The sequence below is a fragment of the Oncorhynchus mykiss genome, chromosome 25, assembly GCF_057628025.1.
Source record: "Oncorhynchus mykiss isolate SJ-2025 chromosome 25, ASM5762802v1, whole genome shotgun sequence".
NCBI lineage: Eukaryota > Metazoa > Chordata > Actinopteri > Salmoniformes > Salmonidae > Oncorhynchus > Oncorhynchus mykiss.
Window position 1 is genome coordinate 82,043,520 of NC_143046.1, and position 288,358 is coordinate 82,331,877.

Consider the following 288,358-nt stretch of genomic DNA (forward strand, 5'->3'; position numbering starts at 1 on the left):
TTACATACACTCAATTAGTATTTCGTAGCATTGCCTTTAAATTGTTTAACTTGGGTCAAACGTTTAGGGTAGCCTTCCACAAGCTTCCCACAATAAGTTGTGTGAATTTTGGCCCATTCCTCCTGACAGAGCTGGTGTAACTGAGTCAGGTTTTGTAGGCCTCCTTGCTCGCACACGCTTTTTCAGTTTTGCCCACAAATTTTCTATAGGATTGAGCTTTGTGATGGCCACTCCAATACCTTGACTTTGTTGTCCTTAAGCCATTTTGCCACAACTTTGGAAGTATGCTTGGGGTCATTGTCCATTTGGAAGATCCATTTGCAACCAAGCTTTAACTTCCTGACTGATGTCTTGAGATGTTGCTTCAATATATTCACATAATTTTCCTACCTCATGATGCCATCTATTCCTTTTCCTCCAAACATAACAATGGTCATTATGGCCAAACAGTTCTATTTTTGTTTCATCAGACCAGAGGACATCTCTCCAAAAACTACAATCTTTGTCCACATGTGCAGTTGCAAACCGTAGTCTGGCTTTTTTTAATGGCGGTTTTGGAGCAGTGGCTTCTTCCTTGCTGAGCGGTCTTTCAGGTTATGTCGATATAGGATTCATTTTACTGTGGATATAGACACTTTGTACCTGTTTACTCCAGCATCTTCACATGGTCCTTTGCTGTTGTTCTGGGATTTGCACTTTTCGCACCAAAGTACATCCATCTCTAGGAGACAGAACGTGTCTCCTTCCTGAGCGGTATGACTGCTGCGTGGTCCCATGGTGTTTATACTTGCGTACTATTGTTTGTACAGATGAACGCGGTACCTTCAGGCGTTTGGAAATTACAAAAAAAATTCTGAGCTCTTGGCTGATTTCTTTAGATATTCCCATGTCAAACAAAGAGGCACTGAGTTTGAAGTTAGGCCTTGAAATACATCCACAGGTACACCTCCAATTGACTCAAATTATGTCAATTAGCCTCAGAAGCTTCTAAAGCCATGACATCATTTTCTGGAAATTTCCAAGCTGTTTAAAGGCACAGTCAACTTAGTGTATGTAAACTTCTGACCCACCGGAATTGTGATACAGTGAAATAATCTGTCTGTAAACAATTGTTGGAAAGATTACTTGTGTCATGCACAAAGTAGATGTCCTAACCAACTTACCAAAACTATAGTTTGTTAACAAGACATTTGTGGAGTGGTGGAAAAACAAGGTTTAATGACTCCAACCTAAGTGTATGTAAACTTCTGACTTCAACTGTATCTATCATAAACAGTTGTGAACCATTAATAAGTTAACATAAAAACAAATCAGAAATAATTTCAGTCTGCATTATTGTCATATATAAATACCGCAAAATATATGCTCCACTAGAAGTATGCTCCAACAACAGGTTCCTCCCAATGTGATAAGCTGCAGTATTTGTGGCTGAAAGTAAAATGTCTTTACTAATGCAATACACCACAGTGTAAACAAAAGCAAACAACCAGGACTATGACCTACCTTCCAGACAAACAGGAAGACATGACTGAAACAGAGGTGTGGTTGTAGAGGGGTCTCTCCGCTGTCTGGCTCTGGATCGGTAGGGCAGTCCTTTTCATTTACTGTGTGTCTATTGCTAGTGATGATTGAGAGGTGGGTCCTGTTCCTGCTGCATGCTCAGCCTGGAGGCGTGTAGGTACTTGTGGTCCATGCATGTGGCTGATTGTGAACAATTGACTGGGAGCTGCCATGGAGGGAGAGAGCGAGATCTACATGCTGTCCATCTGAGTCTCTCTTTCTCTCTCTCAGTCTCCCTCTCTAAGTCTCCCTCTCTAAGTCTCCCTCTCTAAGTCTCCCTCTCTAAGTCTCCCTCTCTAAGTCTCCCTCTCTAAGTCTCCCTCTCGCTCAGTCTCCCTCTCGCTCAGTCTCCCTCTCTCAGTCTCCCTCTCTCAGTCTCCCTCTCTCAGTCTCTCTCTCTCAGTCTCTCAGTCTCACTCTCTCAGTCTCACTCTCTCAGTCTCTCTCTCTCAGTCTCTCTCTCTCAGTCTCTCTCTCTCAGTCTCTCTCTCTCAGTCTCTCTCTCTCAGTCTCTCTCTCTCAGTCTCTCTCTCTCAGTCTCTCTCTCTCTCTCAGTCTCTCTCTCTCTCTCAGTCTCTCTCTCTCTCAGTCTCTCTCTCTCTCAGTCTCTCTCTCTCTCAGTCTCTCTCTCTCTCAGTCTCTCTCTCTCTCAGTCTCTCTCTCTCTCAGTCTCTCTCTCTCTCTCTCAGTCTCTCTCTCTCTCTCTCAGTCTCTCTCAGTCTCCCTCTCTCAGTCTCTCAGTCTCCCTCTCTCACTCTCTCAGTCTCTCTCTCTCAGTCTCTCTCTCTCAGTCTCTCTCTCTCAGTCTCTCTCTCTCAGTCTCTCTCTCTCAGTCTCTCTCTCTCAGTCTCTCTCTCTCAGTCTCTCTCTCTCAGTCTCTCAGTCTCTCTCTCTCAGTCTCTCTCTCAGTCTGAGAAGTAGAAGGCTGGAGGCGGCGAGCGTTCCGGGGCGGGGTCGTTGTCTGAGCCCATGGAGAGGGGTGTGGTGACAGGGGTGGTGGTGGAGCTGATGGAAGGTTGGGGTGGAGGGTTGGCGATACCGTCTCCCCCAGTCTTCTCCTGGTGGGACAGGGTGGAGGAGGAGTGGGTGTCCTGGTGGGACAGGGTGGAGGAGTGGGTGTCCTGGTGGGACAGGGTGGAGGAGGAGTGGGTGTCCTGGTGGGACAGGGTGGAGGAGAAGAGGGTGTCCTGGTGGGACAGGGAGGAGGAGGAGAAGAGGGTGTCCTGGTGGGACAGGGAGGAGGAGGAGAAGAGGGTGTCCTGGTGAGACTGGGAGAAGGAAAATGAGGAGTGGGTGTTGTGGTGAGACAAGCTGGAGGAGGAGGAGGAAGAGGTGGAGAAGGATGAGCGGGTGTCCTGGTGCGACTGGGAGGAGGAGGAGGAGGAGCGGGTGTCCGGGTGGGACTGAGAGGAGGAGGAGGAGGAGCGGGTGCTCTCTCCAGAGCTGCTCCTGGTCTCTGTGCTGGTGCTGGTCTTCTTCAACTTCCTCCTCTTGGCCAGCGGGGCCTTGTCCACCGTCTGCAGACGGAAACCCTCCCGCGTACACTTGTTAAACGCCTGGAGAAGCAGAGCACAACAAAACACATTCACATGAATAACAGTAACCTACAACACAATAAACATTCACTAAAAATAGAGTAAAAATACTGAAATAAAAACATGTTTGGATCTTCACCCACCAACACCATCCCCTTTGGAAGAGCTGATGAGAACAACTGAATAGGGGATATCTGATATTCTCAAACTCTTCCTGCAGCATCCTCTAATGCAAACCTGGCCCTCCCTCTCACCATGCCACGCTCTCCTGAATGAATGAATAAAGCTCACATTGAAGGTAGCCTTGACGTAGGTGTGTACAGACACGGTGGTGGAAGAACCCAGGATGTCAGGTGTCATCAGAGGGTTGGAGGAGAGCTGGCTGTCGTCTTGGAGCCAGGCGTTGTACCTCAGACCACACATCTTGATCCGCTTGTCAGGGTCCACAGTCAGGAGCTCTATAGGTACCACACAAACGTTGTAGATTAGACACACAATTAGACACCTCAACCCAGTTCTAACTAACCTGATTCGGCTTATCAATCAGTTAATTATAACAATCAGGTGTGCTAGATCAGGGTTAGAATGAAAACCTACAGGACAGTAGCTCTCCAGGAACAGGGTTGGAGAGCCTTGGAGCAGACAGACCCTGTGGTGAACATGACAGACAGAACCTGTGGTGAACATGACAGACAGAACCTGTGGTGAACACTGAGCAGCATCACCTGCACACTAGAAGATCCACAACTCCTACCAGACAACACCAAATGAAAACTAATACATCAACTCAATCAATAACGCTGTCATTCAAAACTTTTACCAAACTAGGGGTGAAAGACAAGAAAAACAAATGTTTAACTGGCCGGACATGCAGAATAATTATTTTAGTTATTCAGTAAGTTGAACCATTGAAGCAAGGTGCAACCTTCACCTTGTAGCAAAGCATGCCTGAAGTTCATATCAAAAGCCCTGATCAGGGTCAACTCGAATTGAAAGGGTAGGAAGCATGACTTTTTACTCACCAATGTAACAACACAGTGTGGTCAAAGACTTAGTAACTTATTTGATGTCACAATCTGGTTACCTAGAAGTACAAACATAGTTATGTTTCTGGGTTATTACATATTTATTTACTTATTTCTGGATATCTTTGAAACTACCCACAACGCGCTATTTCTCAATGTCATATGGATGATCTGTGCTATCGAGTTCGTATGCTAACTCGGTAGCTTGCTGAAGCTGGCTAACGTTAGCAGTTAGCCATGCTAGCATGTAATTACATTCTGGACAAAGTGTTGGCGGTGGCGAACTACAATCCACCAATCGCAGGAAGTGTGACGTAAACAAGACGCAGATGGGGCACGTGCGGCCATACAGCATTTCTTCCCGTGGGCTTAAAACGAAAGAGAAAATCATACCTGCTCTAATTGTGTAGTACCTCGTCTGTTGTCCTTTTTGTTTGGTCAACTTTTCGGCATGTTCTCTGTTTAAGTAGGCTGCGGGAGTTATGTCACTTTTTCCACCTCGTCTTAGTGCTAGCGCGCTAGCTGACGGACATCTGGAATCAATCTATTTGGGATTTTCCCTTCACCATCGGCCGGTGAAGCGCCCGCCCCCCCCTGGCTTTGGTAGCTAACCCAGCCTGCAAGCTTTTATCATCGGATGGGCCCCAGCCATCAACCTGTAAGACTGCTCTAATATTATTTGATTACTGGTTAGATGGCGTTATGCATTTCCAAAACTTTGGTTTACTTTAATGTAGCTGTAAGTTAGGTGTTGATAGCAACTAGTTGTCTCATGTAGTGCTAATGTAACATTAGCAGGCTAGTAGGGCTAACGTTTGCAGGCTAGTAGGGCTAACGTTTGCAGGCTAGTAAGGGCTAGAAACCTTGAAAGTTAATTTGTAACAATAACTTCATAAAGTATTTCCTTGTAAGTTGGCTGAAATTGTAATTGAAATCAGTAGTCATGCAAACGATTTGGTTAAGGCTGAAGTTATACATTTGAAGTTATTTCTGTTGTTTACTTTATAGGGAACAGGCTGGCTTGGCTCCATATTAAATCACCTCATTCTCTGACATGACTTCATCATTCTTCTTCATTTTGATCGCTTTTAAGTAATAACTCGATAAATAGAGAAGCGAGGAATAACTTTCCATTGAGACTTCAATAGATCAATAGATTCCACTTTAATAAATAAATCCTTTTCAATTTTCTCAATTATTGAATTGGAATTTCAGTTAGTTCCTAAATTGACCGACTTCAATTCGAATTGACCCCAACCCTGCCCCTGATGTTCCATTTCCCAGGCTCACCTTGTATGAGGTCTTTGGCCTGCTGTGAGACACTCCGCCAAGCCTCTCCCTCGAAAGAGAAGTCTCCCTGTTTAATCTTCTTCATTATCTCTTCAGCACTGGTGCGGGCCAGACTCTTCCCCTGACACTGGAACGGCACCTGACCCGACAGCATGGTGTACTGAAATATAATAATAATAATAAATATATGATCCAATATAACAATAAATATTATGTTCCGTAATCCTACATGTAGCCTATATGTCGATATTGTGTATACTATGGTATGCATGTTCTCCATGCATGTGTACACATCTTTAAACCGTTAGCTTAGTAAATAATGTACCAGGTGTACTCTCACCTGATCTAAGCCTGATTGAGGTTGGCCTGGTTTCTAATTCCTCATTAAGCAAACAACATTTTTCCATTGCCTGTTTGTCTCTGTGGCTCTGTGACATGTGTGCGTGTCCGCTCCTCGGCTCACTATGCTTCCAGGGTACTCTGCCGTACAGAGCCTGGCCTGTCAGGAAGCATCACATCACGGCTCTGTACACACATTCAGCCCAGCCAGCACACTACTATACTGTACCCCCAGGGGGCGACGCAAAGAGAGAAGAGAAAAGAGAGAGAGGCTGCACACTCGAGAGGCCAAGCGGAGAAATCGCTCTTCCTCCCTCCCCCTCTCTTCCTCAAGCTCAGTCTGATTAATAAAAACAACAACATCTGCTGAGGGATGGGGCTAGAGAAATGAAACCCGTCTCAAATTCATAGACAGCACTTTAAATGTAACGACGGACAGTCCATGACATCCCAGAGATGATTTATCCATCTTTAGACGCTACACATTGTTTACATTAAGAAAACCTCATGTTTTGGGTTATGATAAAAATCAACAATTTAAATGAGCATTGAAAAGCTTGCCAACCGGCAGACTGTAGCCTAGGCCATTAACCAACTCCACTCTGAGTAGGACTGCAGCTGGAGTGCAGAGTGCTGCTCGTAGTGCTTCATTTACTGATGAATATTAAAGGGTTTCAGTGCAGAACAGAGCACAGCAGAACAGAGTAGAGCAGAACAGAGCAGAGCAGAACAGAGTAGAGCAGAACAGAGTAGAGCAGAACAGAGCAGAGCAGAACAGAGCACAGCAGAACAGAGTAGAGCAGAACAGAGCAGAGCAGAACAGAGTAGAGCAGAACAGAGTAGAGCAGAACAGAGTAGAGCAGAACAGAGCACAGCAGAACAGAGCACAGCAGAACAGAGCACAGCAGAACAGAGTAGAGCAGAACAGAGCACAGCAGAACAGAGTAGAGCAGAACAGAGCAGAGCAGAACAGAGTAGAGCATAACAGAGTAGAGCAGAACAGAGCACAGCAGAACAGAGCAGAGCAGAACAGAGCACAGCAGAACAGAGCACAGCAGAACAGAGCAGAGCAGAACAGAGTAGAGCAGAACAGAGCAGAACAGAGCACAGCAGAACAGAGTAGAGCAGAACAGAGCACAGCAGAACAGAGTAGAGCAGAACAGAGCACAGCAGAACAGAGTAGAGCACAGCAGAACAGAGTAGAGCAGAACAGAGCACAGCAGAACAGAGTAGAGCAGAACAGAGCACAGCAGAACAGAGCACAGCAGAACAGAGTAGAGCACAGCAGAACAGAGTAGAGCACAGCAGAACAGAGTAGAGCAGAACAGAGCACAGCAGAACAGAGTAGAGCAGAACAGAGCACAGCAGAACAGAATAGAGCAGAACAGAGCACAGCAGAACAGAGCACAGCAGAACAGAGCACAGCAGAACAGAGTAGAGCAGAACAGAGCACAGCAGAACAGAACAGAGTAGAGCAGAGCACCACAGGATAAGAGCATGGTAACTGTACTGAATAAGACAGACGGATATCAGACAGGCCCTAAACACATAACACAATACCACAGCATGCAGAGAACACCAGAACAGCTCCACATGTGAATGGCCTGGTCACACAGAATGTTGACTCACAACTGCTGAATCAAGCTGGAATTTCTGTAGCTGTATCGACGCGTCAATGAAATGCCAGATCTACGCGAAGTGCAGCTAATAGGTATAAAGCAGGAGTGTCGAGCTCATTTTGACCACGGGCTGCATTCAGTCTTCACCTAGCTCCAGCAGCCGCACTGAAAATGTGTTAGATTTTCTTGCTATCAAAATGTGCAAAACACAGACCTCTGTCCAATTTTCGATGCTCCCTGACTGTCTAGCTTTCATTTTTGTGTTTTTTAGCGAGCTGGAAAGTGAAGAGACTGTATAAAATGTAAGTCCATTATTATTTCTACAGTTTCAATTTGGTTGTAGTATTTGAAAAATAGATTGAGGTAGTTTTCTCCACCCAATACATTTTTTTTTATAAAAAATTTATTTATTTATATTTTACTCAAACGACCTGCGGCCGGATTAAATAAGCTTGAGTTTGTGTGAAACTCGGTTCCCTTGGTTCCCCAACCTCCTTCTCAAAACGCATTGGAGGAGAAGTTCTGAGGGAAGGACATTCTCCTTCAATGCATTTGAAGGGTATACAGTGGGGAGAACAAGTATTTGATACACTGCCAATTTTGCAGGTTTTCCTACTTACAAAGCATGTAGAGGTCTGTAATTTTTATCATAGGTACACTTTAACTGTGAGAGACGGAATCTAAAACAAAAATCCAGAAAATCACATTGTATGATTTTTAAGTAATTAGTTTGCATTTTATTGCATCACATAAGTATTTGATCACCTACCAACCAGTAAGAATTCCGTCTCTCACAGACTTGTTAGTTTTTCTTTAAGAAGCCCTCCTGTTCTCCACTCATTACCTGTGTTAACTGCACCTGTTTGAACTCGTTACCTGTATAAAAGACACCTGTCCACACACTCAATCAAACAGACTCCAACCTCTCCACAATGGCAAAGACCAGAGAGCCGTGTAAGGACATCAGTGTTCAATTGTAGACCTGCACAAGGCTGGGATGGGCTACAGGACAATAGGCAAGCAGCTTGGTGAGAAGGCAACAACTGTTGGCGCAATTATTAGAAAATGGAAGAAGTTCAAGATGACGGTCAATCACCGTCGGGCTGGGGCTCCATGCAAGATCTCATCTCGTGGGGCATCAATGATCATGAGGAAGGTGAGGGATCAGCCCAGAACTACACGGCAGGACCTGGTCAATGACCTGAAGAGAGCTGGGACCACAGTCTCAAAGAAAACCATTAGTAACACACTACGCCGTCATGGATTAAAATCCTGCAGCGCACGCAAGGCCCCCCTGCTCAAGCCAGCGCATGTCCAGGCCCGTCTGAAGTTTGCCAATGACCATCTGGATGATCCAGAGGAGGAATGGGAGAAGGACATTTGGTCTGATGAGACAAAAATAGAGCTTTTTGGTCTAAACTCCACTCGCCGTGTTTGGAGGAAGAAGAAGGATGAATAGAACCCCAAGAACACCATCCCAACCGTGAAGCATGGAGGTGGAAACATCATTCTTTGGAGATGTTTTTCTGCAAAGGGGCCAGGACGACTGCACAGTATTGAGGGGAGGATGGATGGGGCCATGTATCTCGAGATCTTGGCCAATAGCCTCCTTCCCTCAGTAAGAGCATTGAAGATGGGTTGTGGCTGGGTCTTCCAGCATGACAACGACCTGAAACACACAGCCAGTGCAACTAAGGAGTGGCTCCGTAAGAAGCATCTCGAGGTCCTGGAGTGGCCTAGCCAGTCTCCAGACCTGAACCCAATAGAAAATCTTTGGAGGGAGCTGAAAGTCCGTATTGCCCAGCCCCGAAACCTGAAGGATCTGGAGAAGGTCTGTATGGAGGAGTAGGCCAAAAACCCTGCTGCAGTGTGTGCAAACCAGGTCAAGAACTACAGGAAGCGTATGATCTCTGTAATTGCAAACAAAGGTTTCTGTACCAAATATTAAGTTCTGCTTTTCTGATGTATCAAATACTTATGTCATCCAATAAAATGCAAATTAATTACTTAATCATACAATGTGATTTTCTGGATTTTTGTTTTAGATTCCATCCCTCACAGTTGAAGTGTACCTATGATAAAAAATTACAGACCTCTACATGCTTTGTAAGTAGGAAAACCTGCAAAATCGGCAGTGTATCAAATACTTGTTCTCCCTACTGTATGTATTCACTCCTCTGTACCCCCTCGGACCTCCACTCACCAGGATGACCCCCAGGCTCCAGAGGTCACATGACTCGTCGTAGCCGTCGTATTTGAGGATCTCCGGCGCGGCGTAGGCCAGGGTGAAACACGGTGTCTTCAGCAGCTGGTTGTCTGGAGGCTTCAGCCGGGCGAACCCAAAGTCTATGATCTTTATCTCAGCATTCTCACTCTCATCTGTGAACAGCAGGTTCTGAAAAATGGGTTGCAAGAGAGAAACATGTTTGTGTTATTTCTACTCTGTCTAAATGTATCACTGCCATTTAGTAATGGCACATAGGTGGCATTTTCTAGCCTTGTGACGGGGAAGGATGAGAAGCAACACTTCTGAGATGTCAGTTTCAGATCCACTTGCCACTGCAATTTTATGTATTGATCACACACACACACACACACACACACACACACACACACAGCTTCAATAGTACCTCTGGTTTGAGGTCTCTGTGTACCACTCCTACATCGTGCATGTGGCTGACGGCTGACACCAGTCTCCTCATGATGCGGCTGGCCTCAGTCTCACTGAAGTGCTGCTTCCTCCGGATCCTCTCCAGCAGCTCTCCACCACGCAGCAGCTCCAACACCAGGTACGTATGCAGCTAGAGAGAGACAGAAAGATGGACAGAGTTACTCCTAGTGTCTCCAGAGAGAAGCATTACAATGTACAGTACAATCTAATGAGTCATGTTTACTATGTATTAATAGTTAATATATGCATGGAAATATTCCTATAGATTTTGCAATTATATGTAATTATTTTAGATTTGTAATGAAATCATATGCTTTACTGAGTTAATATGATTCGTCCTGCTCGGAGTGCTCTGAGCCAAGGATGTAGTTATACAATAGCTGAAATAGTTTCGGAAAATCTAACAGTAGAAACCCTGAATCCACATTTACATATTCCTAACAACAATCCAGCTCTTACAGTGACTGAGAGATGAGGAACAGAGGGGTGGAGAGCGGGCGAGGGGGGTGGGGAGCAGGCGGGGGGTGGGGAGCGGGCGGGGGGGTGGGTGGGGAGCGGGCGGGGGGGTGGGTGGGGAGCGGGCGGGGGGGTGGGTGGGGAGCGGGAAGGCGGGTGGGTGGGTGAAATGCATGGTGGAAAATCGGGAGGCAGATTGGGGGGGGGGGGGGGGGGGGGGGGGGGGGGGTTGAAAGGCGCAGCGAGGGGGCTTTGCTTTGATCTAGGTCAAAGCCCTCACTCTGCCTGCATCCCAAATGGCACCCGATTCCCTTTTATAGTGTACTTATTTTGCACAGGGCCCATAGGGCTATGGTCTAAAGTAGTGCACTATAAAGGGAATAGGGTGCCATTTGAGTCGCAACCCTCTCTTGAGGTACCAGTACAGTAACAATCCAGCAGAGCTCATCAGAGCTAGTGGTGCTCCTAGGCCTGAAGTGCCCCAGCTAATGAACCCCAGAAATATCAACCACACACACAGAGACATGAACACACACACACACTTGTTTGACCCAATTTGGAGAAAGTAGTTTTTTTTTGTTCACTAAACTCAAGGCCCACATACAGAAATATGTTTCATGTGGGTTTGATGAATCTATACCTATAGTGGGGATGCACCTATATATGGTTCAGGAGCTGTACTGTACTGAGACAAATACAACCTGAACTATGAGGGGGATAGTATAGTCTTTATTATAGGATAATGGGAAGGAGAGAACAGAGGGAGAATGTCCCGGAAGGAGAGACAGAAGGAGAATGTCCCGGAAGGAGAGAACAGAAGGAGAATGTCCAGGAAGGAGAGAACAGAGGGAGAATGTTCTGGAAGGAGAGAACAGAAGGAGAATGTCCCAGAAGGAGGGAACAGAGGGAGAATGTTCTGGAAGGAGAGAACAGAAGGAGAATGTCCTAGGAGGAGAGAACAGAGGCAGAATGTCCCGGAAGGAGAGAACAGAAGGAGAATGTCCCAGGAGGAGAGAACAGAAGGAGAATGTCCCAGGAGGAGAAAACAGAAAGAGAATGTCCCGGAAGGAGAGAACAGAGGGAGAATGTCCCAGGAGGAGAAAACAGAGGGAGAATGTCCCAGGAGGAGAGAACAGAGGGAGAATGTCCCAGGAGGAGAGAACAGAGGGAGAATGTCCCAGGAGGAGAAAACAGAGGGAGAATGTCCCAGGAGGAGAGAACAGAGGGAGAATGTCCCAGAGGAATCTAGTATCCACATTCTTCTGCTCTGTTCTATCAGTGACTTAATTAGGCTGCCTGTCTGACGTTAGTCTTGTCTCCATCACTGGCTCCGTCAGATAGCGACTATTTCTGAAGATGGGCTTTTACTGGCAATGCTTGGGATACCAGGTCTCTCTTGTAAAATAGATTTTAGCACAATGAGAAGAACCTGTATAAATAAAAGTGAAATGAAAATATGTGGTTGCTTTGCTTACTTCAGCTGAATCCAATAAATATTGAGGTGAAAAATCCTTACCTGGTCATGGTAAATCTCGTGAGTCTTGATGATGTTGGGGTGGCCGTCGCAGAGCTTCAGAGCTGTGATCTCTTTCTGTGTCTGAGCCTCCATCCTAGAGGGGAGAGACAGGACACAGAGTCATCCCTGAACAGAAAGGAGTTTCCATCCTAGAGGGGGGAGACAGGACACAGAGTCATCCCTGAACAGAAAGGAGTTTCCATCCTAGAGGGGGGAGACAGGACACAGAGTCATCCCTGAACAGAAAGGAGTCTCCATCCTAGAGGGGAGAGACAGGACACAGAGTCATCCCTGAACCGAAAGGAGCCTCCATCCTAGAGGAGAGAGACAGGACACAGAGTCATCCCTGAACAGAAAGGAGCCTCCATCCTAGAGGGGGGAGACAGGACACAGAGTCATCCCTGAACAGAAAGGAGCCTCCATCCTATAGGAGAGAGACAGGACACAGAGTCATCCCTGAACAGAAAGGAGCCTCCATCCTAGAGGGGAGAGACAGGACACAGAGTCATCCCTGAACAGAAAGGAGCCTCCATCCTATAGGGGGGAGACATGACACAGAGTCATCCCTGAACAGAAAGGAGCCTCCATCCTAGAGGGGAGAGACAGGACACAGAGTCATCCCTGAACAGAAAGGAGCCTCCATCCTAGAGGGGAGAGACAGGACACAGAGTCATCCCTGAACAGAAAGGAGCCTCCATCTTAGAGGGGAGAGACAGGACACAGAGTCATCCCTGAACAGAAAGGAGCCTCCATCCTAGAGGGGGGAGACAGGACACAGAGTCATCCCTGAACAGAAAGGAGCCTCCATCCTAGAGGGGAGAGACAGGACACAGAGTCATCCCTGAACAGAAAGGAGCCTCCATCCTATAGGGGGGAGACAGGACACAGAGTCATCCCTGAACAGAAAGGAGCCTCCATCCTAGAGGGGAGAGACAGGACACAGAGTCATCCCTGAACAGAAAGGAGCCTCCATCCTAGAGGGGAGAGACAGGACACAGAGTCATCCCTGAACAGAAAGGAGCCTCCATCCTATAGGGGGGAGACAGGACACAGAGTCATCCCTGAACAGAAAGGAGCCTCCAACATAGAGGGGGGAGACATGACACAGAGTCATCCCTGAACAGAAAGGAGCCTCCATCCTAGAGGGGGGAGACAGGACACAGAGTCATCCCTGAACAGAAAGGAGCCTCCATCCTAGAGGGGAGAGACAGGACACAGAGTCATCCCTGAACAGAAAGGAGCCTCCATCCTATAGGAGAGAGACAGGACACAGAGTCATCCCTGAACAGAAAGGAGCCTCCATCCTAGAGGAGAGAGACAGGACACAGAGTCATCCCTGAACAGAAAGGAGCCTCCATCCTATAGGGGGGAGACATGACACAGAGTCATCCCTGAACAGAAAGGAGCCTCCATCCTAGAGGAGAGAGACAGGACACAGAGTCATCCCTGAACAGAAAGGAGCCACATGGTGACAGAGAGTGTCATCAGTCTCCCAAGTGGCGCTGTGGTCTAAAGCACAGCATCTTTACACATCATGCTCTAGCGGCTCCTTGTGCTGGGCTGGGGGTCTACAGGCTGACGTCGGTCGTCAGTTGAACAGTGTTTCCTCTGACACATTGGTGTGGGCTGGCTTCCAGGTTAAGCTTGCGGGTGTTAAGGAGTGAGGTCTGGCGGGTCATGTTTTGGAGCCCGTTGGGGAGATGCAGCGATGAGACAAGATCCTAATTAGTTATGACGAAAAGGGAGTAAAACACATTATGTATATACAGTACCAGTCAAAAGTTTGGACACAGCTACTCATTCAAGGGTTTTTCTTTATTTTTACTATTTTCTATACTGTGGAATAATAGTGAAGACATCAAAACTACAAAATAGCACATATGGAATCATGTAGTAACCCCAAAAAGTGTTATATTTGAGATTCTTCAAAGTAGCCTTAATAATAGCTTTGCACACTCTCGGAATACTCTCAACCAGCTTCATGAGGTAGTCACCTGGAATGCATTTAAATTAACAGGTGTGCCTTATTAAAAGTTAATTTGTGGAATTTCTTTCCTTCTTAATGCATTTGAGCCAATCAGTTGTGTTGTGACAAGGTAGGGGTGGTATACAGAAGAGAGACCTATTTGGTAAAAGACCAAGTCCATATTATGGCAAGAACAGCTCAATTAAGCAAAGTGAAACGATAGTCCATCATTACTTTAAAAAAATCAAGATCAGTCAATATGGAAAACATCAAGCGTCAAAATAAAACTGGCTCTCATGAGGACCGCCACAGGAAAGGAAGACCCAGAGTTACCTCTTCTGCAGACAATAAGTTCATTAGAGTTACCAGCCTCAGAAATTGCAGCCCAAATAAATACTTCACAGAGTTCAAGTAAGACACATCTCAACATCAACTGTTCAGAGGAGACTGAGTAAATCAGGCCTTCATGGTCGAATTGCTGCAAAGAAACCACTACTAATGGACACCAATAAGATGAAGAGACTTGCTTGGGCCAAGAAACACGAGCAATTAGACCAGTGGAAATCTGTCCAAATTTGACATTTTTGGTTCCAACCGCCGTGTCTTTGTGAGATGCAGAGTAGGTGAACGGATGATCTCTGCATGTGTGGTTCCCACCGTGAAGCATAGAGGTGGTGGTGTGATGGTGCTTTGCTGGTGTCTGTGATTTATTTAGAATTCAAGGCACACTTAACCAGCATGGCTACCACAGCATCCTGCAGCGATATGCAATCCCATCTGGTTTGTGCTTAATGGGACTATCATTTGTTTTTCAACAGGACAATGACCCAAAACACAACTCCAGGCTGTGTAAGGCCTATTTGACCAAGGAGAGTGATGGAGCACTGCATCAGATGACCTGACCTCCACAATTTTTTATTTATTTATTTATTTCACCTTTATTTAACCAGGTAGGCAAGTTGAGAACAAGTTCTCATTTACAATTGCGACCTGGCCAAGATAAAGCAAAGCAGTTCGACACATACGACGACACAGAGTTACACATGGAGTAAAACAAACATACAGTCAATAATACAGTAGAAACAAGTCTATATACGATGTGAGCAAATGAGGTGAGATAAGGGAGGTAAAGGCAAAAAGGTCATGGTTGCAAAGTAAATACAATATAGCAAGTAAAACACTGGAATGGTAGATTTGCAATGGGAGAATGTGCAAAGTAGAAATAAAAATAATGGGGTGCAAAGGAGCAAAATAAATAAATAAATAAAATACAGTAGGGAAAGAGGTAGTTGTTTGGGCTAAATTATAGGTGGGCTATGTACAGGTGCAGTAATCTGTGAGCTGCTCTGACAGTTGGTGCTTAAAGCTAGTGAGGGAGATAAGTGTTTCCAGTTTCAGAAATTTTTGTAGTTCGTTCCAGTCATTGGCAGCAGAGAACTGGAAGGAGAGGCGGCCAAAGAAAGAATTGGTTTTGGGGGTGACTAGAGAGATATACCTGCTGGAGCGTGTGCTACAGGTGGGAGATGCAATGGTGACCAGCGAGCTGAGATAAGGGGGGACTTTACCTAGCAGGGTCTTGTAGATGACATGGAGCCAGTGGGTTTGGCGACGAATATGAAGCGAGGGCCAGCCAACGAGAGCGTACAGGTCGCAATGGTGGGTAGTATATGGGGCTTTGGTGACAAAACGGATTGCACTGTGATAGACTGCATCCAATTTGTTGAGTAGGGTATTGGAGGCTATTTTGTAGATGACATCGCCAAAGTCGAGGATTGGTAGGATGGTCAGTTTTACAAGGGTATGTTTGGCAGCATGAGTGAAGGATGCTTTGTTGCGAAATAGGAAGCCAATTCTAGATTTAACTTTGGATTGGAGATGTTTGATATGGGTCTGGAAGGAGAGTTTACAATCTAACCAGACACCTAAGTATTTGTAGTTGTCCACGTATTCTAAGTCAGAGCCGTCCAGAGTAGTAATGTTGGACAGGCGGGTAGGTACAGGTAGCGATCGGTTGAAGAGAATGCATTTAGTTTTACTTGTATTTAAGAGCAATTGGAGGCCACGGAAGGAGAGTTGTATGGCATTGAAGCTTGCCTGGAGGGTTGCTAACACAGTGTCCAAAGAAGGGCCAGAAGTATACAGAATGGTGTCGTCTGCGTAGAGGTGGATCAGAGACTCACCAGCAGCAAGAGCGACCTCATTGATGTATACAGAGAAGAGAGTCGGTCCAAGAATTGAACCCTGTGGTACCCCCATAGAGACTGCCAGAGGTCCGGACAGCAGACCCTCCGATTTGACACACTGAACTCCATCAGAGAAGTAGTTGGTGAACCAGGCGAGGCAATCATTTGAGAAACCAAGGCTGTCGAGTCTGCCGATGAGGATGTGGTGATTGACAGAGTCGAAAGCCTTGGCCAGATCAATGAATACGGCTGCACAGTAATGTTTCTTATCGATGGCGGTTAAGATATCATTTAGGACCTTGAGCGTGGCTGAGGTGCACCCATGACCAGCTCTGAAACCAGATTGCATAGCAGAGAAGGTATGGTGAGATTCGAAATGGTCGGTAATCTGTTTGTTGACTTGGCTTTCGAAGACCTTAGAAAGGCATGGTAGGATAGATATCACCCAACCTCAACCCAATTGAGATGGTTTGGGATGAGTTGGACTGCAGAGTGAAGGAAAAACAGCTAACAAGTGCTCAGCATATGTGGGAACTCCTTTAAGACTGGTGGAAAAGCATTCCTCATGAAGCTGGTTGAGAGAATTCCAAGACTGTGCAAAGCTGTCATCAAGGCAATGGGTGGCTACTTTAAAGAATCTAAAATATATTTAGATTTGTTTAACAATTTTTTGGTTACTACATGATTCCATATGTGTTATTTCATAGTTTTGATGACTTCACTATTATTCTGCAATGTAGAAAATAGTAAAAAATAAAGAAAAGCTCTTGAATGAGTAGGTGTGTCTAAACTTTTGACTGGTACTGTATATATAAAATCAAAAATAAGAATGTCATCCCTGAACAGCAAGGTCAGTTTCACCACTACAGCATTTTCCTGTCAGCCAAGAGGTGTTATAATCACAGAGCAGTCTCCTGTAATAGTCTGCTGGCCTGGAATTGAGATGTGTATATATATATACACGTTTTATGTCTGGGTGGACTGGCCAGTCAAACCCACTAAAGAGCCATGCTCTACCAATAGGCTCTACCAATAGGCTCTACCAATAGGCTCTACCAATAGGCTCTACCAATAGGCTCTACCAATAGGCTCTACCAACCTACTGAGGACCACACTGGTGTCCAGAGGACCACACGGACCTCCAGAGGACCACACGGACCTCCAGAGGACCACACGGACCTCCAGAGGACCACACGGACCTCCAGAGGACCACACGGACGTCCAGAGGACCACACGGACCTCCAGAGGACCACACGGACCTCCAGAGGACCACACTGGTCTGGGCCTGGTACGTGTCAGTTTGGCTTGACAATGATCATACTGTATAAGCAGACCATTCAGCACCAACTGATCTGGGATCAAGCAGGACTATGGTAACAGTACCTCTTACTGACGATCTTCACAGCGTACATCTGTCCAGTCTTCTTGTGGGTGCACTGCCTACAGATAGAGAAGCTTCCTTCACCAAGGGCACTGTTCTTCAGGTCCATCTCATAGTTCATATAAAACAGAGAGTCCTAAAGGAAGGGAAATCATTGTTTAGGTCAAATCAAAGCAATCTTATTACAAAGTTTGTCTATACCTCATCACGCCTCAGACCAAGCAACTGAGTAACAATCCTGTTTTCAATGTGATCCAGTGCTGTAACTATGTTATATATATATGTTATATTAGACACACCACAGTACACAGCCACACACATCAAGACTCATTATAGAGCTTAATGAAGCAAGGATGAGAGAGCAGAGGAGATAACAACCATCCCCCCCCCCCCCCGAAGAAAAAACTTAGTTAATGCTGCCTAACCTAAGTGTGTGTGTGGAGGGAAGAGATAACCCTATCCATCTAACTGTACTGTACACACACACAGTAACGGTGCTGTACCTTCATCATGGTGTTGCAGGCCACAGCAATCCTGAACCCCCACCCAGCTGTGTGTGTGTGTTGTACCTTCATCATGGTGTTGCAGGCCACAGCAATCCTGAACCCCCACCCAGCTGTGTGTGTGTGTGTGTGTGTTGTACCTTCATCATGGTGTTGCAGACCACAGCAATCCTGAACCCCCACCCAGCTGTGTGTGTGTGTGTGTTGTACCTTCATCATGGTGTTGCAGACCACAGCAATCCTGAACCCCCACCCAGCTGTGTGTGTGTGTGTGTGTTGTACCTTAATCATGGTGTTGCAGACCACAGCAATCCTGAACCCCCACCCAGCTGTGTGTGTGTGTGTGTGTTGTACCTTCATCATGGTGTTGCAGACCACAGCAATCCTGAACCCCCATCCAGCTGTGTGTGTGTGTTGTACCTTCATCATGGTGTTGCAGGCCACAGCAATTCTGAACCCCCACCCAGCTGTGTGTGTGTGTGTGTGTGTGTGTGTTGTACCTTAATCATGGCGCTGCGGGCCACAGCAGCAGACCCTGGTCTCTGTGATCTTGATCCTCCACACAGCTGCAGCGTGTCATCCATCACAGCATTTCTCTTGAACAAGATGGAGGGGGCCATGAACGAGTAACCCTGTAACCAGGAGACACAGAGAGAGATGAAGCAGGAGGGGGCCATGAACGAGTAACCCTGTAACCAGGAGACACAGAGGGAAAGATGAAGCAGGAGGGGGCCATGAACGAGTAACCCTGTAACCAGGAGACACAGAGAGAGATGAAGCAGGAGGGGGCCATGAACGAGTTGACACATACATAGGAAGACAAGGTTTAATACGCAGGACAGAGACTGGTATACCCTTCACAGTATAGTGCCTACCAGAGACGGGTATACCCTTCACAGTACAGTGCCTACCAGAGACTGGTATACCCTTCACAGTATAGTGCCTACCAGAGACTGGTATACCCTTCACAGTATAGTGCCTACCAGAGACGGGTATACCCTTCACAGTACAGTGCCTACCAGAGACGGGTATACCCTTCACAGTACAGTGCCTACCAGAGACTGGTATACCCTTCACAGTACAGTGCCTACCAGAGACTGGTATACCCTTCACAGTACAGTGCCTACCAGAGACTGGTATACCCTTCACAGTATAGTGCCTACCAGAGACTGGTATACCCTTCACAGTACAGTGCCTACCAGAGACTGGTATACCCTTCACAGTACAGTGCCTACCAGAGACTGGTATACCCTTCACAGTATAGTGCCTACCAGAGACTGGTATACCCTTCACAGTATAGTGCCTACCAGAGACTGGTATACCCTTCACAGTATAGTGCCTACCAGAGACTGGTATACCCTTCACAGTACAGTGCCTACCAGAGACGGGTATACCCTTCACAGTATAGTGCCTACCAGAGACTGGTATACCCTTCACAGTATAGTGCCTACCAGAGACTGGTATACCCTTCACAGTACAGTGCCTACCAGAGACTGGTATACCCTTCACAGTACAGTGCCTACCAGAGACTGGTATACCCTTCACAGTACAGTGCCAACCAGAGACTGGTATACCCTTCACAGTATAGTGCCTAACAGAGACTGGTATACCCTTCACAGTACAGTGCCTACCAGAGACTGGTATACCCTTCACAGTACAGTGCCTACCAGAGACTGGTATACCCTTCACAGTACAGTGCCTACCAGAGACTGGTATACCCTTCACAGTACAGTGCCTACCAGAGACTGGTATACCCTTCACAGTATAGTGCCTACCAGAGACTGGTATACCCTTCACATTACAGTGCCTACCAGAGACTGGTATACCCTTCACATTACAGTGCCTACCAGAGACTGGTATACCCTTCACAGTACAGTGCCTACCAGAGACTGGTATACCCTTCACAGTACAGTGCCTACCAGAGACTGGTATACCCTTCACAGTACAGTGCCTACCAGAGACTGGTATACCCTTCATAGTACAGTGCCTACCAGAGACTGGTATACCCTTCACAGTACAGTGCCTACCAGAGACTGGTATACCCTTCACAGTACAGTGCCTACCAGAGACTGGTATACCCTTCACAGTATAGTGCCTACCAGAGACTGGTATACCCTTCACAGTATAGTGCCTACCAGAGACTTAGTTTTTTGTATAACCAGGACATCCCATTACAGCTCAGTCAAGAACTAATTGTAACCTGTCAATACTGTAAAAACTGGAGTGAGCGTGACAATGGCTGCCATTCATTGGTTGTCCATCTGTGCTCATTGTTAGAACTGTCATCTCTGATGGGATTGGGATGTGCTGCCTGGCTCCAGCTGTGCAGGGCCCAGGGTTTACACGCTTATATGCGTGCGTGCACGCACACACACACACACACACACACATACACCCACACACACAACCATGTATGGACGGAAGGATTGATGGATGGATGAATGGGGATGGAAGCATGAGAATGCCCAAATTGCCAGGCTTCAATATCTGATTGCTCTGCTGTGAAATTACAACTCGTCGGGGCTATAATTAATATACCACGGCTGTCAGCCAATCAGCATTTAGGGCTCGAACACCCCAGTTTATAACGCAATTTAATTTTGTTTTGTGAGGCGAGTGGGAGAGCAGACCCCAGAGTTAAACGTTGTGATCTCAGCCACTAGCTCTATCTAACACTAAGGCATGGCTGTAAATGATAAAGACTAGCCTACAAATTCCAGTATTTGTGAAAGTGGGGAAATAAAACAAGACAAGCCAAGATAAAGTTGGCAATCAGAGGTTTAAGGCGTAATTGAGGCAGACATGGTGATTCTCTGGAACCATAACCTTTTATACCAGCAGAGAAAAGAGAGAGAAGCCCCTTTTAATGGGCCTATTGATCAGCCAGGCTCGAGGAGCCAGAAGGCATGGCAATCACAGCTGAGATCTCACGCAATAGACTACATCAATCAGACACGCGACCATAAGCTGGCATACAGCTGTATTCATAAAGCGCCTAAGTGTAGGAGTGCAGATCTACGATCCGGTCCCTCTGTCCTATAATTATGATCCAAAAAGAAAAACTGATCCTAGATCAGCACTCATATGCTCTGTGTGAAACGCTTTATGAATAGGGTGTGAAAGCCACATTATGGTTCAAAGCTATAGCATAAATAGTCATTCACATCTGTTAGGCCTATCCAAACTGCGTATGGCTATAATTATGCTTTGAATGAAAAGCCCTTTAGTCAATTTGAATACCAATGTGCACACAGACAGGCTGGTATTGACCTTAAACGAGCTATTGAGGACACTTCTGTCTCACCTGAAAGACGCGGTCACAGTTCTGAGGCATCGCTGCAGGGGAGTAGGTGGGGTCCATTTCGGTGAACTCCTCCGCAAAGTTGCTGACATCCAGCTCATCCCTGATCACCGGCTTGAACGGGGCGGGCACCCGCTTAGCTGCCAGGTCCTCCCAGTTTATATTCTAAAAGGAGAGAAGACGAAACCCAACAGAACGCTATAAAATCAGAAACCATTTCTCCTTCAAGCACCATTTTATCAACAAAGGCAAATATACTGTATGGTATGTACCAATCGACCTACAATGTATCTAGACAAGATGTTCTCAATGTGTTAGAGGAGATACTAGCTCTGTCCCAGATCTGTTTGTGCTGTATAGCTAACTCAAATGGTCCTTAGCAATGACAATGTCCATAGGAATTGGATAAGCAGCACAAACAGATCTGAGATCAGGCTAAGGAAATGGCTCTGGTACCTGGTAGAATGGATGTTTCTTAACGTTGTCAGCTCCGTCAGGCCCAGAGCCCAGTCTCTTCTTTGGGTCTTTGATGAGGAGGCGCTGGATGAGGTCTTTGGCCAGAGGGCTCATGTCTTTGGGGAACGGAGGGTCCTTCTTCGAGATCCTCCTGAGAGGTGACAGAAGTCCAGGTTGGACAGTATTTATATTATAATAATACATACATCAAGCAAATTCAAATCTGGACCTTTGAAGGCAGTTCCACTGCTGATTTTCCTTCTTCCCCTGGAATCAGGGACTGATTTAGACCTGGGACACCATGTAAAGCAGAAAACCAGCAGCACGGATTTGAATACCCCTCACTGACATACAGTACATCAACAGGATGAGTATTTAATTCCAGAGGAAACACATGAAAGAACTTACAGTATTTCCAAGTGGTTGAGACAATCCAGAAAGAGAACAACACAGCTACCGTTCTATACAGAAGAATACTGTATTGTCCTTTTTTTTTGGAGAACTTGGAAATGTGTCTATTTGTTTGATCAGACCAAACTGATTACACACACACACACACACACACACACACACACACACACACACACACACACACACACACACACACACACACACAAAGTACTTCTCACTTGGTAAAGAAGACAAGTGAAAGATTGTTTTGTTTTCCAGCGTATCGGGAAATGGAATGGATGTCGAGTTCAGTTTATTAGCATCCCTAATAGCCATTGCTGATGCAGCATAAATTATTTCAGGGGTCCACATGTTAGGAGATAGATCTGGGATACTTACTTGGCGATATCTGTATGAGAGTTCTGGTCTCCATCGACAGTGAATGGTGATCCACCCGTCAAAAGTTCATACATTAATACTCCAAGGCTCCACCAGTCTACAGCCTGGAACACAGGTACATGTGGATGAATAAAGTGTATTATTATTATTATTATTATGACAGAATATGATACAGGCCTACATACGTTTCAGACTGCCTACATTGCAGACGCGTTGTACAAATGATGCACTGTAGGCAGTCTGGAACAGCACCCCAGACACCAGAGGCAGCCTTCACAGGTGTGCAGCAGACTACACCCAGTTATTAGTGAGCTACACATATCTGTCTGTGTACCATTGTGCATTTGGGTCAAGTACAGTACAACATAACAAGACCTGGGGGGGGCGGGGGGGGGGGGTTCTAAATGACAAATTACCATGTCATGGCCAGCCGCTCCTCCCTCTGCGATCTCTGGGGCCATGTACTCAATGGTGCCACAGACAGAGTAAGTCCTCTCCAACTGGACAACAACAAACGGACAAAACAAAGAGAAATAACCCAGGTTAGATTTGTCCCCCCTCTCCTTATTTGTCGTTCTCATCCCTGACATGTTGAAACACACTGGAATCGACAGGAAGGAAGCTTGAGACTAGGACACATTTGATCAGTTCAGGGTAGAACAGACATTGTTGTGGAGAAGAACCTACCAAGCGCCACTGGCTCTCATAACGATCAGACAATGTGTCTACGCGAGCGACGTAACGATCAGGCAATGTGTCTACGCGACGTAACGATCAGGCAATGTGTCTGGGACCTGGAGGGTGGCAGGGTAGGGGGACATGGTAGGGGGACCTGGAGGGTGGCATGGTAGGGGGACCTGGAGGGTGGCATGGTAGGGGGACCTGGAGGGTGGCATGGTAGGGGGACCTGGAGGGTGGCATGGTAGGGGGACCTGGAGGGTGGAATGGTCGGGGGACCTGGAGGGTGGCATGGTAGGGGGACCTGGAGGGTGGCATGGTAGGGGGACCTGGAGGGTGGCATGGTAGGGGACCTGAAGGTTGGCAGGGTAGGGCACCTGAAGGGTAGTCGCGTCAGGTTGCACATCAAACACGGCCTAAAAACAAACACAGCACATACTCCTCCATTGACTGCGTGGGATGCGTCACCAGCGCGAATGCACCATAACACTACAAGTAACCTAACCATTTTAAAGTACAAGACTCCTCTGTGTGATAATGATCATATGGATGTACGGTGTAGACCTCTTGCTCCATACATCTGTAATACATACCTCATCAAACTCTTTGCTGAGGCCAAAGTCGGTGAGCACTATGTGTCCGCTGGAGTCCATGAGGATGTTCTCCAGCTTCAGGTCTCTGTAGACTACACCCAGCTGGAAAACATTCAGAAAATTACAAGGGCTTCAGGGGCTTCATTTATAAAAAGTTGCATAGTTGCACAAAATCTTGCCCCAAAACATATGCGCTTTTTCACGCAAAAGTTGGCATTTATAAAAACTTGACTTTTTGTGCTTATCCTTCCGGAAACTTTAGACCATGCGTACACACAGTTTCTAGTGGTTGAAGTACTGCATTGCAAGAAGGCAAAAGTAGCCTAGTAGCTTTGTAGCCTTGTGGGAATGGGGAACACATGATGACTAATTCACAATAACAAAAAAACAGGTAGCTAAATATAATAACAAGACTCCATCGTTGGCTGTTAGTGAGAAAATCTATTTATTCTATCTCTGCTTTCTAAAATAATTAGAAATCTATTTATTCTATCTCTGCTTTCTAAAAGAATTAGAAATCGATTTATTCTATCTCTGCTTTCTAAAATAATTAGAAATCGATTTATTCTATCTCTGCTTTCTAAAATAATTAGAAATCTATTTATTCTATCTCTGCTTTCTAAAAGAATTAGAAATCTATTTACGATGATTCATTTCACTCCTATGATCATTGCAGAATAAATTCCTCACCTTTTCTGACTGTGATGGTTTTTCCTCACCTTTTCAGACTGTTCACCTTTTCCATTGATGTTTGTAGACTACGTATGAATACTGTAATGTCAAATTTCTCCAGTAGCCTAGACAATATTTAATATATAAATATAATACAGATATTATAACCATTGTCCCTTTTCTGGCCATGATAAGACAATATTCCCAAAGTAGCCATAAAACAAATGACCATCTCTAATTGGGCCTTTTAAATAGGCTATTGTATTTACACGCTTTCGCTCGATGCATCTGAAATGGAGCACGCTTTATAACATGCAGTAGAAATTAACTGGTGAATTAAAGTGTGTAGGTTACCACTGTAAGTAGGCCTCCTGTAGTCTAAATCTTTTTCAGAGTAGACAATGTTTCAGAATTCTGGGGCGGTGCCGCATATTTAGGTTCAGGAGAAAGTAAATTCAAAACATTATTGAATTCAAACAATCGGTTGACAGAACCACAACAATTTGCAATTATTCTTGTGTTGCAGAAACTGTCAAATGTCACTGCAAAAGAAAACCTGTCAACACCTCCAAAGACATTTGATCAAGTTCGCCATTAATATTTCCTTCAGATATACTGTGTTGGCCTAATTCCAACAGTTCCAAAGTATTATTGTCACCATAAAAGGTGAATGATGGGCGTTTTTCAGACAGAGTTATAATGCTTGTTCAGGTCTGATGAACAGGTCTGATGTTTAAACGGGAACCATGCGTATGTCTGACGTGTGTCAGGATTATAAATCTAATACGTTTTACGCAACAGTTCTAAATTAGGTCCATGTCTCTGTAGACCAGTGTTTCCCACCTCCAGTCCTCCAGTACCCCCAACGGCAGTCCTCCAGTACCCCCCAACGCCAGTCCTCCGGTACCCCCCCAACGCCAGTCCTCCAGTACCACCTACGCCAGTCCTCCAGTCCTCCGGTACCCCCCAACGCCAGTCCTCCGGTACCCCCCCCATCTCCAGTCCTCCGGTACCCCCCCCCATCCCCAGTCCTCCGGTACCCCCAACGGCAGTCCTCCGGTACCCCCCAACGGCGGTCCTCCGGTACCCCCCCATCTCCAGTCCTCCGGTACCCCCCCCCCCCCCCCCCCCATCTCCAGTCCTCCAGTACCCCCCCCCCCCCCCCATCTCCAGTCCTCCGGTACCCCCCCCCATCTCCAGTCCTCCAGTACCCCCCCATCTCCAGTCCTCCAGTACCCACTACCTCCAGTACCCACTACCTCCAGTCCTCCCCATCTCCAGTCCTCCGGTACCCCCATCTCCAGTCCTCGGGTACCCCCAACTCCAGTCCTCCGGTACCCCCAACTCCAGTAACCCCCTCTCCAGTCCTCCAGTACCCCCAGCGCCAGTCCTCCAGTAACCCCAACAGTACACATTTCACATTTTTGTTGGGGGTATTGGAGAACTGGCGTTGGGGGTACCGGAGGACTGGAGGTGGGGATACCGGAGGACTGGAGAGGGGGGTACTGGAGGACTGGAGTTGGGGGTACCGGAGGACTGGAGTTGGGGGTACCGGAGGACTGGAGTTGGGGGTACCGGAGGACTGGAGATGGGGGTACCGGAGGACTGGAGATGGGGGTACCGGAGGACTGGAGATGGGGGTACCGGAGGACTGGAGATGGGGGTACCGGAGGACTGGAGATGGGGGTACCGGAGGACTGGAGATGGGGGTAATGGAGGACTGGAGATGGGGGTAACGGAGGACTGGAGATGGGGGTAACGGTGGAATGGAGAGGGGGGTACCGGTGGACTGGAGAGAGGGGGTACCGGTGGACTGGAGAGGGGGGGTACCGGTGGACTGGAGAGGGGGGGTACCGGTGGACTGGAGAGGGGGGGTACCGGTGGACTGGAGAGGGGGGGTACCGGTGGACTGGAGATGGGGGTACCGGAGGACTGGAGATGGGGGTAATGGAGGACTGGAGATGGGGGTAACGGAGGACTGGAGATGGGGGTAACGGTGGAATGGAGAGGGGGGTACCGGTGGACTGGAGAGGGGGGGTACCGGTGGACTGGAGAGGGGGGGTACCGGTGGACTGGAGAGGGGGGGTACCGGTGGACTGGAGAGGGGGGGTACCGGTGGACTGGAGAGGGGGGTACCGGTGGACTGGAAAGGGGGGTACCGGAGGACTGGCGTTGGGGGTACCAGAGGACTGGCGTTGGGGGTACCAGAGGACTGGCGTTGGGGGTACCAGAGGACTGGCGTTGGGGGTACCGGAGGACTGGCGTTGGGGGTACCGGAGGACTGGCGTTGGGGGTACCGGAGGACTGGCGTTGGGGGTACCGGAGGACTTGCGTTGGGGGTACCGGAGGACTGGCGTTGGGGGTACCGGAGGACTGGAGTTGGGGGTACTGGAGGACTGGCGTTGGGGGTACTGGAGGACTGGCGTTGGGGGTACTGGAGGACTGGCGTTGGGGGTACAGGAGGACTGGCTTCAGGACTATCCCCAGCTGGGAAACAGTCAGCTAATTTACAAGGCTTGACTGTGACAACAATGTAGAAGAAACAGCCAGAGATCGATCCAAAAAGTATTTTAGGGCCGGTTTAAACATAGTCCTAGTCCTGGAATAAACTGCATGGAGACTCTCCATTGAAATAAATTCTTATTCCAGGACTATGCTTCATCTGTTTCCGGGAAACGGGCCCCTTTAAGTATAGCAGTTGAGATTACACACGATGATTAATGATTCTAGAAAACTGCACCATTTACTGCAATTGCATATAGGCTAAAATTCCAAACCTATTGTACCTCAGGAATGCCAAAACGGAAAAAAGACAACATCTACAGACACTCACCGTGTGTAGGTGCTCCAGCGCCAGGACTATCTCTCCACTATACAGAGATACCTCCTGCTCTTTGAACCGAACCCTCTGTACCAGGTGTGTGAAGAGCTCCCCACCGTTCACATAATCTGTCATAATAATAAATAAACAGCTATGAACAATCCTGGATGTCTTGCCTGGCTGGATATTTTATTTCAACATAGCAGGTATAAATCCAAAGTCCAATGGGTCAGTCCAATTCACTGTAAAGGCGTTTACATGCTTCCCAGCCAAAACAGTTCAGAGGAGTTTGTACGTATATTATGACGTCATTTTGTGATGTTTGATTGTTTTGGACTTTGGTAAGGGTTTTTGCGGTTGTTTAAGCAAACACAAAAATGATTGAGGCAATTCAAAGTTAGTAGCCGAAGTGTAAGCCCCTTCGTCTGTGATTGTTAACAAACTATAGTTTTGGCAAGTCAGTTAGGACATCTACTTCGTGCATGACAAAAGTAATTTTTTCAACAATTGTTTACAGACAGATTTCCCTGTATCACAATTCCAGTGGGTCAGAAGTTTACATACACTAAGTTGACTGTGCCTTTAAACAGGTTGGAAAATTCCAGAAAATGATGTCATGGCTTTAAAACCTTCTGATAGGCTAATTGACATAATTTGAGGCAATTGGAGGTGTACCTGTGGATGTATTTCAAGGCCTACCTTCAAACTCAGTGTCTCTTTGCTTGACATCATGGGGAAATCAAAATAAATCAGCCAAGACCACAGAAAAAAAGTCTGGTTCATCCTTGGTGAGAAAAGTGCAAATCAATCCCAGAACAACAGCAAAGGACCGTGTGAAGATGCTGGAGGAAACGGGTACAAAGTATCTATATCCACAGTAAAACAAGTCCTATATATCAAGATAACCTGAAAGGGCGCTCAGCAAGGAAGAAGCAACTGCTCTAAAACCGCCATAAAAAAGCCAGACTACGGATTGCAACAGCACATGGGGGGAAAAAACTGAGTTTAAATGTATTTGCCTAAGGTTCATGTAAACTTCCGACTTCAACTGTATATATGTATGTACAGTTGAAGTCGGAAGTATACATACACCTTAGCCAAATACATTTAAAATCAGTTTCACAATTCCAAACATTTAATCAGGGTAAAAATTCCCTGTCTTAGGTCAGTTAGGATCACCACTTTATTTTAAGAATGTGAATTGTCAGAATAATTGTAGAGAGAATGATTTATTTCAGCTTTTATTTCCTTCATCACATTCCCAGTGGGTCAGAAGTTTACATACACTCAATTAGTATTTCGTAGCATTGCCTTTAAATTGTTTAACTTGGGTCAAACGTTTCGGGTAGCCTTCCACAAGCTTCCCACATGTTGGATGAATTTTGGCCCATTCCTCCTGACAGAGCTGGTGTAACGGAGTCAGGTTTGTAGGATCCTTGATCGCACACGCTTTTTCAGTTCCACCCACAAATGTTCTATAGGATTGAGGTCAGGGCTTTGTGATGGCCACTCCAATACCTTGACTTTGTTGTCCTTTAGCCATTTTGCCACAACTTCGGAAGAATGCTTGGGCTCATTGTCCATTTGGAAGACCCATTTGCGACCAAGCTTTACTTCCTGACTGATGTCTTAAGATGTTGCTTCAATATATCCACAGTTTTCCTACCTCATGATGCCATCTATTTTGTGAAGTGCACCAGTCCCTCCATCAGCAAAACACCCCCACAACATGATGCTGCCTGTCACGGTTGGGATGGTGTTCTTCGGCTTGCAAGCTTCCCCCTTTTCCTCCAAACATAACGATGGTCATTATGGTCAAACAGTTCTATTTTTGTTTCATCAGACCAGAGGACATTTCTCCAAAAAGTATGATCTTTGTCCCCATGTGCAGTTGCAAACCGTAGTCTGGCTTTTTTTAATGGCGGTTTTGGAGCAGTGGCTTCTTCCTTGCTGAGCGGCCTTTCAGGCTATGTCGATATAAGACTCGTTTTACTGTGGATATAGATACTTTGTACCTGTTTCCTCCAGATCCTTCACAAGGACATTTGCTGTTGTTCTGGGATTGATTTGCACTTTTCGCACCAAAGTATGTTCATTTCTAGGAGACAGAATGCTTCTCCATCCTGAGCGGTATGACGGCTGCATGGTCCCATGGTGTTTATACTTGCATACTATTGTTTGTACAGATGAACGTGGTACCTTCAGGCATTTGTAAATTGCTCCCAAGGATGAACCAGACTTTTGGAGATCTTAAAAAAAAAAAATCTGAGGCCCTGGCTGATTTCTTTTGATTTTCCCATTATGTCAAGCAAGGAGGCACTGAGTTTGAAGGTAGGCCTTGAAATACAACCACAGGTACACTTCCAATTGACTCAAATGATGTCAATTAGCCTATCAGAAGCTTCTAAAGCCATGACATAAATCTGGAATTTTCCAAGCTGTTTAAAGGCACAGTCAACTTAGTGTATGTAAACTTCTGACCCACTGGAATTGTGATACAGTGAATTATAAGTGAAATAATCTGTCTGTAAACAATTGTTGGAAAAATGACTTGTGTCATGCACAAAGTATGACACAAAACTACTACTTGCCAAAACTATAGTTTGTTAACAAGACATTTGTGGAGCAGTTTAAAAACAAGTTTTAATGACACCCACCTATGTGTATGTAAACTTCCAACTTCAACTGTATGTATGTATATATATGTACATTTTCTTACCCCTTTTTCTCTCTAATTTTGTGATATCAAATTGGTAGTTACCCTCCCCTAACCCGAAAGACGCTGGGCCAATTGTGTGTCCCCTCATGGGTCTGCCGGTCATGGCCAGCTGTGACACCGCCTGGGATCGAACCCGGGTCTGAGGTGACTCCTCAAGCATTGAGATGCAGTGCCTTAGACCGCTGCACGCCTTGGCCTAGCCACCTCGCCTCGAGCTAGCTGCCTAAGGCTAGCCGCCAGCCAAACTGAAAGAAACTGAATTTCTTTCTTAACAATCTTGGTTTCTTCTACTTGATATTCTTACTCATGTAGCCTATTTCATATGCATGTCTTCATTGAAAAATAACAACTTTCTGTAAAAAAGAGAGAGAAATAGAAGAGAAGACCGAAAGAAATGTAGAGAGAGATCCAGACCTAGTATGAGGTGCAGCTTGGTGTCTGTCTGGAAGGCATAGTGGAGGGTGACAAGGAACGGTGACTGTCTGATGTGCTCCAGAACCTGTCTCTCTGTGCGTGTGTGTTCTGCTGTCTTGGCCTTCTGTATGATTGTGGCCTTCTTCAACACCTTCATGGCGTATAGTTGACCTGCATCATGACCGCTCACTTTACGCACCAGGAACACCTTGCCATAGGCTGACATAGAAGCAAGAAAAACATTAAAACTCAGCAGCCAAAAGCTTTCAGTGCAGTTGTTTTAGCTCAACTGGAGGACCAGATGGGAGACGTTTGTACTTCAGAAGGACCAATGGAATGGTCTCAAATGTACAAAACCACCCACCCATCGCCCCCGGGAGAGATAAAATGAATGTACCTTTCTTAAATCTATGACAATCCCATCATTGGATTGGGTTTCAGAACTGTCACTGACCTCCAGTTCCTAGCACCTTTAGCAGCTCAAAGTTCTCAATTCCCACCCTCTCTACGTGGCCGGTCAGGTTGGCTGTGGGATGACAAAGATGGTGAGATATTTAGTTTACAAACAAGAAAGTATCACCAATTCTTACAAATACACACAGCTGCAGGTCTATAAAATAGGCCTTGATCTAAAAAAAATTATATAAATAATGTTCATCCCAAAGAAACTAGGACTCTGCATTATTGAGTTGTTCTGCAAATATCATGTTAAAGTGTGTTATGTCAGTAAACACAACTCTGAAAGCAGTATGTAAGCCTGGCCTAGGCTGATATATGAGAAAGAGGGCCCCGTGACAAAGAGGGAGGGCATAACAAGTATGCCTATTAGGGATTGACATTAAGGTCTGAAATAGAGGTCTTCACGGGTCCAAAACGTTGGAACCGTTCTGAAATGGATCCATGGCTTTCCACCCAACCCAATATACATAACTTTTTAAAAATATATATATATATAAATAGAGACCGTTCCGAATGGACCTGAGGAGTCAGACCCATTCCGAAAAGGCTCGTGGAAAAACAGACCCGTACCGGTTCGGATGCGAGAGCCCCGTTCAGATCCGAGAGTAGAAAGAGCGAAAGAAACCTCCGACTGGGTGCTACCAGCGCCATCAATAAACGAGTGGTATTGGCCAAATGATTCACAGTTACCGGTCCTTAACTGCCTAGGCTATGTCAAATTACAAAAAAAAAGAAGCTTTTTGTTGTGTAGCATATTCAAAACTTTATAGCCCATTGTTTTAACTTCCCTAAAAAAAGAAATTGTCCACCTCACGGTTCAGCTGTTAGAGATTTATGTGCAAATGCATCAATGTATTGCATGCATATAGACCTACTGTATAGGCCTAGGCATCCACTGTACGATATTCATATTTCTAAATAATTATAAAAAGGAAAACACTCAACCATGCACACAGACACTCAAGCATGCATACAGACACTCAAGCATGCACACAGACACTCAAGCATGCACACAGACACTCAAGCATGCACACAGACACTCAAGCATGCACACAGACATTCAAGCATGCACACAGACACTCAACCATGCACACAGACACTCAACCATGCAAATTGGCTGGATTATTATTTACTTGGACATCACACATTATAGTCTTACTCTTATCCAGACATCATACACACTCACTAAATCACATCCAATATCACACACACATCAACCTACTCAGATTTACTACACACATAATATCTTGACCCAGTTTTATAACATCTGTGACATTGGCTAACAGGCAAGGGAATAAAACAAATATTGCTAGAACCTGTTTCTTGAATATCAGACATTTAAAATCTCAAATGTTGACTGTCATAAGACCTTTGATGGCAGTAACTTAACAAGCAATAATTACGGTCAATTTATACTGAGAACAGTATCTAGTTATGGTAAGGGGTGAAATAAGTATAGCCAGTTTTAATTGTAACGCTTTAGCAGATTATAGAAACAGATCAGTCTTTACGTGGTGTTGGGTTCTGTGAATATGACATAAATACGTGTTCATATATATATATACTGTTTACATTATAATATTCATGTCACTGAGGAAGAGAGGGTAATGTATAACGTTTACATTATGTCAGGTTTGTTATTGTTAGCCATCAGGGATCCTATTGGAGGGAAGAGACACAGTCTGCTACCAATCACCATGACAACCTTGAGTTGGGGAGGAGTGAGCACTTTGGTGTAGAGGTCAGGTCAGATGAAGTGAGGAAGAATAGATATCACTAAGGTTCTGTCTAGCAACAGAGATGCATTGGCTGTTCAGACGTGCAGGAGGAGACTCAGCCTCGGAGAAAGGGTTAAAAATCAGGGCTTGTGTGAAAAAGTTTGTGTCTAAATGCTGCTGTATTGATCCTCTGGGAAGAATAAACCTGGTTAAGCTTTCATAGTGTCCGTTGTGTTTTTACTCTGAAAATTAGAACCTAACAGCGGCTAAAAGAAAAGGAATATAACATATACTGTTTCCAGGAAACTCAATCCACATCCTTAGATGAAGTTGTTTCCAGGAAACTCAATCCACATCCTTAGATGAAGTTGTTTCCAGGAAACTCAATCCACATCCTTAGATGAAGTTGTTTCCAGGAAACTCAATCCACATCCTTAGATGAAGTTGTTTCCAGGAAACTCAATCCACATCCTTAGATGAAGTTGCGTGGGGAAAGGAATGGCGTGGTGAAATAATTTTCTGTCATGGACAAAGGAACTCAAAAAGGTGTGATGATATTAATTAACAAAAAAATGTGTCAAGAATGATTCGCAAGGAAGGTGGATCTTTTTGAATATGAAAGTGGACGAAAAAGAGATTTGGCTCATTAATCTATATGGTCCAAATCAGGATGATCCATACTCTTCGAAAATATTTATACCAATTTATTTAATTTACAGGCAACAAATGATCAAATCATTATGGTGGGAGATTATAACACAGTGTTAAGTACCTCAATGGACCGTAAAGGAAATCACTCTACAAACCATCATCACCGTTCCCTTATTAACCTCTCTAGGGTATGTGGGACACTAGCTTCCCACCTGGCCAACATCCAGTGAGATTGCAGAGCGCCAAATTCAAATACAGAAATACTAATTATAAAAATTCAGAAAAGATACAACTACTTAAACATAGGTTTAAAGATGAACTTCTTGTGAATCCAACTACGGTGTCAGATTTCAAACATGCTTTACAGCGAAAGCATACCTTACAATTATTTGAGAACATAGCCCAGCAGACAAATTATTACAAACAGTAACCAGCCAAGTAGAAGAGTTACACAAGTCAGAAATAGAGATCAAATTAATCCCTTACCTTTGATGATCTTCATATTTTTGCACTCAGAAGACATTCATTAATTAAATAAATGTTCCTTTTGTTCGATAAAGTCTCTCTTTATATCCGAAAACCTCAATTTTGTTCGTGCGTTTTCTTCAGTAATCCACAGGCTCAAACGCAGTCACAACATGCAAACAAAAAATCCAAATTGTATCTGTAAAGTTCAACGAAACATGTCAAACGATGTTTATATTCAATCCTCAGGTTGTTTTTAGCCTAAAGTATCTATAATATAGACAATAACGTCGTCAATATAAAAGGTAAACAAGAAAGGCACCCTCTCTTGTCGCATGCATCAAAAAACTCTGTGACACGGCAGTGTCCACTCATTCAGAGTGGTCTTACTCCCTCATTTTTCAGAATACAAGCCTGAAACAATTTCTAAAGACTTTAGACATCTAGTGGAAGGCATAGGAACTGCAAATTGAGTCCTAAGTTTATGGATACTGTAATGGCATTGAATAGAAAACTACACACAAAAAATAAATCCTACTTCCTGAATTGATTTTTCTCAGGTTTTCACCTGCCAAATCAGTTATGTTATACTCACAGACATTATTTTAACATTTTTGGAAACTTTAGAGTGTTTTCTATCCAAATCTACTAATTATATTACTACCTTCTGGGCCCGAGTAGAAGGCAGTTTAGTTTGGGCATGCTTTTCATCCAAAATTCCAAATACTGCCCCCTACCCTAGAGAAGTTAAAGGAAATCACAAATATTATGGACATTAGAAAAAAACTGATATTTGGACACTAAAAAAAACAACCTAGTGAGATATACATGGAGGAGACTTAATCAAGCTAGTCGTCTTGACTACTACTACAAGGGTGTCCCCTGTCACCATATCTATTCGTTATGACCATTAAAATGCTAGTTATTAAAATCAGATCAAATAACAACAACATTAGAGGATTAGAAATCCAAGGCTTCAAAACAAAGGTGTGCCGTTGACTCAAGTTTTATATTAAGTCCGCAAGCTAGATTCCTGCAATGTCTCATTGAAGACCTAGATAACTTTTCTGGTATAAGGTATTGGATCTTAAAAAAAAAAAAAAACATTTTACATTACCCTGCAGTTTACCAATAAAATGGGCTGACGGTGAAGTAGACATACTTGGTACTCATATCACAAAATATATAAAAGAGCATTCCACAATTAATTTCAATAGAAAACTTGTAAAAATTGACAAGATTCTGCAACCAGTGCTACAAATACCCCTTATTAACATATGTAGCCTAAGAAACAAGGCCTATTAAGTCAATAACTTACTTTTAACAGATAACATTCATATTCTGACTATCTCTGAAACTCACTTAGATAATACCTTTGATGATACAGTGGTAGCAATACATGGTTATAACATCTACCAAAAAGACAGAAATGCCAACGGAGACGGTGTTGCTGTCTATATTCGGAACCACATCCCTGTAAAGCTTAGAGACTATCTAATCTTAAATACTGTTGAAGTAATACGGCTACAGGTTCATTTGCCTCACCTAAAGCCCATTCTTGTGGGAAGCTCCTATAGACCACCAAGTACTAACAATCAGTATCTGGATAATATGTGTGAAATGCTTGATAATATATGTGATATCAACAGAAAAGTATATTTTATGGGTGATTTAAATACTGACTGGCTATCATCAAGCTGCCCACTCAGGAAAAAAAAATCTATCTGTAACCAGTGCCTGCAACCTGGATCAGGTTGTCAGTCAACCTACTTGGTTAGTTACAAACAGCACAGGAATGAAATCATCAACATGCATTTTTACTAACGCTGCAGATATTTGCCTTAAAGCAGTATAAAAATCCATAGGATGTAGTGATCACAATAGCCATATCTAGGAAAACCAAAGATTCAAAGGCTGGGCCTAACGTAGTGTATAAGAAGTCATACAATAAATTTTGTATTGATTCATATGTTGATGATGTTTAGAATATTTGCTGGTCTGTGGTGTGTAATGAGGAGCAACCAGACAGTGCAATTGACACATTTATGAAACCACTTATTCCAGTTACTATTAAGCTGCACCCATTAATAAAATGACTGTAAAAACTAAAATCCCCTTGGATTGATGAGGAATTGAAAAATTGCATGGTTGAGAGGGATGAGGCAAATGGTATGGCAATTAAGTCTGGCAGCCCAACTGATTTGCAAACATACTGCAAATTAAGTAATCATGTGACTAAACTAAATAAAAAGTAAAGAAACTACACTAATCAAACAAAAATAAATTATATAAAGAATGATAGTAAAAAGCTTTGGGCACCTTAAATGAAATTTTGGGGGCGAAAAGACAACGCGGCGCCTTCATTTATTGAATCAGATGGCTCATTCATCACAAAGCCCACTGATATTGCAAACTACTTTAATGACTTTTTCATTGGCAAGATAAGCAAACTTAGGGATGACATGCCAGCAACAAACGCTGACACTACACATCCAAGTATATCGGACCAAATTATGAAAGACAAGAATTGTACTTTTGAATTCTGTAAAGTCAGTGTGGAAGAGGTGAAAAAATTGTTCTCTACCAACAATGACAAGCCACCAGGGTTTGACAAGCTAGATGGAAAATTACTGACGATAATAGCAGACAATATTGCCACTCCTATTTGACACATCTTCAATTTAAGCCTACTAGAGAGTGTGTGCCCTCAGGCCTGGAGGGAAGTTAAAGTCATTCCGCTACCCAAGAATAGTAAAAACCCCTTTACTAGCTCAAATAGCCAACCAGTCAGCCTGTTACCAACCCTTAGTAAACTTCTGGGGAAAAAATTGAGACCAGATACAATGCTATTTTAGAGTAAACAAACTTACAACAGAATTTCAGCATGCTTATAGGGAAGGACACTCAACAAGAACAGCATTTACACAAATTACTGATGATTGGCTGAGAGAAATGTATGATAAAATGATTGTGGGGGCTAGACTTAGACTTCAGTGGAGCTTTTGACATTACTGATCATAGTCTGCTGCTGGAAAAACGTATGTGTTATTGCTTTACACCCCCTGCAATAATGTGGATAAAGAGTTACTTGTCTAACAGAACACAGAGGGTGTTCTTTAATGGAAGCCTATCAAATGTAATCAAATATAATCAGGAATTCCCCAGGGTAGCTGTTGAGGCCCCTTGCCTTTTAAAATTTTTACTAAACGACATACCACTGACTGAGTAAAGCCAGAGTTTCTATATATGCGGATGACTCAACACTATACACGTCAGCTACTACTGCGACTGAAATGACTGCAACACTTAACAAAGAGGTGCAGTTAGTTTCAGAGTGGGTGGCAAGGAATAAGTTAGCCTTAAATATTTCTGAAAATAAAAGCATTGTATTTGGAACAAAATACTCACTAAACCTCAACTAAATCTTGTAATAAATAATGTGGAAATTGAGCAAGTTGAGATGACTAAACTGCTTAGAGTAACACTAGATTGTAAATTGTCATGGTCAAAACATATTGACGCAGTAGTAGCTAAGATGGGGAGAAGTCTGTTTATAATAAAGCATGCTCTGCCTTCTTAACCTGTTGGTACTAGGAGGCAGTATTTTCATTTTTGAAAAGAAAACTGGATATTTTGTCAGGACAAAATGCTAGATTATGCATATAATTGACATCTTTGGATAGAAAACACTCTAACGTTTCCAAAACTGTAAAGATATTGTCTGTGAGTATAACAGAACTGATGTTGCAGGCGAAAGCCTGAGAAAAATCCAATCCGGAAGTGCCCCAGGTTTTGAAAGCGCTGCGTTCCAATGAGTCCCTATTGAGCTGTGAATGTGCCATCAACGAGCTTACGCTTTCTACGTATTCCCCAAGGTGTCTACAGCATTGTGACGTAGTTTTATGCATTTATGTTGAAGAATAGCTGTAGGCGGCTACATTGCGTAAGTGGTCACATGGTGGCTCCGAGAGAGATTCTCACGTAAAATACAGAGGTAGCCATTACTCCAATCGGTCCTACTGAAAAACGAATTGTCCCGACGGATATATTATCGAATAGATATTAGAAAAACACCTTGATGATTGATTATAAACAACGTTTGCCATGTTTCTGTCGATATTATGGAGCTAATTTGGAATTTGACCGCAATTTCCGGGCGATTTCTCAGCCAAACGTGAAGAACAAACGGAGCTATTTCGCCTACAAAAATAATATTTGGGGAAAAAATGAACTTTGGCTATCTACCTGGGAGTCTCGTGAGTGAAAACATTCGAAGTTCATCAAAGGTAAACGATTTAATTTGATTGCTTTTCTGATTTTCGTGACAAGGTTGCCTGCTGCTAGCAAGGCATAATGCTATGCTAGTCTATGATAAACTTACACAAATGCTTGTCTAGCGTTGGCTGTAAAGCATATTTTGAAAATCTTAGATGACTGGGTGATTAACAAAAGTCTAAGCTGTGTTCCAATATATTTCACTTGTGATTTTCATGAATAGGAAGATTTTCTAGGAAGATTTATGTCCGTTGCGTTATGCTAATTAGTGTCAAGCGATGATTACGCTCCCGGACCCGGGTTTGAGAGTCACAAGAAGTTAATTAACTTCTTATGGCTGGGGGGCAGTATTGAGTAGCTTGGATGAATAAGTTGCCCAAAGTAAACGGCCTTCTCCTCAGTCTCAGTTGCTAATATATGCATATTATTATTAGTATTGGATAGAAAACACTAAAACTGTTTAAATGATGTCTGTGAGTATAACATAAATCATATGGCAGGCAAAATCCTGAGGAGAAATCAAAACAGGAAGTGAGAAATCTGAGCTTGGTATGTATTCACCACAGTTCCCATTGAAATCCCATTGAGATATTAATGATGTTGCACTTCCTAGGGCTTCCACTAGATGTCAACCGTCAATAGAAATTTGAATGAGACTTCTACTGTGTTGTGGGACTGAATGAGAGCAGAATCTATCAGGTGACTGGCAGTTAGCCATTTTCTGATCACGTGCATTCCTCATGGTATCCACTTCCGTTCCATTGCTCATCAAGACACAAAGGAATACTCCGGTTGGAACTTTATTGAAGCTATATGTTAAAAACATCCTAATGATTGATTCTGTACTTAGTTTGATATGTTTCTTCGACCTGTAATATAACTTTTTGAAGTTTTTGTCTGACGTAACGCTGACCAGAATGAGCGTTTGGATATGTATACCAAACACGCTAACAAAAGGAGGTATTTGGACATAAATAACGGACACTATCGAACAAAACAAACATTTATTGTGGACCTGGGATTCCTGGAGTGCTTTCTGATGAAGATCATCAAAGGTAAGGGAATATTTATCATGTAATTTCTTTTTTTTTGTTCACGCCAACATGGCGGCTATTGTGACTATTTTTCTGAGCGCCGTCTCAGATTATTGCATGGTTTGCTTATTCCGTAAAGTTTTTTTGAAATCAGACACATTGGTTGCATTAAGGAGAGGTATATCTATAATTCCATGTGTATAACTTGTTATCATCTACATTTATGATGAGTATTTCTGTTGAATGATGTAGCTATGCAAAATCACTGGATGTTTTTGGAACTAGTGAATGTAACGCGCCAATGTAAACTCATATTTTTATAAATATGAACTTTATCAAACAAAATGTACATGTATTGTGTAACATGAAGTCCTACGAGTGTCATCTGATGAAGATTATCAAAGGTTAGTGATTAATTGTATCTCTATTTGTGCTTTTTGTGACTGCTATCTTTGGCTGGAAAAAATGGCTGTGTTTATTGTCGTTTGGTGGTGACCTAACATAATAGTTTGTGGTGCTTTTGCTGTAAAGCATATTTGAAATCGGACACTGTGGTGGGATTAACAACAAGATAACCTTTAAAATTGTATAAAATACATGTATGTTTGAGGAATTTTAATTATGAGATTTTTGATGTTTTGAATTTGGCGCCCTGCACTTTCACTGGCTGTTATCATATCGATCCCGTTAACGGGATTTCAGCCCTAAGAAGTTAACAACACTATCAACAAGGCAGGTCCTACAGGCCCTAGTTTTGTCGCACCTTGACTACTGTTCAGTCGTGTGGTCAGGTGCCACAAAAAAGGACGTAAGAAAATTGCAATTGGCTCAGAACAGGTCAGCACGGCTGGCCCTTGGATGTACACCGAGAGCTAATATTAATAATATGCATGTAAATCTCTCCTGGCTGAAAGTGGAGCTGTAGACAGACAGCACCGAGCTGCCTTGTTCAGGGGCAGAACGACAGATTTTCACTTTGTCAGCTCGGGGGATCCAATCTTGCAACCTTAAAGTGAACTAGTCCAACGCTCTAACCACCTGCCTCTCATTGCACTCCACGAGGAGTCTGCCTGTTACGAGAATGCAGTAGAAGACAAGGTAAGTTGCTAGCTAGCATTAAACTTATCTTATAAAAAACAATCAAAAAACAATCAATCAATCAATCATAATCATTAGTTATTGATATTACTCGTTTATCTAGCGTGTCCTGCGTTGCATATAATCGATGCAACGCTGGGGGATGATTTAACAAAAGCGCATTTGCGAAAAAAGCACAATCGTTGGACGACTGTACCTAACCAAATCTGCATATTTAGCTAAAAGAAATCCAGGTTGGCAGGCAATATTAACCAGGTGAAATTGTGTCACTTATATGTATATGGTATATGCAACAGTTTGGGCCGCCTGGCTCTCTGCAAACTAATTTGCCAGAATTTTACGTAATTATAACATAACATTGAAGGTTGTGCAATGTAAGAAGAATATTTAGACTTAGGGATGCCACCCGTTAGATAAAATACTGAACGGTTCCGTATTTCACTGAAATAATAAACGTTTTGTTTTCGAAATGATTGTTTCCAGATTCGACCATATTAAATGACCTGAGGCTCGTATTTCTGTGTGTTATTATGTTATAATTAAGTCTATGATTTGATAGAGCAGTCTGACTGAGCGATGGTAGGCAGCAGCAGGCTCGTAAGCATTCATTCTAACAGCAGTTTTGTGAATTTATCCAGCAGCTCTTTTCAAGCACAGCGCTGTTTATGACTTCAAGTCTATCAGCCTAATGGCTGGTGTATCCGATGTGAAATGGCTAGCTAGTTAGCTGGGTGTGCGCTAATAGCATTTCAAACGTCACTCGCTCTGAGACATGGAGTAGTTATTCCCCTTGCTCTGCAAGGGCCACGGCTTTTGTGGAGTGATGGGTAACGCAGCTTCGAGTCTGGCTGTTGTGTTCCTGGTTCGAGCCCAGGTAGGGGCGAGGAGAGGGACGGAAGCTATACTGTTACACTGGCAATACTAAATTGCCTATAAGAACATCCAATAGTCAAAGGTATATGAAATACAAATGATATAGAGAGAAATAGTCCTATTAATACTACAACTACAACCTAAAACCTCTTACCTTGGAATATTGAATATTGAAGTCTCATGTTAAAAGGAACCACCAACTTTCATATGTTCTCATGTTCTGAGCAAGGAACTCAAATGTTAGCTTTTTTACATGGCACATGTTGCACTTTTACTTCTCCAACGCTTTGTTTTTGCATTATTTAAACCAAATTGAACATGTTTCATTATTTATTTGAGGATAAATTGATTTTTATTGATGTATTATTATATTAACTTAAAATAAGTGTTCATTCAGTATTGTTGTAATTGTCATTATTACAAATAAATAAATAAATAAATATTTTTTTTATATATATTATTATTTTCTTTTTTTATCAATATTTTTTTTATTTATTATTATTTATTTTTTATAAAATCGGCCGATTAATCGGTATTGGCTGTTTTGGTCTTCCAATAATCGGTATCGGCGTTGAAAAATCATAGTCGGTCGACCTCTAGTACACATGCATATACACACACTCTCATTCAAATGCACACATGCACATACACGGACACACACACAGGTAAATAGTGCCATACATACACTCAAACATATTCATTTGGCCTTGCTGTTATGATTTTTGTTGTCCTTGATGTCTTTGTTGTGTTTTTGCATTGTTGTTTTCTGTTTTCATTTGTCTTCTCTTTTTTTCTCTCTTTGCGTTCATTTTGTTGGTGCATAGGGGGGGGCTCTTGGGGGTGGGGAATGGAATATATATTTTTTAAATTATTACTATTATTCATTTTTTTCCTGGGGGGGGGGGGCTCGGATGTTTGAGGGTCAGCTCATGGGGTACTGTGGTGGGGATCTTAGAGGGCTGGCGGTTGGGAGCTTGGGCCGGTGGCTGATGGATCCCTGGTTCAGGTCCCCGTTTTTTGCCCTTGTATAGGGGGATCTGTCAACGTGCCCTTGAGTGGGGCGTTGAACCTGGTAGCTTCTGTGTGTCCCTCTGGATGGGAGTCCGTTAGATGACTAACGTGATGTAGTTGTTGAGCGGCTTCACTGCAAGTATATTGTATGATTTAAACATTCAATAAAACCATTTAATAAAAAATATATATAAAAAAGGAGAGAAGCTTAGGCTTAGCCCTAGAGAGACCAAAGGAAACAGAGATATGCCGGCACCATGTTCCCATTTCTTTATCAAAGAGGCTACTACTGCCCTACAGATATGGGCATATAGAAGGAGACTAATTCAAACATTTTCGATAAGAATATTTTTTTATAAAGATAAGCATCATATTGTTAGATTAAAGGAGTAACTCCGGTAGGCCTAAACCAGGGCCATTCAACTGCGAGCTAGATCCGGCCCGTTTATTAGGGTAGACTGGCCATTTGATTAATTCTGAACATTAACAAAAGACCTGCAAACAAATCCCGGACAGAATCCACTATTGTGGTTGTCTTTAGTGTGGTTTCTGACGGTTTTTAACACCTACGTTGATTATTTTTTCTTCATACGAATTTAGCTCGTGTTTGAACGGTTTTTAAGCTACAAAATATTATGACCCCATTCCTGAAAGCTACGACTCTCTCCATTATCCTCTCTGATGCTCACAAGGACTTTTTTAGAAAGGATTGTGACAAAATAAATGCACCTAATGACTGAGGGAAATTAAATGCGTACTTCCTTCAGACTGGAATTTGGCATTACCTGACTTGACATATCTTTGTATTATTTATTGAGATGCTCAGATTTCAGATGATTTTAAAATTACTTTTAATAAGAAGCTTTTAATATTTGTTTAAATAAAAAAAAGTGAGCGTTGAGGTTTTTCACTTTTCAATGATCATCACATTTTTGGGGTTGCACCTCGACTCACATTGGTTGAGCGCCCTCCACTTCTTTCCTAATTACTTTTAGCAACATTTACATTTTAAGAAAAGTGATATATTGGTGTGTGTGCATTGCTTTTTATTTATACAGTTCTTCCGAAGAATAATCACATGTGGAAAATGTCATGCCCCCTTGTATTTAACCTTATTTTTATTTTTTTATTTTACATCTGGCCCCAAGTAAGAATATTTGTATGTACTATATATCCCCATTAGCTGCTGCCAAGGCACACAGACACATAAGCATGCATAGACAAACATGCTTTACAGAGCCAGTGGCAGGTCATTGATACCTGCTTTACAGAGCCAGTGGCAGGTCATTGATACCTGCTTTACAGAGCCAGTGGCAGGTCATTGATACCTGCTTTACAGACCCAGTGGCAGGTCATTGATACCTATTTTACAGAGCCAGTGGCAGGTCATTGATAAAGATTGAAAAAAGTAAGGGGCCTAGACTGCTGTCCTGGGAAATGCCTGACTACCTGGATAATTTTGGAGAGGCTTCCATTAAAGAACACCCACTGTGTTCTGTTACAGGTAACTCTCGATTCACAATATAGCAGGGGCTATAGTTGAATAACCCAGGACTACAGTTGAATAGCCCTGGCCTAAACCATTCTTTTACACCTGTTGGAGTCAGTTGGCGCACCATTGCACACTGCCTTCATAGAGCTGCAGTATCTACTTGTAAGCCTACTAATAGCCATACAATATCAAACATTCACAAAATGTTAACTTTATTAGGGAAATATCAAAAAGTAAGTCAAGTCATAGTTTATAGGGAAATGTGAACAGGTTATTATATTGCAGCATTAAATTACGTTTTGTATCTTTGGTTTTTCCTCTTCATGGTTTGAGTGCAAGTAGCCCTATAGTAGCCAGATAGACCTAGCGGTAATTATATTATATTGCGGCAAACATTACATTTGGAACTTCATTTGGCCAAAGAAAATAAAATAATGAAACAAAACAATTGTTGCACGGTCCCCGCAGCCGGACAACTTTCTTATGGCTTCTGGAGGGAAATGCTGTAGGAATGCTCAATCGGTGTCGCTCATTCAGCCGACAGAAACTTTCAACCGGTTTTCCCCATTAAGCAGCGAGTCGGAGTCTGAGGCCGAGCCTTCTCTTGTCTCTACTCCTCCCGTTACGGGGTCTGAGACGTCGAAGCTTCCCACCATTAACTGTGACAAATTGAAAACCCTAGTCATTGGCGACTCCATTAACCGCAGTATTAGACTTAAAACTAATCATCCAGCGATCATACACTGTTTACCAGGGGGCAGGGCTACCGACGTTAAGGCTAATCTGAAGATGGTGCAGGCTAAAGCTAAAACTGGCGAGTGTAGAGAGTATACAGATATTGTTATCCACATCGGCACCAACGATGTTAGGATGAAACAGTCAGAGGTCACCAAGCGCAACATAGCTTCTGCGTGTAAATCAGCTAGAAAGATAAGTCGGCATCGAGTAATTATCTCTGGCCCCCTCCCAGTTAGGGGGAGTGATGAGCTCTACAGCAGTCTCACAACTCAATCGCTGGTTGAAAACTGTTTTCTGCCCCTCCCAAAAGATAGAATTTGTAGATAATTGGCCCTCTTTCTGGGACTCACCCACAAACAGGACCAAGCCTGGCCTGCTGAGGAGTGACGGACTCCATCCTAGCTGGAGGGGTGCTCTCATCTTATCTACCAACATAGACAGGGCTCTAAGTCCTCTAGCTCCACAATGAAATAGGGTGCAGGCCAGGCAACAGGCTGTTAGCCAGCCTGCCAGCTTAGTGGAGTCTGCCACTAGCACAGTCAGTGTAGTCAGCTCAGCTATCCCCATTGAGACAGTGTCTGTGCCTCGACCAAGGTTGGGCAAAACTAAACATGGCGGTGTTCACCTTAGCAATCTCACTAGGATAAAGACCTCCTCCATTCCTGCCATTATTGAAAGAGATCGTGATACCTCACATCTCAAAATAGGGCTACTTAATGTTAGATCCCTTACTTCAAAGGCAGTTATAGTCAATGAACTAACCACTGATCATGATCTTGATGTGATTGGCCTGACTGAAACATGGCTTAAGCCTGATGAATTTACTGTGTTAAATGAGGCCTCACCTCCTGGTTACACTAGTACCATATCCCGCCTGCATCCCGCAAAGGCGAAGGTGTTGCTAACATTTACGATAGCAAATTTCAATTTACAGAAAAAAAATTACGCTTTCGTCTTTTGAGCTTCTAGTCATGAAATCTATGCAGCCTACTCAATCACTTTTTATAGCTACTGTTTACAGGCCTCCTGAGCCATATTCAGCGTTCCTCATTGAGTTCCCTGAATTCCTATCGGACCTTGTAGTCATAGCAGATAATATTCTCATTTTTGGTGACTTTAATATTCACATGGAAAAGTCCACAGACCCACTGCAAAAGGCTTTCGGAGCCATCATCGACTCAGTGGGTTGTGGCAGTGTCACAGTCATACTCTGGACCTAGTTTTGTCCCATGGAATAAATGTTGTGGATCTTAATGTTTTTCCTCATAATCCTGGACTATCGGACCACCATTTTATTACGTTTGCAATTGCAACAAATAATCTGCTCAGACCCCAACCAAGGAGCATCAAAAGTTGTGCTATAAATTCACAGACAACACAAAGATTCCTTGATGCCCTTCCAGACTCCCTCTGCCTACCCAAGGACGTCAGAGGACAAAAATCAGTTAACCACCTAACTGAGGAACTCAATTTAACCTTGCGCAATACCCTAGATGCAGTTGCACCCCTAAAAACTAAAAACATTTCTCATAAGAAACTAGCACCCTGGTATACAGAAAATACCCAAGCTCTGAAGCAAGCTTCCAGAAAATTGGAACGGAAATGGCGCCACACCAAAATGGAAGTCTTCCGACTAGCTTGGAAACACAGTACCGTGCAGTATCGAAGAGCCCTCACTGCTGCTCGATCATCCTATTTTTCCAACTTAATTGAGGAAAATAAGAACAATCCGAAATTTATTTTTGATTCTGTTGCAAAGCTAACTAAAAAGCATCATTCCCCAAGTGAGGATGGCTTTCACTTCAGCAGTAATAAATTCATGAACTTCTTTGAGGAAAAGATCATGATTCTTAGAAAGCAAATTACAGACTCCTCTTTAAATCTGAGTATTCCTTCAAAGCTCAGTTGTCCTGAGTCTGCACAACTCTACCAGGACCTAGGTTCAAGAGAGACACTCAAGTGTTTTAGTACTATATCTCTTGACACAATGATGAAAATAATCATGGCCTCTAAACCTTCAAGCTGCATACTGGACCCTATTCCAACTAAACTACTGAAAGAGCTGCTTCCTGTGCTTGGCCCTCCTATGTTGAACATAATAAACGGCTCTCTATCCACCGGATGTGTACCAAACTCACTAAAAGTGGCAGTAATAAAGCTTCTCTTGAAAAAGCCAAACCCAAAAAATATAAAAAACTATCGGCCTTATTTCAAATCTTCCATTCCTCTCAAAAATTTTAGAAAAGGCTGTTGCGCATCAACTCACTGCCTTCCTGAAGACAAGCAATGTATACGAAATGCTTCAGTCTGGTTTTAGACCTCATCATAGCACTGAGACTGCACTTGTGAAGGTGGTAAATGACCTTTTAATGGCATCAGACCGAGGCTCTGCATCTGTCCTCGTGCTCCTAGACCTTAGAGCTACTTTTGATACCATCGATCACCACATTCTTTTGGAGAGATTGGAAACCCAAATTGATCTACACGGACAAGTTCTGGCCTGGTTTAGATCTTATCTGTCGGAAAGATATCAGTTTGTCTCTGTGAATGGTTTGTCCTCTGACAAATCAACTGTAAATCAAATCAGATGTCATTCAAAAACATAATGTTAACTTTCACTGCTATGCGGATGACACACAGCTGTACATTTCAATGAATAATGGTGAAGCCCCAAAATTGCCCTCGCTAGAAGTCTGTGTTTCAGAAATAAGGAAGTGGATGGCTGCCAACTTTCTACTTTTAAACTCAGACAAAACAGAGATGCTTGTTCTAGGTCCCAAGAAACAAATAGATATTCTGTTGAATCTGACAATGAATCTTAATGTTTGTACAGTTGTCTCAAATAAAACTGAAGGACCTCGGTGTCACTCTGGACCCTGATCTCTCTTTTGACGAACATATCAAGACTGTTTCAAGAACAGCTTTTTTCCATCTACGTAACATTGCAAAAATCAGAAACTTTCTGTCCAAAAATGATGCAGAAAAATGTATCCATGCTTTTGTTACTTCTAGGTTAGACTACTGCAATGCTCTACTTTCCGGCTACCTGGATAAAGCACTAAATAAACTTCAGTTAGTGCTAAATACGGCTGCTAGAATCCTGACTAGAACCCAACAATGTGATCATTTTACTCCAGTGCTAGCCTCCCTACACTGACTTCCTGTTAAGGCAAGGGCTGATTTCAAGGTTTTACTGCTAACCTACAAAGTATTACATGGGCATGCTCCTACCTATCTCTCTGATTTGGTCCTGCCGTACATACCTACACGTACGCTACAGTCACAAGACGTAGACCTCCTAATTGTCCCTAGAACTTCTAAGCAAACAACTGGAGGCAGGGCTTTCTCCTATAGAGCTCAATTTTTATGGAATGGTCTGCCTACCCATGTGAGAGACGCAAACTCGGTCTCAACCTTTAAGTCTTTACTGAAGACTAATTTCTTCAGTGGGTCATATGATTGAGTGTAGTCTGGCCCAGGAGTGTGAAGGTGAACGGAAAGGCTCTGGAGCAACGAACCGCCCTTGCTGTCTCTGCCTGGCCGGTTCCCCTCTTTCCACTGGGACTCTCTGCCTCTAACCCTATTACAAGGGCTGAGTCACTGGCTTACTGGTGCTCTTTCATGACGTCCCTAGGAGGGATGCGTCACTTGAGTGGGTTGAGTTACTGACGTGATCTTCCTGTCTGGGTTGGCGGCCCCCCTTGGGTTGTGCCGTGGCGTAGATCTTTGTGGGCTATACTCGGCCTCGTCCCAGGATGGTAAGTTGGTGGTTGAAGATATCCCTCTTGTGGTGTAGGGGCTGTGCTTTGGCAAAGTGGGCGGGGTTATATCCTTCCTGTTTGGCCCTGTCCGGGGGTATCATCGGATGGGGCCACAGTGTCTCCTGACCCCTCCTGTCTCAGCCTCCAGTATTTATGCTGCAGTAGTTTATGTGTCGGGGGGCTAAGGTCAGTTTGTTTTATCTGGAGTACTTATCCTGTCTTATCCGGTGTCCTGTGTGAATTTAAGTATGCTCTCTCTAATTCTCTCTTTCTTTCTCTCTCTCGGATGACCTGAGCCCTAGGACCATGCCTCATGTCCACCTGGCCGTGCTCCTGCTCCAGTTTCAACTGTTCTGCCTGGGGCTATGGAATCCTGACCTGTTCACCGGACGTGCTACCTGTCCCAAACATGCTGTTTTCAACTCTCTAGAGACAGCAGGAGTGGTAGAGGGGTAATGATCGGCTATGAAAAGCCAAATTACATTTACTCCTGAGGTGCTGACTTGCTGCACCCTCGACAACTACTGTAATTATTATTATTTGACCATGCTGGTCATTTATGAAAATTTGAACATCTTGGCCATGTTCTGTTATAATCTCCAACCGGCACAGCCAGAAGAGGACTGGCCACCCCTAATAGCCTGGTTCCTCTAGGTTTCTTCCTAGGTTTTGGCCTTTCTAGGGAGTTTTTCCTTGCCACCGTGCTTCTACACCTGCATTGCTTGCTGGGTTTTAGGCTAGGTTTCTGTACAGCACCGAGATATCAGCTGATGTACGAAGGGCTATATAAATACATTTGACTTGATAAACTAATGATAAATACAAAGTTCTAACTTAATTTAGCCAATGAAATTGTCTCAACAAAATTAAACAAAACACTTTTTGAATATTTAAAGAACTTGTGTACGCTGTGTCGGCAAGATAGAACAGCAGTTTCTGATAAGACAAGGGGCGGCGGACTATTTATTTTTGTAAATAACAGCTGGTGCACAATATCTAAGGAAGTCTGTACGTTTTGCTCGCCTGAGGTAGAGTATCTCATGATAAGCTGTAGACCACACTATCTACCTAGAGAGTTTATCTGTATATTTCGTAGCTGTCTACATACCACTACAGACTTATGCTGTCACGAAGACCGCACTCAATGAGCTGTATTCCACCATAAGCAAACAGGAAAACGCTCACCCAGAGGAGGAGCTCCTAGTGGCCAGGGACTTTTAATGCAGGGAAACTTAAATCCATTTTACCAAATTTCTATCAGCATGTTAAATGTGCAACCAGAGGGGAATAAAACTGGACCACCTTTACCCCACACAAAGAGACGCATAGAAAGCTCTACCTCACCCTCCATTCGGCAAATCTGACCATTATTCTATCCCCCTGATTCCTGCTTACAAGCAAAAATTTAAGCAGGAAGCACCAGTGACTCGATCAATAAAAAGTTGAAGATGTTGAAGATGAAGCAGATGTTAAGCTAGAGGAATATTTTGTTAGCACAGACTGGAATATGTTCCGGGATTCCTCCGATGGCTTTGAGGAGTACACCACATCAGTCATTGGCTTCATTAACAAGTGCATCGATGACATCATCCCCACAGTGACTGTACGTATATACCCCAACCAGAAGCCACGGATTACAGGCAACATCCGCACTGAGCTAAAGGCTACTTTCAAGGAGCGGGACTTTAACCTGGAAGCTTATAATAAATCCCGCTATGCCCTCCGACGAACCATCAAACAGGCAAAGCGTCATTACAGGACAAAGATCAAACTACACCTGCTCTGATGCTCGTCGGATGTGGCAGGGCTTGCAAACCATCACAGACTACAAAGGGAAGCACAGCCGAGAGCTGCCCAGTGACACGAGCCTACCAGATGAGCTAAACTACTTCTGTGCTCGCTTCGAGGAAAATAACACTAAAAATTGCATGAGAGCACCAGCTGTTCCGGAAGACTGTGTGATCACGCTCTCCGCAGCCGATGTAATTAAGACCTCTAAACAGGTCAACATTCACAAGGCCGCAGGGCCAGACGGATTACTAGGACGTGTACTGTGAGCATGCGCTGATCAACTGGCAAGTGTCTTCACTGACATTTTCAACCTCTCCCTGTCCGAGTCTGTAACACCAACATGTTTTAAGTAGCCACCATAGTCCCAGTGCCCAAGAACACTAAGGTAACCTGCCAAAATAACTACCGACCCATAGTACTCACATCTGTAGCCATGAAGTGCTTTGAAAGGCTGGTCATGGCTCACATCAACACCATTATCCCAGAAACCCTAGACCCACTTCAATTTGCATACCGCCCTAACAGATCCACAGATGTGGAATAGAGACTGCATCTCCACACTTCCCTTTCCCACCTGGACAAAAGGAACACCTATGTGAGAATGCTATTAATTGACTACAGCTCAGCATTCAACATTATAGTGTCCTCAAAGCTCATCAATAAGCTAAAGACCCTGGGACTAAACACCTCCCTTTGCAACTGGATCCTGGACTTCCTGACAGGACGCCCCCAGGTGGTAAGGGTAGGGAACAACACATCCGCCACAATGATCCTTAACACAGGGGCCCCTCAGGGGTGCATGCTCAGTCCCATCCTGTACTCCCTGTTCACTCATGACTGCACGACCAGGCACAACTCCAACACCATCATTAAGTTTGCCGATGACACAACAGTGGTAGGCCTGATCACTGACAACGACGAGACAGCCTGTAGGGAGGTCAGAGACCTGGCCGTGTGGTGCCAGGACAACAACCTCTCCCTCAACGTGATCAAGACAAAGGAGATGATTGTGGACTACAGGAAAATGAGGACCGAGCACGCCCCCATTCTCTGTAGAGGAGCAGGTTGAAAGCTTCAAATTCCTTGGTGTCCACATTACCAACACGTACCAACACGGTCCAAGCACACCAAGACAGTCATGAAGAGGGCACGACAAAACCTATTCCCCCTCAGGAGACTGAAAAGATTTGGCATGGGTCCTCAGATTCTCAAAAGGTTCTACAGCTGCACCATCGAGAGCATCCTGACTAGTTGCATCACTGCCTGGTATGGCAACTACTCGGCCTCTGACCGCAAGGCACTACAGAGGGTAGTGCGTATGGCCGGCCCAGTACATCACTGTGGCAAAGCTTCCTGCCATCCATGACCTCTATACCAGGCGGTGTCATAGGAAGGCCTGTAAAAATCGTCAAAGACTCCAGCCACCCTAGTCATAGACTGTTCTCTCTGCTACCGCATGGCAGGCAGTACCCGGAGCTCCAAGTCTAGGTCCAAGAGGCTTTTAAACAGCTTATACCCCGAAGCCATAAGACTCCTGAACATCTAATCAAATGGCTACCCAGACTATTTGCATTTCCCCCCAACCCCATATTTTACACCGCTGCTACTCTGTTGTTGTTGTTGTTGTTGTTGTTGTTGTTGTTGTTGTTGTTGTTGTTGTTGTTATCTATGCATAGTCACTTGCATAGTCACAATAACTCTACCTACATGTACATATTACCTCAATTACCTTGACTAACCGGTGCCCCCGCACACTGACTCTGTACCGGTACCCCCCTGTATATAGTCTTGCTATTGTTATTTTACAGCTGTTATTTAACTACTTGTTATTTTTAATTCTTGTTAGTTATTTTTATTTTTTAACTGCATTGTTGGTTAGGGGCTCGTAAGTAAGCATTTCACTGTAAGGTCTACTGTTGTATTCAGAGCATGTGACTAATACAATTTGATTTGATTCTTAAATAGGCCTTCAATAATAACAATAATGATATACAATAATAATAATGAGAAAACAAATGATAATAAATATGAAAACAAACTTTAAAATTTTTTTTTGCATCAAACCTGAATATCGAGTTGCATACAGTCTACTTGACAGCACCAATGTTCTTCTCATCTTTGTCCAATACAATATTAAAACGTGTCCCCACGGAGGTCATTTCCCTTGCTGGCTTCTGTTTACTATACTCTTTCTAACTTTTGTTTTACTTCAATGAAAAAGGCTTCCATCTTCGCAATCAACAGTAGCCAAGGACAAGGCTGCTCTCACTTGCTCTCCCTCTGTCCTCAGCAGCAGGCACATGCCATGCGAGTGGCCAGAACCAGTTTCAGCTGGACATAAGCGCTAAGTTTTATTGAGTTGCAATTGGCTGACACAGATGATAAGCTTGCGCAGTTCTCATCCCTTCACACATAAAATTAACAGAGGAAGGGCACAATCGGGTCCAGTCGGTAAAGGGTTGTTCCACCTCTAAAAGCATAAGGTGGATCGATACCCATAATCTCTGATTTTTCTGAAATTGTTTATGTTAGGATAAGCATTCCTGCAACATTTTGTTGAAATATAATTTTATCTCTGAGAAATTAAGAAAATTGATTGCACTCAAAGCTATTTTCATTTATAGGATTCATATAGTATTCCATAAATATAGTGCCTAACGTCAGATCGACTACAGCTCGGCATTTAACACCATAGTACCCTCCAAGCTCGTCATCAAGCTCGAGACCCTGGGTCTCGACCGCGCGCTGTGCAACTGGGTACTGGACTTCCTGACGGGCCGCCCCCAGGTGGTGAGGATAGGCAACAACATCTCCACCCCGCTCAACACTGGAGCCCCACAAGGGTGCGTTCTGAGCCCTCTCCTGTACTCCCTGTTCACCCAGGACTGCGTGGCCACGCACGCCTCCAACTCAATCATCAAGTTTGCGGATGACACAACAGTGGTAGGCTTGATTACCAACAACGACGAGACGGCCTTCTGGGAGGAGGTGAGGGCCCTCGGAATGTGGTGTCAGGAAAATAACCTCACACTCAACGTCAACAAAACTAAGGAGATGATTGTGGACTTCAGGAAACAGCAGAGGGAACACCCCCCTATCCACATTGATGGAACAGTAGTGGAGAGGGTAGCAAGTTTTAAGTTCCTCGGCATACACATCACAGACAAACTGAATTGGTCCACCCACACAGACAGCATCGTGAAGAAGGCGCAGCAGCGCCTCTTCAACCTCAGGAGGCTGAAGAAATTCGGCTTGTCTCCAAAAGCACTCACAAACTTCTACAGATGCACAATCGAGAGCATCCTGGCGGGCTGTATCACCCCCTGGTATGGCAACTGCTCCGCCCACAACCGTAAGGCTCTCCAGAGGGTAGTGAGGTCTGCACAACGCATCACGGGGGCAAACTACCTGCCCTCCAGGACACCTACACCACCCGATGTTACAGGAAGGACATAAAGATCATCAAGGACAACAACCACCCGAGCCACTGCCTGTTCACCCCGCTATCATCCAGAAGGCGAGGTCAGTACAGGTGCATCAAAGCTGGGACCGAGAGACTGAAAAACAGCTTCTATCTCAAGGCCATCAGACTGTTAAACAGCCACCACTAACATTGAGTGGCTGCTGCCAACACACTGACTCAACTCCAGCCACTTTAATAATGGGAATTGATGGGAAATGATGTAAAATATATCACTAGCCACTTTAAACAATGCTACCTAATATAATGTTTACACACCCTACATTATTCATCTCATATGTATATGTATATACTGTACTCTATATCATCTACTGCATCTTTATGTAATACATGTATCACTAGCCACTTTAAACTATGCCACTTTGTTTACATACTCATCTCATATGTATATACTGTACTCGATACCATCTACTGTATCTTGCCTATGCCGCTCTGTACCATCACTCATTCATATATCTTTATGTACATATTCTTTATCCCCTTACACTTGTGTGTATAAGACAGTAGTTTTGGAATTGTTAGTTAGATTACTTGTTGGTTATTACTGCATTGTCGGAACTAGAAGCACAAGCATTTCGCTACACTCGCATTAACATCTGCTAACCATGTGTATGTGACAAATAAAATTTTATTTGAAAAGTATTGTCTCTTAAACCTATGTAATGTATTCCCAGTGAATTTGGTGATGTTTTTTCCCCCACATTGTTCAAAAAAATGTGTAATTTAAGTTGATCGGTTTATGTCCCATCCTACATCCTGATATTCACAGGTTCTGACCACCCCTCCCCCTCGATGTTAAAGGGATAGTTAAACCAGATTACAAAATGACAAATTGGTTTCCTTACCCTGTAAGCAGTTTTTGGACAAGGTATGACAGAAATCCATGCTTTGCTTTTGTTGTCCAATATTTCAAATGCTCTCTTTTTAGCACAAATCCAATGTAAGTCAATTGTACCTATACTTGCATTTTCACACTTCATGTCCAAATCATCAAAAATGTATGTTCAAATCTCTATGATGTTACTTATAGAGTCTGGACACACCAACTCATTCAAGGATTTTTCTTTTCTATCTTCTACATTGTAGAATAATAGTGAAGACATAAAAACTATGAAATAACACATATGGAATCATGTAGTAACCAAAGAAAGTGTTAAACAAATCAAAGTATATTTTAGATTCTTCAAAGTAGCCACCCTTTGCCTTGATGACAGCTTTGCACACTCTTGGCATTCTCTCAACCAGCTTCATGCATTCTCTTCAACCTGGAATGCATTTCAATTAACAGGTGTGCCTTGTTAAAAGTTAACTTGTGGAAGTTCTTTCCTTCTTAATGTGTTTGAGCCAATCAGTTGTGTTGTGGTATACAGAAGATAGCCCTATTTGGTAAAAGACCAAGTCCATAATATGGCAAGAACAGCTCAAATAAGCAAAGAGAAACGACAGTCCATCATTACTTTAAGACATGAAGGTCAGTCAATGAGGAACATTTCAAGAACTTTGAAAGTTTCTTCAAGTGCTGTCGCAAAAACCATAAAGCGCTATGATGAAACTCTCATGAGGAACGCCACAGGAATGGAAGACCCAGAGTTACCTCTAATGAACTTATCCTCTGCAGCAGAGTTACCAGCCTCAGAAATGTCAAAGTTTAAGTAACAGACACATCTCAACATCAACTGTAGAAAATAGTAAAAATAAAGAAAAACCCTTGAATGAGTAGGTGTATATTTTTCATTTTTTGTGTAGATTTTTTTTTTACATTTAAATCAATTTTAATCCCACTTTCTAACACAAACTGTGAAGAAATCCAAGGGGTCTCAATACTTTTGCAAGGCACTGTATATTTTGTGGAGACTTCAGTCCTCGGCCCATCCTTAAAATCAACACAAAACTCATACAAACACATGACCCACAGGTTGATGATGATCATTAAAGGCAAGGTCAGAGTTATAAACTGGGAAGCCACCTAGTGTATGAGAACAGAACATGTGTGATGCAACTTCACCCATTAAAACAACATTCAAGGACAGGGCACATTGTAACAAAATAGGCTAAATAGGAAGGACTGCTGTAGCACAGGCTATCTAAAGCAGAAAACAGACACAGCTGTGAGCTAAAACAATTTTTTTTATTTTCAGTGAGACAATTTATTTCTCGCTCTTCAACACCCCTGTTTTTGAAAACACTTGATTTATTTATTATTCCTCCTGGGTTCCTGCATGACAACTTCTTTCTGTGTTTTTACAGCTGGCTAAAGCATTGGTACCAACTAAACTGACCTCTAATCTAGAACACGGGCATATTATATTCAGACACAGCCTGGAATAGATCACTACACTTTGCATGCAGATATCAACAATGATGGCTGATAGTGCTTTGTGCACATACACATTAAGGGGAGGGGAGGGGAGCGAGAGAGAGATATCAACAATGTTGGCTACTAATGCTTTGTGCACAAACACATTAAGGGGAGGGGGAGGGGAGAGAGAGAGAGAGATCAACAATGATTGCTACTAATGCTTTGTGCACAAACACATTAAGGGCAGAGAGAGAGCGGGAGCAAGCGAGAGAGATAGAAAGACAGGAAAGATAAGAGAGAGAGAGGAGAGATAAGAGATAGAGACAGGGATAGGTGAGAGAGGGAAGCTTGTATGTAGCCTTAGCCTAATAAGCCCATGCACATCACTCTCACACAGTGTGGACTGCTGCTCAGCTAAGAAACGACTCAGCAATAATGCTGAGGCTGCATAGTGCTGAGATTGAGCTAGCATCGTAGATAGATATTTGGCAGAAATGGGGCCACCTTCCTATCTAGAGGAAACAGAGTGATGTGCCTCGAGAACCTCACAGGGGCATCCTCTATTTATCTTGTTTAATTGGAGTGCATGTGTGTTACTAGGATGGATGCATTGGTGGTGCGGTGCCCTTCACTAGTCAGGCTTTCCTCAGAGGGCTGTTTTTTACTTTACAGTCGCTGCGATCTCAACGCTTAGTGAAGTGAGCTAGATGGAAGATTTGGAAAATGCTGTAATTAAGTATTCATATGTATGTTGGATCATGGATATGACTATCAATTAATAGTAATTACACTGCCAAGCATTGGTCGGCATAATCAGAGTAACATCACATGAAGCTAATAAAGATGACATTCTTAGTAGCAACAGAAAACCGTTCAATTTTACTTGCAATAAATGATTCCATTGTGACATCCTCCAAAATCCATGATGGGGTGTGATAATGGAAACTTGAAAGACAGACAGGGCAGTGTATGCAACAACTGAAGATGCAACTCAGATGACAGGTCTCACTCAAGGTTCTCTCGCCTGACATCCATGGAATAATGACAGCCGAACAAAACAACCACCATGGCGGAACACAAGACGCGAATAGGCATATTACCTACTACTGTTATGTAACTACCGCAACGAATGGAAAACAGGTTTACACATACAGCTAGCTAGCAAACATGAGCTATTGGCCAACACTCCCCTGTCAAGCGCACGTCGGTCTTCTACTTCCAAGGGTTAGCTAATGTTTGATGTTTTGTACTTGTCATTTTGTGGACTGAATGATAACTAATGTCACAGTTTTGAAACATGAGCCTGCATGGCGACGGTCAAGTTAACTTAGTTTGCTTAGCAAATCGCATGGCTTGATACTTTACCTGCCTTTTTGGGATTTGACAGACTGCACTTGCAAATCCCAGCGGCAGAGTAACGTTAGCTAGTGTAGCTAGCTAAATTAGCTAACCGTTGCCATTTCATTAACTAGCTAACCGGTTATTTAGATAGCTAACGTTAATCACCGTCAGCAAATTTAGTAGCTAGATAAATTAATCTAACATTATTATCTAACGTTAGCTAGTTAGAAATATAGCTAGCTGGACAACTTACCATTTTTCAGCTCATGTTTCACAGTAAACGGTTCACCTTCTCTAGAAGATCCTTCCATCGAAGATGGCATTGTATTCCAAATGTGCCCAACGATACACTTGCTGGCTAGCACATCAGTAACATTACTTAGATCGTTTGAAATTACAGAAACACATGTAGCTAGCTATATTTAGTTTCAATGTGGTGTTGACCAGCTAGCTTTGATTGAAAAAAATTGGGTTAGCTTGTCAAGCAAAACAAAAATGTGTCAAAACAAGACAGCTTAGAGGGGGAGGGGTAACCACTACTACACCTTCAAGACCAAGCCCCCCTTCAGCTGTGATTGGGGTTGCTATGTGGAGTATTAACATTTGATTGGGCCCATTTTGCTATACGTGACCGATAGGCCATACTTCCTGCCCCCTTATTGGTCAAATACTTGACAGCGAATATCAGTGTCCTCCTCCTCACGAGACGAGAGCAACGCCGGCTGGAAATATAGACGAACAGAGAACAGCATCTCAAACATCTCTCGTAGTTGTCTTTTGCCACCACCTTGTGGTGGTGAAATGAAAATAAATGTTGATAATCAACATATAGCCTAACTAAACCCATATGATAGATTGTGTAATTTGTGATTTATACGAACTAACAAATTGAAACTTCATCAAATACTGCAACAAAAAGTGTAATGGATGATTATTTTGGTGCATCAGCTCTCAGCAAACAGCACTAATCCACTTCAGTTGTGTAACATTTTGTATTTTATTTAACCTTTATTTTATCAGGGAGTCTTGACACCAAGGTCTCTTTTACAGATAAACCCCAAATTACATAAATTACAGAAAATACACACATCAAAATATAAATGCAAGCAAAAAGAAAAACATGGTCATAAAAAAACACACATTCATCAGTAATAAGGTCCTCAACCAGGTTTCTGAATGACCCTAGAGGCACCAAAACATCACATTTAAGAACATATAGTTAGTTACTAACATGGTTGCATGCCATTTGGTCAATGAAGCACGAGGGAAACAAGCCGTTGCTTCTACAAGTTGCCCCTGGCGACCGGTTTGGTTGCTGTCCAAGGTGCTAGTTTGCCACTACAACTCGCAAGATAGTTTGAAGATACTCGACCAATTTTTGTTCGACTCTTATATTGCTGCGGTGAAAATGGCTTGGGAACGAAATCGTCTCCGACTGCTCTGCATGCTGTCCATTACTTTTGCGTTTTTCATTGTTGAGGTTGTCGTCAGCCGTATGACTGCTTCCCTGTCAATGCTGTCATACTCTTTCCATATGCTGCCGGGTGTCATTGCCCTGGTTGTGGCCCTGATTGCTGTGCACTTCTCTGAGAAAACTCAAGCAACGAGTCAAAATACTTTCGGATGGATCAGAGCAGAAGTGATGGGTGCTCTGGTCAACGCCGTATTCCTAACTGCCATGTGCTTTACCATCAGTATTGAGGCAGGCGAGCGGTTCACAGTGCCTCACGAGATTGAAAGTCCCCGAGTGGTTATTGGAGTTGGAGCTGCGGGACTTCTTGTAAACTTGCTCGGTCTTTTGTTGTTCCACGAACACGCAGGATACGGTCACTCGCATGGTGGCTCTCATGGAATTAACACACTTCACAAATCCGAGAGAGTGGGGAGAGAATCCTTTGACGATGAAACCAGTAGGCCTATCCTGTTTGATTGCAGTCTGAAGACAGGGGATCTCAGAGCAGGTCCAGGAGGAGATCACGGTATGTCTGTTGTATTTACCTTTTCTTTTGTAGTTGTTTGATAATTGTTGCTGTATGAGTAATGTTCTTTGTGATCATCAAATAACACAATGTTTAGTGAAGGGAAATGAATGTACCACTGTTTAAAGGGATACTTCAGGATTTTGGCAGTGAAGCCCTTTATCTACTTGCCCAGAGTCAGATGAACTCGTGGATGGCATTTTTATGTCTCTGCGTGCAGTTTGAAGGACGTTGCTAACTAGCGTTAGCGCAATGACTGGAAGTCTATGGTAACTGCTAGCATGTTAGTTAAAAATCCAACAGAGGTCACAATCCTGCAAATTAATTTGTATTACATTTTTAGTAGACACTCTTATCCAGAGCAACTTACATGCGCAATTAGGGTTAAACACCTTGCTCAAGGGCACATTGAAAGATTTTTCACCAGCTCAGGGATTCAAACCAGAAACCTTTTGTTTACTGGCCTATCGCTCTTAACTGCTAAACTACCTGCTGGTCTAATCTGTTGCCCTAATCTGTTTGTAGATGAATACAAGGTAGCCTAATAGTTAGAGGGAAAATGAGGGTAGGCATATATAAATGAGAACGTATAGAAGGGTCTTTGTATAAAGGCCTGTATTATTCATCATTCAGGATTCTTATGCTTAGCCTGGGTACCAGTCTATTTGTGTTAACATTCTACTCCTTGTACTCCATGTCATATGTTATCACCAATCAGGTCTTTTATGTTCAATACTCCACAGAAATCCCCAATAAGGACAACCTTGTGGTCCACATGAAGGACATCACCCTGGAGGATTGGAACGAGAGCCATCATGACTCTGCTTCACAGCTCAACATGCAGGGTGTCTTCCTCCACATGCTGGGTGATGCCCTCAGCTCTGTAATTGTTGTGGTCAACGCTCTAACCTTCACCTACGTGTGGCAGCCTTGCCATGCTGGAGAGACCTGTGTCAACCCATGCTACAACAGCCACGACTACACTGACCACCACCAACAACATGTCAATGTTACACTGATCACCATGCTTGGTAGTAGTACCCAGACTACAGTGCACCTCGCTGGCCCTTGCTGGGTGCTCTACCTCGACCCCACACTCTGCATCATTATGGCGGGCTTCTTACTCTATACCACCTTCCCTCTCCTGAAGGAGTCAGTCCTCATCCTCCTGCAGACTGTTCCTAAACAGATAGACATGCCCCAGCTGCTGGGGAGGCTCAGGGGCCTGGATGGTGTGTTGGCTGTCCACGACCTACACATCTGGCAGCTGGCAGGGAGCAGGATCATTGCCACGGCACACATCAAATGCCTAAACCCAGCTTCCTACATGGATGTGGCCATGCGAATCAAAGGCCTCTTTCATGATGAGGGTATCCATGCCACGACAGTTCAACCAGAGTTTGTTACTGTTAACTTTGAATCTAATATTTACGTCTGTGATCTGTCCTGTGGGAAGCAGTGTGCCCCGAAGCTGTGCTGTGGAAACTTTGACAGAACAGGATTGGGAGGACATGTTAGAGAAGAGGTTGTTTCTTATCAGTATCACTCAATACAACACGCCAACCTCAATACAACAGTCACCCTCTGCAGTGACCATCAAGCTACTGTAACTGCCACGCAGAGCCCCAAGGCTGCCATTTATACAGAGGCAAAATCCTCAGAGTCACAATGAATGTGATTATACATTGGGAACTTGAAACATGTTGAGAGGTTCAATTTAACTTTATATAGTATACTTTGTGCCACAGCAGGAGGCATCGGAAGTGATACTCATCCAACTACATTCCTAGTGTCTGGATATTCTGCCTACTGTGTCTTATGTGAAGCAGTTGGTGCAGACTGAGTGAACAAGTAGTATTACATTCTCTGTGTCATGTCTGGACTATCATTAAAAGTGAAGACTGTTATTTTATCAAATAAATTCTCTGTGTAATTTAATTACGCAATTAAACTAATCATGTAACTTTAATTAACTAGGAAGTCGGGGCACCATGGAAAAATTATGTTTACAAAGTGTCAATTTCCCAAATATAACTCTTCAGATATTTTCATATCTTATCGATTAGTCATTTTCATTCATGCATTATTATTAGCTCATCAGTTCTCATTACTGAACGTCACAAACCCTTGAATATCTGCACGAACCCTAGCCTAAATCACGAATCAGCGATATACAAATTGGCATAATTATTTATTTACTAACTAAGTAAATAATCACACAGAATTACATAACAAACAAACAGTAGATATCTGGGTTACTACATGATACAAAGAAAAAGTCCCTAGCAGACGAAGCTGATATGACGGCTTGGTAGACAAAGGAAGGGTGGGGACTGAGAAAGAGCGGGAAAGACAAAATGAATTCACTACACACAGTTAATAATTGTATTAATTGAAATGCTAATCCTTTGCACGTAGACCACCGCTCATTTGAGAATAATTGCAATGTATATATTTACGCCCGTATGTCGTTGTTGTCTTCTCTGTTGGAATCCGGTCTGTCTGCTGGAGAGTCAATCGACAGAAAGTCTTTGGTTGTGTTCATAATGGATACGTCAGGTGTACCCGTGGTTGACGCATAGAATAGATGTTTCGGCGGTTGTCGGTATTCTTGTCCTAGACTTACATAATTTCCAGCTGCAGACTAGTAATTATACGTCTAGGATTTACTCTTATTCTGTAGTGATCAATAGTCTCAGAGTTGAACCATTTCCAGCCGTGTAGCCAAAACTACAGCAGTATGGTTTCCGTGACCTATAGAGTTTTAGTTATTAACCATTTAACCACCAGAGCATAGGGGCAGTGTATTATATGACCACCATAAAACAGCCGACTTCCCGCTCTCCCCCTCTACGAGAGAGAACACGCTGTAGAGAGGACCCACTGTAACCTGATCCTTCAGATCGTCACAGGAGAGTCATGACATTCCCCTCTACGAGAGATCAGATCGTCACAGGAGAGTCATGACATTCCCCTCTATGAGAGAGAACACGCTGTAGAGAGGACCCACTGTAACCTGATCCTTCAGATCATCACAGGAGAGTCATGACATTCCCCTCTACGAGAGAGAACACGCTGTAGAGAGGACCCACTGTAACCTGATCCTTCAGATCATCACAGGAGAGTCATGACATTCCCCTCTACGAGAGAGAACACGCTGTAGAGAGGACCCACTGTAACCTGATCCTTCAGATCATCACAGGAGAGTCATGACATTCCCCTCTACGAGAGAGAACACGCTGTAGAGAGGACCCACTGTAACCTGATCCTTCAGATCATCACAGGAGAGTCATGACATTCCCCTCTACGAGAGAGAACACGCTGTAGAGAGGACCCACTGTAACCTGATCCTTCAGATCATCACAGGAGAGTCATGACATTCCCCTCTACGAGAGAGAACACGCTGTAGAGAGGACCCACTGTAACCTGATCCTTCAGATCGTCACAGGAGAGTCATGACATTCCCCTCTACGAGAGAGAACACGCTGTAGAGAGGACCCACTGTAACCTGATCCTTCAGATCGTCACAGGAGAGTCATGACATTCCCCTCTACGAGAGAGAACACGCTGTAGAGAGGACCCACTGTAACCTGATCCTTCAGATCGTCACAGGAGAGTCATGACATTCCCCTCTATGAGAGAGAACACGCTGTAGAGAGGACCCACTGTAACCTGATCCTTCAGACCGTCACAGGAGAGTCATGACATTCCCCTCTACGAGAGAGAACACGCTGTAGAGAGGACCCACTGTAACCTGATCCTTCAGATCGTCACAGGAGAGTCATGACATTCCCCTCTACGAGAGATCAGATCATCACAGGAGAGTCATGACATTCCCCTCTACGAGAGAGAACACGCTGTAGAGAGGACCCACTGTAACCTGATCCTACAGATCATCACAGGAGAGTCATGACATTCCCCTCTACGAGAGAGAACACGCTGTAGAGAGGACCCACTGTAACCTGATCCTTCAGATCGTCACAGGAGAGTCATGACATTCCCCTCTAAGAGAGATCATGTCATCACAGGAGAGTCATGACATTCCCCTCTACGAGAGAGAACACGCTGTAGAGAGGACCCACTGTAACCTGATCCTTCAGATCATCACAGGAGAGTCATGACATTCCCCTCTACGAGAGAGAACACGCTGTAGAGAGGACCCACTGTAACCTGATCCTTCAGATCGTCACAGGAGAGTCATGACATTCCCCTCTACGAGAGAGAACACGCTGTAGAGAGGACCCACTGTAACCTGATCCTTCAGATCGTCACAGGAGAGTCATGACATTCCCCTCTACGAGAGAGAACACGCTGTAGAGAGGACCCACTGTAACCTGATCCTTCAGACCGTCACAGGAGAGTCATGACATTCCCCTCTACGAGAGAGAACACGCTGTAGAGAGGACCCACTGTAACCTGATCCTTCAGATCGTCACAGGAGAGTCATGACATTCCCCTCTACGAGAGATCAGATCATCACAGGAGAGTCATGACATTCCCCTCTACGAGAGAGAACACGCTGTAGAGAGGACCCACTGTAACCTGATCCTTCAGATCGTCACAGGAGAGTCATGACATTCCCCTCTACGAGAGATCATGTCATCACAGGAGAGTCATGACATTCCCCTCTACGAGAGAGAACACGCTGTAGAGAGGACCCACTGTAACCTGATCCTTCAGATCATCACAGGAGAGTCATGACATTCCCCTCTACGAGAGAGAACACGCTGTAGAGAGGACCCACTGTAACCTGATCCTTCAGATCATCACAGGAGAGTCATGACATTCCCCTCTACGAGAGAGAACACGCTGTAGAGACGACCCACTGTAACCTGATCCTTCAGATCGTCACAGGAGAGTTATGACAGTCCCCCTCTGGTGGATTCAACTTGGAAGGATTATTCAGATCGTCACAGGAGAGTTATGACAGTCCCCCTCTGGTGGATTCAACTTGGAAGGATTATTCAGATCGTCACAGGAGAGTTATGACAGTCCCCCTCTGGTGGATTCAACTTGGAAGGATTATTCAGAACGTCACAGGAGAGTTGTGACATCTGCCATGGCTTCATGAGCTCTTTAGCTGATTTTGCATTGAATAGTAAGTCACCGTTGTGTCTGTAGGCTTTGCAGGCAACTTGAGTATGCAACTCTTAGAATTGTGCCAGCAATTAGGTCACTGTATTCACAACAATACAGACAAACAGAGACCAGTCTCAGCTGTAAGGATTCAGATACTACTGTACACTGTTCTCAGGGTCTGACACACACACGCACGCACACACATGCACACACATACTCACACACACACGCATAACCCAAGAGGCAAGGACTAAATACCTCCTTATTTTCTTAAACTGTTATCACTTTAACACTTGCTAAGCAACAGTTTGAAAATATTCAACTCTGTTCTGTACAAATTGTACCTGTTTCTATATGTGAGTATTTATTTATTTGATTTATTTCACCTTTATTTAACCAGGTAGGCTAGTTGAGAACAAGTTCTCATTTGCAACTGCGACCTGGCCAAGATAAAGCAAAGCAGTTCGACACATACAACAGGTAGGAATGTGTGTCTATGCTCAAGGATCAAAACTTGACATAATCACCATAGTGGCCCACTGAGTATAAAGACAACACTGAGTCCTAGTCTCTTTCACAGCATTCTATTAGAAAATACCTATTATTTTAAGGATAGGTCCAACATGCCCCTTCAAAACATGCTCCTTCAAAATTATTGAAATGATGTGAAATGATGAATGTTACATTTTTCATAACCATTCATGATTTGTTGCACATATCAGCTACAAGTGTCAAAATGATACACATTTTTCTGACAATATAAATAATTTTACGTCTCGCCTGTCTGCTAGGGCCTCAGCAGACTTTATTTTTGTCCAACGATGTACATTTTAACCCTTGATTGCTGATACTATGTATTGCTATGTAAGGCTCAAATCAGTTTTGCTTTACTTTTTTTTTTTAACTCACTAAGGAGTTATGTAGCAGCTATATGACAACAATGCCTACCATGGTCATTTCCCAGTTGCTGTGAATGTTCAAAATCGTAGTGTAAGAACACATTTAAAGCCTCAAAGGATAAGATGATCCAACTTTCAAAACAAGTCATTTTAAGCTAGCCACAGCATTCAACTAGCTACAGTAGGTAGCTATTTAGCTTTCTAGCACATTTATGCATTTGTTTGTAAACAATTAACAAGCTACTTAGCTACCACTTCATGTTCTTGTCAAACTGTCAACAGAGTAATTAGCAAGCAACAAGATATGCCAAATAACAGTCCAAAAAACACTTGAGGGCAGATTTGACCATTCAGACACAAGTCGCATGGCCAGGGATAAGATTTGTAAGGTGGTTTGAAATGTGGCTTGAGATATCCGATTCATTGTGGCTTTATGCTGTTCAGACTTCCAGAAAAATAACAGATACAAATCGGATATGCCAAAAAATTGGATATGAGTCACTTCAAACTGCCAATGTGAACAAGGCAAATGTTTTTGTATATTATTTCATGTTTTATCTGTATGTTTATCTCATATAATATAATTTAAAAGTATGCATTAAGGTGTCTTTAATAGTATACGCGTTGAAAAATGAATGTAGACATTAATACATGCATTTCTATAGCTTCCAAAATATGATTTTCAATGGTGAGGGAGTGCCAAGACAATGGCGCGGTGGCTTCAACACAGTGCCCCCTATTGGTCATCTAGTGTATTTATAAATTATTGGATTGTGCACTGATCATAAGAGCTCGACAGTTTGTAGTTCAAAAAACCCGGAAATAAATTAGCTCCGGTTCGTTCATCGTCCCTATTAAAAACAATATGAGGAATGGATATGGTTTTGGAATAAACGCCGAAAATAAGGTCTGAGGTTAACAGAGGTTTAGGAGGTTTTATACGTTTCGTTTTATGAGATAATAGAAGCCATTTAACATTACATTATTAATTAGGAAGCACTCTGTCATGTGCTCCCGCATGTCTTTCCGTTGTCGGCGTTGAAGTATATAAACCCTGGGTTGAAGCCACCGTTCGGCCATATTGTCACTCCCCGGTAGAAGCAGTCGTCCATGGGAACGAATGGAATTCTACAGTATTTTAATTAAATGTTTCAAAGACAAAAAATAAATGTATTTAGCTATTTTTGTTGTTGTAGTGGGGACAGTAACATTATTCATTTCTAAAAATATATACTTAAAGGAAATGCTTATATACATATTTATGTTCAGCTCACATAATATAATTTAAAAGTATGGATGAATGTGTCTGTAAAAAAATAAATGTGGCAAAAACGAATGTAGAAATTAAGAAATGCATTTCTATAGCTTCCAAATCATTTTTTTACAACGTGGGGGAGTGCCAAGATGGAGGCACGGTGTCTTTAACACTGCGCCCCCTTAATAATCATCTAGTGTATCTATAAATCATTGGTTGTCAGCAGTCAGGTTGTTTCGGTGTTCTTGACCTCCTAAAATGGCTGGTGTTCGAGCCCTGGGTGCGCTGTCCAGAATTACAGCAAAGAGATATGTCCTCTCAGGTAAAATTGTGTTGAAGTGTGTGCAATTGATGCCAAAGTCAAATGTTATTCGATTGTTCAGCCACATTTTGTAAACCGGCGCCTTTCTACTGAGATGCTAGCTAGTGCTAATGGTGCAGCTTAATTGGCTAGCAAACGTTAACTTAGCTGTCAGAAGTCTACCGGTAGCTAGCTAACACAGTTTACTAACTAATTTAGCAACGCAACTTTATTGGTACACACATCTGGCTTTAGGTCCCTATTTGTAATTCATTAACTAAGATTAAGATGGCTAGATAGTTAGCAGTTAACCGATGCAAGTGAACTTTCACCGAGTGAGCAAACTAGCTACGTCACATGAATTAAGTTAAATAACTTAGTTAACGTTAGTCTAGATGGCTAGATATGAACACCCGCCCATCGCTAAAATCAAACTTTCCATTCAATTTAATTGTTTTCTTGATTAGATGCTTCCCGTTGTCATTGTCTAATTTGCTGTGTAGACTGGGAATCTAGGTGAAAGTTCAGTGTCTGTCTTTGAGGTCAGACAACCCCCCCCCCCCCCCCCCCATGAGTTATCTGTTGCAGCCCCAGGCCTAGAATATATAAAGCGTGGCCTAAATATTTCACTCCCTACAGAGACACACCCCCTCAACCTTAGCTAGTTTTTGCTAGCTAGCTCCTTATCAGTAGCTAATGTATTGAATTTAGTTAACATTAACCCTCTTCTTATTTTGTATTTTTAGGTATCTCATGCCGTACCTTTTCAGTTGCCCTTGCCATGTCAGGTAAGTTGAACGACCACTTGTGATAATAACTTGATTATAAAATAGAAGTATGGAGTTCATTTGATCTCTCTTTCTTCTTAGCCCGAACCCATGTCAACTATGAAGTGAAAGAGGATGTGGCGGTCATTCGGATGAATGACCCAAATTCTAAGGTAATGTATTTTAAAAATACATTTTCCATATACAGTACCAATCAAATTTCAATCTATCAAATGTATTTATAAATCCCTTTTTAAACTGCCCTATGGGATTGAACCCGGGTCTGTAGTGACCCCTCAAGCACTGCAATGCAGCGCCTTACATGCTGACCAGACCGGACACTTCGCGTGCGTCGCAAAATAAATTTAGAAATCCATTTTATTCAATTATTGCACCCCCACTGCTCTCGCATGCGAACGGGCGTCTGCGATGCCAAGGGCTAAAATAAAACTCCTTTCTATTTCTGACGCAGATCGCGCTGAAAGTCCTGCCTCTCCCATCTCCTCATTGGTTTATAGAAGCATGTACCCACGTGCCATTTCCTCATTGGTTATACCCACGTGGGGGATTGAAAGACGAAATGTTTTGCCGGACTGTCGTGGTAAAAGTGTAGATGCCAATCACCATATAAGTTCAAAGATGAAAAAGCCTGGAAGGAGGAGAGATGACTAGAAACAATTTGGTTGGCTGTTTTATGTGTGGATTAATTGTCGAAGTAGAAGACCTTGTTATTTTACCTGAAATGCACAACTCAATGTTTATATCCCTGGACAAATTAGCTAGCTACAGCAAGCTACCTAGCTAAATTGCCATACATGTTTAATGCTTTTTGACCTGTCCCCAAATTGTCATTGGTTCAGAGTTTGTTTTGATATTTTAACCTGCGTTTGGTGTGGGTGGGGGACAAAATAAATGTATGCACGATGGCGCACGCGCGCAGCCGGTTTGGGTTCCGTGTTAGACCGCTGCACCACTCAGGAGGCCCCAGTATTGTATGTCTATCTATGTTTTTGCAGGTCAACACTCTGTCGGTCCGGATGCAAAATGAGATGATAGAAGTATTTAATGAGGTCTTGGCCAACGATGCAGTCCAGAGTGCTGTCCTCATCTCCTCCAAGCCTGGCTGCTTCATTGCAGGAGCTGACATCAAGTAAGTCACACCTTTCACATTATATGATATAAATATATAAATGTTAATATTTGGTGCCACCTTGGCTTACATGCTGTGTAATTAAAATGCTGTACTCAGATTAGAAAGTAGAACCTAGTTCAGGTTTACATGATTCTCAATGTTGCATATCAGTCTAGCGTAGTGCATTTCACCACTATGCAAGGTTTGGGTGTTCTAGGGTCCTAATTTCCATGTCTCTCCTTTGCAGCATGATCCAGGCCTGTAACACCTCCGAGGAGGTCACAAAGCTATCTCAGGAGGGACAGAAGATGTTTGAGAGGATTGAGAAATCGCCCAAGCCCATTGTTGCGGCCATCAACGGCTCCTGCTTAGGAGGAGGCTTAGAGGTGAACAAAATGACTTCCTTTACACTAATACATCATCATTATTGAAAAAATACTATTCTAAGCGACTTGCAACAGCGAACTTCCCAGTTTAAATCTTTGTCATACCATAAACTTTTTATTTGGCATGCTACTCCGTTAGAAACAATTTAAATATGTTGCTGTAATATTGCCTCAGCAAATTGCCAAGAATTCATAGCCTAGCCTGGGGCTAAGGACAGCCTGGGGCTAAGGACAGCCTGGGGCTAAGGACAGCCTGGGGCTAAGGACAGCCTGGGGCTAAGGACAGCCTGGGGCTAAGGACAGCCTGGGGCTGCCTGGGGCTAAGGACAAAGCAATGTGAAAAGGCCTATTGTGACTTGACACCGGCTTCTGACCACTTTCCCAACAACGTAGACAAATATTTAGAGGGCATGACATCTTGGTCTACTTCTCTGCTATTCAAATCTTAAATCGGAACAGAAATATATTCTACCGATCAAAAGATACAGCAGTTTTAGTAACTGCATCAACTACATTTAATCTAACCTTTTGAAGGGCTACTTTTTTTTAAAGCCATACTTCAGGAATTAGGCAATGAAGCCCTTTATTTCCCCAGAGTCAGATCAACTTGTGGATACCATTGTTATGTCTCTGCATCCTGTATGAAGGAAGTTGGAGGTAGTTTCGTGAGCCAATGCTAACTAGCATTAGCACAATGACCTGATGTCTATGGTAACATCTAGCAAGCAACTTCCTTCAAACTGCACACAAGGTATCCACGCGTTCATCTAACTCGGGGTAAGTAAAGGGCTTCATTGCCAAAATATCCCTTCACATTTTGTGTTAAAATGTTGACCACTTTCCCTACAATGTATGGCATCTTAGTCTGCTTTTCAAATCTATAATCAGAACACTTCTTCCACTACCACAAAAAAATACTTTTAAAGAGCTAAGGCAAGTCCCACAATTTTACCTTGTCTAGTATTACTCAGTATCGTAACAAATTACAAAATAATCTCGGGCAACAAGACATTTGACTTCCTTTCTTTCAAAGTTATTGATTTTCTTAACGTTATGTTTCAATGTATTGTCTTTAGTTTGCCATCGCCTGCCAGTACAGAGTTGCTACTAAGAGTAAGAAGACCGTGCTGGGAACCCCTGAGGTGATGCTTGGTCTTCTACCTGGAGCTGGAGGAACACAGAGACTCCCTAAGATGGTCAGTATCTGGGGAAAATACTTTATACGTTCAGAAACCCTACCTGAACAGCACAGTAAAATATCTTTGTGGCATGGGGCTGTGCATTATCATGCTGAAACATGAGGTGATGGTGGGGGATGAATGGCACAACAATGGGGCCTCAGGATCTCGTCACGGTATCTCTGTACATTCAAATTGCCACCGTTAAAATGCAATTGTGTTCGTTGTCCGTAGCTTATGCCTGCCTATACCATAACCCCAACACCACCACCGTGGTTCACAACGTTGACGTCAGTAAACTGCTCGCCCACACGACTGCATACGCACTATCTGCCCGGTACAGTTGAAACTGGGATTCACCCGTGAAGAGCACATTTCTCCAGCGTGCCAGTGTACCATTGAAGGTGAGCATTTGCCTACTGAAGTCTGTTACGACGCCGAACTGCATTCAGGTCAACACCCTGGTGAGGATGACGAGCACGCAGATGAGCTTCTCTGAGATGGTTTCTGATAGGTTGTACAGAAATTCTTTGGTTGTGCAAACCCACAGTTTCATCAGCTGTCCGGCTGGCTGGTCTCAGACGATCCTGCAGGTGAAGAAGACTGCTGTGGAGGTCTTGGGCAGGCCTGGTTACACGTGGTCTGAGGTTTTGTGAGGCCGGTTGGACGTACTGCCAAATGATCTAAAACGACGTTCGAGTTGGTTTGTGGTAGAGAAATTAACATTCAATTCTCTGGCAACCGCTCTGGTGGACATTCCTGCAGTCAGCAGGCCAATTGCACGCTCCCTCAACTTGAGACATCTGTGGCATTGTGTCGTGTGAAACAGCACATTCTAGTTGCCTTTTATTGTCGCCCGCACAAGGTGCACCTGTTTAATCAGCTTCTTGATATGCCACACCTGTCAGGTGGCTGGAACTTGGCATAGGAGTAATGCTCACTAACGGAGATGCACACAATTTGTGACATTTCTGGGATCTTTTCTTTTGGCTCATGAAACATAGGACCAACCCTACATGTTGTGTTTATTTTTGGTCAGTGTTGTGTTTCAGTGATATTGGTCGAGTGAAACTAAGTCACTACAGTATGTACACTGACTGTACTGCATAATGCTACAGTATTTTTTTTTAATACATTGATCTGATTTGCAGCACTCTTTGCCTGTTGTAGTAGTAGTGTTTAATTTTCTTGATTTGTTGTCAGCAGTTAAAAATAAACGGAATGCTGTCTTAGTAGTGTAAAATATGTTGTCTTCAGGTCGGTATTCCTGGTGCCTTTGACATGATGCTGACAGGAAGAAACATCAAGGCAGACAAAGCCAAGAAGATGGGTCTGGTCCATCAGCTAGTGGACCCACTAGGTATAGTAACCACTGCACTAATGCAATCAATATTATAATCAATAAAAGTTACTGATAAGAGCATACCAGTATTCATAGAATGTTCTGAGATTCCAATAGCTGGAAATTGTTTCCAGGTTAGATACCGTCAGTGAAGGTGTCTTAACTGCTGCTTATTGAGCCCTCTCTTTGATATTCCAGGACCTGGATTGAAGAGTCCAGAGGAGAGGACCATTGAGTACCTGGAGGAGGTTGCCATACAGTGTGCCAGAGGAATTGTCCACAAGAAGATCTCTCTCACCAAGAAGAAAGGCATGATGCAGAGTAAGTATTTGCGTATTAGAGGCCAGTACCATGTAGATATACAGTGCTCTTGGTATAGTGCAAAAAAACAGACTCTACTATATATTTAATATGAAGGCAGGTTTAGAATTGTAAGCTTCTCATGTTTGTTGTTTTTCAACCTTTTACAATATGTTACATCACACTTTCAGTCCTTGTTTTTATGCATGTACTCAACCTTTTTGGGGATTTTGTTTTTCTCTCCTTCCTCTGCAGAAGTCCAAGACTACGTAATGGGCATTGCGTTTGTGCGGCAACAGATCTACAAAAATGTTAATGGCAAAGTCATGAAGATGAGCAAGGGACTGTATCCTGCCCCCTTGAAAATCATTGAGGTAGGACTTTGACAAATCTACTTATCCATTTTAATGATGATTTTTAGTGAGTGAAGTATATGAATTGGCAGCAATTTTGCAAAAAATGGACACAGAGCTCCAGATGAAACTTCTTTCTCATGGTTCTATTGAAAAATATTAATATTTGTTCCACTCTCTCCCTCAGAGTGTGAAGACTGGCTTGGAACAGGGCCCAGATTCTGGCTATTTGGCAGAAGCACAGGTCAGAGAGTATACATTGAGTTAAATAAATTTCTGAATCATATGCTTATCAGTAAATGTAATGGTTTTGTATGGAACATGGTTTCTTTCCGTCACTGTTTTATCTTTCTTATTCATTCTTTACAGAACTTTGGCAAACTGGCAATGACTTCTGAATCACATGCCCTGATTGGACTTTACCATGGCCAAGTGGCATGCAAGAAGAACCGCTTTGGAGTCCCTGAGAGACCGGTCAAGTAAGTGATGACCTTTGACCCAAAACCAGTTAAATGGCTATTTTCATGTTTCAATCAGTGAAAAATGCTAACCTTATTACAAATATTGTAATACCTGTCACATGATTCAGAGTTTCTTGAAGATCAAACCACTTATGCTGATTTCATTATTAGAGAGGTCATGACGTTAACCTTGTAACTGGAGATATGGTACAAACAATGATTTGGGGGGTGGGAATCCTTGGTGGACAATAATTCCATTCTATTGTAACAGCCTGTTTCTTCATTCTGCATCCACCAGGAACCTGGCTATCTTGGGGGCAGGTCTGATGGGTGCAGGCATTGCCCAGGTGACTGTGGACAAGGGCATCCACACTGTCCTGAAGGACACCACCGTGGAAGGGTTGAGCAGGGGTCAGCAGCAGGTCTACAAAGGGTGGGTTTACCAGAGCGCATTACTGCCCTACAAAGGCATGGTGCAGTAACTATGTATTTGGTCAGAAGTCTTTAATTTGTTGTAATGGCCAGATATATTATCTGATTTAATGTATTATTTAGTTTCCTGAAACAAGAACAAGCCAGTCAATCAGAATATATAATGAAGCACCAGAAGTTGCTGTCGGTCTATACAGAAAGACGAATAGCGCACCACTAATTAGCTATTGACTATTTCAGCTACACAATCTCCTGGTTGTCTGGCATATTGGGGGTTAAACTCCTAGGAACGGTTTCCTACAGATTAAGAGATTGCATTTTAGTCCAGGACTAGGCTTAATCTGTGTCTGGGGATCTGACCCTTAAAGCATAGCTGGAGTTGTTGATAAAGAAGAAACTAAATATTGTTGAACCTGCCCTAATCTCTCTCGACAGACTTAACATAAATGTTGATTGGGTAGCTAGTACAGAGATTAAACCTGCCCCCACTTTCATCACCAGCCTCAATGACAAAATCAAAAAGAAGGCCATCACGTCATTTGAGAGGGACTCCACACTGTCCAGTTTAACTGGCCAGTTGGACTACAGTGGTTTTGAGAAGGCTGACATGGTCATCGAAGCTGTGTTTGAGGACATCAACATCAAACACCGAGTCATCAAGGAGGTGGAAGCTGTAAGTAGTGCAGAATTTTAAAATTACGGCACACAACAAAGCTTTTTCTAATACAAAACTAAAATAAGTGTTTCTTATTGGAAAACATTGTTCTAAATTAACTTTTTTTTCTGATTACAGGTGATTCCACCTCACTGTATATTTGCCACCAACACGTCTGCTCTCCCCATCAAAGATATTGCTGCTGCTAGCATGAGGCCAGAAAAGGTAGGTTTAGTAAGAGTTCAATGGGATTAACATTCCTGTTAAAGGCCTTATTGCTCCTTCAAGCCAGATTCAAACCACTCACTAGAATCCCTTTGTCCACAATAACCTCTCAGGCTACATGTTTTGTGTGCTTTGGGCTGGTTATTGTCTCTGTATAAGTAAGCCATGTCCAAGCCAGAACATCCCATAGAGGCAGCAGCCAATCTCCTGTTTCTGTCACGTGAGGCAGCTTGATGTACAAGTACACCTCCTGGACAGGATGCTAGTCTGTTTCAGGGCCTTACCCCCCCAATCACCTCCTTAAAGGGATACTTTGGGATTTTGTCTATTTCCCCAGAGTTGGGTGAACTGGTCGATAACATTTTTATGTCTATGCAGGCAGTTTGAAGAAAGTTGCTAGCTAGCGCAATTGCTAACTAGGGTTAGCATAATGACTGGAAGTCTATGGTATCTGTTAGCAGATATCTGTAGACTTCGCCATTGTGCTAATGCTAGTTAGCATTGGCTCGCAAAACTTCCTCTAACTTCCTTCATACTGGACACCCCCGAGACAAACATTTATCCACTAGTTAATCTGACTCTGGGGCAGTAGATGAAGTGCCTCATTGCCAAAATCCCTTTAATACGGAGTGCCAAGCAGAGAGAAGGCAGGTCCTCCTGTCCCCCAATCTCTGGGTGGACACTAACCACAAGGCCACCGAGTAGTTTTGCCTGTATAACTGGAGCCATTGCAATAAATAGAGTTGTATTTTCTATTCCTGTAGGTTATTGGTATGCACTACTTCTCTCCAGTGGACAAGATGCAGCTGTTGGAGATCATCACGACCGATAAGACCTCTAAAGACACCACTGCCTCTGCTGTTGCTGTAGGCCTGAAGCAGGGGAAAGTCATCATCGTTGTCGGAGTGAGTGCACGCGCTTCTGCTCAGTGCCCACTTCCCATGTTCTCCCTTAGCTTGTTGATTAACATAACGACACTAATACATGAGTTTGATATAGTGTATACTGTAGTGCTTTTCATGGGCCTATAATAACTTGTGCTTGTTTGCAGGATGGACCTGGGTTCTACACCACCAGGTGTCTGGCTCCTATGTTAGCTGAGGCAGTGCGAGTACTACAGGTTAGTGTTGTCACATACACTCTCTTCATCTACAATGTTGGAATGGCGTGGGTATTGTCTCCAAAAAACTCAAATAATGTACCTGTATTTCTGTGCTCTGTGTGTGTGTGTTCTCAGGAGGGTGTTAACCCCAAGAAGCTGGATGCCCTGACCACAGGTTTTGGGTTCCCAGTGGGTGCAGCTACACTGGCTGATGAGGTGGGCATTGACGTGGCTGCCCATGTGGCTGAGGACCTCGGCAAAGCATTCGGCTCCAGGTTCGGCGGTGGAAACGTTGACGTGCTGAAGACCATGGTGGAGAGAGGATTCAAGGGTAAATTCTTGTTTGAGACAAAGACTCTTTCTAAATGTTTTAAACTTCCCTCGATTTCTTGCATCCCTTCATCTTGCTTTCTTAATACATTGGAGAAGGTAAGAGGGGCGGAACTTTGGAACTTCTCCACCAATGAGGTTTGAGAAGGAGAGTATGTGAAGAATCAAGGAAATTTTGGGAGAAAAATGATGTAATGGGAAGCGCATGATCCTCATTGGTTTTTATCTGATACCCAATTAGATGTTTTTTCCATCAACAGGCCGCAAATCAGGAAAGGGCTGCTACGTGTATACGCCAGGACTCAAAAGCAAAGATGTCAACCCCGATATTGACGACCTCCTGGAAAAATTCAAGTTGACACCAAACCCTTCAGTGTAAGTCGCAACCACTGTGGAAATGTCTCCTCTAAATTGACTTGCTGTAAAGTGACTTGCAGTACAGTGAATGCATACATGTTTTGTGTGTGATCCCAGTGGGAATGGCATTTGCTAGCTCAACCCTCTTACCAACTGAGCCACACAGGATCATCTACTCTCCACACCACCACTTAACCGTCTGGGTCTTTTTTCTCCAGGTCTTCAGACTCTGATGTCCAGTACCGTCTGGTCTCGCGGTTTGTGAACGAGGCAGTGATGTGTCTGCAGGAGGGGATCCTGAACGGCCCTGTAGAGGGAGATATAGGCGCTGTGTTCGGACTGGGATTCCCCCCCTGCCTTGGAGGTAGGGATTAACTCTATAGCAAGGGTATTCAAATGAGTCTGGAGGTCTGGACGGAGTACTGCTGGGTTGCTGTTCTATAATGAATTGCACCAACCAGTGTTCCAGGTCTAAGTTGGTCCCTGACTAAAGGACAAGAATGAAAATCAGCAGTGGAGCTTAAATGTTTCTTTTCTAGACGGCTCAAAATAATGGTTAGAATGGAGTGGATGGAATGGCATCAAACATGAAAACCATGTTTGATTCCATTTACTCCATTCTGGCCATTTTATTATGAGCTGTCCTCCCTTCAGCCTCCACTGGTCTAATACTATATGCCACTTACAGTGTAGTGACTGCATACATTTTTGCTATGTATCTAATCCCTGTGGAAATTGAACCCATGACCTTTTACCAGCTGAGCCAGCCACACATACAGGATGATCACATGACATAAGCATAAACGGCTCTAATGACATTGCATGCGTTGCTGAACTCTTTTCAGGTTTAACAGCCGGCACAGCCTTTTTGTTGTGCTACAATTAGGACTTTTCTTTCAACTTCCCTGTTTAGTCCATTCCAGTTTGTGGAACCGGACTTGACTAAATTTGATTTATCGAATTTCGGTATTTTAGACAGCTATCCGAAATCGTGCTATCCATTATTTGTCCTTTTGAAAGATTGAATCCTACAAACGTTTTTAACCTTCTCTGTTCAGGTCCTTTCCGGTTTGTGGATACCTTCGGTGCCGATAAGCTAGTAGAGAAGATGAGGAGGTATGAGGAGGTTTATGGCAACCACTTCACCCCCTGTCAGCTACTGCTGGATCACGCCAAGGACTCCAACAAGCGATTCCACAAGTGACTTTCATCATCTACTGATACCATCTAATAGCAGGCTGCCATTAGAATGTGCCTAGGCTGTGTATTTGTCTGTTAACTTAAGCTCAGTGCTTATTTCTTTAAAGTTTGCAGAAGAGAAATCATGAGGGGCCTGTTTTTACAAATCACAAAATGTTTCAAGTTCATAACTAACAGTTCTTTTTTTGAGGGGTGTTTTTTTTATTTTTATGTTTTAACATGATTTGAAAGTTCCCTTTTTTTATAATATTCTGCTGTAATATCCATCTGAGGCAGGTGTAGACCCAACTGGCAATCCTAGTCTTCTCAATGTAAATTTAAATCCATGTCTTCATCTCAAAAGTGGACTCCTTTTGACCAGGATCACTACATAGGGTGCCATTTCAGCTTTCATAAGTGACCAGTCTTGGGCTGTTCAGTCATGTTTATTCATCTGAGGTGAATGTTTATTTTCTTTTTTTTTTACATTTATGATTTTTTTTGGTCTTTATGCCATGGTTTGGGTAGTGATGCATGTAATATTTAGAGCCAGTAAATTAATAAATAATGATATTGAAGTACATTCACATGCCTTATGTATATTCTTTGTTTTCAATTAATGAACATTTTGTGCTAATCGGTTAATTTGTTATGCCTATTAAATCACATGTATTAAATAATTGCATTAGGCTACACCTGTTTACAAGGTTTCGCTTTAATCCAATTCGTTTTGTTGGTCACATGCCTTGTTCCTATTGTCTGCAGCAGAGAGAAGGGTGTGTACTGGGGATGTGGGCTGGCTGCCTGACGGCAGTGTTTTCTAGCAGTGGTGGCGCAGCATCCTTTGTATCATGTAGCCTTGGTGCGGTGCGTGCGGATTAAGGGTGGAGACAGTTATCGTTGCCAGGATCAAGGATATTCATCAGTCGGAGGAAGTACATGTAGTCTACGTGGTATAGGCTATGTCCGTGTGATTAGGTGTGCCCAAGTACAGAATGTTACCATTTTCTGCGAGAGCTATGAATTGGCTTACCTGGGTACCGCTCGGCGGAGGATGCTTCGAGAAAGAGGGGCAACATGAGTCATGATGCGCGATTAACGACAGATACAGTGGCTTTTAATTGTGTTGCGGAGAAATCCATTTTTATGGTCAAGGATCAAAGGAATAAATATGTCGAGACCGAAACCGTGCGAGGCAGTAAAGGTAGTGGTGCGATGCCGCCCTTTTAACAGGAGAGAGGAGACTATGGACAACGATAACATATTGGATGTGAATTCAAAACTGGGCCAGATCACATTGAGGAACCCGAGGGCGTCACCTGAAGAAGTCATGAAATCGTTCACCTTTGATGCGGTCTACGACTTTGAGTCGAAACAGAGCGATATTTATGACGATACCGTCAGACCTCTTGTAGATTCCGTGTTACAGGGATTCAATGGTACAATATTCGCATATGGACAGACTGGGACAGGTAAAACATACACGATGCTAGGTATGCCCACAGACAATGAAAGAGGGATCATCCCAAATTCATTTAACCACATTTTTACACAGATCTCCAGGTCTCAGAATCAGCAATATTTAGTGAGGGCATCCTATCTAGAGATCTATCGGGAGGAGGTCAGGGATCTGTTATGTAAAGACAACAAGAAACTAGATCTCAAAGAGAACCCAGATTCAGGGGTTTATGTCAAAGATCTGTCTTCGGTTGTCACCAAGAATGTGATGGAGCTCGAACATGTCATGAACATAGGAGATGAGTCCAGGTCTGTGGGGTTCACCAATATGAACGAACGCAGCTCGCGGTCCCATGCCATCTTCATGATCACGGTGGAGTGCAGTGAGAAAGGTGCAGATGGAGAGGACCACATACGGGTTGGGAAGCTGAACATGGTTGACCTGGCTGGCAGCGAACGCCAGAGCAAGACGGGTGCTAAAGGGGAGCGCCTGAAAGAGGCCACTAAAATCAACCTGTCCCTCTCAGCACTGGGTAATGTCATCTCAGCTCTGGTGGATGGGAAGAGCACCCACATCCCTTACAGGGACTCTAAACTGACCCGTCTACTCCAGGATTCACTGGGTGGCAATGCTAAGACAGTCATGGTAGCCACTCTGGGACCAGCGTCCAAGCACTATGAAGAATCCCTGACCACCCTACGGTACGCAAACCGAGCCAAAAATATAAAGAACAAACCCAAAATCAATGAGGATCCAAAGGATGCTCTGCTGAGAGAGTTCCAGGAGGAGATTGCCCGCCTGAAGGCCCAGCTGGAGGAGCGAGGGACGCTGGCGAAGGAGAGGAGGAGAAGGAGGAATAGCAGAAGGCTGACTAAAAGTATGATTGTTGAGGATGTAGCCCACAGAGAAAGGGATGCAGAGCTGTGGAAGGCACTGGAAGCAGAATGGAAGCGGAATGAGGAATACTATATAAAGGAAGAAGAAGAAAGCAAGATGATAGAAGAGGATGAAAAGGGGGTAGAGAGATTCAACTCCATGGATAACTCTGTAGAGGCCAGTCCCCAAAAAACTGTAACCTCCAGAATACCGATACATAGATCTGTGGATGATAGCCCCAAAAAGGCTTTTCCCACCAGCACCCATAGCAGCCCAGGGGCCAGAGAGAAATGGAAGCCATTTGGTGAAAAAGAACAGATGGAAAAGGAAAGGATGATGGATGACATGCAGAAGGAACAGGAAGCTATGGAAAAGATTATTGAGAAATATAAGGTGACAATACATTATTTTCTCTGTTTCTGTATGAGACAATAATGTGCATTTTGATATGTTTAATATGATACATTATTTATTGGTGATACAGAGCGTCCGTCCTTCCAATAATCAGCCATCCATATGGCCATGTGTCTTTCTCTCCAGGCAATGGAGAGCAAAATATTGGCTGGGGGAAAGAACATTATTGACCACACTAATGAGCAACAGAAGATGCTGGAATTGAAGAGGCAAGAGATTGCAGAACAGGTGAGCGATCGTCTACAAACCAATAGGGTATGTTCATTTGATAGATTGAGGGAGTCATGGAGAAGGCAAAAAACAACTAGGCTATCACTCTACTATAACACAAATAGTGCTGTGTCTGATGACCCTGATGAAAGTGGTAATTCAATATTATTTCATGTTTCTCAATGTACAGTACCAGTCAAATGTTTGGACACACCTACTCATTCAAGGGTTTTTCTTTATTTTTTACTATTTTCTACATTGTAGAAAGACATCAAAAGCAAAGCTTGGCTACTTTGAAGAATATAAAATATACTTAGATTTGTTTAACACTTTTTTGGTTACTACATGATTCTATACGTGTTATTTCATAGTTTTGATGTCTTAGTCTATGTAGAAAATAGTAAAAATTAAGAAAAACCCTTGAATGAGTAGGTGTCCAAACTTTTGACTGGTACTGTACATGCAGGTTTATTCATTGTTTAGTATCTCTGTGTTTACGTATCTTAGATTTTGGTCAGCACCTTGGAGTGCGGCTATGATATGAAAAACAAAATGTTGTATTGTTTGCGTGCAGGCTAGTCCTCACTTTATTGTGAAACACGACTACACAAAGGAAGTTCCCACACTGGAAAATAAAAGTAATTTTTATTTGTATTTAGATAAGACGGGAGAGAGAGATCCAGCAGCAGGTGATGGCTCAGGATGAGGAGACGGGAGAGCTGAGAGAGACCTTCTCCTCTCTGCAGCAGGAGGTGGATCTCAAGACCAAGAAGCTAAAGAGGGTAAGATGGATTACTAACCAGCAGGGTTGGGGTCTATTCCATTTCAATTCCAGTCAATCCAGAAAGTAAACCAAACTCCAATTCCAAATTGTCCTAATTGAAAAACATTGAAGATAATTTACATTTCAGTGTAAATCTGAATTGACTGGAATTTAAATGGAATTGACTCTAACCTTCCATATCCCTAAAGCCCATCAGGGATCATTATCATTATTATGTTTAATATAAAGGGATTTTAGACAGTGTTCTGATACAAAACCCTTTTCCCTAATTTCTGGTTATTTTGATTAGGATATTAACATTCAATGGTTGTGCTCTCCCATTGTGTTTCCTAACTTGTTGATCCAGTTGTATGCCAAGCTGCAGTTGGTGAAGGCAGAGATTGGGGATGTCATTGATGAGCATGTAGTTACTAGACAGGAGCTTGAGCAGACACAGAATGAACTCACCAGAGAACTCAAGTTCAAGTGAGTTTTAACAACGTATAATCACACAGACACACACAAACACACTACTCCAATTGGTTCACTTTTCATAATATTGTTTTATGTGTTACCTGCAGGTATCTCTTAATTGAGAATTTCATCCCTCCCAAAGATAAGAACAAAATTATGAACCGGCTTCACTTTGACAGTGACGAGGACCAGTGGAGGTTTAGGCCCTTCGTTCCTTCCGAAAGGTCAGTGAGTTCACATAGTCTACGCTAGTCTATACTATTCTATACTAGTCTTATGAGCTTAATATTCATTAAGTATTAAGTATTGCAATGGTAGCAAATATATTATTGACTGGTGCTGGAAGGACAGCCCTGCTAATCGGCCAGCCACTGCATAAAGGTATAGGTGGTCAGGGCAAACATTGTGGTGCTAGAAGGACAGCTCTGCAAAGCCAGTTACAATAATGTCACTGATGAGGGTCACAATTTGATTCAAATCCAAATCAAATTTGTATTTGTCACATGCACCGAATACAACAGGTGTAGCCCTTTACAGTGAAATGCTTACTTACAAGCCCTTAACCAACAATGCTTTAAGAAGTTAAGAGAAAAAAAGTGCTAAATTAAAAAATTTAAGTAACAAATAATTAAACAGCAGCAGTAAAATAACAATAGCGAGGTTATATACAGGGGGTATCGGTACAGAATCAATGGTACAGGGTCAATTATTTCCTTGTTTCACATGTTTATGAAATCGAAGTTACTTTGTCACGTTAAGATACTGTCTATTATTTTCTTTGCACTCTTAAACGAACTCCTAAACTAGATTTTCCTCCCTTGCACATCTTATTGCAGTAAATCGTCCCAACAGGTGAAGCGAAGGCCCACGTCTGTGGTGGGATACAAGAGACCAATCAGCCAATATGCACAGATGGCTGTCACAGCAGGAGCTCCATGTCGATACCGGGTGGGTTGATACTTGTTTTTTTTAATCCATGGTACATTTTTCATATCTGAGATTGAACATAAAGGAAAAGTTTTCTTTTTTTACAACCGAATCTAAACGTCTTATGTAAATGGAATGTTATAGAAGGGCACCTTTTTTTGATTTCACTTGTTTTTGAGAATCTTACCCCAAACGGCAAATCACTTCCTCATCCTCGTTGTGGAGTATGGGGGCCCTAAAAAAACATGAACAGACTCCAAAAACACACAAATATGTATTTTTTTAGAAAAGGTAAAGCTCTCAGTATAGTGATGCAGGTTTAGATGTGGTGAAACGCATGAAATTGTGTCATTCCAAACTAATTGAGGGCCATTGACATACTGAACTGATTAGTGTTAAGAAATCACTTTCCACACATTTATTTATCATCAATTGCAGATGGTTTCCATCGTCATTGTTCATTATATTAAACTCCCTCTCTCTTTCGCGCTCATTCATTATTTCTGTAGGCTGAGAATGTGATGCTCCTGGAGCTAGATATGAGCCCACCCAGCATGTACAACCTCAACCTTAACGGAGCACACCTGGAACAGAACTTTGGAGGTCACGGCAGTCCCAGGAGAGACCTGCTAGCCAACGTCCCATTCAGGGACAGGACCACTGCATCAGGAAGGGTCCGGAAGTCACGATCCTGGTGAGTTACAGTACCTGTAGGAACCTGGCGAGTTACAGTACCTGTAGGAACCTGGTGAGTTACAGTACCTGTAGTAACCTGGTGAGTTACAGTACCTGTAATAACCTGGTGAGTTACAGTACCTGTAATAACCTGGTGAGTTACAGTACCTGTAGGAACCTGGTGAGTTACAGTACCTGTAGTAACCTGGTGAGTTACAGTACCTGTAATAACCTGGTGAGTTACAGTACCTGTAGTAACCTGGTGAGTTACAGTACCTGTAATAACCTGGTGAGTTACAGTACCTGTAGTAACCTGGTGAGTTACAGTACCTGTAATAACCTGGTGAGTTACAGTACCTGTAGTAACCTGGTGAGTTACAGTACCTGTAGTAACCTGGTGAGTTACAGTACCTGTAATAACCTGGTGAGTTACAGTACCTGTAGTAACCTGGTGAGTTACAGTACCTGTAGTAACCTGGTGAGTTACAGTACCTGTAGTAACCTGGTGAGTTACAGTACCTGTAATAACCTGGTGAGTTACAGTACCTGTAGTAACCTGGTGAGTTACAGTACCTGTAATAACCTGGTGAATTACAGTACCTGTAATAACCTGGTGAGTTACAGTACCTGTAATAACCTGGTGAGTTACAGTACCTGTAGTAACCTGGTGAGTTACAGTACCTGTAGTAACCTGGTGAGTTACAGTACCTGTAATAACCTGGTGAGTTACAGTACCTGTAATAACCTTGTGAGTTACAGTACCTATAATAACCTGGTGAGTTACAGTACCTATAGTAACCTGGTGAGTTACAGTACTTGTAATAACCTGGTGAGTTACAGTACCTGTAGTAACCTGGTGAGTTACAGTACCTGTAATAACCTGGTGAGTTACAGTACCTGTAATAACCTGGTGAGTTACAGTACCTGTAGTAACCTGGTGAGTTACAGTACCTGTAATAACCTGGTGAGTTACAGTACCTGTAATAACCTGGTGAGTTACAGTACCTGTAGTAACCTGGTGAGTTACAGTACCTGTAGTAACCTGGTGAGTTACAGTACCTGTAATAACCTGGTGAGTTACAGTACCTGTAATAACCTTGTGAGTTACAGTACCTATAATAACCTGGTGAGTTACAGTACCTATAGTAACCTGGTGAGTTACAGTACCTGTAATAACCTGGTGAGTTACAGTACCTGTAGTAACCTGGTGAGTTACAGTACCTGTAATAACCTGGTGAGTTACAGTACCTGTAGTAACCTGGTGAGTTACAGTACCTGTAGTAACCTGGTGAGTTACAGTACCTGTAATAACCTGGTGAGTTACAGTACCTGTAGTAACCTGGTGAGTTACAGTACCTGTAGTAACCTGGTGAGTTACAGTACCTGTAATAACCTGGTGAGTTACAGTACCTGTAGTAACCTGGTGAGTTACAGTACCTGTAATAACCTGGTGAGTTACAGTACCTGTAGTAACCTGGTGAGTTACAGTACCTGTAATAACCTGGTGAGTTACAGTACCTGTAGTAACCTGGTGAGTTACAGTACCTGTAATAACCTGGTGAGTTACAGTACCTGTAGTAACCTGGTGAGTTACAGTACCTGTAATAACCTGGTGAGTTACAGTACCTGTAATAACCTGGTGAGTTACAGTACCTGTAATAACCTGGTGAGTTACAGTACCTGTAGTAACCTGGTGAGTTACAGTACCTGTAATAACCTGGTGAGTTACAGTACCTGTAGTAACCTGGTGAGTTACAGTACCTGTAGTAACCTGGTGAGTTACAGTACCTGTAGTAACCTGGTGAGTTACAGTACCTGTAATAACCTGGTGAGTTACAGTACCTGTAGTAACCTGGTGAGTTACAGTACCTGTAGTAACCTGGTGAGTTACAGTACCTGTAATAACCTGGTGAGTTACAGTACCTGTAGTAACCTGGTGAGTCACAGTACCTGTAGTAACCTGGTGAGTTACAGTACCTGTAATAACCTGGTGAGTTACAGTACCTGTAGTAACCTGGTGAGTTACAGTACCTGTAGTAACCTGGTGAGTTACAGTACCTGTAATAACCTGGTGAGTTACAGTACCTGTAGTAACCTGGTGAGTTACAGTACCTGTAATAACCTGGTGAGTTACAGTACCTGTAGTAACCTGGTGAGTTACAGTACCTATAATAACCTGGTGAGTTACCTGTAGTAACCTGATGATTTAAAACTGTAGAGGAGGACACTCAGAGTTCCTTCAGTATTTGCTGATTAACTGTTAGGTGATTTGTCCTATCTACTTTACTAATAATTGGCAGCGTTTAGAACCATGCATATCGTAATTTGATTTCTGACACGTTTCTACAAAACAGAATAGATGTACAACTATATTTGCTATGTTAGGCCTACTCTTGGGACAGCATTTTTGTGACAATCTTTGTTGCAGTTAAAACAATTCCATATGAAAGGATCCATATAAGACACTCAAGTTGCCAGCTGAATATGTAACATGTATTCCCTCTTCTTTATTCCCAGGTACCAGGCACCACGCTCATCCTCTTCATGCGTCTCATCCTCTTCATCATCCAGCTCTATAACATCAGGGCCCCCGACCCAGTGCTCTTCTCACCCCCAGAGACCCTCCTCAGCCATATACACTCCATTGGAAGGTTCCATTCCAGGGGGTCCCTGAGTCCAGATTCTAGAACATTCCAACATTCCAATGTATATCATATATGCTTATTTGCTAGGTCGAAAATATACAGGTTAGGACAATGTAATAATTCCATGCAGCAGTGTTAGAAAATAAACAATTTCATTGGACCAGCGCCTACAGGATTAGCATAAAAAAATGTGACCAGTGGCCAGGAAATCAAGTAGTAAAGTGACTGTAGATCATTTGAAACGTAGATAATTTAAACGTTTGAATTAATAGAATGACAGTAAAACAGTTATGCTATGTGTTTGATGAGTAGTTAGCTGAAATGTACTACGATTGTGGTTATTTTCCAAGTTTGATGACAAACTTTCTGTACTTCTAACATTCACTTCCAGTCATGTTCACTCGCATTGCTAGCAATGAGGTACAATAGATTGCTAGTCCCATTGTTTATAATCCTTTTGCATTTATAGAGACATTCATGGGATTTTAGAATCCTCTTGTCCTAACCTGTATATCTGACCTGTCTGCATTATCAACAATTTCATAGTGTATTATTTCACCAAACACAATTGGTCTGTAACCAAAAGTAATTAGCATTTGTGGAAAATATTGCACCGCTGAACTTTGACTAAAGTATATGACTAAAGTAATGTTTAGCTTTTGATGTACAGAAACATCAGAATAAATGGTACAAACTGTTACATAACATAACTTGTATGAGCCTACATTGTTTAGGGAATAGAGAAAATACCTGTCTTTCAAATTGAATGAACTACCATTGGCCACAACAAATAGGGAGAAAGGGAAAAACACCTGCCTTAACGTTTTTCTTTTGTTGAGGATTTACTCGGTAATATTCTATTTTATTATATTATATTTGAGTCTGAGCACCCAATCTCCCCAAAATGTTCTAATTTTCTCACAGTAATTACACTATTAATTATTGTGAGAAAATAACGGTATTATTTTTTATATAACAAAGATCATCTTTAAGATGTAAAACAAATGTGTATTCTATCAAAATTCCAGTGTTTAGTGACAGCTCCATTTGTACAGTAAGATGACATCTCTCTCGGGGTCACATGACACTCTCCTTACAGTAAAATACCAATATGGCAGAAGCGGTGGGTCTTGCGCGGTAACTAAAGCAACATAACACAGGAGCACACTGTCAAATTCAACACTAATCAGTACAAGACCGCAGCGATGAGGGAGAGACAGAAGAAAAAGAAGGGGAGGACATGGGCAGAAGCTGCTAAAACGGTATTTACTCTCGTTCTATTCAACGTGTGTTGTGCTTGTTTTCCCTTCGCTCCCACTAGTACAACTGTGTTTATGAGTTCATGACCCACTGGTGCAGACGAAATGTTGCTTATGCAATGCAAGGCCTTCTTGTCGGCTAGATAAGCACTGGAAGTCCATAAAGATTTGCTTGATAGTCTTGTGGCTTCATTTACAGCAAATAGCTATATCAATGTGTCCATGTAGCTTACAATTGTAGATAGGAAATTGCGAAGAGACATAATTCTTGTTTCGACCGCATACCTACGTATTATTGAGAAAATAACGTCTGTCTTGCGCTGTAAAGTAAACACCAAAGTGTTGCGCTAGCGTAGAGCTAGCCAGTTAGCAAGCTATGTTAGCTCTGAAATTCAATTTGACAGCTTGTTCAGAATTAATAAAATATATTGAAACATGCCCGTTGTCAAGTGTCCAAGTTAGATCTCCAGCTTAGCTCTAATCGCCCTATGTTGGTGGACACAAGCTCTAATGTTGAATAATGACCGATGAAAGACAGCTAGCATGGTAGCCAGCATTGCTAAGCTACAGTAGTTGGCTAGCTAGTAACTTAACTCTAGCTAGCTAGCTAACGTTAGTACATCAGTAGTGTTTCTAAACAATTTATAAAGGTGTTTTAGCTACCTGGTCACTGTATTGGCCATTCAGTAATAGTAAAATGCTTAGCTATAGCTACATGTATTAGCAAATCATTGCTGTTACATTGTAAGCAAAACACACTGACACACACTATATATACAAAAGTATGTGGACAGCCCTGCATTCGGTTATTTCAACCCCACCCGTTGCTGACAGGTGTATAAAATCGAGCACAACGCCATGCAATCTCCATAGACAAACATTGGCAGTAGAATGTCCTTACTGAAGAGCTTAGTGACTTTCAACGTGGTATCATAGGATGCCACCTTTCCAACAAGTCAGTTTGTCAAATTTCTCCCCTGCTAGAGCTGCCCCAGTCAACTGTAAGTGCTGTTATTGTGAAGTGGAAACGTCTAGGAGCAACAACGGCTCAGCCGCGAAGTGGTAGGCCACACAAGCTCACAGAACGGGACCGCCGAGTGCTGAAGCACATAGCGCGTAAAAATCATCTGGCCTCGGTTGCAACACTCACGAACGAGTTCCAAACTGCCTCTGGAAGCAATGTCAGAACAAGAATTGTTCATCGGGAGCCTAAGATCACCATTCGCAATGCCAGGCATCAGCTGGAGTGGTGTAAAGCTTGTCGCCATTGGACTCTGGAGCAGTGGAAATGCGTTTTCTGGAGTGATGAATCAGGCTTCACCATCTGGGTTTGGTGGATGCCAGTAAAACGCTACCTGCCCCAATTTATAGTGCCAACTGTAAAGTTTGGTGGATGAGGATTAAAGGTCTGGGGCTGTTTTTCATGGATCATGAATTATCATGGATTATTTCCAGTGAAGGGAAATCTTATCGCTGCAGCATACAATGACATTCTAGACGATTCTGTACTTCCAACTTTGAGGCAACTGTTTGGGGAAGGCCCTTTTCAGCTGTGCACAAAGCAAAGTCCATACAGAAATGGTTTGTCCAGATCAGTGGGGAAGACCATTACTGGCCTGCACAGAGCCCTGACCTCAACCACATCGAACACCTTTGGGATGAATTGGAACGCCGACTGTGAGCCAGGCCTAATCGCTCAACATCAGTGCTCGACCTCACTAATGCTCTTGTGGCTGATTGGAAGCAAGTCCCCTAGCACTGTTCCAACATCTAGTGGAAAGCCTTCCCAGAAAAGTGGAGGCTGTTATAGCAGTGAAAGGGGGACCAACTCCATATTAATGTCCATGATTTTGGAATGAGATGTTCAACGAACGGGTGTCCACATACTCTTGGTCATGTAGTGTAGCTACTTCTACTAGCTAGTTGTCTGGAAACCCGACGTTGAATTGGATTGAATTCTACATTGGGTAGAAATTTGTGTTTGAACCATTAAACTTTCCTTTCATGACCTTTACAAGCCAGAATGTTTAATAAAATGATATTTTAAAGTAATTTATTGGTTGTCCTTGCTGTTGTTCCTTTTGCTGGTAGGAATGTGAGACAATATCAACAAGAAAGTATGATTACATGAACTTTATGTAATTATACTTTCCTGTGGATTCCTTTTCTCACATTCCAACCCCCCCCAAAAGAACCAACCGCACCGACAACCGGTAAAGTGCTTTTAAAATATTATTTTATTCAACATGTTGACATGTAGATGTCATGAGAGGACACTTTCCTGATTCAAACACTCATTTCTGCTGACATACAATTCAATGCAATTCAACGTCTGGTTTCAGGCTACTTGCTAGGTAGCTGACATGACTACTATTCATATGAAAATCTTTGTGACATCTCATGGCTATGATGGTGGTGGGTGGTGTGATGGTCGTGCTTAGTCTTTCACTTCTTACACAAATACACACACAAAGGAAGTGAATCATGTTTTGATGAGGTCATTTAGCTCTGTCTTATTCCCAGCAAGACATCTATTCTTTCGACACTGGGCAAAGGCATGCAGTACATAGCTACATCATTGGGCGGGAGTTGTCGACAGGCTCAGTCCCAGAGGTTGACTTTTTGTCTAAATCAACCACACCACTAATGACTTAAAAACTCATGGGTCGTATCCGAAGGAGTGCTTATCTAGGATCAGGCCCTCCCTCTCTGCCTAATATTATTCCTTGTGATCTAAAAGGCTAAACTGATTCTAAATCAGTACTTGTATTCATAGTCAGAGCTATAACATCACAGCAGCGAAACTATAGAACAGCTCAGTAGAAGCTTGCTCATTTGGGCATGCTGTAGCGTTTTTCATTTGACCTCATACGTCAGAGCAATTTCATACTCCTAGGTACAACTATAGAATCGTGGGTTGATGATAATGTGTAGTAACACCGTAAGCAATGTGAATACTAGGACAGGTGGAAGTATGTTGTTGTCTATAGGCTAGATGTTGTTTACATTCCTCAAGTGGTTTTAAGCATGTATTACACTGCAATCCATTGATAGATTTTGTGCTGTATTTTTTCAGGTATTGGAAAAGTACCCGAACACACCCATGAGCCACAAAGAGATCCTACAGGTGATCCAGAGGGAGAGACTGAAAGAGATCAGGTAAATGAACCGGTTCTCATGTTTTCTGTGTGTTCTCAAAGGGAAAGGTACCTTAGACTACTTCTTAGATGCCTTCTTTAGCTTCCTTTAGTCCCCATCTCTGTTTGGACTTCAGTTTTGATACACAGGATCGGGGCCCCGTATTCATAAAGTGTATTGAGTACGAGTGCTGATCTAGGATCAGTTTTGTTCTTTTAGATCACAATGAGTAAGATTACATGTACAGGGTGGGACCTGATCCTAGATAAGCATTCCTACTCTGAGACGTTTTATGAATAATTTCCTATTGTATGATTGATTGCTCATGTTCTTTCTCTTTTTATGTTTATTTTCTTGTTGGTAATTATTACATTCACATAATTCTAATTATTTAATTTCTTTTTTTGCTGAATTTTTTTCATTCTTGTCATCCAGAAGGTAAGAGAAAGCTAGTTGTGCCCAACCCCCGTCCCTTGACAAACTCACTAAAATGTTGTTTTATTTTTCCTATTGCATGTTATTTGCAACTTGTAACAACAAGTTTCAGCATGGCATTACGAACATGTTATTGCATGTTATTTACAACTTGTAACAACAAGTTTCAACATGGCATTACGAACATGTTATTGAATGTTATTTACAACTTGTAACAACCAAGTTTCAGCATGGCATTACGAACATGTTATTGCATGTTAGGTATTGTTATTTCAGCCAACACAGCCTAATAATTTCATCAGTTGCTGTTATACTCAGAATACAGTACATTGGTGCTTGATTCACACTATAGGGCCAAACTGAGCCAGGCCAAGCCGAGCTGTACTGGGTTGACCTGCTTGGTCAGAGCGAGCACAGTACAGTTCAAGTCATCTCTTTATTGTGAATCAGGCATTACTGTTCCTCCCTCCGGTGGCCAGTCAGCTGTCTGCTTCATTGAGTGTAACTGGCTGTGTTCCCTTTTCCCCTGTTACCTAGTGGTACTTCCCCGCTGGCATGTCTTAATGCTATGCTCCACACCAACTCTCGCAGTGAAGAAGGGATCTTTTACAAAGTACCTGGACGAATGGGGGTCTACACACTGAAGGTCAGTTTGTAATTTCTATGAATCAAACGCATGTAACAAATGAATGCTGACAAGTGAGATTTACATAGAGTTTTCAGATATGCCCTAGATTTTTTACTAATAGTCAGTGCTACATTGTACAAAATGATATGTTAAAATCATTTATGATGACACTGCTTCTCTTTGGAAAGACATTTTAAAAGTAGAGCAACATTATGACTCACACAGCGAGCTTATCAGACAATTAGACATTCACATGAATCATTGTTCATTGCTCTGAATGTTAGGAGGCACTCAAAGCAGTCCGTGTTATGGGAGTGTGTACTATCTTATGGTGGTGTGTACTGTATATACACGTATATATATATACAGTGGGGCAAAAAAGTATTTAGTCAGCCACCAATTGTGCAAGTTCTCCCACTTAAAAAGATGAGAGAGGCCTGTAATTTTCATCATAGGTGCACTTCAACTATGACAGACAAAATGAGGGGAAAAAATCCAGAAAATCACATTGTAGGATTTTTTATGAATTTATTTGCAAATTATGGTGGAAAATAAGTATTTGGTCAATAACAAAAGTTTATCTCAATACTTTGTTATATACCCTTTGTTGGCAATGACAGAGGTCAAACGTTTTCTGTAAGTCTTCACAAGGTTTTCACATACCGTTGCTGGTATTTTGGCCCATTCCCCCATGCAGATCTCCTCTAGAGCAGTGATGTTTTGGGGCTGTTGCTGGGCAACACAGACTTTCAACTCCCTCCAAAGATTTTCTATGGGGTTGAGATCTGGAGACTGACTAGGCCACTCCAGGACCTTGAAATGCTTCTTACGAAGCCACTACTTCGTTGCCTGGGCGGTGTGTTTGGGATCATTGTCATGCTGAAAGACCCAGCCACGTTTCATCTTCAATGCCCTTGCTGATGGAAGGAGGTTTTAACTCAAAATCTCACAATACATGGCCCCATTCATTCTTTCCTTTACACGGATCAGTCGTCCTGGTCCCTTAGCAGAAAAACAGCCCCAAAGCATGATGTTTCCACCCCCATGCTTCACAGTAGGTATGGTGTTCTTTGGATGCAACTCAGCATTCTTTGTCCTCCAAACACAACGAGTTGAGTTTTTACCAAAAAGTTATATTTTGGTTTCATCTGACCATATGACATTCTCCCAATCTTCTTCTGGATCATCCAAATGCTCTCTAGCAAACTTCAGACAGGCCTGGACATGTACTGGCTTAAGCAGGGGGAGACGTCTGGCACTGCAGGATTTGAGTCCCTGGCGGCGTAGTGTGTTACTGATGGTAGGCTTTGTTACTTTGGTCCCAGCTCTCTGCAGGTCATTCACTAGGTCCCCCCGTGTGGTTCTGGGATTTTTGCTCACCGTTCTTGTGATCATTTTGACCCCACGGGGTGAGATCTTGCGTGGAGCCCCAGATCGAGGGAGATTATCAGTGGTCTTGTATGTCTTCCATTTCCTAATAATTGCTCCCACAGTTGATTTCTTCAAACCAAGCTGCTTACCTATTGCAGATTCAGTCTTCCCAGCCTGGTGCAGGTCTACAATTTTGTTTCTGGTGTCCTTTGACAGCTCTTTGGTCTTGGCCATAGTGGAGTTTGGAGTGTGACTGTTTGAGGTTGTGGACAGGTGTCTTTTATACTGATAACAAGTTCAAACAGGTGCCGTTAATACAGGTAACAAGTGGAGGACAGAGGAGCCTCTTAAAGAAGAAGTTACAGGTCTGTGAGAGCCAGAAATCTTGCTTGTTTGTAAGTGACCAAATACTTATTTTCCACCATAATTTGCAAAACAATTCATTAAAAATCCTACAATGTGATTTTCTGGATTTTTTTTCTCATTTTGTCTGTCATAGGTGAAGTGTACCTATGATGAAAATTACAGGCCTCTCTCATCTTTTTAACTGGGAGAACTTGCACAATTGGTGGCTGACTAAATACTTTTTTGCCCCACTGTACAGTTGAAGTCGGAAGTTTACATACACTTAGGTTGGAGTCATTAAAGTGGCATATGTACAGTTGAAGTCGCAAGTTTACATACGCCTTAGCCAAATACATTTAAACTGAGTTTTTCACAATTCCTGACATTTAATCCTAGTTAGAATTTTCTGTCTTAAGTCAGTTAAGATCACCACTTTATTTTAAGAATGTGAAATGTCAGAATAATTGAATAATTGTAGAGAGAATTATTTATTTCAGCTTTTATTTCTTTCATCACATTCCCAGTGGGTCAGAAGTTTACATACACTCAATTAGTATTTGGTAGCATTGCCTTTAAATTGTTTAACTTGGGTCAAACGTTTCAGGTAGCCTTCCACAAGCTTCCCACAATATGTTGGGTGAATTTTGGCCAATTCCTCCTGACAGAGCTGGTGTAAGGTTTGTAGGCCTCCTTGCTCACACACACTTTTTCAGTTCTGCCCACACATTTTCTATAGGATTGAGGTCAGGGCTTTGTGATGGCCACTCCAATACCTTGACTTTGTTGTCCTTTAGCCATTTTGCCACAACTTTGGAAGTATGCTTGGGGTCATTGTCCATTTGGAAGACCCATTTGCGACCAAGCTTTACTTCCTGACTGATGTCTTGAGATGTTGCTTCAATATAGTATCCACATAATTTTCCTGCCTTATGATGCCATCTATTTTGTGAAGTGCACCAGTCCCTCCTGTAGCAAAGTACCCCCACAACATGATGCTGCCACCCTCGTTCTCCATGGTTGGAATGGTGTTCTTCGGCTTGCAAGCCTCCCCCTTTTTCCTCCAAACTTAACGATGGTCATGATGGCTAAACAGTTCTATTTTTGTTTCATCAGACCAGAGAACATTTCTCCAAAAAGTATGATCTTTGTCCCTATATGCAGTTGCAAACCTTAGTCTGGCTTTTTTATGGCGGTTTTGGAGCAGTGGCTTCTTCCTTGCTGAGCGGCCTTTCAGGTTATGTCGATATAGGACTCGTTTTACTGTGGATATCGATACTTTTGTACCTGTTTCCTCCAGCATCTTCACAAGGTCCTTTGCTGTTGTTCTGGGAGTGATTTGCACTTTTCGCACCAAAGTACGTTCATCTCTAGGAGACAGAAAGCGTCTCCTTCCCGAGCGGTATGACGGTTGCATGGTCGCATGGTGTTTATACTTGCGTACTATTGTTTGTACAGATGAACGTGGTACTTTCAGGCATTTGGAAATTGCTCCCAAGGATGAACCAGACTTGTGGAGGTCTACAAAAAATCAATTCTGAGGTCTTGGCTGATTTCTTTTGATTTTCCAATGATGTCAAGCAAAGAGGCACTGAGTTTGAAGGTAGGCCTTGAAATACATCCACGGGTACACCTCCAATTGACTCAAGTGATGTCAATTAGCCTATCAGAAGCTTTTTAAGCCATGACATCATTTTCTGGAATTTTCCAAGCAGTTTAAAGGCACAGTCAACTTAGTGCATGTAAACCTCTGACCCACTGGAATTGTGATACAGTGAATTATACGTGAAATAATCTTTCTGTAAAGAATTGTTCAGAGAAATTACTTGTGGCAAAATGGCAGATGTCCTAACCGACTTGCTAAAACAATAGTTTGTTAACAAGAAATTTGTGGAGTGGTTTTACGAGTTTTAATGACTCCAACCTATGTGTATGTAAACTTCTGACTTCAACTGTATATGTGTATGTTGTGTGTCTGTGAATAGAAGGACATTGGGGACGTGGTGAAGGAACTGTCTGAGGAGGGGTCGGATGTGAATGAGCTGTCTGAGGGGTCAGAGGAGCTGTCTGAGGAGGGGTCGGAGGTGAAGGAGCTGTCTGAGGAGGGGTCGGAGGAGGGCGGTAGTGATAATCTGTCTGATTCCCAGAGAAGCACAGAGAACAACAACTACAACGCTAACAACCAGGAGGGCAGGAGGGGAAGGTGGAGGAGGAGAGGTATGCTACTATGTCACAATATATTTACAACATCACTCTCCTTTTAATGAGGCAATGGGGAGGAGGATAGTTAGGATATACAGATACCTGACAAAACAGAGGAAACACCAACATACAGTTGGGCCAACACGAGCTAGAACAGCTTCAATGCACCTTGGCATAGATTATACTGTACAGGTTCCTGGAATTCCATTGGAGGGATGCGAAAATATTCTTCCATGAGAAATTCCATAATTACGTGTTTTGCTGATGGTGGTGGAAAACACTGTCTTAGGCACAGCTCCAGAATCTGGTGACTGAGATGGAAATGGCATATTGTTTAAATTGTTTTCATGCTCATCAAACTATTCTGTGACCACTCGTGTCCTGTGGAACGGGGCATGGTCATCCTATGTGGGCATAGCCTGCCCCAGAGAGGAAGTGGCGAAGCGAGAGGTTTTACTCCACCAAAAATCTGTCCATGAAAAGAAGCCCACAAAATGAAGAGTCTTTGTATGGAGGTCAATGATAGAGAGTGGAATTTGGTATTTAAAAAAAATGCTAATTTGCTACGTGACGCTTATTTGGTCAAATAAAAGTTTTGAAATGGTTAGGTTGTTACGAATGCACTGACATAAGTGGACGCACGTGGCATTTCAGCAACTTGACAAAAAAAAACGGCTTTATAATCGGAGTTGTGCCTGTTGTCGTAGAGATAGATAGAGGACTCTTCATGGATATAACCCGTTTTAGCATGGGCATTGCCAATGAGGGCTTCCACCATTTTAAAGTAGTCAACTAGGGTGGGGATTCCTATGAGTTGGGAGCAATCAGCCAATGAAGAAGAATACGTGACATCATGGTGCTGCCCATGCTGTCACAGATGCAATTTTTATTTTAAAAATAATTCAATTTCAACCTTTATTTAACCAGGTAGGCCAGTTGAGAACAAGTTCTCAATTACATCTGCGACCTGGCCAAGATAAAGGAAAGCAGTGCGACAAAAACAACACAGAGTTACACATGGGATAAACAAAAGTACTGTCAATAACACAATAGAAAAATGTATATACAGTGTGTGTAAATGGAGTAATGAGGTAAGGCAATAAAATAGGCCGTAGTAGCGAAGTAATTACAATTTAGCAAATTAACACTGGAGTGATAGATGTGCAGATGATGATGTGCAAGTAGAAATACTGGTGTGCAAAAGGGCAAAAAAGTAAATAAAAACAATATGTGTCACGACTTCCGCCGAAGTCGGTCCCTCTCCTTGTTCGGGTGGTGTTCGGCGGTCGACGTCACCGGCCTTCTAGCCATCATTGATCCATTTTTCATTTTCCATTGGTTTTGTCTTGTCTTCCTACACACCTGGTTCCAATCCCATTCATTACATGTTGTGTATTTAACTCTTTGTTTCCCCTCATGTCCTTGTCAGAGATGGTTTGTTGTATGTAGGTTTGTTATTTGTTCTGGTGTGAGACGGGTTTTGCACCCTATTATGTTATTTTTGTATACTTTGGTTTTCTGAGTTTTTTTGAATGCTTATTAAACAGCTCCGTTTTTACCAAGTTCATTCTCCTGCGCCTGACTTCCCTGCCACCAGCACGCACCGCATTACAGAATCTCTGACCACACTATGGAGTCAGCAGGAGAGGATACCCCGGCCATTGAGGTGGAGGAGCGCATTCAGGAGCATGCAGCAATGCTTTACCAACTTAGCACCGCCATGGATCGCGTTATCCAGACTATGGACCGCTGGGAGAGACAGGGAGTTTTTCCTCGCCTCCACCAGCCCAACCGGGGTCTCTCTTGAGCGCCCCTTTCCCGCCTGATCCAAGTGGAATCCGTCTCTCCTTACCCCAGGAGTACGATGGGAGGGCTGCGAACTGCCAGGGGTTTTTGTTGCAGTTGAACCTTTATCTGGCCACTGTCCACCCGGCTCCATCGGACCGGGAGAGGGTGTCCGCCCTCGTCTCCTGCCTCACCGGGACAGCCCTGGAATGGGCCAATGCTGTGTGGAGAGAGGGAGATGTGGCGTTGGACCAGTTTGAGGAGGTCACCCGCCGTTTCCGGTCAGTTCTCGACCACCCGCCCGAGGGTTGAGCGGCGGGGGAGCACCTCTACCATCTGAGGCAGGATACGAGGAGCGCCCAGGAGTTTAGGACACTGGCTGCCAGCGCGGGATGGAATGACAGGGCCCTGACCGACCATTATCGTTGCAGTCTGCGCGAGGAAGTCCGGCGATAACGGTCTGCAGAGACACCACCCTCACTTTCGACCAGCTGGTGGATCTGTCCATCCGGCTGGACAACCTGCTGGCTACTCGCAGACGTCCAGATCGGGGTTTGGTAGTTCCATCCTCCCGCACACCCTCTCCGATACCTATGGAGCTGGGAGGGGCGGTACGCAGGGAGACCGGAGGGGGATCCCGCTCGTGCACCATCTGTCACACTGCCTGTCGGTGCCGGGTTGGTTCCTCTGGGAATCGAGGCAGCAGGCAGGGCGCTCTGGCGTCACCCTAGGTGAGCCGGCACCATTCTCACCCAGAGCCCTCTGTTGCACATATGTTTGTCTGTCGCTTTTCCTGAGTTTTCCCCATATTCCCAGCATAAGGCGCTCATAGATTCAGGCGCGGCTGGAATTTTATTGATAGGGACCCCATTTTTCCCGTGGATGTGCCCTTCCCCGTTCACGCCTTAGAGAGTTGACCATTAGGGTCAGGGGTGATTAAGGAGGTCACCGCGCCATTGGGTATGGTGACGCAAGGGGGTCATACGGAGAGAATTAGTCTCTTTCTTATTGACTCTCCTGCGTTTCCCGTGGTGCTGTCATAACTCCACTGTTTCTTGGCCACAGAGGGCTCTCACGGGTTGGTCGCGAGAGTGCTCAGGTAGGTGTTTAGGGGTTTCCGTAGGTGCTACAACGGTGGAGAGTCCAGACCAGGTCTCCACCGTGCACATTCCCCCTGAATATGACGATTTGACTCTCGCCTCTCGATTACCACCTCATCTACGGTGCGATTGTGCGATAGACCTCCTGGTAGATGCTGCACTTCCCAGGAGTCACATGTATCCCCTCTCACAGGCGGAGACGGAGGCTATGGAAACCGAATCCCTGCGTCAGGGGTACATTCGGTCCTCCACTTCACCCGCCTCAGAGTTAATTTTTTGTGAAGAAGAAGGATGGGGGTCTGCGCCCGTGTATTGACTATCGGGGTCTGAATCAGATCACTGTGAGGTATAGTTACCCGCTACCGCCCATAGCTACAGTGATAGAGTCAATGCACAGGCGCACTTCTTCACTTCACTTCGCTTACATCCTGGTGCGTATCTGAGAGGGAGATGAGTGGAAGGCGGCTTTCAGTACCACCTCAGGGCACTATGAGTATCTCATCATGCCGTACGGGTTGATGAATGCGCCATCAGTCTTCCAAGCCTTTGTAGACGAGATTTTCAGGGACCTGCACGGGCAGGGTGTAGTGATGTATATTGATGACATCTTGATATACTCCGCTACACGCGCTGAGCATGTGTCCCTGGTGCGCAGAGTGCTTGGTCGCCTGCTGGAGCATGACCGTCAAGGCTGAGAAATGCCTGTTTTTCCAGCAGGCCGTCTCCTTCCTAGGGTATCCCATTTCCACTTCAGGGGTGGAGATGGAGAGTGACCGCATTGCAGCCGTGTGTAATTGGCCGACTCGCACCATGGTAAAGGAGGTGCAGCGGTTCTTAGGGTTTGCCAATTACTACCGGAGGTTTATCCAGGGTTTTGGTCAGGTGGCAGCTCCCATTACCTCACTGCTGAAGGGGGGCCCGGTGCGCTTGCAGTGGTCAGTTGAAGCGGACAGGGCTTTTGGTCACCTAAGGGCTCTGTTTACCTCGGCTCCCGTGCTGGCCCATCCGGATCCCTCTTTGGCGTTCATAGTGGAGGTGTACGCGTCTGAGGCTGGGATAGGAGCTGTGCTCTCTCAGCGCTCGGGTACGCCACCGAAGCTCCGCACCTGTGCCTTCTTCTCGAAGAAACTCAGCCCGGTGGAGCGAAACTATGATGTGGGGGACTGGGAGCTGTTGGCTGTCGTCAAGGCATTTGGAGACATTGGCTTGAGGGGGCTAGACACCCTTTTGTCATCTGGACTGACCACCGTAATCTGGAGTACATCTGGGCGGCGAGGAGACTGAACCCTCATACAGACCTCATACAGACCAGGCTCCCAGAACGCGAAGGCAGATGCATTGTCCCGGCTGTATGACACAGAGGAGCTGCCCATGGATCCCACTCCCATACTCCCCGCCTCTTGCCTGGTAGCACCGGTAGTGTGGGAGCTGAACGCGGAAATTGTTTACACACATCTTCCGGCACTACGGGGTGCCTAAGGATATAGTGTCTGATCGAGGTCCCCAGTTCACTTCAAGGGTCTGGAAGGGGTCTGGGGTTTCGGTTAGCCTTACCTCAGGTATTCACCCCGAGAGTAACGGGCAGGTGGAGAGAGTAAACCAGGTTGTGGAAGGTTTCTGAGGTCCTATTGCCAGGACCGGCCGGGGGAATGGGCAGCGTTCATGCCCTGGGCCGAGATGGCCCAGAACTCGCTCCGTGACTCCTCCACAAACCTCACTCCCTTCCTTGGCATCAGAGTCAGACCGAGGCTCCTGCGGTGGACGACTGGTTCCGGCGCGCGGAGGAGCCAGAAAGTGGGCGCAGACCGTCACCGCAGTGAAGCCCCGGTGTTCGATCGGGGGGGTACTGTCCCGACTTCCGCTGAAGTCGGTCGGTCCCGCTCCTTGTTCGGGTGGTGTTCGGGCGGTCGACGTCACCGACCTTCTAGCCATCATTGATTGATCCATTTTTCATTTTCCATTGGTTTTGTCTTGGACTTCCTACATACCTGGTTCCAATCACATTCATTACATGTTGTGTATTTAACCCTCTGTTTCCCCTCATGTCCTTGTCAGAGATTGTTTGTTGTATGTAGGTGTGTTATTTGTTCTGGTGTGAGACGGGTTTTGCACCCTATTATGTTATTTTGTATACTTTGGTTTTCTGAGTTTTTTTAAAATGTTTATTAAACAGCTCCATTTTTGCCAAGTTCATTCTCCTGCGCCTGACTTCCCTGCCACCAGCACGCACCGCATTACAATATGGGGATGAGGTAGGTAGTTGGGTGTGCTATTTACAGATGGGCTATGTACAGCTGCAATGATTGGTAAGCTGCTCAGATAGCTGATGCTTAAAGTTAGTGAGGGAGATATGTCTCCAACTTCAGTGATTTTTGCAATTCGTTCCAGTCATTGGCAGCAGAGAACTGGAAGGAAAGGCGGCCAAAGTGGGTGTTGTTATGGTGACCAGTGAACAGAGATTAGGCAGAGCTTTACCTAGCAAAGACTTATAGATGACCTGGAGCCAGTGGGTCTGGCGACGAGAGCATACAGGTCGCAGTGGTGGGTAGTATTTGGGGCTTTGGTGACAAAACGGATGGCACTGTGATAGACTGCATCCAGTTTGCTGAGTAGTGTTGGAGGCTATTTTGTAGATGACATCGCGGAAGTCGAGGATCGGTAGGATAATCAGTTTTACGAGGGCGTGTTTGGCAGTGTGAGTGAAGGAGGCTTTGTTGCAAAATAGGAAGCTGATTCTAGATTTAATTTTGGATTGGAGATGCTTAATATGAGTCTGGAAGGAGAGTTTACAGTCCAGCCAGACACCTATATATTTGTAGTTGTCCACATATTCTAAGTCAGAACCGTCCAGAGTAGTGATGCTAGTCGGGTGGGCGGGTGCGGGCAGCGATCAGTTGAAGAGCATGCATTTAGTTTTTACTAACGTTTAAGAGCAGTTGGAGGCCCCGGAAGGAGTGTTGTATGGCATTGAAGCTCGTTTGGATGTTTGTTAACACAGTGTCCAAAGAAGGGCCAGATGTATACAGAATGGTGTCGTCTGCGTAGAGGTGGATCAAGGAATCACCCGCAGCAAGAGAGACATCATTGATATATACAGAAAAAAGAGTCGGCCTGAGAATTGAACCCTCTGGTACCTCCATAGATACTGCCAGAGGTCCGGACAACAGGCCCTCCGATTTGACACACTGAACTCTATCTGAGGTGAACCAGGTGAGACAGTCATTTGAGAAACCAAGGCTGTTGAGTCTGCCGATAAGATTACGGTGATTGACAGAGTCGAAAGCCTTGGCTAGGTCGATGAAGACGGCTGCACAGTACTGTCTTTTATCGATGGTGGTTATGATATCGTTTAGTACCTTGAGCGTGGCTGAGGTGCACCCGTGACCAGCTCGGAAACCGGATTGTACAGCGGAGAAGGTACAGTGAGTTTCAAAATGGTCGGTGATCTGTTTATTAACTTGGCTTTCGAAGACTTTAGAAAGGCAGGGTAGGATGTTACAGTTTGGGTCTAGAGTGTCTCCCCCTTTTTGGAGAGGGGGATGACCTCGGCAGCTTTCCAGTCTTTAGGAATCTTAGACGATACGAAAGAGAGGTTGAACAGACTAGTAATAGGGGTTGCAACAATGGCGGCGGATAATTTTAGAAAGAGAGGGTCCAGATTGTCTAGCCCAGCTGATTTGTACAGGTCCAGGTTTTGCAGCTCTTTCAGAACATCTGCTATCTGGATTTGGGTGAAAGAGAAGCTGGGGAGGCTTGGGCAAGTAGCTGTGCGGGGTGTGGAGCTGTTGGTTGGGGTTGGGGTTGCCAGGAGGAAAGCATGGCCAGCTGTAGAGAAATGCTTTTTGAAATTCTCGATTATCGTGGATTTATCGGTGGTGACAGTTTTTCCTAGCCTCGGTGCAGTGGGCAGCTGGGAGGAGGTGTTCTTATTCTCCATGGACTTTACAGTGTCCCAGAACTTTTTGAAGTTAGCTACAGGATGCAAATTTCTTTTTGAAAAAGCTAGCCTTTGCTTTCCTAACTGACTGTGTGTATTGGTTCCGTACTTCCCTGAAAAGTTGCATATCGCAGGGACTATTTGATACTAGTGCAGTACGCCATAGGATGCTTTTGTCTGGTCGAGGGCAGTCAGGTCTGGAGTGAACCAAGGGCTATATCTGTTCTTAGATCTACATTTTTTGAAAGGGGCATGCTTATTTAAGATGGGGGGGGAAATTACTTTTAAAGAACAACCAGGCATCCTCAACTGTTATAGCTATAATGGCACAGATACAAAGATGATTCCTCTGTCTATCTCTATGGCCTGGTGTGTACACATGTATCTGCCCTCTCATTGGCTAGAGTGGTCCCACCTGATCTCGCCTCTTTCATCTTTGAGGACATGTATTTACATTATTAGAGTGGTCACTCTAATATCTTGTCAATATAATAGACAAACTTGTCCTGCCCAGCATTTTTATACATGACCCTAAGCATGATGGGATGTTAAGCTTAATTAACTCAGGAACCACACCTGTGTGGAAAGCATCTTCTTTCAATATACTTTGTATCTGTCGTTTTCTCAAGTGTTTCCATTATTTTGGCAGTTGCCTATATGTCAGCTTCACCCTTTCCCATGATGACTAGGCTATATAATTGCACTACTTGAAATTGACTGAAATGGGTGCTGATGCTCATTTGGGTGCAGACCGTTACTCTTTTTGGGTGCCAGGCCCACCCAAATATGAAGTTATTGTGGTGTTTCTATTTTCCCTATTGAGTTTGCAGCTTTACATCTTGTGATAAATACAGTACATACATCAGACTGTTTCCCATCTTAGTAACACTTTAGAAGGAGTTGTAAGTTTCGGCCGTTTCTGTCATTATTTCTTTCCTGTTATAACAGGAAATAGTTTTTTTTTAAATTACGTTTGAGCCACACTTCCTCATGTACACATATGAATGAGTTAAGGAAGTAATAGCTTATCTTCTGAACACAAGGACATCTTGTTTTCTGTTTTTGTTTTCTATTGTTATTGTTTTTAAAACCATTGCAACAAAAAAAATCAATCAGAGCAAATGCTATCAAAAGAACCACAGAGACACAAGTCAAAGGGTTACAGCTACGGTGAGTGAGAAATGAACATGTAAGCCTTGTAAAAAAAAAAACAGGAAATAGCTGTTGTTTTAAGTAATATTGCTACTAGCAGGTGGGTTTTTGGTGGTTGAAAAGACAATTCTTCATTTAAAAAGGCAAACTGTTGTGTATGTTTTCATCCATTTTTTGATGAATTCATTAACTAGATGCAACATATTTGATAGTGTATGATTTCAAAAAAACATCTACTTTGGTGTATCCATCTTAAAGATGAACTGAAACACTAAAATAACATCAATTTCATGTTGAGGAAATCGGGCTTTTTGGATGTGAACATTTCTAAGCCTAATAATGTGTTGTTGACTGTCTATCTAAGTTGTGCTATGTTGTGTTTCCTTCCCAGGGCCTTCCAAGCTGCCGCCCGATCCGTTGTCTCCTCAGCCACGCTGTTCATCTCCCTCTGTCCCCAGCAGCAAGCTCATCTCTCCTTCACAGAAACACTGCAAGAAGGCCCTCAAACAGGTACAGTAGGCTAGTGTGCTGATGCTCCATCGTCTTCGGTCTCAATTTCACTGATTAATAGAGATGTAAAAGAGATATTTTCTCAAAAAGACTAACCTAATAAAGGTTAAACAAGGTACTGCTGCTGACCTGTTGCCTCCTGAGTGCCTATCAGTGTCTCAGTGATGCTCCCTGTGCTAATATAGCTCTAATTTCTGTAATGTGGCTAATAAAATACCAGTTTTGTCAAATAAATGCAGACATGACGTTCACGGTGCTTGTTAAATTTAACCGCTTCTTTGTTACAAAAACATATTGTGTAAGTTATTTGAAAAACACAATGGGATGTGGGTGAGAGGGAAAAATAAACACCTTTTTCTGAGTTGTATTAATTTCCTCACAAACCTTCCCATTGGTCTTCCTTAGCTTGCATCTGAAATGGCAACCTATTCCCTATATAGTGCACAACTTTTTACCAGAGCCCTGCTGGCCCTGGTTAAAAGTAGCGCACCATATTGGGTGCCATTTTGGTCGCACCATTAGCCTTTTGTGCTCTGCATAATTAGATTTCAGTTGATTGCAGATCGTAATGAGTTCCATCTGCAATGCTGTGGAATTTTCAGCTGTGTGTGTAAGAACAGTTTTAGGGGTTTATTAGACAAAAAGAAACCCTAGTCAGATGAAGATTTGGCTCCAAGGTGAGGCATACAGAGTAGACATTGGGTTTATTTTCCATCTGTAACTGTTATATACTGGGACGGCAGGTATACTAGTCGTTAGAGCGCTGGTTGCAAGATCAAATCCCTGAGCTGACAAGGTAAAAATCTGTCGATCTGCCCCTGAACGAGGCAGTTAACCCACTGTTCCTAGGCCGTCATTGAAAATAAGAATTTGTTAACCTTTTCGGGCTAGGGGGCAGTATTTTCACGTCCGGATGAAAACCATGCCCAAAGTAAACTGCCTGCTAGTCAAGCCCAGAAGCTAGGATATGCATATTATTAGTAGATCTGGATAGAAAACACTCTGAAGTTTCTAAAACTGTTTGAATGATGTCTGTGAGTATAACAGAACTTATTTGGCAGGCGAAAACCCGAGGACAAACCATCCAGGAAATATTATTTTTAGGTCACTCTCTTTTCAATGGGGTTTCATTGGGAATCTAGAATTCTGAGGCAGTTGCTTGCAGTTCCTATCGCTTCCACTGGATGTCAACAGTCTTTAGAAATTGGTTGATGTTTTTCCTTTGTGTAATGAAGAAGTAGCCCTTTTCAGGACGAGGGTCGAGTGAAGTGTACTGTTTGATAGAGGCGCGTGACCTGAAAAGCACGCTCCACTTTGTTTTCCTCCGGTATTGAACACAGTTTATCCCGTCTTTGTTTGAAATGTTTGGACAACGATTATAGGTAACCTATGAGATATTTTGTAGTCATGTGGCGCGAGTTGGAACCTGTGTTTTTCTGGATCAAACTCGCCAAATAAATTGATATTTTGGATATATAACGACGGAATTAATCGAACAAAAGGACCATTTGTGATATTTATGGGACATATTGGAGTGCCAACAGAAGAAGCTCGTCAAAGGTCTGGCGGGTTGAATTATGATTGTCTGTCTTTGTTTGATGGGGTGCTGTCCTCAGATAATAGCATGGTTTGCTTTCGCCGTAAAGCCTTTTTGAAATCTGACACAGCGACTGGATTAACAAGAAGTTTATCTTTAATCCTATGTATAACACTTGTATCTTTCATCAATGTTTATGATGATTATTTCTGTAATTTGATTTGGCTCTCTGCAATTTCACCAGATGTTATTTGAGAATGCATTACTGAACATAACACGCCAATTTAAACTGAGGTTTTTGGACATAAAGAGGGACTTTATTGAACAAAACAAACATGTATTGTGTAACATGGAGTCCTGGGAGTGCCACCAGATGAAGATCATCAAAGGTTAGTGATTAATTTAATCGCCTTTTCTGACTTTTGTGAGGACTCTCCTTGGCTGGAAAATATCTGTATGGTTTTTGTGGCTAGGCGCTGTCCTAACATAATCGCATGGTGTGCTTTTGTCGTAAAGCCTTTTTGGAATCTGATGGCTAGATTAACAATGGCTAGATTAACAAGAAGTTAAGCTTTCATTTGGTGTATTGCACTTGTGAATGTATGAAAGTTAAATATTTCTAATATTTTTTTTTGAATTTCGCGCTCTGCCATTTCACCGGATGTTGTCGAAACGTTCCGCTTGCGGAACCCCTAGCCGTAAAAGTTTTTAACTGAATTGCCTAGTTAAATAAAGGTTAAATAAATAAATACATAAATAAATAAAATAATAAATACTGTAAAAATAGAAAGAATGAAGAATAGTGAATGATTTGGTCTCGTGAAAATTTAGGCTAATGCAACTTATTTCATTGTGTAATTTTTTAAAATCATTTACCTGATAGACAGTACGACTAATTTGCGATAGTGATGATTCTAAACTCATCAAAATAAGAAACGTCCCTCTTTCAGGACCTTGTCTTTCAAAGATAATTCATAAAAATCCAAATAACTTCACAGATCTTCATTGTAAAGGGTTTAAACACTGTTTCCCATGCTTTTTCGATGAACCATAAACAATTAATGAACATGCACCTGTGGAACGGTCATTTTGACACTAACAGCTTACAGACGGTAGGCAATTAAGGTCACAGTTATGAAAACGTAGGACACTAAAGAGGCCTTTCTACTGACTCTGAAAAACACCAAAAGAAAGATGCCCAGGGTCCCTGCTCATCTGCATGAAGATGCCTTAGGCATGCTGCAAGGAGGCATGAGGACTGCTGATGTGGCCAGGGAAATAAATTGCAATTCTGTACTGTGAGACGCCTAAGAGTGCTACAGGGAGACAGGACAGACAGCTGATCGTTCTCGCAGTGGCAGACCACATGTAACAACACCTGCACAGGATCGGTACATCCGAACATCACACCTGCGGGACAGGTACAGGATGGCAACAACAATTGCCCGAGTTACACCAGGAATGCACAATCCCTCCATCAGTGCTCAGACTGTCCGCAATAGGCTGAGAGAGGCTAGACTGAGGGCTTGTAGGCCTGTTGTAAGGCAGGTCCTCACCAGACATCACCGGCAACAACGTCGCCTATGGGCACAAACCACCGTCGCTGGACCAGAGAGGACTGGCAAAAAGTGCTATTCACTGACGAATCACGGCTTTGTCTCACCAAGGGTGATGGTCGGATTCGTGTTTATCGTCGAAGGATGGAGCGTTACACCGAGGCCTGTACTCTGGAGCGGGATCGATTTGGAGGTGGATGGTCTGTGGCGTCATGGTCTGGGGTGGTGTGTCACAGCATCATCGGACTGAGCTTGTTGTCATTGCAGGCAATCTCAAAGCTGTGCGTTACAGGGAAGACATCCTTCTCCCTCATGTGGTACCCTTCCTGCAGGCTCATCCTGACATGACCCTCCAGCATGACAATGCCACCAGACATACTGCTCGTTGTTAAGTTTGCTGAAAATAAACGCAGTTGACAGTGAGAGGACGTTTATTTTTTTGTTGAGTTTAGAATACATCACATGATATACACTACACATTTGGTTCAAAATGTTAATTATAAACTGGGTGGTTCGAGCCCTGAATGCTGATTGGCTGACAACCGTGGTATATCAGACTGTATATCACGAGTATGACAAAACATTTATTTTTACCGCTCTAATTATGTTAGTAACCCATTTATAATAGTAATAAGGCACCTTGGGGGTTTGTGGTATATGGCCAATATACCACAGCTAAGGACTGTATCCGCGTTGCGTCTTGCCTAAGAACAGTCCTTAGCTGTGGTATATTGGCCATATACCACACCCACTTGGGCCTTAATGCTTAATTATGCCACGTAGAGTCTAAGACAGGAGCTGACATTCATCTTGGCACTGGTAAATAATCTATAATTTTCCTTCTTCCTCTTCTCTGTCCCCCAGGCCCTGAAGCAGCAGCAGCAGAGGAACCAGCGGAGACAAGGGGGCATGCCCACAACCTCCAGCCCTAGACTACTGCTTAAGACTGACACCATTGCCACTAAGTCCGGTAGGTGACAGACTTTCACATCTCCAGTACACTACGTTGTTGATATACATCCTTAGTAGAAGCCTACAGGAAACACAAACAATCACTGTTGATGATGATCAGTGGTCATCTCAAGTCTAGCACTAGTCTCTACCCTTATACAAAGCAGTGTGGTTATGGCTTTCTTATCCAAGTTCTAAAAAAGGGTGGGAAACATTTTAAATGCAGTGTATCCACTTGTGTGGCTAAATTGTGTTTAAATCGAATCGTGTTCCTCTCTCTCTGTCTGACCAAGCAGACTCCTGTCCTGCTGCTGGTACCAGGAAGATGTCCCAGAGGTCCAGTCGACTCAGTGCACGTCAGTAGTAGACTCATCCAGCTCGTCTTTGTCATTTACATATAGCAGGCCAGTATACATGCCAGTCTGTTGGACTGGTCCCAGATCTATTTGTGCTGTCGTGCCAACTCCTATGGTTAATGACACGTCAAACATAGCAACAACCATAGGAGTTGTCTACAGCACAAACAGATCTGGGACCAGGCTCAGTATAGTACCAAGTCTCTGTATCCTCTCTTGTTGTTTTGTATGATTTTACTCTTCTCTTGTGTTGTTGTCTCCAGGGCAACTGAAGCGTACCAAGTGTGCAGAGATAGACGTTGAGACACCAGACTCTATCCTGGTTAACACCAATCTGCGTGCCCTGATCAACAAACACACCTTCTCTGTTCTGCCCACAGAGTGCCAAGAGAGGCTACTGACGCTACTGCCTGAGGTCGACCAACAGGTGGGGCCATACTAGATATCATCAGGTCTCTAGCGACAGAGAGGTTTAAAACCAAGAGACTCAACATGCGATTAATTCCTGTAATCGTCCATCTGTATAATTCCTGTTTTCATTATTCGGATTCCATTGCAAAATGTTTAGTCTGTTGCGAAACATTTTGCAATGGAAACCGTTTACTCCAAATGGAAAATGTTTTGCAAAGAAAACTAAAGTTTATGGTGGACACTTTCAGGTAGGTTCCTCCCCGTTTCCTTCCGTTTGCTCTGTTTGGTTCCTGGGGTAAACGGTAAATGATTTCTGTTGCAAAGTGTTGTGCAACAGACAAAACATTTTGCAACAGGATCCGACTAATGAATACACCCCAGGTATTTGCAGGACATAATCGCATGGTGAGTCTCTCTTTATGTACTGATGATGGTGATTATAGTGATGATATTATAGTGATAATGATGATAGTGATATTATAGTGATAATGATGATAGTGATGATATTATAGTGATAATGATGATAGTGATGGTGATTATAGGGATGATGATGATAGTGATGGTGATTATAGTGATGATGATTATAGTGATAATGATGATAGTGATGATATTATAGTGATAATGATGATTGTAGTGATAATGATGGTGATGATGATGATTAGTGGTGATGATGATGATTAGTGATAATGATGATTATAGTGATAATGATGTTGATTAGTGATAATGATGATAGTGTTGATGATTATAGTGATAATGATGACAGTGATGATATTATAGTGATACTGATAATGATGATAGTGATGATGATGATGATGATGATGATTAGTGATGATGATGATGATGATGATTAGTGATGATGATGATTATAGTGATAATGATGTTGATTAGTGATAATGATGATTGTGATGATGATTGTAGTGATAATGATTAGTGATAATGATGATGATAGTGATGATGATGATTAGTGATGATGATGATAGTGATGATGATGATTATAGTGATAATGATGTTGATTAGTGATAATGATGATTGTGATGATGATAGTGATAATGAGGATTATAGTAATGATTATGATGATGCAGTTTGTCATGATGATGATGTACATAATGCGTCTCTGTCTGTATCTCTAGGCCTGTATGGATGGTCTGTTGAAGGTAACCAGTTCTGCCTTAAACAATGAGTTTTTCACATCAGCAGCTCAGTCCTGGAAGGAACGACTGGCTGAAGGTCAGTGCTTCTAACCTGATCCGAGATCTGTTTGTGCTCTCTTGCTTGATGGTCTTTGGCTTGATAATGACCATTGGCAAGAGCGCACAAACAGATCTTGGACCAGGTGATTGTGTTTCTGCTTCAAAATAGAACATGGATAAAATGTGTTAATACTCAACTTTTAAAGTTTTCATTAAAATTGCTATTTTTCATATTTCTAGTAACTTTAAAAAAAATGTCTCGTAAACCTTTTTATATTTTCCAAACCACCCAGGTGAGTTCACTCCTGAGTTGCAGCTGAGAATGCGTCAGGAGATTGAGAAGGGGAAGAAGGTGGAGCATTGGAAGGAGAGCTTCTTTGAGAACTACTATGGTGAAAAGTAAGTCATTTTTTTCAGGGCTGGAATCTTTAAAATATAAAGCAATTATTGTTATATCAAGCTTTATTCCTCAGAGACCAAACTTGCTACTTGTAATTTATATACTTTAAACATTCTTGAGTTATCCTTTCTTTATGCAGTTGGCTGATCTCTCACTCTCTGTCTCCCTCCCTCTCTTTCTATCCAGCTCTGGACTCAGCTTAGAGGAATCCAAAGAGCTGCTTGAGTCTGGTCTCAGTTTGGAGCTCTCAGCCACCAAAGCCCAGTCGTCTCCTCCATCACAGCCACGTCCTGCTGGCCAAGTACTGCAAGACACCAAGATCCCATTGAACAGCTGCCAGACTCGCTCTTCAGAGAGGAGGCTCCGATCATCATCACTGCCCATAAACCCGACATTTAAACCCATAGAACCTACCAAGTCAAGGCCAGAGCCTGTTCAAGAGGAAACAGTAGCAGTCCCACCTGTTGTACTACCGGTGCTGCCAGCAAAGATCGTTCAGAAGACACTGGAGGTTGAGTACCCCAGACACAGGACTCGTAGTAGAGGTTTATCCCTACCTATAGTGGCAGTGGAGGCAGCTCTTGTGCGGAGACATGATGTGGTGGATTCAACCTCAACGGTTACTCCACTTGGAGAGAAGCAGAAGGAGGAAGATGAGGAGCAGGATTTGAAAGAAGCCCAGCCAGACACCCCCCAGTACCCTGAGATCCCCCCGTCCCCTGAGATCCCCCCGTCCCCTGAGATCCCCCCGTCCCCTGAGATCCCACCATCCCCTGCCCAGGAGAGTCCTCCAGAGGTCTGCCCCCAGATTAAGCTCAGTTCATCACTGCCTATCGACCTTCCAGAGCCTCTGGGCGTGGACAAGCATAGTGGGGAGAGGAGGGAAGATGTTGACGTTACACCAGAGAGAGGAGCCTCAGCCCCTGTGTCAGTCACCTCTGTATCCGCCCCTGTATCCACCCCTGGAACCACACCTGTACCCACCACACCATCCCCGGAGCCGTTGAAAAGGAAGTCCTCGTCCAGTGAACAGGAAGTAGAGCTGACTCCAGAGAAGAGAGCCCGCATCACTCCACCAGCAGTATCTGTGGTAACCTCTCCAGCAGCCACAGTAACAACAGCACAGAGAGTGCCTCCGCTTCAGGTAACAATTTAATATTGTATATTGGAATGTATTTGTGGTGAATAAAAGCGTCAGGTAAATTTAGACCAAATGTGTCTACTAACACCAGGAAGGCCCACACATTTTTTTTTAAAATGTCTTGTTCACTTTGTTTTTCAGATTACTGTGTCGCAAATCCTATCAGTCCCAGCCATTGCGTCTCCAACCCAGGTGTCCCCTAGGACTCCTCTCCCTGTCTCCCTCAGTCCTAGTCCTAGCCCTGGTCCTAGCCCTGGACGCATTGGTGCTCGCACTCTGGCTGACATCAAGGCTAAAGCCCAGCTAGCCCGGACCCAACGTGCAGCAGCAGCTGCAGCGAGCTCCTTCTCTAAAGGTGCAGTACCAGGCCCAGGACCAGGAGGAGGCAGTGGAGAGCAAGGAAACCATAGAGCTTCAGCCCAGACCCTCCACTCCAGACCCTCCTCCTCCACCCAAAGCTCCACCCAATCTCAGTCAACCACCAAGTTGCCAGCAAGCAGCACCATTGGTCAATCTACCTGTCAATCACCCGATGCAGTCACCACACCAGCCCACTCCAGTTCTGTCCAATCAGGCTCCTCTGTGCCCTTTGACCTTAGCCTGTCTCAAAGATGCTCCAACACCAGCAGAGCGTCTCTCACTGATGACCGACAGAGAGGCTACTCTGCTGGTAACATGAGCCCAGGTTTTCTGATGAGGCCTCAACATGGGAACACTCAACTTATATCACACCCATCAGGTCCCCAGTCAACCTCTAGCCTCACTTCATCTGTGTGTGATGTGAAGAGCCAGTATGTATCTGGAGGCTCCATGGCAGCCAGGGCTAGCCACTTCATCCCAGCCAACAACCCCCTGGTCACGTCTCTCCTCCAGGGGAAAGAGGTCCCTCTGGAACAGATCCTCCCCAAGCCGCTGGACAAGGCAGAGGTCCAGCTGACCCAGGCCAAACCCTCCCATGATGACAAATGGAAGATAAAGTCCCACAGCACAGCTGGGACAGCCAGTGGTGAAAGCCAGAGTCAGTACCTGCACTCTGGTGGTGTGGAGGACAACAGTAGATCCAAACAGCAAGGATCTATAGGCCCCTCCCCCTCCACCATACCTGGAACAAGGGCAGGTAAGTTGGCAGAGCTCCAGCACCATCAAAGAGAAACACCTAACAAAGACATCCAGGAGCAGATCCTCAGGGCTCTGATGCAGAGGGCCACCCAGCAGCACCAGAACCAGCTGTATGGGGTCTCAAGCGAGGCTCAGCGTGCCCAGTTTGGAGCCTGCAATCTAGGGCACCAGGAGGAGTGTGGGGACCATCCCCGGTTCTCCGCGGGGTTCCCTGGAAGGAAGAGGATGTCCAGGCCTGCCATGTCAGGGCACTATCTCCTCAATGTTTCCACGTACGGGCGAGGCTCAGAGAGCAGTAAACGCTCCCACCCATTGGCTACCGCCAACACCTCACTGACCCCTCTGGCCAATCTGAAGAGAGAACACACAGAGGGAGAGGAGCTGGCTAACGATGGGGAGGAGTCCGTGGAGAATAAGCCTCATTCTCATTCTAACTCAGCCGGAGGAGTCAAGATGGAACAGCAGGGCTTCTCAATCACAAAAATGGGTGAAGCTCTGGGCTTTCAGCGCTGTTCCAGGATAAAGTCTGAGTCTCCATCAGTGGAGGGCTGTCTACCGGAACGGAAGGACTACAGTTTAGCCAGTACAGAGAGAGACAGTGGCACTTCTGCAAGAGCCAAAGAAACCAACCTTTTCACCCAATCACAGCACAGGAGGCACCTGGAACTTTGCAATAGTAAACAGGGTGGTCATTCTGAGCCATATCGGGTATCTGTATCTCCCCACATGGGGACCGTGGACCCCAGTCACACCAGTACTTACCAGCATCCGTCTGCCTTTCAAACCCAGAGACCTCCAATCAATAATCAGGAATCCATGGTGGGGTCCTGCTACAGTGGCACCATCAGCATGTCTGTACCTCACACTCTGAGTCTGAACCACAGTGCTGCTGTTTCAGGTAGCGCTTCCAGCACCTCCCTCTCTGTGTCAGGTAGTGGTGGGGACAGCGGCAGTGGCACCGGCAGTGTCATGTCTTTCTCAGTGACCGTCACTACCATACCTGCCGGTCACCCTTTGGACCACATAAACCAGGGGGAGGGGTCTCCAGAGCAGGGGTGTATGGAGGGATCTGGTATAGAGGACGTTCAGTCGAAATGCTACTGCCGACTCAAAGCTATGATCATGTGTAAAGGGTGTGGGGCCTTCTGCCATGACGATTGCATTGGCCCTTCGAAACTCTGTGTCTCATGTCTAGTGGTACGATAAAACGAATGTTAGAAATGTAGAAATGATTTGTTTCAAATCTTTATTGTTGCACCAAGGAACAAGTCAGCATCAAGTAATCTACCATTGTCAAGAAGTAGTTACCAGCAGGGTTGGGGTCAATTCGATTTCAATTCAGGAAGTAAACTGATTTGATTTCCGATTCTAATTTTCTCACAGAAAAAAGGGGGAATTGCAAAGTCAGTTTATTTCTTGAATTGATTAAATTGAAGTGGAATTGACCCGAACCATGGTTACCAGGGTAAAATGCACAGTGGCCATACTAAACCCAACCCATGGTTTTCAGTGGGGAGGCAAAGCATTTACGCTAGACGATCATAGTCTTGTTTAATCTGTTCCATCTGAAAAAGGCTGGTTTGTTTTGGGCAATGCAAATCAAATCTGCACCTTTCAGACTAGGAGACATGTTGAATCTTGGCAATACTTTGCACTTGGACATGTTATTGTTCTATATTTTTGTAAAGATAGTTTAGATTTTTAAAAGGAAAGAAAAAAATTAATGTTGCTATTTTTGTAGAACGTAATAACACTGTTGTTATGTTAAAGACGGCCACTCCTTGTTGTGGAGTTTACGTTATGATGTTTTAAAAGGTGAAGAAGGGAGTTCAATGGGGTTTGCGTGTAGTTGAGGGAGTACAAATATACTGATTTATATCGATTTTAAAGGTTGCAATCAATCATTTACATATTTACAGTACTAGAAACAGTCTTACAGATATATAACAAGAGAATAGATATTTGAAATTATTATTTTGATTATAAAAAACATGTCACAATTATTGCACTTAGCTTTTCTAAGTACTAACACTTACTGGGCAAAGGACTTGAATGACAGCTCTACTGTTTGTATACTGTACACTATACATGTAGTGTACACTGTACATGTAGTGCACACTATACAAGTAGTGTACAGCCTTCGTACTCTAACATGGTGTTGAAAAGTTAAAGCACTTCACTGATAAATAGTGCCCTTCGAGGAGCAAGCTGAGTAGCCTGGTTCCAGATCTGTTTGTATTGTTTTATGACAGTGGCCATAGGAGTACTAACAGTACTAACAGATCTGCGGCAAGGCTACGAACTAAGATCTTTCCCATTTCAGTCTAAGGTCATTGGTGAAGTTTTACCGACACCGTGAACCTTCATTAAACCTCGAACTGAAAGATATTCTGTCTCATTATGTTTCATACGTGGATGCTTGTTTGTGGATAGCAACGTAACCATTAGCCCTGCTGTACAGTTAAAACACTCAGAGAAAGAAGGGAGTAAAATGTATTATTATTTTGCTTTGTAAATATTGTCTTTAAGCTATATTTAGAAATGAATTCTCTATCTAAGCTTTATGTACGTTGCTTAAGCATATCCAACATTATATCCAATGTTATATGTTTTTATTGCAAAACAATTTATATCTCTAAAAGAAACTACGCAAAAATGTGTATTTAAACGCTAAATGCTGTACTATCAAGAAACCATTCAAAGTATAGGTGATAGAGAGGTACAGTTTACTACATATAAAGCAAAGGCACATAATATTGGTATGCATGGTGATTGCAATTATAAAATCTAAATGTATCAATCACATTTTTGAATGATCTGACTAAAACTAAAGATAGTTGCTGAGTACCGGTATATTTTATAGAAATAATTTCCATGGTAACATGCCAAAGTCACCTCATGAAAACTAAAAGATCAGATCTCGTTTTTTAAAATGTCTGACTAGTTAAAGAAATTAATATATTTTAAGTCATATATTTTAATATAAAAAATCTATTTACAAATCTTTTTTTTTTTAAGAACAGGGTATTTTTTTTAAACGTTTTTGTTTGAGTGGACAGACCAATTACTTTTGTAACAAAAAAAATCCCCCGGTTTTCTGATTCTGTATGGCCTTTTCCACTGAAGTCCTGCCTGGAATAATTTAACCCTCTGAACTGAATGCTCTTGTAATGACTTTGGTTAATAAGGGTCTTTGTTTTATGTCTTACACATATTTTCTGCATTAACTATGTGCTTTATTTAGGGAAAAATTAATGCCTGTAAATTAACAATACAATTTCATGGCACCGTTTGTAAGTGGTCGGTGGATTGGATCCAGGCCCTGTGTGTGCGTGTGTGTCACATGATTCTCAAAAGGTTCGAAGTCTACGTCTCAAATAGCACCCTATTCCTTTATAATGTTGGGAATAGGGCGCCAATTGGGAAGCAACCAAATGATTCATAAATGGAGGGTTCATATTTTGTAAGGATATAAAAGAGACCTTATATTTATGATTTCCCCTCTTATCGTTGCAAACTTTTTAATTAAGTTTAGTATTGAGTAAAAATGGTTTTAAAAACAACAAAAGTTCTGTTGACTGACTTGTGATGGTGACTGGATTGCAAAGAGAAAGTTGTTTTTACCTACAGTACATTTTGTAAACAGGCAGCTAACGTCTTTATTGATGAATAATTGGTTTAGTAGCCTACTCAACTTTGTCCTTTTTCTCAAACCTTGATTGACTTTTTTTTAAAGCAATTGATAGCCTAAATTCAGAGGGATATATTGATTAGATTAATTTTGAAACCTAAGGACAACAAATAAAGGTTGAGGATAGATTTGGAGGAAAAGTGTTTTCTAAGTGTCATCGGGCAATCAATAATGGTTTGAAAATATCTGTCTGTTTGTCTTGTGAAGGGTGCAGTCCCATCAGTCTGTGTCATTTTTGCTGTTTTTAGATTTTAAACTCTCCATTTTAAAATGCAGGTGAATGTAATATAGTAATCAGCACTTGTCAACAAAGAATAAATAACAATGAGAAAACATTTTGTGTATGTCAATCAAATTCAATCAAACATATTTTATAAAGCCCTTTTTACATCAACAGTTGTCACAAAGTGCTTGACAGAGACCCGGTCTAGACCCCGAAGAGAAAGCAGTGCAGAAGCACAGTGGCCAGGAAGAACTCCCTAGGTGGAAGGGATCGAGGAGGAAACCAAGAGAGGAACCAGACTCATGGGTGGAGCATACTCTTCTGGCTATATCTGTAATGTGACTCTACTCTAATACTAGTACAACTTACACGATAGGCATACTATCAGTACCACATCACATTATGACAGTAGGCTTTTACACTTGCCTCATCTTTTTCACACTCCACTAAGAAGAGATACAATCCCCAGTTCAGATGCATGTTGTTTCCATATTACACATGATAAAAATATGCTACAGAGAAAGTATATTGTTGATTAGAATGTTGTAGCATACCTGCTGACTATCCCATATATCATACAATTATTCGGGTGTTCGGTTGTTCATGATGCTGAGGAGAGAACGCGGCGCTCGTACATTTTTATGAGACGCCATCACCGAAGATGTTTACAACTAACACAAGATAGACCAGAGCCTGTCGTTTCCAATGAATCATAGTGGGCAGAGCCAAGCACGAGCTAGTGAGATTCTATTTGTGCGTTCTAGACTGTTCATACTGTGTGAAGTGCGCGTGTGCAGTAACTAAATTCGACCTAAACAGCGGCATTCTTAGAGACTTCGGCAAAGGCTCCTACTGCCAACCACCGGGATTCCTCTCATCACCATATTTGGTAACGCCAACCGGATGCTTCACATTTATACATCCGGTGAAATATGTGTCTCATTGTTCTATCTGTGCCACCACCGTAATTCTGAGTCGTAGGCTATGAAACAGGAAACGCACTGGATATGGTACAGTGTTTGTATAATATCAATCGTTTTGCATTGCTCGGACAGCAATAACGAACGAATGCGGACAGACAAGTGAGACTGAGTGCAGCGATGATTCACGAAGGAAATATCCTGACTACTTATATCCTCTTCATCTGATGTTGATGCTATTAACGTCACTGGCGTGATTTTCAAACTGGTAAGGCTAATTGTATGTACAATTATCATTTAAATAGCCATTAGAGTGGAGAAGGCACATCTAAATTAGGCTACTACACATTTATTAGGGTAGATATTTAGGGTACATTATCATTTCGCATATTCCTTTAAGCTGCTTCACACGACAAACTCATATTGCGGAAACAATGTAAATAGAGAGTTAAAACAGCAATATGGCCGCGTAGGTCGTTCGGTTCCTTCCAGATCTGAGACGCATAAAGTTTTGTAAAGCTAATGATTCGTCACCGAGAGCGTGGATGATGTTTTCGCCTTTCGAGCCCTATAAGCCCTAGTCCTCCGTATGTTGACTCACTTAAAATTATGTTGTCATTAGCTAGGCTACCTACTCGGCAAGGTGCGATAGATATATCACTGCGTTATTCAACTGACACGTATTATTTTAGTGTGTGCTGTGATGCTCCTATAGAGGCTGATGCGCCTGAGTTCATTCATTGCAAATGAAACCCGTGGAATGACGTAATGCTTGGCGATAGGCCTAATATCACCTATGTATTTGCATTTCGTTTAGGTTGACCTTATTATATTAAAAACGCTGATATGCCTAATAATGCAGATGATATAGCCCAGGCCGTTTGGCATTTGATGATACGTGATCATCACCGTCATCTATGGAGCGCAGTTTGGGTTGGACAAAAAATATATACCTCAAATAACACTAATTGACGTGTCAAATAAGCTTTTATTTTGAAGAGTCAAATAACAAAATTATATTTTAGACTGTCTTGTGCGCTGAATTTGCATGCGCAAGCACTGTGGTCTGTAGCACTGTCAAAGTGAAACAAAAAGTCTGAAAACAAGCACACGCAGGCCACGATGTGTTTACAGTACGGTGTTGGTAATAAACCATTATTTGTTCGATCGAATGGGACAACGTCTGTGTGAGCATCTGAAATGTTAGCCAAGTAGTGCAACATTCTCCCCGACATGCAACCAGACACGGGGAGAAAAGATTGATCCTGCAGCTTCTGCCAGCCATATCTCAAACCGTTGCATATAATTAATCCTAGCTAGTCAAAATGCAGAATAAATAAGGATTTTGTCAACATTGATGACCGTTTGTAAACTGGAGGTAGGCTATTTCTCTGCTGCGTTGACTTCGGTTTGCAGTATGACAAAGTCACTCACATATCTTTGATGCAGATGTTTTTAGCAACTTATTGGGGGTACCTAGTTAACACTCAATGTAAACAGCCTGAAAACAATGAGCAGAAACTACAATAATTGTCAATATTCTTAGCAATGGTATTACTTAGGCGTGTTGTTCTCATATTAAAATCGAACTTCCATTCATGAAAATAACTAGCTAGTTAACGAACTAAAGCAGCTAGATAGTAGGCCTTTTGCCCCGAGCCACAGATACTTTGAGGAGATAGGACACTCCGTTGGAATTGTATTCACGTCCATTGTGTACGTTGCCCAGACGTCGTCAATGGGTCGCGCGTTGCATTCTGGGACAAGGAGTGTCCAAGGATTGAATGGGAGTCATTTGGGCACTAGCTCAAAAACCCAACAAAAAGTATAACATTACAAATATTTTCCGAGATTTGAGATCATTTTCTTGTTCTTTGTAATATCGTATAGCTTTGTAATCCTGACGTTACGTACGTTCGAGGAAAATATGCACATTAATCGACTCATACCTCGACTCTGAGTAGGGGGTTGAATGACGATAGGCTTAGCAACCGTGGTACCTGGCATGACAACGTGAACGCGATTGGTCGACAGTATACTGAGTGGGGCGTTAAACGTTTTGCAGGTTCATTGGCCAATGGGATCTCCTTTCAATTCAATTCAAGGGCTTTATTGGCTTGGGAAACATGTGTTAACATTGTCAAAGCAAGTGAGGTAGATAATATACAAAAGTGAAATAAACAATAAAACAGGTCACAAATCTTGCTGCTGTGATGGCACACTGTGGAATTTCACCCAGGAGATATGGGAGTTTATCAAAATTGGATTTGTTTTCGAATTCTTTGTGGATCTGTGTAATCTGAGGGAAATATGTCTCTCTAATATGGTCATACATTGGGCAGGAGGTTAGGAAGTACAGCTCAGTTTCCACCTCATTTTGTGGGCTGTGAGCACATAGCCTGTCTTCTCTTGAGAGCCATGAAACATGTTCAATTTGGTTTAAATAATGCAAAAACAAAGTGTTGGAGAAGATAGTAAAAGTGCAATATGTGCCATGTAAGAAAGCTAACGTTTAAGTTCCTTGCTCAGAACATGAGAACATATGAAAGCTGGTGGTTCCTTTTAACATGAGTCTTCAATATTCACAGGTAAGATGTTTTAGGTTGTAGTTATTATAGGAATTCTAGGACTATTTCTCTCTATACCATTTGTATTCCTTATACCTTTGACTATTGGATGTTCTTATAGGCACTTTAGTATTGCCAGTTTAACAGTATAGCTTCCGTCCCTCTCCTCGCTCCTACCTGGGCTCGAACCAGGAACACATCGACAACAGCCACCCTCAAAGCAGTGTTACCCATGCAGAGCAAGATGAATAACTACCCCAAGTCTCAGAGCGAGTGACGTTTGAAATGCTATTATTGCGCACCCTACTAACTAGCTAGCCATTTCACATCACATCGTTACACCAGCCTAATCTCGGGAGTTGATAGGCTTGAAGTCATAAACAGCAGAACTGCTGGCAAAACGCACAAAAGTGCTGTTTGAATGAATGCTTATGAGCCTGCTGGTGCCTACCATCGCTCAGTCAGACTGCTCAATCAAATCATAGACTTAATTATAATATAATAACACACAGAAATACGAGCCGTAGGTCATTAATATGGTCAAATCCGGAAACTATCATCTCGAAAACAAGATGTTTATTCTTTCAGTGAAATACGGAACCGTTCCGTATTTTATCTAATGGGTGGCATCCATAAGTCTAAATATTCCTGTTACATTGCACAACCTTCAATGTTATGTCATAATTACGTAAAATTCTGGCAAATTAGTTCGCAATGAGCCAGGCGGCCCAAACTGTTGCATATACCCTGACTCTGCCTGCAATGAACGCAAGAGAAGTGACACAATTTCACATGGTTAATATTGCCTGCTAACCTTGATTTCTTTTAGCTAAATATGCAGGTTAAAAAATATATACTTCTGTGTATTGATTTGAAGAAAGGCATTGGTATTTATGGTTAGGTACGCGTTGGAGCAACGACAGCCCTTTTTCGCGAATGCGCACTGCATCGATTATATACAACGCAGGACACGCTACATAAACTTGTAATATCATCAACCATGTGTAGTTATAACTAGTGATTATGATTGATTAAGTTTAATTCTAGCTAGCAACTTACCTTGGCTTCTTACTGCATTCACGTAACAGGCGGGCTCCTCGTGAGGCAGGTGGTTATAGCGTTGGACTAGTTAACCGTAAGGTTGCAAGATTGAATCCCTGAGCTGACAAGGTACAAATCTGTCGTCCTGCCCCTGAACAAGGCAGTTAAACCCACCGTTTCTAGGCCGTCATTGAAAATAAGAATGTGTTCTTAACTGACTTGCCTCGTTAAATAAAGATTAAATAAAGGTGTAAAAAAAAAAAATCTGCAAAATCGGCGCCCAAAATTACCGATTTACGATTGTTATGAAAACTTGAAAATCAGCCCTAATTAATCGGCCATTCCGATTAATCGGTCGACCTCTAACCATTACTACGATCAATTTCATAATAACCACGGCTTTACCCTTATGATGGCTTAGTAGACGTTACCGCACTCGATGCCTAGCAGTGGCCGTTTCCGCCAGTGAGTGGACATTTGGAAAGTAGTTTGAGGTCAGTAGGTCATATTACCAAGGAGCTATTGAAATGATACAGTTTGAAACATTTATGTAAAATCATGTGAGATGAAAAATAGACAAACCTAAAGGGTGTGCAATATACAAGGATAGTGCAGTGGACATTCTGAACCTTGTTTAAATTTAAATAAATAATTCATTTTAAATAGTGCGAGATGTAAATCAACAAAAAAAAAGTGGGTGCAATGTGTGTCTATGCCATCGGGTTAGCTAGAACCAGTTTTTAAAGTTTTAGGCGTAATGGTTAAAGAGCTATTGAAATTTGAAAATAATGATTTGTCACTATGTTGACGGTCCCTAACTGTGGTTGGTGGACGTAAGGAAAACTACAGTCGAATGTCCAATCTGAATCTGTCTTTACCTCGGTAATTTCATGGTATTTGATGATTGTGCACCTGCAGGCCTGTCACCACTGTACTCAGAAGTGACTAATGATCCAACATATAGTATCTAAACTTCATTAGGCTACTTGACTTTTAATGCCTACAGGTGCAATTTTTAAGAAGCCTTTCAATGATTTATCAAACTATATTGTCATCCTCCCAAAACCAAATATTGTGTATAATGTTATGTCTTGTCTGCCCACAAGAGTTCAGTCAGGCTCTGATATCCTATTAAGGTATATTACATTTCACAATGGCCAATCAAGGTTTGACATTTTCCTCAATATCAACAGAAGTTATTTGTTTTGGTAGCCACTTTCTCATTCAGAGTCTTAGTTGCCTATATATGAAACGCTCAGACAAGCTTAGTCTTCAGTAGGTCTACTGCGTATTTTAATATTACAGAGGGCCATTGTACAATTACTGCTGACAGCTGGTGTTTTCTTCCATTCTACATACTATCTACTACATGTCATAATCTATTATCTAACAACCATTTCTTGCACATTATGTGGACAACAATTTATTATGATTATTAGTATTATATTTAATCTGTATATCAATATCTTTATGGGACTGGAAACTATGGCTGTCCAGCTACACGAGTGAGAAGAGAGGCATATAAAGGCCATGTCAACAGAGTTCCTGAGGGTTCAACCTTGGCTTGGCTTCACTGACTGTGCCCGAAGTGGCACGCTATCCCCATAGGGCTCTGGTCTAAAGTATTGCACTATAAAGGGAATGGGGTGCCATTGGATATGCAAGCACTGACTGCTTACGTTCAACTGTTCAGCTGATGAAGATCTCTGGCTGGTCTGATGGGATGTTGATACGGTACTGTATTTGAATAGAGCCCTCTGCCAGCCAAGCAAACCCTGGGTTCAAATACTATTTGAAATCATTTCCGATACTTTCTGGGTTTCATTGAGCTTACCTTGCTGAATTGAACCAATAGAAAAGTTCCAACAGTGCAAGCCTCATCCACCTGTCACTCCAGGCAAGCTAGATGAAACACTGCAAGTATTTGAACCCAGGTCTGGTCCCATCCAAGCCTATCGTGTCATTTCCCGGGTTTCAGAACCAATCATTGAATAGTTGTAATGTGTTCTGTGTCTATCATCATTAAGTGTCTCCTCTGTCTGTACCCCCGGCTGCCTTTCGGGACCATTAATCCACAGGTTTTAGCTGAGGGGCGATGTCAAGGAGAATTATCATTTGTAGAGTACAGACAGGACGTGTGTCCCCCAAATGGCACCCTATTCACTATAAAGTGCACTACTTTTGACCAGTGCCCTATGTGCCCTGTAGTGTACTATAAAGAGACAGAGCAGGAGAACTCAAGTGTGTTCCCCTTTGCAGGAAGAACCCCCCCCCCCCCCCCCCCTCATTTAGTCCTTGAAGGGAGGGTGTTAAAAGTCAAACCCATTTTGTCTGGAAGGATTGCTTATCCTACTACAGAACATAACAGACACAGAATATTAAGGAACCAACTAGCTAACTCTCTCTGATGGTTCTTCTCTCCACAGGGGAAGCAGCAGTTAATGCTTCACTTTGTTTAATATTCAGACAGCGACAGGTAAATAAATTCCTCTGGGATTTTTATCTGATAAAATCATCAGTAGATTAAGTTCACTTTTTCTGAAAGGTGCAATATGGAGAAATCGCTCCATTTCCTGGTTACTAAATATCTTAAAGGTTTGCCTAATTTCACTTTGTGACAATGTATTCCCAATGTGTTGAGAATCATTGTACCATCTAAACTGCTGTGAAATATATTTTTCAACAACCCAAAATATTGTATTTGTAGCTTGTGTACAAAACCGAAAGTATAGGATGCAAAAACAGAACTTAAGAACTGGAAACATCGAAATAGCGCACATAGAACAGCTCTACCGCTTCTTAGACTTGCTTTCAATGGAAAAATTACAGATCTATAACTCTTTTTGAGGAAAATCCTTTGAATAACCCTTTTTGGGTCCAGGTAGAACCGTTTTGGTTCCAGGTAGAACTCTTTGGGTTCCATGTAGGAACCTTTCCACAGAAAGGGTTCTACCTGGAACCAAAACAGGTTTTTCAAAGAGTTCTCCTATGGGGACATCCAAAGAACCCTTTTTCTCTAAGAGTGTATGTGTTGTACATTATGGAACATTCCATATATGATACATACATACTTAGAGTGATGAGTGTATAGAGTATACAGGATCAGTTAGATTCATATTTTACACTACTGCTTTAACTTGAATGTACAAAGGCTATAATGGACCTTGATAATGTATACAATGGTTTCAATGATGTATAGTCATTACAGGTATGTAATGAGTAGGTAATGCATGCTTGCTGGTTTATTTCCCTAAAAAATAGTAATATGTCTAATGTATACAATAATTATGCAATTACTGAGTGAGAAGGTAGTAATGCTTGCTGGTTTATTTCCTCAGAATGATAGAGGGCAGAGAAGACTGATAATGTATAGTATCTACAATGATGATGTAATTACATAGTGAGAAGGTAATGTGTGCTTATTGCCTGTTGTGGTATCCCCCCCCCCCCCCCCCCCCCCCCCCAGAATGATAGAAGAACGCAGTAAACGAGGCAAGGCCATGGTGGAGAGGAGACAACTCTTCATGGAGATGAGTGAGTAGACAGAGCTCCAGGGCCAAACTATTACTATTCATTTACACACTGTTATAATCTGCTGTGCACAGTAAAGCATTATACTGTACATTCCCCTTTACATCAGGGATTCCTCAAAGGGGGTCTGCAGAGGTACTGCAGGGGGTCCGAGGCCAGATCTCCAAATGCATATATTCATATTTTTGTTTTTACATTAGCAACAGCAGATTAAACAAATCTTGGCTAAGGGATCCGTGGAATAAGTTTACAGGGTGTAATACAATACAATGTCATATTATTCATCTACAATGTATGTTCTTAACCCTGGGCAACATGGGCCTGGGAGGCTCACAGGGATATTGGTATCCACAGTTACTCCACCAATTATACATTTTTCAACTTAATAGTTCTTGTATTCCCCCAAAATGATTTTATTTTCACATACAGTTCAAGTCGGAAGTTTACGTACACTTAGGCTGAAGTCATTAAACCTCGTTTTTCAACCACTCCACAAATGTCTTGTTAACAAACTATAGTTTTGGCAAGTCAGTTAGGACATCTACTTTAAGTCATTTTTCCAACAATTGTTTACAGACAGATTTCACTGTATCACAATTCCAGTGTGTCAGAAGTTTACATACGCTAAGTTGACTGTGCCTTTAAACAGCTTCGAAAATTCCAGAAAATGATGTCATGGCTTTAGAAGCGTCTGATAGGCTAATTGACATCATTTGAGTCAACTGGGGTGTACCTGTGGATGTATTTCAAGGCCTACCTTCAAACCCAGTGCCTCTTTGCTTAACATCATGGGAAGTCTGGTTCATCCTTGGGAGCAATTTTCAAACCCCTGAAAGTACCATGTTCATCTGTACAAACAATAGTACACAAGTATAAATACCATGGGACCACTCAGCCGTCATACCTCTCAGGAAGGAGACGCGTTCTGCCTCCTAGAGATGAAAGTTCTTTGGTGTGAAAAGTGCAAATCAATCCCAGAACAACAGCAAAGGTACAAGAGGTACAAAAGTATCTATATCCACAGTAAAACGAGTCCTATATTGACATAACCTGAAAGGCTGCTCAGCAAGGAAGAAGCCAATGCTCCAAAACCGCCATAAAAAGCCAGACTACGGTTTGTAACTGCACATCGGGAAAAAGATCACACTTTTTGGAGAAATGTCCTCTGGTCTGATGAAACAAATATAACTGTTTGGCCATAATGACCATTGTTATGTTTGGAGGAGAAAGGGAGAGGCTTGCAAGCCGAAGAACACCATCCCAACCGTGAAGCACGGGGGTGGCAGCATCATGTTGTGGGGGTGCTTTGCCACAGGAGGCACTGGTGCACTTAAAAAAATAGATGGCATCAAGAGGATGGGAAATTATGTGGATATATTGAAACAACATCTCAAGATATCAGTCAGGAAGTTAAAGCTTAGTCGCAAATGGGGCTTCCAAATTGACAATGATCCCAAGCATACTTCCAAAGGCAAAATGGCTTAAGGACAACAAAGTCAAGGTATTGGAGTGGCCATCACAAAGCCCTGACTTCAATCCTATAGAAAATTTGTGTGCAGAACTGAAAGTGTGTGCGATCAAGGATCCTAAAAAACTGATACAGTTACACCAGCATCATGAGGAATGGGCCAAAATTCACCCAACTTATTCTGGGAAGCATGTGGAAGGCTACCCAAAACGTTTGACCCAAGTTAAACAATTTAAAGGCAATGCTACCAAATACTAATTGAGTGTATGTAAACTTCTGACCCACTGGGAATGTGATGAAAGAAATGAAAGCTGAAATAAATCATTCTCTCTACTATTATTCTGACATTTCACATTCTTAAAATAAAGTGGTGATCCTAACTGACCTAAGACAGGGCATTTTTACTAGGATTAAATGTCAGGAATTGTGAGTTTAAATGTATTTGGCTAAGGTGTATGTAAACTTCCAACTTCAACTGTAAATGCACTGTAATTTAAGCTTTAAAACGGAAAAGCTTTCTTTCTGCCTCATGGCAAAATGTGTGGAATTGCAGGGTATTAGCTTTAAAACGGAAAAGCTTTCTTTCTGCCTCATGGCAAAATGTGTAGAACTGCAGGGTATTAGCTTTAAAACAGAAAAGCTTTCTTTCTGCCTCATGGCAAAATGTGTAGAATTGCAGGGTATTAGCTTTAAAACAGAAAAGCTTTCTTTCTGCCTCATGGCAAAATGTGTAGAATTGCAGGGTATTAGCTTTAAAACAGAAAAGCTTTATTTCTGCCTCATGGCAAAATGTGTAGAACTGCAGGGTATTAGCTTTAAAACAGAAAAGCTTTCTTTCTGCCTCATGGCAAAATGTGTAGAACTGCAGGGTATTAGCTTTAAAGCTGCAACATTGACTTTTTGTTCCCCTTGACAAAATGTGTATCATTGCGTTAAATTTGCTTGAAAACTGCTAAAATGTATATACGATGCCAAGAGAGAGCCTTTAAAATTGTCTTTCCCAGGGCCCTAGACTTGGTTCATCCGGCAATGCACTGCCAAAGTCATAGTACAACTCCTTGACTTGACAAAGTCATGGTACAACTCCTTGTATGCTATTGTTTTTTTTTACTTGAGTTGTGTTCTGACTATAAAGGGGTCCCTGATGAATTTGCTATCACAAAAGGGGTCCCCGGCCCCAAAACGTTTGAGGACCACTTCACATCATGCACTGTCTGAGTGAAATCTCCAGAGGAAAACCAGTACTAATCATTCACACTGCTGTGTCTTAGCCAAGCCATTCACGTTACACTGTACAGTACATTCCCCTTCCCCATACAGTGGGTTTTGTGTGTGTGTGGTTGTGTTAGTTTGTTGATTCATCTTTTTATTTTTATCAGGGGGACAAAACTTTGACGTCATCAGACTGTCAACCTATAGGACGGCCTGCAAGCTAAGATTCGTGCAGAAAAGATGCAACCGTAAGTACTCGCTGTCGGCCTCTTTTAGTTTCCTTTACTGAAGATCTTACTCTCCTAACTTATTGAACTGTACACACAACAATGTCACATATGTTTGTTTCAAATACGGTACACTTGAACGTAATTAGTTCATTTAGAATAAATCTATTATTTTGTCTATCTTTCCCCTCCTTCCCCCAGTGCACCTGGTGGATGTGTGGAACATGATTGAGGCGTTCCGTGACAGCGGTTTGAACACACTGGACCACAACACAGAGATTAACGTGTCTAGACTGGAGACCATCTTGTCCTCCATCTACTACCAGCTCAACAAGCGTCTTCCCACCGTGCACCAGATCAACGTAGAGCAGTCCATCAGTCTGCTCCTCAACTTCATGGTGGCTACATATGACAGGTGCACTACATTAGACACTGGATATACATTAGATATAGAATATTACATACACTGAGTGGACAAAACATTAGGAACACCTGCTCTTTCCATGACAGACTGACCAGATGAATCCATGTGAAAGCTATGATACCTTATTGATGTCACTTGTTAAATCCACTTCAATCAGTGTAGATGAAGGGAAGGAGACAGGTTAAAGAGGGATTTTTAATCCTTGAGACAACTGAGACATGGATTGTGTATGTGTGCCATTCAGAGGGTGATTGGGAAGACACAATATTTAAGTGCCTTTGGAGTATGATAGTAGGTGCCAGGTGCACCGGTTTGTGTCAAGAACTGCAACGCTGCTGGGTTTTTCACACTCAACGGTTTCCCGTGTGTATCAAGAATGGTCCACCACCCAAAGGACATCCAGCCAACTTGACAACTGTGGGAAGCATTGGAGTCAACATGGAACGCTTTTGACACCTTGTTGAGTCCATGCCCTGACAAATTTAGGCTGTTCTCAGGGCAAAAGGGATGCAACTCAATATTAGGAAGATGTTCTTAATGTTTCGTACATTGTGTTGTAACGACGACGCAGGGAGTCAGGAAGCAGGTGCAGATGGTGAGTTTTAATAATAACGAACATGGAGAGTTACCAAACAAGAGAAGTGTCAGAACCAAAAACAGAACCAATACTGCCTGATGACGGAGGTTGGTGAGGGCTATCTGAAGGGAGAGTAATCAGGGTCATGATGAAGTCCAGGTGTGCGTTACCATAGGGAGCAGGTGTGTGCAATGATGGTTGCCAGGTGTGCGCAATGTGGGTTGCCAGGACCGGTGGTTTGTCGACCGGCGACGTCGAGCCCCAGAGGGAGCAGGATGATGTGTATACATTTGCTTTGAACTGCTGTATGAAAAGTGCATGTACATGTCTGTAGATTTAAGTATGGTGCAACACCTTATTTTCAGAACTAGAGATGTTTTTATTTGTATTTTTTTTTACCCCTTTTTCTTGATATCCAATTGGTAGTTAGTCTTGTCCCATCTCTGCACCTCCTCCACGGACTTGGTAGAGACGAAGGTCGAGAGCCATGCGTCCTCCGAAACATGACCTTGCTAAGCCACACTGCTCGCTTAACCCGGAAGCCAGCCGCACCAATGTGTCGGAGGAAACACTGTCCAGTTAGTGACCAAAGTCAGCTTTCAGGCGCCTGGCCTGCCACAAGGAGTAGCTAGACTGTGATGGGACAAGGAAATCCCATCCTGCCATACCCTCCCCTAACGCGGACGACGCTGGGCCAATTGTCTGCCGCCTCATGGGTCTCCCAGTCATGGCCAGCTGTGAGACAGCCTGGGATCAAACCCAGGTCTGTAGTGACGCCTCAAGACCTGAGATGCTGCACCACTCGGGAGGCCCACAAGATATAATTTCTTACTATGGAATACATATATTTAACAGATGTTATTGCGTGTGTAGCGAAGTGCTTGTGTTCCTAGCTCCAACAGTGCAGTAATATCTAACAATACACACATCTGAAAATAATGGAGTTAATTAAGAAATATAGAAATATTAGGACGAGCAATGTTGGAGTCCAGACTGTAAATATATCAAATGAATGTGTCTGTGTCTACCTGGACTAAAGTAATCAGTGTGCTGGACTGAACTGTGAGCTCTCCCCTTCAAATGATTCTGGGCCTTCAGACAACATGGTCAAGATAGATTCAGAAGTTCTATATTGTGGTCAACAAGCTAAAGCTATCAAATCATGGGAAAAAAAGTATTTGCTTTATTGAAAAGGGAAGATGCTTCTCCTTTGTCGGTATGATGAGTGTGTGTGTTTCAGTTGTGAATAGATACATTTTCCAAATTGTTTGTTTGTGTGTTTAGTGAAGGCCACGGGAAGCTGAGCATTTTCTCGATGAAGTCAATGTTGGCGACTATGTGTGGAGGGAAAATAGTGGACAAACTACGTTGTAAGTATATCTTCATGAACTTAGCCCAGGGTAGAGGTCACAGTTAAAGCAACCTAAAGGACAGTTAACAGCAGTAGTCACACTTTTTAATTTGATGGCTTAGTTTGTATCAGACAACAGGAAATCCTTTGAGACATTTGAATACATGTAGGCTACAACAGGGGTTCTTAAAGTGGGGGGGGACTCAAAGTTGCGTCCGTGGCCAGATCTCAAAATTATATGTAAAAAAAAAAAAAAAAAAAGGTTTTCTCATTTTATTTGAATGAATATTACTAACAACATATTAGACATGTTGGTCACATGGTGTAATGCAATACAATGTCATATTATTCATCTACAATGTATGTTCTTAACCCTGGGCAACATTGATTACATTTAGATATTTTTGTTACTGGCCTACACACAATACCCCATAATGTCAAAGTGGAGTTACGTTTTTTGCAATGTTTACTCATTAATAAAAATGTAAAAGCTGAACCAGTCACATAAGTTGCATGGACTCTGTGTGCAATAATAGTTTAATGACTACCTCATCTCTGTACCCCACACATAAAAATGATCTGTAAGATCCCTCAGTCAAGCAGTGAATTTCAAATATAGATTCAACCACAAAGACCAGGGAGGTTTTCCAATGCCTCGCAAAGAAGGGCTCCTGTTGGTAGATTGGTAAAAATGTTTTAATAAATCAGACCTTGAATATCCCTTTGAGCATGGTGAAGTTATTAATTACACGTTGGATGGTGTATCAATACACACAGTCATTACAAATATACAGGTGTCCTTCCTAACTCAGTTGCCAGAGAGGAAGGAAATCGCTCAGGGATTTCATCATGAGGCCAATGGTGACTTTAAAACAGAGTTTAATGGCTGTGATAGGAGAACTGAGGACGGAACAACAACATTGTAATTACTCCACAATACTAACCTAAATGACAGAGTGAAAAGGAAGCCTGTACAGAATAAAAATATTCCAACACATGCATTCTGTTTGCTACAAGGCATTAAAGTAATACTGCAAAAATGTGGCAAAGCAATTCACTTTTTGTCCTAAATACAACGTGTTGGTGTTGGTGGCTGCATCATGTTATGGGTATGCTTGTAATCGTTAAGGACTGGGGAGTTTTTCCAGGTTAAAACAATTATAAATGGAATGGAGCTAAGCACAGGCAGAATCCTAAAGGAAAACCTGGGTCAGTTCCCTTTCCTCCAGACACTGGGAGATGAATTCATCTTTCAACAGGACGAGAACATAAAACACAAAGCCAAATTTACGCTAGAGTTGCTAGAAGACAGTGAATGTTCCTGAGTGGCCGAGTTACAGTTTTGACTTAAATCGTCTTGAAAATCTAGGGAAAGACCTGAAAATGGTTGTCTAGCAATGGTCAATAACCAATTTGACAGAGCTTGAAGAATTTTGGAAAGATGTGTGGAAAGCTCTTAGACTTCCCCAACAATTCACAGCTGTAATCGTTGCCAAAAGTGATTCTAAAATTGATTGACTCGGGTTGAATACTTATCTAATCAAGATATATTAGTGTTTTTCGTAAGTCTTTTACAAATGTTAGTTTTGCATTAGAGTATTTTGTGTAGACAGTTGACCATTTTTTTTTATAAATACATTTTAATCCCACTTTGTGACACAACAAATGTGCAAAAAGTCAAGGGGTGTGAATACTTTCTGAAGGCACTGTAATTTAAGCTTAAAAACTGAAACGTTTTCTCTGTGTTGTTTTAAAAAAATTGTAGGATATTATCTTGAAATATTTGCTTAAACTGAAATATGTTCTCTCCAATGCCAAGTGGAAGGCCTTTAAAATGTTCCTTTCCAGGGCCCGAGACTTAAGTAAAATTCCTATTATCCTTATATATATTTTTAATCTTACTTGATTTGTGTTCTGATTTTTAAACTGGTTTCCTGATGAATTTGCTTTAACCAAAGGGGTACGTGGCCCCAAAAGTTTGAGAACCCCTGGGCTACAGTGTCCGCAGTTGCATAAATTATACACAAAGGGACGCTGTTGAGTCACATTTCTAGCACTAACGTTGTTGTAGTTTAAGATGGAAGTGTGAAGAAGGATCATAGCTCATCTTCAATACATTGTAGAAATGGTGTAGATGTATGTAAACTGATGTACTGTACATCAATCTGGTGTACTCACCACCTTTCTCTCTCCCTCTCTACTTCTCTCTCTCTCTCTCTCTCTCTCTCTCTCTCTCTCTCTCTCTCTCTCTCTCAGGTATCTTCTCCCAGATCTCTGACTCTAATGGTGTGATGGCCTTTGCTAAGTTTGACCAGTTTCTTCGTGAAGTTCTGAAGCTGCCCACAGCTGTGTTCGAGGGCCCGTCGTTTGGATACACAGAACACTCCGTACGGACATGCTTCCCTCAGCAGGTAGGTTGGACATACCAAGAGGGCATAGGATGAGGGATGAACCTTGTAAATACAGTCCACAGACCATAAAAAAATCACTCTCCAAAAGGTCGTCTGCAATAAGCAGGGCACGTTCATCTATTATTGAAGATTACCTTTTGCAGTGGTGTCCATTTCATTCACTATGGGTTACGTCCCAAGTGGCACCCTATTCCCTATATACTGCATTACTTTTGACCAGAGCCCAATGATGATGTGTTTCTATTTAGAAGTTATTCTCTGTCTAACTGAATATAGAAGAAGATCTTGCTGAACACGTTTTTGGACATTTTGATGGCAGATCCTCCCCCCCAGTGTCTCGTGTGGCTACCTCTCATGCACCGACTTGCTAATGTTGAAAATGGTAACGTTTCCCCTGTTATTAGTTCTCTTGACTTTATTTTCACAGTGATTTGCCGAACACCAATTATAGTCATTCTAATCTAAGCATTTGTATCGAGAAATGGGGTAAGATTTGACTTAAAACCTGTAGGTATAATGCTTTATAACTTATTTTTAAGCATATATGTGCTATTAAAATGTCTTATAATAAATCTTATATGTTATGTCTCACTGTATCAACATTTCATCAGTGACCTACTAACCATTTCTCGGTGGTTTCCTCTAGCCTTCCATCCCGTGGAATGTTCTTATTGCCGGAGTGAAAGTATGATGGGGTTCCGTTACCGGTGCCAACAGTGCCATGGCTACCAACTCTGTCAAAGCTGCTTCTGGCGTGGCCATGCCAATGGTCCCCATAGCAACCAGCATCAGATGAAGGAGCACTCCTCTTGGGTAGGCACGGCAACCACAAAGTCTCTCTCTCTCAATTGCTTATTAAAATCCCTCCTGTCCTTTTCTCCTCCCCTTCATCTGCACTGGTTGGAAAAAGAATGGACAGGTGAAAACAATATGGTGGAAGCTCATTATTAGACTGGCTTTCAGCTGCTCAGTTCTTTCAGGTCAGTACAATGAAGGAGAGGAGGTGAAGAGGAGACAGTCCTTTGAGAAAGAGACCACCTCCCACAATCACACTTATACACACCAAAGATAAGTTATGATAGTTTCATCGAATACCAAGATTCAGCCTTCCTTTGCGCTCTGACAATCCAATAGCCGCCTGCATACATAAGCAGAGCATTGGGCTTGTTTCTACCTGCATACATAAGCAGAGCATTGGGCTTGTTTCTACCTGCATACATAAGCAGAGCATTGGGCTTGTTTCTACATGCATACATAAGCAGAGCATTGGGCTTGTTTCTACCTGCATACATAAGCAGAGCATTGGGCTTGTTTCTACATGCATACATAAGCAGAGCATTGGGCTTGTTTCTACCTGCATACATAAGCAGAGCATTAGGCTTGTTTCTACATGAACTAACCTTTTTAAATATTCTGATTAATGGGTTTTTACTCATTTCAGCTAATTAAATTGAATGCTATGCCAATGCCAGCATTCTCCCAATTTTCAATCAGTGTGATGTAAATTGAAGCTGGGAGAATGATTTACACTGGTTCCAAATCCAATCCTGAACTCTGTGTGCCTGCGATCAGGATGGTAATGATTATTTTATTTTGAGGGCATCATGCCCAGAATGAAATGGCTGAGCATATTTGGAAGTAGAAAAAGGTTATTTCAATTGTCAGAGAAAACATCTCGGACAAAGCAAAGAGAACTGTGAATTCGGTCCCATTCTGCATGAAAAAACCTTGTAATTCTCGGTACACTATGCATTGCATAATGTAGCTGGGTATTTTAGAAATAGTTAAGGTCAATTACTATACATCTCTTTACACTACTTCTATAAGCATTTTCCACATTATAACAGACAGGGTTGGGGTCAATTCCATTTCACTTCAATCAATTCAGGAAGTAAACTGGAATTTCCGTTTACTTCCTGAATCGACCGAATGTCCTGAATGGAACGAATTCAATTCTAATGAACCCCTAACCGTGATAATAAAAAATAGTGAATACGATGTCCACCATCTTGTTTCTGCCTCTCCCAGAAGTCTCCAGCTAAAAAGCTAAGTCACGCCATCAGTAAGTCTCTGGGCTGCGTCCCCATTGGAGAGCTACCTCACCCAGTGTTCCCTGAGCAGTTAGAGAAACCCCAGGACAGCGTGCCACACACTGTGTAAGTACATTTGGACTCTTCTACCACCACTGGACACAGATTAAGCCTAGTACTAGACATACATTTACAGGAGTCATTTAGCAGACTCTCTCATCCAGAGTGACTTCCACTAGTGCATTCATCTTAAGATAGCTAGGTCATAAAATAACATACCACAGTCATAGTAAGTTCATTTTCCCTCAACAAGGTAGTTGTCACCAAAGTGAGTGCTAGTAGGGAAAGGTAAGTGCTTATAATTTTTTGTTTTGTAATTTTAAGATACTTCTTAAAGAGGTAGGGTTTCAAATGTTTTGGGAAGATAGGCAGGGACTCTGTCCTGACATTAGGGGGAGACTGGTTCCACCATTGGGGTGCCAGGACAGAGAAGAGCTTTGACTGGGCTGCGTGGGAGCTGCCCACCTAGACTAAAGAGCATGTTCAAAGGAAATTGCTCATGGAACGTCTAGGCCTAATCTGTGTCCATGAAACTGCCCTCTTATGTCTACTTCACCAAGAGAGTCCATCTGTCTCTGATGTCATCAAGTGCTGCACTGTAAGTTGTCCAAACTCCATAGGATAAAATCATTGGCTTTCAAGCTCGCTGCCAATTGATGGTGCATTGTCAATAGTTTCTCACTAAGATTGGAGGGCCATGATTATTTAGTTATATGTGAGAAAGCTGATGTGTTACATTGGTTTATTGAGAGATGGGTGCTTGCATAGAAATATAATGATATATTATATTCTAAGTAATTAGATTATATACAGGGCCTCCAGAAACTATTCACACACCTTGACTTTCTCCACATTGTGGGGTGTTACAGCCATAATTTAACATGGATTAGATATAGATTTGCTTGTCTCTGGTCTACACACGATACCCCATAATGTCAAAGTGGAATTGTTTTTTCGAAATGTTTACAATTTATTTAAAAATGAAAAGATGAAATGTCTTGCGTCAATAAGTATTCAACCCCTTTGTTATGGCTAGCCTAAATAAATTCTGGAGTAAAAATGTGCTTAACAAGTCACATAAGTTGCATGGACTCACTCTGTGTGTAATAAAGTGTTAAATGTGATTTTTGAATGACTACCTCATCTCTGTACCCCATACATACAATTATCTATTAGGTCCCTTAGTCGAGCAGTGAATTTCAAGCACAGATTCAACCACAATGACCAGGAAAGTTTTCCAATGCCTCGCAAAGAAGGGCACCTATTGGTAGATGGGTAAAAATGTAAAAAGCAGACATTGAATATCCCTTTGAGCATAGTGAAGTTATTAATTACACTTTGGATTGTGTATCATCAATACACCCAGTTACTACAAAGATACAGGCGTCCTTCCTAACTCAGTTGACGGAGAGGAAGGAAACCACTCAGGGATTTCACCATGAGGCCAATGGTGACTTTAAAACAGTTAGCTTAATGGCTGTGGTAAGAGAACTGACCTAATGGACAGAGTGAAAAGGAAGCCTGTACAGAATAAAAAATATTCCAAAACATGCATCCTGTTTGCTACAAGGCATTAAAGTAATACTGTAAGAAATGTGTCAAAGCAATTCACTTTTTGTCCTGAATACAAAGCGTTATGTTTGGGGAAAATCCAACTCAACACATCACTGAGTACCACTCTCCATATTTTCAAGTATAGTGGTGGCTGCATCATGTTATGGGTATGCATGTAATCGTTAAGGACTGGGGAGTTTTTCCAGGTAAAAATAATAATAAATGGAATGGAGCTAAGCACAGGCAGAATCCTAGAGGAAAACCTGGGTCAGTTCCCTTTCCTCCAGACACTGGGAGATGAATTCATCTTTCAACAGGACGAGAACATAAAACACAAAGCCAAATTTACGCTAGAGTTGCTAGAAGACAGTGAATGTTCCTGAGTGGCCAAGTTACAGTTTTGACTTAAATCGTCTTGAAAATCTAGGGCAAGACCTGAAAATGGTTGTCTAGCAATGATCTACAACCAATTTGACAGAGCTTGAAGAATAATAAAAACATTTTAAAAAGTAATGATGGGCAAATGTTGCACAATTCAGGTGTGGGACGTTCTTAGACTTACCCAGAAAGACTCGCCGGTGTTTCTGCAAAGTATTGACCTAGGGGTGTGAGTACTTATATAAATGATATATTTCTGTATTTCATTCTCAATAAATTTGCAAACATTTCTAAAAACATGTTTTAACTTTGTCATGGGCTATTGTGTGTAGATTGGTGAGAGAGAAAATATATATATATATTTGATCAATTCTGAATTCAGGCTGAAATACAACAAAATGTGGAATAAGTCAAGGTGTATGAATACTTTCTGAAGGCTCTGTTGCCAATTGGGTGTTTTGAAAAGCGGTTCTAAGTGATTCTATTTCTGTAGGTGCTTTGAACAACATTTTGGTCCCCATCAACTCGTTGTTTGTTATGTAATGAAGCTGGAGCGGGAGCTTTGCTATAAATCTAAGGCTTTGGTTGTGAAGCCTTTCTTAAATCATTATAGAAACAGTTTTATATCCTACTGGCTGTCACATAACCGAAGTTACATTTCTGTACATTTCATGTTATTTCAGAATAATATCTACTGTGTTCCATATCGAACAGTAACTGAATGCCTCGATGCCTGTCTGCCTGCTTTTATATAGCAAGCCACAGCTACTTGACTCACTGTCTGTAGGAGCGATCCATTTTCATGAATGGGGTGGTGTACCTAATAAACTGACCGGTGAGTGTATATTGCCTTACATGTGTAGATTGTAGCTAAAACTGACCTCAAGTTGACTATGCCCCACTAGTAACCAGATTTGCTATAGCCTATAGCTAGTTTCTGTAGCCTGGATGCCAGTCTGTTACTGGTTTCTTGCCAACTCATTATGGAATTGTCATGGAAAACATGAAGTCTGACTTGACAATGACATTGGAGTAGGCAAAAGATCTATTGGTGCTTTCTTGCTTACTCCTACCATATGATTGTTTGGCATGACAGCACAAACAGATCTGGAACCAGGCTATTGTTAGTGTACTGCTTTGTTGCTATTTTGGAGTCCCAGTAAAAGTTGACGCAGGATGAGGGTTATTCAGAGTTCCTCCCTCTCCTGGCTGTCATCTCCCTCCATCCCTCTCTTCTCCACCCTTCTTTCCTCTCTCCCTCTATTCATCACTTTCCCTTCCTTCCCTCCCTCTATCCCTCCCTTCCCTTTTAAATAGGAATGATGTTGAAAACTAGTTTCTGGGTTCAACCAAACCAAACACACAATTGTTATCAGAATGTGGTGACAGCAGGGAATGAGTCTGAGTCGTGCAGTATTATGGACCATAATGAAGTTAGATGGGGCTGAAAAGTAATATTCAGACTGTTAAACCTCAGCCTTAGAAGTAAATCTCATAAAACCAGACTCTCTCATCACCATATCGGCTCTGACCAGATGGCACAATGTTCCGTTTCTTTTGCACATGGATTCTACTTCTTAATTTTTATGTTTAAATTTAAAATCTGAGGCAATTACATTGCTCTTCCTTCCAGTAATATTCCCTGGAACCCTTTTTGGAATACATTTTTTTGGGAAAAACATCCACTATCTCAAATTATCTTTAGCAAAGCCCTAAAGGTGGTTCCAAATGGCACTCTATTCCCTATAGTGAATTACTTTTGACTAGAGCCCTATTGGCCCTGGTCCAAAGTAGTGCACTATAAAGGGAATGAATGAAACAGTGCAATTAGGATGATGGTGTTTAAATGGAACTCTGGCTGCAGTGTTAAAGACATGGCTAGATGTAATGGCTGCCATTTAGGATGTTGATCTAGTCTTCTGTTTTCTAATAAGGACACATTTATTCTGAGAGAAAGACGTTTTTGAAATGTCCTGAATTTGTATTAGTAGGCCTGAACCGAAAGGAAACAGTGAAATTAGAATGACGGTGTTTAAATGTCCTTGATAGTTTATGTGTATGCATTGATATGTAGGCTACGTATGCCTTAAAAAAAAAAATTGTTAACCACCATTCAAAAGTTTGGGGTCACTTAGAAATGTCCTTGTTTTTGAAAGAAAAGCCTTTTTTTTTTTCATTTAAAATAACATCAAATTGAACAGATATACAGTGTAGACATTATTGTTGTAAATGACTATTGTAGCTGGAAACGGCAGATGTTTTATGGAATATCTATATAGGCGTACAGAGGTCCATTATCAGCAACCATCCCTCCTGTGTTCCAATGGCACGTTGTGTTAGCTAATCCAAGTTTTTATCATTTTAAAAGGCTAATTGATCATTAGAAAACCAGCACAGCTGAAAACTGTTGTGCTGATTAAAGAAGCAATACAACTGGCCTTCTTTCGTTGAGTATCTGGAACATCAGCATTTGTGGGTTCGATTACAGGCTCAAAATGGCCAGAAACAAAGAACTTTCTTCTGAAACTCATCAGTCTATTCTTGTTCTGAGAAATGAAGGCTATTCCATGCGAGAAATTGCCTTGAAACTGAAGATATCGTACAACGCTGTATACTACTCCCTTCACAGAACAGCGCAAACTGGCTCTAACCAGAATAGAAAGGGTGGGAGGCCCCGGTGCACAACTGAGCAAGAGGACTAGTACATTAGAGTGTCTAGTTTGGGAAACAGACACCTCATAAGTCCTCAACTGGCACCTTCATTAAATCGTACCCACAAAATACCAGTCTCAACATCAACAGTGAAGAGGCGACTCCGGTATGCTGGCCTTCTATGCAGAGTTGCAAAGAAAAATCCATATCTCAGACTGGCCAATAAAAATAAAAGATTAAGATGGGCAAAAGAACACAGACACGAGACAGAGATACTCTGCCTAGAAGGCCGCATCCTAGAGTTGCCTCTTCACTGTTGACGTTGAGACAGGTGTTTTGCAGGTACTATTTCAAATAAGTGTTCATTTAGTATTGTTGTAATTGTCATTATTACAAACAAAAACAATCTGCCGATTAATCGGTATCAGCTTTTTTTGGTCCTCCAATAATCGGTATCGGCGTTGAAAAATCATAATCAGTCGACCTCTAGTGCGATTGTCTCATGTTGTTTTATTCCTTTTGTCAATAGTGTCATTGCAATTGGAAATAGCTATGCAATTCACTTTGTTGTGAGTACGATTTGATTGAAGTAGTGGATTCATTAGATTTTTTTTTTGCAGCCTGCAGATTGCATATATTATTTCCAAATGCTTTCCTTCAAGCTGATTTCTGAAGTCAGAAATAGAAGGAAAGAGATGTCTCACCAGGAATAGAGGCGAGACTGATATGAAAGCTAGGGGACATTTATGAAAGTACAGCCTTCTCTTCTCTGTCCTCGATGCCACAAGCAATGCACAATGAGTAGAATCTCATACATTGCCATTAGATGTCCACTCTTCGTGACAACGCTAAGCTAGCTCATTGCAGAACTTTGATCATAGAATGCCTAAATATACTGTTGACTTGTTCTTATTATTTGACCTTTTGACCTCTGTGGCACCTCTCATTGGGTTGTGGATCGTTGTGATGGGAACTTGTGACATCACGTGTGACTGAAATCATTATCAGGGAGTCATACTGAGACCAAGGTCCCTTTTACAGATGAGCCTTGAATTAAAGAAATGACAGAAAATGCACACATCAAAATATAAATACAAAATGCAAAGCAACATTTAAAACAATTATAATCATCATCATCATCAGTAATAACGTCCTCAATCAGCTTTCTGAATTGCTCTACAGGCACAAAAACATTATTTTGTAATAACATTTGGAAGATTGTTCCACAAATAAGGCCCAAGAACTAAAAGCTGATTTACCTAACTCCGACACCAAAGGATTTTACAGAGTTATCAATCCCTGAGACCAGGGGTGGTAACTCCTATATCTGAGGTTTAGTAGTGATGTTAGGTACAGTGGGACTTTTTTATAAAGGGCTTTACACATTGCTATGTTTTCATGTATCAACCTATGTGGCATCAGAGGGCCATCCAACCTTCTGGTAGAGAATGCAGTGATGACATCACAGAGGGCCATCCAACTTTCTGGTAGAGAATGCAGTGATGACATCACATAGGGCCATCCAACTTTCTGGTAGAGAATGCAGTGATGACATCACAGAGGGCCATCCAACTTTCTGGTAGAGAATGCAGTGATGGCATCACAGAGGGCCATCCAACTTTCTGGTAGAGAATACAGTGATGGCATCACAGAGGGCCATCCAACTTTCTGGTAAAGAATGCAGTGATGAGTACTAAACATGTCTCCCGTAATAAAGAGCAGTGTGTTTTATAAGAAACTGCATCTGACGGCTTTAATGAAGTGGCAGAAAGTCAACGGAATAATCTGCTTTCTACTATTTAGCAAGAGGCAGGACCGACTTCTAGAAAAGAAGCCCATTTCTATTCTTAGCTTCTTAACTAAGTCATCGGTATGCTTTTTAAAAGACAGCTTTCGGTCTGTCCAGATGTTTGTAAGCAGGGACAGAATCAATATGGACACCATCTAGCTCTAGAGAACAACATATACGGAGTTTTACCTGCCGAGAGAGAGATTCTCAGAGCACGTCATTCTTAAACCTTTTATATAAGAGTCTTTTCCCCCACTACTCTTAATACCACTCAGTAAATAGGAGTTCTATTTGTACACTGTTTGCTGAAAGGTTTGATGGTTTACTTCTCAGAGGATAGTATAGTGCTGTATATGAAAGGCCTTTTATGTAATGGGCCTTGGATAAGTGTCAGCGCTGCCTGGGCGGAGGAACTGTACACGAACAGTGCCTTGCGAAAGTATTCGGCCCCCTTGAACTTTGCAACCTTTTGCCACATTTCAGGCTTCAAACATAAAGATATAAACTGTATTTTTTTGTGAAGAATCAACAACAAGTGGGACACAATCATGAAGTGGAATGAAACTGAAACTGAAAAATTGGGCGTGCAAAATGATTCAGCCCCCTTAAGTTAATACTTTGTAGCGCCACCTTTTGCTGCGATTACAGCTGTAAGTCGCTTGGGGTATGTCTCTATCAGTTTTGCACATCGAGAGACTGACATTTTTTCCCATTCCTCCTTGCAAAACAGCTCGAGCTCAGTGAGGTTGGATGGAGAGCATTTGTGAACAGCAGTTTTCAGTTCTTTCCACAGATTCTCGATTGGATTCAGGTCTGGACTTTGACTTGGCCATTCTAACACCTGGATATGTTTATTTTTGAACCATTCCATTGTAGATTTTGCTTTATGTTTTGGATCATTGTCTTGTTGGAAGACAAATCTCCGTCCCAGTCTCAGGTCTTTTGCAGACTCCATCAGGTTTTCTTCCAGAATGATCCCATCATTCCAGAATGATCCCCTTCCCATCAATTTTAACCATCTTCCCTGTCCCTGCTGAAGAAAAGCAGGCCCAAACCATGATGCTGCCACCCCCATGTTTGACAGTGGGGATGGTGTGTTCAGGGTGATGAGCTGTGTTGCTTTTACGCCAAACATAACGTTTTGCATTGTTGCCAAAAAGTTCAATTTTGGTTTCATCTGACCAGAGCACCTTCTTCCACATGTTTGGTGTGTCTCCCAGGTGGCTTGTGGCAAACTTTAAACAACACTTTTTATGGATATCTTTAAGAAATGGCTTTCTTCTTGCCACTCTTCCATAAAGGCCAGATTTGTGCAATATACGATTGATTGTTGTCCTATGGACAGAGTCTCCCACCTCAGCTGTAGATCTCTGCAGTTCATCCAGAGTGATCATGGGCCTCTTGGCTGCATCTCTGATCAGTCTTCTCCTTGTATGAGCTGAAAGTTTAGAGGGACGGCCAGGTCTTGGTAGATTTGCAGTGGTCTGATACTCCTTCCATTTCAATATTATCGCTTGCACAGTGCTCCTTGGGATGTTTAAAGCTTGGAAAATCTTTTTGTATCCAAATCCGGCTTTAAACTTCTTCACAACAGTATCTCGGACCTGCCTGGTGTGTTCCTTGTTCTTCATGATGCTCTCTGCGCTTTTAACGGACCTCTGAGACTATCACAGTGCAGGTGCATTTATACGGAGACTTGATTACACACAGGTGGATTGTATTTATCATCATTAGTCATTTAGGTCAACATTGGATCATTCAGAGATCCTCACTGAACTTCTGGAGAGAGTTTGCTGCACTGAAAGTAAAGGGGCTGAATAATTTTGCACGCCCAATTTTTCAGTTTTTGATTTGTTAAAAAAGTTTGAAATATCCAATAAATGTCGTTCCACTTCATGATTGTGTCCCACTTGTTGTTGATTCTTCACAAAAAAATACAGTTTTATATCTTTATGTTTGAAGCCTGAAATGTGGCAAAAGGTCGCAAAGTTCAAGGGGGCCGAATACTTTCGCAAGGCACTGTATGTAAATGTCATTGTCAGAGAAGGCAGTCATGCATTTATTTCACAGAATGACAAAAACAAAATGATGGGAGAAAAAATCTAGTCTATTTAGAGGTTGAGATGAAGTGCGGTATTGAGAAAAAGTTTATTTTATTATTATTTTTATTTTTTTGAATTGTTTTATTGTTTTATTTCACTTTTGTTTATTATCTATTTCACTTGCTTTGGCAATGTTAACATATGTTTCCCATGCCAATAAAGCCCCTTAAATTTAAATTGAATTGAGGAGAGGAGGGGACTGTATCGTCATAGTCATGTGACTGCTGGGTCTCCTTGGAGACAGCAGCAGTGTAGTTCATTAAGATGCTGCTGGCTCAGTTAAGAGCAGAGCGGACCAGGGTAGGCAGCTGGCTACAGCAGCGCTTGAATGGTTGGCTGTATTTGGCTAGCCGGACTGTTGCTTTCTACCTTCTAAAGGAGGTGAGTGAGATCTCATTATATCCTCTCATTATATCCTTATCTCAGTTATTATAGTATTAGGGTCCTGGATGAAAGCGGACACTGGCTTTTTACACTATTGTTAGTCGTAAATATTTGAGATGAGATTTAACTTGTCAGAATTTTACTAAACTAGAGATATATTTTTAGGGACACTATATTCCTATAACATTCCCCTTTTCCTTGTCTGAACTGGATCAACATACTCTTTTATTGTTTTTGGACTTGGGATTTTATATGGAGGTTTAAAAAAAGTAGTTAAAAATATATTAGTATTATAAACTGAGTGGTTTGAGCCCTGAATGCTGATTTGCTGACAGCCGTGGTATATCAGACTGTATACCACTGGTATAACAAAATATCAATTTTCACTGCTCTAATTTTGTTGGTAACCAGTTTATAATAGCAACTCGGGGGGGGGGGGGGGGGTTGTGGTATATGGCCAATATATCATGGCTAAGGGCTGTATCCAGGCACGCCACGTTGCGTTGCGCCTAAGAATAGCCCTTAGCCCGGGCCGTATACCACAACCCCTCAAGCATTATTGCTTAAGTGTGCCTTCAAGTTATTAGCTGGACTCTGGGGGTTCTAATATTGGATCTCCATGTTAATACTCTGCTGACCACCTGTGTGCCCCCTCACTCATTAGTAGTACTGTGAGTGAATCATGAATTCAGTTGCTTATTAAGAGAAATACTGATGAAAATATGATGCAGTACTATAAAGGTTGAACATTCTTTGAAAACATTTTAGGAAAAACGAACAGTATGCTAATACTATTATGATATCAGTACTCAGTTGTGTTGTGACAAGGTAGGGGTGGGATACTTAAAAAAATTAATATATATATATATATATTTAACTAGGTAAGTCAGTTAATAAGAACAAATTCTTATTTACAATGACGGCCTACCAAAAAAACTCCTGTTGGGACGGGGGCTGGGATTAAAATTTAAATATAGGACAAAACACACATCACAACAAGAAAAACAGCAACACTATATAAAGAGAAACCTAAGACGACAACATCACATGGCAGCAACACATGAAAACACAGCATGGTAGTAACACAACATGACAGCAGCACAACATGACAGCAACACAACATGACAGCAACACAACATGGCAGCAACACATGAAAACACAGCATGGTAGTAACACAACATGACAGCAGCACAACATGACAGCAGCACAACATGACAGCAACACAACATGGCAGCAACACAACATGGCAGCAGCACAACATGGCAGCAACACATGAAAACACAGCATGGTAGCAGCACAACATGACAGCAACACAACATGGCAGCAACACATGAAAACACAGCATGGTAGTAACATGACATGACAGCAGCACAACATGACAGCAACACAACATGACAGCAACACAACATGACAGCAACACAACATGACAGCAGCACAACATGGCAGCAACACATGAAAACACAGCATGGTAGCAGCACAACATGACAGCAACACAACATGGCAGCAACACATGAAAACACAGCATGGTAGTAACATGACATGACAGCAGCACAACATGACAGCAACACAACATGACAGCAACACATGAAAACACAGCATGGTAGCAGCACAACATGACAGCAACACATGAAAACACAGCATGGTAGTAACATGACATGACAGCAGCACAACATGACAGCAACACAACATGACAGCAATACATGAAAACACAGCATGGTAGCAGCACAACATGACAGCAACACAACATGGCAGCAACACATGAAAACCCAGCATGGTAGTAACATGACGTGACAGCAGCACAACATGACAGCAACACAACATGACAGCAACACAACATGACAGCAGCACAACATGGCAGCAACACATGAAAACACAGCATGGTAGCAGCACAACATGACAGCAACACAACATGGCAGCAACACAACATGACAGCAACACAACATGGCAGCAGCACAACATGACAGCAGCACAACATGACAGCAGCACAACATGGCAGCAACACAACATGACAGCAACACAACATGGTAGCAGCACAACATGACAGCAACACAACATGGCAGCAACACAACATGACAGCAAAACAACATGGCAGCAGCACAACATGACAGCAAAACAACATGACAGCAACACAACATGGCAGCAACACAACATGACAGCAACACAACATGACAGCAACACAACATGGCAGCAGCACAACATGACAGCAACACAACATGGTAGCAGCACAACATGACAGCAACACAACATGGCAGCAACACAACATGACAGCAAAACAACATGGCAGCAGCACAAAACATGGTAGCAGCACAACATGACAGCAGCACAACATGACAGCAAAACAACATGACAGCAACACAACATGGCAGCAACACAACATGACAGCAACACAACATGACAGCAACACAACATGACAGCAACACAACATGGCAGCAGCACAACATGACAGCAAAACAACATGGCAGCAGCACAACACATGGTACAAACATTATCGGGCACAGACAACAGCACAAAGGGGAAGAAGGTAGACACAACAATACATCATGCAGAGCAGCCACAACTGTCAGTAAGTGTCCATGGCTTCAGTCCAAACACTTAAAAGACACACCCTATCCCCTCAGCCCTCAAAGTGGACACTTCTGATGACATATCATGACGTCTGACGAGTATACACTTGCAGGGCAAGGGGCGAGGGAGGAAATAATTATTTTTAAATGAACCGCCCTTACCCAGAAATGTGTCACTCATTCATCCCGCGATGATTGTGTTTTCAGCCACTGGGTGCTTTATACGCGCTACAGTCAATTATGATTGCATGTCTACTTATATTAAATATATTATAAATTATTAATATACGCCGACTGTAGGATAGCTAGCAAATTAATGAGCTAACTAACGTTAGCCCTGCCTAGCTAGAACTTCTGAAGAAGGAAACTGTTTTATTTTGACAATTTCCAAAAGATAACCAAACAAAAACATTATTACTTTTACGAGATGTGTTTGTGGCGTCATGTGAATTAGTAGCACAATGTCTAACCTTTTTACATTTGTTTTTACTTGCACTTGTATGTTGACTTCTCCATTGATGTTTTTAAGTTTTTGCAGCCTTTTCTTAGTGGATGTACAATGGTCGAAAATTTGAATTATGGGGAGTTTCAGGCCCCGGAGTGAACATAATTATACACTCGCAAACTCGACTAAAACAAGGGCTCAGTGCCTTACGTTGCAAACTTCCTTTGCTTGTGACTGGGATTCCCCCATTGGCATAAGCCGAGTGTAAGTAGACCAGAGTGTGTAAGTAGACCAGAGTGTGTAAGTAGACCAGAGTGTGTAAGTAGACCAGAGTGTGTAAGTAGACCAGAGTGTGACTTTCATGAGTTTGAACCGCAGCCCACGATTGAATCTTTGAATAAAGATATGGAGATAAAACAGTCCAGTTTGCAGTGGTGGAAAAAGTACCCAATTTTCATACTTGAGTAAAAGTAAAGATACCTTAAAAGAAAATGACACAATAAACGTGAATGTTACCAAGTAAAATACTACTTGAGTACTTAAGTATGAAAAGTAAAAGTATAAATCATTTAAAATGTATTATATTAAGAAAAACCAAACAACATGATTTTCTTATTTTTTTTTGTGTACAGATAGCCAGGGGCACAGTTCAACAAACATAGCATTTGTGTTTAGTGAGTCTGCCAGATCAGAGGCAGTAGGGATGACCGTGGATGTTGTCTCGATAAGTATGTGAATTAGACAATTTTCCTGTCCTACTAAGCATTCAACATGTAATGAGTACTTTTGGGTGTCAGGGAAAATGTAAGGAGTAAAAAGTAAATTATTTTCTTTAGGAATGTAATGGAGTAAAAGTTGTTCAAAATATAAATAGTACAGTATAGATACCCCAAAAAAACTACTTAAGTAATACTTTAAAGTATTTTTACTTAAGTACTTTACAGCGCTGCCAGTTTGAGTGTGTGTTGCAGTTCGTTCCAGTCTCTAGCTGTAGCGAGCTGAGAAGATGAGCGACCCAGGGATGTGTGTGCTTTGGGGGACCTTTAACAGAACTGTGATGGATAGAACAGGTATTGTATGTGTGAGGATTAGGGCTACAGTAGGTATCTCAGATAGTGAGGCCTAAGAGGGGTTAATAAAGAAACATCAACCAGTAGGACTTGCAACGGGTAAACAGAGATGACCAGTTTACAGAGGAGCATAGAGTGCAGTGATGTGTTCTATAAGGAGCATTGGTGGCAAATCTGATGAACATCTAGCCTCTCGAGAGCACCCTTACCTGTCGATCTATAAATTATGTCTTCGTAATCTAGCATGGGTAGGATGGTCATCTGAATCAGTGTTAGTTTGGCAGCTGGGGTGAAAGATGAGCGATTATGATAGAGGAAACCAAGTCTAGATTTAACCTTGATATGTGCTGAGAGAAGGACAGTGTACCGTCTAACCATACTCCAAAGTACTTGTATGAGGTGACTACCTCAAGTTCTAAACCGACAGAGGTAGTAATCACACCTATGAGGAGAGGGGAATTCTTCTTACCAATCCACAGGACCTTTTTGTTTTGGAGGTGTTCAGAACAAGGTTAAGGGCAGAGAAAGCTTGTTGGACACTAAGAAAGCTTTGTTGTAGAGCGTTTAACATAACATTTGGGGAGGGGCCAGCTGAGTATAAGACTGTATCATCTGCATATAAATGGATGAGAGAGCTCAGGAGGTACTATGTTGTTGATGTAAATTGAGAAGAGCGTGGGGCCTAGGATTGAGCCCAGGGGTACTCCCTTGGTGACAGGCAGTGGCTGAGACAGCAGATGTTCTGACTTTAAACATTGCACTCTTTGAGAGGTAGTAAGAAAATTAGGCCAAATACCCGTAAGAGGCGCCAATACTCCTTAGCCGGCCCACAAGAATGGAATGGTCTACCGTATCAAAAGCTTTGGCCAAGTCAATAAAAATAGCACCACAATAACATTGCTTAGAATCAAGGATAATGGTCACATCATTGAGGACCTTTAAGGTTGCACTGACATATCCATAACCTGAGCGGAAACCAGATTGCATACCAGAGAGAATACTAGTCAGTTGATTGACAAGTTTTTCCAACACTTTTGGCCTATAACATTTAGGATCAGCTTGATCTCCCCCTTTAAATAAAGGACGCACTGTGGCTGCCTTCCAAGCAATTGGAACCACCCCAGAGAGGAGAAACAGTTTAAAAAGGTCAGAAATAGGCTTGGTGATGATAGGGGCAGCAACCTTAAAGAAGAAAGGGTCTAAACCATCTGACCCGTATGTTTTTTGGGGTCAAGTTTAAGGAGCTCCTTTAGCACCTCGGACTCAGTGACCGCCTGCAGGGAGAAACTTTGTAGCGGGGCAGGGGAAAAAGAGGGAGGAGCATCAGGGCTAGTCGCATTAGAAGGGGTGGGAGATGAGGAAATGTTGGCCGGGCAAGGAGGCATGGCTTAGTCAAATAGGATACAGAAGATAGCCCTATTTGATAAAAGACCAAGTCCATATTATGGCAAGAACAGCTCAAATAAGCAAAGAGAAATGACAGTCCATCGTTACTTTCAGACATGAAGGTCAGTCAATGTGGAACATTTCGAGAACTTTGAAAGTTTCTTCAAGTGCAGTCTCAAAAACCATCAAGTGCTATGATGAAACAGGTCTCCCCGTAGAGACGGAACCCTCAGGTCTCCCCAGTGAATAGCATCAATATACAATGTAGATTTCACATACAGAGGGGCCTCCCGAGTGGTGCAGTGGTCTAAGGCACTAGAGATTCTGGGTTCGAGTCCAGGCTCTGTCGCAGCCGGTCGCGACTGGAAGACCCATGGGGAGGCGCACAATTGGCTTATCGTTGTCCGGGTTAGGGAGGATTTGGCCGGAGGTTTCCTCCGACACATTGGTGCGGCTGGCTTCCGGGTTAAGTGGGCATTGTGTCAAGAAGCAGTGCAGCTTGGTTGGGTTGTGTTTCGAAGGACGCACGGCTCTCGAACTTCGCCTCTCCCGAGTCCGTACGGGAGTCACAGCGATGGGACAACAGAGAGAGCCTGTAACTACCAATTGAATACCACGAAATTGGGGAGAAAAAGGGATAAAAAATAATATATATTTTAAAAAATGTATTACGATTTCGCATACAGTGTAGCAATAAAGTGGTGTAATCTTTTGTTACTACATACAGCACAGTAGTTTTGTATGATAATGCTTACAGTCATGGTGGTATATTCAGGACTCCTACAGTAATGTAATCTAACCCCATATTCGGTGTATAAGTCTGTGTTCACAGTGTAAAAATAAAGTGGTGTAATCTTGTGTTTTACTGCAGTCAGCCGAAGCCAGTAGCCAACAACATGAACAACACAATGTTCATGTCCTCTGGTGTACCTACTCCTACTCAAAGGTAAGTGCCTCAGTATTGGCTTTGATATGCCCCTATAGCTAGCTATCATTTCTAACTTACTGTATTTCCTCTGAGTTCCTCGCAGAACACAAACTGCTACTAGCCTCTTATGTCCTGCTCCTGTGTCTTTAAAGATGTCTTCCCCTGTGTCTTTAAAGATGTCTTCCCCTGTGTCTTTAAAGATGTCTTCCCCTGTGTCTTTAAAGATGTCTTTCCCTGTGTCTCCAAAGATGTCTTTCCCTGTGTCTCCAAAGATGTCTTCCCCTGTGTCTCCAAAGATGTCTTCCCCTGTGTCTCCAAAGATGTCTTCCCCTGTGTCTTTAAAGATGTCTTCCCCTGTGTCTTTAAAGATGTCTTTCCCTGTGTCTCCAAAGATGTCTTTCCCTGTGTCTCCAAAGATGTCTTCCCCTGTGTCTCCAAAGATGTCTTCCCCTGTGTCTCCAAAGATGTCTTTCCCTGTGTCTCCAAAGATGTCTTCCCCTGTGTCTCCAAAGATGTCTTCCCCTGTGTCTCCAAAGATGTCTTCCCCTGTGTCTCCAAAGATGTCTTCCCCTGTGTCTCCAAAGATGTCTTTCCCTGTGTCTCCAAAGATGTCTTCCCCTGTGTCTCCAAAGATGTCTTCCCCTGTGTCTCCAAAGATGTCTTCCCCTGTGTCTTTAAAGATGTCTTCCCCTGTGTCTTTAAAGATGTCTTCCCCTGTGTCTTTAAAGATGTCTTCCCCTTGAGTCCTGAGACAACTCATTATTATTTGTTTACTGATATAGCAGAAAGAAGTCCTTAACAACAGTTGATTGAAGTAACATGTATGCCAGGGTTCAATGGCTTTGTCATTAGAAGTAGAATAGTACCGTGTGTAGTACCCCAGTACCGGCGCGTGTAGTACCCCATGTAGTACCGCGATGTAGGCAGGCATTGGCAGCAGCTCCGGGGCAATTTGAGAGGCAAGACTCAGAACACATTCTCCTCCAGGAGGACATCCACCCACACACACACACACACACTTCCTTAGTTTGCTTCTGATCTGATAATGCTAAAGAAAACACTACCGTATCTCCTGGGATCACTGCTTTTTTCAGCACGTACTGCATGCTCTCTCTCACTCACTCACTCACTCACTCACTCACTCACTCACTCACACACACTCACACACACACACACAGTATTTAGATTCGTGTCAGCAGGCAGTCTAAAGGAAGCTGACTTGTCGTTCTATCGTCACCCCAGGCAGTCGCTATAGAAGTTACATGATGCTGTGTGCATTTAGATGAGGGAGGTCAACAGCAGGTGTGTGTGAGAGAGCATGGAGTACATGCTGAAAAAAGCAGTGATCCCAGGAGACAAGGTAGTGTTTTCTCTCGCATTATCAGATCAGAAGCAAACTAAGGAAGTGTGTGTGCGCATGCGCGTTCATGTATACTTGTGTGTGTTTGCGAAGCAACAATCCAGTCTGTCCCCTCCCAGATCCTCCTAGCGTCTGATTGTGTGCGCTGACATACTGTCACTTTTCCTTTGTAAATATGAATCCATGTCATTATTACTGTGTTCTGCTTGTCTTCCACTGAAGGACGTCCGAGATGTCACTACAGCTGAGAAATGGGCCTTTGCTTTAACTCACTGGCTCTTAGCTGAGTGTCATGCACCAAAAGAATTCAAGCTTCAAGTTTATTTGCCATATACTGTATGTTATAAAAACATAGGAACTCTCTCACTAGAGCTCTCACATTAAAAACACTGCCTACAGTATCTTCATTGTTTTATGTCCCAAGCTATACAGTGTAATATTTGTATATATATTTGTATATATACAGTGCCTTGCGAAAGTATTCGGCCCCCTTGAACTTTGCGACCTTTTGCCTCATTTCAGGCTTCAAACATAAAGATATAAAACTGTATTTTTTTGTGAAGAATCAACAACAAGTGGGACACAATCATGAAGTGGAACGACATTTATTGGATATTTCAAACTTTTTTAACAAATCAAAAAATGAAAAATTGGGCGTGCAAAATGATTCAGCCCCTTTACTTTCAGTGCAGCAAACTCTCTCCAGAAGTTCAGTGAGGATCTCTGAATGATCCAATGTTGACCTAAATGACTAATGATGATAAATACAATCCACCTGTGTGTAATCAAGTCTCCGTATAAATGCACCTGCACTGTGATAGTCTCAGAGGTCCGTTAAAAGCGCAGAGAGCATCATGAAGAACAAGGAACACACCAGGCAGGTCCGAGATACTGTTGTGAAGAAGTTTAAAGCCGGATTTGGATACAAAAAGATTTCCCAAGCTTTAAACATCCCAAGGAGCACTGTGCAAGCGATTTTATTGAAATGGAAGGAGTATCAGACCACTGCAAATCTACCAAGACCTGGCCGTCCCTCTAAACTTTCAGCTCATGCAAGGAGAAGACTGATCAGAGATGCAGCCAAGAGGCCCATGATCACTCTGGATGAACTGCAGAGATCTACAGCTGAGGTGGGAGACTCTGTCCATAGGACAATAATCAGTCGTATATTGCACAAATCTGGCCTTTATGGAAGAGTGGCAAGAAGAAAGCCATTTCTTAAAGATATCCATAAAAAGTGTTGTTTAAAGTTTGCCACAAGCCACCTGGGAGACACACCAAACATGTGGAAGAAGGTGCTCTGGTCAGATGAAACCAAAATTGAACTTTTTGGCAACAATGCAAAACGTTATGTTTGGCGTAAAAGCAACACAGCTCATCACACTGAACACACCATCCCCACTGTCAAACATGGGGGTGGCAGCATCATGGTTTGGGCCTGCTTTTCTTCAGCAGGGACAGGGAAGATGGTTAAAATTGATGGGAAGATGGATGGAGCCAAATACAGGACAATTCTGGAAGAAAACCTGATGGAGTCTGCAAAAGACCTGAGACTGGGATGGAGATTTGTCTTCCAACAAGACAATGATCCAAAACATAAAGCAAAATCTACAATGGAATGGTTCAAAAATAAACATATCCAGGTGTTAGAATGTCCAGACCTGAATCCAATCGAGAATCTGTGGAAAGAACTGAAAACTGCCGTTCACAAATGCTCTCCATCCAACCTCACTGAGCTCGAGCTGTTTTGCAAGGAGGAATGGGAAAAAATGTCAGTCTCTCGATGTGCAAAACTGATAGAGACATACCCCAAGCGACTTACAGCTGTAATCACAGCAAAAGGTGGCGCTACAAAGTATTAACTTAAGGGGGCTGAATAATTTTGCACGCCCAATTTTTCAGTTTTTGATTTGTTAAAAAAGTTTGAAATATCCAATAAATGTCGTTCCACTTCATGATTGTGTCCCACTTGTTGTTGATTCTTCACAAAAAAATACAGTTTTATATCTTTATGTTTGAAGCCTGAAATGTGGCAAAAGGTTGCAAAGTTCAAGGGGGCCGAATACTTTCCCAAGGCACTGTATATATAATTCCTAATTCTAGTTGATGATGCTATTTTGTCTTTTAGAGTTTAGAGATTTTAAATTTTTTAAGTCCATCAAAAATGTGTGTGATTATAGGCCCAACTTTTACAGAATCCGTCTTGCACCTGAAGCGATTCTCTGTGTCTGCTGACAAAGCAACTTCTCCCTCCTCCTACCAGCTTTCCGACAGAGAGATCCCTCAGCACTTGTCTTCCAAGGACCACCTCACAATTTATGACCTAATACTCAATCACAACCACAGTGCCAGAGAAATAAAAAAATATTATTTGCTTTTGGACAGCTCGATTAGTTTTATTTTGGAGTTAACAGAGTATTGACCGAAACGCCACCAGATAGGAACTCAGACTCAACGTGCTAGGAGGGTGGAGTCAATACTGTTGTCGCCCCAAGTTGAGAACACTTATACTCCCACTTGAACTGTTTGTTACAACTGGTATTGAATCTGCTGATAGGTGGTTGGCCCACTTAGCTATTTTAAGATGAATGAACTAATTGTAAATTACTCTGGATAAGAGGGTCTGCTAATTGACTAAAATGTCTTCAGTGAATGTTACATTGGCTACATTATAATAACAGGCATCTATCTGTATGAGAGACGGAGGCTGGGAGAGTGAGAGAGATAGAGATGTGATTGTGTTGATAAACAGATTGTGTGTATGTGCAGTCATGTAATATTTTGTAGTAGCACCTAACAACAACAAACTACTTTATTGTCCAATGTGAATAAGAAATGTGTATTTTTTTCGGTCTTATGAGAGGCTCTACACAGCACATTCATCCACAGAGCTGCGGCCCTTGGTTGCAAACTTTCTCCTAGATCTCGATGTTCTGTCTTGCCAACTGCTATAGTTATTGTCATGCCAGTTTGGTATGACAATGACTATAGGAGTTGGCAGGACAGCACAGTGGATTTGGGACCAGGCCATGACAAAGACGATAAGAATTGGCATGACAACACAAACAGATCTAGGAAGAGGCTATTATTTAACATGACAACAACCATAGAGGTTACTAAGACAAGACAGCACAAACTGATCTGGGGCCAAGCTAGCAGACAAGGTTGTCTGTGAACATGGAGGTTACCAAGACACGACAGCACAAACGGGCATAGGACCAGGCCATTGTCTGCAGGTAGCAGCTGGAGTGGTGCCAAGAACCTCTCTGTCTGACGAAGCAGAGGCAGCGAGACTCAGAGTGGTCTGTAGAAGAATGACCCTTAGAGGAACAACTAACAGGCCAGCTCTTTAATGTGCTCTGTTCTAGAAACCCCTCAGATGTTCGTTAATGTATAACTTTCAATTGACCACTCAGAACTCAATCTAGAGTTCAAAAGCCGGATATAAAACCATAGTTGGTTTCTAACAGGACTGACCTCTCAGACTTAATACTGACTCCTAGGGCTGGTTTCCCCGACACAAACTCTCCATTGATGTAAAGCCAAAGGGACAGATTGGTAGTGACAGACTCTAAACATGCACTCCATGACACACTGGAAAGTACTGGGGGGAGGGCACAAACTGAAGGGCTTGAAATTTAAGTCATAGTTGGGTCTCAACAGGTGTGTATTTACTAGGAACCAAACAGAATGAAACGGGGAGGGACCTACATGAATTTGTCCAATAGAAACTATTGTTTAACTGTTTGGACTAATGATTACACCCCTGGACTGACCTCTCAGAAACTGAATCTAAAGCAGGGATCATCAACTAGATTTTTTTTAAATTGGGTGGTGCAGAACATAATTACAATTTGAACGCAAGAAGCACAGACATCTGTTCAGACCCAATCTGCATGAAAACCAAAGTCACACACATAGTTGACTTTTCCGGGTAAATGGTTTGGAATGAGCAGAGAAGTGGAATCTGAAAATGGTGTCCTGTTGCTGTATTGTTTATTTGTTTTATTTAACCTTTATTTAACTAGGCTAACTAAGTATGTTAAGAACAAATTCTTATTTGTTCTTAACGGCCTACCAAAAGCCAAAAGGCCTCCTGCGGGGACTTTTTTTTGTCAGATGTTACTATGGAATACTGAAGTATAATTACAAGCATTTCGTAAGTGTCAAAGGCTTTTATTGACAATTACATGAAGTTGATGCAAAGAGTCAATATTTGCAGTGTTGACCCTTCTTTTTCAAGACCTCTGCAATCCGCCCTGGCATGCTGTCAATTAACTTCTGGACCACATCCTGACTGATGGCAGCCCATTCTTGCATAATCATGCTTGGAATTTGTCAGAATTTGTGGGTTTTTGTTTGTCCACCCGCCTCTTGAGCATTGACCACAAGTTCTCAATGGGATTAAGGTCTGGGGAGTTTCCTGGCCATGGACCCAAAATATCAATGTTTTGTTCCCCGAGCCACTTAGTTATCACTTTTGCCTTATGGCAAGGTGCTCCATCATGCTGGAAAAGGCATTGTTCGTCACCAAACTGTTCCTGGATGGTTGCGAGAAGTTGCTCTCGGAGGATGTGTTGGTACCATTCTTTATTCATGGCTGTGTTCTTAGGCGAAATTGTAAGTGAGCCCACTCCCTTGGCTGAGAAGCAACCCCACACATGAATGGTCTCAGGATGCTTTACTGTTGACATGACACAGAACTGATGGTAGCACTCACCTTGTCTTCTCCGGACAAGCTTTTTTGCGGATGCCCCAAACAATCGGAAAGGGGATTCATCAGAGAAAATGACAGTACCCCGGTCCTCAGCAGTCCAATCCCTGTACCTTTTGCAGAATATCAGTCTGTCCCTGATGTTTTTCCTGGAGAGAAGTGGCTTCCTTGCTGCCCTTCTTGACACCAGGCCATCCTCCAAAAGTCTTCGCCTCACTGTGTGTGCAGATGCACTCACACCTGCCTGCTGCCATTCCTGAGCAAGCTCTGTACTGGTGGTGCCTCGATCCCGCAGCTGAATCAACTTTAGGAGACGGTCCTGGCGCTTGCTGGACTTTCTTGGGCGCCCTGAAGCCTTCTTCACAACATTTGAACCGCTCTCCTTGAAGTTCTTGATGATCCGATAAATGGTTGATTTAGGTGCAATCTTACTGGCAGCAATATCCTTGCCTGTGTACATCCACAGGTACACCTCCAATTGACTCAAATAAAGTCAATTAGCCTATCGGAAGCTTCTAAAGCCATTACATAATTTTCTGGATTTTTCCAAGCTGGTTAAAGGCAGTCAACTTAGTGTATGTAAACCTCTGACCCACTAGAATTGTGATACAGTGAAATAATCTGTCTGTAAATAATTGTTGGAAAAAGTAATGTCCTAACCGACTTGCCAGAACAATAGTTTGTTAACAAGAAATTTGTGGGGTGGTTGAAAAATGAGGTTTAATGACTGCAACATAAGTGTATGTAAACTTCTGACTTCAACTGTACGTATTATATATACACTACCGTTAAAAAGTTTGGGGTCACTTAGAAATGTCCTTGTTTTTTCAAAGAAAATCACTTTTTTTTGTCCATTAAAATAACATCAAGTTGATCAGGAATACAGTGTAGACATTGTTAATGTTGTAAATTACTATTGTAGCTGGAAACAGCATGTTTTTTATGGAATATCTACATATAGTGGGGCAAAAAAGTATTTAGTCAGCCACCAATTGTGCAAGTTCTCCCACTTAAAAAGATGAGAGAGGCCTGTAATTTTCATCATAGGTACACTTCAACTATGACAGACAAAATGAGAAAAAAAATCCAGAAAATCACATTGGAGGATTTTTAATTAATTTATTTGCAAATTATGGTGGAAAATAAGTATTTGGTCAATAACAAAAGTTTATCTCAATACTTTGTTATATACCCTTTGTTGGCAATGACAGAGGTCAAACGTTTTCTGTAAGTCTTCACAAGGTTTTCACACACTACTGTTGCTGGTATTTTGGCCCATTCCTCCATGCAGATCTCCTCTAGAGCAGTTATGTTTTGGGGCTATTGCTGGGCAACACAGACTTTCAACTCCCTCCAAAGATTTTCTATGGGGTTGAGATCTGGAGACTGGCTAGGCCACTCCAGGACCTTGAAATGCTTCTTACGAAGCCACTCCTTCGTTGCCCGGGCGGTGTGTTTGGGATCATTGTCATGCTGAAAAATGCCCTTGCTGATGGAAGGAGGTTTTCACTCAAAATCTCACAATACATGGCCCCATTCATTCTTTCCTTTACACGGATCAGTCGTCCTGGTCCCTTTGCAGAAAAACAGCCCCAAAGCATAATGTTTCCACCCCATGCTTCACAGTAGGTATGGTGTTCTTTGGATGCAACTCAGCATTCTTTGTCCTCCAAACGCGACGAGTTGAGTTTTTACCAAAAAGTTATATTTTGGTTTCATCTGACCATATGACATTCTCCCAATCTTCTTCTGGATCAACCAAATGCTCTCTAGCAAACTTCAGACGGGCCTGGACATGTACTGGCTTAAGCAGGGGGACATGTCTGGCACTGAAGGATTTGAGTCCCTGGCGGCGTAGTGTGTTACTGATGGTAGGCTTTGTTACTTTGGTCCCAGCTCTCTGCAGGTCATTCACTAGGTCCCCCCGTGTGGTTCTGGGATTTTTGCTCACCGTTCTTGTGATAATTTTGACCCCACGGGGTGAGATCTTGCGAGGAGCCCCAGATCAAGGGAGATTATCAGTGGTCTTGTATGTCTTCCATTTCCTAATAATTGCTCCCACAGTTGATTTCTTCAAACCAAGCTGCTTACCTATTGCAGATTCAGTCTTCCCAGCCTGGTGCAGGTCTACAATTTTGTTTCTGGTGTCCTTTGACAGCTCTTTGGTCTTGGCCATAGTGGAGTTTGGAGTGTGACTGTTTGAGGTTGTGGACAGATGTCTTTTACACTGATAACAAGTTCAAACAGGTGCCATTAATACAGGTAACGAGTGGAGGACAGAGGAGAGTCTGTGAGAGCCAGAAATCTTGCTTGTTTGTAGGTGACCAAAAACTTATTTTCCACCATAATTTGCAAATAAATTCATTAAAAATCCTACAATGTGATTTTCTGTTGTTTTTTTTCTCATTTTGTCTGTCATAGTTGAAGTGTACCTATTATGAAAATTACAGGCCTCTCTCATCTTTTTAAGTGGGAGAAGTTGCACAATTGGTGGCTGACTAAATACTTTTTTGCCCCACTGTATGTTAACATACGCAAAAGTGAAATAAACAAAAATTAACAGTAAACATTACACTCACAGAAGCTCTCTCTCTCTCCAGTGTCTTAGAGAGTCCCAGCAGGCTAGAAGAGGAGCATCGTCTCATTGCTCGCTATGCAGCGCGCCTTGCAGCAGAGGCAGGCAACTCCACAGTGAGTTGCTCCACAGTGAGTAGTGAGTGTGTGTGCACACATACGTGTGTATGTGTATAGGCTGCCCCAGGGTGGTATTCTGTCAGCCTTTATTTATCCACTTCTTATTATGTAACTGCAGAATGTCCATGAACAGAACAATCCTCTCTGCACCCAGAACCAAAGCAGATGATGTTAAGGCTGTCACCAGAGACTAACGTAATCATTACCCACAGTGTACTGTCACCAGACACTAACATAATCATTACCCACAGTGTACTGTCACCAGACACTAACATAATCATTACCCACAGTGTACTGTCACCAGACACTAACATAATCATTACCCACAGTGTACTGTCACCAGAGACTAACATAATCATTACCCACAGTGTACTGTCACCAGACACTAACATAATCATTACCCACAGTGTACTGTCACCAGACACTAACATAATCATTACCCACAGTGTACTGTCACCAGACACTAACATAATCATTACCCACAGTGTACTGTCACCAGACACTAACATAATCATTACCCACAGTGTACTGTCACCAGACACTAACATAATCATTACCCACAGTGTACTGTCACCAGAGACTAACATAATCATTACCCACAGTGTACTGTCACCAGACACTAACATAATCATTACCCACAGTGTACTGTCACCAGACACTAACATAATCATTACCCACAGTGTACTGTCACCAGACACTAACATAATCATTACCCACAGTGTACTGTCACCAGAGACTAACATAATCATTACCCACAGTGTACTGTCACCAGACACTAACATAATCGTTACCCACAGTGTACTGTCACCAGACACTAACGTAATCATTACCCACAGTGTACTGTCACCAGACACTAACGTAATCATTACCCACAGTGTACTGTCACCAGACTCTAACGTAATCATTACCCACAGTGTACTGTCACCAGACACTAACGTAATCATTACCCACAGTGTACTGTCACCAGACACTAACATAATCATTACCCACAGTGTACTGTCACCAGACACTAACATAATCATTACCCACAGTGTACTGTCACCAGACACTAACATAATCATTACCCACAGTGTACTGTCACCAGACACTAACGTAATCATTACCCACAGTGTACTGTCACCAGACACTAACGTAATCATTACCCACAGTGTACTGTCACCAGACACTAACATAATCATTACCCACAGTGTACTGTCACCAGACACTAACATAATCATTACCCACAGTGTACTGTCACCAGACACTAACATAATCATTACCCACAGTGTACTGTCACCAGACACTAACATAATCATTACCCACAGTGTACTGTCACCAGACACTAACATAATCATTACCCACAGTGTACTGTCACCAGACTCTAACGTAATCATTACCCACAGTGTACTGTCACCTGACACTAATGTAATCATTACCCACAGTGTACTGTCACCAGACACTAACATAATCATTACCCACAGTGTACTGTCACCAGACACTAACATAATCATTACCCACAGTGTACTGTCACCAGACACTAACATAATCATTACCCACAGTGTACTGTCACCAGACTCTAACGTAATCATTACCCACAGTGTACTGTCACCAGACACTAACATAATCATTACCCACAGTGTACTGTCACCAGACACTAACATAATCATTACCCACAGTGTACTGTCACCAGAGACTAACATAATCATTACCCACAGTGTACTGTCACCAGACACTAACATAATCATTACCCACAGTGTACTGTCACCAGAGACTAACATAATCATTACCCACAGTGTACTGTCACCAGAGACTAACATAATCATTACCCACAGTGTACTGTCACCAGACACTAACATAATCATTACCCACAGTGTACTGTCACCAGAGACTAACATAATCATTACCCACAGTGTACTGTCACCAGACACTAACATAATCATTACCCACAGTGTACTGTCACCAGACACTAACATAATCATTACCCACAGTGTACTGTCACCAGACACTAACATAATCATTACCCACAGTGTACTGTCACCAGACATTAACATAATCATTACCCACAGTGTACTGTCACCAGACACTAACATAATCATTACCCACAGTGTACTGTCACCAGACACTAACATAATCATTACCCACAGTGTACTGTCACCAGACACTAACATACCCACAGTGTACTGTCACCAGACACTAACGTAATCATTACCCACAGTGTACTGTCACCAGACACTAACATAATCATTACCCACAGTGTACTGTCACCAGACACTAACATAATCATTACCCACAGTGTACTGTCACCAGACACTAACATAATCATTACCCACAGTGTACTGTCACCAGACACTAACATAATCATTACCCACAGTGTACTGTCACCAGACACTAACATACCCACAGTGTACTGTCACCAGACACTAACGTAATCATTACCCACAGTGTACTGTCACCAGACACTAACATAATCATTACCCACAGTGTACTGTCACCAGACACTAACGTAATCATTACCCACAGTGTACTGTCACCAGACACTAACGTAATCATTACCCACAGTGTACTGTCACTAGACACTAACATAATCATTACCCACAGTGTACTGTCACCAGACACTAACATAATCATTACCCACAGTGTACTGTCACCAGACACTAACATAATCATTACCCACAGTGTACTGTCACCAGACACTAACATAATCATTACCCACAGTGTACTGTCACCAGACACTAACATAATCATTACCCACAGTGTACTGTCACCAGACACTAACATACCCACAGTGTACTGTCACCAGACACTAACGTAATCATTACCCACAGTGTACTGTCACCAGACACTAACATAATCATTACCCACAGTGTACTGTCACCAGACACTAACGTAATCATTACCCACAGTGTACTGTCACCAGACACTAACGTAATCATTACCCACAGTGTACTGTCACTAGACACTAACATAATCATTACCCACAGTGTACTGTCACCAGACACTAACATAATCATTACCCACAGTGTACTGTCACCAGACACTAACATAATCATTACCCACAGTGTACTGTCACCAGACACTAACATACCCACAGTGTACTGTCACCAGACACTAACGTAATCATTACCCACAGTGTACTGTCACCAGACACTAACATAATCATTACCCACAGTGTACTGTCACCAGACACTAACATACCCACAGTGTACTGTCACCAGACACTAACGTAATCATTACCCAGAGTGTACTGTCACCAGACACTAACATAATCATTACCCACAGTGTACTGTCACCAGACACTAACGTAATCATTACCCACAGTGTACTGTCACCAGACACTAACGTAATCATTACCCACAGTGTACTGTCACTAGACACTAACATAATCATTACCCACAGTGTACTGTCACCAGACACTAACATAATCATTACCCACAGTGTACTGTCACCAGACACTAACATAATCATTACCCACAGTGTACTGTCACCAGACACTAACATAATCATTACCCACAGTGTACTGTCACCAGACACTAACATAATCATTACCCACAGTGTACTGTCACCAGACACTAACATAATCATTACCCACAGTGTACTGTCACCAGACATTAACATAATCATTACCCACAGTGTACTGTCACCAGACACTAACATAATCATTACCCACAGTGTACTGTCACCAGACACTAACATAATCATTACCCACAGTGTACTGTCACCAGACACTAACATACCCACAGTGTACTGTCACCAGACACTAACGTAATCATTACCCACAGTGTACTGTCACCAGACACTAACATAATCATTACCCACAGTGTACTGTCACCAGACACTAACATAATCATTACCCACAGTGTACTGTCACCAGACACTAACATAATCATTACCCACAGTGTACTGTCACCAGACACTAACATAATCATTACCCACAGTGTACTGTCACCAGACACTAACGTAATCATTACCCACAGTGTACTGTCACCAGACACTAACATAATCATTACCCACAGTGTACTGTCACCAGACACTAACGTAATCATTACCCACAGTGTACTGTCACCAGACACTAACGTAATCATTACCCACAGTGTACTGTCACTAGACACTAACATAATCATTACCCACAGTGTACTGTCACCAGACACTAACATAATCATTACCCACAGTGTACTGTCACCAGACACTAACATAATCATTACCCACAGTGTACTGTCACCAGACACTAACATAATCATTACCCACAGTGTACTGTCACCAGACACTAACATACCCACAGTGTACTGTCACCAGACACTAACGTAATCATTACCCAGAGTGTACTGTCACCAGACACTAACATAATCATTACCCACAGTGTACTGTCACCAGACACTAACGTAATCATTACCCACAGTGTACTGTCACCAGACACTAACGTAATCATTACCCACAGTGTACTGTCACTAGACACTAACATAATCATTACCCACAGTGTACTGTCACCAGACACTAACATAATCATTACCCACAGTGTACTGTCACCAGACACTAACATAATCATTACCCACAGTGTACTGTCACCAGACACTAACATAATCATTACCCACAGTGTACTGTCACCAGACACTAACATAATCATTACCCACAGTGTACTGTCACCAGACACTAACATAATCATTACCCACAGTGTACTGTCACCAGACATTAACATAATCATTACCCACAGTGTACTGTCACCAGACACTAACATAATCATTACCCACAGTGTACTGTCACCAGACACTAACATAATCATTACCCACAGTGTACTGTCACCAGACACTAACATACCCACAGTGTACTGTCACCAGACACTAACGTAATCATTACCCACAGTGTACTGTCACCAGACACTAACATAATCATTACCCACAGTGTACTGTCACCAGACACTAACATAATCATTACCCACAGTGTACTGTCACCAGACACTAACATAATCATTACCCACAGTGTACTGTCACCAGACACTAACATAATCATTACCCACAGTGTACTGTCACCAGACACTAACATACCCACAGTGTACTGTCACCAGACACTAACGTAATCATTACCCACAGTGTACTGTCACCAGACACTAACATAATCATTACCCACAGTGTACTGTCACCAGACACTAACGTAATCATTACCCACAGTGTACTGTCACCAGACACTAACGTAATCATTACCCACAGTGTACTGTCACTAGACACTAACATAATCATTACCCACAGTGTACTGTCACCAGACACTAACATAATCATTACCCACAGTGTACTGTCACCAGACACTAACATAATCATTACCCACAGTGTACTGTCACCAGACACTAACATAATCATTACCCACAGTGTACTGTCACCAGACACTAACATAATCATTACCCACAGTGTACTGTCACCAGACACTAACATACCCACAGTGTACTGTCACCAGACACTAACGTAATCATTACCCACAGTGTACTGTCACCAGACACTAACATAATCATTACCCACAGTGTACTGTCACCAGACACTAACGTAATCATTACCCACAGTGTACTGTCACCAGACACTAACGTAATCATTACCCACAGTGTACTGTCACTAGACACTAACATAATCATTACCCACAGTGTACTGTCACCAGACACTAACATAATCATTACCCACAGTGTACTGTCACCAGACACTAACATAATCATTACCCACAGTGTACTGTCACCAGACACTAACATAATCATTACCCACAGTGTACTGTCACCAGACACTAACATACCCACAGTGTACTGTCACCAGACACTAACGTAATCATTACCCACAGTGTACTGTCACCAGACACTAACATAATCATTACCCACAGTGTACTGTCACCAGACACTAACATACCCACAGTGTACTGTCACCAGACACTAACGTAATCATTACCCAGAGTGTACTGTCACCAGACACTAACATAATCATTACCCACAGTGTACTGTCACCAGACACTAACGTAATCATTACCCACAGTGTACTGTCACCAGACACTAACGTAATCATTACCCACAGTGTACTGTCACTAGACACTAACATAATCATTACCCACAGTGTACTGTCACCAGACACTAACATAATCATTACCCACAGTGTACTGTCACCAGACACTAACATAATCATTACCCACAGTGTACTGTCACCAGACACTAACATAATCATTACCCACAGTGTACTGTCACCAGACACTAACATAATCATTACCCACAGTGTACTGTCACCAGACACTAACATACCCACAGTGTACTGTCACCAGACACTAACGTAATCATTACCCACAGTGTACTGTCACCAGACACTAACATAATCATTACCCACAGTGTACTGTCACCAGACACTAACATAATCATTACCCACAGTGTACTGTCACCAGACACTAACGTAATCATTACCCACAGTGTACTGTCACCAGACTCTAACGTAATCATTACCCACAGTGTACTGTCACCAGACTCTAACGTAATCATTACCCACAGTGTACTGTCACCAGACACTAACATAATCATTACCCACAGTGTACTGTCACCTGACACTAACATAATCATTACCCACAGTGTACTGTCACCAGACTCTAACGTAATCATTACCCACAGTGTACTGTCACCAGAGACTAACATAATCATTACCCACAGTGTACTGTCACCAGACACTAACATAATCATTACCCACAGTGTACTGTCACCAGACACTAACATAATCATTACCCACAGTGTACTGTCACCAGACACTAACATAATCATTACCCACAGTGTACTGTCACCAGACTCTAACGTAATCATTACCCACAGTGTACTGTCACCAGAGACTAACATAATCATTACCCACAGTGTACTGTCACCAGACACTAACATAATCATTACCCACAGTGTACTGTCACCAGACACTAACATAATCATTACCCACAGTGTACTGTCACCAGACTCTAACGTAATCATTACCCACAGTGTACTGTCACCAGACACTAACGTAATCATTACCCACAGTGTACTGTCACCAGACACTAACATAATCATTACCCACAGTGTACTGTCACCAGACACTAACATAATCATTACCCACAGTGTACTGTCACCAGACACTAACATAATCATTACCCACAGTGTACTGTCACCAGACATTAACATAATCATTACCCACAGTGTACTGTCACCTGACACTAATGTAATCATTACCCACAGTGTACTGTCACCAGACACTAACGTAATCATTACCCACAGTGTACTGTCACCAGACACTAACGTAATCATTACCCACAGTGTACTGTCACCAGACACTAACATAATCATTACCCACAGTGTACTGTCACCTGACACTAATGTAATCATTACCCACAGTGTACTGTCACCAGACACTAACATAATCATTACCCACAGTGTACTGTCACCAGACACTAACATAATCATTACCCACAGTGTACTGTCACCTGACACTAATGTAATCATTACCCACAGTGTACTGTCACCAGACACTAACATAATCATTACCCACAGTGTACTGTCACCAGACACTAACATAATCATTACCCACAGTGTACTGTCACCAGACACTAACATAATCATTACCCACAGTGTACTGTCACCAGACACTAACATAATCATTACCCACAGTGTACTGTCACCAGACACTAACATAATCATTACCCACAGTGTACTGTCACCTGACACTAATGTAATCATTACCCACAGTGTAGTTTATCAACGTGAAAGATTAAATAAAAGTGCAGGTTGGCTGACATGGCCCCAGATGTTAGAATAGTCACTCTAAAGTCTAAAGCACAGCACACAGGACTTTTACTTCTGGGCAGTAAGATCATGTTTGATGTGTTTCTCTTTTGTCCGCTCAGTTTTGTTAACTCTGTTTTTAATGTGTAATTTTGTCTTTTAGCAATGTCCTCCAACCGATCTGAGTTTCAACTTAGATGCCAACAAACAACAGAGGCAGCTAATAGCAGAACTAGAAAACAAAAACAGGTGGGAATGTATTTGACTGTCACTTTATGAAGGAACATTAAGCAATTTAAAAAAAACTGTACTAAATATTTTCTCTATTAGTTAATCAGATTTATTGTATGCTCATAATTTAAGAATTTTGTGAATTATAAGTAAATAGATTTCAGTTTATGTTGGTCACAGGGATTTGCTTTCAGAAAATCATTTTCCGGCAGATTTTAAATCCCCATTTTGTTGTGTCTTCTGGTCCCTCAGAGAGATCCTCCAGGAGATCCAGAGGCTACGTCTGGAGCATGAGCAGGCCTCCCAGCCCACCCCAGAGAAGGCCCAGCAAAACCCCACACTGCTGGCTGAACTCAGGCTCCTTAGGTACCACATATCCAGCTATATTACCCACCTACACTGCATCTTATAGGAGAGATCATTACCCACCTAAATATAATAGGAGGGATCATTACCCACCTATATCTAATAGGAGGGATCATTACCCACCTAAATCTAATAGGAGGGATCATTACCCACCTAAATCTAATAGGAGGGATCCTTACCCACCTACACTGTATCTAATAGGAGGGATCATTACCCACCTACACTGTATCTTATAGGAGAGATCATTACCCACCTAAATATAATAGGAGAGATCATTACCCACCTATATCTAATAGGAGGGATCATTACCCACCTACACTGTATCTAATAGGAGGGATCATTACCCACCTAAATATAATAGGAGGGATCATTACCCACCTAAATATAATAGGAGGGATCATTACCCACCTAAATATAATAGGAGAGATCATTACCCACCTATATCTAATAGGAGGGATCATTACCCACCTAAATCTAATAGGAGGGATCATTACCCACCTAAATCTAATAGGAGGGATCATTACCCACCTAAATATAATAGGATAGATCATTACCCACCTATATCTAATAGGAGGGATCATTACCCACCTAAATATAATAGGAGGGATCATTACCCACCTATATCTAATAGGAGGGATCATTACCCACCTATATCTAATAGGAGGGATCATTACCCACCTAAATCTAATAGGAGGGATCATTACCCACCTAAATATAATAGGAGAGTTACTTACCCACCTAAATATAGTAGGAGGGATCATTACCCACCTTCATCTAATAGGGGATATCATTACCCACCTATATCTAAAGGGAGATATCATTTCCTGACTATATTTAAAGGGAGAGATCATTACCCACCTACAGTATATCTTATAGGAGAGATCATTACCCACATATCTAAATGGAGAGATCATTACCCACCTTCATCTAAAAGGAGAGATCATTACCCACCTATATCTAATAGAAAAGATCATTACCCACCTATATCTAAAAGGAGAGATCTTTACCCATCTTTATTTAATAGGAGAGATCATTACCCACCTATATCTAAAAGGAGAGATCATTTCCTACCTATATCTAAAGTGAGGGATCATCACCTACCCACCTACAGTATATCTTATAGGAGAGATCATTACCCACCTATATTTAATAGGAGAGATCATTACCCACCTATATCTAAAAGGAGAGATAATTTCCTACCTATATTTAATAGGAAAAATCATTACCCACCTATATCTAAAGGGAGAGATTATTACCCACCTACAGTATATCTTATAGGAGAGATCATTACCCACCTATATTTAATAAGAGAGATCATTACCCACCTATATTTAATAGGAAAAATCATTACCCACCTACAGTGCATTCGGAAAGTAATCCGGAAATGTATTAAAATAAGATACTGAAATATCACCTTTACATACGTTTTCAGACCCTTTACTCAATACTTTGTTGATGCACCTTTGGCAGCGATTACAGCCTAAAGTCTTCTTGGGTATGACGCTACAAGCTTGGCATACCTGTGTTTGGGCAGTTTCTCCCATTCTTCTCTGCAGATCCTCTCAAGCTCTGTCAGGTGTGGATGTGGAGCGTCAATGCACAGCTATTTTCAGGTCTTTCCAGAGATGTTCGAACGGGTTCAAGTCCGGGCTCTGGCTGGGCCACTCAAGGATATTCAGAGACTTTTCCCAGAAGCCACTCTTGTGTTGTCTTGTCTGTGTGCTTAGGGTTGTTCTCCTGTTGGAAGGTGAACCGTCGCCCTGTCTGAGGTCCTGAGCGCATAGGAGCAGGTTTTCATCAAGGATCTCTCTGTACTTTGCTCTGTTCATCTTTCCCTCGATCCTGACCAGTCTCCCAGTCCCTGCCGCTGAAAAACATCCTCACAGCATGATGCTGCCACCAGCATGCTTCACCATAGGGATGGTGCCAGGTTTCCTCTAGACGTGACGCTTGGCATTCAGGCCAATGAGTTCAATCTTGGTTTCATCAGACCAGAGAATCTTGTTTCTAATGGGCTGAGAGTCCTTTAGGTGCCTTTTGGCAAACTCCAAAGGGATGTCATGTGCCTTTTTCTGAGGAGTGGCTTCCATCTGTCCACTCTACCAAAAAGGCATGATTGGTGGAGTGCTGCAGAGATGGTTGTCCTTCTGGAAGATTCTCCCATCTTTAGAGAGGAAATCTGGAGCTCTGTTAGAGTGACTATTGGGTTCTTGGTCACCTCCCTGACCAAGGCCTTTCTCCCCCGATTGCTCAGTTTGGCTGGGCGGCCAGCTCTACGAAGAGCCTTGGTGGTTCCAAACGTCTTCCATTTAAGAATGATGGAGGCCACTGTGTTCAATGCTGCAGACATGTTTTGGTACTCTTCCCCAGGTCTGTGCCTCGACACAATCCTGTCTCTGAGCTCTACGGACAATTTCTTTGACCTCATGGCTTGGTTTTTGCTCTGACATGCACTCTCAACTGTGGGACCTTGGATAGACAGGTGTGTGCCTTCCCAAATCATGTCTAATCAATTAAATTTACCACAGGTGGACTCCACATCTCAAGGATGATCAATGGAAACAGAATGCACCTGAATGCACCTGAGCTCAATTTCAAGTCTCATAGCAAAGGGTCTGAATAATTATGTAAATAAGGTATTTCTGTGTTTTATTTGTAATACATTTGCAAATAATTATAAAACCTGTTTTTGCTTTGTCATTATGGGGTATTGTGTGTAGATTGATTGAGGACAAAAATGTATTTAATCAGTTTTCGAATAAGGCTGTAACGTAACAAAATGTGGAAAAAGTGAAGGGGTCAGAATACTTTCCGAATGCACTGTATATCTTCCTGCTATAGCTACTGTGTGTCTAGCTGTGTGTCTATAGCTACTGTGTCTCTATAGCTACTGTGTGTCTAGTTGTGTGTCTATAGTTACTGTGTCTCTATAGCTATATATCACTCCAGTGATATATGGGTGGGGGGGGCAGAGCTGTTGGTTGGTGTAGTCAGGTGGAAAGCATGGCCAGCCGTAGAGAAATACTTATTGAAATTCTCGATTATGGTGGATTTATCAGTGGTGACAGTGTTTCCTAGTCTCAGTGCAGTGGGCAGCTGGGAGGAGGTGTTCTTATTCTCCATGGACTTTACAGTGTCCCAGAACTTTTTGAAGTTAGCTACAGGATGCAAATTTCTTTTTGAAAAAGCTAGCCTTTGCTTTCCTAACTGACTGTGTGTATTGGTTCCTGACTTCCCTGAAAAGTTGCATATCGCAGGGACTATTTGATACTAGTGCAGTACGCCATAGGATGCTTTTGTCTGGTCGAGGGCAGTCAGGTCTGGAGTGAACCAAGGGCTATATCTGTTCTTAGATCTACATTTTTACCCATCTATACCCATCTATACCCATCTATACCCATCTATGCCTCTAAAACAAATGTGTTATAAATGCTCATCACATGTTTATACACTCTTTATAAACTCAGAACTAATCATTTATTAAGTATGCATTAATGTAAAGTGTTAACTCTCTATGCCTTCATCAGCCCTTTAACAGTACTAACAGCCAGTGGATTCAGGGCTGAGACTCCCAAAGAAAGTCTATGTAACCTTTTGATTGCCAATCAATCAGTGAAAGTGCCTGTGGCTATCTGGCTATAATATCTGTCTGTATTGTAACCTACAGCTCTGTATTGTAGCCTATAGCTCTGTATTGTAGCCTATAGCCTATAGCTCTGTAGTGTAGCCTATAGCTCTGTATTGTAGCCTATAGCTCTGTATTGTAGCCTATAGCTCTGCATTGTAGCCTATAGCTCTGTATTGTAGCCTATAGCTCTGTATTGTAGCCTATAGCCTATAGCTCTGTAGTGTAGCCTATAGCTCTGTATTGTAGCCTATAGCTCTGTATTGTAGCCTATAGCTCTGTATTGTAGCCTATAGCTCTGCATTGTAGCCTATAGCTCTGCATTGTAGCCTATAGCTCTGCATTATAGCGTATAGCTCTGTATTGTAGCCTATATCCTATAGCTCTGTATTGTAGCCTATAGCTCTGTATTGTAGCCTATAGCTCTGCATTGTAGCCTATAGCTCTGCATTGTAGCCTATAGCTCTGCATTGTAGCCTATAGCTCTGTATTGTAGCCTATAGCTCTGTATTGTAGCCTATAGCTCTGTATTGTAGCCTATAGCTCTGTATTGTAGCCTATAGCTCTGCATTGTAGCCTATAGCTCTGTATTGTAGCCTATAGCTCTGCATTGTAGCCTATAGCTCTGCATTGTAGCCTATAGCTCTGCATTATAGCGTATAGCTCTGTATTGTAGCCTATATCCTATAGCTCTGTATTGTAGCCTATAGCTCTGCATTATAGCGTATAGCTCTGTATTGTAGCCTATATCCTATAGCTCTGCATTGTAGCCTATAGCTCTGCATTGTAGCCTATAGCTCTGCATTATAGCGTATAGCTCTGTATTGTAGCCTATATCCTATAGCTCTGTATTGTAGCCTATAGCTCTGTATTGGCTCTGTATTGTAGCCTATAGCTCTGCATTGTAGCCTATAGCTCTGCATTGTAGCCTATAGCTCTGCATTATAGCGTATAGCTCTGTATTGTAGCCTATATCCTATAGCTCTGTATTGTTTTCTATAGCTCTGCATTGTAGCCTATAGCTCTGCATTGTAGCCTATAGCTCTGTATTGTAGCCTATAGCTCTGTATTGTAGCCTATAGCTCTGTATTGTAGCCTATAGCTCTGTATTGTAGCCTATAGCTCTGCATTGTAGCCTATAGCTCTGTATTGTAGCCTATAGCTCTGCATTGTAGCCTATAGCTCTGCATTGTAGCCTATAGCTCTGCATTATAGCGTATAGCTCTGTATTGTAGCCTATATCCTATAGCTCTGTATTGTAGCCTATAGCTCTGCATTGTAGCCTATAGCTCTGCATTATAGCGTATAGCTCTGTATTGTAGCCTATATCCTATAGCTCTGCATTGTAGCCTATAGCTCTGCATTGTAGCCTATAGCTCTGCATTATAGCGTATAGCTCTGCATTGTAGCCTATATCCTATAGCTCTGTATTGTAGCCTATAGCTCTGTATTGGCTCTGTATTGTAGCCTATAGCTCTGCATTGTAGCCTATAGCTCTGCATTGTAGCCTATAGCTCTGCATTATAGCGTATAGCTCTGTATTGTAGCCTATATCCTATAGCTCTGTATTGTTTTCTATAGCTCTGCATTGTAGCCTATAGCTCTGCATTGTAGCCTATAGCTCTGCATTATAGCGTATAGCTCTGTATTGTAGCCTATATCCTATAGCTCTGTATTGTAGCCTATATCCTATAGCTCTGTATTGTAGCCTATAGCTCTGTATTGTAGCCTATAGCTCTGCATTGTAGCCTATAGCTCTGCATTGTAGCCTATAGCTCTGTATTGTAGTCTATAGCTCTGCATTGTAGCCTATAGCTCTGCATTTTAGCCTATAGCTCTGCATTGTAGCCTATAGCTCTGCATTGTAGCCTATAGCCTATAGCTCTGCATTGTAGCCTATAGCTCTGTATTGTAGCCTATAGCCTATAGCTCTGCATTGTAGCCTATAGCTCTGCATTGTAGCCTATAGCTCTGTATTGTAGCCTATAGCTCTGCATTGTAGCCTATAGCCTATAGCTCTGCATTTTAGCCTATAGCTCTGCATTGTAACCTATAGCTCTGCATTGTAGCCTATAGCCTATAGCTCTGTATTGTAGCCTATAGCCTATAGCTCTGCATTATAGCGTATAGCTCTGTATTGTAGCCTATATCCTATAGCTCTGTATTGTTTTCTATAGCTCTGCATTGTAGCCTATAGCTCTGCATTGTAGCCTATAGCTCTGCATTATAGCGTATAGCTCTGTATTGTAGCCTATATCCTATAGCTCTGTATTGTAGCCTATATCCTATAGCTCTGTATTGTAGCCTATAGCTCTGTATTGTAGCCTATAGCTCTGCATTGTAGCCTATAGCTCTGCATTGTAGCCTATAGCTCTGTATTGTAGTCTATAGCTCTGCATTGTAGCCTATAGCTCTGCATTTTAGCCTATAGCTCTGCATTGTAGCCTATAGCTCTGCATTGTAGCCTATAGCCTATAGCTCTGCATTGTAGCCTATAGCTCTGTATTGTAGCCTATAGCCTATAGCTCTGCATTGTAGCCTATAGCTCTGCATTGTAGCCTATAGCTCTGTATTGTAGCCTATAGCTCTGCATTGTAGCCTATAGCCTATAACTCTGCATTTTAGCCTATAGCTCTGCATTGTAGCCTATAGCTCTGCATTGTAGCCTATAGCCTATAGCTCTGTATTGTAGCCTATAGCCTATAGCTCTGCGCTGTAGCCTATAGCCTGTAGCTCTGCTCTGCATTGTTTCGGTGCCCGATGGACCTGTTCAATCATCTCATCACATTAAAAGGGATCTTGCCAGTGGTGTGTTGTCTCTTTGTGTTACCCTGGAATGTGACCAGGCTCAGAGAAGAGACTATGTAGTGCCATGGTTGGTAACCCTGGTCCTGGACTGCTGCAGGCGCTTCATGTTTGTGTTTTAACTGACCTGGAAGACCAGGTGTGTTGAATTTAGGCAATCACTGAACTGATCAATTAGCTCGGTTGGTCAGGTGTGGTGCCTAGTTGGAAGAAAATCCTGCAGGACCTGTGGCACTCCAGGAACAGGGTCGTCTCACCCTGAGGTAGTGTAACCAGGCTCAGAGAAGAGACTGTGTCTGTGTAGTGGTGTGATATTAGGAAAGACATGGACAAGGGACTGACCAGCGTCTTCCATCATCACCACTCAGCATCTGCAGTCTGCACTCAGGGACTGACCAGCGTCTTCCATCATCACCACTCAGCGTCTGCAGTCTGCACTCAGGGACTGACCAGCGTCTTCCATCATCACCACTCAGCGTCTGCAGTCTGCACTCAGGGACTGACCAGCGTCTTCCATCATCACCACTCAGCGTCTGCAGTCTGCACTCAGGGACTGACCAGCGTCTTCCATCATCACCACTCAGCGTCTGCAGTCTGCACTCAGGGACTGACCAGCGTCTTCCATCATCACCACTCAGCGTCTGCAGTCTGCACTCAGGGACTGAACAATGTTTTCCATCATCAATACTCAGCGTCTGCAGTCTGCACTCAGGGACGCCACCTAACGGAAGACAGTTGGGACTTCTCAGGCCAAGGACGGATCATTGTTCATGTGGGAGGCAACCCTAGGGAGCCTAGTGACTGACAGACTTTCAGGCTTTCACCTTTCAGGAGGCAATAGAGACTAACAGCTGGTGTGTGTGTGTGTGTACGTGTGTGTGTGTACGTGTGTGTGTGTGTACGTGTGTGTGTACGTGTGTACGTGTGTGTGTGTGTGTGTGTGTGTGTGTGTGACAACAGGCACAGGAAGGATGAGCTGGAGAGGCGCATGTCAGCCCTACAGGAGAGCAGACGGGAACTGATGGTCCAGCTAGAGGGACTGATGAGGTTACTGAAGGTAGGAGAGGACTCTGACAGCCAGATTATTATAAACACTAGCTGATACACTATCTGTTTCTTGTTCTTCAGACTTTTATATACTGATGCTGTCATTTTTTACTATATAGTTAGTAGTATATCAAATTGATATATAGTATATCAAATCAAATGTTATTGGTCACATACACATGGTTAGCAGATGTTAATGTGAGTGTAGGGAAATGCTTGTGAGAGAGAGTGCAGTTATCAACCTCAGTCATTATTGCATTTTATGCCATCTGGTATTTGTTAACATCAACCATGAATTTGTTCCAACTGTTTAGAACGTGTTGACAGTAGTTGACAGTTGCTCTCCCTCAGGGTCCATTGATTGTAGTTGACAGTTGCTCTCCCTCAGGGTCCATTGATTGTAGTTGACAGTTGCTCTCCCTCAGGGTGCATTGATTGTAGTTGACAGTTGCTCTCCCTCAGGGTCCATTGATTGTAGTTGACAGTTGCTCTCCCTCAGGGTCCATTGATTGTAGTTGACAGTTGCTCTCCCTCAGGGTCCATTGATTGTAGTTGACAGTTGCTCTCCCTCAGGGTCCATTGATTGTAGTTGACAGTTGCTCTCCCTCAGGGTCCATTGATTGTAGTTGACAGTTGCTCTCCCTCAGGTTCCATTGATTGTAGTTGACAGTTGCTCTCCCTCAGGGTCCATTGGTTATCTTGTAGAAACCTGTCTTTCCTGATATTGAAGCTCCTGACTCTTTGCCACTGTTTTATCTTTTTCTCTCTCTCTTTCTGTCACTTTTTCTCTCTTTCTGTCTTGCGCTCTCTCTCTCTTTCTGTCACTTTCTTGCTCTCTTTCTCTCTCGTGCTCGGCCTGTACCTCTCTCTCTGTCATTTCTCTCTCCCTCCCTGCTCATGCTTTCTATCACTGCTTACCATTGACTGACTGATAGGATGAGGAGCAAACCCAGGCAGTAAGTGTGTCTCTCTTAAGTTTACATTAAGGAAGCAGTAGTGGCAGCACCAGACCCAGTCACTCTCTAACCATAATATTACATGTCACACTACTGTCCACTCTTAATGCACGTGTTGATATGTCTCCGATGGATTGTGTTTAAGGAACTCCCAGTAGCAGCATTTTTTATGGACATATTATGTTATGCACTTGCACTGGTCGGTTTGAGGCAGCACTGTTTTCCTACAGAGATTTGGCATAGTACTTTTATAGATGGGGCGGCAGGGTAGCCTAGTGGTTAGAGCGTTGGACTAGTAACCGGAAGGTTGTGAGTTCAAACCCCCGAGCTGACAAGGTACAAATCTGTCGTTCTGCCCCTGAACAGGCAGTTAACCCACTGTTCCCAGGCCGTCATTGAAAATAAGAATTTGTTCTTAACTGACTTGCCTGGTTAAATAAAGGTAAAATAAAATAAAATAAAAGATGGCTTATTTGTCCCATCATGCAGGCCTGGACCAGACTGGCTCTAAGCCATACAGTCGTGGACCCCCGTGCAGGCTGGCTCTAAGCCATACAGTCGTGGACCCCCGTGCAGGCTGACTCTAAGCCATACAGTCGTGGACCTGGGCTCAAACGCTATTCGAAATCTTTCAAATACCTTCAGCGTTTGCTCAAGCCTGCCTGGAGTGCAAGATAGGCGGGGTTTGATGTTTTGGGACTATTCTAATGGTCCATTTAAGCTAAGCAGGCTCAATCAAGCACATATGTAGTATTTGAAATAATTTGAATAGTCTTTGAACCCGGGTCTGCTCCTAGGCCCTGCACAGTGCCCCTTTCTCCAGCCCGAACAGTGGACTCAATAGTCTAAGTGAATGAGGAGCGGACTGTCTCATCAACCTTCTTTTCAAAGTGGTTGACAAAGTCGTCTGCAGAGAGGGAGGGAGTGGAGCATTAAGGAGGGAGGAAAAGGTAGAAAATTGTTTCCTAGGGTTAGAGGCAGAAGTTTGAAATGTAGAGTGATAGAAAGTGGCATTAGCAGTGGATTCAGAGGAAGAGAAGGTAAAGAGGAATCAGTGAAAGGATGATAGGTCCTCCAGAAGTTTTGTTTTCCTCTATTTTCGCTCAGCTGCCCACAGCCATGTTCTGTAAGCTCGCAATGAGTCACTCAGCCACGAAGCAAGAGGGGAGGGCCAAGCCAGCCCGAGAGGACACGGGGTAGTGTGAGTCAAAGGATGCGGAAAGGAAGGAGAGTAGGGTCGAAGAGGCTGAATCACTACACAGGAGAGAAAGGGATTTAGAAGGGAGAGATGATAGGTTAGAAGAGGAGAGAGTACTGGGAGAGACAGAGCGAAGATTGCAATGGCACATGGCCATCTGGGTAGGGGCTGAGAGGGTTGGAGGAAAGAGAGACAGAAAAGGAAACAAAAGTAGTGATTCTCGACCTTGACGGCGGTTGCAGTGAGATTAGTAAACGGCCAGCATCTAGTAGAGATGAGGTCAAGCATATTGCCTTGTGAGTTGGAGGGGATTGGGAAAGGGTGACATCAAAAGGCAAGGAGGGGAACGAGAGAGTTGCAAATAAATGAATCGAAGGGAGAGGTTGGGAGGTAGAAGTCGCCCAGTAAAAGAGTGGTGAGCCATCATCAGTAAATAGGTTTATGAAAGTGTTAAGCTCATTGAGGAAGTCTCCAAGGGCACTTGGTGGGCGATAGATGACAACAAGCTTGAGTGGACAAGTGACAGTGACCGCATGGAATTCAAATGAGGAGATGGACAGGTGAGAGAGTAGATGGACAGGTGAGAGGGAGAAAAGACCACATCTCCAGTTAGGAGAAATGAGTAGCCCTGTGCCACCACCGCGATGACCAGATGCTCTTGGACTATGAGAGAAAACGTAGTCAGGTGAAGGGAGAGCAGCTCTGAAGGGCATCATAGGCTTAGATTATCTCAGTGTTTTTTTTTTTATTTGTAATTTTTTTTACCCCCTTTTCTCCCCAATTTTCGTGGTATCCAATTGTTTGTAATTACTATCTTGTCTCATCGCTACAACTCCCGTACGGGCTCGGGAGAGACGAAGGTCGAAAGCCATGCGTCCTCCGAAACACAACCCAACCAAGCCGCACTGCTTCTTAACACAGCGTGCCTCCAACCCGGAAGCCAGCCGCACCAATGTGTCGGAGGAAACACCGTGCACCTGGCTACCTTGGTTAGCGCGCACTGCGCCCGGTCCGCCACAGGAGTCGCTGGTGCGTGATGAGACAAGGATATCCCTACCGGCCAAACCCTCCCTAACCCAGACGACGCCAGGCCAATTGTGTGTCGCCCCACGGACCTCCAGCTATTGCTGCGATGCAGTGCCCTAGACCACTGCGCCACCCGGGAGGCATCTCAGCATTCTTAACTGTAGATCAACAGTTCCAAATGCTGCAAAACATTTTTTCATAAAATAAAAAAATCACCTGGTCCTGATGAACTAGACCCCCGCCTCCTACATCTAGCTGCAGACATCATTGCTCCCCCTTAACATGTATTTTTAACCTCACACTTGATGTTAAGGAAATCCCCAAGTTATGGAAATCTGCTTTTGTACTCCCTCTTCTGAAAGGTGTAGATCCTTCGCTACTTGACAACTATCGACCCATATCAAAATTGTCTGCACTGTCAAAGGTACTGGAGTCCTTAGTTAGTAGGCAGCTAAAGGTCTACTTCCAAGAATACAACATCATAAATGGAATGCAATCAGGTTTTAGGCTGGCCAGAGCACTGTTTCAGCAACACTGTGCTCTTGATAAGAAGTTACATTGTGTGTCTGTTTTTATTGATTTGTCGAAGGCTTTTGACACCGTGGACCATGCTGTGTTAGTGCAAAGGTTAAATGTTGTGGAATTACTAGTCATGCTCTAGATTGGTTTATAAATTACCTATCAAATCGTACACAATGTGTAATGGTGGATGGTTGTAAATCTGAGTCCATAGAGGTGTGCTCAGGTGTTCCGCAAGGTTCTATTTTGGGCCCACTGTTGTTCATTTTGTATATCAACAACATTGGGGATCTTATTGAAACAGCGGATGTTCATTTTTATGCAGATGATACTGTTCTTTATTCAAGTGGTAGTAGTTTATCTTTAGCTTTTGAAAATGCCCAAAGAGCATTTAACATCATACAACAGAATCTGTATGATTTAAAGCTGATTCTAAATTCGGGTAAAACAAAATGCATGGTATTTTCAAATGCCAGGCATGTTACAAATCATGTCATTGCTGGGCATGCTATAGAGCAAGTTAAAGTGTACACATATTTGGGTGTGTGGGTTGATGATAAGCTGAGCTTCACTGTGCATGTAGAGAACTTGATAAGGAAGCTCAAGCTGAAAATAGGATTTTATTCCCGGAATAAGGCTTGTTTTTCTTTTGAGGACAAACCAGACCAACACCATCTGCGGTAGATTACCTGCTCGGTGTTTTGACGAACGGTGGCAATTTTAACATGTAGAATCGTCAGGAAATGAAATGAAAATATATATATATATATATATATATATATATATATATATATATATATGCAGGCCTCAGCCACTACCCTGAGAGCACTTGATTCAGTGTATCATGCAGCCCTCTGGTTCATTACAAATCAGAAACGTCTGATCATTGTGATCTCTACAGCGCTGTTGGCTGGTTGTCATTGACCTTGCGTAGGCTTAAACACTGGTATACACTGATTTTTAAGGCCATATTGGGTAAAATGCCATTTTATCTCTGTTCTTTTTTAGTCAGGTCAGTAAATAAATATCAATTACGGTCCCATTCTGATTTGCTTCTAACAGTACCAAAAATTAGAACAGGACATGGTAGAAATAGTTTGTTACTTAGCTCCGTGGTCCTGGAATTCTCTCCTGAACATTTTAAAATGTGATGATCTAGTTTCGTTGGTGGAGTTTACACTTGATCGATGAATATATCATAGAAGTGTGTAATTGTTTTTAGGCCAGCTGTTTTTAGTCAAGACGTTTGTGTTTTTTAAGTACAATGTTTTTGTTGTACTGTATGTGTGTTTATAGTTTTGTTTAATGTTGTGTTAGTGTATGTAAATAGTTTTGTCTGAAACGTTGTTCCCCCTGCTGCTATTGGACCAGGTCTCTCTTGGAAAAGAGTTGTTATCTCAATGAGAAAAAACCTGTATATATATAAAGGTAAAATAAAAATAATGAAAAAAGAGACCTGGAGGGTAAATGAAAAGGGTTGCAGTCAAGGAGTGGGGAGCTCACAAGAGTGAGCTACTCACAAAGCTCCAGTCTCTCGTTATTGTGTGTTTCTAAATAAACACCACTTGACTGGGAACTACTGGTGAGCTTCATAATGAAAAATGATGTGACAGGTGAAACGAAGAACGCAATCTTCTTTCTCTCTTAACGTATTGCACAAGATGACTGCAGGTATTTACTTAAAAAGTAGCTACAAATATTAATTAATATTTTTTTTTAACTTAAAGTAAAATATTTTACTTCTTCATAGTTTCAACGGTATTGAAAAACCATCCTGTGGCTATTTCCAAATACCCCGGTATACGGTATATATGGCATACTGCCCAAGCCGTGTGTGTGTTTTGTTAGCAAAGATAACAGGTGGTGGTCTAGGCCTCTTCTACTCCTAACCTATGGTAATATTGGTATGTGTCCTAACCTATGGTAATATTGGTATGTGTCCTAACCTATGGTAATATTGGTATGTGTCCTAACCTATGGTAATATTGGTATGTGTCCTAACCTATGGTAATATTGGTATGTGTCCTAACCTATGGTAATATTGGTATGTGTCCTAACCTATGGTAATATTGGTATGTTTCTATAGTTTGTTTCCTAACCGGTGGTGATGTTGGCATGTTATCAGGCCCAGACAGGAGGCTCAACCCACTCCTCCCCCAGCCACGGGGCAGTCTGCTCCATGCCCATGCCGATCCGCTCCACCTCAGCTGGGTCCACCCCCACCCACACACCCCAGGACTGCCTGGCCGGGTTGGGGGGCGACGTGCTGGAGGCCTTCGCTCAGGGTGAGTCCTGGACCTCCGCCCAACGGGAAAAACAGTGCAAAACTAGTTGAAATGACATCAGTTTCTGGTTGAAAAGGCATCATGATGTCATTTCAACTCGCTATTTCCACTGGACAATGTCCTCCTTTAGATCCAGTACATCTGTTGTTAGTTATCCATTTTCTGACCTTTTTTGAGGACAACACAACATTTTGATTTGTGATTGAGCTGTGACAAATTCGATTAAAGTGCATTCCAAATGCAAAAATAGTAGCCACGAAATGCCATGTACAGTTTGAAGTTGGACGTTTACATACACCTTAGCCAAATACATTTAAACTGAGTTTTTTACCATTCCTGACATTTAATCCTAGTTAAAAAATCCCTGTCTTAGGTCAGTTAGGATCACCACTTTAGTTTAAGAATGTGAAATGTCAGAATAATAGATGAGACAATTATTTATTTCAGCTTTTATTTCTTTCATCACATTCCCAGTGGGTCAGAAGTTTACATACACTCAATTAGTATTTGGTAGCATTGCCTTTAAATTGTTTAACTTGGGTCAAACGTTTCGGGTAGCCTTCCACAAGCTTCCCACAATAAGTTGGGTGAATTTTGTCCCATTCCTACTGACAGAGCTGGTGTAACAGAGTCAGGTTTGTAGGCCTCCTTGCTCGCACACACTTTTTCAGTTCTGCCCACAAATTTTCTATAGGATTGAGGTCAGGGCTTTGTGATGGCCACTCCAATACATTGACTTTGTTGTCCTTAAGCCATTTTGCTACAACTTTGGAAGAATGCTTGGGGTCATTGTCCATTTGCGACCAAGCTTTAACTTCCTGATCCACATAATTTTCCATCCTCATTATGTCATCTTTTGTGAAGTGCACCAATCCCTCCTGCAGCAAAGCACCCCCACAGCATGATGCTGCCAACCCCGTGCTTCACGGTTGGGATGGTGTTCTTTGGCTTGCAAGCATCCCCCTTTTTTCTCCAAACATAACGATGGTCATTATGGCCAAAACAGTTCTAATTTTGTTTCATCAGACCAGAGGACATTTCTCCAAAAATTATGATCTTTGTCCCCATGGGCAGTTGCAAACTGTAGTCTGGCTTTTTTATGGTGGTTTTGGAACAGTGGCTTCTTCCTTGATGAGCTGCCTTTCAGGTTATGTCGATATAGGACTCGTTTTTACTGTGGATATTGATACTTTTGTACCTGTTTCCTCCAGCATGTACACAAGGTCCTTTGCTGTTGTTCTGGGATTGATTTGCACTTTTCACACCAAAGTACGTTCATCTGTAGGAGACAGAACGCGTCTCCTTCCTGAGCGGTATGACGGCTGCGTGGTCCCATGGTGTTTATACTTGCGTACTATTGTTTGCACAGATGAACGTGGTACTTTCAGGCGTTTGGAAATTGCTCCCAAGGATGAACCAGACTTGTGGAGGTCTACAATTTTCTTTCTGGAGTCTTGGCTGATTTCTTTAGATTTTCCCAAGATGTCAAGCAAAGAGGCACTGAGTTTGAAGTTAGGCCTTGAAATTCATCCACAGGTACACCTCCAATTGACCCAAATGATGTAAATTAGCCTTTGAAATTCATCCACAGGTACACCTCCAATTGACCCAAATGATGTAAATTAGCCTATCAGAAGCTTCTAAAGCCATGACATCATTTTCTGGAATTTTCCAAGCTGTTTAAAGGCACAGTCAACTTAGTGTATGTAAACTTCTGACCCACTGGAATTGTGATACAGTGAATTATAAGTGAAATAATCTGTCTGTAAACAATTGTTGGGAAAAATACTTGTGTCATGCACAAAGTAGATGTCTGAACCGACTTGCTAAAACTATAGTTTGTTAACAAGAAATTTGTGGAGTGGTTGAAACACAAGTTTTAATGACTCCAACCTAAGTTTATGTGAACTTCTGACTTCAACTGTAAGTCACTGACTATTTTCATTGACTGTGTCCTCTGTGTTTCAGGTGTACCTAGAAATCTTCGTAATGATCTGTTGGTCGCTGCAGATTCAATCACAAACACCATGTCATCACTTGTCAAAGAACTCCACTCAGGTTAGTTGAGAGGCACATGACTGCTATGTTGCCTGTGATTGGTTGATAACTCTCTGGGACTGAAGTTATATTCTCTTTAATAAAGTAGATGATGCTGCAGAGGAAGAGGACAACCAGATGAGGAATGGAGGCCTAAGGGACAGGCGTGAGGAGGACAACCAGATGAGGAACGGAGGCCTAAGGGACAGGGCAGAGGGTGAGGACAACCAGATGAGGAACGGAGACCTAAGGGACAGGGCAGAGGATGAGGACAACCAGGTGAGGAACGGAGGCCTAAGGGACAGGCATGAGGAGGACAACCAGGTGAGGAACGGAGGCCTAAGGGACAGGGCAGAGGGTGAGGACAACCAGGTGAGGAACGGAGGCCTAAGGGACAGCGCAGAGGATGAGGACAACCAGATGAGGAACGGAGGCCTAAGGGACAGGGCAGAGGATAAGGACAACCAGGTGAGGAATGGAGGCATAAGGGACAGGCGTGAGGAGGACAACCAGGTGAGGAACGGAGGCCTAAGGGACAGGGCAGAGGATGAGGACAACCAGGTGAGGAATGGAGGCATAAGGGACAGGCGTGAGGAGGACAACCAGGTGAGGAACGGAGGCCTAAGGGACAGGGCAGAGGGTGAGGACAACCAGGTGAGGAACGGAGGCCTAAGGGACAGGGCAGAGTATGAGGACAACCAGGTGAGGAATGGAGGCATAAGGGACAGGCGTGAAGAGGACAACCAGGTGAGGAACGGAGGCTTAAGGGACAGGGCAGAGTATGAGGACAACCAGGTGAGGAACGGAGGGTTAAGGGATAGGGCAGAGTATGAGGACAACCAGGTGAGGAATGGAGGCATAAGGGACAGGGCAGAGGATGAGGACAACCAGGTGAGGAATGGAGGCCTAAGGCACAGGGCAGAGGATGAGGACAACCAGGTGAGGAATGGAGGCATAAGGGACAGGCGTGAGGAGGACAACCAGGTGAGGAACGGAGGCCTAAGGGACAGGGCAGAGGGTGAGGACAGCCAGGTGAGGAACGGAGGCCTAAGGGACAGGGCAGAGGATGAGGACAACCAGGTGAGGAATGGAGGCATAAGGGACAGGCGTGAAGAGGACAACCAGGTGAGGAACGGAGGCTTAAGGGACAGGGCAGAGTATGAGGACAACCAGGTGAGGAACGGAGGCTTAAGGGACAGGGCAGAGTATGAGGACAACCAGGTGAGGAATGGAGGCATAAGGGGCAGAGGATGAGGACAACCAGGTGAGGAATGGAGGCATAAGGGACAGGCGTGAAGAGGACAACCAGGTGAGGAACGGAGGCTTAAGGGACAGGGCAGAGTATGAGGACAACCAGGTGAGGAACGGAGGCTTAAGGGACAGGGCAGAGTATGAGGACAACCAGGTGAGGAACGGAGGCTTAAGGGACAGGGCAGAGTATGAGGACAACCAGGTGAGGAATGGAGGCATAAGGGGCAGAGGATGAGGACAACCAGGTGAGGAATGGAGGCATAAGGGATAGGGGGTGAATCCTTGGCTCACTATTATCTTATTAACACCGTTTTTTTCCTGTATCAAGCTGTTTGGGATTTTAATTAGTAATTTCTTTGAAACAACATTCTAGAATTCTAATTGTTTGGACACACCTACCCATTCAAGGGTTTTTCTTTAATTTATATCTAAACTACAAAATAACACACATGCAATCATGTAGTAACCAAAAAAGTGTTAAGCAAATCAAAATATATTTTCTATTTTCAAAGTAGCCACCCTTTGCCTTGATGACAGCTTTGCACACGCTTGGCATTCTCTCTACCAGCTTCACCTGGAATGCTTTTCCAACAGTCTTGAAGTAGTTCCCAAATATGCTGAGCACTTGTTGGCTGCTTCACTCTGCGGTCCAACTCATCCCAAACCATCTCAATTGGGTTGAGGTCAGGTGATTGTGGATGCTAGGACATCTGATGCAACACCATCAGTCTCCTTCTTGGTCAAATAGCCCTTACACACCCTGGAGTTGTGTTTGGTCATTGTTGGGTCACCATTGTTGGGTCACTATGAATGATAGTCCCACTAAGCGCAAACCAGATGGGATGGCATATCGCTGCAGGATGCTGTGGTAGCCATGCAGGTTAAGTGTGCCTTGAATTCTAAATAAATCACTGACAGTGTCACCAGCAAAGCACCCCACACCATCACACCTCCTCCTCCTTGCTTCACGGTGGGAACCACACATGCAGAGATAATCCGTTCACCTACTCTGCATCTCACAAAGACACAGCGGTTGGAACCAAAAATCTCAAATATGGACTCGACAGATTTCTACCTGTCTAATGTCCATTGCTCGTGTTTCTTGGCCCAAGCAATTCTCTTATTATTATTGGTGTCCTTTAGTAGTGGTTTCTTTGCAGAAATTTGACCATGAAGGCCTGATTTACTCAGTCTCCTCTGTTGATGTTGAGATGTGTCTGTTACTTGAACTCTGTGAAGCATTTATTTGGCCTGCACTTTCTGGGGCTGATAACTCTAATGAACTTATCCTCTGCAGCAGAGGTAACTCTGGGTCTTCCTTTCCTGTGGCGTTGCTCATGAGAGCCAGCTTCATCATAGCGCTTGATGGTTATCAACTGCCCTTGAAGAAACTTTAAAAGTTGTGGAAATTTTCCACATTGACTTTCCACATTCCATAATGATGGACTGTTGTTTCTCTATGCTTATTTTAGCTGTTCTTCTCATAATATGGACTTGGTCTTATACCAAATAGGGCTATCTTCTGTATACCACCCTTACCTTGTCACAACACAACAACTGATTGGCTCAAACCCATTAAGAAGGAAAGACATTCCACCAATTAACTTTTCTCAAGGCACACCTGTTAATTGAAATGCATTCCAGGTGACTACCTCATGAAGCTGGTTGAGAGAATGCCAAGAGAGTGTATCAAGGCAAGGGGGTGGCTACTTTGAAGAATCTCAAATGTAAAACATATATTGATTTAACACTTTTTTTGGTTACTACATGATTCTATATGTGTTATATCATTATTATACAATGTAGAAAATAGTACAAATGTAATAGTACACCTGTAAAGAGTAGGTGTGTCCAAACTTTTGACTGGTACTGAGTATTAGACTTTTTATGTTACTGCAAATAAAGGAACATTTTTCACTTTGTTTTCAAGACGATGCAGAATGAAAAGAAAAGTATGAATATTCCTATACTTTTAACATTGTTTGTATATCATTGCATAGTCATTAATGAGTCATTCACAATGTAAATCAACAAATCTCTCAGTGACCTATAAACATAATAGAAATCACAGGAACTTTTTCAGTCCCACTTGTTCATCAAAATCCCAAATCCTTAATCTGTGAATATTTATAGTTATGTTGTGCCCCAGTCTAAAACCTCCCCATCTGTCTGTCTCTGTCTTCAGGCACAGTGAGAGATCTAAAACATCATTGAGGGAACAACAACCTCCCCAAACACCACTCCATTGATCTAGACAGGATGTCAGACTGGAGAAGAAGAATCAGAATGAGAATCTGCCACACTGACCAAACCTTCTATCAGGAATTAGCACGTAGAGTAATGCATGCTGTTATCAAACAGGATTTCACTGTGTGAACTCTTATTCAACATGTTTGTTACACCTTGCTGTGGGATGTCTGTTGGCAAGTGTATATGTCATTCTGTATAAAAACTTGAAGCTGTAATTATTATGTAATGACTGATTTCCCCCCGTCATGACTGCAAGGGTTAAATGTCTAAGGAATGGCTTCCTGTGCTTTCTCTCAATCTGTCTTGTTAAATACAGATCACCCTGTGTGCATCATAAATGGCAGGTGCACTACATAGGGAATAGGGTGCCATTTTGTGCACTACATAGGGAATAGTGTTCCATTTGGGATGCTACCTCTATCTGCATAAACTGTACATATTATATATGACCTTGGGAACACAGCACTGACCATAACCTGAAAACAACCTATTTTCACCATGACATGTTCCCCGGCCGTCATTGCCTTTGTATGATTACAGATCACTTGCTAGTGTGCTTTCATTAGGGGTTTTGCATGAAGTTGCACTGTCCTGAGTCTGACTGGGTGTACTGTAGGTTGGTAGGTACCATGTTATCCCAGCTCTTTGTGGGTTTATCAGTGCTTCTCAACCAGCCAGCACTGGTCCTTGGTGTTGCTGATTGGTCCCTCAGATAGTGAGTGGACACTGATTTAGTCAGTTCTCAAGTGTTAGATTAAAACTAAGTGGTCTTCAAAAGAGGAAGGACTATAGCTGGTCCTTGCCGGTCCCTGGTACACAAAAGGTTGAGAAACACTTGGTTACGATGACTGCTGGGATTTGTAGTCATGTATGTTGTCATGCCTCAGAATTCACATTGATTATGTCCCAAATGGCACCCTATTCCCTATATGGTGCACTACTTTTGACCAATGCCCATAGGGCTCTGGTGAAAAGTAGTGCACTATATAAGGAATAGGGTGCCATTTGTGGGACGTAACCATTGAGTCGCATAATGCTGCTACTATGTGCTCACTCTGCCGCGAGACACCCTTTTGCAAAAATATGAGGGTTGTTTGGTCGTAGGGAGCCTATGGGGGCTGTTGTTTATTTTAATCAGGGAAATGTCCCGTTTTTAGAATCGGATTAATTCTTCTCATAGTTAATATTTTATAGAAACAAAACCAAGTGAGAGAAGCTACTAAATGGTGTCTCGTCCCTCATCCACTAAACTAGTCACTCAGTAGTGACCGTATTTATTGACCACATAAAGCGAAGAGAGGGAGAGGAACTCAGGACATTAGTTTGAAATGAATATTATATTGTGATCTTTCGTTACAACATATTCACCTATACACCTGTACATAGGTGACGACAGGAGGCCGACACAGAAAGGTTGTGGACAGATGAGACTAGCTTTGATGGCTTAAAAGAAACCAGGACTGGAACATGTTCATGTGACTTGATAGATAGATAGGAGTTTGGGAACTGTAGCGGTAGATGGAATGCAGTGCTGACTCTCAAATGGCACTCTATTCCTGACATAGTGCACTACTTTTGACCAGAGCCATCAGCCCAATGGGTCAAAAATAGTGCACAATATAGCCAATGGGGCGCAATTTGGGTCACATATTCTAAATGTGTGGTTAACTAATAGTCCGTAGGCTAGGCCCTAATGGGCTCCAGACCTGCTTGTTTAGGGGTCAGTTGCTGTGTAATCATTAAAGAGTCTGGAGGGAGCAGACAGCAACCCTGCGTCTCAATAATCTGGCCTTTCTCCTGCAGTTAAAAGCATTGGATTGGTCTGAGCATGTGCTAGACTGCTATATTTCTTAAAATTGACATATTATTGGGACACACAGCAAGAAGGGTTAACCAGATGGCAGAAATGACAGATTATTGGGAGACAGGGCAAGAGGGGTTAACCAGACAGCTGAATGGACAGATCATTAGGCGACAGGGCAAGAGGGGTTAACCAGACAGCTAGATAGACAGATCATTAGGAGACAAGGCAAGAGGGGTTAACCAGACAGCTGAAGGACAGATCATTAGGAGACAAGGCAAGAGGGGTTAACCAGACAGCTAGAAGGACAGATCATTAGGAGACAGGGCAAGAGGGGTTAACCAGACAGCTAGAAGGACAGATCGTTAGGAGACAGGGCAAGAGGGGTTAACCAGACAGCTAGAAGGACAGATCGTTAGGAGACAGGGCAAGAGGGGTTAACCAGACAGCTAGAAGGACAGATCATTAGGAGACAGGGCAAGAGGGGTTAACCAGACAGCTAGAAGGACAGATCGTTAGGAGACAGGGCAAGAGGGGTTAACCAGACAGCTAGAAGGACAGATCGTTAGGAGACAGGGCAAGAGGGGTTAACCAGACAGCTGAAGGACAGATCATTAGGAGACAGGGCAAGAGGGGTTAACCAGACAGCTAGAAGGACAGATCGTTAGGAGACAGGGCAAGAGGGGTTAACCAGACAAAGTCTGGTTTTGGTTTAGAATATTAAATGATTTAGAGCAGAGAACAGATGTGGGGTGGACAAGAGCAGGAAACTACCTCTGTTGAATCAGGAGGATATCAGATACAATAAAACACTCTTCTGATCGACGGACATTTCTGTTGTTCAGGGTTTGCATTTATCTCTGAAATGAATAACTAGATAATAAATGTTAGGTTTAGCAATGTGACACGATAAAGGGCCAGACGGAGAAGAGTAGGGTTTGGTTCACGTCATGTTATTACATAATAATAACATGTTTACACTAAATTGAAACACTGGTTAAGCAATGAACTGTACTGAAGTTGTACTTGAACATTTAGCATTGAGATAATGTGTAAAGTACAGTCAGCTATCCTTTAAACGAAGTACAAGGCCTTATCAACCTACTACACTGTGTCCAGGAATAGAAGAACAAAGAAGTGGATTCTAACTATCCGTTGTTCTAAATGTCATGTTTTTATTTGGTTACTTATTTTACGTGATCTTATCATTCTGGGTGTTATTTTAGTTTGCTAGTGGAATTAAATCATTGATAAAGTAGAATAATATTGAAGACATCAAAACTATGAAATGAAAAGTGTTAGACAAATCAGAATAGATTTTATATTTGAGATTCTTCAAAATAGCCACCCCTTGCCTTGATGACAGCTTGCACACGCTTGGCATTCTCTCAACCAGCTTCATGACGTAGTCACCTGGAATGCATGTCAATTAACAGGTGTGCCTTGTTAAAAGATCATTTTTGGAATTTCTTTCCTTAATGCGTTTGAACCAATCAGTTATGTTGTGACTGGTAGGGGTGGTATACAGAAGATAGCCCTATTTGGTAAAAGACCAAGTCCATATTATGGCAAAAACAGCTTAAATAAGCAAAGAGAAATGACAGTTCATCGTTACTTTAAGACATGAATGTCAGTCAATGTGAAACATTTCAAGAAATGTGAAAGTTTACATTCAAGTGCAGTCGCAAAAACCATCAAGCGCTATGATGGAACTGGCTCTCAGGTGAACCGCCACAGGAAAGACCCAGGAAAGACCCAGAGTTACCGCTGCTGCAGAGAATAAGTTTGTTAAAGTTAACTGCACTTCAGATTGCAGCCAAAATAAATGTTTCAAAGATTTCAAGCAATAGACACATCTCAACATCAACTGTTCAGAGGAGACTGTGTATCAGACCTTCATGTTCACATTGCTGCAACAAAGAAACCACTACTAATGGACACCAATAATAATAACAATAAGAAGAGACTTGCTTGGGTCAAGAAACATGAGCAATGGACATTAGGCTGGTGGAAAAGTGTCCTCTGGTCTGGTAAGTCCAAATTTGAAATTTTTGGTTCCAACCGCCGTGACTTTGTGAGACGCAGAGTAGGTGAACAGATGATCTCCGCATGTGTGGTTCCCACCATGAAGCATGGAGGAGGTGTGGGGGTGCTTTGCTGGTGACACTGTCAGTGATTTATTTAGAATTAAAGGCATACTTAACCAGCATGGCTACCACAGCATTCTGCAGTGATAAGCCATCCCATCTGGTTTGCGCTTAGTGGGACTATCATTTATTTTTCAACAGGAAAATGACCCAACACACCTCCAGGCTGTGTAAGGGCTATTCGACCAAGAAGGAGAGTGATGGTGCTGCATCAGATGACATAGCATCCACAAACACCTGTGTGTGCAAAGCTGTCATCAAGGCAAAAGGTGGCTACTTTGAAGAATCTCAAATATATTTTCATTTAACACTTTTTTGGTTACTACATGATTCTATATGTGTTATTTTATAGATTTGATGACTTCACTATTATTCTACAATGTAGAAAATAATAAAAATGAAGAAAAACCCTTGAATGAGTAGGTGTGTCCAAGCCTTTGACTGGTACTGTACATTCAAGATCTAAGGAAAGTGCTGAGATAAAACCTTTTGAAAAGTCAGATATTGTTTTCCCTCTTCACTCCGCTCACAGATAGGAATGCAATATTATGATTTGAGTTTGTGCCTACTGCCTAGATGTTCTGTATAAAGTGCTGAATAAAGTCAAAAACCCATTCATGCAGATATAAGAATATCAATCAGCCTTTTAAGTAGGAGTTTTAGTCTCAGTCAGTTACCTTGTGGAAAAATAGGATTTATTTATTGTTGTTCCGGAGGAAAAGTAGAGTACTTTTGTTCAGCCTTTACATTTGTGCCAAAAATGCAGACTTTGTGTGTCAATATACAGATATAACTACATTCCATATGTTGCTGTTGTTGATGTCCATATTTTGCATGATAAAATCCCGGCCATACATTTACTTGGTCTTCCTTAAAATGTAGAACCCCCAACAGTTCTAGAACCAGTAACAGTTCTTGAGCTACAAACTGTTCTAGAGCTACAAACTGTTCTAGAGCTACCAACAGTTCTAGAGCTACAAACTGTTCTAGAGCTACAAACTGTTCTAGAGCTACCAACAGTTCTAGAGCTACAAACTGTTCTAGAGCTACAAACTGTTCTAGAGCTACAAACTGTTCTAGAGCTACCAACAGTTCTAGAACTACAAACTGTTCTAGAGCTACCAACAGTTCTAGAGCTACAAACTGTTCTAGAGATACCAACAGTTCTAGAGCCATAAACAGTTATAGTTACAAACTGTTCTAGAGCTACAGTACCACTCGTTCAAGAACTCCCAACCATTCTAGAGCTACCAACCATTCTAGAATGATTTCCTTCTAGCCAACAGAGGCAATAGAAAGGTACATACGGCACATTATGATTGTTTTATTGTTTGCAGAGAGAAAATGGCAAAATGACAAACCATAAGCTTCCCGAAATGTTATTTATCTTTCTATGTGTTATATACTGATATGCTTCTGGTATTCATTTGTTTCTCATGTTAATTTTAAAAACATGGTTTTATGTCACATGACCACTGTCTTTTGTAAATACAATGAATCAATTGTGAAATGTATTAAAATATTTAAAAACTTGATATGCGTTGATGTGATGTGATGCCTTTTTTCCAAACAGTATTTAGTCTGTTATCGTTTGAACTTCAGACAGTGCCTTCAGAAAGTTTTCATACCCCTTGACTTATTCGACCTTTGGCGGCAATTTCAGCATTGAGTCGTCTTGGGTGTATGTCTGTATCAGCTTTGCACATCTGGATTTGGAGATATTCTCCCATTCTTACTTGCATATCTTACCAGTCTCCCCGTCCCTGCTGCTGGAAAGCATAGCATGATGCTATGTTAGACGGGTGATGAGTTGTGCCTGGTTTTCTCCAGACATAACACTTTTCAAAGCGTTCAATTTTTGTCTCATCAGACAACATAATCTTTTGCCTTCTGATCACAAAGTCTTTCATGTGACTTTTTGCTATCTCTAGGCATGCTGTTGTGCATTTTTTGCCGGAGTGGCTTCAGTCTGGCCACTCTCCCATGAAGCCCAGATTGGTGAAGTGCTGTAGAGACTGTTGTCCTTCTGGCAGGTTCTCCCATCTCAGCCAAGGAACTCTGTAGTTCTGTCAGAGTGGTCATTGGGTTCTGGGTCATCTCCCTGACCAAGGTCCTTCTTGCCCTGTGGTTCAGTTTGGTCGGATGGGCAGCTCTAAGCAGAGTCTGGGAAGTTCCATATTTTTTCCATCTCCCGAAGATGTGTTGTGCACTGTGCTCTTGGAAACTTTCAACACTAGAAATAGTTTTCTACCCTCCCCCAGATATATGCCTCATCACAATTCTATCTCAGAGATCTACAGACGGGTCCTTGGACTTCATTATATAGTTTCTGCTCTGACATGCACTGTCACCTGTAGGACCTTATATAGACAGGTGTGTTTCTTTCTAAAAACATGTCCAAATGGCCACAGGTGGATTCCAATCTAGTTGTAGTGACATCTCAAGGAGGATCAAAGGACTACGAAAAAGTAGACACTCAACACTGTAAGTCGTTCTAGATAAGAGTGTCTGCTAAATTAATCAGATGTCAATGGAATAGGATGCACCTGAGCTCAATTTGGAGTGTCATAGTAAAGGGCTGTGAATGTTTATGTAGATGAAATACTGATGTGCTTTCTGAAGGCACTGTGTGTACTGTCCTGTTGAATATGGCCTTGAAAGAAATGTGACTGTCATAACTTTACAGTTTAGGGGCACCCGAGTGGCGCAGCGGTCTACGGCACTGCATCTCAGTGCTAGAGTTATCACTACAGACCCTGGTTCGATTCCAGGTTCTATCACAACCGGCCGTGATTCGGGGTCCCACAGAGTGGCGCACAATTTGCCCAGCGTCGGTTAGGGTTTTGCCAGGGTAGGCCGTCATTGTAAATAAGAATTTGTGTTAAATTTGAAAAAAATTATATACATATATATATATATATAAAATAACCACTCAAATAACCACTCAAATAACCACTCAAGTAATTGAGTGGTTATTTTTTCTGGGAAACAACTCCCCGCTATCGGATAAGATTGCCATTGGCCCGCAGGGAGTCATATATCCTGCAATCACAAATACTATCTCCTGATGTTTGCATAACTGTAATCATAACTATGACCCTGTGTTTTAGACTATCATGTCGCATGACCTAGATTTTAACCTCTATTTTTAGCCTTTTCCAGAAATGAGAATTACACCAAAAATGTAAGCAATTGTCTCTGTATGGTGCTGGATCATCTGCCATAAAAAGAAAGGGGACTTTTTTTATGAATAATATTTATATAAAGGTTCAAATCCAGGTCCTGTCAAATGATTGTCCAAAACACAGGGCCCTAATCATACCAGGCAAATAATATGTTTGTGTGCTTGTGTATGTGCATTGTCCTTCCGTCCGTCCACCCATCTGTCTGTGTGAGGGTCAGTGAGAGCAGCCCCAGACACAGCTCCTGCTCTCCTCTCCTTCTGCTTTCCCTCTTTCTCTCTCTCTCTCTCCCTCTTCCTCTTTGTTGGGTTGTGTCATCATGCTTCTGTCCTTGACTGAACCTGACCACGCGAGAGGGACATAGTTTCAGTCTACTCTACAGACAAGAGAGGGACAGAGATTCAGTCTACTCTACAGACAAGAGAGGGACAGAGATTCAGTCTACTCTACAGACAAGAGAGGGACAGAGATTCAGTCTACTCTACAGACAAGAGAGGGACAGAGATTCAGTCTACTCTACAGACAAGAGAGGGACAGAGATTCAGTCTACTCTACAGACAAGAGAGGGACTGAGAGATTCAGTCTACTCTACAGACAAGAGAGGGACAGAGATTCAGTCTACTCTACAAACAAGAGAGGGCCAGAGATTCAGTCTACTCTACAGACAAGAGAGGGACTGAGAGATTCAGTCTACTCTACAGACAAGAGAGGGACAGAGATTCAGTCTACTCTACAGACAAGAGAGGGCCAGAGATTCAGTCTACTCTACAGACAAGAGAGGGACAGAGATTCAGTCTACTCTACAAACAAGAGAGGGACAGAGATTCAGTCTACTCTACAGACAAGAGAGGGACTGAGAGATTCAGTCTAATCTACAGACAAGAGAGGGACAGAGATTCAGTCTACTCTACAGACAAGAGAGGGACTGAGAGATTCAGTCTACTCTACAAACAAGAGAGGTACTGAGAGATTCAGTCTACTCTACAGACAAGAGAAAGACCTGGCTCTCAAGAGAAGACAGGCTATGTGCACACTGCCCACACAATGAGTTGGAAACTGAGCTGCACTTCCTAACCTCCTGCCAAATGTATGACCATATTAGAGACACATATTCCCCTCAGATTACACAGATCCACAAAAAATTCCAAAACAAATCCAATTTTGATCAACTCCTACTGGGTGAAATACCTTGCTGTGTGCAAACACAGCAGCAAGGTGTGTTGTCCTGTTGCCACAAGAAAAGGACAACCAGTGAAGAAAAAACAGCATTGTAAATACAACCCTTATTTATGTTTATTTATTTTCCTTTTTGTATTTTAACTATTTGCACGTCGTTATAACACCGTATATATACATAATATGACATTTGACCAGAGAGAGACCGAGATATTCAGTCTACAGACGAGAGAGAGAGACAGAGAGTCAGTCTACTCTCTGTCTCTACAGACGTGTGGTGTCATGTGATGTGAAGAGCTCCTGGCTCCAGCCATGCTTCAAGCTCACTGAACCACATCAGCCTGCCCCCCCTCTATCTGGATCTCTCTCTCTTTTCCTCCCTCCCTCCCTCCCACTCGCTGCCTCTCCCCATCCCCTCTCTCACCCCCTCTTCCCTCACTCTCCCTTTCTCTCACTCGTTCTGCCTCTCTTTCTCACTCCCCTCTCTTTCTCTGTCTCTCTCTCTGCCCCCCCTCTCACTTCTCTGTCTCTCACCCCTCCCTCCCTCGATCTCTCTCTCCCTCCCCCTCCTTCTCTCGCTCTCCCTCCCTCCCCTTTCTCCCTCCCTGTCTCCCCTCCCTCTCCCTCCCTGTCTCCCTTCCCCTCTATCCCCCTTCCCCCTCCCATCCCTCCTCCCCCTTAAATATCTGTAGCCTGTCTGATCCCCAGGGTTTTGTTCTGTTTGTGCTTGTAAGAGCCTCTAGAGCCTCTGGCACTATACTCCTGACAATGACATACTCTGAAGCAGCAGGCAGGACGTACACGAAATTTACAAAAGTATGTGGACTCCCCTTCAAATGAGTGGATTCGGCTATTTCAGCCACACCCGTTGCTGACAGGTGTATAAAATCTAGCACACAGCCATGCAATCTCCATAGACAAACATTTGCAGTAGAATGGCCTTACTGAAGAGCTCAGTGACTTTCAACATGGAACCGTTATAGGATACCACCTTTCCAACAAGTCAGTTTGTCAAATGTCTGCCCTGCTAGAGCTGCCCCGGTCAACTGTAAGTGTTGTTATTGTGAAGTGGAAACGTTGAGTGCTGAAGAGTCGGTTGCAACACTCACTACTGAGTTCCAAACTGCCTCTGGAAGCAACGTCAGCACAATAACTGTTTGTAGGGAGCTTCATGAAATGGGTTTCCATGGCCGAGTAGCCGCACACAAGCCTAACATGCTGATCACACCACTCGCGCATGTGCCTACGCGCGCATGTTGATTTTGTCCATCCGTACCAGACTCGATCAGGACACGCAGATTTAAAAATCAAAATGAACTCTGAACCAACTTTATTAATTTGGGGACAGGTCAAAAAGCATGAAATATTTATGACAATATAGCTAGCTTGCTTGCTGTTGCTAGCTAATTTGTCCTGGGATATATCAAATCAAATCAAATCAAATGTATTTATATAGCCCTTCGTACATCAGCTGATATCTCAAAGTGCTGTACAGAAACCCAGCCTTAAACCCCAAACAGCAAGCAATGCAGGTGTAGAAGCACGGTGGCTAGGAAAAACTCCCTAGAAAGGCCAAAACCTAGGAAGAAACCTAGAGAGGAACCAGGCTATGTGGGGTGGCCAGTCCTCTTCTGGCAGTGCCGGGTGGAGATTATAACAGAACATGGCCAAGATGTTCAAATGTTCATAAATGACCAGCATGGTCGAATAATAATAAGGCAGAACAGTTGAAACTGGAGCAGCAGCACGGTCAGGTGGACTGGGGACAGCAAGGAGTCATCATGTCAGGTAGTCCTGGGGCATGGTCCTAGGGCTCAGGTCAGTTGAAACTGGAGCAGCAGCACGGCCAGGTGGACTGGGGACAGCAAGGAGTCATCATGTCAGGTAGTCCTGGGGCATGGTCCAAGGGCTCAGGTCCTCCGAGAGAGAGAAAGAAAGAGAGAAGGAGAGAATTAGAGAACGCACACTTAGATTCACACAGGACACCGAATAGGACAGGAGAAGTACTCCAGATATAACAAACTGACCCTAGCCCCCCCGACACAAACTACTGCAGCATAAATACTGGAGGCTGAGATATATACATTGGGTTGTTATTTTACCTGAAATGCACAAGGTCCTCTACTCTGACAATGAATCCACAGATAAAAATGAAAACCAAGTTTGTTTCTCGTAACCTCTCCTCCTTCAGGCTTCTTCTTCTTCTTTGGACTTTATATGGCGATTGGCAACCAACTTTAAGGTGCATTACCACCACCAACTGGACTGAGTGTGAACCTCAGTTCATTTTCAATCACCACGTGGGTATATGCTTCTAAAAACTAATGAGGAGATGGGAGAGGTGGACTTGCAGCGTGTCAAGCGTCACAAATACAGCCAAGTTCTATTTTAGCGCCTGGCTAGGCAGACGCGCGCGAGCAGTGTGGGTGAAATTGTTGAATAACATGTATGTGTACATTTATTTTGTGATGCTTGCGCAAGCGACGCGGGCAGTGTGGTCAGCATGTTAGATCACCATGCTCAATGCCAAGCGTCAGCTGGAGTGGTGTAAAGCTCGCTGCCATTGGACTCTGGAGCAGTGGAAATGCGTTTTCTGGAGTTATGAATCACGCTTCACTATCTGGCAGTCCAACGGACAAATCTGGGTTTGGCGGATGGCAGGAGAATGCTACCTGCCCGAATGCATAGTGCCAACTGTAACGTTTGGTGGAGGAGGAATAATGGTACGGGCTGTTTTTTATGGTTCGGGCCCCTTAGTTCCAGTGAAGGGAAATCTTAACGCTACAGCATTCGATGACATCCTATATCATTCTGTGCGTCCAACTTTGTGTAAACAGTTTGGGGAAGGCCTTTTCTTGTTTCAGCATGACAATGCCCCCGTGCAAAAGCGAGGTTCATCCAAAAATGGTTTGACTGGCTTGTACAGAGCCCTGACCTCAACCCCATCAAACACCTTTGGGATGAATTGGAACGCCGACTACGAGCCAGGCCTAAATGCTCTTGTGGCTGAATGGAAGCAAGTCCCCACAGCAGTGTTCCAAAATCTAGTGGAAAGCCTTCCCAGAAGATTCATTATTATGTAATCACTATAAACACAATGCAGACTGCAGGCTTATTTATTAGCTATTGGGTTTGATTCATTCTTAGTAATATTGTTTTATTTCTCTCTTATATGTTTATTTTCATGTTTATGGCCAGAGGTTTGACCCTTGACCTAGGGCCACCAGTGTGAAATAGACCTGCATGTAGGCCTATTGCCAGCTATGTGGTCTGTTGTATGCAACACTCTGAACCTTTTTGGCTATTTGAATATTTGACACAGAAATTAAACAATTATTTGAGTTTAACCGGATTTTGAAACAGTAATTAAATATATTGTGGATAAATTCTAGCATAATGGCAATGAAGCAGCAGCCGTTACAGCACTACCTTTAGGACCTAGTGGAGACACTATCGGTCCGCTGGCCCCTGCAGTGTGAGCCGAGCATCTGGCGGAGTGCTGGCCGGCTGGTGTGGTGGAGGACGGGGAGAGAAGAAGAAGGAGGATCCGGGAGCAAGCGACAACAAAAAGGGTCTGGCCTGGGACTTGGCAAAACGGGTAATGAACACCGTGATTCACTCGTTTAAAAACCATAGCCCGTTATTACCAAACCCTCTGTAGGGCTAACCTTTATCGGAACACACACAGTCAGTGAGATCCCTTAGAACGGAAGGAAGACTGGCTGCATTCGATCGTGGTGGTGGTGGTGGGAAACAGTATTCCTTTTTGTGCTTTTGCAGATATGTGATGACTGACTTGTGATTAGACATTGCGATACTCAGTTGAACTTGGTGACCGCGTATTTGTACATACAGAAAGGCGATTGTTTCTACAGAATACACGCCCGTCTGAAAATAACGGGGTTTTGTCCATCAAATGGTTGTGGCCTATAAACGCGGTACAGTCCCACCGGGTTAGATGCTGATTTCCCCTTCAAATACGTGTACAATTTGGTAATTTAAGCCTGCAACTGACAAATGCAGTGGACCGCCAGCCATGTGTTCATAGATAAAGTCGTTAATTCAATCAGAATTGTTATAATGCATCATATTTGTGATTTTTGCTGACAATGGAACAGTAGGTGACATTGTATTCACACACACAAATATATATATATATACATTTAAAAAGTAACACGTTTTGTAGCTGCAATATCATTTCCCGCAACATTGTTTTCTTCCCACGAACAAATGGAAACATGCATTTACACTTGAACGACAGTGATATGCTACATTTACCAATATGTTTAGATTGATTTGAACTATCATTCAAATGTCCCCAATGACGCATTAATGCAACATTTGTATCAATGTGTCAGAAAGTCTGTCTGTGCGCGTGGGTGAACGTGTGGCTCGAGCACTTTACCTCCGGCAGTTATCGGTAGACGGTAGTGTAGTACTAACTAGTGAAAATGAGGGCAATAACAAAAAACACCAAGGACGTTTAGCCTATATCAAGACTAGGCCTATATTACAAGCCTTCTGGAAAAATCTATGAAAAGTATAACATTGACCATCAACATTGATACTGTATTTATAAGTGCACATGGCTAGCTATGGATCTCAATATAGCAGAGAGTAGGCTTAGGCTAGTAGGCTAGGCCTTGCATGGAGCCAGCAGTCTGTGCAAAGGAGTGTCTCGTTTGACCACAGGTGTTGGGCTATAATGAACATCTAATCTGCATATAGATTATTATATGCATAATGCATATATACCGGTAATAGTTTATTCGATAACGCCATATAGCCCTACAGGCCTACACTTGTGGTATATTGTGTGAGAGAAACGGGAGAAACCAGAGAGAACTGACACTTATTTAAGCATGCTTAAAATGTTTTTCTAACTAGTAAAGGCACAACTGGAGTAGACGGCATGTAAAGCCGTTGACAATTTGATGCTTAGTAGGCCCTGCGTTTGCCTGATCAGATCACTGCAGGCATAGTAGAGAGACTGAGATTCATTGAATCCAATCTGTAGGTATATAGGCTAGAATCATGTTCAATTTAACACAAAACGAAGGAATAATCACAATGTAATAATAAATATACTATTATAATAATAAATAGTTGGATGTACAGTTTTTCAGCGTGCATGATTACATTTGTTGTTCTTCGTTTTGCAGGATCATCGAAGGTTCATTGAAGGATCGTCATTTTTTTTGTTCCTTTGATTTTATTTCTCATATTTTGAAGCTTCTTCTGTTTTCCATTGAGAATATCATCCGTACGATTTGCACTCTTGGCGATGCCGTCCAACACTGTTGCCACCAACAACACCGCTGCATTCCAAAGCTTAGACTACACCTGCGATGCACCTGGGAACAGAATGGTGAGAAACAAACTACTGTCATTAAAACACTGTAACATTTTGTTACTGTGTTAATACGTTTATAACAGTGTGTTTTACAATGTTATTATAACATGATATACCCATATTGATCAGAGATCTTATCATTGAGTTATTTTGCATTATTTATCTGAACCACTGTGTAATTGATTACCATTTCCATAATTTCCATACGAAAATAAACATAAAGCAGGTTGATCCACCAGATGTTTCCATTGTATGTAAGGATTCAAATGAATCTATGCTCTGTACAGTTATACTATAAACATCATAACATGTCATGCTGGGCTACTGTAAGTTAGACACCCATTAGCCACATTAACAACAGTAACAACTGCTGCCGTGAAAGGGGCTTTATAAATACATTTGATCAATTGCATTACATTATTGATAACAAAATGATTGTGTTCTCTCTCATTGTGCCTGTTAGAATGGTGTTTTCAGTGTTTTCTTACTGTTACGTGGGGCGTTGGCTGTTATATCTAATGCTGTGCCAGCCAGCCAGTTGCTGCTCAAACTGCTCTCCCTATGTGTTATACTGGGACATTTATCCTCCTCTCTTTCTCTTCCTCTCTTCTCTCTCCTCTACTACGCTCTCCCATCACACTGCCCGCCCAATGTAGTCCTGTTGCTAAGCAACAACCATTGCCTTAAATAAACCGACCGCTGACGGAAATTGTGCCAGAGATATCGAATAGTGCCAGAGTGTGTTATAGGGTTCACACAAAAGGCAATAACAAAATAGTCTTTGTATTTTATGCCATCTATTGTTTCCATGTCTATTAGTCATGTCTTATAATGGTATGTTGTGGATTTTGACGATACAATAGAAGGCGACATGTCCATGGGCTGGACTGGCGGTGTCTCCAAACGAAGCATGATTTAGGGCAGCATATAAAACATTCCGTATTCTAGAATTCTGCCCTTGCGGTTACCTCGTTTCCACGCTCCTTTGGTGACATGGGGTTTGGCGAGCTTGAAGCATGGCTGGAGCCAGGAGCTCTTCACATCACATGACACCACACGTCTGTAGAGACAGAGAGTAGACTGACTCTCTGTCGCTCTCTCGTCTCGGTCTCTCTCTGCTCATCCTGTATAGAGTAGCACTCAGAGAGGCCACGCAGTACCAATACGCCTGTGGTGGAGCCAGGCTAAACCAGGCACTAGTAGTTTGTCCCAAATGGCACTCTATTCTCTATATTTATTTTTTATTTTTTATTTTACCTTTATTTAACCAGGTAGGCAAGTTGAGAACAAGTTCTCATTTACAATTGCGACCTGGCCAAGATAAAGCAAAGCAGTTCGACAGATACAACAACACAGAGTTACACATGGAGTAAAACATATACCGTAGTGCACGGTAGGGTTCTTTGCACTTTGTAGAGAATAGGGTGCCATTTGGGACGTAGCTCTAGAAAGGAGAAGGGAAATCACTACTGGAGAAATAAACAACAGATAATGAAAATGTACAGTCAGATAATCGTATTAATCTTATATAAGGAGGAGATTAGATTTGGAAGATTACGTGAATGATTTTAGCTCAGTGGATCCACGTACTAGATACTACTGTAGATTTACTACCAATAATGTGCCTGCATAATATAACTGCTTATAAGACTGCCTTTAAAAAGTCCAGACTGTTTGTCATCAGCAGCTCCCAGTAGCTCCCTCCTCGTGATGCTTATAGCTGGTTGCTAAGCAGGATTTGATCTGCCTCAATTAATTGTTCAAGCTTGTCTCCCTTCATAGCCCCACAACAGACTCAGTAAGACACTCAGTCAGTACATGTTATTCAGTCGCTATTGAACCCCGGTGGCCTACATTCACAAAATAGTCTTAGTTGGAGTGCTGATCGAAGATCAGGTCCTCCAGGTCCATATCACCTTCTTCATTATCATCTAAAAGGCTAAACAGATTCTAAATCAGCAGTCTGAGACGTTTTATAGAAGCAACTACATTAGTATTATCATATGTTCCATCAACCCCAGGGGTGCTGCATCGAGGTGGACAGAAAACCCCAGGGGTGCTGCATCGAGGTGGACAGAAAACCCCAGGGGTGCTGCATCGAGGTAGACAGAAAACCCCAGGGGTGCTGCATCGAGGTAGACAGAAAACCCCAGGGGCGCTGCATCGAGGTAGACAGAAAACCCCAGGGGCACTGCATCGAGGTAGACAGAAAACCCCAGGGGTGCTGCATCGGGGTAGACAGAAAACCCCAGGGGCACTGCATCGAGGTAGACAGAAAACCCCAGGGGTGCTGCATCGAGGTAGACAGAAAACCCCAGGTGTGCTGCATCGAGGTAGACAGAAAACCCCAGGGGTGCTGCATCGAGGTAGACAGAAAACCCCAGGGATGCTGCATCGAGGTGGACAGAAAACCCCAGGGGTGCTGCATCGGGGTGGACTCAGTTTTATTAATCAAAGGCAATGTGCTGGATGGGGTCTACACACAGACACACACACACACACACACACACACACACACACACACACACACACACAGTGTCTTTGTAACAGTGTCATTAGGGAATGTGTCTGGGTGAGGTCAGGCTCTGTACTGTCCTGCTCTCAAAGAGACATTCACATCCCATGTGTCCTATTGTCTTCATCCTAAAGAGGAATAGGATGGAGACCTATTGAGAGACCTTAAACTGCTCAACAGTTGGAATGGATAAATACTGTATACTGTTAAACTACAATTAGAATCACATTACACATTCAAACTGCCTGTCAATCCTATGGGTGATGCTTACTATGCATTTCCTGTCAACTTGCGATTCTAAACTGTTCATGTGAGGTTGTGAAAACTTGGAATGTTTATAGTAGAGCTATAAAGGGAATTCAGGGTACAATTTTAGGGTCAACGTTGTGGGGACTGATGTCACATTTTGAATATGGTTGGTTTATGAATTTGTGATTCTACCTGATTCATATGAGATTGATAATATTGTGTTGTGTGATTGTTTGATAGAGGGAGAGCACGATACTGGACAAAGAGCTGGCACCAGAAGAGAAATCCTCTAAAAGCAACACCAGCTGTAAAGAGGGCCGGCCTGCTGGGAGAAAACACAAGCAGATCGCTGTAAGTAGATCATTTGTAATAATATCTTCATTGGACTTTTTCACAACCATCAATAAACAAACAAACAGTGTCAGAAACGGTGTCATGCAGAACTGAAGGCTATACACACATTGTAGGTTTATTGTAAAAATAGCAGATATAAACCATTTGTGGTAGGGGAAACACTGTCGGAGGCTGTGTGACTCACAAAGTTGTCATTGGAAATTGTTCTCTTGCGAGTTTCGTCATCCAATTATTTAAATTCTACAGGAGTGAAAGTTTCACCGAGGCGATAAGTTGGCACATGAGAATTATTAGAATATTATTAGTTAATTATTGCATTTTATCCATGCTGGCTTTCACGGACTACTTGAGACATGAAACAGATAGGTGAAGGGCATATAGGCTGTCGTAAATTTATTAATTAGCTATTTTTCTAAATGGGTAATGGAAGCACTTCAACCAGTTCACCTCACTGAAACTGACCAATTAGCTAGTGGAGTTCACCTCACTGAAACTGACCAATTAGCTAGTGGAGTTCACCTCACTGAAACTGACCAATTAGCTAGTGGAGTTCACCTCACTGAAACTGACCAATTAGCTAGTGGAGTTCACCTCACTGAAACTGACCAATTAACTAGTGGAGTTCACCTCACTGAAACTGACCAATTAGCTAGTGGAGTTCACCTCACTGAAACTGACCAATTAGCTAGTGGAGTTCACCTCACTGAAACTGACCAATTAGCTAGTGGAGTTCACCTCACTGAAACTGACCAATTAGCTAGTGGAGTTCACCTCACTGAAACTGACCAATTAGCTAGTGGAGTTCACCTCACTGAAACTGACCAATTAGCTAGTGGAGTTCACCTCACTGAAACTGACCAATTAGCTAGTGGAGTTCACCTCACTGAAACTGACCAATTAGCTAGTGGAGTTCACCTCACTGAAACTGACCAATTAGCTAGTGGAGTTCACCTCACAGAAACTGACCAATTAGCTAGTGGAGTTCACCTCACTGAAACTGACCAATTAGCTAGTGGAGTTCACCTCACTGAAACTGACCAATTAGCTAGTGGAGTTCATCTCACTGAAACTGACCAATTAGCTAGTGGAGTTCATCTCACTGAAACTGACCAATTAGCTAGTGGAGTTCATCTCACTGAAACTGACCAATTAGCCAGGGGAGTTCATCTCACTGAAACTGACCAATTAGCTACGGGAATTCAGCTGATCAATCAATTTTTTAATGAAATATCTCATAGGCGTACAGAGGCCCATTATCAGCAACCATCACTTCTGTTGTGTTAGCTAACCCAAGTTGATAATTTTAAAAGGCTAATTGATCATTATAAAACCCTTTTGCAATCATGTTAGCACAGCTGAAAACTGTTGTCCTCATTAAAGAAGCAATAAAACTGGCCATCTTTAGACTAGTTGAGTATCTGGAGCATCAGCATTTATGGGTTCGATTACAGGCTCAAAATGGCCAGAAATGAAGACCTTTCTTCTGAAACTCGCCAGTCTATTATTTTTCAGAGAAATTAAGGCTATTCCATGTGAGAAATTGCCAAGAAACTGAAGATCTCGTACAACGCTGTCTACTACTCCCTTCACAGAACAGCGCAAACTGGCTCTAACTAGAATAGAAAGAGGAGTGGGAGGCCCTGGTGCACAACTGAGGAAGAGGACAAGTACAGTGTCTAGTTTGAGAAACAGACACCTCACAAGTCCTCAAATGGCAGCTTCGTTAAATAGTACCCGCAAAACACCGGTCTCAACGTCAACAGTGAAGAGGCGACTCCGAGATGCTGGCCTTCTAGGCAGAGTTCCTCTGTCCAGTCTCAACGTCAACAGTGAAGAGACAGCTCCGGGATGCTGGCCATCCAGGCAGAGTTCCTCTGTCCAGTCTCAATGTCAACAGTGAAGAGACAGCTCCGGGATGCTGGCCTTCTAGGAAGAGTTCCTCTGTCCAGTCTCAACGTCAACAGTGAAGAGGATACTCCGGGATGTTGGCCTTCCAGGCAGAGTTCCTCTGTCCAGTCTCAATGTCAACAGTGAAGAGACAGCTCCGGGATGCTGGCCATCCAGGCAGAGTTCCTCTGTCCAGTGTTGGCCTTCTTTTGCACATCTTAATCTTTTATTTTTATTGGACAGTCTGAGATATGGCTTTTTCTTTGCAACTCTGACTAGAAGGCCAGCATCCCGGAGTCGCCGCTTCACTGTTGGCTTGACTTTTTAAAATGTAATACATTTTAGAGTATGGCTGTGACATAACAAAATGTGGAAAGTCAAGGGGTCGGAATACTTTCCAAATGTACTGTGACCTCTGGCAGGGGCAGTTGTAGGTCACTGGGTCAAAGGTCATTGGCTGGTGTTGTGTAACACCCTGGAGCTGACAGAAAGTGTTGTAACTCTAGCTCTTACTCTCTCTCTCACACACTGTCTGTCTCTCACTCTCACACACTCTGTATCTGTCTCTCTCTCTAACTCTGCCTTTGTCTCTCTCTCACTTTGCCTTTGTCTCACTCTCTGTCTCTCTCTGTCTCTCACTATCTCTCTCACTCTGTCTCCACTCTCTGTCTCACTCTGCCTTTGTCTCTCACTCTCTCTCACTCTGCCTTTGTCTCACTCTCTGTCTCACTCTGTCTCTGTCTCTCACTATCTCTCTCACTCTGTCTTTGTCTCTCACTCTGTCTGTCTCACTCTGTCTCTCACTATCTCTCTCACTCTGTCTCCACTCTTTGTCTCTCTCTCTCTCACTCTGTCTCTCTTCTTCTCACAATGTTTTGGTTAAATGCTATCATTTTTTTCTTATGTCAGTGAGAAATCAGTGGAGTTTGCTTTCAGAACTCTTCTCTGAAAATAGGTTGACAAATGTGTATTTTATTTATTTTACCTTTATTTAACCAGGTGGCAAGTTGAGAACAAGTTCTCATTTACAACTGCGACCTGGCCAAGATAAAGTAAAGCAGTGCGACACATACAACAACACAAAGTTACACATGGAATCAACAAACATACAGTCAATAACACAATAGAAAAATATATATACTGTGTGTGCAAATGAGGTAAGATAAGTCAATAACAAGTTCATAGTGGCAAATAATTACAGTTGAGCAATTAAACACTGGAGTGATAGATGTGCAGAAAATGAATGTGCAAGTAGAGATACTGGCGTGCAAAGGAGCAAAAAAATAAATAACAGAATTGGGATGAGGTAGTTGGATGGGCTGTTTACAGATGGGCTATGTACAGGTGCAGTGATCTGTGAGCTGTTCTGACAGCTGGTGCTTACAGTTAGAGAGGGAGATATGAGTCTCCAGCTTCAGTGATTTTTGCAATTCGTTCTAGTCATTGGCAGCAGAGAACTGGAAGGAAAGGCGGCCAAAGGAGGAATTGACTTTGGGGGTGACCAGTGAAATATACCTGCTGGAGCGCGTGCTATGGGTGAGTGCTGCTATGGTGACCAGTGAGCTGAGATAAGGCAGGGCTTTACCTAGCAAAGACTTATAGATGACCTGGACCCAGTGGGTTTGGTGACAAATATGAAGCGAGGGCCAGCCAACGAGAGCATACAGGTCGCAGTGGCACCTGTTTGCTCTCGTTGGCTGGCCCTCGCTTTTGGTGACAAAACTGATGGCACTGTTATAGACTGCATCCAGTTTGTTGAGTAGAGTGTTGGAGGCTATTTTATAGATGACATCGCCAAAGTCGAGGATCGGTAGGATGGTCAGTTTTACGATGGTATGTTTGGCAGCATGAGTGAAGGATGCTTTGTTGTGAAATAGGAAGCCGATTCTAGATTTAATTTTGGATTGGAGATACTTAATGTGAGTGTGGAAGGAGAGTTTACAATCTAACCAGACACCTAGCTATTTGTAGTTGTCCACATATTCTAAGTCAGAACTGTCCAGAGTAGTGATGCTGGACGGGCGGGCAGGTGTGGGCAGCGATCGGTTGAAGAGCATGCATTTCGTTTTACTTACATTTCAAGAGCAGTTGGAGGCCACGGAAGGAGAGTTGTATGGCATTGAAGCTCGTCTGGAGGTTAGTTAACACAGTGTCCAAAGAGGGCCAGAAGTATACAGAATGGTGTCATCTGCGTAGAGGTGGATCAGAGAATCACCAGCAGCAAGAGCGACATCATTGATGTATACAGAGAAAAGAGTCGGCCCGAGAATTTAACTCTGTGGCACCCCCAAAGAGACTGCCAGAGGACCGGACAACAGGCTCTCCGATTTGACACACTGAACTCTATCTGAGAAGTAGATGGTGAACCATGCGAGGCAGTCATTTGAGAAACCAAGGCTGTTGAGTCTGCCGATGAGGATGTGATGATTGACAGAGTCGAAAGCCTTGGCCAGGTCAATGAATACAGCTGCACAGTATTGTCTCTTAACAATGGCGAGTTATGATATCATTTAGGACCTTGAGTGTGGCTGAGGTGCACTCATGACCAGCTCGGAAACCAGATTGCATAGCGGAGAAGGTACGGTGGGATTCGAAATGGTCGGTGATCTGTTTGTTCACTTGGCTTCTGAAGACTTTAGAAAGACAGGGCAGGATAGATATAGGTCTGTAACAGTTTGGGTCTAGAATGTCTCCCCCTTTGAAGAGTGGGGATGACCGCGGCAGCTTTACAATCTTTGGGGATCTCAGACGCAATGAAAGAGAGGTTGAAAAGGCTAGTAATAGGGGTTGCAACAATTGCGACGGATCATTTTAGAGAGAGAGGGTCCAGATTGTCTAGCCCAGCTGATTTGTATGGGTCCAAATTTTGAAGCTCTTTCAGAACATCAGCTTTCTGGATTTAACAGTGGATATGTTTTAGTTCTACTCCGTCCACATCGCAGTATAATTAGGATTGGCTTCTCTAAAGAGCCTGGTAAGGAATGAAAAGACACAGTCATTAGTCTGATATAATAAAATCATTTCCCACAACATCAACATGTTCTAAAGTGTCAGATCTCTTGTCTCATTAGGCATTAGACTGTTGCTAACAGAATCAGATGTACATACTGCACCTGTCTCAGTGTGGATGTGTCTGTCTCTCATTCTCTGTCTCTTTCTCGTTCCCTGCATCTGTCTGCCTGCCTGCCTGCCTTCCTGCTTGCATGTCTGTCTCTGTCTCTCTCTCTCTCTCTCGTTCCCTGCCTGCCTGCCTTCCTGCCTGTCTCTGTCTCGATCTCAGTCCCTGCCTCTGTCTGTCTGCCTTCCTGCCTGCCTGTCTGTCTGTCTCTGTCTCTCTTTTGTTCCCTGCCTGCCTGTCTGTCTGTCTTTCTGTCTCTGTCTCTCTCTTGTTCCCTGCCTGTCTGCCTGCCTGTCTTTCTGTCTCTGTCTCACTCCCTTCCTCTGCCTGCCTGCCCGCTTGCCTTTCTGCCTGCCTGCCTTTCTGCCTGCCTGCCTGCCTGCCTTTCTGCCTGCCTGCCTGCCTGCTTTCTGCCTGCCTGCCTTTCTGCCTGCCTTTCTGCCTGCCTGCCTGCCTGCCTTTCTGCCTGCCTTTCTGCCTGCCTGCCTGCCTTTCTGCCTGCCTGCCTTTCTGCCTGCCTGCCTGTCTCTGTCTTTCACTCTGCATCTGTCCGTCTTTCCGCCTGTCTGAGACAATCGATACTTCAGACATGATGTTGTCAGTGTTGACAGACAGGCCAATCTCAGTGTTGACAGACAGGCCAATCTCAGTGTTGACAGACAGGCCAATCTCAGTGTTGACAGACAGGCCAATCTCAGTGTTGACAGACAGGCCAATCTCAGTGTTGACAGACAGGCCAATCTCATCTCGCTAGTAGACATGCTCTACTTTCCTTTGCTGTGACCTAGTAATGGAATTGTCTCCTAAATGATTTTTAACACTATTTTTAGGCAGTAGTCTCTAACAGAGACACTGCGGAGAAAAGATCGCTCTCCCACCAGCTCACATGTCCTCTTCTTCAAGCATTTTAAAAGGAGTTCATTTTCTAGGTCACTAAAAAGAGGTGTATATCTTGTGATCAACATGTTATATGAGATACTTGACGTGTGATTTTTATATGTACTTATCTGAAAAGAGTAGAGACATGCCTGGTGATATAGATATACGATTATATAGATTTACAATGTAGTTGAATCACGCGCAGATAATACCAGACAGATAACGTTGTTTGGCTGTGCTATGGTGTCATTGGGTTGGAGAATCTCTGTTCTTCTGCTGGAACAGAGATTAGTAAATACTTCTCTTTACAGCATGAAATGGTTTCCAGGGGCGAGTCCCACGTCAATAAAATGAAAGATTTCCTGCCTTTGACAAAAAGCCAACATTCCTCTCATATTTGTGCACTACAGTGATGCAGTGAATAGCTGAGTTACAGCACACCACCAACGCACAGCGAGTTCACAGGGTGTCCCACTATAATACAGTTATCTACTTGAGGTTATTGGTACAGTTGGACTGTATTGACTGATGTTTGGAGCTCCAACAGTTACAGGCGCAGGCAGACAGGACCTCAGGCTACTGAAGCATACCAATATACTGAAGTGTGTGTTTCATTCAAATAAATATTAAAGTGATGCAGTGAAACTTAAACAAAATACCTGTACTAAAGGCTAACTAACATAGAATAAAAATGACTCCATTGTCCTTTAAGGTTATTGGCTAACAACGTGAAATGATTGGCAATAATATCCACTCCACTATAATCTTCCTAATAGCTTATCTCCTTCCTTTACCTGCAGGCGGAGGGCAGTGTGTCTGTGAAGGACAGTGTGCCCGGAGGCGGGGGCAACAGTCTCACCGGGGTGGCAGCGGAAAGAGAGAGAGTGTCTGTGGCGCAGGTGCAGAATGGAGTCATGAGCGGCGGGAACACAGACAGAGACAGGACCCAGGCTGATGCCAGCAGCGGGCACACAGACAGAGACAGGACCCAGGCTGATGCCAGCAGCGGGCACACAGACAGAGATAGGACCCAGGCTGATGCCAGCAGCGGGCACACAGACAGAGACAGGACACAGGCTGATGCCAGCGGCGGGCAAACAGACAGAGACAAGACCCAGGCTGATGCCAGCAGCTGCCCCAAGCAAGAGAGGAAAGGTCCAGAGAAGAACGGGTTACCAGATGCCCCTGGTTCCCCTAGTGCCAGTCAGTCTGAAGACGGCCCCCCGGGACCACCCACCCTCCTGCAAAAGAGCCGGAGCCCCCCCTCCCTGGAGAACAGGTTTCTAGTGAGCCGGGAGCCGAGCCGGGAGCCGAGCCGGGACGAGCAGGACGACTCTGAGAAAGACAAAGAGGAGACTCTGACAACTCCGCCACGCAAGAAACGAGGCAGGCGGAAACTGGAGCGCCCAACAAAATGTGAGTCCTGCCTCCTGCTTGGTGACATTACTGTCTTCATTCTCACTACATTCCTGGCACAGCCAGCTCTGCACTGGCTGAACTGACAGGCAATGCCAAGTGAATGAAAATGAACAATGTATGGTTTCTCCTTGAACGCTGTGGCCATTTTGAATTATTCTTCGGGTGTGTTCAGTGTGGATGAATTTAACACAGTAATGTAGAACATGGTAAATAAACAAAATATAGTAAAAAGCTTTAACTAGATCTGGAAACAGTGACCCTGGTCACCTCTGTGTCCCCCTCTTATCTCCCTATCCCCCTCTCTCTCTTCTCTCCCTTCTCAGAGGGCAGCCAGGCTATCTGTGTGTGTGTGTGTGTGTGAGTGAGTGAGAGTGAGAGAGAGAGAGAGAGAGAGCGAGAGAGAGAGAGAGAGAGAGAGAGAGAGAATCAGTTTTCTGTTGGGTACGGATTTGTGTATTGGTATATTGCTCTCTAAGTGAACCTAATCCACATGCTGTATGGCCAGATATCGTACCTCTCTAAATTAACCTAATTCACAGGGAGGAGGGAGGGATGGAGGGAGGGAGGGAGGGAGGGAGGGAGGGAGGAGGGAGGGAGGGAGGATGGAGGGAGGAGGGAGGATGGAGGGAGGATGGAGGGAGGGAGGGAGGGAGGATGGAGGGAGGGAGGGAGGGAGGGAGGGAGGGAGGGAGGGAGGGAGGGAGGGAGGGAGGGAGGGAGGGAGGGAGGAGGGAGGATGGAGGGAGGAGGGAGGGAGGGAGGGAGGGAGGGATACATAGCAGGTTAAATAAAAGGAAGGGGTTCTGCCATCCATCCAAAGCAGGGTTCCTCTACTGGTGGCCCGTTGGTGCTTTTCTTTGGCCTCCCAAGTTTTCTGAGCCCCCAAACAGACTGTAAAAACGACAGGAAATCAGCTCTCGGTGATTACATTTTAAAATCTGTTCCACAGTATTCCCACACATAATAGAATGACGTATACAAATGGAAGCAAGGTTTGAAATGATTGTGTTTAGTAAAATATTATATCTGTTTTGGCTTCTTGCGGTCAATTTGCAGTCCACAAATTATTTATTTATTTATTTGTTTTTGTGTTGAATTTTTATCCCTTTTTCTCCCCAATTTCGTGGTATCCAATTGTTTTAGTAGCTACTATCTTGTCTCATCGCTACAACGGGCTCGGGAGTCATGCGTCCTCCGATACACAACCCAACCAAGCCGCACTGTGTCGGAGGAAACACCGTGCACCTGGCAACCTTGGTTAGCGCGCACTGCGCCCGGCCGCCACAGGAGTCGCTGGTGCGCGATGAGACAAGGATTTCCCTACCGGCCAAGCCCTCCCTAACCCGGACGACGCTAGGCCAATTGTGCTTCGCCCCACGGACCTCCCGGTCGCGGCCGGTTACAACAGAGCCTGGACGCGAACCCAGAGTCTCTGGTGGCACAGCTGGCGCTACAGTACAGCGCCCTTAACCACTGCGCCACCCGGGAGGCCACTGCACCACCCGGGAGGCCGCCCACAAATGATTTTGTAATTGACCATCCGCTCAACAAAACAAATAGTCCCGTGGCTGAACCTAGTTGATGATCCCTGATCTACAGGGCACAGCACGATAACTACAGCAGTTTAGAGAGGAGGAGAGGAAGAGGGAAGGATTAGGTGAACTGCATGAGCACTAGGAATACGATAGCTGGAACGCCCCCAAACTTGCAAGGTACATAGTACACTACATTTGACTAGGGCTCATATGTGCACTGTTAGGGATTAGAGTATTTGGGATGCCGACATAGTGCCGACTCCTCCCTCCCTCCCCTGCTCTCCTTGCAACGTAACAGAAACTCCCTGACCTTGGCAGAAGCCACTATAATGTAACGACTCTGCCTGCTTCACTCTGGTTATTTTAGTCACTTATTCCTATTGATGAAACTGAGAGAGAGGTGGAGAGAAAGAGAGAGAGGTGGAGGGAGCGAGAGGTGGAGATGGAGAGAGAGAGGGGGAAAGAGAGAGAGAGAGAAAGTACTGTACACAATCTTTAGAGAGGGAGGTAGAACAAGAGAGAGGTGGACAGGGAAAGAAAGAGAGAGAGATTAAAACGGTGAGATAGAGGAAAAGGGGAGGTGGAGGGAGGGAGGAGAGAGAGAGAGCGGTGGAGGAGGAGGGAGAGAGAGAGGTGGAGGGAGGGAGAAAGAGGGAGGGAGAGAGAGAGAGAGGTAGAAGGAGGGAGAGAGAGAGGTGGAGGGAGGGAGGGAGAGGTGGAGGGAGGGAGGGAGAGACAGAGAGGGGGAGGGAGGCAGAGAGAGGGAGGGGGAGGGAGGGAGAGAGAGAGAGAGAGGTGGAAGGAGGCAGAGAGAGAGGTGGGGGGAGGGAGAGAGGTGGAGGGAGGGAGAGACAGAGAGGGGGAGGGAGAGAGAGAGAGGGAGGGGGAGAGAGAGGGTGGAAGGAGGGAGAGAGAGAGGTGGAAGGAGGGAGAGAGAGAGGTGGGGGGAGGGAAAGAGGTGGAGGGAGGGAAAGAGGTGGAGGGATGGAGAGGGGTAGGGAGGGGGAGAGAGAGGGAGGAGAGAGAGAGAGAGGTGGAAGGAGGGAGAGAGAGCGGAGGGGGAGGGAGGGAGAGAGAGGTGGAGGGAGGGAGGGAGGGAGGGAGGAAGGTGGAGGGAGGGAGAGAGAGAGAGAGAGGTGGAGGGAGGGAGGGAGGGATAGAGAGAGAGGGTGGAGGGAGGGAGGGAGGGAGAGAGAGAGGGAGAGAGGGAGGGATAGAGGGAGGGAGAGAGAGAGAGAAGTGCAGGGAGGGAGAGAGAGAGGTGGGGGAGGGAGGGAGGGGAGGGAAGAGCGAGGTGAAGGCAGAAAGAGAGAACCAAGTTGAAAAGGCCTCTCTTAATGAGCGTGGACCAGTGAGTGTAGGGTGTAAAGGTTGTGTACGGTACTTCAGTGACAGCCCCAGGGTAGTTAAAGCAGGAAAACATGGTCTGCATCCCAAATTACATGTCGGGGTGAAAGGGGACTTTGAGACGGCGTACCAAATGGGACCTGGTCAAAAGTAGGGCACTATATAGGGAATAGGGTGCCATTTGGGATGTACCCATGCTATCAGGATGTTCCCACAGGCCTCTCAGAGCTCAAGTGTTGTAATGGGGCTGGATAATACAACTCTTCAGTCTACTGTTCTTCCGCTGGGCTGTCATGGTCTTTCAGGGCAGGGTAATAAAATGGTTGTATTCTGTGTTTCTCAATGTTGTGTCATAACGTCCTGTGATATGTAGCAGCTACATGCAGTGTTGAGGGTTGATATGAAAACAGTGTATTGTATCAACCCTGTTCCACAAATGTGCACACTGCTCATAGCTATAAAGACTGTTGTTGTGAATGTGAGTCAGCTGCTTTTTCCTTGGACCTTCTCCCTTCCTCAGCCTCTCGCTGCTCTACGTATTCTAGAAATAGAACAGGCTTGGAAGCTGTAACCCTGGGAAACTGATGGCTACACTCACAATAGCAGCCTGGTATTTTGATGCAGTCATTTCCATGGTAATGTAGAATGTTGATTAAAATGATGCTAACTGATGAGGCTCATGTAATGTTATGTATATGTTGTAACGTCAGTTGACTCAACAAATCACAGCACAGTGTGAAAGGCACACCTCCTGCTTGTACTTCCTGGCATGGTTACCAAATGGCTGCCAGTCCACCCATTATGCCATCATGGACTTGAATGGGGACGTCCGTGGTTAAAAGTCGTTAGTCATAATGCTGTTTCAGTTGGGTAGTGTCCATGCTCCTTGGTTAACCTCAACTCTGCTGAACGCAGGCAGGTAAACAATGCTGCTTCAGAATGGATAACACGCCTTTGTAATCACAGCTGACCTGGGTTCAATACTATTCAAAAAACTATTTCAAATCCTTTATCGGGGCTCGATTGAGCTTGCCTGGTGTAATGGAACCAATAGAAGAGTTGTGCAAACCCCGCCCATATGGCACTCTGACTTACAGACCTCAGGAACTCATTTCATTCACCGCCAGATATGTGGGGAAAGCCCCAAGGATGCTTCCCCAATGGCACTCTATTCCCTATGTAGGTTAACTTCCTCTGACCTGGTCAAAGGTAGGGCACTGTGTAGGGGACAGCGTGCCATTTGGGACAGAACCTCGTTTCTGAAGTTCATACTACTAGTGGAGAGTAGGTTAAGCTACATTTTATTACTAGAGGCTTGAGGAAGTATATTTTCTGCAGCATTTAGCCTACAGGAAGTGTGTCAGTTTCCTTTTCTGTATATTTTTATCACACCACCAACGGTTGTGTGGTTTTGTATTTCCAGGCCAGGTATGTTATGTTACGGCTTAGGGTGCAGGTTTCCATCCACACACACACACACACACATGCGCTCACGCTCATGCATGCACGCACACACATATACACACACACACATGCTCATGCACGCACACACACACATGCACACACCCACTCATGCACGCACACGGACACTCATGCACATGAGCACACACACGCACGCACACACGCACACACACACATGCACACTCACAGACACAGACATGCCCACACACACTCGCGAACACACACACGACAGACAGCTAGTTTTAATGGAACCATGTGCTCTAACAGGAAATGCAAAGCATATTTCTTTGAGGTGTAGATAGGAAACATCCAGCAACATTCAGTCAGGCTGGGTGTGGACGTACATAGTCAAGCTGCCTGGGAAGTGGATGATGCCCTTCTGATTGGACCATGTTAGTGAATGGTGATTGTGAAAGCTGTTGGAGAGAGAAGGAAGAGAGACTCCTGTTTCTTCTAGAAGTATTACTACTTTATTACAGTGAAGTCATTGGAACAAACACTGTTCCAGAAGCAGGGTGATTGTAATCAAGAAGGCATAGTAGTTGGTGTAGCACACCTCCTTACTGGTTCAAGTCCATCAAGTGCGTAGAGATCCCTGCAGAGATGTTATGTGGACCTAAAGTCACACAAGAGAAGCAGTGAGTAGGCTACAGTGTGTCGTTGTTTTTTTCTGCTTAGTGGCGAGGGGCTGTGAAGCGGTACGAGCTATGGTAATAGCAGCCAGCTGTGGCTCTCCTCTCCTCTCCTCTTCTCTCCACTACTCATCATGGTTTTACCACACCAAACCTCTGTTGCATCAACTCAACTCAGCCTCCATCTCTTTAGCTGACTGACTGACTGACTGACTGACTGCCAGCCAGCCAGCCAGCCAGCCAGCCAGCCAGCCAGCCAGCACCTGCACTTGTCTATTCTCTGTCCCCCAGCACATTGAGGTGCCTGAGCTTCACAGGAAAGGGCCGACAACAGGGATGTTGGGAAAGGGTCGACAACAGGGATGTTGGGAAAGGGTCGACAACAGGGATGTTGGGAAAGGGCCGACAACAGGGATGTTGGGAAAGGGTCGACAACAGGGATGTTGGGAAAGGGCCGACAACAGGGATGTTGGGAAAGGGCCGACAACAGGGATGTTGGGAAAGGGTTGACAACAGGGATGTTGGGAAAGGGCCGACAACAGGGATGTTGGGGAAGGGCCGACAACAGGGATGTTGGGAAAGGGTCGACAACAGGGATGTTCATTTACCTGTGGCTTTAGGTTCTACCTGGCAGCTGAGAGAACCAGAGTGAGTTAAGGTCATCTTCGGGGGGCCATTGACGTTGTCTTCAGACAGCTACGTCGTTCTGACACGTCTAACTTTCCTAAGACAACGATGCCATGTGGTGAATAGACTTCTAACCCAGCCAGCAGACTTTGATATACGCTGCTAAGGTGACAGGCTATTGTGACAAGCTCAGCTAGCCCACAAGTGTCTAACTACAGGTCAGGTAGAACTCTTATGAATGATTGAGGAGATCCACTGGTCCTGTGTTGTGGATTGGCTTTGTTTTTTCTGTCGATGCCAAGGTGACTGTGGCTGTGGGTCTCTCTCGTCTCCTATCTGCTGAGATTACTCTGACTTTTGGCTCGCCCACAGGAACACGTTATTGAATGATTGCTCCAGTGTCACTCACTGTGTTTCCCTCTAGATGTGGAGCAGAAGGAGGATGGAGGTGATACAGCCAAGAAACAGGTAAGTCATCCACTGTCTTCATTAAACTGTGTTACATCATCAATCAATCAATCCATCCATCAACCAGTCAATCAGTCAGCCCACTTCTCCAGCTCCTCGCATCAATTTAACAATGGTAGAATCTCCCTCCAGCCGATGCTTACATCAATCCTATGGAGGATCTAGTCTAACATTCAGACTGCTGTACAGACAAGTACACCCTCCTGGAAAAGTTTGGAGAAATGGGATGTATCCTCTTCAGACTGACCTTTGAGGGTTGTGATGTTAGCTGGTGATGATGCTGAACTAGGGGGAAGTGCTGTTCTCCTTTTACGATATCATTTTTACAATATCATGACCTCTTGGACTTTTGAAAGAAATGGTACCTATTGGCATATAGATCTGAGATATCAAATACACTTGGTGCCCAGTCCGACATGAGAAGGTCCTTGCGTTGGCCAATGACTTTAGCGGGCTCTCCAAACCAGGCTGTGATTGGTAGAGTGAGACAGTATAGTGGGTTGCCAGGGCTCTGGAAGAGACAGTTTGTGCTCCTTGCTGTTTGACCAATCACACATTGTCTGCATTGGGCTGCAGTTTTGTCAATGAGTCATCGTCCTTTTCTGGAGCACCCCCCCTACGCAGCCCCCCTTCGCCCACACCCCAAAAGGGACAAAGAGCAAAATATTGCTTCTCTGGCTAACTAGCAACAGTACTAGCCAGCAGTTTCAGCAGTGATAGCATGAAACTGTTTGCCTGAGTCATCTTCCTCCTCTACAACCTTGCAAAAAGCAGAACAAACTAACAGAAAACAAGTACGTTAGTTAATATCTTTATTCCGGTGTTCTTCTTTGTATCCCTTTAAACAGGGAGTTGGAGGCCCTGGGACAGGCAGGCTGCGTGGCTCCGTCAGTCTGCGTCAGAGGCCCATTCCCAGAGTAACCTTCCAGGCCGGGGACCCATATTACATTAGCAAGAGGACCAGGGAGGAGTGGCTGGCCAAGTGGAAGATGGAGGTGAGTACAGTACCTCCCACTGGATGGCTGGCTAGCCACTGTCTCAGGCAGGGTTAGACTCTTAAGGGTGCCCAATGTGTCTTGGGGGTGCCCAATGTGTCTTGGGGGTGCCCAATGTGTCTTGGTGGTCCCCAATGTGTCTTGGGGGTTCCCAATGTGTCTTGGAGGTGCCCAATGTGTCTTGGAGGTGCCCAATGTGTCTTGGAGGTGCCCAATGTTTCTTGGGGGTTCCCAATGTGTCGTGGGGGTGCCCAATGTGTCTTGGGGGTTCCCAATGTGTCGTGGGGGTGCCCAATGTGTCTCGGAGGTTCCCTTGGGGTGCCCAATGTGTCTTGGGGGTGCCCGATGTTGATATCTTTCACAATTGTGGGACTTATGTGTGGGCTCTAGGACTGACTCCAAAGATTTGAATCATTGGGTTTCAGCCCTAGTGGGCCCTGATTTGTTATGGAGATGATTTGTTCCCAGTCCTCTCTAGCCATCCTGTTATTCAAACCTGGTTTCAGGGACCACAAATAGTCTAGAGCTGTCTGGCAGGGTTACCAAGATTCCAAGAGGCCAATAGACAGGGCATTCTCAGCAAAGTGGGACGGTATTTGTTGGGTTCTCTCACAGCCAAGTGTATTTGATAGCTCATTGATATATCAAAGAGATACCATTTATTTCATTGTTTTTGTAGGTTGGTTGAGTTCACAGTTTCCTTCCTGTCTTTGTGTCTTTGTAGGACCTACTTCAGGGCACCATTGTTGACCAATGATAAATGGCCGCTATGTTGTTGCTCACTTTTGTGCTTTGTTGCCTCAGTTTGGTTCTCACTATACAGCCCAAAGTCACATTATAGGCATGGACCAGTTAAAGACTAATCTAGCCCCCACCTGAATCCAAACTGAGCTTAAGTTTATTAGCCATGTAATGAACTAATTGGAAATCCAGTAATAATGCAAACTAAGGAGAGAAAACCAAGTTAATTTACAACGTCGAGACTAATTAAGTTAATTTACGATATCAAGACTAATAAAGTTAATTTACGATACCAAGACTAATTAAGTTAATTTACGATATCAAGACTAATAAAGTTAATTTACGATATCAAGACTAATAAAGTTAATTTACAATATCAAGACTAATTAAGTAAATTTACAATATCAAGACTAAATAAGTTATTTACAATATCAAGACTAATAAAGTTAATTTACAACGTCGAGACTAATTAAGTTAATTTACGATATCAAGACTAATAAAGTTAATTTACGATACCAAGACTAATTAAGTTAATTTACGATATCAAGACTAATAAAGTAAATTTACGATATCAGACTAATAAAGTTCATTTACAATATCAAGACTAATTAAGTAAATTTACAATATCAAGACTAAATAAGTTAATTTACAATATCAAGACTAATAAAGTTAATTTACGATATCAAGACTAATTAAGTTAATTTACGATATCAAGACTAATTAAGTTAATTTACAATATCGAGACTAATAAGCACGTTCTTCTGTTGTTACAACCACTTCATTATAGTTTATGTTGCAGTAATGTGGCTGCCAAATGTACATCCTTTAACAGGCTATTGCATTGGTTGTTTCTGAAATCATGCCTCCTCCTGAATGTGACTACACAGCATGCCTCCTCCTGAATGTGACTCACAGCATGCCTCCACTCCTACTAACCCAATGTGACGTAATGTACTCTACTGCTTATTCAAGCTGTGGGATTTCATTTCAGATCATTAATAACTCTTTCTCAAAACAATATGTCATAAATCCTTAGAAATGTTTCCCTCCCACTCTATCTCTTTCTCTCTCATCCCTCATCCCCTCTGTCTCTACCTCCCTCCCTATCTCTTTCTCTCTATCCCTCTCTCTCATCTCTCCTCCCCTCTGTCTCTACCTCCCTCCCTATCCCTCTCTCTCATCCCTCATCCCCTCTGTCTCTACCTCCCTCCCTATCCCTCTCTCTCATCCCTCCTCCCCTCTGTCTCTACCTCCCTCCCTATCCCTCTCTCTCTCTCTCCTCCCCCTCTGTCTCTACTCCCTCCACTCTATCTCTTTCTTCTCTATCCTCTCTCTCATCCTCCTCCACTCTGTCTCTACCTCCCTCCCTATCCTCTCTCTCATCCCTCCTCCCCTCTGTCTCTACCTCCCTCCCTATCTCTTTCTCCCTATCCCTCTCTCTCATCCCTCCTCCCCTCTGTCTCTACCTCCTTCCCTATCTCTTTCTCTCTATCCCTCTCTCTCATCCCTCCTCCCCTCTGTCTCTACCTCCCTCCCTATCTCTTTCTCTCTATCCCTCTCTCTCATCCCTCCTCCCCTCTGTCTCTACTTCCCTCCCTATCTCTTTCTCTCTATCCCTCTCTCTCATCCCTCCTCCCCTCTGTCGCTACTTCCCTCCCTATCTCTTTCTCTATCCCTCTCTCTCATCCCTCCTCCCCTCTGTCGCTACTTCCCTCCCTATCTCTTTCTCTATCCCTCTCTCTCATCCTCCTCACCTCTGTCTCTACCTCCCTCCCTATCCCGCTCTCTCATCCCTCCTCCACTCTGTCTCTACCTCCCTATCTCTTCTCTCTATCCCTCTTTCTCATCCCTCCTCCCCTCTGTATCTACCTCCCTCCCTATCTCTTTCTCTCTATCCCTCTCTCTCATCCCTCCTCCCTCTGTCTCTACTTCCCTCCCACTCTATCTCTTTCTCTCTATCCCTCTCTCTCATCCCTCCTCCCCTCTGTCTCTACCTCCCTCCCTATCCCTCTCTCTCATCCCTCCTCCCCTCTGTCTCTACTTCCTCCCTATCTCTTTCTCTCTATCCCTCTCTCTCATCCCTCCTCCCCTCTGTCTCTACCTCCCTCCCTATCCCTCTCTCATCCCTCCTCCCCTCTGTCTCTACTTCCCTACCTATCTCTTTCTCTCTATCCCTCTCTCTCATCTCTCCTCCCCTCTGTCTCTACCTCCCTCCCTATCCCTCTCTCTCATCTCTCCTCCCCTCTGTCTCTACCTCCCTCCCTATCCCTCTCTCTCATCCATCCTCCCCTCTGTCTCTACCTCCCTCCCTATCCCTCTCTCTCCTCCCTCCTCCACTCTGTCTCTACTTCCCTCCCTATCTCTTTCTCTCTATCCCTCTCTCTCATCCCTCCTCCACTCTGTCTCTACTTCCCTCCCTATCTCTTTCTCTCTATCCCTCTCTCTCATCCCTCCTCCACTCGGTCTCTACTTCCCTCCCTATCTCTTTCTCTCTATCCCTCTCTCTCATCCTCTCCCCTCTGTCTCTACTTCCCTCCCTATCTCTTTCTCTCTATCCCTCTCTCTCATCTCTCCTCCACTCTGTCTCTACCTCCCTCCCTATCTCTTTCTCCCTATCCCTCCTCCATCCCCTCCTCCCTCTGTCTTCTCCTCCCTCCCTATCCTTTCTTCTCATCCCTCCTCCACTCTGTCTCTACCTCCCTCCCTATCTCTCTCTCTATCCCTCTCTCTCATCCTCCTCCCCTCTGTCTCTACCTCCCTCCCTATCTCTTTCTCTCTATCCCTCTCTCCCATCCCTCCTCCCTCTGTCTCTACCTCCCTACCTCCTCTCTCTCTCTCTCTCGCTCTCTCTCCTTCCTTCCTTCCTTCCTTCCTTCCTTCCTTCCTTCCTTCCTTCCTTCCTTCCTTCCTTCCTTCCTTCCTTCCTTCCTTCTTTCTTCCTCCCTTCCTTCCTTCCTTCCTTCCCCCCCTCTCTCTCCCTCCCTCCCTCCCCCTCCCTCCCTCCCCCCCTCTCTCTCCCTCCCTCCCTCGCTCTCTTGCTCTCTCCTCTCTCTCTCCCTTTCTCTCCTTCCTTCCTTCCTTCCTTCCCCCCCCCTCTCCTCCCTTCAGACTATAATACTCCTGGTAGTAAGGCCAGAACTTGTAGTGAGACTGTCACTGTTACGTAATGAGTGGCTGTGTCCATGGCAACAAGATGGGGGCTACCATTTCGTCTCTCACCCACCCTCCAGCCTCCAGCCCTGCCATTGGAGCAGGCTTGGGAAGAACCCATAAGAGTGTCTGGCGGGGGGAATTATTTGCAAATTAGCAGGACATGCTGGGGTCTGGCGAGTGAAACGTGGTAAAGAACCACAGAAACAGGCAGCTGAGGTTAGGCACCACAGCTCTCTTTTACAAATATAGAAGCAGATTTTATTTCAACTAGCGGCTTTAAAAATCATAAGATAACATTTCATAAAATAAGCATGTGTTAGAAGAAATAGTCAGTATATTGTGATATACATTTTATTTCTTTGTGATAACATTTGCATAAAGATGGATTTGTTGTGATGGCATTGCAGAAGCCCTTTTCCCAGGACTAAACAGAAAGAGGTAAAGAATAAGCTGGCTGGTTTGGCTGTTGTTGTTGTTGTTGTTGTTGTTGTTGTTGCTGGGGCCAAGGCATCAGGTTAACTGTGTTCTGGAGTTGACTGAGAAGGAAAGGAGCTGTCTGAACTGAAAGGGTTAGCTTAAAGGGGAATAATTCCTTTCTACTCTGTTCTTCCGTTTCTCCCAGAGAAAGAGAGGGATCACTCTTTTTAAGTTCCTTGTCTTACAGTGGACTTTTCTCTCCTTCCTCCCGCCCCTCATTCTTCTCCGAACCCCTCCCCCAGCCCCAGCTATGGATATGAGGATGAAGATGAGGTTGCAGCATATTTCCAGCACTGTTGGCAAGGCAGCCTCTTGGCTCACTGCCAACATTTGCAAGTCCTCTCTAGCCAACCAGAATTCCTGTCTTCAGTCACCTGACCCTGAATTTTCCAGACAAAGAAATGTTCATGCTTCTTTCTTTATTTTTATTGAGTGATCTCCTCTACCCCAGGAGTGGGGGGTAAACAAATTGCAGCCCCCACATTGGATTAAAAGGATTGTGTGCCAGCGTGTATGGGTATGTGCATTGCATTATTTGTTTGCTAACATTGTGGTGGAGTGTGTGCATTAGACATGAACCCGCATACAGCAAGAGGAATATGCTGACTTCGGGTATTTCACTAGAGTTGCTACTGCCCATCTGTTGTCTCTCAGCAGCTTAAAGGGAAACACTCTCTTTATGAAAGGAAAGTGAAAGCTGTGATTTTCACAAGTGCAGAGAAAACCTTTTTTATTTATTTTATTTTATGAGAATAATGTGATCCTGATTCCTGTTTTACAGCAGTAACACTAAGAGTTTTTAATGCACACATTAGCTGTGTTTTCTGTGTTTTTACTATTTTTTTCCCGGGTGGGGGGTTTGGTTTTCTTCCCAGTTTAGATAAGCTACTTTCTTACACAATACATGACACTTTTATGTACATTATCAGCCACCCATTCTAGATCAGAATAGTTCTAAAAGCATGATGCCTATGTCTCTGACAGACGGTTTAGCAGCTGTAGAGTTTGTAGTGTAAAGATTGAATATCTGAGCCGGTTGAACTGGGAGGAAGTTCAATGCTAGGCCTCAACCCTTCTCTCTGTCGTGGGGACTGTTTTAAGTCTACATTTTACACTGTAGTCATTTAGCAGACGCTCTTATCTAGAGCCACTTACAGTTAGTGAATTCATCTTAAGATGAATAGGTGGGACAACCACATATTACAGGCATAGTAAGTAGAAGGGGGGGGATATGCTTAATGGAAATTCCTTGTAAGATGATTAAAAGATTTTCAAGTCCTTTTGAAAGTAATTTGACCAAGCTCATCGGGTGGCAGTTTTAACAATACCATTTGTGTATTCATAGTGAACTATGTTCATGTATTCATGACTGACCCTGGAATATTATTCCTACTTGCCTCCTAAAAGGACCCAATACAATGGGGACCAGATGGCGTCTTTCTGTGTGTGTGTGTGTGTGTGTGTGTGTGTGTGTGTGTGTGTGTGTGTGTGTGTGTGTGTGACCCCCAGTGTGTGTGTGTGTGCTTGGGCATGTGCGAATGTGTGTGTGCGCGCGTGGAACAGATGTGTGTGTGTATCTGAGTGCCCCCCCGCCTGGGCCAGTAATAAAATACACAGCCATTGTGGGGCATTATGACAACAATTAGGGCTAATGAATACTGTTACCACATTGCTACACACGGTTCTGCTGTGTTCATCTGTGTGTTAAGGTGTTTCAGGGTTAATTACCTGCCTGAAAGCAGCTATGATCATGATCTGATGATCCCAACAGTCTGTTACTATAATGTTGAATCACATTATTCATTTTAGCTTACAACTCTCTGGGAATCCCCATTGATTTCTTCTGTGTGGGGAAAGAAATGGTTGTGTTTTATTAATGCTTTACAAATACCACCCAGTTGGTCATACAGTATACAGTAATTCACTGTTCCTGACTACAGAGGAGACGTGTTGGAGATCTTTGTGTCAGAGAAATGACTTGGTCAAATCCTTGACCATACCTGTATATTAACCGTGTAGTTGTCTATTTCATCTGGTAACACTAGACATGAAGCTGCTATTATGTGTGGAAACTGTTATAGATCCAGTCTATGAATAAGAAGCAGCTCTTATTATTTGCCTAGGAACTGGGGGCCTCATGGGGTATTATTTGCCTAGGAACTGAGGGCCTCATGGGGTATTATTTGCCTAGGAACTGGGGGCCTCATGGGGTACTGAACAACAAACACGTGACAAGAGAGGTTGTCTTCTGCAAAATGTCTCTGTCGTCAGGAAGTCAGTCAGAGGAGTGGAGGGCTTTTCCACCGAATAACTACTAACCTACTAATCTCAACCAGGTGCAGTTAGTAGCTAGCAGTTAGCTGATAACAGTTAGCAGTTAGCTGATAACAGTTAGTAGTTAGCAGTTAGCTGATAACAGTTAGCAGTTAGTAGTTAGCTGATAACAGTTAACAGGTAGCTGATAGCAGTTAGCAGTTAGCTGATAACAGTTAGCAGTTAGTCGTTTCTCCATTGTTGCTTATGTTTGCCTTCTTTCCTGTGTGCAGTACAGTACTGTATATATTTGAGACAAGTTTAGTGTGTAGGACAGTATGTCTGTATGGTACATTATACCAACACTCAGCATCTTTTTAACATCAAAGATACCATTTACCAGGAGTAGCTACTTTTCCTTCCTACTGGTCTTATTGTTAGTATCCATTCATGGTGTCATTTTCTATGTTGATCTCTGAGTTGGCACATAGTGTATATGTGCTGCTAGCTAGCTGGTATTTCTGAAGTTGTCAGTGGTAGGCAGCGTGTGTAAAATGATAAAGACTGCCTTCTCTCTCTCTCTCTCTCTCTCTCTCTCTCTCTCTCTCTCTCTCTCTCTCTCTCTCTCTCTCTCTCTCTCTCTCTCTCTCTCTCTCTCTCTCTCTCTCTCTCTCTCTCTCTCTCTCTCTCTCTCTCTCTCTCTCTCTCTCTCCTCCTCTCTCTCTCTCTCTCTCCTCTCTCTCTCTCTCTCTCTCTCTCTCTCTCTCTCTCTCTCTCTCTCTCTCTCTCTCTCTCTCTCTCTCTCTCTCTCTCTCTCTCTCTCTCTCTCTCTCTCTCTCTCTCACTACCTCTGTGCGTTTTATTTTTCTCTCCTGTAGATCTAGAGAGCCTGTCTTGCAGACTGCCTGCCTGGTGTAGCTGCACTCTCACGTGAGAGAGAGAGGCCCCAAAAGGGGGCATTTACAGCTGGGAAAAAGGCCAGAGAAAAATATCTGGTTCTTATAGCCCCTGTACTCTATTCCTCCCCCACCATTGTTTGGTAGAGTCAGCTTTCCATTGATTCTGAGGATAAATGACCCACTAGCAGCACCCTGGAGAGAGCAGTTACTCCCCCAAAACGTGCCAAGATGGCCACCACAGTACCGTTGTAACAGTACTGTACAGTAGCCTACAGGATTTTACATTTCTATTTGACATTTTTGTCATTTAGCAGACGCTCTTATCCAGAGCAACTTACAGTAGTGAGTGCATAAGTTTTCATCACTTCCTTAAAATCTACCTGTAACTTACTTACTGTGTTGTAGTCCCACCAGATGGCCTGTTACATTATCAATGAGTCTGAACCCATTGAAGTCAGTTTATTTTGTATTTTTCCAGTCAATGATTAGCAGAGATTCCTTTGTTGTGCCATACTGTGTCCACAGTATCAACAGGTGCACTTGTAACAGATTTGACTTGCCAGGAATGATCTTGGCACCAAATCAATTATTCGACTGCATAAGAAAACATAGTAAAACTTTATTACTATAAGTAGATAATATATGTGGATTTTGTTTGAATCAGCTTGTTTGAATCAGTTTGTTTGAATCAGTGTGTATTATTCACAAGTTTGTTTGAATCCGTGTATTTGAATCAGGATGTTTTATTCACAAGTTTGTTTGAATCAGTGTGTTTGATTAACAAGTTTATTTGGTTCAGAGTGTTTGATTAACAAGTTTATTTGGTTCAGAGTGTTTGATTCACAAGTTTATTTGATTCAGAGTGTTTAAATCAGTGTGTTTGATTAACAAGTTTATTTGGTTCAGAGTGTTTGAATCAGTGTGTTTGATTCACAAGTTTGTTTAAATCTAACACACGTCCAAGAGGACACCACCTCTATACTCTGCTCATCCCCTGACTCCTGTGTTCAACTAAAACCTAGTAAAAAGTGTATTACCATCATAGACTTAGAAGAAAACAGTGTTTAAAGTATAATTTTTTTACAGGACATATTTTCCCTCCTCTACACATCAAATCCCCTGCCTCCTGTATAACCTTTAGCGGAGCCAGCTGAACCAACACTCTAACACATATGGTTGAGGAGGGCTTTGAACCAGGAAGTCATCCACTACTTACTGCAGATATTTATAAACTAGAGCAGAGCCTCTTGATTGAACACCACATGTTTCTGCTCTGCCTCACCAGCCCCTCCCCATCCACCCCCTCTCCCTGAGGGCCTACTGTATGGAGGGAGGGAGGGAGGGCGAGAGGCAGAGAGGGAGGAAGGGAAGACTCAGACGGGGGCTTAGGGTTTGTTCCCAGCCCTCTCCTTATCTCTCCGAGGGTGTCTCAGGGAGAGTTGGGATATGCAAAAATTCAATTTTCATTTCACACCTCACACTTGTACAGGTTACCCACTTGTACATGAAATGAAACAGGACAAATATAAGCACCCACTATTTGATACACTACAGTCCTGGGACACTCATAGTGTGAGAGAAACCTGAGAAAGATTTTGCACCAGAGCATTGGAATAAGTGCAGGGAAGGGTTTTCACATGTGTGTGTGTATTTTGAGAGATATATACTGTGTGTAAAAGAGAAAGGCAAGGAGAGAGATAGAGAGCAACAGAGAGAAAGAGATAGACAGCGACTGAGCGAGAGAAATAGAAAGATAGAGGGAGAACCTGATAGAGAGACAGAGAGATAGAGGGAGAACCCGATAGAGAGGGAGAACCCGATAGAGAGGGAGAACCCGATAAAGAGAGAAAGTGACAGAGAGAGAGAGAACCCGATAGAAAGAGAGAAAGTGACAGGGGGAGAGAGAGAGAGAGAACCTGATAGAGATAGAAAGTGACAGAGAGAGAGAGAACCTGATAGAGAGATAGAGATAACCTGATAGAGAGAAAGAGAGAGAACCTGGTAGAGAGAGAGAGAAAGTGACAGAGCGAGAGAGAGAGGGAACCTGATAGAGAGAAAGTGACAGAGAGAGAGAGAACCTGATAGAGATAGAGAGAAAGTGACAGAGAGAGAGAGAGAGAGAACCTGATAGAGATATAGAGAAAGTGACAGAGAGAGAGAACCTGAGAGAGAGAAAGAGAGAGAGAAAGTGACAGAGAGAGAGAGAACTTGATTGAGAGAGAGAACGTGACAGAGAGAGAGAGGCAGACTGCAGTAGGATGAGTGCAGCTGTTGGGAATTTAGTGTGAGAGGGGCTGTAGGGCCTCTCTCTCGTCCTCTCTGTGTGATTGGTTCAGTGTCAGGTACCAAAACCCAGTGAACTCTCCCTCTGTCTACTGCCTGGAGACGTCAGGGCCTAGCAAATACAGTACATAGAGAGATGCTATTGGTCAGCAGATATTTAAATTGTATTTATTTAATTAACCTTTTATATAACCAGGCAAGTCAGTTAAGAACAAATTCTTATTTACAATTATGGCCTACCAAAAGGCAAAAGGCCTCCTGCGGGGACGGGGGCTGGGATAAAAAAATCTATTTTTTAAAATAAAAATATAGGACAAAACACACATCACGACAAGAGAGACAACACAGCACTACATAAAGAGAGACCTAAGATGACAACATAGCATGGCAGCAACACAACATGACAACAGCACAGCATGGTAGCAGCACAACATGGTAGCAGCACAACATGGTAGCAGCACAACATGGTAGCAGCACAACATGGTAGCAACACAACATGGTTGCAACACAACATGGTAGCAGCACAACATGGTAGTAGCACAACATGGTAGCAGCACAACATGGTAGCAGCACAACATGGTAACAGCACAACATGGTAGCAGCACAACATGGTAACAGCACAACATGGTAGTAGCACAACATGGTAGTAGCACAACATGGTAGCAGCACAACATGGTAGCAGCAGAACATGGTAGCAACACAACATGGTTGCAACACAACATGGTAGTAGCACAACATGGTAGTAGCACAACATGGTAGCAGCACAACATGGTAGCAGCACAACATGGTAGCAACACAACATGGTAACAGCACAACATTGTAGTAGCACAACATGGTAGCAGCACAACATGGTAGCAGCACAACATGGTAGCAGCACAACATGGTAGCAGCACAACATGGTAGAAACATTATTGGGCAGTGCTCTATACTACAGTTTTCTCTTTGTATTGTGTGAACAGCCGCCAGTGCTGGACAGTGGACACTAAAGTATTGTATAGGATTTGTATCTTTATTCAGATATATAGGTTATTTATACAGGCTATTTATACAGGGTAGCATTAAAGGAAAAATCCACTCAAAAACGATATTTTAATAATTTTGTCATTTGTCCACTGTTGATACAGTACATTCCCAAAATGTTTTGCAAGTCAGCGCTCAGGTTTTCAGGTTGTAGGTTTTTCAAGAAGCAACATGTCACTTGCCACACCATGATGATCCGGTTTTGAGTTGGCAAGTGAAAAATGGACTGCTGACAAGCAAAATATTTAGGGCCAAAAAATATATATATATAATTTAGGGCCTCTAATAATGCAAAAAATATCAGAATATATTTTTGGAGTGGATTTTTCCTTTCATCTTCTTTTGGAAGAGAAACCTGTTTGCTTTTGTATCAGTGAACAGAGTGGACTTTTACTGAGAAAATAATGTTTATACAAGTTTAGGATGGCAAGGTTCTAGAATCTGGTTTTTATTCAATGGGTGGCATATTTCCATATCCAGTTCCATATTTTATCTAATGGGTGGCATCCATAAGTCTAAATATTCCTGTTACATTGCACAACCTTCAATGTTATGTCATAATTACGTAAAATTCTGCCAAATGAGTTCGCAAAGAGCCAGGCGGCCCAAACTGTTGCATATACCCTGACTCTACGTGCAATGAATGCAAGAGAAGTGACACAATTTCGCCTGGTTAATATTGCCTGCTAACCTTGATTTCTTTTAGCTAAATATGCAGGTTTAAAAATATATACTTCTGTGTATTGATTTTAAGAAAGGCATTGATGTTTATGGTTAAGTACACATTGGAGCAACGACATTCCTTTTTCGCGAATGCGCACCACATTGATTATATGCACTGCAGGACACGCTAGATAAACTAGTAATATCATCAACCATGTGTAGTTAACTAGTGATTATGATTGATTGATTGTTTTTTATAAGATAAGTTTAATGCTAGCTAGCAACTTACCTTGGCTTACTGCATTCGCGTAACATGCAGGCACCTCGTGGAGTGCAACGAGAGGCAGGTGGTTATAGCGTTGGACTAGTTAACTGTAAGGTTGCAAGATTGAATCCCCGAGCTGACAAGGTAAAAATCTGTCGTTCTGCCCCTGAACAAGGCAGTTAACCCACCGTTCCTAGGCCGTCATTGAAAATGAGAATTTGTTCTTAACTGACTTGCCTAGTTAAATAAAGATTAAATAAAGGTGTAATTATTTATTTTTTAAATCAGCCAAATCCGTGTCCAAAAAAACCGATTTCCGATTGTTATGAAAACTTGAAATCGGCCCTAATTAATCGTCCATTCCGATTAATCGGTCGACCTCTACTCCTGATCCGTCTGGCGATTGACCTCTCTGTGTGTAGTCCTGATCCTTCTGGTGATTGACCTCTCTGTGTGTAGTCCTGATCCTACTGGTGATTGGCTTGTCTGTGTGTAGTCCTGATCCTTCTGGTGATTGGCTTGTCTGTGTGTAGTCCTGATCCTACTAGTGATTGGCTTCTCTGTGTGTAGTCCTGATCCTACTGGTGATTGGCTTGTCTGTGTGTAGTCCTGATTCTACTGGTGATTGGCTTGTCTGTGTGTAGTCCTGATCCTTCTGGTGATTTGCTTGTCTGTGTGTAGTCCTGATCCTACTGGTGATTGGCTTCTCTGTGTGTAGTCCTGATCCTACTGGTGATTGGCTTGTCTGTGTGTAGTCCTGATCCTACTGGTGATTGGCTTCTCTGTGTGTAGTTCTGATCCTACTGGTGATTGGCTTCTCTGTGTGCAGTCTTGAGGGGAGACTTTGCTGTACAGTTCTGAGAATTGAAAACCAGTATTGTAGTGATGTAAATAAGGCGTTTGCTGTAAAGTAGCCTATGTTGAGTCCCCAACAACTGGGGACGTTCCAGTTTTCAAAAGAGCCTGTGACACAACTTCCTCTTTTGGACGTTATCAAGGAGACACTTCATCTTAACTCCTCCTCCACATTTACTGGATTGGTTGAACAGTACAGAAGAGAACCTCCCCAACATGTTTTCTTCCTGTCAAGACCAGTATGAAGGGGATCAAGTTTCAGGTGTTTATTTTATGCCTGCTATGTTAGGTTTAGCTACAAAGTGGATGTAAAATACATAGAAATATATTTTTAACCTTTATTTAACTAATAAGAACAAATTCTTATTTACAATGACGGCCTACACCGGCTAAACCTGGACAACGCTGGGCCATTTGTGTCTGTGGTGACACCTCAAGCACTGAGATGCAGTGCCTTAGACCACTGTACCACTCGGGAGTCCAAGAATACATGGGTTATTGTCAGATGATTGCTAATGAAATTGCAGAGAGTTTGTCCCATTAACCCAGTGTTTCCCAAACTAGGGGTCGCTGGTCAACTGATTTGAAAATGGGGTCGCAAGAGAAACTGAAAAAAAAGGGAAAAGGTTTAGCCCAGGCACTAAATCAGGCTAAGGGGGAAGGATTTAGACCAGGCACTAAATCAGACTAAGGGGGAAAGATTTAGACCAGGCACTAAATCAGGCTAAGGGGGAAAGATTTAGACCAGGCACTAAATCAGGCTGAGGGGGGAAGATTTAGACCAGGCACTAAATCAGGCTGAGGGGGAAAGATTTAGACCAGGCACTAAATCAGACTGAGGGGGAAAGATTTTGCCCAGGCACTAAATCAGGCTGAGGGGTAAATTTACATCATCAATGATGATTTAATTTTCTACAAAGAAGATTATACCCAATTATTGGCTGATGATCTTCTGAACTTCCCAATACCTTTCTAATGCATTTAATTCACTTCAAACCATACTTCCTTCAGATTGAAATACTGTCAAAAGTACTGTCACACTGATTTGTAATAAATTGTCATAGCCCCAATTAAAGAAGTAAACATTGGCCTTTGATTACATAACCTTTTTATTTACATGGTGAGGTCGCAAAAATAAATTGATATCAAAATGGGGTCTTGGACCCAAAAAGTTTTGGAACCACTGCGTTAAACTTTCTTCAGAAAGGTTTTTGAAATATTCACTTTTAAATGCGCTGAACTCTACATGTAGCTTCCTCTTTATCCCTGTGTGACAATAAATGTCGTTCCACTTCATGATTGTGTCCCACTTGTTGTTGATTCTTCACAAAAAAATACAGTTTTATATCTTTATGTTTGAAGCCTGAAATGTGGCAAAAGGTCGCAAAGTTCAAGGGGGCCGAATACTTTCGCAAGGCACTGTATATATATGCACTGTGGTGTTTCAGGCAGAGAAAAGTGACCTCTCCCTGTCCCCTGTCTCTGTGGTGTTTCAGGCAGAGAAAAAAGCCCAACTGGTGTCAGTGTTGAACTTAATGGAGGACCATGAGGAGATGGAGCCTGAGCCACAACAGAAAGAAGAGGTGTCAGTCATCACACCCCACCAGCAACAACAACAACAACAGCAGCCCACGGACCCAGCGTCCCCGACTGTGGCCACCACACCTGAACCTGTCCCCATGGCAGGAGGGGACACGACATCCCCCAAGACTGCTGATACTGAGCCGGAGTACGAGGTAAACACACAGTGTAGCAATTACATATAATGTATACCATTTAGCAGACGGTCATCCACCAGACACTGACTGATAGTTCATTGAGTACATTGTTGTTTGTTAGTATGGGTATGTGATGATAGTACAGGTGTGGTTTTGGCATTAGGGAGCTGGTGTGGGGGAAGCTGAGGGGGTTCTCCTTTTATGTATTTATTTAAACTTTATTTAACTAGGCAAGTCAGTTAAGAACAAATTCTTATTTACAATGTCGACCTACCCCAATCATGGGCGGTTGTGATACAGCCTGGAATCGAATCAGGGTCTGTAGTGACGCCTCTAGCATTGAGATGCAGTGCCTTAGACCGCTGTGCCACTCTGGAACCCCTGGTGGTGTTATTGTTGTTGACCGTTGTTGTTGTTGTGCTGTAGGACGGGCGGGATTTCGGCATTGGGGAGCTGGTGTGGGGGAAGCTGAGGGGGTTTTCCTGGTGGCCAGGTCGTATTGTCTCCTGGTGGATGACCGGACGCAGCCGAGCTGCCGAGGGGACACGATGGGTCATGTGGTTCGGTGACGGAAAATTCTCAGTGGTGAGTAAAAAACTGTAAAACAGGGAAACAGTGTTGTGTTCGGTAGGCACCAAACAGATGAAAACAGAGTGGAACTGGAAGGGACTACCTGGATTAATTTGCCCAATAAAAAACAGTCATTTTCAGTTTCCGTTTTAAACGTTTTGCTACAGTATACCCTACGGAACACCACCCGTTATAAACACCATTTCTGTTCCACTAATTAAAAAATAAATTAAAAAGATCAATGACAATGTTGTGTTGTACAGGTGTGTGTAGAGAAACTGTTGCCTTTCAGTTCCTTCTCCAACGCCTTCCATCAGCCCACCTTCATCAAGCAGCCCATGTATAAGAAAGCCATCTACGAGGTGCTACAGGTCAGTACGGGGTTAGTTTTCATTGTTTCATTCACAGTATTCAGTCGTTTCCCATCACAGTCTTCGCAGCGGGTTAAACTGTTTGAAATTACGTCATTATTACCAGTTCACAACTAGACCTGGATTATAATCTGGTTTTAATGGATTATAATCTGGTTGTAATGGATTATAATCTGGTTGTAATGGATTATAATCTGGTTGTAATGGATTATAATCTGGTTGTAATGGATTATAATCTGGTTGTAATGGATTATAATCTGGTTGTAATGGATTATAATCTGGTTGTAATGGATTATAATCTGGTTGTAATGGATTATAATCTGGTTTGTAATGGATTATAATCTGGTTGTAATGGATTATAATCTGGTTGTAATGGATTATAATCTGGTTGTAATGGATTATAATCTGGTTGTAATGGATTATAATCTGGTTGTAATGGATTATAATCTGGTTGTAATGGATTATAATCTGGTTTGTAATGGATTATAATCTGGTTTGTAATGGATTATAATCTGGTTTGTAATGGATTATAATCTGGTTGTAATGGATTATAATCTTGTTGTAATTGATTATAATCTGGTTGTAATGGATTATAATCTTGTTGTAATTGATTATAATCTGGTTGTAATGGATTATAATTTCATTGTAATGGTTGTAGTTTGATTGTGATAATGTCATGTCTACCAGCTTTGTGCACTGGGAGGGATAGCTCAAAGATACAGCACATCTCAAAACCATAGACCATAGGTAGGCAACTAGATTCAGCCGCGGGGTCCGATTTTTGTCTGAGAGGAATTTCCGGGGGGCCGGAACATACTGATAATAATTTTGAACACTCCAAATTTACCACATCTAAGGTCAAAAAGAGTTTACTTCTTTAGTCATTTTGGACGTTTTTCTTGGTAAACCATTCCCCATTATTATTATTATTATAGAATGGCTCCAAGAAGGTGTACTCTATAGTAATGACAGAGGCTTATAATACTTACTGTAAATCTCTGGATAAGAGCGTCTGCTAAATGACTCAATACTGTACATTTCTCTGGATAAGAGCGTCTGCTAAATGACTCAATACTGTAAATCTCTCTGGATAAGAGCGTCTGCTAAATGACTCAATACTGTATATCTCTGGATAAGAGCATCTGCTAAATGACTCAATACTGTAAATCTCTCTGGATTAGAGCGTCTGCTAAATGACTCAATACTGTAAATCTCTCTGGATAAGAGCGTCTGCTAAATGACTCATTACTGTAAATCTCTCTGGATAAGAGCGTCTGCTAAATGACTCATTACTGTAAATCTCTCTGGATAAGAGCGTCTGCTAAATGACTCATTACTGTAAATCTCTCTGGATAAGAGCGTCTGCTAAATGACTCATTACTGTAAATCTCTCTGGATAAGAGCGTCTGCTAAATGACTCATTACTGTAAATCTCTCTGGATAAGAGCGTCTGCTAAATGACTCATTACTGTAAATCTCTCTGGATAAGAGCGTCTGCTAAATTACTCATTACTGTAAATCTCTCTGGATAAGAGCGTCTGCTAAATGACTCATTACTGTAAATCTCTCTGGATAAGAGCGTCTGCTAAATGGCTCATTACTGTAAATCTCTCTGGATAAGAGCGTCTGCTAAATGACTCATTACTGTAAATCTCTCTGGATAAGAGCGTCTGCTAAATGACTCATTACTGTAAATCTCTCTGGATAAGAGCGTCTGCTAAATGACTCATTACTGTAAATCTCTCTGGATAAGAGCGTCTGCTAAATGGCTCATTACTGTAAATCTCTCTGGATAAGAGCGTCTGCTAAATGACTCATTACTGTAAATCTCTCTGGATAAGAGCGTCTGCTAAATGACTCATTACTGTAAATCTCTCTGGATAAGAGCATCTGCTAAATGACTAAAATGTCAATGTAAATACCTGCTAGTATACATACATACAGTGCATTGGGAAAGTATTCAGACCCCTTGACTTTTTCTATGTTTTGTTATGTTACAGCCTTATTCTAAATGGATTACATTTTAGTTTTTTTACTCATCAATCTAAACACAAACCCCATAATGACAAATCAAAAACAGATTTTAAGAACTTTTTGCATAATTTATTACAAATTAAAAACATAAATATTTAATTTGCATAAGTATTCAAATCCTTTACTCAGTACTTTGTTGAAGCACCTTTGGCAGCGATTACAACATCGAGTCTTGTTGGGTATGACGCTACAAGCTTGGCACACCTGTATTTGGGGAGTTACTCCCATTCTTCTCTGCAGATCCTGTCAAGCTCTGTCAGGTTGGATGGGGAGCATCGCTGCACAGCTATTCTCAGGTCTCTCCAGTGATGTTTGATCGGGTTCAAGTCCGGGCTCTGGCTGGTCCACCCAAGGATATTCAGAGACTTGTCCCAAAGCCACTCCTGCGGTGTCATGACTGTGTGCTTAGGGTTGTTGTCCTGTTGGAAGGTGAACCTTCGCCCCAGTCTGAGGTCCTGAGTGCTCTGGAGCAGGTTTTCATCAAAGATCTCTCTGTACTTTGCTACATCTTTCCCTCAATCCTGATTAGTCTCCCAGTCCTTGCCGCTGAAAAACATCCCCACAGCATGATGCTGCCTCCACCATACTTCATTGTAGGGATGGTGTGAGGTTTCCGCCAGATGTGACTCTTGGCATTCAGGCCAAAGAGTTCAATCTTGGTTCTCAAGATGAGCCCTTTAGGTGCCTTTTGGCAAACTCCAAGCAGGCTGTCATGTGCCTTTTCTGAGGAGTGGCTTCCGTCTGGGCAATCTACCATTAAGGCCTAATTGGTGGAGTGCTGCAGAGATGGTTGTCCTTCTGGAAGGTTCTCCCATCTTTAAAGAGGAGCTCTGTCAGAGTGACCATCGGGTTCTTGGTCACCTCCCTGACCAAGACCCTTCTCCCCCGATTGCTCAGTTTTGCTGGGTGGCCTGCTCTAGAAAGAGTCTTGGTGGTTCAAAACGTATTATTTTTAAGAATGATGGAGGCCACTGTGTCCTTGGGGACCTTCAATGCTGCAGACATGTTTTGGTACTCTTCCCCAGGTCTATGCCTCGACACAATCCTGTCTCGGAGCTCCACGGACAATTACTTCAACCTCATGGCTTGGTTTTTGCTTTTGCGGACATGCACTGTCAACTGTGGGACCTTGGATAGACAAGTGTGTGCCTTTCCAAATCATGTCCAATCAATTGGATTTACCACAGTGGACTCCAATCAAGTTATAGAAACATCTCAAGGATGACCAATGGAAACAGGAAACACCTGAGCTCAATTTCGAGTGTCAAAGCAAAGGCATTTCTGTTTTTTATATTTAATACATGTGTATAAACTTTGAAAAACCTGTTTTCACTTCATCATTATGGGGTATTGTGTGTAGATTGATGAGGAAAATGTTTTATTTAATCCATTTTAGAATAAGGCTGTAACGTAACAAAATGTGGAAAAGGGGAAGGGGTCTGAATACTTTGCGAATGCACTGTACATACAGTGGGCTATGAAATGATTGACACTCTTGATAAAGACGAGCATAAATGACTGTATGAAATAAACAATTTAGATACTGAGCTATATTGTATGCTCCCAAAAATCTGGGAATTCTATACTAATACAATTGCTCAGAGAAAGGGATTTTGTTTAACAAGTAGTAATTTTTTTCTTAAAAAGATGGGAGTAAAATGTATTGACACCCCGTTTTCAATACCTTTCAATACCTCACCTTGTGAGGATAACGGCACTGCGCCTTTTCTAAAATGTTTTATTAGTTGGACAACACATTGGGAGGGACTTTAGACCCTTCCTCCATACAGAAACATTACAGACCCTTGATATCCTTTGTCTGCACTTGTGGACTGCCCTCTTCCATTCAAACCACACGTTTTCAACGTTTCAAATGCCCCTACTGAGTAAAGTTCATGATGCCGTTGACCTTAACAAGGATCGGTGGAAACAAAAAAGGAAACAAAAAATCAAAGATCCACCACCATATTTTAAAGTAGGTATTGGGTTATTTTCTACGGATCCGTTGTCATTTAGACACCAAACCCACCACTGGTTTAAAGTAGGTATTGGGTTATTTTCTACGGATCCGTTGTCATTTAGACACCAAACCCACCACTGGTTTAAAGTAGGTATTGGGTTATTTTCTACGGATCCGTTGTCATTTAGACACCAAACCCACCACTGGTTTAAAGTAGGTATGGGGTTATTTTCTACGGATCCGTTGTCATTTAGACACCAAACCCACCACTGGTTTAAAGTAGGTATTGGGTTATTTTCTACGGATCCGTTGTCATTTAGACACCAAACCCACCACTGGTTTAAAGTAGGTATTGGGTTATTTTCTATGGATCCGTTGTCATTTAGACACCAAACCCACCACTGGTTTAAAGTAGGTATGGGGTTATTTTCTACGGATCCGTTGTCATTTAGACACCAAACCCACCACTGGTTTAAAGTAGGTATTGGGTTATTTTCTACGGATCCGTTGTCATTTAGACACCAAACCCACCACTGGTTTAAAGTAGGTATGGGGTTATTTTCTACGGATCCGTTGTCATTTAGACACCAAACCCACCACTGGTTTAAAGTAGGTACGGGGTTATTTTCTATGGATCCGTTGTCATTTAGACACCAAACCCACCACTGGTTTAAAGTAGGTATGGGGTTATTTTCTACGGATCCGTTGTCATTTAGACACCAAACCCACCACTGGTTTAAAGTAGGTATTGGGTTATTTTCTACGGATCCGTTGTCATTTAGACACCAAACCCACCACTGGTTTAAAGTAGGTATTGGGTTATTTTCTACGGATCCGTTGTCATTTAGACACCAAACCCACCACTGGTTTAAAGTAGGTATGGGGTTATTTTCTATGGATCCGTTGTCATTTAGACACCAAACCCACCACTGGTTTAAAGTAGGTATGGGGTTATTTTCTACGGATCCGTTGTGATTTAGACACCAAACCCACCACTGGTTTAAAGTAGGTATTGGGTTATTTACTACGGATCCGTTCTCATTTAGACACCAAACCCACCACTGGTTTAAAGTAGGTATTGGGTTATTTTCTACGGATCCGTTGTCATTTAGACACCAAACCCACCACTGGTTTAAAGTAGGTATTGGGTTATTTTCTACGGATCCGTTGTCATTTAGACACCAAACCCACCACTGGTTTAAAGTAGGTATTGGGTTATTTTCTACGGATCCGTTGTCATTTAGACACCAAACCCACCACTGGTGTGCGTGGCCAAAAAGCTCTATTTTCATATTACCTGACCAAAGCACCAGTTCCAATCCAAGTGCCAATAACTTTTAACTCCAGGCATTTACATTTGTTGAATGACACGAAAATAGAGCTGTTTTACTTCTTAAGCAACACAAAGCAATTGTATTAGTATAAAATGAGTATAAGATAATATAATTTGCATACAATATAGCTCAGCATTTTAATTATTTATTTTACACAGTCATTTTTGCTCATCTTTATCAAGGGTGTCAATCATTTCGGACCCCACTGTACACACACACACACACACACACACACACACACACACACACACACGTGATGAAATTATGATAACACTGACAGGTCATGTCTCTTTGCAGGTGGCTAGCACCCGTGCAGGCAAAGCCTTCCTTGCCTGTCCAGAGAGCGATGAGACAGACACCTCCAAGTCAGTGGATCTACACAACAACCAGATGATAGATTGGGCTATGACAGGCTTCCAACCCACCGGGCCCAAGGGCCTAGAGCCACCAGAAGGTAAGTTAGAGTTTCATGTTTATTTTACAATGATTTGTAGTGAATATATTGGAAATCACCTGAGCTTAGAGCCACCTGAAGGCAAGAGGAGCTCATATCATGTTACAACCCTTCTAATAAGACGTGAAGGCTCATACCTACAATACCATTGAAGTGTCCACGTTACAGTGGCCAAGTGAAATGTGTCCTCTGCTCCCTTCTCAACTCCCACCGAGACAGCACACATCACACACAGTTGAGAGAAGTACAGGGCCAGACTGCAGCTGGAGAGCATGTTGTGGGGATAAGGGCCTTGCTCAAGGGCCCAACGGTGGGGGAATGTCTTTAGGATGTGATCCCAGCAGCCCTCCAGTTGCCAGATCAATTCCCCCCTTTTTTCCAGCGCCTGGCCCGGGATTCAGACTGGCCACCTTGCGGCTACAGGTCCAACTCCTTAGCCGCTGGGCTACCTACCGCCCCTACCTACCTACACGCTTATAAACAAGTAATAATCCAATATACCGGCAGGCTTTAAGTAAAGTGTTACCGAAATGAGCGCCACAAAGAAAGCAGAAGCTCAATTTCTACACCATATGCTAGATGTATTACACAACAGCTAACATGGCACATAATGGGGAAATAAAGAATCTGACTTGGGTTGTCCTTTGGAAGTACTCTGTTTTCCTCTGCTTATCAGAGGTGTTTATTGTCTTACTCATATGCCCCGCCCACCAGAGGAGCGTAACCCATATAAGGAGGTGTACCCTGACGTCTGGGTGGAGCCAGAGGCGGCAGCCTACACGCCCCCTCCAGCCAAAAAGCCTCGCAAAAGCACAGCAGCCGAGAAACCCAAGGTCAAGGAGATGATTGATGAGGGGACGAGAGGTAAGGCGGCTCCTTTAAGTGGCTTAAATAGGGGTTGTGACCCCTATATACTTCCTCCTCAGGGAGGATCTCAGGGCTGTGTGTGTGTGTGTTTGTGTGTGTGTGTGTGTGTGTGTGTGGTGACAGGTTAGCAGGTGCTTGTACTAGAAGTCAAAGGGTTAACACATCAAATCTGTTAATGAGTGTAGGTGTTGTATGTTATGTAGCTGGTAAATGTTATGTAGTTCTTATCTAGCTTTTATGTAGTTGTTATAAATGTACTCAGCCTAACTCTCGTTATAATACACTTTATATTGTAGATAGATCTATTTAATATATGTGAAGCAAATGGAGGGGTAGGAGGAAGTATGTCTGCAGATGTAAACAACAGTAAACATGTCGTCCCCCACAAATAATACAACAAACATGCATATCTAATCCTGATCTGAAACTGTCTGTCTGTTTCCAGAGAGACTCGTGTATGAAGTGAGACAGAAGTGCAGAAGCATAGAGGGTAAGTGTTCTGTCTCTGTGTTCAGACAGCCAGGGTCGTGTTCAGACAGCCAGGGTCGTTCTCAGACAGCCAGGGTCGTCTTCAGACAGTCAGGGTCGTGTTCAGGCAGCCAGGCTCATGTTCAGGTAGCCAGGCTCGTGTTCAGTGGGCATCAAACAGAACGAAGTGACTATTTTATATCCTCAAAGCATATTGGCTTTCCTTATGAAATGTACATTCTACATGATCTGTTCAATTATTCCTTTTGGGTCCAAGGCTGGCTGCATGGCAGTGGGATTTTCAGACCTCCAGTTGGTCTTGTGGGCATTGAACTTTCTTGACATTGGATTGTGCAGTCAGATGGAACAGAATAAATAGGCATTTTAACACTGGCTGGAATGCGGTTTTAACCAATCAGCATTCAGGATTAGACACACCCGTTGTATAAATGTTCATAAAGGACTCTGTTTACGCACCTTTTTCTTTTGTAAGTAGTTGCTAGGCGCCTATTATGTTAAAGCACCGTCTCTCCATCAGAGATTAGTTACCCACTTATTGATTTACATCTCTGAGCGATCAGGGTATACCCACTTGTTGGTTTTACCACTACGTCTCTGGCTTGCACCAATTACATCCTGTCTTTCTCCACAGACATCTGCATCTCCTGTGGAAGTTTGAATATTTCCCGTGAACACCCTCTGTTTGCTGGAGGAATGTGCCAGAGCTGTAAGGTAAGGAGGGAAGAAGAGGCCATCGAGGCCATGAAGTCAGGACTAGCTGTAAGAGTCAGAACTAGTTGTAGGAGTCAGGACTAGCTGTAGGAGTCAGAACCAGCTGTAGGAGTCAGGACCAGCTGTAGGAGTCAGGACTAACTGTAGGGGTCAGGACCAGCTGTAGGAGTCATGACTAACTGTAGGAGTCATGACTAACTGTCGGAGTCAGGTCTAACTGTAGGAGTCAGGACCAGTTATAGAACTCAGGACTAGCTGGTGGAGTCATGACTAGCTGTAGGAGTCATGACTAACTGTAGGAGTCAGGACTAGCTGTAGGAGTCAGGACCAGTTATAGAACTCAGGACTAGCTGTAGGAGTCAGGACTAGCTGTAGAAGTCAGGAACAGTTGTAAGAGTCAGTGTTAGCTGTAGGAGTCAGGACTAGCTGTAGGAGTCAGGACTAGCTGTAGGAGTCAGGACTAGCTGTAGGAGTCAGTGTTAGCTGTAGGAGTCAGGACTAGCTGTAGGAGTCAGGACTAGCTGTAGGAGTCAGGACTAGCTGTAGGAGTCAGGATTAGCTGTAGGAGTCAGGACTAGCTGTAGGAGTCAGGACTAGCTGTAGGAGGCAGGACTAGCTGTAGGAGTCAGCACCAGTTGTAGGAGTCAGGACTAGCTGTAGGAGTCAGGACTAGCTGTAGGAGTCAGGACTAGCTGTAGGAGTCAGCACCAGTTGTAGGAGTCAGTGTTAGCTGTAGGAGTCAGGACTAGCTGTAGGAGTCAGGACTAGCTGTAGGAGTCAGGACTAGCTGTAGGAGTCAGGATTAGCTGTAGGAGTCAGGACTAGCTGTAGGAGTCAGGACTAGCTGTAGGAGTCAGGACTAGCTGTAGGAGGCAGGACTAGCTGTAGGAGTCAGCACCAGTTGTAGGAGTCAGGACTAGCTGTAGGAGTCAGGACTAGCTGTAGGAGTCAGGACTAGCTGTAGGAGTCAGCACCAGTTGTAGGAGTCAGTGTTAGCTGTCGGAGTCAGGACTAGCTGTAGGAGTCAGGACTAGCTGTAGGAGTCAGGACTAGCTGTAGGAGTCAGGATTAGCTGTAGGAGTCAGGACTAGCTGTAGGAGTCAGGACTAGCTGTAGGAGTCAGGACTAGCTGTAGGAGTCAGCACCAGTTGTAGGAGTCAGTGTTAGCTGTAGGAGTCAGGACTAGCTGTAGGAGTCAGCACCAGTTGTAGGAGTCAGTGTTAGCTGTAGGAGTCAGGACCAGTTGTAGGCGCCAATGCTAGCTGTCGGAGTCAGTGCTACCTTTAGGGGTCAGGACTAGCTGTCGGAGTCAGGACCAGTTGTAGGAGTCAATGTTAGCTGTAGGAGTCAGGACCAGTTGTAGGAGTCAGTGTTAGCTGTAGGAGTCAGGACCAGTTGTAGGAGTCAGTGTTAGCTGTAGAAGTCAGGACCAGTTGTAGGCGCCAATGCTAGCTGTCGGAGTCAGTGCTACCTTTAGGGGTCAGGACTAGCTGTAGGGGTCAGTGCTACCTTTAGGGGCCAGGACTCGCTGTAGGGGTCAGTGCTACCTTTAGGGGTCAGGACTAGCTGTAGGGGTCAGTGCTACCTTTAGGGGTCAGGACTAGCTGTAGGGGTCAGTGCTACCTTTAGGGGTCAGGACTAGCTGTAGGGGTCAGTGCTACCTTTAGGGGTCAGGACTAGCTGTAGGGGTCAGTGCTACCTTTAGAGGTCAGGACTAGCTGTAGGGGTCAGTGCTACCTTTAGGGGTCAGGACTAGCTGTAGGGGTCAGGACTAGCTGTAGGGGTCAGTGCTACCTTTAGGGGTCAGGACTAGCTGTAGGGGTCAGTGCTACCTTTAGGGGTCAGGACTAGCTGTAGGGGTCAGTGCTACCTTTAGGGGTCAGGACTAGCTGTAGGGGTCAGTGCTACCTTTAGGGGTCAGGACTAGCTGTAGGGGTCAGTGCTACCTTTAGGGGTCAGGACTCGCTGTAGGGGTCAGTGCTACCTTTAGGGGTCAGGACTAGCTGTAGGGGTCAGTGCTACCTTTAGGGGTCAGGACTCGCTGTAGGGGTCAGTGCTACCTTTAGGGGTCAGGACTAGCTGTAGGGGTCAGTGCTACCTTTAGGGGTCAGGACTAGCTGTAGGGGTCAGTGCTACCTTTAGGGGTCAGGACTAGCTGTAGGAGGGCTCTATGTATCAAGTGTCTGCAGCAGGAGTGCTGACTTCAATAAATCAATCACATTTATTTATAAAGCCTTTTTTTTAAAACATCAGCCGATGTCACAAAGTTTCCCTACAGAAACCCAGCGAAAAAACCCAAACAGCAAACAATACAGATGTAGAAGCACGGTGGCTAGTAACAACTCCCTAGTAAGGCCAGAACCTAGGAAGAAACCTAGAGAGGAACCAGGCTCTAAGGGGGCACTTCTGGCTCTGCCCGGGTGGAGATTGTAACAGAACATGGCCAAGATGTTCAAACATTCATAGATGACCAGCAGGGTCAAATAATAATAATCACAGTGGTTGTAGTGGGTGCAACAGGTCAGCACCTCAGGAATAAATGTCAGTTGGCATTTCATAGCTGAGCATTCAGAGTTCGAGACAGCAGGTGAGGTAGAAAGAGAGAGTCGAAAACAGCAGGTCCGGGACAAGGTAGCACGTCCGGTGAACAGATCAGCGTTCCATAGTCACAGGCAGAACAGTTGAAACTGTAGCAGCAGCACAACCAGGTGAACCCGAGGCATGGTCCCAGGGCTCAGGTCCTGACACCGATAAGACAGGAGAATTACACCAGATATAACAGACGGACCCTAGCCCCCCGACACATAAACTATTGCAGCATTGATACTGGAGACTGAGACAGGAGGGGTCGGGAGACACTGGTGCCCCGCCCGACAATACCCCCGAACAGGGCCAACCAGGCAGGATATGACTCCACCCACTTTGCCAAAGCACAGCCCCAACACCACTAAAGGGATATCCACAAACCACCAACTTACTACTCTGAGACAAGGCTGAGTATAGGCCATGAAGATCTCCCCCATGGCACAAACTGAGGGGGCGCCAACCCGGACAGGGAGATTATGTCAGTGACTCAACCCACTCAAGTGACGCACACCTCCTAGGGACGGCAGGGAAGAGCACTAGTAAGCCAGTGACTTAGCCCCCGTAAAGGGTCAGAGGCAGATTATCTCAGTGGAGAGAGGGGAACCGCTCCAGTGACTTTCCGTTCACCTTCACACCCCTGGGCCAGAATACACTCAATCATAGGACCTACTGAAGAGATGAATCTTCAATAAAGACTTAAAAGTCGAGACCGAGTCTGCGTCGCTCTCATTGATAGGCAGACCATTTTATAAAAATGGAGCTCTATAGCAGAAAGCCCTGTCTCCAGCTGTTTGCGTAAAAATTCTAGGGACAATAAGGAGGCCTGCGTCTTGTGATCCTAGGTATGTACAGCAGGACCAAATCGGAGAGGTAGGTGGTAGCATGCTCATGTAATGCTTTGTAGGTTAGCAATAAAACCTTGAAATCAGCCCTAGCCTTAACAGGAAGCCAGTGTAGAGAGGCTAGCACTGGAGTAATATGATCACATTTTTTGGTTCTAGTCAAGATTCTAGCACTAACTGAAATGTATTCAGTGCATTATCCGGGTAGCCGGAAAGTAGAGCATTGCAGTAGTCTAATCTAGAAGTGACAAAAGCATGGACTAGCTTTTCTGCATCATTTTTGGACAAAACCTTTCAGATTTTTGCAATGTTACGAAGATGGAAAAAGCTGTCCTTGAAATATTCTTGATATGGTCGTCAAAAGAGAGATCAGGGTCCAGAGTAACCCCGAGGCCCTTCAGTTTTATTTGAGACGACTGTACAACCATCAACATTAATTGTCAGATACTACAGAAGATCTCTTTGTTTCTTGGGACCTAGAACTAGCAACTCTGTTTTGTCCGAGTTTAAAAGTACAACATTTACCGCCATCATCTTCCATATGTCTGAAACACAGACTTCCAGGGAGGGCAATTTTGGGGCTTCACCGTGTTTCATCGAAATGTACAGCTGTGTATCATCCACATAGCAGTAAAAGTTAACATAATGTTTCCGAATGACAGCCTCCCTAGTGGCGCAGTGGTCTAAGGCATTGCATCGCAGTGCTAGCTGTGCCACCAGAGATCCTGGTTCGTGTCCAGGCTCTGTCGCAGCCGGCCGCAACCAGGAGACCCATGGGGCAGTGCACAATTGGCCCAGCGTCGTTTGGCTTAGGGGAGGGTTTGGACGGCAACAATATTATTGTCCCATCGCGCACTAGCGACTCGGGCCGGGTGCAATGCACGCTGACACGGTTGCCAGGTATACAGTGTTTCCTCCTACACGTTGGTGCGGCTGGCTTCTGGGTTAAGCGGGTGTTGTGTCAAGAAGCAGTGCGGCTTGGTTGGGTTGTGTTTCGGAGGACGCACAGCTCTCAACTGTTGCTTCTCCCGAGTCCGTACGGGAGTTGCAGCGATGGGACAAGACTAACTACCAATTGGCTACCACTAAATTGGGGAGAAAAAGGGGTAAAAAAAAAAGAATAAAATATACAAAAAATAGAAATATTTTTTACGAATGACATCACCAAGAGGTGTATAGCAAAAACAATAGTGGTCCTAAAACAGAACCTTGAGGAACACCAAAACTTACAATTGATTTGTCAGAGGACAAACCATCCACAGAGACAAACTGATATCTTTCCGACAGATAAGATCTAAACCAGGCCAGAACTTGTCCGTGTAGACCAATAACGGTTTACAATCTCTCCAAAAGAATGTAGTGATCTATGGTATCAAAAGCAGCACTAAGGTCTCGGAGCACGAGGACAGATGCAGAGCCTTGGTCTGATGCCATCAAAAGGTAATGTACCACCTTCATGAGTGCAGTCTCAGTGTTGTGGTGGAGCATTTCGTATACATTGTTTGTCTTTTGAGAGGAGTTGGAGATTCGATATAGGCTGATAGTTTTTTTAATTTTCTGGGTCAATGTTTGCATTTTTCAAGAGAGGCCATGACTATTTTCATGAATATGTCAAGATGTCACGCCCTGACCGTAGAGATCTTTTTATTCTCTATGTTTGGTTGGTCAGGGTGTGACTCGGGTGGGAAACTCTATGTTCTGTGTTTCTATGTTTTGTCCGGGTATGGTTCTCAATCAGGGACAGCTGTCTATCGTTGTCTCTGATTGGGAATCATACTTAGGCAGCCTTTTTTCCTTTTGTATTTTGTGGGAAGTTGTCTTTGTTAGTGGCCTGTATAACCCTAGTAAGCTTCATGTTCGTTTTTGTTGTTTCTTGTTTTGTTGGCGACATTTAAAAAAAAAAAAAAAGTAAAATGTACGCTCACCACGCTGCACCTTGGTCCGGACATTTCCACGATTTCGACGAGCTTGACACAAGAGATATAGGATAAAAAAACTTGAGCGTGTCCATTGACCCTAGATCCTGTCAGTATTGTGCAGACTCAGGACAACTGAGCTTTGGAGAAATACGCAGATTCAGAGAGGAGTCCGTAATTTGCTTTCTAATGATCATGATCTTTTCATCAAGGAAGTTTATCAATTCATCACTGCTGAAGTGAAAGCCATCCTTTCTTGGGAATGCTGCTTTTTAGTTAGCTTTGCAACAGTACCACATTTTTGGTGGGGATTGTTCTTATTCTCCTCAATTAAGTTGGAAAAATAGGATGATTGAGCAGCAGTGAGGGCTCTTCAATATTGCACGGTACTGTCTTTCCAAGCTGGTTGGAAGTCTTCCAGTTTGGTGTAGCGCCATTTCCATTCCAATTTTCTGGAAGCATGCTTCCCCTTCAGGGCTCAGGTATTTTCTGGAAGCTTCCCCTTCAGGGCTCAGGTATTTTCTGGAAGCTTCCCCTTCAGGGCTCAGGTATTTTCTGGAAGCATCCCCTTCAGGGCTCAGGTATTTTCTGGAAGCATGCTTCCCCTTCAGGGCTCAGGTATTTTCTGGAAGCATGCTTCCCCTTCAGGTGTCAGATATTTTCTGTATACCAGGGAGCTAGTTTCTTGTGACAAATGTTTTTTTGGGGTGCGACTACATCTAGGGTATTATTCAAGGTTACATTTAGTTCCTCAGTTAGGTGGTTAACCGATTTTTGTACTCTGACATCCTTGGGAAGGTGGAGGGAGTCTGGAAGGGCATCTAGGAATCTTTGGGTTGTCCGAGAATTTATAGCACGACTTTTAATGATCCTTGGTTGGGGTCTGAGCAGATCATTTGTTGCGATTGCAAACGTAATAATATGGTGGTCCGATAGTCCAGGATAATGAGGAAAAACATTAAGATCCACAATATTTATTCCACGGGACAAAACTAGGTCCGGAGTATGACTGTGGCAGTGAGTAGGTCTGGAGACATGTTGGACAAAACCCACTGAGTCGATGATGGCTCCGAAAGCCTTTTGGAGTGGGTCTGTGGACTCTGTCACCAAAAATGTGAATAGTATCTGCTATGACTACAAAGTCCGATAGGAATTCAGGGAACTCAGTGAGGAAAACAGTAGCTATAAAAAGGGATTGAGTAGGCTGCATAGATGTCGTGACTAGAAGCTCAAAAGACGAAAACGCAGTCATTTTTTTGTTGTAAAAGGAGAGGCCTCATTTAACACAGTAAATTCATCAGGCTTAAGCCATGTTTCAGTCTGGCCAATCACATCAAGATTATGATCAGTGATTACTTCATTGACTATAACTACCTTGGAAATGAGGGATCTAACATTAAGTAGCCCTATTTTGAGATGTGAGATATCACCATCTCTTTCAACAATGACAGGAATGGAGGAGGTCTTTAGTGGAGGAGGTCTTGAGATTGCTAAAGCGAATTCCGCCATGTTTAGTTTTGCCCAACCTTGATCGAGGCACAGACACGGTTTCAATGGGGAAAGCTGAGCTGACTACTCTGACTGTGCTAATGGCAGACTCCACTAACCTGGCAGGCTGGCTGACAGCACCCTATCTTATTGTGGAGCCAGAGGAGTTAGAGCCCTGTCTATGTTGGTAGATAAGATGAGAGCACCACTCCAGCTAGAATGGAGACCATCACCCCTCAGCAGGCCAGGCTTGGTCCTGTTTGTGGATGAGTCCCAGAAAGAGGGCCAATTATCTACACATTCTATGTTTTGGGAGGGGCAGAAAACAGTTTTCAACAAGCGATTGAGTTGTGAGACTCTGCTGTAGAGCTCATCACTCCCCCTAACTGGGAGGGGGCCAGAGATAATTACTCGATGCCGACACATCTTTCTAGCTGATTTACACACTGAAGCTATGTTGTGCTTCGTGACCTCTGACTGTTTCATCCGAACATCGTTGGTGCCAACGTGGATAACAATATCCCTATACTCTCTACACTCTACAGTTTTAACCTTAGCCAGTACCCTCTTCAGATTAGCCTTTACGTCGGTAGCCCTACCCCTAACCCTACCCCTAACCCTAACACTACCCCTACCCCTAACACTACCCCTAACCCTACCCCTACCCCTAATCCTGCCCCTAACCCCTAACCCTACCCCTAACCCTAACACCACCCCTAATCCTACCCCTAACCCTACCACTAACCCTACCCCTACCCCTAACACTACCCCTAACCCTACCCCCAACCCTAACACTACCCCTAACCCTACCCCTGCCCCTAATCCTGCCCCTAACCCCTAACCCTACCCCTAACCCTAACCATAAACCTAACCCCTAACCCTAACCATAAACCTAACCCCTAACCCTAACCAGATAAAGCGTCCCGGTGAAAAAATAATTAAATGGTTATTATAAAGTTCAGATCAGTTTATAATTAAATGGTTATTATAAAGTTCAGATCAGTTTATAATTAAACGGTTATTATAAAGTTCAGATCAGTTTATAATTAAATGGTTATTATAAAGTTCAGATCAGTTTATAATTAAATGGTTATTATAAAGTTCAGATCAGTTTATAATTAAATGGTTATTATAAAGTTCAGATCAGTTTATAATTAAATGGTTATTATAAAGTTCAGATCAGTTTATAATTAAATGGTTATTATAAAGTTCAGATCGGTTTATAATTAAATGGTTATTATAAAGTTCAGATCAGTTTATAATTAAATGGTTATTATAAAGTTCAGATCGGTTTATAATTAAATGGTTATTATAAAGTTCAGATCAGTTTATAATTAAATGGTTATTATAAAGTTCAGATCAGTTTATAATTAAATGGTTATTATAAAGTTCAGATCAGTTTATAATTAAATGGTTATTATAAAGTTCAGATCAGTTTTGCTTTTAGATCACAATAAATAAGATTACAAGGACAGGTTGGACATGATTCAGCACTCTTATTCTGAGATGCTTGATATGGACCCTGGTCTAACCCCCCTCTAGGTTTTAAGCCCTATCTTAAAGCTCTCTGTTACCAAAACACAAACACAGCTTACAGGAAAGGCTTACAGAATCACTAAGCACATAATGTGTTAACAATAAGGCTATTTCAAACACAACAAACCTTTTAGTACACAGTCAGTGTTCTCTGTGAGTCAATGATACTTAGTGTTCACACTGGTTTTCTCATTGCTACTTGTTGTTCTTTTAATAATAATATTGACAATAATGTGATTCAGCTTATAGAGCGCATATCATTACAAGCGAATCTCAAAGCGGAAGTGTCTTGTTCACTGTGTTCCAGAACTGCTTTCTAGAATGTGCATATCAGTATGATGACGATGGTTACCAGTCATACTGCACCATCTGCTGTGGGGGACGAGAGGTTCTCATGTGTGGGAACAACAACTGCTGCAGGTGAGTGGACTACTTTCATATGATTCTGAGTTCACAAATATGTGTGTTATTGTTCATTAACTTGTGTGATTCACTCGGTGTGTTAAGAGTGTGCCAGTTTACGTTTATCTTGATGGTTTGCATAAGTGTGTGTGTCTTTGTGCATTGTGTGTGTACAGTATGTTCGTTCTTACGTTTGTGTGATTGTGTGTGTCCGTGTGTGTGTGTGTGTGTGTACAAGTGTCTAGCAGTGTAATAACACACTTCCCTCTGTCCCCTCCAGGTGTTTCTGTGTGGAGTGTGTTGACCTACTTGTGGGGCCAGGTGCAGCACAGATAGCTATAAAAGAGGATCCCTGGTGCTGCTACATGTGTGAGAAGGGCCAGAAGGGAGTGTTCGGCCTGCTGGAGCGTCACACTGATTGGCCCTGCCGTCTACAGCACTTCTTCGCTAACAATCACGACCAAGATTTTGTGAGTAGTACCTCAGTACTAGCTGTGTGTGTGAAGTTCACACCCAAATCAAAAAAAAATGTCACATGCGCCGAATACAACAGTGAAATGCTTACTTACAAGCCCTTAACCAACAATGCAGTTTTAAGAAAAATAAGTGTTAAGAAAGTATTTACTAAAATAACCTGAAGTAAAAAATGTATAAATAAAATAACAAATCAAAATAAAGAAGCCACAGAGCCACAGTGAGTCTATGTTCCATTGTGACACACAGTGTGTATCTCCCTAAATCTGCAACAATGAGCAGGCAGATTATCACAGCTATGGGGCTCTATGAATAGGGCTTCACACATTAGAGACAGCTGAAGTCATTCCAGGCTCCCTCTCCTCTGGGTCAAAACTGAGCCGTATCTTCTCTCTCTCTCTCTCTCTCTCTCTCTCTCTCTCTCTCTCTCTCTCTCTATTGTTTCACAGGAACAACCAAAGCTTTACCCTCCAGTCATGGCAGAGAAGAGACAACCGATTCGTGTCCTGTCACTGTTCGACGGCATAGCAACAGGTTAGACAGGACTCTCCCCTCCTGTTCTCTTCTCTCCTTCTTCCCCTCTCTTTCTCCTCCTCTCCTCTCCTTGACACAAAACCCTCTGAAAGTCTCTGTCTCTACAAAACGTTCTGCCCGCCTCAGGTTTCACTGGGACTGGCCCCCTAACTCATGACTATATTTACTACACTGACTGTCTTGGATGGATGGATGGATGGATGGATGGATGGATGGATGGATGGACGGATGGATGGATGGATGGATGGATGGATGGATGGATGGATGGATGGATGGATGGATGGATGAATGAATGAATGAATGGATGGATGGATGGATGGATGGATGGATGGATAGATAGATAGAAAACTAATCCACACAGTATGCTGTTTAACCATATTGTCTAGCAGTGCACTTCTCATACCTTTCCTATCTGTCCTTCACTTCCCTATCTGTTTAATAAAACCACACAAAAATACAAAAGAAGTTGGAATTCCCACTCCTGTAAAAAGAAAAGGCAACCACTGTGAATGCTAATTAATGGTGCGCCTCAGGCCAGACCTTCAGCGTTGTGTCTGTATTCTGTCATTCAGTTCATCAATTTCAAGTTAATCATTATATAAATAGAATCATCCACTCTATTTAACCAGGATAATCCACTCAGCAACAACTGTCAGTGTTGTCCAGGAAGTCATGGCGTCCATCAAAAGAGCAACAACATGCTACTGTTTGAACTCATTGACCTCTGACCTTTAGGTCTGCTGGTGCTAAAGGAGCTAGGTATCCAGGTGGAGCGCTATGTGGCGTCGGAGGTGTGTGAGGACTCTATCACGGTGGGCATCGTCAGGCATCAGGGACGCATCATGTACGTGGGCGACGTGAGGAACGTCACACGCAAACATGTGAGTATCATACAGTATAACGTTATGAACTGTGAGACTAGATCAAGGTCACTCCCAATAGCCTGGCTCAAAGACGAACACCCTAGCCAGAGTCTCTCAATAAGGATATCCCAATAGCCTGGCTCAAAGACGAACATCCTAGCCACAGTCTCTCAATAAGGATATCCCAATAGCCTGGCTCAAAGACGAACGCCCTAGCCACAGTCTCTCAATAAGGATATCCCAATAGCCTGGCTCAAAGATGAACATCCTAGCCACAGTCTCTCAATAAGGATATCCCAATAGCCTGGCTCAAAGAAGAACTCCCTAGCCACAGTCTCTCAATAAGGATATCCCAATAGCCTGGCTCAAAGACGAACGCCCTAGCCACAGTCTCTCAATAAGGATATCCCAATAGCCTGGCTCAAAGATGAACGTCCTAGCCACAGTCTCTCAATAAGGATATCCCAATAGCCTGGCTCAAAGACGAACGCCCTAGCCACAGTCTCTTAAATAAGGATATCCCAATAGCCTGGCTCAAAGACGAACGCCCTAGCCACAGTCTCTCAATAAGGATATCCCAATAGCCTGGCTCAAAGACCAACGCCCTAGCCACAGTCTCTCAATAAGGATATCCCAATAGCCTGGCTCAAAGACGAACATCCTAGCCACAGTCTCTTAATAAGGATATCCCAATAGCCTGGCTCAAAGACGAACGCCCTAGCCACAGTCTCTCAATAAGGATATCCCAATAGCCTGGCTCAAAGACGAACGCCCTAGCCACAGTCTCTCAATAAGGATATCCCAATAGCCTGGCTCAAAGACGAACATCCTAGCCACAGTCTCTCAATAAGGATATCCCAATAGCCTGGCTCAAAGACGAACGCCCTAGCCACAGTCTCTCAATAAGGATATCCCAATAGCCTGGCTCAAAGACGAACGCCCTAGCCACAGTCTCTCAATAAGGATATCCCAATAGCCTGGCTCAAAGACGAACGCCCTAGCCACAGTCTCTTAATAAGGATATCCCAAATGAGAAAGATTGTAAGGTGCCTATCAGTGAGAGTTATTACAATAACACTTCATATAACACAAAATGTGTCTCTTAGTTGAATAATCAGTCTATTTTGTCTTTCTTATCTCCTGTCCTCCTCCTTTCTCTCGTTGTTTTCCTGTTCTCTCTCTCCCTCGTTAACAGTTACACGAGTGGGGCCCCTTTGACTTAGTGATTGGTGGAAGTCCGTGTAACGACCTCTCTATTGTCAACCCAGCTAGGAAGGGTCTTTATGGTAGGTGACAACTCTTTACCATTTATCACTTGTGTTCTGGGCCTGCTGAAGACTTATTTCCTGTAGCTGAATTTCATATGCCTGTCCTTCTCTGTCTGTCCTGTAGAGGGCACTGGTCGGCTGTTCTTTGAGTTCTACCGCCTGCTGCACGAGGCTCGGCCCAAAGAGGGCGACAACCGACCGTTCTTCTGGCTCTTTGAAAACGTGGTGGCAATGGGCGTCAGTGACAAGAGGGACATCTCTCGCTTTCTAGAGGTTTGTTCCTTTACAGAGACTATATAACTTCTAGAAGAACAAATGATACTATATTTCAGTCATGTAAGTCATGTATATCAGTCATCCAGTGGAATATGGATTCACGTATAATGAATGCCTAGTGGTGATAATTGACAGTGCATGCTGTCAATATACTAGTTAGGTTATGAAGGAGCAGTTTAAACTGTTAATTTAAACATATTAATTGATCATTGTATGACATTTTCCTTATACAAAATATTATCTTCACTACATTCTTCTGGTAATTATTGCAAAAGAGAATGTGTCTTCAATAACCTGGTTAAATAAAGGTTAAATGAATATCCTGTCTCTCCTCTTCCAGTGTAACCCGGTAATGATCGATGCCAAGGAGGTGACTGCTGCCCACCGTGCTCGCTACTTCTGGGGCAACCTGCCTGGCATGAACAGGTTGGTGAGAGAACGGTGAGGGAAGAAACAGCGAGCCTGTCACCTAAAGCAATTTATACCTGGGCTAGTTCCTGAGCCAGTCAAACCCAGGAACTAAATAATCCTGATCACCTTTTTTATCTCTCCCCTCTCTCTCTCTCTCTCTCCCCTCTCTCTCTCACGCTCTCTCTCCCTCTCTCTCTCACGCTCTCTCTCTCTCCCCTCTCTCTCTCTCTCTCTCTCTCTCTCCTCTCTCTCTCATGCTCTCCTCCTCTCGCTCACTCACTCTCTTTCTCTCGCTCTTACTCTCTCTTTCACTCGCCCTCTCTCTCTCTCGCTGTCTCTCTCTCTCACTCTGTATTTTCACACATCTCTTACTTTTCCATCTGTATTCCTCTTCAGGCCCTTGACGGCCATGTTCACTGACAGACTAGACCTTCAGGACTGTTTGGAGCACGGCAGAACAGCGAAGGTCACTTATTCATCTATTTTTGTAGCTGTATTTTTTTTTTTTATTGTACAAATTATGCATATGGCCAAATATGTCATTTATATAGTTCATTAATTTGATTAACTTAGTTCAAGAAAAAAATAAGTTGAGTGTGAGTACCTTTTGAACAGTCAAATTAAATGTTTGGTCATATGAACAATTTGGTCTGTAAACAATTCTTGGTTGTCCTATTCTTATGCACCAGCCACTTAGTGTGTTCACCATCTGGTTTCCCCTCAGTTTGGCAAAGTGAGGACCATCACCACTCGCTCTAATTCCATTAAGCAGGGTAAAGACCAGCACTTTCCCGTCTTCATGAACGAGAAGGAGGACATTCTTTGGTGCACTGAGATGGAGAGGTAGGAACTGATTACCTTTCAAATTCATTAATCATACCATAATTAAATGACTTTATTATGAGCAGTTTTTCACAGTGGCATACATCTTTATTATAAAATGATTCCCTTACAGAAAGTGATATATATGATTCCAATGTAGCCTTCTATAAAGGACCTAAAGTCAATCTCACGTGAAAACATAGTCCTATGTCACTAATTCTCTATCCTCTCTTTGTCCCTCTGTATTTATCCATCTGTCTCCTGCGCTGTCTGTCTCTCTGTCTCTTGTTCCCTCTGGTGGCTGTCTGGTTACTGTCTCCTTCCCCAGGGTGTTTGGCTTCCCAGTCCATTACACAGACGTGTCCAACATGAGTCGGCTGGCCAGGCAAAGGCTTCTGGGAAGGTCGTGGAGTGTACCGGTCATCCGACACTTGTTTGCACCACTCAAAGAATATTTTGCCTGCGTTTAACAAGACTTGACTCAACAAGACCACCTGCGTTTAACAAGACTTGACTTAACTAGACCATCACAAACATAGAACTAATGTTGTAACCAGAAACATGAGCATTGGTGAAATTATACTACTCCCTGGTACCTGGAATCATTTCCCAGGCAAGAAAAACATCATGAAAGTAAATATTTCAAATTATTTCTTGTAATTTGAAATGTACTTCTTATTCTATTTAATATGTATATGTCATTTTACCTTTTAGCAGTGTTATCCAGTATTTTTTAAATTGATTTATTTGTGCAAGCTATACTTGAGACAAGGCTTTCTTCTCAAGGCACTGAGAAAGAAGAAACTAGGATCTGTGTGGCTTTTAGAATAAGGACTAGGATTGGATGATTGGAAAAGATCTGAAAGAGAGTTGATGATACTGTATGTACAGTATGTACAGTGCCTTGCGAAAGTATTCGGCCCCCTTGAACTTTGCGACCTTTTGCCACATTTCAGGCTTCAAACCTAAAGATATAAAACTGTATTTTTTTGTGAAGAATCAACAACAAGTGGGACACAATCATGAAGTGGAACGACATTTATTGGATATTTCAAACTTTTTTAACAAATCAAAAACTGAAAAATTGGGTGTGCAAAATTATTCAGCCCCTTTACTTTCAGTGCAGCAAACTCTCTCCAGAAGTTCAGTGAGGATCTCTGAATGATCCAATGTTGACCTAAATGACTAATGATGATAAATACAATCCACCTGTGTGTAATCAAGTCTCCGTATAAATGCACCTGCACTGTGATAGTCTCAGAGGTCCGTTAAAAGCACAGAGAGCATCATGAAGAACAAGGAACACACCAGGCAGGTCCGAGATACTGTTGTGAAGAAGTTTAAAGCCGGATTTGGATACAAAAAGATTTCCCAAGCTTTAAACATCCCAAGGAAGCGATAATATTGAAATGGAAGGAGTATCAGACCACTGCAAATCTACCAAGACCTGGCCGTCCCTCTAAACTTTCAGCTCATACAAGGAGAAGACTGATCAGAGATGCAGCCAAGAGGCCCATGATCACTCTGGATGAACTGCAGAGATCTACAGCTGAGGTGGGAGACTCTGTCCATAGGACAACAATCAGTCGTATATTGCACAAATCTGGCCTTTATGGAAGAGTGGCAAGAAGAAAGCCATTTCTTAAAGATATCCATAAAAAATGTCGTTTAAAGTTTGCCACAAGCCACCTGGGAGACACACCAAACATGTGGAAGAAGGTGCTCTGGTCAGATGCAGAACGTTATGTTTGGCGTAAAAGCAACACAGCTGAACACACCATCCCCACTGTCAAACATGGTGGTGGCAGCATCATGGTTTGGGCCTGCTTTTCTTCAGCAGGGACAGGGAAGATGGTTAAAATTGATGGGAAGATGGATGGAGCCAAATACAGGACCATTCTGGAAGAAAACCTGATGGAGTCTGCAAAAGACCTGAGACTGGGACGGAGATTTGTCTTCCAACAAGACAATGATCCAAAACATAAAGCAAAATCTACAATGGAATGGTTCAAAAATAAACATATCCAGGTGTTAGAATGGCCAAGTCAAAGTCCAGACCTGAATCCAATCGAGAATCTGTGGAAAGAACTGAAAACTGCTGTTCACAAATGCTCTCCATCCAACCTCACTGAGCTCGAGCTGTTTTGCAAGGAGGAATGGGAAAAAATGTCAGTCTCTCGATGTGCAAAACTGATAGAGACATACCCCAAGCGACTTACAGCTGTAATCGCAGCAAAAGGTGGCGCTACAAAGTATTAACTTAAGGGGGCTGAATAATTTTGCACGCCCAATTTTTCAGTTTTTGATTTGTTAAAAAAGTTAGAAATATCCAATAAATGTCGTTCCACTTCATGATTGTGTCCCACTTGTTGTTGATTCTTCACAAAAAAATACAGTTTTATATCTTTATGTTTGAAGCCTGAAATGTGGCAAAAGGTCGCAAAGTTCAAGGGGGACGAATACTTTCGCAAGGCACTGTATGTGAAAGATATTGGCTGTGTAGGCATGATTTTCTATTGGCCAATATCTGAAGTGGGTAAAGCAAGCCAGCGATAGTATAGTCATGTCGAGTTTTGATTCCTCCAGCTACTGAGCCTCGCAGAACTAAAGTGAAAAAGGGTGATTGTCTTCAGTGTCATAGAAAGCTGTGTCTTAATGAATCCAAAACATCAGATCACATATACCTCTTTGTTTAAAGTTTATATACACAGTTAACTGAAGGTAAAGGTACTACTGTAAAATGGTTACAATACCATGGTGCTTCACGACGATAGGAAGCATCACAGGTCATGTGGCACAGGCACTACACTTTAGACAAGATGGGAATTTTTTTTTTTACGTTTTTTTTTTCTTCTTCAGTGTAATGTTTTCACTATTTAAAGAAGTTCTGTGTTATTTTAGTACATTTAAATGATTTCAAAGTGCCGATTAAAGGTGTGGTGACAGTAGACTGCAGAACAATATGCCATATCCTCCTCTTTTCTGTTTTACAGCTTTTATAAACATCAATTCTACTGGGGTTTTTGAAATAATTGTTCAAGCCTTGCTACATGTAAACTCAGGCCCCCCCCCCCCATGCATGCCTGTGTCTGACTCTGCACAAACACAACATGAAGCTAGCCACATGGGCGGTGATGCATTCTGTCGTTACAACAACAACAAAATACCTTAAGATCAAAGTCTGTGGTGATGCTTTTTTCTAACGTCATTACTGTACAACTGTTAGTGAGCACGGTGGTTGGACTGGAGGGAGGGCAGATGGCCTGGGGTTTCCACAATAAAGTAAAGACTCTCTCCTTCCCTTTTTCACCCCTGCAAACTACATACTGTCAGGTGCAAATCTTCTAACAAAATGGTGCGGCTTCACAATGTTCTTCTACCTTTTTATAGCGATTTTGTGCTGTTTTACCAACATTATAAAGCACTTTTTTATATGTATACTTTTTTTTTCTTCAGTATTTTAAAATGTTTCTTCTTGGTTTTTCTTGTGAAATGTTGTTTTTATGATGTGAACTGTTCTACAGCTGTGTAATACAGTATGTTTTCTATACAGTAGGGCTGTGCCAATAGAAGTGGAAGAATGGACTCATAGAATTATGTTAAATCCATGTATCCATGGAAACGATTGATTATTGATCCTACTCAATGTACAGTAGATTCATAGAAAATGATTGATGTGCTCCATTATCATATTGTCTTCTGTTGAAAGCCGTAATTCAGTATGTCATTCTCTGGATAAAAAAAGACATTGTAGAATTTAAAACAGAGTTAAGGAACTATGTTATACCGTATGTTTGTAACGTTACCTTTCCAAAGGAATACCAGACCGCAGATGCAATGTCCTCTGCACCTTCCTCTTGTAGACCTCAAATAATTAGAAAAAGCGAGAGTGATAGAGACAGATTTTCAAACTGATTACAGGGCCTGCTCCAGGCATAAGCGTTTTTTTTTTTTTTTTAGGAACTCAGTCGGGGTCTGAACTTACTATTGAAAGTACGAATAGTACAATACACCAGGTGCAATTTAGAATTTTGGTTGGGCATCATTCTGCAGTTTTTCTTTTGTTATGTCAGTCACTGACAGTCACTCAATTGGCCATGTCAGCTAACCATTTTTAGATTGGTAGTTAGTCTAGCCTGCTATCTAAACTTGAGTAGTCATGGCCAAATACTGACCGGGCAAGCAGGGCACGTGCCTAGGGCCCTGACTTCAAGGGGGCCCCATTTAGTTGGTTAGTAATTCTCACTCTAAATTTTGGCAAAATGGATAGAAGTGCAGGAAATTAGCTATAAAACTGAAAAATAAATTCTCTGCCCCATGGCAAAATGAGTAGAATTGCATGAAATGTGTGATGAAATTGTAAAAATAATTCTCTGCCCCATGGCAAAATGAGTAGAATTGCATGAAATGTGTGATGAAATTGCAAAAATAATTCTCTGCCCCATGGCAAGATAGAATTGCAGAAAACTTTATTTAAAACTGCAACGTTTTCTCTACGCCCCATGGCAAGACGTGTAGAATTGCTGGGAATTCATTTTTACATTTGTGGACGATTTAGAAATGAGTTTTTCAGAACTCAAAACTGAAGAGTGAATGGTGACCAGAAAAAATACAGTAGCAGAGATTATGACTTACCAATGTCCTATCTAAATATTCAAAATGACTTCATTTCATAAATGTAGTTTCATACATGATTAAGTTCTTAAGTGACCTTATCGTATCCTTTCCACCGTTTTAGTTGAACTTCGGACATTGGGTTTGCAGGAATCCTTATGCGTTGTGTTGACATTGATGTTAATTCCCTTTCCCTATAGTAAATGACCATGCCCCTTGTACAGTTTGTACATAGAGTTTTCCTGTCACTGTTTTTGATTTGTTTTTATCTTTTTGAATTACCTATGAGATGTACAAATATAATTCTTTGCTAATATATATCATGGAATTAGAAGAAAAAAAAGATTAGGTGAAAAAGTAAAAAGAAAATCAAGTAAAATATTATTATTTTTTTTAAATATCAAAATAAGCTATGAAGCATTAGAGGGTAGACTCCAAGTGTTGCCTTCTAGTACTGTTCATTTGTTTGATTTGTTTTTTTGATGTTTTTGAGTGAGTCCTGAGTGAATCCAGTTTAAATGTGTCAAGTGATCTTTAGCCTAATAATGACAGCTTTAAGATGCAACGGTCTCTACTTCACTGCACAGCCCTACATAATGTTGGTTGTTTTGCCTTTTGTTTATTTTTATAACAACTATAAAGAAGGATTGTAGGTGTTTCTGACGGTGCTAAACATTTTATCTAATCAAGAAAAAACATATTTGTTTTGGAAGGGAAATAAAACTTGTCTTGACAATGACTGTTTTTAACTTCCTTGTAGTATGATGGAAAAGCACCATTATTTCACTCTCATAGGATGCATATATTAACAAATACATTTGAACTTTTGACTTGAAAAAAATATAAATAATAATGAGTTTCCTATATTGTTTTAGACTAGAAATTGCTGTAGTTGGTTGGTGCTTATCTGTTGGAAAAACCATTTACTCCATAATGGGAAATAACAAAAAAATAAAAGCATTTCAGTAATAACGTTTACTGTAGCATAATGTATGTGTGAAACCTGGCATTCGCTTTGCTTCTTAATCCTACATTCCGTGCCATAATATTCTGTCCTCCATGTCTTGTTTTCGATGGTCATTTTTGTTATTATTGGCAAATATTAATCTGTGTCCCAAATGGCACCCTATTCCCTATATAGTGCACTACACTACATTGGACACTAGTCAAAAGTAGTGTGCTATACAGGGAATAGGGTGCCATTTAGGATTCTAATGACATTTCACTGTTCCAATGCATCAGACAGGTCAGTCTGTGTGACTTTCTTTTTGTGTCATATTCATTGTTTTATGGCCTATGTTGTTTGTCTTTAAGATGATCAGTGCATACAGCAGATGTAGCAGTCATTCTACACCCTTTACCCATTACTTATGTTTTAGTGCCCAGAAATAAGAAAACGGCTCCTTATGTATTTGTGCTGGAGAACACTTGAATAAATGTATTGTTTTTGTGCAAAAATATGATAGCTCTTGTTATTCTTCACCTGTACCCGGAATAAATTGAACCATACAAAATCTGATCACTATTCTTGATCAGGTTTCTTGGCAACATAACAACATACATTACCTATGGAACAATTGTTGCACATCTATACTAAAGTAAAAACTAAAGCCTACTTTTAAACCGTTTTAAAATCTCGGAGAGACATTTTTTTTTATTTTTTTTATTTCACCTTTATTTAACCAGGTAGGCAAGTTGAGAACAAGTTCTTATTTACAATTGTGACCTGGCCAAGATAAAGCAAAGCAGTTCGACAGATACAACGACACAGAGTTACACATGGAGTAAAACAAACATACAGTCAATAATACAGTATAAACAAGTCTATATACGATGTGAGCAAATGAGGTGAGATAAGGGAGGTAAAGGCAAAAAAAGGTAATGGTGGCAAAATAAATACAATATAGCAAGTAAAACACTGGATTGGTTGATTTGCAATGAAAGAATGTGCAAAGTAGAAATAAAAATAATGGGGTGCAAAGGAGCAAAATAAATAAAATACAGTAGGGAAAGAGGTAGTTGTTTGGGCTAAATTATAGGTGGGCTATGTACAGGTGCAGTAATCTGTGAGCTGCTCTGACAGTTGGTGCTTAAAGCTAGTGAGGGAGATAAGTGTTTCCAGTTTCAGAGATTTTTGTAGTTCGTTCCAGTCATTGGCAGCAGAGAACTGGAAGGAGAGGCGGCCAAAGAAATAATTGGTTTTGGGGGTGACCAGAGAGATATACCTGCTGGAGCGTGTGCTACAGGTGGGAGATGCAATGGTGACCAGCGAGCTGAGATAAGGGGGGACTTTACCTAGCAGGGTCTTGTAGATGACATTTTAAAAAAGGTAATAGTTTGTTGGCTCTGCTATTGCTCACATCACCCTGGATTTTCTCACACATTTAAGGTCTAATGATTACTAATAATAATAATCTGTGTTTGTAGTGTTTATTATAGCCTAATGTCTTGTCTTGTGTTCATAATGATTACATAAACCTTACATCTAAATAGTATACTTTATGATAAAAAATAATAATGTGTATGGTTATTTATAGGCTGTCTAGTGATTTTATGGCCTCCTTGCTTTACTATCCATGATCCTTCTTTTCACAATAAGTTCCTGTGTCGCTCAGTTGGTGGTGCATGGTGCTTGCAATGCCAGGTTTTTGGGTTCAGTTCCCACGGGGGACCAGAATGAAAATTAATGCACTCACTACTGTAAGTCACTCTGGATAAGAGTGTCTGCTAAAATGTAATCACAGTTCACATCCAAGATTTTCGAGTGATTGCTCTAACAATGGAAATACATGTCCTCAAAGATGGCAGGCTGGAGGAGGTGAGATCAGATGGGACCATTGTCTCTTACTCAATCATCAAGTTTGCAGATGACACAACAGTGGTAGGTTTGATTACCAACAATGACGAGACAGCCTACAGGGAGGAGGTGAGGGCCCTGGCGGAGTTGTGCCAGGAAAATAACCTCAACGTCAACAAAATGAAGGAGCTGATCGTGGACCTCAGGAGACAGCAGAGGGAGCACGCCCCTATCCACATCAATGGGACTGTAGTGGAGAAGGTGAAAAGCTTCAAGTTCCTCGGTGTACACATCACTGGCAATCTGAAATAGTCCACCCACACAGACATGGTGGTGAAGAAGGTGCAAAAGTGCCTCTTCAACCTCAAAAGGCTGAAGAAATTCGGCTTGGCCACTAAGACCCTCACAAACTTTTACAGATGCACCATTGAGAGCATCCTGTCTGGCTGTATCACCGCCTGGTAAGGAAACTGTACCGTCCACAACCACAGGACTTCACAGAGGGTGGTGTGGTCTGCCCAATGCATCATCGGGGGCACACTGCCTGCCCTCCAGGACATCTACAGCATCCGGTGTTACAGGAAGGCCAATAAGATCATCAAGGACCTCAGCCATCCGAGCCACAGCCTGTTCACTCCGCTACCATCCAGAAGGCGAGGTCAGTACAGGTGCATCACAGCTGGGACCGAGAGACTGAAAAACTGGTTATTTCTAAAGGCCATCAAACTGTTAAATAGTCACCACTAGCCGGCTTCCTCCCAGTACCCTGCTCTGAACTTTAGTCACCACTAGCTGGCTTCCGCCCAGTACCCTGCTCTGAACTTTAGTCACCACTAGCCAGCTTCCGCCCAGTACCCTTCTCTGAATTTTAGTCACCACTAGCCGGCTACCACCCGGTTACTCTATCATGCACTTTAGAGGCTGCTGCCCTATGTACAAAGTCATGGAACATTAATTGCTTTAATAATGTTTACCTACTGTTTTACCCACTTCATATGTATATACTGTATTCTAGTCAAGGCCTATCCTATTTAACTATTGCTGTACATGTACTATTCTTCAGATAAATTACATATTCTATCCATATACTGTCTATATGTCTATACACCCAATCACACACACACACATATATATATATATATATATATATATATATAGTGCCTTGCGAAAGTATTCGTCCCCCTTGAACTTTGCGACCTTTTGCCACATTTCAGGCTTCAAACATAAAGATATAAAACTGTATTTTTTTGTGAAGAATCAACAACAAGTGGGACTCAATCATGAAGTGGAACGACATTTATTGGATATTTCTAACTTTTTTAACAAATCAAAAACTGAAAAATTGGGCGTGCAAAATTATTCAGCCCCCTTAAGTTAATACTTTGTAGCGCCACCTTTTGCTGGGATTACAGCTGTAAGTCGCTTGGGGTATGTCTCTATCAGTTTTGCACATCGAGAGACTGACATTTTTTCCCATTCCTCCTTGCAAAACAGCTCGAGCTCAGTGAGGTTGGATGGAGAGCATTTGTGAACAGCAGTTTTCAGTTCTTTCCACAGATTCTCGATTGGATTCAGGTCTGGACTTTGACTTGGCCATTCTAACACCTGGATATGTTTATTTTTGAACCGTTCCATTGTAGATTTTGCTTTATGTTTTGGATCATTGTCTTGTTGGAAGACAAATCTCCGTCCCAGTCTCAGGTCTTTTGCAGACTCCATCAGGTTTTCTTCCAGAATGGTCCTGTATTTGGCTCCATCCATCTTCCCATCAATTTTAACCATCTTCCCTGTCCCTGCTGAAGAAAAGCAGGCCCAAACCATGATGCTGCCACCACCATGTTTGACAGTGGGGATGGTGTGTTCAGCTGTGTTGCTTTTACGCCAAACATAACGTTTTGCATTGTTGCCAAAAAGTTCAATTTTGGTTTCATCTGACCAGAGCACCTTCTTCCACATGTTTGGTGTGTCTCCCAGGTGGCTTGTGGCAAACTTTAAACGACACTTTATTATGGATATCTTTAAGAAATGGCTTTCTTCTTGCCACTCTTCCATAAAGGCCAGATTTGTGCAATATACGACTGATTGTTGTCCTATGGACAGAGTCTCCCACCTCAGCTGTAGATCTCTGCAGTTCATCCAGAGTGATCATGGGCCTCTTGGCTGCATCTCTGATCAGTCTTCTCCTTGTATGAGCTGAAAGTTTAGAGGGACGGCCAGGTCTTGGTAGATTTGCAGTGGTCTGATACTCCTTCTATTTCAATATCATCGCTTGCACAGTGGTCCTTGGGATGTTTAAAGCTTGGGAAATCTTTTTGTATCCAAATCCGGCTTTAAACTTCTTCACAACAGTATCTCGGACCTGCCTGGTGTGTTCCTTGTTCTTCATGATGCTCTCTGTGCTTTTAACGGACCTCTGAGACTATCACAGTGCAGGTGCATTTATACGGAGACTTGATTACACACAGGTGGATTGTATTTATCATCATTAGTCATTTAGGTCAACATTGGATCATTCAGAGATCCTCACTGAACTTCTGGAGAGAGTTTGCTGCACTGAAAGTAAAGGGGCTGAATAATTTAGCACGCCCAATTTTTCAGTTTTTGATTTGTTAAAAAAGTTTGAAATATCCAATAAATGTTGTTCCACTTCATGATTGTGTCCCACTTGTTGTTGATTCTTCACAAAAAAATACAGTTTTATATCTTTATGTTTGAAGCCTGAAATGTGGCAAAAGGTCGCAAAGTTCAAGGGGGCCGAATACTTTCGCAAGGCACTGTATATATATATATATATATATATATATATATATATATATATATATATATATATATATATATATATTATATACAGTTGAAGTCAGAAGTTTACATAAACCTTGGCCAAATACATTTAAAGTCAGTTTTTCACAATTCCTGACATTTAATCCTAGTAAAAATTCCCTGTCTTAGGTCAGTTACGTTCACCACTTTATTTTAAGAATGTGAAATGTTAGAATAATAGTAGAGAGAATGATTTATTTCAGTTTTTATTTCTTTCATCACATTCCCAGTGGGTCAGAAGTTTACATACAGTACATTTAATTAGTATTTGGTAGCATTGCCTTTAAATTGTTTAACTTGGGTCAAACGTTTCGGGTAGCCTTCCACAAGCTTCCCACAATAAGGTGGATAAATTTTGTCCCATTCCTCCTGACAGAGCTGGTGTAACTGAGTTAGGTTTGTAGGCCTCCTTGCTAGCATACGCTCTTTCAGTTCTGCCTACAAATGTTCTATACTTTTGAAGTCAGGGCTTTGTGATGGCCACTCCAATACCTTGACTTTGTTGTCCTTAAGCCATTTTTCTACAACTTTGGTAGTATGCTTGGGGTCATTGTCCATTTGGAAGACCCATTTGAGACCAAGCTTTAACTTCCTGAATGATGTCTTGAGATGTTGCTTCAATATATCCACATCATTTCCCATCCTCATGATGCCATCTATTTTGTGAAGTGGACCAGTCCCTCCTGCAGCAAAGCACCCCCACATCATGCTGCTGCCACCCCATGCTTCACGGTAGGGATGGTCTTCTTCGGCTTGCAAGCCTCCAAACATAACAATGGTCATTATTGCCAAAAAGTTATATTTTTATTTCATCAGACCAGAGGACATTTCTCGATCTTTGTCCACACATGCAGTTGCAAACCGTAGTCTGGCTTTTCTTAGCGGGTTTTGGAGCAGTGGCTTCTTCCTTGCTCAGTGGCCTTTCAGGTTACGTTGACATATGACTCGTTTTACTGTGGATATAGATACTTTTGTACCTGTTTCCTCCAGCATCTTCACAAGGTCCTTTGCTGTCGTTCTGGGATTGATTTGCACTTTTCGCACCAAAGTACGTTCATCTCTAGGAGACAGAACGCGTCTCCTTCCTGAGCGGTATGGTGGCTGCGTGATCCCATGGTGTTTATACTTGCGTACTATTGTTTGTACAGATGAACGTGGTACCTTCAGGCATTTGGAAATTGCTCCCAAGGATGAACCAGACTTGTGGAGGTCTCCCATTTTTTCCTGAGCTCTTGGCTGATATCTTTTGATTTTCCCATGATGTCAAGCAAAGAGGCACTGAGTTTGAAGGTAGGCCTTGAAATACATCGAGGTACACCTCCAATTGACCCAAATGATGTCAATTAGCCTATCAGAAGCTTCTAAAGCCATGAGATCATTTTCTGGATTTTTCCAAGCTGTTTAAAGGCACAGTCAACTTAGTGTATGTAAACTTCTGACCCACTGGAATTGTGATACAGTGAATTCTAAGTAAAAGAATCTGTCTGTAAACAATTGTTGGAAAAAATACTTGTGTCATGCACAAAGTAGATGTCCTAACCGACTTGCCAAAACTATAGTTTGTTAACAAGAAATTTGTGGAGTGGTTGGAAAAATGAGTTTTAATGACTCCAACCTAAGTGTATGTAAATTTCCGACTTCAACTGTATATATACAGTACCAAATCAAAAGTTTGGACACACCTACTCATTCAAGGTTTTATTTTATTTGTACTATCTTCTACATTGTAGAATAATAGTGAAGACATCAAAACTATGAAGTAACACATATGGAATCATGTAGTGACCAAAGAAATGTTAAACATATCAAAATATATGTTATATTTGAGATTCTTCAAAGTAGCCACCCTTTGCCTTGATGACAGCTTTGCACACTCTTGGCTTTCTCTCAGCCAGCTTCATGAGAAATGTTTTTCCAGTCTTGAAGGAGTTCCCACATATGCTGAGCAGTTGTTGGCTGCTTTTCCTTCACTCTGCGGTCCAACTTATACCAGAGCATCTCAATTTGTACAACTCTGATATGTTTTTTTTTCTAAGTTGCCGAAATGCCACATGCTTCACTTACGTTATTTGTACATTTATATTGTTAGTACATTTGTAACAACCTAACTGTTACGAAACTTCTATTCGATCACTGTTAGGAAACTTCTATTCGATCACATAAGCCTTATATAGCAAATTAGCAATTACATTTTTTGTTGACCAAATTCGACACTCGTTGACCTCCATACAAAGATTCCTCACTTCGTGGTTTTTTTTCGTGGACAGATGTTAGGCGGAGTAAAACCTCTCTCTTCGCCTCTTCCTCTCTGTTCCTACCCACTGCTTCAAATAACGGTACAGCCCCCTCCAAGTGGATACGCCCTAAGTGCATACTGATTGGTTCCTCTGGTGGCCGATCTGCATTATCTACCGGTGATTGGAGGGTCTGCACGTTGCACGGGCTTGGATGCTGTGACCGGAGGTTGAGAAGCCTGGAGTCTGCTCACTGTCTACCGCAAGTGTTCGTCTCATTCAGCGGGTTGGTGCTCTGCTAGGCTATCAGAAAGTAACCCAAAAGGCGTTTTGGAGCCGTAGCCCGGTAGGAGAGGTATGTGGAACGAGATTGTGATATGCAGCCTTAGCATACAGTTATGTACTAAGAATAAAGTGAAGAAGCTTTGACTTGGGGACCCAGACTCTGTGCGGGTGTAGCCAATGGATCGGCCCTAGACAACGACGCTTGCTTTATGTGGATACTTTGTTTCTCATTCTGACTGGCTGAATGTCTAGTGTCTGCTACCCGGCGTCCTGACTGCTTCTTGTATATTTCTGATTCTGCCTTCCTAATTCCTTTCATGCCATCATTAGCTTTTGTTGGGTAGTCGAAAGTATAACCCAATAGGCTACCGGTAGACAGCATATGGAACTCAGACAGGGAACGTAAGCGCTATAGCTAGCTATCCAATTGCACATGCTATGAATTTGGCCCATCGATTTCTAGGTTCCAAGTGCAACATTATCTTTTAGACTGTGGGATGGAAGAGAGTATTTATTAATATAGGGTGTTCCGTTATTATGGGAGGGAGGGTTTTGGAAACTGTTTTCTGCATCGGTTTGGTACATTATGTATCCTGAAGGCCGATGTTTCTTTGTGCCAATGTAGGGTGTGCGATGTATTATTGTTGATCTATGATTTATTATATTCAAAGAAAATATTGCCCTTATTTGTTATAGACTATAAGCTAGGGTCTAGCCATTAACATGTGCAGTAACGTTGGAATTGCTATAATTTATGGTTGTATCAATCTGTAACGTTTCAAACTCCATGACCAATTGTCCACGTTGGCTACTGTCATATCTATGTTTGTGACAATTTTGTGAAATATCCTATAAACACTATTTGTAAAAGACTTAGGTCCGACAATACATTAGGCTAGCCTACACAAGACAACCTGCTGGTACTATATTATTTCTGCAGTAGCCTAATTATTTGTGCTCCACCCTGAAATGTGTAAAAAATAATAATAAGTAGCCTGTATGTGTTTCTATTCTACCCGTGGAAGGTATCCGTGGAAGGCATATTGTTGTAACTTCATTCCTTCATTAATTATACATCATAAAACACTCAGTAAGATGTGGGTCAACCAGTAGAAGTGATGGATAACAAATGGTTGATGCATGTTCCCTCCCTCCCATATTTCAATGTGAAGTTTTAGACATCAGCTGTCTGCCTTTAAAATTGGCCTAGATTTGCATCTGAGCATGCCTGATCAAGATGTCATCTAGTCAACATTTTTATATAGATCATCTCAGCTCCCTATCTGGAGCTATGAGGAGAGGGAGCATGTGGTAAACCTTCCAGCTGCCGCACCCTCACACCCACACACGTAGGCATGGTGCACAGTCTGCATACGCCCTCACTGTGCACAGAGAACGCATACACTCTCACACCCACCACGTCTCGTCTTGGGTGAATTTTGTCCCATTCTTCCTGACAGAGCTGGTGTATCTGAGTCAGGTTTGCAGGTCTCCTTTGCTCGCACATGCTTTTTCAATGGGATTGAGGTTAGGGCTTTGTGATGGCCACTCCAATACCTTGACATTGTTGTCCTTAAGCCATTTTGCCACAACTTTGTAAGTATGCTTGGGGTTATTGTCCATTTGGAAGACCCATTTGAGATGTTGCTTCAATATATCCACATAATTTCCCATCCTCGTGATGCCATCTATTTTGTGAAGTGCACCAGTCCCTCCTGCAGCAAAGAACCCCCATAACATGATGCTGCCACCCCGGTGCTTAACGGTTGGGATTGTGTTCTTCGGCTTGCAAGCCTCCCCCTTTTTCCTCCAAACATAACGATAGTCATTATGGCCAAACAGTTCTCTTTTTATTTCATCAGACCAGAGGACATTTCTCCAAAATGTACGATCTTCGGATTGATTTGCACTTCTCGGACCAAAGTACATCCATCTCTAGGAGACAGAACGCTTCTCCTTCCCGCCATATGACGGATGCGTGGTCCCATGGTGTTTATACTTGCGTACTATTGTTTGTACAGATGAAGGTGGTACCTTCAGGTGTTTGGAAATTACTCCCAAGGATGAACCAGGCTTGTGGAGGTCTACAAGCCTTGGCTTATTTCTTTTGATTTTCCCATGAAGTCAAGCAAAGAGGCACTGAGTTTGAAGGTAGGCCTTGAAATACATCCACAGGTACACCTCCAATTGACTCAAATGATGTCAATTCGCCTATTAGAAGCTTCTAAAGCCATTACATAATTTTCTGGAATTTTCCAAGCTGTTTAAAGGCACAGTCAACCTAGTGTATGTAAACTTCTGACCCACCGGAATTGTGATACAGTGAAATAATCTGTCTGTAATCAATTGTTGGAAAAATGACTTGTGTCATGCACAAAGTAGATGTCCTAACCGACTTGCCAAAACTATAGTTTGTTAACAAGAAATTTGTGGAGTGGTTGAAAAACGAGGTTTAATGACTCCAACCTATGTGTATGTAAACTTCCAACTTCAACTGTATGTACAGGTTCATGTGTGGTTTTAGAGTAAAAAATAATAGAATGTAATTCTGCGGTGGACAGAAACCAGTGTGTGTTTTTGTCCAGACAGATAAGGGGTGTTTGGTCATACTCAGTGACAGACACAGCCTCCGAGTCAAGCCTGCTAGTTGATGTCACAGCAGCCTGGCCAGGCCAAGCTGAGAACACTATTTATTGTGTTATAACTTGTTTTAGAACACAGCGATTCATTTGTGTTCTTCAATGGGTCCCTCCCTCTTCATCTGAATGTAATGCCAATGACTGTCAGTAGTACCACTGCTTGTATATACCAAGTTGTAGTTGAAGTGTTTGGTATTCGTTTCCTGACCAGCAATACCACTTCTCCATGAGTGAAAAGTGATTTCTCATCTGCGTGTCGCTCTTTCAGAGAAAATATGCAGAGGTTAAATAAAAATAAAAAATCTTCTACAATGTTAATTTTGCGACTGTAACTCCCTGCACCACAAGTGAGAAAAGTGCTAACCCTTCACTTCTCTCTTCCAGAGCCATCATGTCTTCCAGTTCAGCGACAACCAGGATCCTGATCAAGGGTGGCAAGGTGGGTGTGTTGTGTTGACTGCTGTTGTGGTTATTGATGGTGGTGGTGAAGATCCCAGTGTGATTGAAACATTGTCTGTTCATCTGAAATAAATCACTGAGGAGTGTTGCAGATATTACCTGTTTCATTTATTCATTTTTTTCTTCTGCCCATCACCTGATTCATGCATATTTTTTCCACCAGGTGGTGAACGATGACTTGACGCAGGAGGCAGACGTCTACATTGAGAACGGCATCATCATGCAGGTGGGGGAGGGGCTGATGATCCCGGGAGGGGCCAAGGTGATTGACGCTTCTGGGAAACTGGTCCTCCCCGGGGGGATCGACACCAGTGTGCACCTCCAGCAGACTTTCATGAATGCTACCACCGTGGACGACTACTACAGCGGCACCAAGGTATCTGTTGGCTGTGTGGTCTTCAGGAGTCCTCTCTGTGAGGTTGAGAGAAAAAACACTGCTGTAGGCATTACCCTCAATAACCCAGTGTTGTAGGCATTACCCTCAATAACCCAGTGTTGTAGGCATTACCCTCAATAACCCAGTGTTGTAGGCATTACCCTCAATAACCCAGTGTTGTTGGCATTACCCTCAATAACCCAGTGTTGTGGGCATTACCCTCAATAGCCCAGTGTTGTAGGCATTACCCTCAATAGCCCAGTGTTGTGGGCATTACCCTCAATTGCCCAGTGTTGTGGGCATTACCCTCAATAGCCCAGTGTTGTGGGCATTACCCCCAATAGCCCAGTGTTGTGGGCATTGCCCTCAATAGCCCAGTGTTGTGGGCATTGCCCTCAATAGCCCAGTGTTGTGGGCATTGCCCTCAATAGCCCAGTGTTGTGGGCATTACCCTCAATAGCCCAGTGTTGTGGGCATTGCCCTCAATAGCCCAGTGTTGTGGGCATTGCCCTCAATAGCCCAGTGTTGTGGGCATTGCCCTCAATAGCCCGGTGTTGTGGGCATTGCCCTCAATAGCCCGGTGTTGTGGGCATTGCCCTCAATAACCCGGTGTTGCGGGCATTGCCATCAATAACCCGGTGTTGCGGGCATTGCCCTCAATAACCCGGTGTTGCGGGCATTGCCCTCAATAACCCGGTGTTGCGGGCATTGCCCTCAATAACCCGGTGTTGCGGGCATTGCCCTCAATAACCCGGTGTTGCGGGCATTGCCCTCAATAACCCGGTGTTGCGGGCATTGCCCTCAATAACCCGGTGTTGCGGGCATTGCCCTCAATAACCCAGCGCTGTAGGCATTACCCTCAATAACCCAGCGCTGTAGGCATACCCTCAATAACAGTGTGGTAGGCATTACCCTCAATAACCCAGTGTAGTAGGCATTACCCTCAATAACCCAGCGCTGTAGGCATACCCTCAATAACAGTGTGGTAGGCATTACCCTCAATAACCCAGTGTTGTAGGCATTACCCTCAATAACCCAGCGCTGTAGGCATACCCTCAATAACAGTGTGGTAGGCATTACCCTCAATAACCCAGTGTGGTAGGCATTACCCTCAATAACCCAGTGTTGTAGGCATTACCCTCAATAACCCAGCGCTGTAGGCATACCCTCAATAACAGTGTGGTAGGCATTACCCTCAATAACCCAGTGTTGTAGGCATTACCCTCAATAACCCAGCGCTGTAGGCATACCCCCAATAACAGTGTGGTAGGCATTACCCTCAATAACCCAGTGTTGTAGGCGCTACCCTCAATAACAGTGTGGTGGGCATTACCCTCAATATATAAGGGCATAGAGTCCAAGATGTTTATTAACAATCCAAAAGGGGCAGGCAAGAGACTGGTCGTGGACAGGCAAAAGGTCAAAACCAGTTCAAAGTTCGGGGGGTACAGAATGGCAGGCAGGCTCGAGTTCAGGGCAGGCAGAATGGTCAGGCAGGCGGGAATGGACTCCAGAAAAACAGGCAAAGGTCAAATCCGGGAGGACTAGTAAAAGAAAATAGAAAAACACACTGGTTGACTTGAACATACAAGACGAACTGGCACAAAGAGACAGGAAACACAGGGATAAATACACTGGGGGAAATAAGTGACACCTGGAGGGGATGGAGACAATAACAGGAACAGGTGAAACGGATCAGGGCCTGACACAATAACCCAGTGTGGAATGCATTACCTTCAATAACCCAGTGTGGTATGCATTATCCTCAATAACCCAGTGTGGTATGCATTATCCTCAATAACCCAGTGTGGTATGCATTATCCTCAATAACCCAGTGCTGTATGCATTACCCTCAATAACACAGTGCTGTAGGCATTACCCTCAATAACCCAGTGCTGTATGCATTACCCTCAATAAACCAGTGCTGTTGGCTGCACTGGGTTATTGAGGGTAATGCCAGAGGGCCTCGCATCTGAGTCTGGTTCCTCTCCAGGTTTCTTCCTTCTAGGGATACTTTGCTACTGTGCTGCTGCTTGCTCTTTGGGGATTAAGGCAGGGTTACTTGTTGTAAAAAAAGGCTGTATCAAACAAGGTTGATACATTGACAAAAAGGACACGTGTTTTAGGACTGGCATTACGCTCTCTCTCTGTCTCTCTCTCTATTTTGGTAGAAACCTGCAGCAAGGTTGGACTAGCAATGCCAAATGCTCAGTTACAACAATGACATTTCCAGTGGGAAGAACAGGTTGTAATGACGTCATTATTACAATGCCCTCTGGGAATTTGGCAATATACTATACAAATAGGTCATTGCAATGATGAACGGTCAAATGTAATGGTAGCAACTATTGTTAGAGAAGGCACTATATGGTTTTGTACAGCAACGAGAGTCAATCCGGTGTTATGGGAAGACGGAGATGTAGTTACCATGCATCAATTGATAATTGACCCAGCCTTGTGGGAAACTAACAACCATCTGTCAGACATATTCCACCTCACTGTAACCCACTGGACCACCATGGTAACTAAATAAACTCATTTTCCCAGTGTGCCTTGCAGCATGAGGAAAATAACTTAAGATTTTGTGTGGAGACAGACTCCTGAATCCTTCCTCCCTGAATCCCAAGTCGACCCTTAGTCCCTCATTCCCTCATCCCTACACACTCCTGGAGATCTGGATAGAAGGACAAAATCCCACTCAACCTCTCAGAAGGCAAATTGAAGTAATTACCATGTTGCCAATAAATGACCAATTCTCTTTGATCTACAGAAATAGCTAGGGGTTGATTAGGGATTCAGGGAGTGAGTAAGAAATATTCAGAGAACTACAATTAAACCGGGTGTGGTTAGGACTCAGATGCTGCATTTATTTAGACCGAGATGGGGGATGCATAATTCTGCTGACTCAAGTTAGATATGATACATTATTCTCTGTTCTGAGTACTCTTTATTTTATTACATAACTCACTTCCCCATCAATGATTTATATAGATGATGTAGCAGGAAGCTGTGGAATCTGTAGCAGGGTGTGCTGACTCCTGATGCAGTCAAACAGCAGCGGACTAAACAGGCCGGAAATAATTTAATTCTATTCTATTATATTCTGAATAATTCTTTTCCATTCTCCATTTTATTCTGTTCTATTCAATTCTGTTTTCTCTGCTGTTCTATCAGTGCACTGGAGGGAGAGCTGGAGGGATAGATAGAGAGAGGGATAAAGGGAGAGACAGTTAAAATAGTCGCTCTCCATTTCTCTATTTGATATTATAAAATACTTTTTTATTACAATGTATATTGTATACATTTGTTGCTATGGCAATATTGACTCAATGTTTTTCATGCCAATAAAACCGCTTAAATTTGAATTTGAGAGAGATGGAGACAGACAGATGAGGGAAAGCGAGAGATACAGAGAGGAGGTGGTGGGGCTGGGGAAGCAAGCAGACTGAGACTGGGGCTATCCCAGTTCATTTCAGGGCATGGATGACTCATCCATCATTATGCTCAACCACCCAGAGATTACACACAGCGTCTGAGAGCATAGCTGTGTTTTAGACCACAAGCTAGACAAGGGTATGTTATCATTCTTCTAATCTGGGGTTGGCAGACCCTAAGCCCCCCCCCCATCAATAGACCGTAGCTGCTGCTGTGCTGCCTGGCTAGAGTACCAAGGCAAATGCAGATCGTTTTTTGTTTCCATGGCTACCATGGGGCTGCTGCAGTGACGGCTGAAAAAAACCTTTTCCCTCAGGTCATTTTGCTTGAAGACAATAGTTTTCAAACACACTACACTAGACACACTTACAACCCTTACCAGACACTCCTCCACTCTCTCTAGGGTCAGCTGACTCAAAGATGCTATTTGGATGATGCACTTAACAGCACAGTAACAGACTCGGTTGGTGTTTTAAAGGATTTAATATAGTTTGTATTTTGTTGTTTTACATCAGTACCTGGTTTTCGAAGGATTTAGAACAAATTGTATTAGTCATATGCACCAAATAATACAGATGTAGACCTTGCAGTGAAATGTTTACTTACGAGCCCCTAACCAACAATGCAGTTTAAAAAATGCAGATAAGAAATAAAAGTAGCAAGTAATTAAAGAGCAGCTGTAAAATAACAATAGCGAGACTGTATACAGGGGGGTACCGGTACAGAGTCTATGTGTGGGGGCACCGGTTAGTTGGGGTAATATGTACATGTAGGTAGAGTTATTAAAGATGGCAACAGAGAGTAGCAGCAGTGTAAAATTAAGGGGGTATGCAAATTGTCTGGGTAGCCATTTTTATTAGGTGTTCAGGAGTCTTATGGCTTGGGTGTAGAAGCTGTTTAGAGGCCTCTTTGACCTAGACTTGGCACTCCGGTACCGCTTGCCGTGCGGCAGCAGAGAGAACAGTCTGACTCGGGTGGCTGGAGTCTTTGACAATTTTTAGGTCCTTCCTCTGACACCGCCTGGTATAGAGGTCCTGGATGGCAGGGAGCTTGGCCCCAGTGATGTACTGCCTTGCGGTCGGAGGCCGAGCAGTTGCCATACCAGGCAGTGATGCAACCAGTCAGGATACTCTCGATGGTGCAGCTGTAGAACCTTTTGAGGATCTGAGGACCCATGCCAAATCTTTTCAGTCTCCTGAGGGGGAATTAGGGTTTGTCATGCCCTCTTCACAACTGTCTTGGTGTGCTTGGACCATGTTAGTTTGTGGGTGATGTGGACACCAAGGAACCTGTTCCACTGCAGCCCCGTAGATGAGAATGGGGGCGTGCTCGGTTCTCTTTTTCCTGTAGTCTACAATCATCTCCTTTGTCTTGATCACGTTGAGGTTGTTGTCCTGTCACCACAGGAGGTCTCTGACCTCCTCCCTAAAGGCTGTCTCGTCGTTGTTGATGATTGTGTTGTGTCATCGGCAAACTTTTTTATTTATTTATTTATTTATTTTAGCCCTTTTTCTCCCCAATTTCGTGGTGTCCAATTGTTGTAGTAGCTACTATCTTGTCTCATTGCTACAACTCCTGTATGGGCTTGGGAGAGAAGAAGGTTGAATGTCATGCGTCCTCCGATACACAACCCAACCAGCCATACTGCTTCTTAACACAGTGCTCATCCAACCCGGAAGCCAGCCGCACCAATGTGTCGGAGGCTACACCGTGCACCTGGCAACCTTGGCTAGCGCGCACTGCGCCCGGCCCGCCACAGGAGTCGCTGGTGCGCGATGAGACAAGGAGATCCCTACCGACCAATCCCTCCATAACCCAGACGACGCTAGGCCAATTGTGCGTCGCCCCACGGACCTCCCGGTCGCGGCCGGTTACGACAGAGCCTGGGCGCGAACCCAGGGACTCTGATGGCACAGCTGGCGCTGCAGTACAGCGCCCTTAAACAGGGAGTACAGGAGGGGACTGAGCACACACCCTGTGTTGAGGATGAGCATGGTGGATGTGTTTTTACTTAGCTTATTGATGAGCTTTGATTGCACTATGGTGTTGAACGCTGAGCTGTAGTCAATGAATAGCATTCTCACATAGGTGTTCCTTTTGTCCAGGTGGGAAAGGGCAGTGCGGTGTGCAATAGAGATTGCATCATCTGTGGATCTGTTGGGGCGGTATGCAAATTGGAGTGGGTCTAGGGTTTCTGGGATACTGGTGTTGATGTGAGCCATGACCAGCCTTTCGAAGCACTTCATGGCTACAGACGTGAGTGCTATGGGTCAGTAGTCGTTTAGGCAGGTTACCTTAGTGGTCTTGGGCACTGGGACTATGGTGGTCTGCTTGAAACATGTTGGTATTACAGACTCCGACAGGGAGACGTTGAAAATGTCAGTGAAGACATTTGCCAGTTGGTTAGCAGTACACGTCCTGGTAATCCGTCTGGCCCTGCGGCCTTGTGAATGTTGACCTGTTTAAATGTCTTACTCACATCGGCTGCGGAGAGTGTGATCACACAGTCTTCCAGAACAGCTGGTGCTCTCATGCGTGTTTCAGTGTTATTTGCCTTGAAGCAAGCATAGAGGTAGTTTACCTTGTCTGGTAGGCTCGTGTCACTGGGCAGCTCTCGGCTGTGCTTTCTGTTGTAGTCTGTAATGGTTTGCAAGCCCTGCCACATCCGACAAGCCTCAGAGCCGGTGTAGTACGATTCAATCTTAGTCCTGTATTGACACTTTGCCTGTTTGATGGTTCGTCGGAGGGCATATTGGGATTTATTATAAGCTTCCGGGTTAGAGTCCTGCTCCTTGAAAGTGGCAGCTCTAGCCTTTAGCTCAGTGCGGATGTTGCCTGTAATACATGGCTTCTGGTTGGGGTATGGTCAATGTTGGGATGACGTCATCGATGCACTTATTGATGAAGCCAATGACTGATGTGGTGTACTCATCAAAGCCATCGGAAGAATCCCGCAACATATTCCAGTCTGTGCTAACAAAACAGTCCTGTAGCTTAGAATCAGCTTCATCTGACCACTTTTCCGAGTCACTGGTGCTTCCTGCTTAAATTTTCCCTTGTAAGCAGGAATCAGGTGGATAGAATTATGGTGAGATTTGCCAAATGGAGGGCGAGGGAGAGCTTTGTATGTGTCTCTGTGTGTGGAGTAAAGGTGGTGAAGAGTTTTTCTAAAAGATTTTCCCCTTCCCTCTGGCTGCACATTTAACATGCTGATAGAAATTAGGTAAAACTGATTTAAGTTTCCCTGCATTAATGTCCCTAGCCACTAGGAGCGCCGCCTCTGGGTGGGGGTTTTCTTGTTTGCTTATGGCAGAATACAGCTCATTCAATGCTGTCTTAGTCCCAGCCTCTGACTGTGGTGGTATGTAAACGGCTACATAAAATACAGATAAATTCTCTAGGTTGGAAGTGTGGTCTACAGTTCATCATGAGATATTCTACGTCATGCGAGCAACAGCTCGAGACTTCTTTAGATATTGTGCACCAGTTGTTATTTACAAAAATATATAGTCCATCAACCCTTGTCTTACCAGACACCGCTGTTCTATCCTGCCGGTGCAGCGTATTACCAGCCAGCAGTATATTGATAGTGTCGTCGTTCAGCCACGTCTCTGTGAAGCATAAGATATTACAGTTTAATGTCCCGTTGGTAGTTTAATCTTTCGCTTAGGTCATATATTTTATTGTCCAAAGATTGCACGTTTGATAGCAGAATGGAAGGAAGTGGGGGGTTATTCGATTGCCTACGAATTCTCAGAGGGCAGCCCGTCCTCCGCCCCTTTTTCTCCTCTTCACGCAAATCATGGGGATCTGGGCCTGTTCCCGAGAAAGCAGTATATTGTTTCGCGTCAGACTCGTTGAAGGGGGAAAAAAGGATTCTGAACATGTAATGGAGCAGTAGTGAAGCTTTCAGACGTCGGAATCTATGATTATAGAAATGTATCCTATAGAATCATATTTTAAATGTTTGACTATTAGGATGGCCATATAACGCATTGTTCATTCCTACATTTTGGATCTAGTATGTCTGCCTCAGCTGATTGATGGTCCTTGTTGTAATAAACAATAAGAGGACTGACCGCTGCTTGATACACATTAGTTAGCTCACTGACCGTCTTTAATTACTATAATAACTCTTCATTAGACCCCCCCTGGTTTGGGTTACTGAAAGATGTATGGGTTTTCCGTGTGTGTGTTACAAATGACACCCTAGTTCCTATATAGAGCACTGCTTTTGACCAGGGTCCATAGGTGGTCCGTAGTACATGGAATAGGGTGCCATTTGGGGTGCAGACTATAACATTCACCCAGCAAATAAACGTTAAGGCCAACGTTATGGGTAATTGACACATTTTACTGTTGATTAATTTCAAAGCTGGGGCAACAGTGATGTGTTCATTCTGTCTTGCTCTAAACTTATAGAGAATAATCAATGCAATTACCTACTAACTAGATGTGACAAGGTTACGAGGCCTTAGAGGGCATGTGTGTGTCCTCTAATACAACCTATGCTGCCTTGTGCCTTATAGGTGACAACGTTTCCACTACCTAGGTCCCATCACCTTTTATAAAGACCTGCTCAAATACATTGAATGTGAGTATGTCATCTTTTTCTATTCCTTGTACAGGCAGCCCTGGCTGGAGGGACCACCATGGTTATAGGACATGTGTTACCAGAGAAGAACGAATCTCTGCTGGAAGCCTATGAGAAGACCCGCTCCCAGGCTGACAATAAAGCCTGCTGCGATTACGCCCTGCATATGGGGGTCACCTGGTGGGGGCCAAAGGTAACTGTCATACTCCTTTGACAACTGGAGTCCGGTGGTATTATACCCTTTTCCATTTTACTGAGCTAAGATGAACCGAACAGAGCCAATCTTTACTACACTGGCCTGATTACACATCCACAAGTTGCTGGATCTGTGCTGGAAAATACATTATGAAAGGAAGATATCACAGTACATATTCAGGTAGGCACGATAATGTGAAAAGGTGTGACTCCTGACTGTTCATCTTGTACAGGTGAACTCTAAACTCTAACCCCTGACCTATAGGTACGAGCTGAGATGGAGAGCCTGGTGAGAGATAAAGGCATCAACTCGTTCCAGATGTTCATGGCCTATAAGGACCTGTTCATGCTGAGGGACTCTGAGCTCTTCCAGGCCCTACAGAACTGTAAGGACATCGGGGCCGTGGCCCGCGTACTTGCTGAGAACGGAGAGCTGGTGGCCGAGGTGGGTCAGAGTCTCTGATTCAATATGTAGTTCCATGTCACTGACTTTTCTTCCATCGTATCTTTGAACAGAAAGAAATGATCTGTAATGATTCAGCTTCTAAAAACGTATCTCAATGAGGCAATATTAAAGGATATTTACAGGTAGGCTTGGTAAGTGCAATTTCATATGAGTTGTGTTGTGAGAACTGGTGGCAGAGCAGAGGTGAGACAGAGACCATAGAGCTAGAATTACTAGAACGGACATTCAACGTTACGTGATGGATGGGCCGGCGGACATATTTAGTGTACTCTCTATTTCTATGGTTGATGCAACACATACACCAGGATTCATGACCTCATCCTGTGGGTTTTCTAGGGCGCCAAGGAGGCATTGGACCTGGGCATCAGCGGCCCTGAGGGCATCGAGATCAGCAGACCAGAGGAGGTAAGACCAATTAAATGGATTTTATAAAGCCCTTTTTACATCAGAAGTTGTCACAAAGGGATTTCCAGATACACAGCCTAAAACCCCAAAGAGCAAGCAACGCAGAGGTAGAAGACCTTCTCTTTACTCTTGTAGCCTGTACTCATATCCGACCACATACTCCCTTGTCTTTCTTTCAGTGCTTCATAGACATGATGGAATACAATTCTATTATGGATATCAGCCCTTCATAATATTGTAATGACCCTAGCGTTATGGATATCAGCCCTTCATAATATTGTAATGACCCTAGCGTTATGGATATCAGCCCTTCATAATATTGTAATGACCCTAGCGTTATGGATATCAGCCCTTCATAATATTGTAATGACCCTAGCGTTATGGATATCAGCCCTTCATAATATTGTAATGACCCTAGCGTTATGGATATCAGCCCTTCATAATATTGTAATGACCCTAGCGTTATGGATATCAGCCCTTCATAATATTGTAATGACCCTAGCGTTATGGATATCAGCCCTTCATAATATTGTAATGACCCTAGCGTTATGGATATCAGCCCTTCATAATATTGTAATGACCCTAGCGTTATGGATATCAGCCCTTCATAATATTGCAATGACCCTAGTGTTATGGATATCAGCCCTTCATAATATTGTAATGACCCTAGCGTTATGGATATCAGCCCTTCATAATATTGTAATGACCCTAGCGTTATGGATATCAGCCCTTCATAATATTGCAATGACCCTAGCGTTATGGATATCAGCCCTTCATAATATTGCAATGACCCTAGTGTTATGGATATCAGCCCTTCATAATATTGCAATGACCCTAGTGTTATGGATATCAGCCCTTCATAATATTGCAATGACCCTAGCGTTATGGATATCAGCCCTTCATAATATTGTAATGACCCTAGCGTTATGGATATAAGCCCTTCATAATATTGCAATGACCCTAGTGTTATGGATATCAGCCCTTCATAATATTGTAATGACCCTAGTGTTATGGATATCAGCCCTTCATAATATTGTAATGAGCTTTTGAGCAGCGCCTTATGCTACTCACCACAATATTCTGTTTCTTCTCACAGCTGGAGGCAGAGGCCACCCATCGTGCGATTACCATCGCCAATAGGGTGAGTGTGTGTTCTGTGTCAAGTTGTTGCATTTTTTATATCATCAAGCACATCAGCACAGTGGTACACCACGTGAGTCAAAAGTATGTGGACACTTGCTCATCAGAACATGTCATTCCAAAATCATGGGTATTAATATGGAGTTAATACCCTTTGCTGCTATAACAGCCTCCACTCTTCTGGGAAGGCTTTCCAATAGATGTTGAAACATGGGGACTTGCGTGGGGACTTGCTTCCATTCAGCCACAAGAACATTAGTGAGGTCGGGCACTGATGGGGTTGAAGTCAGGGCTCTGTGCTTGCCAGTCAAGTTCTTCCACACCGATCTCGACAAACCATCTCTATATGGACCTCGCTTTGTGCACAGGGGCATGGTCATTCTGAAACAGGAAAGGGCCTTCCCAAGCTGTTGCCACAAAGTTGGAAGCACAGAATCGACTAGAATGTCATTGTATGCTGTAGCGTTAAGATTTCCCTTCACTGGAACTAAGGGGTCTAGCCCGAACCATTAAAAAACAGCTCCAGTCCATTATTCCTCTTTTACCAAACTTTAGTTGGCACTATGCATTCGGGCAGGTAGCGTTCCCCTGGCATCTGCCAAACCAAGATTCGTCCGTCGGACTGCCAGATGGTGAAGCGTGATTCATCACTCCAGAGAACGCGTTTCCACTGCTCCAGAGTCCAATGGCTGCGAGCTTTACACCACTCCAGTCTACGTTTGGCATTGCGCATGGTGATCTTAGGTTTGTATGCGGCTGCTCGGCCATGGAAACCCATTTCATGAAGCTCTCGACAAACCGTTCTTGTACTGATGCTGCTTTTAGAGGCAGTTTGGAACTCTGTAGTCAGTGTTACAACTGAGAACAGACACTTCAGCACCCAGCGGTCCCGTTCTGTGAGCACACAGGCTCACAGAACGGGACCGCTGGGTGCTGAAGTGTCTGCCACTTTGCGGCGGAGCGGTTGTTGCTCCTAGATGTTTTCACCTTACAATAACAGCACTAACAGTTGACCGGGGCTGTTGGAAAGGTGGTATCCTATGACGGTGCCACGTTGAAAGTCACTGAGCTCTTCTGTAAGGCCATTCTACTGCCAATGTTTATCCATGGAGATTGCATGGCTGTGTGCTCAATCTTTATACACCTGTCAACAAACGGGTGTGGCTGAAATAGCCAAATCAACTCATTTGAAGGGGTGTCCACATACTGTTTTGTGTGTATAGTGTAACTGATTGGGAAATACCCTGCCATATTAAGGGCAATGGTTTTTCTGGTGAAAGCAAAGGAAACATATTGTCTCTCTCTCTGTCATTCTCCTTCAGGCCCACTGCCCTATCTACCTTGTCAACGTGTCCAGCATGTCAGCGGGAAATGTGCTCGCCACAGCCAAGATGCAGGGTAAGGCATGTCCTGTTCTTCCTGTCCTGTCCTTCCTGTCCTGTCCTACCTGTCCTGTTCTGTCCTGTCGGATCAGAGATTTCCTGTGGTTTGTTACCCTCTGCTGGCTTGGTCTGATGTGGTCTTCACTACAAATGATTTGTGAACGTCTGTCTTGTACAGTAACTGGCCAATACTACATTCTACACACTACATATGACTATCTATGGCTCTGTAGGAACCCATCTTACTGATCTGTCTGTAGGTAAAGTGGTCCATGGGGAGACCACCACGGCCCATGCAGTGCTGAACGGGCTGCAGTACTACCACCAGGACTGGGCCCATGCTGCAGCCTACGTCACAGTGCCTCCTCTACGCCTGGACCCCAATACACCAAACTACCTGATGAGTCTGCTGGGGAAGTAAGAGCACACACACACTCTTACCTGATGATTCTGCTGGGGAAGTAAGAGCACACACACACACACACACACACTTACCTGATGAGTCTACTGGGGATGTAAGCGCGCACACACACACACACTTACCTGATGAGTCTACTGGGGAAGTAAGAGCACACACACACACACACACACACACACACACACACTTACCTGATGAGTCTACTGGGGAAGTAAGAGGGGAACGTTTCCTTTGTAATCTGCTAAACGTGTTTAATATTTGAGCCGACATCCGCAGCATTTTCATCATTTCATTTTCATCATTGGGAATTGTCTTAAATTCTATTGCTGTGCACAGATCGTAAATCTACGTTGGCTTGAATCCAGGCACCAGTCTGTAGGCGTTCAGTAATATAATCCAGGCACCAGTCTGTTGGCGTTCAGTAATATAATCCAGGCACCAGTCTGTTGGCGTTTAGTAATATAATCCAGGCACCAGTCTGTTGGCGTTCAGTAATATAATCCAGGCACCAGTCTGTTGGCGTTTAGTAATATAATCCAGGCACCAGTCTGTTGGCGTTCAGTAATATAATCCAGGCACCAGTCTGTTGGCGTTCAGTAATATAATCCAGGCACCAGTCTGTTGGCGTTCTGTAATATAATCCAGGCACCAGTCTGTTGGCGTTCTGTAATATAATCCAGGCACCAGTCTGTTGGCGTTCAGTAATATAATCCAGGCACCAGTCTGTTGGAGTTCAGTAATATAATCCAGGCACCAGTCTGTTGGCGTTCAGTAATATAATCCAGGCACCAGTCTGTTGGAGTTCAGTAATATAATCCAGGCACCAGTCTGTTGGAGTTCAGTAATATAATCCAGGCACCAGTCTGTTGGCGTTCAGTAATATAATCCAGGCACCAGTCTGTTGGCGTTCAGTGATAGTATCATGTTTCAACTCAATTTCCCTCCTGACTCGTCCTCTCCTCCTTCTCTCTGGTCTTTAACAGAGACACTCTGAACATTGTGTTATCAAATCAAAGTTAATGAAATGCGTGTGTGTTTCCCCTGACCTATCATCTCCTCCCTCTCTCTTGTCTACTGCAGTGACACTCTGAACGTAGTGATGTCTGACCACCGTCCCTTTACCACCAAACAGAAGGCTATGGGCAAGGATGACTTCACAAAGATCCCCCACGGAGTCCCAGGCATCCAGGACCGCATGAGCGTCATCTGGGAGAGAGGAGTGGTAGGCAACGATATAAATAGTATTATAGTATCTCTGTCTAGGCAATGATATAAATAGTATTATAGTATCTCTGTCTAGGCAACGATATAAATAGTATTATAGTATCTCTGTCTAGGCAACGATATAAATAGTATTATCTCTGTCTAGGCAACGATATAAATAGTATTATAGTATCTCTGTCTAGGCAACGATATAAATAGTATTATAGTATCTCTGTCTAGGCAACGATATAAATAGTATTATAGGATCTGTCTAGGCAACGATATAAATAGTATTATAGGATCTGTCTAGGCAACGATATAAATAGTATTATAGTATCTCTGTCTAGGCAACGATATAAATAGTATTATAATATCTCTGTCTAGGCAACGATATAAATAGTATTATAATATCTCTGTCTAGGCAACGATATAAATAGTATTATAATATCTCTGTCTAGGCAACGATATAAATAGTATTATAATATCTCTGTCTAGGCAACGATATAAATAGTATTATAGTATCTCTGTCTAGGCAACGATGTATTATAGTATGTATAATACTATAAGTATCTGTCTAGGCAACGATCTGTGCTCTACGACCAGATGGCTAAAAACATGAAGGCATGTATGAAGGCAAAGCTCTACGGCTGGATAGAAAGAAAACAGAAAGATTAGATCTGCTATTGGTGCTGTAACTAACTTGTACCATGGTGCAGACAGAAATGAATTTGTTGGTCCATGATAAAGGCATATGATGTTTGATTCCATTGGTAAACATATTGATAACAGAATTTCCTTCTCCCTCTGACATGGAACATTTTGATCCCCTGCTAATCTAGGTTGGAGGCAAAATGGATGAGAACCGTTTTGTTGCGGTAACCAGCTCCAACGCAGCGAAGATCTACAACCTGTACCCCAGGAAGGGTAGGATCATCCCAGGGGCTGACGCTGACGTGGTGGTTTGGGACCCAGAAGGGACCAGGTATGTAAAACAAGCCACTCACTCCCTCCCATCTCACTACTATCGCTACATCAACCCTTTACCCCCTGGGGGGAGGTTGAACCTCCCTGGGGAAGGTTAAGGTTTTCCTTTAACAGACTTTGAAAGGTTAATTTACATGTGTCCCGACATGAATGTGATCGCTGTGAATGTCGGGGGAAAAACCTTTAAAAGGCACATTGTCGGCTGTCTAGTGCGTTGGGCCACAACGCGCCTTGCATTAAATTCAGCCTTACAGTAACAGTGAGTGAATAAATGTTCTGCCCATGATCCATGCGAGAATCTATCCTACAATGCTGGTGTTACTAGCGTTTTTCAGACTGAGCCACACAAGACCAATAACAGTAGTAGGTGTGAAGACGACATGTTTCTCTGTTTCCAGGACCATCTCTGTGGACAACCAGGTGCAGGGTGGAGACTACAACCTGTACGAGAGTCTCCGTTGCCATGGTGTCCCCCTGGTTACCATCAGCCGTGGCCGTCTGGTCTATGAGAACGGAGTGTTCACGTGTTCTGAGGGCTCTGGGAAGTTCTATCCTCTCAGGACCTTCCCAGACTACCTCTATAAAAAGATGGTGCAGCGGGAGAAGGTACTGTACAAAGTTATCAACAGGATGTGGATTTTAAAATGTTAATTTACAGCAGACAGAATGTGACCTTTAAATGGCATAAACTCTCCATACCTGCTTACCATACCTGACTCTCCTCAGTGTCAGGCCCTGAAGGCGGTGGAGCGTGAGCCGTACGAAGGAGACGTAGCAGTGATGCATTCTGGGAAGAAGGACTGTGGACCGTGTGACGGGGACACTCCAACGCGACCACACACCAAGCACGGAGGACAGCGAGACCTGCATGAGTCTAGCTTCAGCCTCTCTGGTAACACACACTGCATCCCTGCCTCTAAGGCGTAGAGAACTGTATTAATCACCAGCTATGATGCAGTGTCTATTCTGTCTCATGAACAATTAGCTCATTTTTGCTAACCTGACAGATTGTAATTTATCTTGTTGTCTATCAATCTCTCCAGGTTCCCAGATCGATGATAAAACCCCAAAGAGATCTTCTGCGAGGATTCTGGCCCCCCCAGGTGGTCGATCCAGTGGAATCTGGTAACTGTGTGGAAGACTAGTGAGTTCTAGAACCAAACAGCTACCATAGTTCTCAATTACAATGAAGAATGGAACCAGGGCCAACCAAGACAACTGCTTGTTACGTTCTCCCAGAAAGCATAGAAAGAAAAACATAATTCACATTTTATTTGAAAAACGAACACGCCAAGTATTTAGTGTATATATGATGACAGTCTGAATAACATTTTTATATGACATTTTAATATTGGCATATCTGCCTGTATGGTCGAAACCTGAACAATATTGGGCTTAACTTTAAAAAATAATATTACAGTTTTGTTTTTAAATTTAGACAAATTTCAACTAAATTTCCGCAGCAGCTAACATAAGTTGCTAGTTGACTGTATTGGATATTTGGATGCATGTTAGAGTACTGTAAGTCATTATACACTAATGGTTGTGGGGGGGGGGGGGGGGGGGGGGGGTTATTTCTCTGTTAAACCTACAATGCTGCACTTGTATCATGTACTACTTAGCTGCCTTTTCCTTACATTATTTGATGTGTAACAAAACAACTTTTTCTACTAATACAGAATCTTCATGAATAAATATGATTAGTTATTTATTATTGCACTTGACATGAAATAACGTGGATGTCTCTCAACGTGGATACCATCATTTTGTGTGAAACACCTATTTTCTGTTCGGGTTTCATTCACCATTACATTTGTCTGTTGACTAAAACGCAAATGCAAGCTGATACTTTTAAATGTGACTTTTATGTTTTATGTTACAATGTTATTGAGAATATGTCAGTCCCCTTTAGGGCACTGTAAAATTATAAATGAGTCCTGAAAAACTGAGGATGACAGCCTAAGTATTTTGACCTAAGTAAGTGCAGAGGTTTTATACCTTCTATATTCCTGTTTACATTTTAATATAGTAGCACTCTCTTCCTTTCTGGTCATCTCATCTCCCATCAATATGAATGAAGCTATGCTGTGTTTACTGTATGTTGTGGCATAGGACACTGATTTGACTCATATTTAGCAGTGTTCTATGTGTAATAAGTGGTGATATTACTGTACTTTCCTCTGTCTGCAACAAGCTAGCTAGCTCCACTCTGAAATGCCTTTTTTCTCACCAGCGAAGTCTCTCATTATCCACATATACAGTTAATGTATAGAGATAATATGCCCTTAACATGTGTATCATTGTGATTCCTCTTAGGATGTTCAAGTTAACTACTGAGCACACAACACTTAGCACAAAACACTGTGGAATTCTGGTCTTGACTTGCACTGAAACGTACTTGACAGTTTTGTATATCTTTCCAGTTGACGTTTCCAAGGTTGGAACACCTTGCATGATCTATAATAAAATTGAATGTTGGGTATTATAAGGGCAATTTTAAATATACAAAATGCATGTTCTCCAGAGTTTATTTATGTCAATGTCAGTCAATGCATTATATCACTGGATGACATGTTATTCAAGAGTGTCTATGAAAACCACTGTCTTTCTGTTTTGAGTTGTCTTTACACACTTCCATTGTAAACTACTGAGAACATTAGTTTTATTTGATGAGAATATGCTTTAAACGTCTTTGTTTTTCCATAGCCTATTTCATTTACCACTGTGCGATAGACTGCAGATGAGGTCATTACTGGTGCTGCACAGCCTTTGGTGTTTTCACTGAGGTTTGTTTTAGTTTTATCCTATGTGTTCTTGCAGCTCTTTAGCACAAGTTTGAGTGCAAATAAAACCACACTGAAACGTCAAGCTTGAATTGTGTTTCTTTAAAAAAGAACACAATTATGTATATGGTCTATAGCCTATGCTGGCTGTATTTGGCAAAAGGGGTTCAATAAATTACAATGTACAATTGTGTTGCTATACATTACTGGTCCAAAATGTTAGATAATCTACTCATTCAAGAGTGTTTCTGAATAGGTGTTCTAAAACTTTTGACCGGTAGTGTAGAATATAATAGGGCTTATATAAGGTGTCGATACCCCCATCCGTCAGCAACAAATCTGTTAAAATGCCTAAGCACATGTAGGCTAGTGAGTCTGCTCCCTATAACAGACCAACATTCCATTGATTTATTTACGGTAGAAGCGCCTCCAACAGCATGTAGTCTGGCGCATGCGCAATAAATGCCAGATTGTTGCAGACTGGGCGTCGGTAGCGATGAGGGGGGGGCGGCCCGTTACTAACCACTGCACCGCGCAGGAGCTCTGGCAACAACCACAACGGAGGATTGGAGCATAGCAATACTGCCAGCGAAATAACAACAGAGAAAGATAGCTGTCTGAATACAGTGAGTAGTAATGACTTTAGGCCTATAGCCAAAACACTGCATTTGCCGTTGCAAGTAAGACATTTTGTAGGTGCATTTAGCGTTTCAGAAGAAAATAAAGTGTCTCTTGTTCATCCAGTGAGGATATTTCTCTTCACAGTGACAGTCCTCTGTCTCTGTGTGTGTGTCTATTCGGGGAGGCCTGCAGAGGGGGTCCGGGCGGCCGTTTGGATAGCCTAGCAACTAACATTGCAGGGTTTTGTTTCTTTGCACCAAATGCAAATTGGACAAATGTATTGTTCTCTGGGTATGCAATAAATAGTACATTTCCGCGTTTAAAACCCAGGTAAATACATTTTGTGAACAGTGTATTAGAGTGAGGTCGCGTACCGTTCAAAGGCCTAGAATAGAATAGGTTTTAGAGACGAGAATAAAATCGACTCCTCCTCGAACGATAGTCTGTTGTGTTTATGGTTGTACATTTTTTTTTTACAATACAATAATGATTGTTGTATTATACACGCTGATGTAAATTACCTTCTACACACAGCCCTCTATAAAACCGTTTACGGCAGGTGGACTACTTTCCATTATAGGCTATTACCTAATTGTGCAGCCGCGTGGGATTTGACAGATAGTGCTATTCAATGCAAACTCATGGGAGGGCTGGTGCCGGTATTGTATCACGTATTGTATATCGCTATGTAATCATTTATGTTGAGGCTGAAAGCAAGGGCAGAAATAGGGAAAGACTTTCTTCTTTGCTGGCACAGACTGATCATTCATACATTATAAGGCTTTACTTTGAATTTCATATAAATATGCACCATATTGGGGAAACGTTGGCTACTGCTTTTTCTTTTCGTTTCTACACAGGTGGTGATCAAATACATATGCCTCTACACATTGCCACAAATCCTGGGTCAAACCAATATTTCTGGTTGGTTATCAGTGCCAGACATCTCTGTAGTGATAATATGTGAGATTGCTGTTTCTGCATTTCAGATGTTGCTAGAATCGTAGCCTAGTAAATATTGTTTGTTGTTCCTAAAACAGCAGAAAGACAGATTTACAGATTTACCTCTGTGTAAATTGAGGGCCAGATGTGTCCTTCCTGTCTGTGCTGCTTCTTTCAAGCACTAGGACATTCTGTCTAATCTGAGAGGATTATTGTGACAACAGAAGATTGAAAATGAAAAATAAAAGACTCCTGCAACATCAAACTAGCCCAGAAAGTGTACTCTTATACTGTCAACTTTAGGCATAAGTTATATTTATATTCCTGTATTGTAGTGATACAATCTTGCTGATAAATACCTGTAGGCAGGCTTTGTAGACCATGTCAAAGCCACTTTTGGAACAAAGCCCTCTTTGATGATTTTCTGACGAACCCTCATCTTCATATTTATTCCTTGAATGGTGAACAATAGTAATTTCTTGTATTTTTAACCACGCAATTCAATTTATGTTTTGCAGCATTGCAAAACAGCTAGGAAGTTTGGAAGGAATTAAGCTAGGATGCTTAATTGCTGCCCAGTTGAACGTCTTTGCCATGTTTTTATTATTGTTTATTGTAGAGGATGGCAGTGAATGTGCACGCTACGTCTGTGTCCTGTGACACCCTGAGCCGACATGACATGCTGGCCTGGCTCAACGACTCCCTGCACCTCACCTACACCAAGATAGAACAGCTCTGCTCGGGTATGATTTTCTCCAGTCCTCCTGATGTCATTGATCACTTTTTTGGGGTTCTTTTTTTTGTTGGTTCCTTATATATTAACTGGCTCAGACAACATAGCCATTGTTCCCTCATCTCATCTCCCAAATTAATGTAATGAACGGGTCCTTTCCCCGTCCCAATGTGAAAATCTGGTTCAAATGACGTCATTACACTGGTTGTAATTTGGTTGTGATGACATCATTTCAACTGGTTTTGCCTGTCGGCATGGACCTCAACAAACCCTTTCAAATGATGAGTAAATGAGATGATGTTTACATTGTGTTGTTTAATAGCAGTATGCCCTCCCCCCCCCCCCCCCTACCTTTCAGGGGCAGCATACTGTCAGTTCATGGACATGCTGTTTCCAGGCTGTGTCCTTCTAAAGAAGGTCAAGTTCCAGGCC

The 288,358-nt window shown here is 43.1% G+C and overlaps 11 protein-coding genes across 35 annotated transcripts in view; 9 read left to right on the forward strand and 2 right to left on the reverse strand.

Annotated features, from left to right (window-relative positions):
• Positions 1-1,433: 1,433 nt before the first annotated feature.
• LOC110504236 (ribosomal protein S6 kinase alpha-5) lies at positions 1,434-57,547 on the reverse strand. 2 transcript variants are annotated; one of them, XM_090221273.1, is made up of 17 exons: positions 57,228-57,547; positions 30,942-31,013; positions 30,488-30,706; positions 27,367-27,482; positions 23,862-23,963; positions 23,007-23,090; positions 22,591-22,694; positions 21,802-21,952; positions 21,349-21,510; positions 18,545-18,676; positions 17,544-17,677; positions 12,012-12,105; positions 9,999-10,169; positions 9,572-9,763; positions 5,411-5,570; positions 3,387-3,553; positions 1,434-3,116 (listed from the first exon to the last, which is right to left on the reverse strand). In XM_090221273.1, exons 1-17 carry the CDS (start codon positions 57,295-57,297, stop codon positions 2,466-2,468), a joined length of 2,781 nt encoding a protein of 926 aa, XP_090077399.1. In that variant the 5' UTR covers positions 57,298-57,547; the 3' UTR covers positions 1,434-2,465. The 2 variants fall into 2 exon arrangements, 1 of the variants encoding a protein (XP_090077399.1); XR_016492053.1 differs by having other exon boundaries at positions 1,949-3,116; positions 3,387-4,179.
• Positions 57,548-58,104: 557 nt separating this feature from the next.
• LOC110504338 (proton-coupled zinc antiporter SLC30A1-like) lies at positions 58,105-60,874 on the forward strand. The gene is made up of 2 exons (XM_090221274.1): positions 58,105-58,935; positions 59,697-60,874. The coding sequence occupies exons 1-2, from the start codon at positions 58,206-58,208 to the stop codon at positions 60,623-60,625; spliced, it is 1,659 nt and encodes a 552-aa protein (XP_090077400.1). The 5' UTR covers positions 58,105-58,205; the 3' UTR covers positions 60,626-60,874.
• A 4,892-nt stretch (positions 60,875-65,766) lies between these two features.
• Positions 65,767-77,269, forward strand: LOC110505842 (hydroxyacyl-CoA dehydrogenase trifunctional multienzyme complex subunit alpha). The gene is made up of 20 exons (XM_021585298.3): positions 65,767-66,508; positions 67,234-67,275; positions 67,357-67,427; positions 68,271-68,404; positions 68,634-68,772; positions 69,849-69,968; positions 71,208-71,310; positions 71,491-71,613; positions 71,848-71,966; positions 72,133-72,189; positions 72,315-72,424; positions 72,705-72,839; positions 73,340-73,511; positions 73,632-73,718; positions 74,483-74,623; positions 74,770-74,838; positions 74,956-75,151; positions 75,411-75,525; positions 75,726-75,871; positions 76,566-77,269. The coding sequence occupies exons 1-20, from the start codon at positions 66,445-66,447 to the stop codon at positions 76,709-76,711; spliced, it is 2,289 nt and encodes a 762-aa protein (XP_021440973.3). The 5' UTR covers positions 65,767-66,444; the 3' UTR covers positions 76,712-77,269.
• Positions 77,270-77,418: 149 nt separating this feature from the next.
• LOC110505840 (kinesin-like protein KIF3B) lies at positions 77,419-85,834 on the forward strand. The gene is made up of 8 exons (XM_021585297.3): positions 77,419-79,414; positions 79,562-79,663; positions 80,305-80,427; positions 80,776-80,894; positions 80,990-81,106; positions 81,719-81,830; positions 82,319-82,503; positions 85,002-85,834. Exons 1-8 carry the CDS (start codon positions 77,858-77,860, stop codon positions 85,156-85,158), a joined length of 2,472 nt encoding a protein of 823 aa, XP_021440972.2. The 5' UTR covers positions 77,419-77,857; the 3' UTR covers positions 85,159-85,834.
• Positions 82,509-84,889, reverse strand: LOC149972143 (uncharacterized). The gene is made up of 4 exons (XM_090221520.1): positions 84,876-84,889; positions 83,679-84,650; positions 82,653-83,570; positions 82,509-82,527 (listed from the first exon to the last, which is right to left on the reverse strand). The coding sequence occupies exons 1-4, from the start codon at positions 84,887-84,889 to the stop codon at positions 82,509-82,511; spliced, it is 1,923 nt and encodes a 640-aa protein (XP_090077646.1).
• Positions 85,835-86,199: 365 nt separating the features above from the next.
• On the forward strand, positions 86,200-115,673 carry LOC110505839 (putative Polycomb group protein ASXL2). Of its 4 annotated transcripts, XM_090221278.1 has the most exons (14): positions 86,203-86,391; positions 89,465-89,547; positions 90,499-90,607; positions 94,288-94,519; positions 96,646-96,654; positions 102,443-102,496; positions 102,870-102,988; positions 106,946-107,051; positions 107,329-107,388; positions 107,652-107,815; positions 108,930-109,026; positions 109,283-109,388; positions 109,576-110,533; positions 110,672-115,673. In XM_090221278.1, the coding sequence occupies exons 1-14, from the start codon at positions 86,335-86,337 to the stop codon at positions 112,853-112,855; spliced, it is 4,338 nt and encodes a 1,445-aa protein (XP_090077404.1). In that variant the 5' UTR covers positions 86,203-86,334; the 3' UTR covers positions 112,856-115,673. The 4 variants fall into 4 exon arrangements, with proteins under 4 accessions (XP_021440969.3, XP_090077401.1, XP_090077404.1 ...); XM_021585294.3 differs by lacking the exons at positions 96,646-96,654; positions 102,443-102,496 and having other exon boundaries at positions 86,200-86,391; XM_090221275.1 differs by lacking the exons at positions 96,646-96,654; positions 102,443-102,496 and having other exon boundaries at positions 86,201-86,391; positions 107,769-107,815.
• An 806-nt stretch (positions 115,674-116,479) lies between these two features.
• On the forward strand, positions 116,480-181,494 carry LOC110505843 (dystrobrevin beta). Of its 2 annotated transcripts, none has more exons than XM_090221280.1 (16): positions 116,480-116,751; positions 123,558-123,625; positions 126,470-126,550; positions 126,731-126,944; positions 128,815-128,900; positions 131,138-131,292; positions 131,572-131,674; positions 131,939-132,105; positions 133,321-133,448; positions 148,578-148,652; positions 157,309-157,414; positions 165,289-165,374; positions 165,609-165,722; positions 179,024-179,183; positions 181,152-181,241; positions 181,330-181,494. In XM_090221280.1, the coding sequence occupies exons 2-16, from the start codon at positions 123,559-123,561 to the stop codon at positions 181,360-181,362; spliced, it is 1,665 nt and encodes a 554-aa protein (XP_090077406.1). In that variant the 5' UTR covers positions 116,480-116,751; position 123,558; the 3' UTR covers positions 181,363-181,494. The 2 variants fall into 2 exon arrangements, with proteins under 2 accessions (XP_090077406.1, XP_090077405.1); XM_090221279.1 differs by lacking the exon at positions 181,330-181,494 and adding an exon at positions 173,113-173,209 and having other exon boundaries at positions 131,569-131,674; positions 181,152-181,246.
• Positions 181,404-184,943, forward strand: LOC149972144 (uncharacterized). The gene is made up of 2 exons (XM_090219329.1): positions 181,404-182,300; positions 184,657-184,943. Exons 1-2 carry the CDS (start codon positions 181,404-181,406, stop codon positions 184,663-184,665), a joined length of 906 nt encoding a protein of 301 aa, XP_090075455.1. The 3' UTR covers positions 184,666-184,943.
• Positions 184,944-196,451: 11,508 nt separating this feature from the next.
• LOC110505844 (DNA (cytosine-5)-methyltransferase 3A) lies at positions 196,452-258,473 on the forward strand. Of its 18 annotated transcripts, none has more exons than XR_016492054.1 (24): positions 196,452-196,625; positions 198,190-198,395; positions 201,385-201,495; positions 208,183-208,798; positions 214,828-214,871; positions 215,720-215,866; positions 229,972-230,211; positions 230,620-230,778; positions 231,027-231,134; positions 236,760-236,916; positions 237,631-237,780; positions 238,229-238,273; positions 238,904-238,983; positions 247,659-247,771; positions 248,034-248,223; positions 248,677-248,761; positions 249,497-249,642; positions 250,820-250,910; positions 251,017-251,165; positions 251,509-251,594; positions 251,976-252,045; positions 252,304-252,422; positions 252,730-256,793; positions 256,853-258,473. XR_016492054.1 is itself a non-coding variant. In XM_036962603.2 (23 exons), exons 2-23 carry the CDS (start codon positions 198,312-198,314, stop codon positions 252,869-252,871), a joined length of 3,147 nt encoding a protein of 1,048 aa, XP_036818498.2. In that variant the 5' UTR covers positions 196,452-196,625; positions 198,190-198,311; the 3' UTR covers positions 252,872-258,473. The 18 variants fall into 18 exon arrangements, 14 of the variants coding, with proteins under 14 accessions (XP_036818498.2, XP_036818499.2, XP_036818500.2 ...); XR_016492055.1 differs by having other exon boundaries at positions 252,352-252,422; XM_036962603.2 differs by having other exon boundaries at positions 251,509-251,609; positions 252,730-258,473.
• Positions 258,474-265,033: 6,560 nt separating this feature from the next.
• Positions 265,034-285,715, forward strand: LOC110505845 (dihydropyrimidinase-related protein 5). Of its 2 annotated transcripts, none has more exons than XM_036962832.2 (14): positions 265,034-265,221; positions 268,175-268,229; positions 268,413-268,625; positions 276,689-276,847; positions 277,115-277,294; positions 277,652-277,720; positions 278,817-278,861; positions 280,183-280,258; positions 280,503-280,659; positions 281,741-281,882; positions 282,703-282,845; positions 283,246-283,453; positions 283,574-283,739; positions 283,891-285,715. In XM_036962832.2, the coding sequence occupies exons 2-14, from the start codon at positions 268,182-268,184 to the stop codon at positions 283,974-283,976; spliced, it is 1,692 nt and encodes a 563-aa protein (XP_036818727.1). In that variant the 5' UTR covers positions 265,034-265,221; positions 268,175-268,181; the 3' UTR covers positions 283,977-285,715. The 2 variants fall into 2 exon arrangements, with proteins under 2 accessions (XP_036818727.1, XP_090075492.1); XM_090219366.1 differs by lacking the exon at positions 265,034-265,221 and adding an exon at positions 267,946-268,073.
• Positions 285,716-286,056: 341 nt separating this feature from the next.
• The window catches only part of LOC110505846 (microtubule-associated protein RP/EB family member 3), an 8,189-nt gene continuing 5,887 nt past the window's right edge, over positions 286,057-288,358 (forward strand). The window contains exons 1-3 of one of the 2 annotated variants that reach the window (XM_036962842.2): positions 286,057-286,256; positions 287,813-287,936; positions 288,285-288,358. The exon at positions 288,285-288,358 is cut by the window's right edge and continues 72 nt beyond it. In XM_036962842.2, the coding sequence (XP_036818737.2) occupies positions 287,816-287,936; positions 288,285-288,358 (195 nt within the window). In that variant the 5' untranslated portion in view covers positions 286,057-286,256; positions 287,813-287,815. The remainder of the gene's footprint in view (positions 286,257-287,812; positions 287,937-288,284) is intronic. The other variant, XM_036962843.2, reaches the window with a different exon arrangement.

Coding starts and splice junctions, on each gene's coding strand:
- LOC110504236 (XM_090221273.1), bottom strand. CDS start 57,297: ATGCCATCTTCGATGGAAGGATCTTCTAGAGAAGGTGAACCGTTTACT. Junction 27,483..30,487: donor CAAGCTGCACCTCATACTAG/GTCTGGATCTCT, acceptor TTATTATGACAG/ATTATGTGAACGGTGGGGAG. Junction 12,106..17,543: donor GTGAAGATCGTCAGTAAGAG/GTACTGTTACCA, acceptor TCTCCCCTCTAG/GATGGAGGCTCAGACACAGA.
- LOC110504338 (XM_090221274.1), top strand. CDS start 58,206: ATGGTTGCATGCCATTTGGTCAATGAAGCACGAGGGAAACAAGCCGTT. Junction 58,936..59,696: donor GACAGGGGATCTCAGAGCAG/GTCCAGGAGGAG, acceptor AATACTCCACAG/AAATCCCCAATAAGGACAAC.
- LOC110505842 (XM_021585298.3), top strand. CDS start 66,445: ATGGCTGGTGTTCGAGCCCTGGGTGCGCTGTCCAGAATTACAGCAAAG. Junction 67,276..67,356: donor AGTTGCCCTTGCCATGTCAG/GTAAGTTGAACG, acceptor CTTTCTTCTTAG/CCCGAACCCATGTCAACTAT. Junction 74,839..74,955: donor AGGCAGTGCGAGTACTACAG/GTTAGTGTTGTC, acceptor GTGTGTTCTCAG/GAGGGTGTTAACCCCAAGAA.
- LOC110505840 (XM_021585297.3), top strand. CDS start 77,858: ATGTCGAGACCGAAACCGTGCGAGGCAGTAAAGGTAGTGGTGCGATGC. Junction 80,895..80,989: donor ACCAGAGAACTCAAGTTCAA/GTGAGTTTTAAC, acceptor TGTTACCTGCAG/GTATCTCTTAATTGAGAATT. Junction 82,504..85,001: donor GTCCGGAAGTCACGATCCTG/GTGAGTTACAGT, acceptor CTTTATTCCCAG/GTACCAGGCACCACGCTCAT.
- LOC149972143 (XM_090221520.1), bottom strand. Junction 83,571..83,678: donor AACTCACCAGGTTACTACAG/GTACTGTAACTC, acceptor AGGTTATTACAG/GTACTGTAACTCACCAGGTT.
- LOC110505839 (XM_090221278.1), top strand. CDS start 86,335: ATGAGGGAGAGACAGAAGAAAAAGAAGGGGAGGACATGGGCAGAAGCT. Junction 107,389..107,651: donor GTCCAGTCGACTCAGTGCAC/GTCAGTAGTAGA, acceptor TGTTGTCTCCAG/GGCAACTGAAGCGTACCAAG. Junction 109,027..109,282: donor GAAGGAACGACTGGCTGAAG/GTCAGTGCTTCT, acceptor CAAACCACCCAG/GTGAGTTCACTCCTGAGTTG.
- LOC110505843 (XM_090221279.1), top strand. CDS start 123,559: ATGATAGAAGAACGCAGTAAACGAGGCAAGGCCATGGTGGAGAGGAGA. Junction 131,293..131,568: donor GGACATGCTTCCCTCAGCAG/GTAGGTTGGACA, acceptor AACTGAATATAG/AAGAAGATCTTGCTGAACAC. Junction 179,184..181,151: donor GCTGGAGGCCTTCGCTCAGG/GTGAGTCCTGGA, acceptor TCTGTGTTTCAG/GTGTACCTAGAAATCTTCGT.
- LOC149972144 (XM_090219329.1), top strand. CDS start 181,404: ATGAGGAACGGAGGCCTAAGGGACAGGGCAGAGGGTGAGGACAACCAG.
- LOC110505844 (XM_036962603.2), top strand. CDS start 198,312: ATGCCGTCCAACACTGTTGCCACCAACAACACCGCTGCATTCCAAAGC. Junction 214,872..215,719: donor GTGATACAGCCAAGAAACAG/GTAAGTCATCCA, acceptor CCCTTTAAACAG/GGAGTTGGAGGCCCTGGGAC. Junction 249,643..250,819: donor GGAACGTCACACGCAAACAT/GTGAGTATCATA, acceptor CCTCGTTAACAG/TTACACGAGTGGGGCCCCTT.
- LOC110505845 (XM_090219366.1), top strand. Junction 277,295..277,651: donor ACGGAGAGCTGGTGGCCGAG/GTGGGTCAGAGT, acceptor TGGGTTTTCTAG/GGCGCCAAGGAGGCATTGGA. Junction 282,846..283,245: donor TGGGACCCAGAAGGGACCAG/GTATGTAAAACA, acceptor CTCTGTTTCCAG/GACCATCTCTGTGGACAACC.